At 46.1% G+C, this 255,078-nt stretch overlaps 4 protein-coding genes and 1 non-coding gene across 6 annotated transcripts; 2 read left to right on the forward strand and 3 right to left on the reverse strand.

Annotated features, from left to right (window-relative positions):
* Positions 1-40,677: 40,677 nt before the first annotated feature.
* trnat-cgu (transfer RNA threonine (anticodon CGU)) lies at positions 40,678-40,749 on the reverse strand. Its single transcript has one exon. It is a non-coding gene; the product is annotated as a tRNA-Thr (tRNA).
* Positions 40,750-75,207: 34,458 nt separating this feature from the next.
* LOC140394403 (RNA exonuclease 5-like) lies at positions 75,208-153,178 on the reverse strand. Its single transcript, XM_072481645.1, has 20 exons — positions 153,058-153,178; positions 149,911-150,250; positions 148,104-148,219; positions 146,200-146,326; positions 139,193-139,286; positions 138,537-138,704; positions 138,038-138,126; positions 133,830-133,945; positions 120,682-120,820; positions 109,823-109,917; positions 105,808-105,910; positions 98,573-98,730; positions 94,553-94,673; positions 93,294-93,419; positions 82,126-82,263; positions 80,348-80,440; positions 78,528-78,744; positions 77,555-77,772; positions 76,816-76,925; positions 75,208-75,544 (listed from the first exon to the last, which is right to left on the reverse strand). Exons 2-20 carry the CDS (start codon positions 150,049-150,051, stop codon positions 75,490-75,492), a joined length of 2,424 nt encoding a protein of 807 aa, XP_072337746.1. The 5' UTR covers positions 150,052-150,250; positions 153,058-153,178; the 3' UTR covers positions 75,208-75,489.
* A 165-nt stretch (positions 153,179-153,343) lies between these two features.
* Positions 153,344-164,851, forward strand: LOC140394406 (ERI1 exoribonuclease 2-like). Its single transcript, XM_072481649.1, has 4 exons — positions 153,344-153,569; positions 155,648-155,712; positions 156,873-156,956; positions 164,338-164,851. Exons 1-4 carry the CDS (start codon positions 153,547-153,549, stop codon positions 164,487-164,489), a joined length of 324 nt encoding a protein of 107 aa, XP_072337750.1. The 5' UTR covers positions 153,344-153,546; the 3' UTR covers positions 164,490-164,851.
* Positions 164,062-243,185, reverse strand: LOC140394404 (acyl-coenzyme A synthetase ACSM3, mitochondrial-like). 2 transcript variants are annotated; one of them, XM_072481646.1, is made up of 15 exons: positions 242,989-243,185; positions 232,771-233,067; positions 231,807-232,017; positions 226,916-227,123; positions 220,966-221,109; positions 219,341-219,497; positions 212,189-212,268; positions 207,321-207,444; positions 200,620-200,700; positions 196,640-196,741; positions 190,123-190,250; positions 187,640-187,739; positions 187,188-187,307; positions 183,075-183,126; positions 164,062-165,404 (listed from the first exon to the last, which is right to left on the reverse strand). In XM_072481646.1, the coding sequence occupies exons 2-15, from the start codon at positions 233,023-233,025 to the stop codon at positions 165,286-165,288; spliced, it is 1,881 nt and encodes a 626-aa protein (XP_072337747.1). In that variant the 5' UTR covers positions 233,026-233,067; positions 242,989-243,185; the 3' UTR covers positions 164,062-165,285. The 2 variants fall into 2 exon arrangements, with proteins under 2 accessions (XP_072337747.1, XP_072337748.1); XM_072481647.1 differs by lacking the exon at positions 164,062-165,404 and adding an exon at positions 181,397-181,667 and having other exon boundaries at positions 242,989-243,161.
* LOC140394405 (ERI1 exoribonuclease 2-like) lies at positions 164,344-174,531 on the forward strand. The gene is made up of 6 exons (XM_072481648.1): positions 164,344-164,465; positions 165,339-165,495; positions 165,935-166,035; positions 168,924-169,005; positions 171,879-171,967; positions 172,097-174,531. Exons 2-6 carry the CDS (start codon positions 165,441-165,443, stop codon positions 173,477-173,479), a joined length of 1,710 nt encoding a protein of 569 aa, XP_072337749.1. The 5' UTR covers positions 164,344-164,465; positions 165,339-165,440; the 3' UTR covers positions 173,480-174,531.
* Positions 243,186-255,078: the final 11,893 nt, after the last annotated feature.

The following is a 255,078-nucleotide window of genomic DNA, read 5'->3' on the forward strand; positions in this document are numbered from 1 at the left end:
GCTACTGTTGCAACAAAAGAAATTTGGACGCCAATTTTCACACAGCGAGATCCCACAAACAGCAATGAGACAAATGACCAGATTATTGGTTGAGGGATGGGCCAGGGCATATTTTGTACCACCATTGCTGTTCAATAATTTCCCATGCTCCATTAGATGTGACACTTAACCTCTTTTTATCTGCCATTACCCTTTTATAGCAAAGGCCGTGCTTCCCATTGTATCCTACACCAATGTTATGGCTGAGACCTGGATTTTAGTGAGTGAATAAAGATGTGCAGGAACCAGTGAATTTCCCTCCATATCACAGCCTGGGAGTCAGTGGATGCCATGGTGTCAGCTTCTAATTAAAAATGTGAGGGCAACCTGAGAACATCTTCAAAGTTTTAAAAGTTTGTTTTGTACTTGTTGCAGTTATGCCTCAGCTAGTTCCAATAATTAAGCAATGGGATACTTAACTCAAGTCACCGGTGGCAGCACGGTGGTGCAGTGGTTAGCACAGCTGCCTCACGGCGCCAAGGTCCCAGGTTTGATCCCAGCTCTCGGTCACTATCCATGTGGAGTTTGCACATTCTCCATGTGTTTGCGTGGGTTTCGCCCCCACTACCCAAAGATGTGCAGGGTAGGTGGATTGGCCGCGCTAAATTGCCCCTTAATTGGAAAAAAAGGAATTGGGTACTCCACATTCATTTACAAAAAGGATTTTAATTCTAACAAATCAGATGATCCTGCTGAAAATAATTATCTTATTTAAATAACATGAAAATAAATATAGATTATTCCACATTTTAATTCAACGCAATTTTTTCATTGTACCTACACAGAACCTGGAATAGAACGGTGCAACTTTCGACATCAGCGCCCATTATATTGCCGTTCACCCTTGCTTGATTTTTGGAACCTGTTCTAGTATAACTGCGATGAGTACAAAGTGAACCTTTAAAATTTTGGGATTAAAGCTGAATACGTTCTCAGGCTGCCTTCACATTTTTAATTTTTAGTTACAAGCTGATGGGATGGCATCATCGCGAAGCAGGGAAAAACGCACCACACATGAGTTGGATTTTCCACTGATTTCCAGACAGCGAGTGTTGTTTAACCCTTTTCCCTATTAGAGTGCTCCGTTTTCTTTAGCTCAAGACCTTTTTACAGTGCAGAAGGAGGCCATTCGGCCCATCGAGTCCGCACTGGCTCTTGGAAAGAGCACCCTACCCAAGGTCAACACCTCCACCCTATCCCCATAACCCAGTAACCCCACCCAACACTAAGGGCAATTTTGGACACTAAGGGCAATTTATCATGGCCAATCCACCTAACCTGCACATCTTTGTACTGTGGGAGGAAACCGGAGCACCCGGAGGAAACCCACGCACACAAGTGGAGGATGTGCAGACAGTGACCCAAGCCGGAATCGAACCTGGGACCCTGGAGCTGTGAAGCAATTGCGCTACCACAATGCTACCGTGCTGCCCTCCTTAGGGTGGGGGGAGAGTTTTTGAATCTGAAAGTAGTTCCATATGAGGATGGGCATATTATATTGTGGAACAAATTGTCTGAGATAGGGTTCAATGGTATAGTAAATGGTCAGAATCATGCTGAGAGAAAGTGAGCCAAATTTGCTGGTTCTTTGAGAGAATTATCTGATTAGTTAACATCACCTGTGTAGCACTATTGACCAAAGTCAAAATTATCTCCAATATGTCTAAGAACAAAGAACAACATAGCACAGGAACAGGCCCTTTGGCCCTCCAAGCCTGTACCGGGCATGATACCAACCTTCGCCAAATCCCTCAGCACTCCCTTGTGCCACATCCCTCTGTACCCATTCTCTAATGTCGGAAATTCAGTGCCAACCAAGTCAATCGCTATGGTCTGTTCAACACTGCCCCAGAGGCAGAGGTGAGTTGATCCCTGTAGTTAGCACCACCAGAAGACTACTTTTCAAACCTCTACATTGAATGGGTGCTTTGCCCGAGAAGGAGTTGGCGATCTAATTAGGTGCTGCCAATTGATGTGGTACTAAACAATGCCGCAAGAGATCAATCAGTTCCGCTGGTTCCTGTAACCTCCATCTGCTGGTATTTTCCCCGCTGAGCCAGAGGGGGGGCAGTTCAATCCTCGCTTCAAAGACTTTTGAGCACAAAAATCGAGGATAACTTGAGTTAACTCCGCAATCATCCACAAAGCGCAGGCATGCACAGACACATACTTATTTCAGGACTGCTGAATAACAATGAGGGGATGACAGCTCTGGTCAATTTCACCTCTAATCCAGGTATGCTCAGCTGTGACCTTGTACACACTCAGCTTTTAAATTGCAAATACCACAGCCGCTGGATATGAAGAGAAGTTGGAAAGAATGTTACCCAGTTGCGTCTTGAAGTTCATACAGAAAAAACAAAAACTGAAGTCATATGAACATCTGTACATACAGAGGCATCACATAGAATGAAGGATCGACCCTAAATAATAAAGGATGCAGGTCATAGGAGACTGGTAGAAAGAAATGCTGGATATTGTGCATTTTATGTTGTATCTAAGTGCCAGGGTGTTTCAAAAACAAAAATTCCCACTCATCCTGTGTATAAAAAGCTTTCTTCCTTTGGTCTCTCTTCATGGCACCTTTCCATTTTAAATTCCAATGGTAACTGCCTATGTAAACTTGCCATCCTGTAATTCTATCCTCCCACCAGTGGTGGCACCATAACTATTTAGTTTTAGCATCTACCAGCTCCTCACACCGTATTGCAGAGATATTCCTATGTTCCTATCAACATTATCCCTCAGCTTCCTTGATTTTGTTATTTAATTATCCAAGTAATATTAAAAAATACACACCAATAAAACAGGGACTGAATTACACATTAACACTGTGGTCCAGTTAAGCCTTACCCTCTAACTCCATTCCACCTGGAGGCTAAAATTGGTCTCAGCTCCTTTTGTCTCCCACGGTAACACCGTAGCTGCTTAATTAGTAAGTACAGATATATCAGTTATTTAAAAAACTTGATGTGCATTGGTTACATATCAAGTGAAATAATTTCTGCCTTGCTTTCAATCATAATGGAATGAAAAAACAAAGAAAGTTGGTTGCGGGTTCATCCTAACAGGTCGGAGTCCATAACAACTGCAAACTTATCAAGAAATGTTTTCCATAATAGGAAGTGTCCTTTAGAATCCTAGGATAAGAGGCCATTTGGCCCATCTCTGTTTGACCTCAGGATACACCCAACTGCAATTAGTCTAAAATTAGTCTCTAAACTTTGAAAAAAGATGTGTGCGCTCAGAAATTAGACCTTTGAGCATTACAGTGATCAACATGTTATGATACTGCTCTACCTTGGCAGCAGGATAATAGTTATATGGAAATAAATAATGATCTTTATTGTCACAAGTAGTCTTACATTAACACTGCAATGAAGTTACTGTGAAAGCCCCTAGTCGCCACATCCGGCACCTGTTCGGGTACACAGAGGGAGAATTCAGAATGTCCAAATCACCTAACAGCACATCTTTTGGGACTCGGTTACTCCTTCCTAAAGCTCTTGGAGCTGTTGTGGTGACTTTGGTTTGAATTACTATCTAAAACATGGTGCCATGAGTATTTAATTCTGAATACTTCCCAGTTCATTTGCTTTGAACGTGCTTTCATATATGCAATGCGCCTCTGCTATGTCAATTTTTAATGTATAACAATCTGCTTTGTCCTGGGTTTGTTCGTATGTATATCCTGCAGCTATTTCATCTACAACATTTTCTTTTCCTGCTGTTTGCATTTTATTCTTTGTACCTGCTTGGGTTGCCATTTCTCTCATTCTGTCTGTGCCTCATGTTAACCCTTACATTGTCTGATCTTTCTGCCACTCTCACTTTGTCTGTATTTGTTTTCCTCACCCTCTTTGTCATCCTTGTCCTCTCTGCCTTATCCTCTTCCTTCCCTACCGCTGCTGTGCTATTATTTCATTGTTCTATTTGCTGCTGCCCTATTCACTATAAAACAAAATCTTCAGCCAGTGCAAGGACAAGGACAGGGAACACAAAGGTTTAGTCTTTTTTTATTTTGGGACAGCTACAGAGGTTTGATTTTCTAACTCTTATGCTAAAATGTCTCATAATTAGACATGGTGCGGCACGGTAGCACCGTGGTAACCACTGTTGCTTCACAACACCAGGATCCCAGGTTCCATTCCCGGCTTGGGTCACTATCTGTGTGGGGTCTGCACGTTCTCCCCGTGTCTGCGTGGGTTTCCTCCGGGTGCTCCGGTTTCCTCCCACTAGTCCCGAAAGACGTGCTGTTAGGTGAATTGGACATTCTGAATTCTCCCTCAGTGTACCCGAACAGGCACGGAGTGTGGCGGCTAGGCGATTTTCACAGTAACTTCATTGCGGTGTTAATGTAAGCCTACTTGTGACAATAATAAGGACTGTTATATAAGCATATTCAGTGATTGCAATTTAGTGTTAAATAAGTGTACTTCAAACAAAATGGCAACAGTAAATTGGGAATTAAGCTGCCTAAAGACATTAATCTGTGAACGTTGCCATTCAGAACATATTATCCGGGGGAACAATTGAACAACCCTCCCCTTACTGAAAATAAAAATGCTTGGACAACTTTATTTGTGTGGATGACTGGTGCTTCAGGGAATCCCATCCATCTTATCACAGCACAAAATGACACAATGCCACTTTGACCAATCACGCTGTCAGCTTATAATGACATGTGGATGGCTGTGATGTCAGGTGTGAAAAAGTTGCCTCTCCAATCAAAACGCAAAGCAAAATAATTCACTGATGAAGCAAAAGGTCCTAGTTATATCTATTTTAAGTCTACAGCACAGAAGCAGGTTATTTAGCCCGACTAGCATCTATGCTCCACATTTACGTTTTTCATTTAGGCTTTTATGGACAAAATCAGATTAAGACATGCTCATCTCTCAGAGGAATGTTCAATCCTGCCTGTCTATCTGCAGCTGAATTTGACAAAATAGTCGAGAGGTAGGACTTTTCATAAATAAATTTGCACCTATATTGTGCTTATCGATGTCCCAGCACAATAGATCGGGCACATTGTTCATTTTTAAAATTGCTGATTGAAACTTATGTTTCTCTGATTCTCCAAAGTTCTCAAACATCAGGTCAACAGGATCAAACGTTGAAGGATCAGGGTAACACATAGGATCCTTTCCAGTAAAGCCAGTGGTCAGGTACTGTGCTATTAAAGCTAGTGGTCAGTTAGCACCATGCAACCTATCCTTTGGAATCAGCCTTAACCCTCTGGATCAAGTCTGAACACAAAGCAGTTCTAACACCATGGCTGCGAACATCACCACTAAATGACAAATATAATACTGAGCATTGGTGACAGTTCAACTAAGAAACCAGCACCAATGCCGTGCACACCTTCCCAGACAAAAATGCTGTCAAAAATAAATTGAACCCTCCTAATCAAATTGAAGGAGGCTGTCGTGGCAGCACAGGAGGAAGCTACTTGCTTTTATTTTGAGAGACAATTGAAAAAGCTACACAAGTACTTAAATCACACTGAAGTAAGCAAAGGGGAAGATTTAAATAATATTGGAAAATAGCTGTCAATTTTGACAGTCCAATAATATAACAAGGTTGACTACGAAGCCAGGTATTGACTGCTGTTAATGACTGACTCTTAAATAATATTGCCTCACAATATTCCAGCAAATAGGTATGCAACAAGGCAAGCATAGCGATGTCAGCTCTATTTGTCCACACGCTTATACTCAGATATATTAGATTGTGAGTGGTTTAAAAATGTTAACCATTTCCAATTACTGATAAGCACACTCTTCCTCGCATTTTATCAAACAAGCTCAGTTTCGGCATACAGCTTAGTGCAACACAATAAGGCAATCATTGCGTTTAAAGCAACTGAATTTAGAGAGCAAATCAAACAAATTATTCAATGAAAATTGAACAGGGAGCGAGAGCGAGAAGAAAGGCTGGCTATTAAACCCTTTTCAGACCCAGACAGGGAACAGCATTGGCAGTTGAAGTCAGCATGGGTTTGCAGTGTCTATCAATCCTATTTACTGACAGGTTAATCGATTCCCAAATACAAAGGTCACTGCAAACTAGACTGGCATCATTTGCAGACTGTGTCCAGGAGCCTTTGCTTGAACATTATGCTTCGATTTCTGCTCGCATTAGCTGAAAAAAGAACACTTACAAAATCTAGATATTCTTTTGATATGTACAGCATTTTTCTTCAGCACTGCCAGGGTTACTGGTGCAACTAAAATACAACTGAGGAGCTGGACATGAAGAATTTATCAATCGCTTTAGCATACCTTTCATCAAAACTCATTGATTTCCTGAATTTCTTGTCTGAAGTTTTTGCAATAAATCAGGAATGATTTCTAGACGTCTCTGTTTTATACTTGATTCAATAAGGTGCACCTTTCCACATAATATTTTCAAATTGCACCTTCTCCCAGGTTGATCCAGACAACATCATTAACAATAGCTGGAAAATGGAATTTGCAAAAAGGGCTAGTCAACGAGTAGTTCAGCTATTGAGCTTAAGCCAATTTCTCATCCCACATTTGTTTTTTGAAAATTAATGTTTTACTGTATTTAACGTAAAATAAATTGCAATATCTCTCAAACTGAAACATGTATTGAGCAGTCAATGCAATATTTCCTTCAAATGAAAAGCCTATTGTAACGTTTTGTTAAAGTTTGCAACACACCACAAATTAAATAGGATTGAATGATTGGCTCCTAATGGGTGTCATCTAGGTTTAAGGTGGCAGTAAAGCTCTACTTTTTGTTAAGATATATTTTTACATGAAACATTTAAAATATGCTCTTGAGAATATCTGGGTCCTTCTAAGGAATTTGCAGCGGACCTGGCACCAAATCTGTTGGGGGCGTTTAATGAAGCACTGGAGAAGGGGGAGTTGCCGGAGACAATGAAGCAGACAGTAATCACACTAATCCCCCCAAAAAAGGGAAGGATCCGGTGGAATGTGGGTCGTATAGACCCATATCACTATTGAACGCGGATGTGAAAGTATTGGCTAAGTTGTTGGCAGGGAGGATGGGGGATTGTGTCCCGGGGATGGTTGCAGAAGATCAAACAGGCTTTGTGAAGAGCAGGCATCTCGCGAGTAATATAAGACGGCTGTTGAATGTGGTGATGTATCTGTCGAGAGCTCTGGTACCGGAGGTGGTGGTGTCCATGGACGCGGAGAAAGCATTTGATTGGGTGGAGTGGCTGTATTTGTTCAAAGTTTTGGGAAGGTTTGGGTTTGGGCTGAGATTTGTGGCATGGGTGCGGTTGCTGTATGTGGCGCCAAGAGAGAGGGTGTGGACAAATGATATGAGCTCACAAAGCTTTGACTTACACAGGGGTGGGCAGTGGTGCCCGCTGTCATCGCTGCTGTTTGCGCTGGCCATAGAGCCATTGGCGATGGCTTTCAGGGGGTCGGCAGAGTGGCAGGGGATAATGAGGGGACGGAGGGAGCATCGGGTGTCGCTCTATGCCGATGACCTCTTGCTGTATGTTTTGGATCCGTTAGAGAGTATGGGAAGGATTATGGGCTTGTTGGGAGGTGTGGAGGGTTCTTGGGATACAAGCTGAATGTAGGGAAAAGTGAGGTATTCCTAGTGAATGAGCTGGCACAGTGGGCTAATTTAGGGGGGATATCATTTATGGTAGTCAGGGATAGGTTTAGGTACTTGGGGATTCAAGTAGCGAGGGAATGGACGGTGCTCCATAAGTGGAACTTAACAAAGCTGGTGGAGGAGGCCAGGGAGGATCTTAAGAGGTGGTATACACTGCACTTAACGTTGGCGGGGAGGGTCCAAGTGGTGAAAATGAATATTCTTCCAAGGTTCTTGTTTATCTTTCAGGCCCTCCCGATCTTTATACCAAAGGCCTTTTTTCGGAAAGTGGACACAATCATCTCTGACTTTGTATGGGCGGGGAAGGTGCCGAGGGTGGGGAGGACCCTGCTACAGAGGCAGAGGCAGAGGCAGCAGGGGGGGGGGGGGGTTGGCTTTGCCAAACTTGCTTCATTATTATTGGGCGGCGAATGTGGACAAGGTGTGGCGGTGGTGGGAAGGAAAAGCGGTAGAGTGGGTTAGGATGGAGGAGGAATCTTGTAAGGGATCTAGTTTGAGGGCTTTGGTGACGGCAGCATTGCCAATGGCTCCGAGTAGATATTCAGGGAGCCCAGTGGTGCAGTCCACGGTGAAGATATGGAATCAGCTGAGGAGGCATTTTAGGGTGGAAGGGATGTCGGTGCTAACGCCGCTGTGCGAGAATCATGGGTTTGAGCCGGAGGGGATGAATAGTGTATACAGGAGGTGGAGGGAAGTGGGGTTCGCCAGTCTGGAGGAGCTAAGGGAGAGGGTAGAGCTGCCGAGGGGTAGCGAGTTCAGGTATCTACAGGTTAGGGACTTTGCACGAAAGGTCTGGAAGGGGTTCCCTAGGTTGTCGGGATACACCCTGCTGGAGCGACTGCTGCTTCTGGATGTGGAAGGGGAGGGAAGAATTGGGGATATATGTAAGTGGCTGGGGGAGCAGGGAGGCGAGCGGGTGGTGAAGATCAAGGAAAAATGGGAAGCAGAGTTGGGAATGGAGATCAATTGGAGAGTATGGAGTGAGGCACTGCGAAGGGTAAATGGGACCTCCTCTTGCATCATATTTCTTACAAGGATGAGCCTGATACAGTTTAAGATGGTGCACAGGGTGCATATGACTCGGGCGAGAATGAGTGGGTTCTTTCAGGGGGTAGCAGATGAGTGTGAGAGGTGTGGGCAGGGGCCAGCGAATCATGCGCACATGTTTTGGGGTTGTGAAAAATTGGGAAGATTCTGGGCAGGAGTCTTAGCCAGGATAGTGGAGGAGGGAGTGAACCCGGACCCTTTGGTGGCGATATTTGGGGTTTCAGAGAAGCCGGAGCTCATGGAGAGGAGGAAGGCTGATGTCTTGGCCTTCGCCTCTCTGATTGCATGGCAACGAATTTTGCTGGAGTGGCGGTGGGCATCGCCACCGGGGGTAGCAGCATGGTTGGGTGACCTGTATGACTTCCTGTGGTTAGAGAAGATAAAGTATGAGTTAAGGGGCTCAGCAGGGGAGTTTGGGAAAAGGTGGGGGATGTTTGTGACCGTGTTTGAGGAGCTGTTCGTTGCAGGGGGGTGGGTGATGGGGAGGGGAGGGTGAAAAATGAGAAAAATCTGTACAAACTGTATAGTTGATTGTTGGGAAGAATGTTTCCCGGGGTGTTTATTTGTTGTAACCTACTTTGATACAAGTTTGAATAAAATGCGTATTAAAAAAATATCTGGGTCCAATTATATACTCCATCCATATGAGCGAGTCAACATCAACTTATTTTACTGTTATCATATTTCTTACAAAGCTCGCTGGTGACATATTTTATTTATGTTGATGATAGCCTTTCACACCCTTCTGACAATTATTGATAGACTATCTGGATGGCAGCAGAACTGGGCCCAACCCACTCAGCAGTCACACAACACAGTACACCAAACACTCAGGAATATGACCATTTCCCTTGAAGTTAGTGGCAGATGGAAAACACAGAATGAAGAACAAAAGTCAGTGACTAAAACAAATCTTAGCAGGAAATAATCAGCAATCAGAAGTTTTTTTAAACCAAAATGTTCCATTTATTTTCCGTGGCAATATTCAATACAGTCCTCTAAAAGCGAAAGAAGGCTTATTAACCAGGACTTTGAAATAAATGTCCATATAATCTATATTGGCCTATGGCCTCCCTTCATTCTCTGTTAGCTGCCCATGTTTCCAATATTACAATAGGCTTCACTTCAGAGGTATTTAATTAACCGTAAAGCACCTTGAGAAGACTCAGTTGCTGAAGATGTAAACCACAAATAATTTTTTGTCTATATTCAGATTACCAACCTATTTTAACATAAGATATTTTTAGATATCTAAAACCAAGGGTCACCATGAGCAGACGACATTGTCCCAGTTCCCCCCCCCCCCCCCCATTTTAAAACAAAGGTGATATCAATTTTAACCACGTTCAGCAAACTATATTTTGCATGACGATTTCCCCGATTTAATTATCTTAAAAATCTTGACTCAAAGTACTGACAATCTGAAATGCATATCCCGGGTATTTCTGATCATTGTGAATCCGAGTTAAACATGTCATTCTCACAACAATATCGGTGACATCCAGAATATGGGGCCAGAGGGTCGGAATCTCGCAACGTGTTCACGATCCCTCTTGCCCACTTTTGTATCTTGACGATTACTGCAGGAACAATAAGGATTTTTAGGGGCATTATGATTGTGCAGCTGAAACATACCTGCCCCCAAAAGTCCCTCACTTTCCCTGCGGAACTGCGCTCATTTTTAAACAGGTTGTATCTGGGCTATTGGTTTGCTAACTCACACTAATGGGTACAGATTTCTGGCTGGTCCCATTTTGCATCGGGACTTTTGCACTTTAACTCGAATGACACTTTAGTTTTGTTGGCCTAAACCTCATCATCAAATACAGTCAAACTACCATTTATTTCATAGTTGATTTTAGAAGTGAAAATAACATTTTAAACACTTTTTTGGGGGAAAAAACCCCATTGATAAAAGTTCACGGTAAATTGGTTGGCGGACAGTTTGAGAATATTAAAAAGTTACAAAATACAACACGTACTACCTGGAATTAATTAATATAATTGGAAAGGGCAACCCAAATATTGCTAACGTACCGCTTTCTAAACTGGAATTAAATAGCATAAACATATTTAAAACCAGAAAAAGTCACAAGACAGTCTGAAAGTCCTACTCAGATTATTTAAAAGGCCCAGCAGTTATTATTCGCCCTGCTGCTGGTTCCTGGTCACGAGTTTGAGAGCAGTCACGACCCAAAGGTTGATTAATAATTCCAGAATCCCGCTCCCTATTCCTGGTCAGGGGGGCAGAGAACACTCGATATCATCCGGAGGGAACGAGTTAAGGAGAGTGCTGATGTTCAAACTTGCAGATGAATTGCGTGACTTCCAAAAGCGGGACTTTACGGGCCAGTTGGTTCCTGTTAAACATCTCATCTCGCCCCCAAAATCCCGCTCCAGGGTTCACTCCCAATCGGCTTTTCTTTTTAACTCTCTCGCTCTCTCTTTCTCTCCCACCCCACCCTCTTCTTCTCCTCTGACCAGAATCCCCACGTCTTCTTTCTTCCAATCCGTGACCCAATTTGTATCAATACAGCTGGATTTCAATAGGGGAGGGGAACTCCGCCTGCTGTCTTGCAGCGTGCGGTGGTATCTTATCACTTGCACACACTGTACACATTCCAAATATCACACTCCCGTTTTGTTACTCAACCAGGAGGTTTCATCCCCCGAAACTGAAACTAAGTGTCGGCGATTTTGATATTGCAGCGACCAACAACGCAGTTGACATTTTAAATCATTCTTGACTGTTGCCACTTAGAAATTACTTCCCGGGGCTCCGCAGACAGGGGCAGAGGGGTTTGCAGCAGTGAAATACTTCATAAAAACACCCCCTGAAACAGCTGATCCGCCAAATGGTCAGCTCGCTCCAGTTCGAAAGCACCCATTATTATTCTGCTTCTTGTTGAATCTATTAAAGTTGATCCTTCTGAGCTGTTTGGTCCGCCGGCCATTAGTCCGCCCCCCCCCCCCCCCGTGGACCTGGTTGATGGGGATTGGGGCGGCTCAGTTTTGAAATCAGAGTTGCTAAATCATTTCGCATGTTTGTGTCACATGTTAAAACTCACGTTAATTTCACGTGTCAATTCCACGTATAGGGGCCACCTGCTCGTCAGACTAATTATTTCGCGTGCTGCTGATTTCACATGTTACATGCCACATGTCAATTTCACGTGTTAAATTTCCGTGTCAAATTCACATGTTGCCAATTTCGCATGACCGCATGTTAATCTCACAAATTGCTAATTCCGCGTGCTCTCATGTTTCTATTTTCACGTGTTGCTAATTCCGCCTGTTAATCTCACACGTTGCTAATTTTTGCATGCATGTTAATCTCATGTTGCTAATGTCACATGTTGCTAATTTGCATGTTAATCTCAGAGGTTGCTAATTTCGCATGCTAATCTCACATGTTGCTAATTTTGCATGCAATTTTATTTCATGTCCCAATTTCGCATGTTGCTAATTTGCATGTTAATCTCACATGTTGCTAATTTCGCGTGCATGTTAATTTCATGTTGCTGATTTCCCATGTCACACTCCGCATGTTATATTTTCGTACGTTAATTTCGCTCCTGACTTTTGTTTTTGGATCAGGGGGGCCAAGGATTATTTTATTTATCAATCAGTGGTGTTGGAAGAAAGCCCCTACGTTTACCGGAATGCCGATGGGAACTGTTAGTAAATCTGCTACACCACAGATCTGTTTACGCAACTTCCAGAAGGTCGAGATTGAACAACACACTGGAATATTGTATCACCTTCTACAGGGCGACGTTTTGAACACACACACCACGATCACACACGGGCGACCAGATCCTACCTACATCAGACTTGATCATAACCAAGGGACCGCCAGTAGTCTAGTCTGTGACTATGTGAAATGTCACAGATTTACATTGCGATCACGTAAAACAGAAGGGGAGGGGGTAAACTGCTCCCGTCTTCCCATCTGTTGTCTGAAACTCCTTCCCTTCGCTGCCCAGGAATGTGAATAAATGTACTTTCCTTCAATCTGCCCTGATTTAAACCCCCCCCAAAAAACCCCACGCGTTCACCTTCCCGCAAGACCACCCCTACCGGTCACACCGCCGCCACATTAAAGATTAAGACGTGCTCCACAACCGCACGTGTCTCAAATGCGACCCCCTGGTTATATAGATGTCTCCACTGGTGTGGGTGGTGGTGGTCGCTGTTCTCAGGAGCGAAGGACGAGCAGTTATCGATAAAGGCAGAATGGTCAGAATCCAAGCCGATACTCACTTGCGAGGATTGGGAAGTTTGGCATGTCCAGCCGCCAGTCACACACTCACCGCAGAACAGGAGTGATCCTTTTGCCTGCTTCTGCACACCAACCCCTGAGTCATCCTCTCTCTCCCTTTCTCTCCCTCTCTCGAAGATCACATTGCTTAAAGGACTCTTGGATATTTTTTTTCTCCCTCTGGTCACGCCACCAATTTTTTTTTTCGTGTCTGGGGGCCAGGTACAGGCGAGAGGGGAGGAGGGAGAGAGAGAGAGAGAGGGAGAGGAAGAGGGAGAGGAAGAGGGGAGAGAGAGACTCTGAATTGTAAACCAAACTTAAAAAGAAAAAAAATCATTGCTGGAATCACACACCCCTCCTTCCCCAAGATCTGGACACATCTCTCAAGACAGCTCGGTATCCCCAATTCGATCCGCCTTCCCAATATTCAATCGCCTCCTTGTCTCTCCTGTACCCTCCGGTGCAATGCTGCTCCTCCTGACACCTTTCTGTAGCAGAGGGCAATGTTTTAAAGTCGCCTGTTAGGTGTCTTCAAGTCCGGCTCGTATTGAATGGGTGCTTATTTTTTTCTCTCTCCCGCCCCCTTTTTTTTTTAGAGATCACCTCCAAATATAGTAACACGGAAGGGACATTCCTGGAAATTAGGGAGACGTCAAAAGAAAGTGTGGCTGGAGCAGCGTTTCCGCTTTCTAACGGCAGGGGGTGCCCCGGAGACGACCTCCCCGCCAGCCAGCCTCTCTTTTCAACAGAATCGACTTTCCCCTGATCATCAATTAACTGAACCCTTCGAAAACAACAGTGGGGTTAAAGCCAGCCCACGTGCCTGGTTTGCCCCTCCACAGGACCAACTAACTGCACCAGCTCACCCAAAGCGAAGCACACAGCAAGCTAGCTGGAGGAGCAATGTTGCCAGGACGTTCACATCAAGCTGTGGGATCTTTTACCTGCACCTGAGAGGGTTGAGGAAGACTTTCCTTACTGACTCATTCAATAGATAGCGTCTTCAGTGCACCTCAGTAAAGTTACCATAGTCCCAGGTGACCATAGGCTGCTTTCCTCTTTGAGGGAGGGAGCTGACCGGTGGTGATTTAACCTGAGGACCCCCACACCTCAGGTGAAGGGGACAAGGTTGAGAAGGCAGGGCCTTTGGGAATAACCTTAGCCGGTAAGGGAATTGAACCCGCGCTGTTGGCCTCCCTCTACGTAACAAATCAACTGACCAGACAATGGAGCTAAATACAAAATCACCTCAAACTCTGCACAGTTTACAAGTACTTTGCAGTCTGACTCAGAGAGGTGATAAAGATGGTTGGCGCGAGGCACAGCAACAAGTCATTCCAATGCAGTACCATGCGTTGTGCTTCAGCTGTGTTTAATAATAATCTTTATTATTGTCACAAGTAGGCTTACATTAACACTGCAATTAAGTTACTGTGAAAAGTCCCTAGTCGCCATATTCCAGCGCCTGTTTGGGTACACTGAGGGAGAATTCAGAATGTCCAATTCACCTAACAGCACGTCTTTCGGGACTAGAGGGAGGAAACCGGAGCACCCGGAGGAAACCCACGCAGACATGGGAAGAACGTGCAGACTCCGCACAGACGGTGACCCAGCAGGGAATCGAACTTGGGACCCTGGAGCTGTGAAGCAACAGTGCTAACCACTGTGCTACCGTGCCATCGTACATCTTAACATTCCTTATATACTCACTGTTCACACTGTAGCCACCTGGGTTGGCCACTTCCCAACTTAAAATGGAGATCCGCAAAGAATGCAGGGAAATTCAGCCAAGCCAGGAAAAACTAGCAGGTGCAAAGTTCCCTGTGTATTAGAACTTGCAGAAACCAAGACAGCACTGAAACTAGCAACCATCCGCATATTAATGAGCGATCCCCGGGAACAATTGAAACATTTAAGGTGAATAAGGCCAAGCCAGACTCCTCGGCGCCAGCAGGAGCCAAGACAAAGGAAGGCCAACGGACGCTCAGGAACCGCCCAGCGATCAGGGAACGGCTCCAGTATTGGAGAAATCGATCCAAGTGATCGGAACGTAGCCCAATCACTTGGAACCAGGTATGGTGTCCGCCCCGAACGGCGCGAAGTCCCTGGCGACTATAAAGTAGAGCCCCAAGTTCAATTCGTCCTTCTTGGCAGGGTCACTCAGCAACTCGAACCAACCCTTGACAGTGAACTGCCTAGCTGCCGCATCAACCAAGTAAGTCTCCAGTCAACGCTCGCTACGAGATAGGCGCTCCTAGCTACCAGTCCATACCAGATTTCGAATCCTGCAGACTCAGTATCGAACGAAAGGCCATTTGTTCCCCTGACCTGGTGGGCCAGTTCCAAAGCTAAGTATAGGCCTTTTAGTGTTAGAGATAGTCTAGTAAGTAGAGTTTTAAACATGAGTAGTGATTGACTGTGTATAATAAATGTGTTTTGATTTGAAACTTACTAACTGGTGTATTGAGTTATTGAAAAGCACTTGAACTTGAACCTCGCGGTGGTACCATAAAGATACCTGGCGACTCTAGAGCAAAGGAAACAGAGCAAATTAAGTAAAGACACAGCGAGCAACAAATTAAGAGCCAACCAAAGTTTTAACAACACCCTCTCTCTATATTCCTTACACACTCATTGTTCACATTCCCTCTTCAAATTCCTTGCACACTGACTGACCGCACTTCATCTAGGCAGTCCTTGCACAATGATTGTTCGCACTCCCTCTACACATTCCTTACACACTCAACATTCACGTTTTTTTGTACACATTCCTTACACACTAATGTGGCAGCACGGTAGCACAAGTGAATAGCACTGTGGCTTCACAGCGCCAGGGTCCCAGGTTCGATTTCCCGCCGGGTCACTGTCTGTGCAGAGTCTGCACATTCTCCCCGTGTCTGTGTGGGTTTCCTCCGGGTGCTCCGATTTCCTCTCACAGTCCAAAGACGTGCAGGTTAGGTGGATTGGCCATGATAAATTGCCCTTAGTGTCCAAAAAGTAAAGGTTAGGAGGGGCTATTGGGTTACGGGGATAGGGTGGAAGTGAGGGCTTAAGTGGGTCGGTGCAGACTCGATGGGCCGAATGGCCTCCTTCTGCACTGTATGTTCTATGTTCTAATGGCTGAAGGGAGAGAGTTTTACTGTATTTCACCTATGCAATGGTTCTTTCTGACCTGGCACTACTTGTTAAATAAAAATATTCCACCAATCATCATGCCCCTTGCATTAGTGTATCTCCTCGCCCACCACCCCCCCCCCAAAAAAAAGAAGAGTTTACAATCAACAAAGCCAAGGATGTAAGAACATTTCCCTAAGAATCGTAATTGGGAAAAGTTGTATTTTCAAGTCTTGCTGCCCATCATAAAGGAAGTGGAACTTCATAATTTCAATTACATGTTTGGCTCAGTGAAAATCTTTGGCTAATTACACTGCTGAGAAGCAACATGAGGGGTCCTATCACAGAATCACAGAACTGTTAGGGCGCAGAAGGAGGCCATTTGGCCCACCATATCTGCACCCGCCCTCCAAATGAGCAACGTGACTGAGTGCCATTTCCCTGGCTCTTCCCCCACATTAAAGCACTTTAAGGCAAGTTTTTGCTGATGGTGCCTCTCCTGCTGATATCTCACAATCACACACACAAACACAACAGCCTTAAAGCTAGCACATTATGAAATACATCTATCGAAAGCAAATCTACAATTCAGGATCATAGCTTCAGACAACCATTTTATTTAATATCCAATATTTTAAACACATTTCCTTGCTTTCAAATATTGTTCTGTGCCCTGCTGTTTCATTTTTCAAACGTTGCACGGCTATTTGAGACGTTACACTTTATTTATTTTTGTCTTCAGGAAATGAGTGGTGCCCAATCTCAAAATATACAGGAAGAGGAATGTCCGCCATGTGATTCTCCCCCACAACACATAACCTGACAGCTTCACAGGAAGGCATGTCCTCCTCTCATTATTTATTGTGGTTTTGAAGAACGATAATGCTAAATGAGGAGAGGGCTGGTTTCCACTGGAATCCTGAAGAATGAAACATAATCCCGGTACAGGGGACACTGAAGACAGGAGACAACAAACAGCGTTGAAGCAATGGTACAGAATGATCACAGGCAAGCGGAACAAGGCAGCCTCTACCAAAGGCTTATGTTTGGACTCAGCAAAGCTCTTTCTGCCCATTGAGTTTCATTTTCGTCTGAAAATGTGCAGGGTATCCAATTTCCCAGAATTCACTCACACCAGTTAGCTGCACCAATGGGATAGTTGCCTTTGGATTCAAGATTTTCCTCAAATAATTTGGAAAATATGCAAATGTCATAAGTTTTATTGAAGTTCCTGAGTGTTTGGTTGAACAGTCTGTGTATGGGAGAGTGGGAAATCGAATATAATGCGGACAGAAGTGGGAGATACATAAAAGGAGTGGCCAACTCACCATCAGACCTTTGACACTATCACATAAGGTCAAGATCTATCCTTTTTTTAAAATAAATTTAGAGTGCCCAATTAATTTTTTCCAATTAAGGGGCAATTTAGTCTGTCCAATCCACCTAACCTTCACATCTTTGGGTTGTGGGGGCGAAACCCACGCAAACACGGGGAGAATGTGCAAACTCCACACGAACAGTGACCCAGAGCCGGGATCGAACCTGTGACCTTGGTGCCGTGAGACAGCAGTGCTAACCACTGCACCATTGTGCTGCCCTTGGTCAAGGTCTATCCTATTGTCTCTGGTTTGATGGGTTACCATGGGGAGGTGAAGTGTGAAACGGTGGCACAGGGGTTAGCACTGCTGCCTCACACCACTAGGGGCCACCTGGGTTCGATTCCAACCTTGGGTGGCTGTCTGTGTGGAGTTTGTACATTCTACCCTGCCTGGGTTTCCTGCGGGTGCTCCGGTTTCCCCCCACAGTCCAAAGATGCGCAGGTTAGGTGGATTGGTCATGTTAAAATTTGCCCTCAGCGTCCAAAGGTTAAGTGGGGTTAAGGGGATAGGACAGGTGAGTGGGCTTAGGTAGGGTTCTCTCTCGGTGGGTCGGTGCAGACTCGATGGGCCGAATAGCCTCCTTCTGCACTGTAGGAATTCTATGATTATTTCCTCTTTTCGCATTTTATATTATTCTGGATGAGAAAGGCATTGCTCATCCATCTCTCCTCATTTGAATGAAAATGTCTTTTGGTGTTGAACCACGAACAGCTGTACACACAATGGATTCACATCATTTTGAAACAAGGCAGAGAATGCTGGTACTCCTGTTGTGCATAACACAGCCCATTGATCTGAGTTGGATTTGAACAATGGTTCCAGAGGTGGATTTGAACAATGCATTCATCTGCTGCACCGCATAACCACTATGCATTCAGTTATAAAATGATACCCAGCCAGGTCATGCCATTGAGCATTCCCATTTCTCTGCAGTGACAAGGATATAATTAAAACCAACCCATGTTAAAAGGTCCTGAAATCGATAAAGATCAGAGAAACCTTCCAGCAGAGTATCATCCTTTGCCGAGATGGAAGAATCATAAAACGGGTTGGTGAAACGCTGACCCATTCTGGGCAGCACGGTAGCATAGTGGTTAGCACAACTGCTTCACAGCTCCAGGGTCCCAGGTTCGATTCCCAGCTTGGGTCACTGTCTGTGCGGAGTCTGCACATTCTCCCCGTGTGTGCGTGGGTTTCCTCTGGGTGCTCCGGTTTCCTCCCACAGTCCAAAGATGTGCAGGTTAGGTGGATTGGCTGTGATAAATTGCCTCTTCGTGTCCAAAATTGCCCTTAGTGTTGGGTGGGGTTACTGGGATGTGGGGATAGGATGAAGGTGTGGGTTTGGGTGGGGTGCTCTTTCCAGGAGCCGGTGCAGACTCGATGGGCTGAATGGCCTCCTTCTCCACTGTGATTTCTATGATTCTATGATCCTGATGCAAATCACTGTCTCCCTTTTCCCAAGCTGTGACAGGGGGCTCGCACGTTCACTGTCGAGAGGGCGGCGATTGCAAGCGATTTTGTTCATGATTGCAGCGGATAAAAATCCCCCTCTCTCTCTCGTCAGTACGATTAGACTTTGTATCAATCTTACCAGAGGAAAATAACTTCAGCCCAACAGGTCGCTATTCTTGTCCTTGGCTGGGCTCCTTGATTTGAACGCTGAATATTTAATGTAACTTTACCCAGAACTAATCTTGCACTGTTTACAACACAAAAAAAAAACCTTCTGGTATAGCCAGAGTTACATCTATTCCCCATACACCGTCCACAGTCACATTCGCTGACACGTTCCCACCACCTCTTAGTCTTTATTGCAGATACAATTTTTATCTCCTCCAACACCATCACTTGTCACTCTTCAGATTCACTCTGTGGAATTGTGTCCATGAAGACAAATGCCATCTTCTCGGAACTAAGGACCACAGGACTTTACTCCAAGTGATCCTAAATCAGATGCCTAGCATTCTGTGGGCTGAAACAAGTTTCTAAGGTTTATTTAAAGCTTTCAGAGTTATCTTGAAGTAACCATACATTTTTTCTTCTTAGCTTTCAACTGGCTGTGCAAACTAATCCAACTTTGCTCTTATGATTTATTAAATCATTTGGCCCCTCAAGTGGCAAGTAACTCTGCAACACTGCCGCAGCCAACTATTATTTGACTGACAAGCAGGGCTTCTTTTTGACTGATGTTCTAATTTCAATTGCTATTGCACCAGTGACTATGCACCCTGGGTTGATGTGGTAACGGTTAATGCGAACTCCCAATATTACTGGAAGTTGCTGAGTTCACAATAAGCAGTATAGTCCCAGGAAGCGGTATGAATATAGATTGTGAGGGCTTCCTGGACAGAAATACAGCTCAGGAGTATCAGTGTGCCAGCAGTGTTTATTTATACAGTCCTGCAATCCTATGGTGAAACACTTGTGTACATCATTTCTTTTTTATGAGCGCCCTCATAAGACTCCTGCAAATTAGACTGAGGATAATAAATAAACAGAAGTGCATCTTAAGTTTGTAACAATGTTGAAAGTTTAAGGTGGTATCACTGTTGCTAACTTTGCCTTAGTTTAATTGCTCTGTCTTATTACCTTTGCTCTCGAGTCGCCAGGTATCTTTATGATACCGCCACGTGGTTCAAGTCCGAGTAATGATCAATAATCCAATACACCGATTAGTAAGATTTAAATCAAAGCACATTTATTATACACAGTAATCACTACTCATGCACAAATTCTACGTTTAAGCTACTTCTACAACTAACAGGCCAATACTTAACTTGGAACTGGCCCACCAGGTCAGGGGAACAAATGGCCTTTCTTTCGGGTTCTGAGCCTGCGCGATTCGAAGTTGGTGCAGATTGGTAGCTAGGAGCGCCTATCTCGTAGCGAGCGTTGAAATAAGACTTACAGTTTCGACCAGCTGCTGAAGAGTGAAGAGCTGGAGAAGCGGTGGAGAAGAGAGCGATTTGAACTTGGGGCTCAATTCTTATAGTTCCCAGGGGCTTCCCGCCTTTCGGGGCAGACCCTATACCTGGTCCCAAGTGATTGGACTTTGTCCCAATCGCTTGGTTCGATTTTCTCCAATGCTGGAGCGGTTCCCTGATCGATGGGTGGTCTTGAGGTGGTCATTCACCTCCTTTTGTGTAGGTTCCTGCTGGCGCCGAAGAGTCTGGTTTTGCTTTGTGTGTCTAAATGTTGCTTATTGTTCCCGGGGATTGCTCATCAGTATGCAGATGGCTGTTGTTTTGTTATGCTGATGGTTGCTGGTATCAATAGCCTTTCCAGAGGTAAATACACAGCCAATCTGCAGCTGCTCGTTTGTGTCTTGTTGGCTGACTTTCCCATCAGCCTTTGCTGTTCGCCATTTTGAATCGGGAGTTGGCCATTTTAGGTGGCTACAATCACAAACTGCAACGCTTGACAGGAGTTGTTTATAAATCTGCAGATTAAGACTTTGATGCAATTGTGGGCATGCTCCCAGAGCATTTCCTTTTTCGGATTTTCAACACCCAGGGACCTCTCATGATAAGGGCAGTTCCCTAGCAAGCTGGGCCGGAAAGGCGATCTCTCTGCTGATCTACACAGTAGTTGTCAGAGTGAATTAGGTACAGTTCAAAAGATAGAAAAAGATTGATGGATACGGCAATTAGAGGTTGATTGATCAAAATGTGTCGAACCTCCTGGGATCCCTTTCCATTTTGCTATTTTGATCAAATATTGTTGTGGGTCTTTATATCTTTTTAGGAAGAGAGGTTTTATGTTATGAACTGTAATAACGTGTAGTTGATTCTTAATGCAATCTGAAATGGCCCAGCAGATTGCGAAAGAATCAGAAGACACCTCAGGGAAATAGTGCACAGATCAAGCAACATTGAATCAAAACAAGACTCGGGCAATCCCAGCTCAGTCAATCCTGCAATGGTCTCCTCGTTTGGTCCTCGTGTTCAAGTAAGTCATCCCACAGACTGGTCGCGCAACAGTCGAACATGTTTTTTAAACTCAGAGTGACTATTTATCAGCAAGCATCCTAGACTAAACATTGCCAACTTTGATCTATTGACAGGACAGACTGGGCAAAATGTTTGATTGGGGCTGACATTTGAGCCCTCGACATAGAATCTGAATCCCACAAAATCTCATGACTTCAGGTCGACCAAGGCTGAGAATTACCATCCACCTCCCACCTCAATTAATGAGTCAATAAATCAGCAAATAAGGCTAGATGCTACAAAAATAATAAAAGGACAAAAGTTAAAGCTTTGTATCCCCAGGTCTTCCTCCCATTTCCTTCTAGTTGCAACCAGTACGGTGTCAGCCCTCTCTACCAGTCATTCACACATGTCGCTATAGTTCCCTTTATCGAGGATGTTTGTGTCTAGTAGCCCCTCTAGTAGTGTCTGTCGTGGCGGTTGTGGGTACATCCTTGTCTCCTTCTGTAGGAAGTTTTAAAGTTGAAGGTACCTTAGTTCGTTTCCCCTAGCTAGTTGAAATCTCTGTCAGTTCATCCAATGTTGTGGCCCTGCCATCGGTGTATAGGTCCCTGACTGTCAGTGTCCCGTCGTCCTGTCTCCCCTTTTTAAAGGTGGCGTCGGTGTGAGCAACACTTCTTCATAAACCTCTCATCATGTTTGGAAGAGTCCAGAGTGTGGGCACCTCTATATCTTTTCTCCTTGAGGCTAACTCAGGGCTATAACAAAAGAGAAAACTGGCGACGAGAACTGAGGAGAGAAAATAAATTGCTGGAAAAAAGAAATCGTCGACAAAAACAGTGGAGACAGCGTTGGAAGCAGAGGAACGTTCTTGCACCGAACTTACACACACACACACAAACATATGTCGGCCGTAGCGCAGCCTCGGTTGCTGAAGGTTGGTTGAAGTATAGACCCTCGGAGCCAGGATCTGGAATGGTGAGAAAAATGAATTAAACACCAGAGGACCTAAAAGGCACAACTTTTTTCAGCTCGGTAGACCATAAAACCTTTTATGCTGCTACAAATTTTTATTCCAAACTCACCAAAACATAAATACTCTGGGGAACATGCTCCCCAGCTCACAGTTTTACAGTCGGTTCAAGTTTTTTCCCCATTTTCACTCCGAACAACCCCCCCTCCCCCCCCCACGAAGAACAGCTCCTCAAACATGGCCACGAACAGTCCCCAGCACGTCTCAAAGTTCTCTGCTGAACCCCTCAGTTCATACTTGATTTTCTCCAACCGGAGGAAATCCTACAGATCCTCTAGCCAGGCCGACACCCCCAGTGGTGCTGCCGACCACCACGCCAGTAAAATTCTCTGCCGGGCAATCAGAGAGGCGAAGGCCACGACATCGGCCTTCTGCCCCTCCATCCCCCCCAATCTTTGTTAGCGTCCCGAAGACTCTCGCCCACTATCACTCCAGCCTCCAACAACCCCAGATATGTGTGTGGCTTTCTGGTCCCCACCCACACTTTTCACACTCGTCTGCTACTCCCTGGAAGAACTCACTCACCCTCACCCGAGTCATATGTACCCTGCGTACCACCTTAAACTGTATCAAGCTCATCCTCGTACACGAGGAGGTTGAATTTACCGTACGCAGCGCCTCAACGCACACTCCCCATCCTAACTCCACCCCCCCCAACTCCTCCTCCCATTTCTCTTTGGTCCTCACCACCTGCTCATCCACCTGCTCTCCCAGCCACCCATATGTCCCCGATCCTACCATCCCCTCCACATCCGGAAGCAACAACCATCCAATAGGGCATACTTCGGCAGCCTAGGAAACCCTTTCACACCTACGCAAAATCCCTTACTTGTAGATACCTAAATTCACTTCCCCTCAGGAGCTGTACCCTCTCCCTCAGCTCCTCCATGCCGCCCCCCCCCCCCCCCCGCGGGCTTAATCCCTAGTTCTCACATAATGGTGTTAACACCAACTTCCTTCTATCCTGAAATGACTCCTCAGATGGTTCCATACCTTAATCGTGGACTGTGCAACTGGGCTCTCCGTATATCTCCTTGGCACCGGTGGTAATGCCACTGTCACCCTGACCCTCAGGCAGGACCCCCTTCAGGACTCTTCCTCCATCCTAACCCATTCCAGACCGTCTCCTTCCCACCACCGCCTCACCTTCTCCACATTCACCGCCCAGTAGTAATGCAGCATGTTCTTTTTTTTATTTGTTCATGGGACGTGGGCATTGCAGGCTGTGCCAGCATTCATTGCCCATCCCTAATTGCCCTTGAGGGGACAGATAAGAATCAACCACATTGCTGTGGGTCTGGAGTCACATGTAGGCCTGACCAGGTAAGTGTGGCAGATTTCCTTCCCTAAAGGACATGAGTGAACCAGATGGGTTCTTACGACAATCAACAATGGATTCATGGTCATCATTAAATTTAATTCCAGATTTTTATTGAATTCAAATTTCACGATCTGAGTGGCGGGAACTGAACCCTGGATCCCCATTACTCTGGGTCGCTGGTTTACTAGTCCAGTGACAATACTGCTATGCCACGGAAGAGGAGCAGTAAATCAACTAGTGGATTCAAAGATCAACTTACAGCAACTTCTATAGTATGAGAAGGTGTTCGAAGATTCACTAGGCGAAGATTCACTAGGCTGTCTGACTGGTGTTGAAGGGCAACTTAAATTCAAGCCAATCAGTACACCAAAATGTCTCAAATCTAGAACCCTATGTCATCAGGCCAAAAGTCAAAGAAGAAATAGAAAGGCTAGTCCAGACATGGGTCATTGAATCAGTTTCTACAAGCGAATGGGCAACACCAATTGTTCCTGTATAGAAACGTGGCGGCTCAGTGAGAATATGTGGAGATTTTAAAACAACTATTAACATAGTACTGTTCGCAGATCACTCTCCTTTGCCGCTGATTTGCTTGCTTGTTGGACATTCTGGAGGGCAGAAATTCAGTAAAGCTGACCTTTTGCAGGCATATTTACAAATGAATGTGGCTGCAAAATCACATCCACTACTCACCAGCGAGACGCAAAAAGGTCTGTTTCGTTAGAGAAGACCTCCTTTTGGAATAACATTGGCTCCTGTTCTTTCTCAGAGGTCCATGCATCAAATTCTGAGTGGGCTAAGGGGGGGGCACTGTTATTCTTTTTAAAAAATATATATTTTTATTAAGAATTTTTCAATAACAATATTTTCCACCTTACAAACAACCCCCCCCCCCCCCCGGTAACAAAGAAAAGAAAAATAACTCGCGTGGCAAGACATGAACATGGCAAGTCAATAAAATACAGAACTTTGTACATTGGATTCTTCCCGTACATGTCAGTTTCCGGATCATTCATGTGCTTTCTTGCTCACATGCCCCCCACAGGAACCCCTCCCCCTCCCGCTCTCCCCCCCACCCCCACGAACAATGTCCCCCCCTCCCCCCCACCCCCCCTGGGTTGCTGCTGCTGCTGTCCGACCTTCATCTAACGCTCCGCGAGATGGTCTAGGAACGGTTGCCACCGCCTGTAGAACCCCTGCGCAGACCCTCTCAAGGCAAACTTTATCCTTTCCAACTTGATAAACCCAGCCATATCATTTATCCATGCCTCCACGCTGGGGGGCTTCGCCTCCTTCCACATTAGAAAGATCCTTCGCCGGGCTACTAGGGACGCAAAGGCCAAAATGCCGGCCTCTTTCGCCTCCTTCACTCCCGGCTCGTCCACTACTCCAAATATTGCTAGCCCCCAGCTTGGCTTGACCCGGACTTTCACCACCTTAGATATTGTTCCCGCAACTCCCCTCCAGAACCCCTCCAGTGCCGGGCATAACCTCAACATATGGACATGGGTCGCTGGACTTCCTGAGCACCTCCCACATCTGTCCTCCACCCCAAAGAACCTACTCAGCCTCGCCCCCATCATATGCGCTCTATGAACCACCTTAAATTGTATCAGGCTAAGCCTGGCACACGAGGAAGAGGAATTAACCCTACTTAGGGCATCAGCCCATAGCCCCTCCTCAACCTATTTCCCTCGCTGCCATCCTCTTACGGAGCTGGTGTGCCAGCATCCGGCTCGCCTTCTCCCCATATTCATACATCGCCCCCTGTGCCTTCCTCCACTGTGCCTCTGCCTTCCCTGTGGTCAACAGGTCGAACTCCGTCTGGAGACTTCGTCTCTCCCTGATTAGTCCCTCATCCGGAGCCTCTGCATAGCTCCGATCCACCCTTAAAATCTCCCCTACTAACCTCTCCCTTTCCCTGCCCTCGCTCTTCACCCTGTGAGCCCTGATGGAGATTAACTCTCCCCTGACCACCGCCTTCAGCGCCTCCCATACTACTCCCACCTGCACCTCCCCGTTGTCGTTAGCCTCCAGATAGCTTTCAATACACCCCGCACCCTCCCGCACACTTCCTCGTCTGCCAGCAGTCCCACATCCAACCTCCACAACGGGCGTTGGTCCCTCTCCTCCCCCAGCTCCAGCTCCACCCAGTGTGGGGCATGGTCTGAAATGGCTATGGCCGAATACTCAGTTCCCTCCACTTTCGGGATCAGTGGCCTGCCCAAAACAAAAAAATCTATCCGGGAGTAGGCCTTATGTACGTGGGAGAAAAAATAAAATTCTCTGGCCAAAGGTCTGGCAAATCTCCACGGATCTACTCCCCCCATCTGGTCCATAAACCCCCTAAGCAACTTGGCCGCAGCCGGCCTCCTCCCCGTCCTAGATGTGGAACGATCTAATGCTGGGTCCAGCACCTTGTTAAAATCCCCACCCATTATCAAGCTCCCTACCTCCAGGTCCGGAATACGCCCCAACATCTGTTTCATGAATCCAGCATCGTCCCAGTTTGGGGCATTTCCATTCACCAGTACCACCTCCGTCACCTGCAACCTACCACTCACCATCACGTATCGTCCTCCCTTGTCCGCTACTATGTTCTTGGGCTCAAATGACACCCGCTTTCCCACCAGTATTGCCACCCCTCTATTCTTCGCATCCAGCCCTGAATGGAACACCTGTCCCACCCATCCCTTCCTTAACCTGACCTGATCTGCCACCTTCAGATGTGTCTCCTGAAGCATGGCCACGTCTGCCTTCAGTCCCTTTAGGTGCGCGAACACTCGGGCCCTCTTAACCGGCCCAATTAGGCCTCTCACATTCCACGTGATCAGCCGGATTGGGAGGTTACCCCCCCCCCCCGCCGACTAGCCATCTCCTATCTTAGGCCAGTCCCGTGCTCCCCCCCCCCACCCCCGGCTAGATCCACATCTAGCACTTTTGCTCCCCCCATATTACTTCCGTGAGTCAGCTGACCTCTGCTGACCCCGGCTTCCCCCGCCTTCCCGTTGATCTCCCCCGTGTGGGAGTCTCTCCTCCTCCTTACCTTCCTCCATCCCCCCCCCCCCCATTTGGCGCGGGAAAAAAGCCCGCGCTTTCCTGAACCAGCACTTCCCCCTATGGCGCAGCTCCTGTTGCGGCCATCATCCCAGTTCCCTCATCCCCGAGTCTCACCTCCCTCCAGGACCGACGCCCACATTCCCCATCATCATCATTTTGTCTACAGAAGGGGAAAAAAGGAAATTTTAGGAATTTTAATCAGAACTCTACCCACATCCCCATCCATCATCCCACCCACAAAATATGGCACTGGTCAGAAGAAAGTGAAAGTGCATACAATGAAAGGGCATAAAAGATGCCTTACAGAAGTCAGAGCTATTGGTCCATTACAATCTGAAGCTGAAGTTTCAACTTGCTTGTAATGGAGTTGGTTCACTTGTCTCTCACATAATACCTTCAGGAGAGGAATGACCGATAGCATGTACTTTACGAACACTTACTAGCACAGAAATGAATTACACTCAGCTGGAAAAAGAGGCTTTGAGAATCACCTTCTGGGAAAGACTTTTCCACCTTTATGGATGTCATTTTACTCTTGTGACAGATCATCAACCATTGGCGACTATCCTTGGGCCACATAAGGGGATTTCTTCTTTAGCAGCTAGTAGGTAACCAAGATGGTCATTATGTGGAGATGCCAGCGTTGGACTGGGGTGGGTACAGTACGAAGTCTTCCAACACCAGGTTAAAGTCCAGCGGGTTTGTTTGGAATCACTAGCTTGCAGAGCGCAGCTCCTCCATCAGGTGAGTCAATCTGATTAAGGAGCTGCGCTCCAAAAGCTAATGACTCCAAACAAAGATTTTTGACTTTAACCTAGTGTTGTAAGACTTCTTAAGATGGTCATTGATATTGTTGGCCCAATGTATGATAGCCAATATCACAAGTCAGAGCAACATACAAATGCTGATGACTTGTGAAGATTGCCATTACAAGTCAAGCACGAACATAAACATCCTGCATTTCTCACTCATGGATAATATACCTGTGGCTTCATCTCACATTCAAAGATATACAAGAATCGATCCAGTGGTGGGGAAGGTGATGAACTTGGTCCAAAAAGGAACAATGACAGATGTTCATCGGAAAAATCCAAATCTCAAGCCCGACATCACACAGCCTTGGCAGAGAATACACATAGACGACGCTGGTTCAGTGGAGGGTCACATGGTCCTAGTGATTGTGGATGCACAATCTAAATGGCTTGATGTCGATATCATGAAATCCATGGCGACTGCGAAGCCAGACAAAATATTCATAAGATGTGGAACACCGGAGCAGGTTGTAATGGTGACAATGGTGCTCAGTTCACTTTGAAGGAGTTCGACGACTACGTAAGAACGGTACACAGCACGCAAAGTCAACTCCATACCATCCTGCAACAAATGAACATTTTGTTCAATCATTGAAGCGTTCCATCAAAGCATCAAAAGACCAAGGTACACAGGCAAGAAGAGTAAACAACTTCTTAATGCCTTACCGGAACACCGCGTACACAACAACGTAGAGTTCACCGGCAATGCTGCTGTTCAGGAGGAAACTGCGGACACAGTTTGATTTGTTACTACTACCTGATACTTCAGAGATTGTCACACGACAACTACAAGCACAGATTGCTAGGAGAGAACCGAAATCTAAGAAGTGAGTATTTAATCAAGGAGAGCGAGTGTGAGTTAGAAGCTACACGACCAATGAGAAATGGGTACCCGCTGTGATGCCGGCAAAGACAGGTCCAATAACATACACCATACAGAGGGATGATGAAAGAGTTTAGCGACATCATGCTGCTCAGCCAACAGCTTCACAAAGTGAAATCACAGAAACCTCTCAAGATGTATTTCCCTTGGACAATGTAGACAGCGATACCTCAGAACAGGGGACAGAGGCAGAGACATGTTCAGATTTAGTTTTTAAAAATAAATTTTGAGTACCCAATTACTTTTTTTCCAATTAAAGGCCAATTTAGGGTGGCCAATTCCCCTACCCTGCACATCTTTTTGGGTTGTGGGGGATGAGACCCACACAGAAATGGAGAGAATGTGCAAACTCCACACAGACAGTGAGTGACCCGGGGCCGGGATCGAACCCGGGTCCTCGGCGCCGTGAGGCAGCAGTACTAAGCACTGCGCCACCATGCCCCCCTTAGATTCTGTTTCTGAGGACATACCAAAACCTATGGAGATGGACACTGGAGCAACTTCCCATGAAGTAGCATCTACTGAAGGAAAAGAGGATATTTCCAAGATCTCGAGTAGCCAGGTTCCAGAATGTCGAACAAAACCCAAATGGGATAGACATCCACCTGAGATGCATACGTGTGCATGTCACTTCTCTCAGAGGGCCGTGGGTTTTTGGAGCTCTCTTCCTCAGAAGGCAGTGGAAGCAGAGTCCTTGAATATTTTTAAGGCTGAGTTAGATAGATTCTTGATTAACAAGGGGTGAAAGGTCGGCAGGAATGTGGTGTTGAGAAGACAATGAGATTAGCCATGATCTTATTGAATGGAGTTTTAAAAAAATATATTTTTCTTTTGTCCGATTAAGGGACAATTTAGCGCAGCCAATCCACCTACCCTGCACATCTTGGGTTGTGGGGGTGGGACCCACGCAGACAGGGGGAGAATTTGCAAACTCCACACAGAGCGGATCAAACCCGGGTCCTCAGCGCCGGGAGGCAGCAGTGCTAACCACTGCGCCACCGTGCCGCCCGAATTAAACTGAAATAATTAAACAAATCCACAATCTTAAAACACTTCCAAATTATTGGTTGACTCTTTCATTTAGTCATTTCTGCAATGAGGGTGTCGCTGGCTCGGCCACTATTTGTTGCCCAGCCCTAATTGCCCTTGAGAAGGTCGTGACATCCATCTGAGAGGACTGACAAAGGTTTAACATCAGACAGTGTAGCAATTCCTCACTACTACACTGAAGTGTCAACCTTGATTTTGTGCCCAAGTCTCTGGAGTGGGACGTGGAACTCACAACCTTCTGACTCAGAGGTAATAACGCTACCTACACATAGGGGCGGCTGTGGTATAGCGGTATTGTCACTGGAATAGCAATCCAGGAACCCAGGGTTCGAATCCCACCATGGTGAATTTGAATTTAATAAAAATCTGGAAAGTAAAAGTCTCACAAAGCCCCTTGCTGGTTGTTGTAAATCCTTATCTGGTTAGCTAAGCGGGTAGGAGTCATAGATAGATAGAATTTACAGCGCAGAAGGAGGCCATTCGGCCCATCAAGTCTGCACCCGCCCATGGAAAGAGCACCCCACTTAAGCCCACATCTCCATCCTATCCCAGTAACCCCATCTAACCTTTTTGGACACTAAGGACAATTTAGCATGGCCAATCCACCTAACCCGCACATCTTTGGACTGTGGGAGGAAACCGGAGCACCCGGAGGAAACCCATGCAGACACGGGGAGAACGTGCAGATTCCGCACAGACAGTGACCCAAGCCGGGATTCGAACGTGGTACCCTGGAGCTGTGAAGCAAGAGTGCTAACCACTGTGATACCGTGCCACCCAAAGAGTCTTGTCTGTCATTCTTATGAGTGGCCTATATGTGACTCTCGATCCATAACCTAGCAGAACAATGCAGGCCCAACCAGTGATGCCCACAATGTAGCAATGAATTTAAAAAACTGATACCCTAACTTATTCCTCCAGGTGTATTGCCCCAGATACAAAGTGACCTGACATTGATCGAAAAACGCAAGTTCTGAAGTAAAATTCCAATAATGTTACTCAGCATAACACACTTCTTTGCGACGGCTCGTGAAAGAATGTTTTGGAGGCAGTGCACCCCCACTGAGATAACAGGAGGTTGCCGAGTTCTTTGGCAAACATGAAAGATGCACTTTCAGGGAACCAGTTTAGTGGAAAACGGGACGGCAATAGAAAGAGTGCTCTTGGAAACATTGCAGAGTTTCAGAATTCCATGTAACCAGAATGGAACAGTGAACTGAATACATCACCGGATATAGTCAAGGCTAAGTTGGTCAGAATTTTGATTCACAAGAGAGTCAAGGGTCATTGGGGTAGGTGGAATGTGGAATCAGGTCAGCCTTATTGAACGGTGGGGCAGGCAGGCCCGAGGGGCTGAATGGTCTATTCCTGCTCCGATTTCTTCTGTTTTTAGGCTCTTTTGCTTCTGAAATCTTAAGTCACGCTTGTCTCCTGGAAGATTTGTGTACAGATGCCCACTGATCACTTGGTTCCTGCCCTCCCCGTTGAAGTTGTATCATTCAATTTATAATCTCTCTCCTCAACCTTCCGACCAAGATTTATCACTTCACCCTTCTCTGCGGAAAATGTAATATGTTGTGTGTCTGCCCATTTTACCAATTTGTCTATGTCCTCCCGAAATCTGTTACTGTTCTCCTCATCGTTTGCTACATTATCCAGCTTTACAAACTTGGAAATTACACCAAACCCGATGTTAAACTGAATGGCCCACTTGATAAAAACTGTTCCATCTGTGTAAATCATTGCTAAAAGTGACATGCATACATATGTAGTAAATAGAAATAATGCAAACAAACTAGTCAAGTTAGAGATGGAATGTAAATCAAACCGAGCCTGAAATAGGTTATAAACCTGTAAAGTGTCCACATTCAAATATACTTGAGAAAAACATGCTTGGCCTCATCCTCACCAATCAGCCTGCCGCAGATTCATCTGTCCGTGACAGTATCGGTAGGAGTGACTACTGCACAGTTGTTATGGGGACAGAGCCCCATCTTCACGTGGAGCATACCGTCCACCGTGTTGTGTGACACTACCGCTGTGTCTAAATGGGATAGATTTTGAAATGATCTAGCAACTCAAGACTGGGCAACCATGGGCAGCAGCAGAATTGTACTCAACAATCTGTAACCTCATGCCCCACTCTACTGTCACCATTAAGCCGGGGCGGGGGGGGGGGGGGGGGGGGGGGTGTCAATCCTAGTTCAATGAAGGGTTCAGGAGGGCATCCCAGGAGCAGCACCAGGCATACCTAAAAATGAGGTGTCAACCTGGTGAAGCTGCTGAACACGGGACAACTTGCGTGCCAAACAACATAAGCAGCAAGTGATAGACAGAGCGAGGCGATCCGGTAATCAATGGATCAGATCCAAGCTCTGCAGCCCTGCTGTATCCCGTCATGAACAGTGGTGGACAATCAAACTTCGCAGTGGAGGAGGAGGCTTCACAAACATCCCTAGCCTCGATGATGGAGGAGCCCAGCAGATCAATGCAAAAGATAAGGCTGCAGCATTTGCCACAATCTTCAGTCAGAAGTGCCGAGTGGATGATCCATCTCAGCTTCCTCCGGATGTCCCCATCATCACAAGTGTCAGTCTGCAGACAATTCGATTCACTCCACATGACATCAAGAAATGGCTGAAGGCACTGGATACCATAAAGGCTCTGGGCCCTGACAATATCCCGGCAATAGTAGTGAAGACTTGCGCTCCAGAACTGGCTGCACCCCTCGCCAAGCTGTTCCTGTACAGCTACAACACTGACATCTACCCGGCAATGTGGAAAATTGCCCAGGTGTGTCCTGCACACAAAAAGCAGGGCACATCTAACCCAGCCAATTACCGCCCCATCAGTCTACTCTCGATCATCAAAGTGATGAAAGGGTCATCAACAGTGATATCAAGCAGCATTTACTCAGCAACAACCTGCTGAATGACAATCAGTTTGGGTTCCGCCAGGGTCACTCAGCTCCTGACCTCATTACAGCCTTGGTTCAAACATGGACAAAAGAGCTGAACTCCGGAGGTGAGGTGAGAGTGACTGCCCTAGACATCAAGGCAGCATTTGACCCCATCAAGAAACCCCAACAAAACTGGAGTCAATGGCAATCAGGGGGGAAGCTTTCCGCTGGTTGGAGCTATACCTGGCACAAAGGAGATGGTTGTGATGGTTGAAGGTCAGTCATCACAGCTCCAGGACATCACTGCAGGAGTTCTGAGGATAGTGACCTAGGCCCAACCATCTTCAGCTGTTTCAATAATGACCTTGCTCCATCATAAGGTCAGAAGTGGGGATGTTTGCAGATGACTGCACAATATTCAGCATCATTCATGACTCCTCAGATACGGAAGCAGTCTGCCAGGCTCAGCCTGATACAATTTAAGGTGGTCCACAGAGCGCACTTGACGGGGGCGAGGTTGAGTAGGTTCTTTGGGGTGGAGGACAGATGTGGAAGGTGCTCAGGGAGCCCGGCGAACCATGTCCATATGATTTGGTCATGCCCGGCACTGGAGGGGTTCTGGAGAGGAGTGGCGGGAGCAATATCTCAGGTGGTGAAAGTCCGGGTCAAGCCAAGCTGGGGGCTAGCAATATTTGTAGTGGACGAACCGGGAGTGCAGGAGGCGAAAGAGACCGGCATTCTGGCCTTTGCGTCCCTAGTAGCCCGGCGAAGGATCTTGCTAATGTGGAAGGAGGCGAAGCCCCCCCAGCCTGGAGGCCTGGATAAATGATATGGCTGGGTTCATAAAGTTGGAGAGGATTAAGTTCGCCTTGAGAGGGTCTGCGCAGGGGTTCTTCAGGCGGTGGCAACCGTTCCTAGACTATCTCGCGGAGCGTTAGAGGAAGGTCGGTCAGCAGCAGCAGCAACCTTGGGGGGGGGGGGGGGACGTCCTGGGAGGGGGGGCGGGGGAGGGGGGGGGGAAGGGGGGACTGCCTGGGAGGGTGGATGAGCAAGAGATAACATGAAGGGTTGGGGAAATTGGCACGTACGGGTGAGGGCCAGTGTACAAAGCTGTGTAAATATATCATTTTGCCATGTATATATCTTGCTCTGCGCGATTTCTTGGGTTTTTTTTGTTTCGGGGGGGGGCGGGGGGGGGGGGGGGGGGGGGTGGGTTATTGTTTGTAAGGGAGAAAAATTGTGTTAAAAAAACTTTAATAAATATACTTATTTAAAAAAAGATACAGAAGCAGTTTATGCCCAAATGTAACAAGACCTGGACAATATCCAGGCTTGGGCTGACATGTGACAAGTAACATTCATGCCGCACAAAGGACAGGCAATGACCATCTCCAACAAGAGAGGATCTAACCATCGCCTTTTGACATTCAATGGCACTACCCTCGCTGAATCCTCTGGGGGGGGGGGGTTATCATTAATCAGAAACTGAACTGGACTAGCCATATTAATACTGTGGCTACTAGGGCAGGCCAAAGGCTAGGTATCACCTCCTGGCTCCCCAAAATCTATTTACTATCTACGGGTCAGGAGTGTGATGCAATACTCTCACCTTTCCTGGTGAGTGCAGCTCCAATACACTCAGGAAACTGACACATAAGAACAGAAGAACTCGGAGCAGGAGTCGGCCATCTGACCCCTCGAGCCTGCTCCGCCATTCAATGAGATCGTGGCTGATCTTTTGTGGACTCAGCTCCACTTTCCCGCCCGCATACCATAACCCTTTATTCCTTTATTCTTGAAAAAAACGATCTATCTTTATCTTGAAAACATTCAACGAAGGAGCCTCAACTGCTTCACTGGGCAGGGAATTCCAGGGTAAAGCAGTCCGCTTGAATGGCACCTCTTCCACAAACATGGAATCCTCTTCCGTGGGGTGGCACGGTGGCACAGTGGTTAGCACTGCTGCCTCACATCGCCGGGTTCGATTCTAGCCCGGGTTCGATTCTAGCCGTGGGTGACTGTCTGTGTGGAGTTTGCACGTTCTCCCCGTGTCTGCGTGGGTTTCCTCCGGGTGCTCCGGTTTCCTCCCACAGTCCAAAGATGGGCAGGTTGTGCAGATTGACTATCTTAAATGTCCCTTAGTATCCAGGGTTGTGCGGGTTAGGTGGATTGGCCATTAACAATGCGCATGGTTGAGGGATAAGGCGGTGGGTGGGCCTAGGTAGACTGCTCTGGTTCTTCTGCCCTGTTCTATGGATTCACTCCCTCCACCACCAGCGCACAGAGGCAGCAGTGTGTGTGCCATCTACAAGATGCAGTGCAGGAACTCATCCAGGTTTCTTTGGCAGCACCTTCCAAACCCGTGACCACTACCATCAAGAAAGACAACAAACACCACCACCTGGAAGATCCCCTCCAAGCCACTCACCATCCTGATTTGGAACTATGTCTCGTTCCTTCACTGTCGCTGGATCAAGCTCCTGGAACTCCCGCCCTAATAGCTCTGTGGTTGGATGTACCTACACCAGCAGTGCTTCAAGAAGGCAGCTCACCACCACCGTCTGGAGGGCAATTAAGGATGGGCAATAAATACTGGCCCAGCCAGCGAAGCCCAGGTCCCGTAAATGAATAAAAAGAGAACACTGGTTACAGAAAAGGTTGGGCCTATCAAGGGCCTAAAGAGGGTGTAGAGGCAGAAGATGTGACTAAAGTATAAATATATAAATGGATTTCGGTGGTGCAATTGGTCAACTATTAACCAAAAGGTTAGTTGTTCGAGACCATCCAGAGGTGAAACCTTTCTGCTTCAAAGTTACCAGGGGGTAGCCAAAATGTGAAGTTGAGGCCACAATCAGATCAGCCGTGATCTTTTTTGATGGTAAACAGGCTCGCTGAACAGGAAGGCCTGCTCCTAATTGGTGCGTTTTGTAGCCATCTGGGATGGCCACGCCCCGATTACAAAATGGACACCCGCAAAGACTGCAGGGAAAATTGGACAAGGCTAAGAAAGAAGCAGGTGCAAGCTCTGTCTGTTGATTAGAACCTTAAACGCTCAGACAGGACAGAAACTACCAAACGATTTACATACTAATGAGCCATCTCCGGGGACAAAAGGAAACCATTTAGATACACATTGTTCGGACAGACTCCCCGGCGCCAGAAGAAGCTAAGACAAAGCAGACTGACAGTCACCAGGACACGCCCAGCGATCAAGGAACCACCCCTCGATTGGAGGAAAATCGATACAGATTGGGAAAGACCCAATTAGTTGAGGCCAAGTTCAAGGCCCGCCCAAAAGAGCACGAAGCCCTTTGCAGTATAAGAGGTATCACCCAAGGGAGAATCTTCCTCCTTTGGCTTCGGCTCTTACCGAAGAGAGAGACCTGACTAGCAGCTGCATCAGACCAAGTAAGTCCCAAGTTAACGCACGCTACGAGATAGACGCTCCTAGTTGCTACCCTGTAAACAGCTCAACCCAGCAGCCTCAGAACCGAGCAATGGCTGTTGTTCCTCTGACTGAGTGGGTGCCCGAAGCTAAGTATAGGCCTTAGTAATAGTGGTAGTTTAGTTTGTAGAGTTTATGCATGAGTAGATTTGACTGTGTGTAAATAAATGAGCATTGCTTTTGAACTTACTAACAAGTGTATCGAGTCATTGATCAGTATTCGGTTCTGAACCTTGTGGCGGTGTCGAAAGATACCTGGCGACTCTTGAGCAAACGTGATTAAATAGCGCCAAATTCAGAACAAACCAAAAGTTAGCAACAGTTTGTACTAAATGAGTGTTTTGCATCTCCCTTCGTGAATGAAGCAGATGGCATGAAGGCTACAATAAAAGAGAGTGAACTAATGGACAGGACAGTGATAGATAGAGACAGTGCACTGAGACAGTTCGCATTACTGAAAGCTGGTAAGTTACCTGACCCAGATGGAATGCATTCTGCGTTAGGGAAAGAAGTAAAGTTAGAAATAGCAGAGACATTGGTCACAATCTTACAATCCTCATTGGATATAGTGTCAGAGGACTGGAGAGTAGTTAGTATTATATAATTATTCATCAAAGTGTAAAACCAAGAGGTTGCAGGCCGGGCAGCCTAATATTGCTTGGAACCCGTTATCAGAGATAAAATAAACTTTCATTTGGAAAGACGTGAGTTAATCAAGGAGAGCAGCATGGATTTCTTTGAGCCAATTAATGGCTGACTAACTTGACTGAGTTCTTTAATGAGGCAACAGAGAAGATTGATCAAGGCAGTGCAATAGATATCGCAAAAATGGCTTTTGGAAGGCACTTGACAAGTGCGACACAAGAGATTTATTAAGAAATTGGAAGCCCATGAAATTTAAGGGAAAATAGCAGTGTGATATCAAATTGGCTCAGTGACAGGAAGAAGAGGGTGGTGTGTTCCAGTCTGGGACATGGTTTGCAGTGCAGTTCACCAAAGGCAGTTTTCAGTCCATTACTCTTTTCAATGGTGTCGGGAGCAGTATTATAATATTTCCAGATGACACAAAACTTGGCAATGTAATAGATTGTGATGCGGATAACTCTAGGCTTCAGGGTGGCATGGACTGCAATGGAGAAATGGACAGATACCTGACAGGTGGAGTCCGTGCAGAGTAGAATGAAATGATGCACTTTCAAGGATTCAATATAGCAAGTCGGTATGCCACAAATGGCATGATTCTGAAAAGTGTGTAGACACCTTGGTCTCCATATACTCAAAGGTGGCATGGTAAGTGGTAATCTGGCTGAAAGGCACATGGATAACTGGGTTTATAAGGAGAGGTATAGAATCACAGAATTCCTACAATGCAGAAGGAGGCCATTCAGCCCATCGAGTCTCTGAAAGAGCATCCTATCTTGGCCCACTCCACCCGTAACCCCACCTAATTGGCACATCCTTGAACAATCCACCTAACATGCACATCTTTGGACTGTGGAAGGAAACCAGAGCACCCGGAGGAAACCTACGCAGACACGGGGAGAACAAGCAAACTCCCCACAGACCAGAATTGAACCCGGATCCCTGGCGCTGTGAGAGTAGCAGTGTTAACCATTGTGCCACCATGCCACCCTGGATCTAAAATATATAGAGAATATATGCTTTTATTTGTAGAAAATAAAAGCAAAAAGATCATGCTAGAAGTTTAGGCATCATTGGTTAGACATCACAAGTGAAGTATTGGGGACAATTCTGGGCCACCACACTTCAGGGAAACTGTGTAATCCACAGAGCAGATTTACCAGGGTGCTACCAGGGACAAAGAGACTTCAATTATGAGGAGATGTTGGAACAAGTGGGGATGCTCTCCCTGGAACTGAGAAGGTTAAGAAGTGTCTAATGGAAATTGTCAAGTAAATGACGGGTTTTGATGAGACTAGATTACCATGGCAGCATGGTAGAACAAGTGGATAACACTGTGGCTTCACAGTGCCAGGGTCCCATGTTCAATTCCCCGCTGGGTCTCTGTCTGGAGTCTGCACGTTCTCCCTGTGTCTGCATGGGTTTCTGCCCACAGTCCAAAGACATGCAGGTTAGGTGGATTGGCCATGATAAATTGCCCTTAGTGACCAAAAAAGGTTAGGAGGGGTTATTGGGTTACGGGGATAGGTGGAAGTGTGGGTTTAAGTGGGTTGGTGCGGACTCGATGGGCTGAATGGCACTGTAAGTTCTAGACTGACGAAAAACTATTCTTGCAGGAAGTGGGTCAATAATGACAGGTCAGAGAGTCAGAAGATCTAGAAGGGGGAATGAGGAGACTTGTTTTCACTCAGCCAGATGTTAGGATCTGGAATGCTCTCGCTGCAAGAGAAGGAAGCTGATTCCATAAATCATTTTTAAAGGGAGTTAGGGGAGCAGATGTTTATTGGGGTATGGAGGAAAAGCAGGGGTGACTGTTCTTTTTAAGGGGTAGCACAGGCAGGAGGGCCGAATGGCCTCTTTTTGTGCTGTAAATTTTTCTGATTTTATATTTTCATAATTTATTTCTGTGTTTTTTTTAAATAAATCTTTAAATTTAATATAAATCACATGGGCATTCTGCACCATATCCAAATACAATTGATAGAAATTATTTGGAATAGTCCCTCAGCTCGCGTTCATGAAATGAAAATGAAATGAAATGAAAATCGCTTATTGTCACAAGTAGGCTTCAAATGAAGTTACAGTGAAAAGCCTCTAGTCGCCACATTCCGGCGCCTGTTCGGGGAGGCTGGTACGGGAATTGAACCGTGCTGCTGGCCTGCCTTGGTCTGCTTTCAAAGCCAGCGATTTAGCGATTTAACTCGGGATCAGCAAAATGCTACACAAATAAAATAAAGACGGAGAAGTTAACAATTTTAAGGACGTGGAAGTATATTTACTGAATCGGGCTTCTCTTAAAATGTCCACTTTATTTGAATGCTTCAGTTGCAAAGTTTTGCTCATTTTGCTTATTGCAATATTCTAAACCATTTAAGTTGAAAAAAAAGCTCAATTTGTTTGGTCATGTTTACCCCTGGACATCAGACCAAAAACAATCCAAATGAAAATAGGTTGAAAGTCAAAAGAAGCAGAGACCTTGTTATTACAAGGTTACATTTAAATAAAGCCCGAGAGACAGGCCATATGGCTAAAAAAAAAGCACGCAAAATACTGTGGATTTTGGAGATCTTAAATAATAAAAAAGAAAATACCTGGCTTATAATTTAAATTAAGAATTTGGGCAAAGATGTAAAAGTGAGAAGCTGTATATCCAGAATCTACATTTTCTTCCTTTTTTGGGGGTGAAAAAGAAAACAATAAAAACATTGAGGTAAGATACCTGAGTGGTTATGTTCCAGCTACAGTATCAGATTGCAAACTATCCCGTAGCTTTCTAACAACTTCAGTTCTGCACTTCCAACTTTAGGTGGAGTTTCTGCTCTGTTAAAATCGGCCATGCACAGAATACTTTGAGCTGACCCAAATCGCCGAATGCACCCCGCGAACCTGCAAAAGGCTCCACCGCCCCAGTTTCTGATTTCAAAGCTGGAGGCCAAGTTCCTCCAAATTCCCATTTACTGGAAACTGTCGGGATTAAAGCCAATCTTCGCCTGCGGTGGGATGTTGTTACCGCACCCCCTGCTGGTTCAAACCAGAAAATACAACTAATTCAGCCCCTGTCAGGAGATTGAGTGGATTCCTTAAAATTAAGAGTAAGGTCGGGCTTTTAACAAGCAGAGGGTTCAGTGAATTTACATTGTGAGCATTTTCTCTCCCCCTCCCGTTATCACAAAGAATTTTTCTGCACTGCTTATCTCGTCCTGATAAGAAAAACAATCTCTTAAGAGATTTGTAGCCATCCAGGCTCTATCGACCACAAGCTCCAAAGGATGTTTAGTGGAATGGGGTGAAGGCTCCCGGGGGGGGGTTGAGGAGTCAGCAGTTTCTTTTGCAATTTGTTATCTGAACATTCTTTACAGTTCTGTGTACGATTCCTTTCTTGGGAACTCCGGAAAATCTCAGGAGGTTTATCACGTTATCTTGTTTCAGATAACAACATTTGCAGAAAAGTAAAAAAGAAATGTTTTAAATGCACGACGTTAGTGATTCTGACTGATACATCTTGGTGTGTTAATGATACCCACTGAAACTGATAAGGCCTTAAAAATCTGAAGCCTTGATTTGGTGTTCATTTAAATTAGTACAATATTGGGAATTATTATGGAGTTTAATATGTATGATATATTGTGCATTTGCAAATCATGTGGCCATTTGTATACACTTGATTTTATGGACGATTTGGAGCAAATGTTGATCATGTCTTGTTTCAAACGACGGTTTATTAATTAACAATTGAAGCTTTGTAGGATAGCATTAATTGGAAAGAGGAAATCGAGTCTGAGGTGCAGTGGAAGAAGTTGTGAACAAGCTTCAGGGTTTAAAAAGTTTTTTGCGTGAGGTTTTTAGCTTGTGCGTTCGGTTTGGAGCAGAACTTACCCATAAATAAATATTAGATTTGCATTAGTGCCAAGAACGATATTGCAGACTTGCCTATTGCAGCAGTATCTGCATTTTGGTTTGTGCTCGATTCTGGGTAGATCTTGTGCGGATGTTCATTAAAACTCTTAACAGATCGGGTCCAATTTGCAATGCATTAATAAATTGTATGTGGGTGCCGGTGATCTGGGGCAAGCATGTTGCTGCCGGCCTTGGAATCTGCTTCACTATCGCTGGTTTTAAAAGGATCACATTTCCGTCCTCAGGCACGGACGGGGTTCGAACCCGCGATCTTCGGTTTACGAGACCGACGCCTTACCACTTGGCCACCGCGCCTGCGCTACAAAAAAATGCATCGAATGACTTCTCTTCAGAGACCAGCGCTCCGTGCAATTTGCAGAGTGTAAATTCGCTCAGCGATTGCAATGGGCATGCGCCAGAGTGTTGCAAACGTTTCCTGTAATCTTGACACAGACACTCACTGCAGACCGGCTTTGCTGATGTTCAGTGCAGCAACTCGGGCGTAAGATCTGCTTTTGGCACAGTAACAGTCTCACATCCATGAACCCGGTGCCCGATCAAACCATCTGAATTCCCGAGGGACAGGAGCAACCCATTCTGCCCCTCCATTCCCTCCTCGACTAGAAGTTATGGAGCATCTCACCACTTCCCTCAGACTTCTCAAAGTTCTCACATACTCACTCACACAATTAAATTAGTAAATACAACACATAGGTAAAAAAAAAGACGTGCATTTGTAAAGTGTCTTTCCTCATGGTATCCCAAAGCGCTTTATAGCCAAATAAATATTTTGTGAAATGTAGTCACTGTTGTAACGTTGGTACAGCGACAGCCAATTTGCACAAAGCAAACTCCCACAAACAGCAAGGTGATAATGACCAGATAGTCAATTTTAGTGATGTTGATTGGGGATCTCCCAAGCACTCTCCCGATGTTAATCAAAGTGTGTGCAGTGAGATCTTTAACATCCACCTGAGAGCAGAGGGGAGCTCAATTTGATGCCCCGTCTGAAAAATGGTGTCCCCAACAGTGAAGCTTTTCCTCAGAAAAATAAGATCTTACATTAATATAGTGCCTTTCACATCCACAGGGCGTCCCAAAGTACTTTAGAGCCAATTAAGTATTTGGAAGTGTTGTCACTGTTATCGGGCAGCACAGTAGCACAGTGGTTACCACTGTTACTTCACAGCGCCAGGGACCCAGGTTCGATTGCTGGCTTGGGTCTGTGCGGAGTCTGCACGTTCTCCCCGTGTTTGTGTGGGTTTCCTCCCACAGGAGGGTAGGTAGGGTACTCTTTCGGAGGGTCAGTGCAGGCTCGATGGGCCGAATGGCCTCTGTCTGCACTGTAGAGATTCTATGACAGTTGCAACATGGATTCAAAGTTAGCTGAATGGCAGGATAGAACATAGAAAAATACAGCACAGAACAGGCCCTTTGGCCCACGATGTTGTGCCGAACATTTGTCCTAGATTAATCATAGATTACCATTGAATTTACAGTGCAGAAGGAGGCCATTCGGCCCATTGAGTCTGCAGTGACCCAAGCTGGAATCGAACCTGGGACCCTGGAGCTGTGAAGCAATTGTGCTATCCACAATGCTACCGTGCTGCCCTTAAGTACAAGTAAATCTACACTATATCATTTTACCGTAATCCATGTACCTATCCAATAGCTGCTTGAAGGTCCCTAATGTTTCCGACTCAACTACTTCCACAGGCAGTGCATTCCATGCCCCCACTACTCTCTGGGTAAAGAACCTACCTCCGATACCCCTCCTATATCTTCCACCTTTCACCTTAAATTTATGTCCCCTTGTAATGGTTTGTTCCACCCAGGGAAAAAGTCTCTGACTGTCTACTCTATCTATTCCCCTGATCACCTTATAAACCTCTATCAAGTCGCCCCTCATCCTTCTCCATTCTAATGAGAAAAGGCCTAGCACCCTCAACCTTTCCTCGTAAGACCTACTCTCCATTCCAGGCAACATCCTGGTAAATCTCCTTTGCACCTTTTCCAAAGCTTCCACATCCTTCCTAAAATGAGGTGACCAGAACTGTACACAGTACTCCAAATGTGGCCTTACCAAAGTTTTGTACAGCTGCATCATCACCTCACGGCTCTTAAATTCAATCCCTCTGTTAATGAACGCTAGCACACCATAGGCCTTCTTCTCAACTCTATCCACTTGAGTGGCAACTTTCAAAGATGTATGAACATAGACCCCAAGATCTCTCTGCTCCTCCACATTGCCAAGAACTCTACCATTAATCCTGTATTCCGCATTCATATTTGTCCTTCCAAAATGGACAACCTCACACTTTTCAGGGTTAAACTCCATCTGCCACATCTCAGCCCAGCTTGGCATCCTATTTATGTCTCTTTGCAGCTGACAACAGCCCTCCTCACTATCCACAACTCCGCCAATCTTCGTATCGTCTGCAAATTTACTGACCCACCCTTCAACTCCCTCATCCAAGTCATTAATGAAAATCACAAACAGCAGAGGACCCAGAACTGATCCCTGTGGTACGCCACTGGTAACTGGGATCCAGGCTGAATATTTGCCATCCGCCACCAATTTCTGACTCCTATCGGTTAACAAGTTCGTTATCCAACTGGCCAAATTTCCCACTATCCCATGCCTCCTTACTTTCTGCAGAAGCCTACCATGGGGAACCTTATCAAATGCCTTACTAAAATCCATGTACACTACATCCACTGCTTTACCTTCATCCACATGCTTTGTCACATCCTCAAAGAATTCAATAAGACTTGTAAGGCAAGACCTACCCCTCACAAATCCGTGCTGACTATCCCTAATCAAGCAGTGTCTTTCCAGATGCTCAGAAATCCTATCCTTCAGTACCCTTTCCATGACTTTGCCTACCACCGAAGTAAGACTAACTGGCCTGTAATTCCCAGGGTTACCCCTAGTCCCTTTTTTGAACAGGGGCACGACATTCGCCACTCTCCAATCCACTGGTACCATCCCTGTTGACAGTGAGGACGAAAAGATCATTGCCAACGGCTCTGCAATTTCATCTCTTGCTTCCCATAGAATCCTTGGATTTATCCCGTCAGGCCCGGGGGACTTGTCTATCCTCAAGTTTTTCAAAATGCGTGACTTCCGGTTGCAGCTATACGGAGCTAAGCCGCGCGATTGGGCAGCTCCCGCTACTACGGACTTTCGGGCTCATTGGAGGAGCCCCAACGGAATTTTTTTTGACGACAACCCGTGGGGAAGTGAAGAGAGAGGTTTCCCTCCAACTTTTATGGACCGGACCAGAAGTGCAACAGCCAAAAAAGCGGCATTGGAGCAGCGGGAGAAGCGAGGGGAAAAAATCAAAATGGCGGCGGGCGGAGACAAAGCGGAGTGCGGGCCGGAGCTGCAGGAGTTCATCAAGCGCTGCTTCGAGGAGCTGCGCAAGGAGATGCTGGCGCCTATGCTGGCGGTAATTGAAGGACTAGGGATCACCCAGAAGGCCCACGAGGTGAAGATCCAGGAGGTACAGAAAAGAGTCAGTGAGAATGAGGACGAGCTCTTGGGCCTGGCGGTGAGAGTGGAGCAGAACGAGGCGCTACACAAGAGGTGGGCGGGAAGACCCGGAGACCTGGAGAACAGGTCGAGGAGAAAGAATCTGCGGATCCTGGGTCTCCCAGAAGGAGTGGAGGGGGCCGATGCCGTGGCATACGTGGGCACGATGATCGGGGCGATGATGGGCGTGGAGGCCCCTTCGAGGTCGCTGGAGCTGGACGGGGCACACCGGGTGCTGGCGAGGAGGCCCAAGGTAAATGAGCCGCCAAGAGCGATGGTGGTGAGGTTCCACCGGTTCACGGACAGAGAGTGGGTCCTGAAATGGGCCAAGAAGGAGCGGAGCAGCAAGTGGGACAATGCAGAGATCCGAATATACCCGGACTGGAGCACGGAAGTTGCAAAGCGGAGAGCGGGTTTCAACCGGGCCAAAGCGGCGCTGCACCGGAAAGGAGTGAAATTCGGAATGCTGCAGCCAGCGCGACTGTGGGTCACATACAAGGACCAACACTACTACTTCGAAACGTCTGAAGAGGCGTGGACTTTCATACAAACTGAAAAGTTGGACTCTAACTGAGGGTTTGTGAGGGTGGGGGGGTGTTTGAGTGTTGATGTGTGATGGTTGTTGTATATAGGGGGTCAATCACATGCAGGAAATGTTACATGGGCTGGGGGAGAGAGACAAGGCCGTGACAGGAGCTGCGCCAGAGGGGGCGGGGCAGGCTTTGGAAAGCGCGGGGGTTTTCCCGCGCGCGGGAAGAAAGGCGGGAAGGGGAACAAAGGAACACACATTGATTGGGAGACTCCCACACGGGGGGGTTAAAGGGACGACGGGGGAAGCCGGGGTCAGCAGGTGTCAGCAGACTTACGGGAGTGATATGGGGGAGCAAAAAAGCTAGACAGGGGTCTAGCGGGGGGGAGGGGAGGGGGTGGGGGTGGGGGGAAGGGTTGCTGCTGCACTGGCCGAAAGTTGAAGGGACTGAAGGCAGACGTGGCTATGCTCCAAGAGACACACCTGAAGGTGGCGGACCAGGTCAGGTTAAGAAGGGGTTGGGTAGGACAGGTATTTCACTCGGGACTGGACGCGAAGAGTAGAGGGGTGGCAATATTGGTGGGAAAGCGGGTGTCATTTGAGGCCAAGACTATCGTAGTGGATAATGGAGGGAGATATGTGATGGTGAGCGGTAGGTTGCAAGGGACGCGGGTGGTGTTGGTAAATGTATATGCCCCGAACTGGGATGATGTTGGATTCATGAAGCGCATGTTGGGGTGCATTCCGGACCTGGAGGTAGGAGGCCTGATAATGGGAGGGGACTTCAATACAGTGCTGGACCCAGCACTGGACCGCTCCAAATCAAGGACGGGAAAGAGGCCGGCGGCGGCCAAGGTGCTTAGGGGGTTTATGGATCAGATGGGGGGAGTGGACCCATGGAGGTTTGCAAGACCGTAGTCCAGGGAATTTTCTTTCTTCTCCCACGTGCACAAAGCCTACTCCCGGATAGATTTTTTTGTTCTGGGCAGGGCGCTCATCCCGAGGGTGGACGGGACGGAGTATTCGGCCATAGCCATTTCGGTGGAAATAGGGCTGGGAGAGGAGAGGGACCAACGCCCGCTGTGGCGGCTGGATGTGGGACTGCTGGCAGATGAGGTGGTGTGTGGGAAGGTAAGGGGGTGTATCGAAAGGTACTTGGAGGCCAACGATAACGGGGAGGTGCGAGTGGGGGTGGTATGGGAGGCGTTGAAGGCGGTGATCAGGGGAGAGCTAATCTCCATCAGGGCTTATAGGGAGAAGACAGAGGGCATGGAAAGGGAGAGGTTAGTGAGGGAGATTTTGAGAGTGGACAGGAGATACGCAGAGGCCCCGGAGGAAAGATTACTTGGGGAAAGACGACGGCTCCAGACGGAGTTTGACCTGTTGACCACAGGGAAGGCGGAGGCACAGTGGAGGAAGGCGCAGGGGGCGACCTATGAGTATGGGGAAAAGGCTAGTCGGATGCTGGCACACCAGCTCCGTAAGAGGACGGCAGCGAGGGAAATAGGGGGAATCAAAGATGGAAGGGGAGCCACGGTTCGGAGTGCGACGAAAATAAACGAGGTATTCAAGGCCTTCTATGAAGAGCTGTTCAGATCCCAGCCCCCAGCGGGGGAAGAGGGGATGAGACGATTCCTAGACCAACTGAGATTCCCGAGGGTGGAGGAGCAAGAGGTGGCTGGTTTGGGGGCACCAATTGGGTTGGAGGAGCTGAGCAAGGGTTTGGGGAGTATGCAGGCGGGGAAGGCCCCGGGGCCGGACGGGTTCCCGGTGGAGTTCTACAGAAAGTACGTAGACCTGTTGGCCCCGCTACTAGTGAAGACCTTTAATTTTTTTTAAAAAATATTTTTTTATTAAGGTTTTTTAACAACACAATTTTTTTCCCCTTACAAACAATCACCCCCCCCCCCCTCTCGGTAACAAAATAACGCAAATTCTTCCTGAGCAAGATATATACATGGCAAGATGGTATATTTACATAGCTTTACACACTGGCTCTTGGCCGCGCGTACCGTTTCCCCCCACCCTCCACGCTATCTCCCGCTCGTCCATCCCCTCAGACAGTCTCTCGTGTCCCCCACCCCCCCAGGGTTGCTGCTGCTGCTGAACGACCTTCTTTTAACGCTCCGCGAGATATTCTAGGAACGGTTGCCACTGCCTGTAGAACCCCTGTGCAGACCCTCTCAAAGCGAACTTAATTCTCTCCAATTTTATGAACCCCGCCATGTCGTTAATCCAGGCCTCCAGGCTAGGGGGCTTCGCCTCCTTCCACAATAGCAAGACCCTTTGCCGGGCTACTAGGGATGCAAAGGCCAGAATTCCGGCCTCTTTCGCCTCCTGCACTCCCGGCTCATCCACCACTCCAAATATTGCTAGCCCCCAGCTTGGCTTGACCCGGACTTTCACCACTTGGGATATTACTCCCGCCACTCCTCTCCAGAACCCCTCTAATGCCGGGCATGACCAAAACATATGGACATGGTTCGCCGGGCTCCCTGAACATCTTTCACATCTATCCTCTACCCCAAAGAACCTACTCAGCCTCGCCCTCGTCAGATGCGCTCTGTGAACCACCTTAAATTGTATCAGACTGAGCCTGGCACACGAGGAGGAGGTATTAACCCTACCCAGGGCGTCGGCCCATAGACCTTCCTCAATCTCCTCCCCCAGCTCCTCCTCCCATTTACCTTTCAGTTCTTCTACCAGCGCTTCCCCCTCTTCTTTCATCTCTTGGTATATTTCCGACACCTTGCCCTCCCCGACCCATACCCCCGAGATCACCCTATCTTGAACTTCTTGTGCCGGGAGCAACGGAAATTCCCTCACCTGTCGCCTCACAAAAGCCCTCACCTGCATATATCTAAATGCATTTCCCGGGGGTAACTCAAATTTCTCCTCCAGTGCCCCCAGGCTCGCAAATGTCCCGTCAATGAACAGGTCCCCCATTCTTCTTATCCCCACCCGATGCCAGCCTTGGAACCCCCCGTCCATCTTCCCCGGGACAAACCGGTGGTTACCCCTGATCGGGGACCACACCGATGCTCCCATTGCACCCCTGTGTCTTCTCCACTGGCCCCAGATCTTTAGTGTTGCTGCCACCACCGGGCTTGTGGTGTATTTTGTCGGCGAGAGCGGCAGCGGTGCCGTCACCAACGCCCCCAGGTTCGTTCCTTTACAGGACGCCATCTCCATCCTCTTCCATGCCGCCCCCTCTCCCTCCATAACCCACTTACAGACCATCGCCACATTTGCTGCCCAGTAGTAACTCTCTAGGTTTGGCAAAGCCAACCCTCCTCGGCCCCTGTTGCGTTCCAAGAACCCTCTCCTAACCCTCGGGGTCTTATTTGCCCACACATACCCATGATACTCCTACCTACTCTCTTGAAAAAGCCCTTGGTGATCACGATGGGGAGGCACTGAAACACGAACAAAAACCTCGGAAGGACCACCATTTTGACCGACTGCACCCTACCCGCCAACGAGAGCGGGAGCATGTCCCATCTTTTAAAATCCTCCTCCATTTGCTCCACCACCCTCGTCAAATTCAGTTTATGTAGGGCCCCCCAACTTCTGGCTATCTGGATCCCCAGATACCGAAAACTCCTCTCCGCCCTCCTCAGCGGTAGGTCCCCTATCCCTCTTTCTTGGTCCCCTGCCGTGAAGACCTTTAATGAGGCAAGAGAGGAGGGGACCCTGCCCCCGACAATGTCGGAAGCGACAATTTCTTTGATCCTAAAGCGGGACAAGGACCCACTGCAATGTGGATCGTACAGGCCGATCTCGCTCCTCAATGTGGACGCTAAGTTGTTGGCAAAAGTTCTGGCCACGAGGATTGAGGACTGTGTCCCGGGGGTGATCCATGAGGACCAGACGGGATTCGTAAAGGGCAGGCAACTAAACACCAATGTGCGGCGGCTCTTAAAACGTGATAATGATGCCATCGGAGGAGGGAGAGGCGGAGATAGTGGCAGCTATGGACGCGGAAAAGGCCTTTGACCGAGTACAGTGGGAGTACCTCTGGGAGGTGCTGCGTAGGTTTGGGTTCGGGGGAAGGTTTATCAGCTGGGTTAAGCTCCTTTACAGAGCCCCGGTGGGGAGTGTAGTGACGAACCGGCGGCGGTCGGAGTACTTTCGGCTGTACCGAGGAACGAGGCAGGGGTGCCCCCTGTCCCCCCTGTTGTTTGCATTGGCGATCGAACCCTTGGCCATGTCATTGAACGAGTCTAATAAATGGAGGGGGGTGGTCCGAGGGGGAGAAGAGCATCGGGTGTCGCTATATGCGGATGACCTGTTGCTGTACATGGCGGATCCAATGGAGGGGATGGTGGAGGTCATGCAGACTCTAAGGGAGTTTGGGGAGTTTTCAGGCTATAAGTTCAATGTAGGGAAGAGTGAGCTCTTTGTATTACAGGCAGGGGACCAAGAAAGAGGGATAGGGGACCTACCTCTGAGGAGGGCGCGGGGTGTTTTCGGTATCTGGGGATCCAGAGAGCCAGGAATTGGGGGGCCCTACATAAACTGAATCTGACGAGGTTGGTGGAGCAAATGGAGGAGGACTTCAAAAGATGGGACATGTTACCGCTCTCGCTGGCGGGTTGAGTGCAGTTGGTCAAAATGGTGGTCCTTCCGAGCTTTCTGTTTGTGTTTCAGTGCCTTCCCATCGTGATCACCAAAGGCTTTTTTAAGAGAGTAGGTAGGAGTATTATGGGGTTTGTGTGGGCGAATAAGACCCCGAGGGTAAGGAGAGGGTTCCTGGAACGCAGGAGGGACCGTGGAGGGTTGGCGCTGCCCAACCTGGGGAGCTACTACTGGGCAGCAAATGTGGCGATGATCCGCAAGTGGGTTATGGAGGGAGGGGGGAGCATGGAAGAGGATGGAGATGGCATCCTGGAAAGGAACGAGCTTGGGGGCGTTGGTGACGGCACCGCTGCCGTTCTCGCCGTCAAAACATAGCACGAGCCCGGTGGTGGCGGCAACGTTAAGGATCTGGGGCCAGTGGAGATGGCACAGGGGTGCAGTGGGAGCCTTGGTGTGGTCCCCCATCAGGGGTAACCACCGGTTTGTCCCGGGGAAGATGGACGGGGGGTTCCAGAGCTGGCATCGGGCGGGGATTGGAAGAATGTGGACCTGTTCATCGATGGGACGTTTGCGAGCCTAGGGACACTGGAGGAGAAGTTTGAATTACCCCCGGGAAATGCCTTTAGATATATGCAGGTGAGGGCTTTTGTGAGGCGGCAGGTCAGGGAATTCCCGTTGCTCCTGGCACAAGAAATTCAAGACAGGGTGATCTCGGGTGTATGGGTCGGGGAGGGAAAGGTGTCGGCAATACACCAGGAGATGAAAGAAGAGTGGGAAGCGCTAATAGAAGAGTTGAAGGGTAAATGGGAGGAGGAGCTGGCGGAGGAGATCGAGGAAGGTCTGTGGGCTGATGCCCTAGGTAGGGTTAATTCCTCCTCCTCGTGTGGCAGGCTCAGCCTGATACAATTTAAGGTGGTTCACAGAGCTCACTTGACGGGGGCGAGGTTGAGTAGGTTCTTTGGGGTAGAGGACAGATGTGGAAGGTGCTCAGGGAGCCCGGCGAACCATGTCCATATGTTTTGGTCATGCCCGGCACTGGAGGGGTTCTGGAGGGGAGTTGCGGGAACAATATCTCAGGTGGTGAAAGTCCGGGTCAAGCCAAGCTGGGGGCTAGCAATATTTGGAGTTGTGGACGAGCCGGGAGTGCAGGAGGCGAAAGAGGCCGGCATTCTGGCCTTTGCGTCCCTAGTAGCCCGGCGAAGGATCTTTCTAATGTGGAAGGAGGCGAAGCCCCCCAACGTGGAGGCCTGGATAAACGACATGGCTGGGTTCATTAAGCTGGAGAGGATAAAGTTTGCCTTGAGAGGGTCTGCGCAGGGGTTCTACAGGCGGTGGCAACCGTTCCTAGACTATCTCGCGGTGTGTTAGAGGAAGGTCGGTCAGCAGCAGCAGCAACCCGGGGGGGGGTGGGGAACGTCTTGGGAGGGGGGGTGGGAGGGAGGGGGGAATGGGGGACTGCTTGGGGGGGATGGCTGAGCAAGAGATAACATGAAGGGTGGGGGAAACTGGCATGGGCGGGAGGGAGCCAGTGTATAAAGCTATGTAAATATACCATTTTGCCATGTATATATCTTGCTCAGTGTGATTTTTTGTTGTTTGTTACAGGTGGGGGGGGGGGGGGGGGGGGGGTTATTGTTTGTAAGCGAGAAAAATTGTCTTGTTAAAGAACTTTAATAAATATATTTTTTTAAAAAACGTTTTTCAAGATGCCCAACACATCTTCCTTCCTAACAAGTATTTCCTCGAGCTTACCAATCTGTTTCACACTGTCCCCTCCAACAATATGGCCCCTCTCATTTGTAAATACAGAAGAAAAGTACTCGTTCAAGACCTCTCCTATCTCTTCAGACTCAATACACAATCTCCCGCTACTGTCCTTGATCGGACCTACCCTCGCTCTAGTCATTCTCATATTTCTCACATATGTGTAAAAGGCCTTGGGGTTTTCCTTGATCCTACCCACCAAAGATTGTTCATGCCCTCTCTTAGCTCTCCTAATCCCTTTCTTCAGTTCCCTCCTGGCTATCTTGTATCCCTCCAACGCCCTCTCTGAACCTTGTTTCCTCAGCCTTACATAAGTCTCCTTTTTCCTCTTAACAAGACATTCAACCTCTCTTGTCAACCATGGTTCCCTCACTCGACCATCTCTTCCCTGCCTGACAGGGGCATACATATCAAGGACACGTAGTACCTGTTCCTTGAACAAGTTCCACATATCACTTGTGTCCTTCCCTGACAGCCTATGTTCCCAACTTATGCACTTCAATTCTTGTCTGACAACATCGTATTTACCCTTCCCCCAATTGTAAACCTTGCCCTGTTGCACGCACCTATCCCTCTCCATTACTAAAGTGAAAGCCACAGAATTGTGGTCACTATCTCCAAATGCTCCCCCACTAACAAATCTATCACTTGCCCTGGTTCATTACCAAGTACTAAATCCAATATTGCCCCTCCTCTGGTCGGACAATCTACATACTGTGTTAGAAAAGCTTCCTGGACACACTGCACAAACACCACCCCAGCCAAACTATTCGATCTAAAGTGTTTCCACTCAATGTTTGGGAAGTTAAAGTCACCCATGACTACTACCCTGTGACTTCTGCACCTTTCCAAAATCTGTTTCCCAATCTGTTCCTCCACATCTCTGCTACTATTGGGGGGCCTATAGAAAACTCCTAACAAGGCGACTGCTCCTTTCCTATTTCTGACTTCAACCCATACTACCTCAATAGGGTGATACTCCTCGAACTGCCTTTCTGCAGCTGTTATACTATCTCTAATTAACAATGCCACCCCCCACCTCTTTTACCACCCTCCCTAATCTTCTTGCAACATTTATAACCAGGGACCTCCAACAACCATTTCTGCCCCTCTTCTATCCAAGTTTTCGTGATGGCCACCACATCGTAGTCCCAAGTACCAATCCATGCCTTAAGTTCACCCACCTTATTCCTGATGCTTCTTGCGTTGAAGTATACACACTTCAAACCATCTCCGTGCCTGCAAGTACTCTCCTTTGTCAGTATTCCCTTCCCCACTGCCTCATTACACACTTTGGAGTCCTGAATATCGGCTACCTTAGTTGCTGGACTACAAATCCGGTTCCCATTCCCCTGCCAAATTAGTTTAAACCCTACCGAAGAGTACTAGAAAACCTCCCTCCCAGGATATTGGTGCCCCTCTGGTTCAGATGCAACCCGTCCTGCTTGTACAGGTCCCACCTTCCCCAGAATGCGCTCCAATTATCCAAATACCTGAAGCCCTCCCTCCTACACCATTCCTGCAGCCACGTGTTCAGCTGCACTCTCTCCCTATTCCTAGCCTCGCTATCACGTGGCACCGGCAACAAACCAGAGATGACTAATCTGTCTGTCCTGGCTTTTAACTTCCAGCCTAACTCCCTAAACTCGTTTATTACTTCCACACCCCTTTTCCTACCTACGTCGTTGGTACCAATGTGCACCACGACTTCTGGCTGCTCACCCTCCCCCTTAAGGATCCTGAAGACACGATCCGAGACATCCCTGGCCCTGGCACCCGGGAGGCAACATACCTTCCGGGAGTCTCGCTCGCGACCACAGAACCTCCTATCTATTCCCCTAACCATTGAATCTCCTACAACTATTGCTTTCCTATTCTCCCCCCTTCCCTTCTGAGCCCCAGAGCCAGACTCAATGCCAGAGACCTGGTCGCTAGGGCCTTCCCCCGGTAGGTCATCCCCCCCAACAGCATCCAAAACAGTATACTTGTTTTGAAGGGGAACGGCCACGAGGGATCCCTGCACTGTCTGCCTGTTTGTTTTCTTTCCCCTGACTGTAACCCAGCTATTCTTGTCCTGTACCTTGGGTGTGGTTACCTCCCTGTAACTCTTCTCTATCACCCCTCTGCCTCCCGGATGATCCGAAGTTCATCCAGCTTCAGCTCCAGTTCCCTTACACGGTCTTTGAGGAGCTGGAGTTGGGTGCACTTCCCGCAGGTATAGTCAGCGGGGACACCGGTGGTATCCCTCACCACCCACATCCTACAGGAGGAGCATGCAACTGGCCTAGCTTCCATCCCCTCTTACCTTACAGAATATAGCTGCCCTGTAGACCAACTGGATCTCCGCCCTCCGACTCTGCTCCCAGTCAGCTGCACTCTCTGTAAACTCCTGGCTCTCTCCTCACTCTTTGCGGAAATGTAGGAAACAAAATGAAAGGAGCACCTTACTCCCTCCTCACCTAACTCCCTCGGTCACCAAACTCTCACTATAGCGCTCAAATGCACCAAATTCAGCACTCCCTCAGTCACCAAACTCTCACTATAGCACTCAAATGCACCAAATTCAGCACTCCCTCAGTCACCAAACTCTCACTATAGCACGCAAATGCACCAAATTCAGCACTCCCTCAGTCACCAAACTCTCACTATAGCACTCAAATGCACAAATAGTTATGGTGAATAGTTACTTTTCAGACTGCAAGGGCAGCAGGTGGCGCAGTGGTTAACACTGCTACCTCAGAGCACTGAAGACCTGGGTTCGATCCTGGCCCCGGGTCACTGTCTGTGTGGGGTTTTCACATTCTCTCTGTGTCTGTGTGGGTCTCGCCCCCCCCCCCCCCCGCCCCCCCCCCCCCCCCACACACACACACACACATACAAACCACTAAATTGCCTCTTAATTGGAAAAAAAAATAATTGGTGCACTCTAAATTAAAATAATCTTTTCAGACTGCAGGGAAGTATACATGGGTTGGTACTAGGACCACTGCTTTTCTTGATACATATGAATTTGAAGATGACACAGAACTTGGAAATTGTCACACTTGTAATGTGGACTTAAGGATTTATGAAGCATAAATTCAAAATTGACAATTTACTTTAAAAGCAAAATGGAGTTGAGCGGTCAGGTGATCTTTCCTTTCCTGTCACTACGTATGGAACTACAGAATGCCCTTGAAATAATCTTCATGTCTTGACAAATCATTAAAATGCAAATGAACGTTCGGGAGATTTTTTATTTAAAAAAAAAAAAAATTTAGTGTACCCAATTCATTTTTTTCCAGACCTTTCCTGTGGCTAATGGCTACCTTTCTTCAAATAATTAAAGACACTGCTTTCACAATATTGCTTGCAGACGTTTTGGCTTGGGAGTTGAAATCCAGACAATGGGTGTGAAAAAACCCTATCCTGCGTCGGTGGTATGTGAATGGGGGAAGCGATGTTGTGTTATGTGCTCTGGGATAACACAGGCTGCAACTCGATGCAGCTTTGACCAAAGGATACTCCAGACTTTGAAGTAAGTTCAATGTGATTTATTGAACCATTAGCACAGTTCTCTATGAGTTCGACTCTCCTGCTAATCTTGCTATTGTAACTCAGTCTAACTAACCAGTCTGCTCTAAGCCACGTGGTGGGTGTGATGCTTCTGATCTGCCCCTGTCCTACTCTCTAAGTGTCACCTGGGGAAAGAGACAGAGCATGTGTGCACTGTCCTTATATATGGGTTGTGTAATGCCCCCTTGTGGTAGTGTCACCTCTGGGTGTCTTGACTGCCCATTGGTCGTGTCCTATTCTATGTGTTCATTAGCTGTATGTCTGCATGTCATAACGTCTCTGGTGCTCCCTCTAGTGTTTACTTAGTTGTAGTGTATTTACATGAACCCCTTGTGTATTTATAGTGATGCATATCACCACAAGCGCGATCCCTATTGTTTGACACTGGCCTAGCCATCAGATGTCATTTGTGAGGACAATGGACAGAGGACCTCCATCAGATGCCCATTTCTAATTTCAGATCCCCCACCCTCCCCCAATCTTTCCTCCTCCTGGCCTCTCCCCAGACAATCCACTAACCACCGCCACTGCCCCAGGCCTCCCCAATCCATCCTTGAGTTTTTGTGTGTTTTATCTGTATGGGTGGTTGAGTGCGTGTGGTTGCAAATATACTCAAGTGTTGAATAATAAACATTTATCTTTTTTCAAAACGTTACGAGAAAAGGTGTAATTTGTCTGTTCCTGACAGTTACAGCATTCAGGGAGTTAAAGCACTTCTTCCTTTTTAAGACACACCTGTCGTCGATCAGTTGAAAGATGGGAAAAGGGGGAATTGGTGTTTTTCTTTATTCTTTCATGGGATGTGAGTATTACCGGCAAGGTGAGAAGTTGTTGCCCATTTCTGTTGGCTCTTGAGAAGGAACGCTGTCCAATTTTGGGCACGCAATTCAAGAATGATGAGAGAAATGGTGGAGGAGCATTTTGGCTTCGTTCCTGGAAAGGGTACAACTGACCCTATGCTTGTGCTCGGAAATCTCACGGAGAAATGTGAAAATAAGCAGGAAGCTCAACTTTGGCCCATGTTCATAGGCTATGTCAAAGCTTTCAACACTGTCCAACATGAAGCTCTACGGAATGCACGTTATAGACTTTGGTGTCTATAACACATCCAAACATCTTGTGTGGCTAATATAGGACCTGCACAGAAATGCTTCAGAAGTCCTCAGAGTTGGCGTTGGGAAAACAAATCAATTCCAGTTCAGGCAGTGGTGTCTTCTGTCATTCAAGTCACTTAATGCTGTGTGAGAGAAGATAATGAGGATGATGCAGGAAGAGTTCCCAGAGAGATATGGCTGCATCACAGGAGGTTGTAGCAAATGGAAACTCAGGTATGCAGGCTACAGCACACTCATAGCCAGAACAAAGGAAGTGCTCGAGACAATGGCAAGTCTAGTCAAAAGGCACCGTGAGCCTTTTTGAGTGAAGATAAATGAGGCAGAAGCTGCAAAGACATCTAGCACAGTCACTACACAATAGTGTGCAGTGTTGCCCTCCATGGATGTGAGGGTTGGACTCTGTAGGGGGAGAACAGTTTTTGAAATGTGGAAGGGCGGAGCATGCTCAGAATCAGCTGGATGGACCGGAAAACAAACAAGTGCTTTATAGCGAGAGTAGAAATTCAAAAATCAAGAAGATTGCTAGGTGCAGATACAGAAAGAAAGTCAAGTATAGACATTGGAAACAAAGACATGGCAGCCCTATCCTGGCAACAAGTGAAGGAGAAATTGAGTGTGAAAACAGAAGAGGAAGAAGAAAAATCAGATTGGCGATTTGAAGAGAGCCAAAGATGAAGCAGACCAATGCCAACAGCTGATGGTGACAGTGGATTAGGGCTGACTGGTTACTTTGAATTGATTATTGCAAGTGTAGCTGGGTTGCGACTGAATCCATAATTGTGTAAGAGACTAGAAATTGGAGTAAGAGGAACAACAAGGTCCTCACATTTAACACAGTTAGCTCAACATTAAATTCATTTTGCTATGTTAACACTTGTTAATGGTAAAACCATCTCACCAGATTCTCTCGCTGTCCTACGAATTAGGATCTGGAATAGGCCACTCAGCTCCTCGAGCCTGCTCTGCCAGTCAATAAAATCAAGGCTGATCTGAATGCAACCTCAATCACACATCCCTGCCCCTGATAACCTTTCACCCCCCTTATCAATCAAGAATCTATCTAGATCTAGTTAAAAAATATTGACTCTGCTTCCACTACCTTACCTTTTGAGGAAGAGAGTTCCAGAGACTACGACCATCTGAGAGAAACAATTCTCATCTATGTCTTAAAACAGCGACCCCTTATTTTTAAACAGTGACCCCTAGTTTCCTCCAAGAGGAAACATCCTCTTCACATCCACCTTGTCAATACCCCTCAGGATCTTGCTCTTCTAAACTCTAGTGGATACAAACCTAACCTCTCCAACCTTTCCTCCTAAGCTCACCTGTCCATTCCTGGTACTAGTCTAGTAAATCGTCGCTGAACTGCTTCTAAAACATTTATGCATTTCCAAATTACTTTTTTTTTAGTGTATCCAATTCATTTTTTCCAATTAAGCGGCAATTTAGTGTGGCCAATCCATCTACCCTGCACATATTTTGGGTTGTGGGGGCGAAACCCACACAGACACGGGGAGAATGTGCAAACTCCATACGGACAGTGACCCAGAGCCGGGATCGAACCTGGGACCTTGGTGCCGTGAGGCAACCGTGCTAACCACTGCGCCACCGTGCTGCCCATGTGTTTCCTAAATGAGGAGACCAGTACTGTATACATTACTCTGCATGTGGTCTCACCAATGCTCTGTACAATTGAAGCATAACCTCCCTATTTTTGTAATCAATCGTCCTCACAATAAATTATAACATTGTTTTTGAACTCCTCTCAAAAAGCCACTTTAAAATCTTCCTTCAAACTAAGCTTTCCCTCAACTGTTTTAGCAACGATCCGCCTCCAGGTGTTCCAACTCTCCTTTCAGTATTCCTTTGACTTGAATTTCCACGTTTCCAAACTTCCACACAAAGCCTCAGGTACTCAGTCTCCAACAGAATACTACTGTTTCAAAAACTGGAAACAAGGATACCAAATCTTACGATTGCTTCAGGTATGTGGCTTATCTCAAGTCAACCTCATCAGTTCTGCTCTTCCCAGCTCTGACTTTAGCTTCAACAAATAATATGCTGTTCCAATTGCATTTCCTCTGTTCCTTTTTGCTTCAATCTTCCTGGAAACTTCTCTTCATACTTTAATTTCCAGAACTAACTGCCCTTTTGTTTCTCTGGACTGGCTTTCCTGCCCATTACTCCGTTGTAGGCAAGGGAACAACTCTAGTTATATTCATGTTAAACAACGGTGTTTAATTGAATGGGAATTTTGGGTTTTGGTTCAAACTGTTTCTATTGAGCTTTTCTAGTTCCAGCAGGGCTCTGAGAGATGTTCACGCTCGAGTTTTCTAGCTCCAACTGCCTTCATAGATCACTTAAACCTACCTTTGCTGACACATTCTACGAGCTTTCCTAATCACTTGCATTACATGCATCTGCATCATCAATCTGGCAAATATTCAGTTTGACACTTTGGTTGGCTGAAAGCTAATTTTTATGCCATTGAACATTACTACACGATAGCTGTGTTTCTTTGTGACAATATTTCATTGCCTTGGGAATGAATGAAAGACTTCTACTGAGCTAATGCTGCACTGTTGGAGATGCTGTCTTTGAGATGAGGTGTGAAACTGAGGCAAGTTGCTTTCTCGAATGGACATGAAAATCCCCTTGGGTATTTACCCTTCAACCAACAAATAAATCAAACGGTCATTTGTCTCATTGCTGTTTGTGGGAGCATCATCCATGCAAATTGTTGCGGTTTCCTATATTACAACAGGTATTACACTATAAAAGTGCACATTGCTGACATGCATTTACAACATTCTGCAAGGCTCTTTATAAATGCTATTTCTTTCCAACCACAACCTATGTTGTTCACGCAGTTGCTGGCTCGCAAGCAAATATGTGGGAACACCACCACCTGCAAATTCCCCTCCAAGCCACTCATCACCCTATTCGGAAATATGTCACCGTTCCGTCACTGTCGCTGGGTCAAATTCCTAGAACTCACCCCTCCCCCTAACAGCATTGTGGGTGTACCTGCACCACATTGACTGCAGCAGTTCAAGAAGGCAGCTCACCACCACCTTCTCTGGGGCAATTAGGAATGGGCAATAAATGCTGGCCTAGCCAGTGGCGGCCACATCCCTTGAATTAATTTTTTAAAAATCACAAGGACCCTCTTCTCCCATCTCACTTGGTTCTTCTATAGTCTGCCTGGAGGTGGCCTGTTGAGACCCACGTACCAAGTTACTGCTCTGACTTTAGTTCAGGTTTAAGCATCAATACAGAAGTGTTGCATTTATGTTCTCGAGGAGGTCGCTTAAGTTCAAAGTTCTATAAAAATAAAGCAAGCTCCTGAATTATATTTGGCACTGCTTTTGACTGTATGAATTGCCTTTTGTTATTCTTCATGAAAGTATGCTTTGATTGCATGGTGCTCGTGGGAGGAATGTATTAAAAAAAATCTAGATTTTTCAACACATCTTGCATAGGGAACAGTATGGGTGAAAGGATTGAGACAGCTTGTTTAGTCTCAGCTTTTGGCGACTTTTTAGATCAGGGAATTTGAGAGTTCAGGAAAAGGAATTGCATACAATTGGTCACACCAGTTGGTGCTTTTGCCCTTCATGGTTAATGCGTTGATTGCTCTGCTGAGGTGGGGGGGGGAAGTTTATGCTGAGTGTGCCCCTGATTACTTAGCACTTCTCTAGTCCCAGGTAGAGGCCAGCCAAAACTTTGAATTGATGGATGCCCTATACAATCCAACCAACTTTGATGTGGGGCAGGTATTGCCAGAGGAACCACTCAGCTGTGAACTTGGTATTGAATTAGGGAATGATGAAGTCGACCCTGCAAAGCCCCTCCTCCACTAACATCTCTGCACCAGAGTTAACAATGGGAGAGTTTTCTCACAGACCAGTTGACAGTGACATAGCCATGATTCTGTGAGCAATGACTATCAGCCAGTGTCTCAGACTCCTCCATCACTATCCCTGAGTATGTCCTGTCCCATTGACAGCACAGATTCAGGGAGCAGTATGTGGTATATAATCAGATTGGACTAACCCTGGGAACGTGTTTTTGAAAACTCACCACTATCCTTAGAACTCCCCCTATACCAAAAAGGGCCGACATTCTAAATGGTGATCAGGGATTCTCACTCCCCGACTCCGATGCAAGCTTCAGTGGGTGCTATTCAGGTCAAACTATATTTTCAAGTTATCCCCCGGTATAACCCATACCTTCACCAAAGATTTCATCTACTTACCACTTAGTAGCATCGATCCTGGGTCCCGCATTGCTAAGTAAGTAAAGTAGACTAATAGCCACTGTTTCAGGTTAAAACTTTTAAGTTATTTTATTATTATATATTTTTTTCTCTTTTTAAAAGATGCAATCATTGTCTTTGCAGAAAGGTAAAAAGATCTTGCTTCTGGATCCTTCTGGTTGGTTGAAGGGACCTTCAGGCCCAACTTGACAATCAATCTTCTTTAAAGTCTGGTCTTCTTTAGATGTATCAGCTATTTTAGCTCGGCTGCTCTACCCTGTCCATTTCCCATGGCCGAGCTGATTGTAATCTGAGTCTAGCTGCTTGTTCCTTCTCTGCTTCTCTCTCCCTCCCTCTGAGCTCTGGTTCTTGTTCTGGTTCTGTATAGTTCCTGCTCTGGTCTCGAGGTTTATATTTGCTTTCTAACAATTAAGTTTTTTGATGTTATTGTAAAGTAACTCTTATTTTCTTTGATTGTAAAAAGTACCTTTTGATCTAAACCTTTTAATCCAACTAAGTATACATTTTGACATGACTTCATCTCATAGATCTGGTTACATTGTTTCCTTTGTGGTGTTCAAAATGCTTTGGTTTCAATAGGTGTTACTTTTAATTCCTGTAATTTCTATAGTTTTATTTTCCAATTGTGTCCTCAGTTCAATTTTGACTTTGATTTTGGCTTTGAATTATGTTTCTCGTAGACTGAGAGCCTTCAGTTTTCTTTAATTTACCTGGTATTAGCAAATTTTCACACTTCGAATTATCACAAAATTCAACTGAACTCATTCATTCTTTTCCAGATCCTTACTAAGTTAATTACTTTCAATGAAGGTGTGAGCCATTGTTTTTGGCTTCATTCAAAATCCTGTTTGTCTTGTTTGCTGAGCCTGCTTGACCAAGGATATCTGCATTTTACAATCCTTCTCCTGGCAGCTGCTGTTAACACTTTGTGGGATCTTTCCCTACATTCTCTCATGTTTCTCTTGGACCAGATATTGCCAGACTTCCATGTTTCAAATGACACATCTTTCCACATTTTCAAGAACAAACGATGACTTGAGACTTCATAAAGTCTCATGGATTCAGGTCAAACATGGACAAGGAAAATTCTTGCTGATTATCGCCTACCACTCACTGAGTTGACGTCTCCCTCCATTGTTGACCACCAGTTGGAGGAAGGAAGCACTGAAGGTAGCAAAGGCACAGAATGTATTCTGGTGGGGTGCCTTTAATGTCCATCATCAAGATTGGTAATTGACCAAGCTGGCTGAGCCCTGAAGGATATATTATTATAATGCTACATTTGGGTCGATATGCTGGATACATCAACACAATTTAGCCCACAGCAGTCCAAGGTGGTGGCTCGTCATCACCTTCTTAAGGGCAATTAGGGATGGGCAGCAAATACTCGGCCATAGCCGCTTCAGATCACTCCCCGCATTGGGTGGAGCTGGAACTAGGAGAGGAAAGGGACCAGCGCCCACTCTGGCGATTAGATATGGGACTACTGGCGGACGAGGGGGTATGCGGAAGGGTGAGGGGATGTATCGAAAGATACCTGGAGGTCAATGACGATGGGGTGGTCCAGGTGGGAGTAGTATGGGAAACGCTGAAGGCGGTGGTTAGAGGAGAGCTGATTTCCATCAGAGCCCACAAGGGGAAACAAGAGGGTAAAGAAAGAGAGAGATTAGGAGGGGAAATTTTGAGGGTGGATAGGAAGTATGCGGAGGCCCCAGACGTAGGGCTATACAGGGAAAGACGAAGATTTACAGACGGAGTTTGACCTGCTGACCACGGGAAAGGCAGAGACACAGTGGAGGAAGGCACAGGGGATACAATATGAATATGGGGAAAAGGCGAGCCGGCTGCTGGCCCAACAACTTAGGAAGAGGGGGGCGGCGAGAGAGATTGGTGGACTTAGGGACGAAACGGGAAAGATGGAGCAGAGAGCAGGGAAAGTGAACGAGGTGTTCAAGACATTCTATGAGAGGCTGTACAAGTCCCAAACCCCGGAGGGGAAAGAGGGAATGAGACACTTTTTGGACCAGCTAGAGTTCCCGAGGGTGGAGGGGCAGGAGGTGGCAGGTCTGGGGGCGCAGATTGAGGTGGATGAGGTGATCAAAGGAATTGGGAGCATGCAAGCAGGGAAGGCCCCGGGACCAGATGGGTTCCCGGTGGAATTTTATAGGAAATATATGGACCTGTTGGCCCCGCTTTTGCCGAGAACCTTTAATGAGGCTAAGGAAAGGGGGACATTACCCCCGACAATGTCGGAGGCGACGATATCGCTAATCCTGAAACGAGACAAAGACCCGCTGCAGTGCGGGTCATACAGGCCCATCTCCCTCCTAAACGTAGACGCCAAACTGCTGGCCAAAGTGATGGCGACAAGGATAGAGGATTGTGTCCCAGGGGTGGTACATGACGACCAGACAGGGTTTGTCAAGGGGAGACAATTGAATGCCAATGTACGAAGGTTGCTGGGGGTGATGATGATGCCCCCACCGGAGGGGGAGGCAGAGATAGTGGTGGCGATGGATGCAGAGAAGGCATTCGATAGGGTGGAGTGGGACTATTTGTGGGAGGTGCTGAAGAGATTTGGGTTCGGGGAGGGGTTCATTAGATGGGTTAGACTTTTGTACGCGGCCCCGGTGGCAAGCGTCATTACAAACAGGCAAAGATCGGGATACTTTCGATTACATAGGGGTACAAGACAGGGGTGTCCCCTGTCCCCGTTACTGTTCGCGTTGGCAATTGAACCATTGGCCATAGCGCTGAGGGACTCTAAGAAGTGGAGGGGGGTGCTTAGAGGGGGAGAGGAACATCGAGTGTCACTATATGCAGACGATTTGCTGCTATATGTGGCGGACCCGGTAGAGGGGATGCCAGAGGTAATGCAGATACTCAGGGAGTTTGGAGAGTTCTTGGGATACAAATTAAACATGGGAAAGAGCGGACTTTTTGTGATGCACCCCGGGGAACAGGACAGGGGGATAGATGCTCTGCCGCTGAGGAGAGTAGCAAGGAATTTTCGATACCTGGGGATTCAGGTGGCCAGGAACTGGGGGACCCTACATAAACTTAACCTGACGCGATTGGTAGAGCAGACGATGGAGGACTTTAAGAGGTGGGATATGGTGCCCCTGTCATTGGCGGGCAGAGTACAGGCGGTTAAAATGGTGGTCCTCCCGAGGTTTCATTTCGTGTTTCAGTGCCTCCCCATCCTGTTTACAAAGGCCTTCTTTAAAAAAATAGACAGGAGCATTATGAGCTTTGTGTGGGCGGGAAAGACCCCGAGGGTAAAGAGGGGGTTCCTGCAGCGCAGTAGGGACAGAGGGGGATTGGCACTGCCGAGTCTGAGTGACTACTATTGGGCTGCCAATGTGTCGATGGTCTGTAAGTGGATGAGGGAAGAAGAAGGTGCGGCGTGGAAAAGGTTGGAGACGGCGTCCTGTAAGGGAACGAGCCTAAAAGCGCTGGCGACGGCGCCACTACCGTTCTCCCCGAAAAGGTACACCACAAACCCAGTGGTGGTGGCGACCTTGAAGATCTGGGGGCAGTGGAGACGACATAGGGGAGTGACAAGTGCCTCGGTGTGGTCCCCGATAAGGAATAACCACAGGTTCGTCCCGGGGAGGATAGATGGGGGATTTCAATGTTGGCAGCGAGCAGGAATTAGGAAGCTGAAGGACCTGTTTGTGGACGGGAGATTTGCGAGTTTGGGAGCATTGGAAGAAAAATATAAGTTGCCACCAGGGAATGCTTTCCGATACATGCAAGTGAGGGCATTTACGAGGCAACAGGTGAGGGAATTTCCGCGGCTCCCGACGCAAGGGGTCCAGGATAGAGTGATTTCGGGGGCATGGGTTGGAGAAGGTAAAGTGTCCGAAATATACAGGGAGATGAGAGACGAGGGGGAGGCGATGGTAGAGGAGCTGAAGGGAAAATGGGAAGAGGAGCTGGGGGAAGAGATTGAGGAGGGGCTGTGGGCAGATGCCCCAAGTAGGGTAAATTCCTCGTCCTCGTGTGCCAGGCTTAGCCTGATTCAATTTAAGGTTCTACACAGAGCGCATATGACGGGAGCAAGACTGAGCAGGTTTTTTGGGGTGGAGGACAGGTGTGGGAGGTGCTCGGGAAGCTCGGCGAACCACACTCACATGTTCTGGTCGTGTCCGGCACTGCATGAGCTCTGGGGGGGGCGTGGCAAGGGTAATTTAAAAGGTGGTGAAGGCCCGGGTCAAGCCTGGCTGGGGGTTAGCTATATTTGGGGTTGCGGAAGAGCCGGGAGTGCAGGAGGCGAAAGAGGCCGATATTTTGGCCTTTGCGTCCCTAGTAGCCCGGCGCAGGATTCTACTCATGTGGAAGGAAGCGAAACCCCCAGGCGTGGAGGCCTGGATAAACGACATGGCAGGGTTCATAAGACTGGAACAAATAAAATTTGCGTTGAGAGGATCGGCTCAGGGGTTCTCCAGGCGGTGGCAACCGTTCCTTGACTATCTCGCGGAACGATAATGGAAAAACAGAAAAGACAGCAGCAGCAACCCAGGGTGGGGGGGGGGGGGGGGGATCATTCCGTGTTCTTGTTTTTGCTTAGTTAGTTGTTGATATTTGCATTTTGTTTATTTCTTTTTCCATCTGTTAGTTTAATATATTATTTAAATAACGTTTCCTTTATTAAGTTGTAAAAACAGAAAATCTTTGTTTGAAAAACTTCAATAAAATATATATTTTTAAAAAAGGGATGGGCCGCAAATGCTGGCCTAGCCAACAACACTCAGATGCCATGAAATAATTTTTAAAATGCAGGACAATTGGATGGCTATTCAGCACCACCATTTGTTGGTCTAAGATTTTGAACATTTTCATTTTTCTTTCCCATATTTATGATTAGACAAAATTAATACTCATTTCCACTACAATGTTAGCAGTTTGATGCAATACTGGATGCATGAGTGGATTAAGGAACTGAGCTGCCAAGTTCTAGAAATTAATTTCAGTGAGAATGGATACTTCGGTTTCTCAGGAGAGCATTCTTGTTTATAAATGCCATTTGAAAGCTTAACTTTATACCATTGTACAATAGCGGAAAATCTAAAACACCAGTTATTCTAACATCTGTTGTCAGGAAATTGCTAGTCTATCATTGAGGATGGGGTGGCTAATGCCTTAACGTTTTTCAACTGCTCAGAGAGAGCCAACATGGATTTGTAAAGGGGAGGTCATCCACGATGAACCTGAGTAAATTTTTTGATGGGGTCATTACAGGAGTGAATAGGGGAATGGATATTTATATAGACTTCTAGAAAGCATTTGAAGAGGTTCCTCATAAGAGGATGTTAGATAAAGTTGAAGCTCATGATAGTGAAGGCAAAGTATTTGTATTTCTTTTTAAATATAAATTTAGAGTACCCAATTCATTTTTTCCAATTAAGGGGCAATTTAGCGTGGCCAATCCACCTACTCTGCACATCTTTGGGTTGAAACCCACGCAAACACAGGGAGAATGTGCAAACTCCACATGGATAGTGACCGAGAGCTGGGATCAAACCTGGGACCTTGGCGCCGTGAGGCAGCTGTGCTAACCACTGCACCACCGTGCTGCCACCGGTGACTTGAGTTAAGTATCCCATTGCTTAATTATTGGAACTAGCTGAGGCATAACTGCAACAAGTACAAAACAAACTTTTAAAACTTTGAAGATGTTCTCAGGTTGCCCTCACATTTTTAATTAGAAGCTGACACCATGGCATCCACTGACTCCCAGGCTGTGATATGGAGGGAAATTCACTGGTTCCTGCACATCTTTATTCACTCACTAAAATCCAGGTCTCAGCCATAACATTGGTGTAGGATACAATGGGAAGCACGGCCTTTGCTATAAAAGGGTAATGGCAGATAAAAAGAGGTTAAGTGTCACATCTAATGGAGCATGGGAAATTATTGAACAGCAATGGTGGTACAAAATATGCCCTGGCCCATCCCTCAACCAATAATCTGGTCATTTGTCTCATTGCTGTTTGTGGGATCTCGCTGTGTGAAAATTGGCGTCCAAATTTCTTTTGTTGCAACAGTAGCTGCACTTCAAAGTTGCTTAACTGAATGCAAAGTGCATTCGGGTTAAATGCACGTCTTATAAAAAAATGCTAAATGACTTATTGTGTTGATGTGTGGCTCAGTGATGGAGAGGAGAGGTTAAGGATGGTAAATCTGAAACCCAACATCGAGGGTCGAAGGGCCTGTACTGCGCTGTAATGTTCTATGTTCTATTAGACATGTGGACGATAAGGGAATAGTGTAGATGGGCTTTAGAGTGGTTTCACAGGTCGGCGCAACATCGAGGGCCGAAGGGCCTGTACTGCACTGTAATGTTCTATGTTCATGGGCTGGATTTTTTAGGCCTGTTGCAGATGGGCTGGGAGGTGGGAAGCAGTCAGGAAGGGTGTCCAAACTCTTCCCACTTGGGTGGCCAATTAAACCATTTAGTGGATCAATTTCATAGAATTTACAGTGCAGGAGGCCATTCGGCCCATCGAGCCTGCACCAGCTCTTGGAAAGATCACCCTACCCAAGCCCACACTTCCACCCTATCCCCATAATCTAGTAACCCTACCCAACACTAAGGGCAATTTTGGACACTAAGGACAATTTAGCATGGTCAATCCACCTAACCTGCACATCTTTGGACTGTGGGAGGAAACCGGAGCACCCGGAGGAAACCCACGCACACATGGGGAGAACGTGCAGACTCCGCACAGACAGTGACCCAAGCCGGGAATCGAACCTGTGACCCTGGGGCTGTGAAGCAATTGTGCTAACCACTATGTGACCATGCTGCCAATTAAACATCACTGAAGTTGCTGAGTTGCTGGCCCTTGTGAGTTGGTGGCTCTTAGGGCTGAACTGCTCTCAATTGGACAAGTTGAGCACTTGTTAATTGTCTGCCAGCAGCAAAATGCTGTCCCAAGGTTCCAACTCCCAGGCTGACTCCCAATTTCGGCCCTGGTGCCGTGATTTCAGGCTCCATGGTAAAAGTCAGATCCCACGTCAAAAAAAAATGGTGCAGAGTCAGTCCAAAGGTTAGTTGTAGCAACAGGCTAAATGATATTCCGCCACTGGAAAACCAGCAGTCAATTAATTTGGTTGAACGTTGTTGCTTAGTGTAAAGGTTAAATCTGGAGTGTGCTGCAGAAACTGGTGCTGTTTGTTTAAACCAAAATTAGCATCTGACGCAAAACGGCAGAGAAGTGAATGGGACTTTAACCTGGACAGCATTTTCAGTTGCTTTATATTTTCTCTATTGGAAAAGGGGTGGTCAAACCGATATCGGTGCCCCCCAAAAAATGATTAGTGGCAACAGCTTTCACACATGGTGTAATATAGGGATCTTATTCACATTAAAAATTTGTTTGGTAATGGGCTTCACATCAGCTGTAATGAGGTATTGTTAGATTTTTGGATTAGCGTTCATTGCCTGTTGTTGTTGATGGTTTCTCCCTGCTCTTTTTGCAAGTTTTCCCAACGGGGCTGCAGCCTTCTTCTCCTGGAGAAAGGGGGCAGCTGACCCTGTCGATGGCAGCTCCCCAACTTACATCGCTGTCCTTCTGTATTCAGTTGATAAGAGGCGCAAGGGTTGAAGCCTCACTGCAGAGGCCCGAGCGTATAATCCAAGCTTCCCATTTGAAGAAGACCAAGAGTATTCTCCCCCCAAATCTCTGCCCAACATCCATTGTTTGACCAGCATCACTGAAGAGGCAACACTCTGGTCATGTATCTCATTGCTGTTTGTAGGATCTCGCTGTGCAGAAAGTGGCAGCTGCCTTCCCTGTATCACAACAGTGACTACACTTCCAAAGCATTTCATTGTCTGTAAGGCACTTTGCGATGTCCATGGAATTCATAGAATCCCTACAGTGCAGAAGGAAGCCATTCGACCCATCAAGTGAGCACCCTGCCCAGGCCCACTCCCGCCCCCCCTCCCCCCACCCTATCCGGATAATCTTTTGAACACTAAGGGGCAATTTAGCATGGGGCGGCATGGTGGAGCAGTGGTTAGCACTGCTTGCCTCAGGGCGTCGAGGTCCCGGGGTCGATCCCAACCCCGGGTCACTGTCCGTGTGGGGTTTGCACATTCTCCCCATGTCTGCGTGGGTCTCACCCCCATAACCCAGGGCAGCACGGTAGCACAAGTGGATAGCACTGTGGCTTCACAGCTCCAGGGTCCCAGGTTCGATTCCCGGCTAGGACAGCGTCTGCACGTTCTCCCCGTTTCTGCGTGTCCGGGTGCTCCGGTTTCCTCCCACAGTCCAAAGACGTGCAGGTTAGGTGGATTGGATATGATAAATTGCCCTTAGTGACCAAAAAAAAGGTTGGGAGGGGTTATTGCGTTACGGGGATAGGGTGGAAATGAGGGCTTAAGTGGGCCGGTGCAGACTCGATGGGCTGAATGGCCTCCTTCTGCACTATGTTCTATAACCCAAAGATGTTTCAGGTTAGGTGGATTGGAGATGCTAAATTGCCCCTTAATTGAAAAAAAAAGAATTGGGTCCTCTAAATTAAAAAAAATATGTATATTTCCAAGTCAGGATGGTGAGTGAGTCCATTAATTGAGTTGAGATGGGTCATTTTCTTTCACCATGATGCCACCCCAAGAGACTTCTCACTCCTGATGTTGTTGTGAATCGATGAAACTCATCCCACACATGAGCTGTGAGGCACAGGCAGGAAGTATGAATACTATTAGCATCAGATTAGTATCTTAACCATCAGGCATTAATTTGTTATCTTAATGCAAGCTACACAATTTGACCTGTCTATAATTATTGCGATGGGCCCATTGTACAGTCTGTAACCAGTGTGATTACAGTATTGTGTTTCGTGTATGTAGCTTCCGGGATTCCAGTTATAGCTGTGCATTCTGTCTCTAGCTGATAAAGTGTAAATGATTAGCCACACGATGTGGTACTGTACACAGTGTTCCAGTATGCCTGGTGTTTCCATCGCAGTGTGAAATGGGAACCTTTAGGCTGCGCTCTGTGGCGGTGACACGGTATTTTCTTTGCGATTGGATTGGTGATTCACATGGGCAAAGATCAAAAGGTTTGAGAATTACCTGCAGCTTCCCGCTTCTCACTATTTGTAACCAGCAGGAGACAGGTATGGATTGTGATTTAGCTTCACATCTTGCCCCACGAGATGAATGTGGAATTTCATTGGATCTATCACATTGCCCATGCCTTGTCTACTCCCTCGTTCAAATTATTTGACAGTATTCTAACCTGAATGGGTCTCTAATTCGAAGTTTCTTGAACCGTTAGCAGGTATGTTAGGTAATGGTAATGAGGCAGGATGCTCTACGCACGGAAAACATCTGGCACTGGTTGGAGACAAGGTGAGGGACAACTCTACTGGTGACGCAGCCAGAAAATCCACCCACTGTGTCAGGAGGTCCCATCTGTGTTCTTTTTGCTGATCGCAGGTGGCCCAATACTCAGCAGACACTCAATTCATCCGTAGAAGGATCCATAAAATCCATACTGGGCAGTAGGAGGCCTTTCAGCCCATTGAGTCTGCACCATTTATCCTCCGAATGAGTACCCCACCTAGACCCCGATCCTCGGAAAGAGCACCCCACCTAGGCCCTGATGCTCGGAAAGAGCACTCCACCTAGGCCCTGATCCTTGGAAAGAGCACCCCACCTAGGCCCCAATCCTCGGAAAGAGCACTCCACTTCGGCCCTGATCCTTGGAAACAGCACCCCACCTAGGCCCTGATCCTCCGAAGGAGCACCCCACCTAGGCCTCGATCCTCGGAAAGAGCACCCCACCTAGGCCCCGATCCTTGGAAACAGCACCCCACCTAGGCCCTGATCCTCGGAAACAGCACCCCACCTAGGCCCCGATCCTCCGAAGGAGCACCCCACCTCGGCCCCGATTCTCCGAAGGAGCACCCCACCTAGGCACTGATCCTCGGAAAGAGCACCCCACCTAGGCACTGATCCTCCGAAAGAGCACCCCACCTAGGCCCTGATCCTCCGAAGGAGCACGCCACCTAGGCAATGATCCTCGGAAAGAGCACCCCACCTAGGCACTGATCCTCGGAAAGAGCACCCCACCTAGGCACTGATCCTCCGAAAGATCACCCCACCTAGGCACTGATCCTCCGAAAGAGCACCCCACCTAGGCCCACTCCCTCACTCTATCCTTGTAACCTCAGGCTGGTTTAGTACACTGGGCTAAATAGCTGGCTTTTAAAGCAGACCAAGGCAGGCCAGCAGCACGGTTCAATTCCCGTACCAGCCTCCCCGAACAGGCGCTGGAATGTGGCGACTAGGGGCTTTTCACAGTAACTTCATTTGAAGCCTACTTGTGGCAATAAGCGATTTTCATTTCACCTAACCTGCACATCCTTGGACACTAAGGGGCAATTTAGCACGGATGTGAATTGAACATTTTGAATTCTCCCTCTATGTACCCGACAGGTGCCGGAGTGTGACGACTAGGGGCTTTTCACAGTAACTTCATTGCAGTGTTTTAAAAAAAAATTTAGAGTACCCAATTAATTTTTTCCAATTAAGGGGCAATTTAGCGTGGCCAGTCCACCTACCCTGCGCATCTTTGGGTTGTGGGGGCGAAACCCACGCAAACACGGGGAGAATGTGCAAACTCCAAACTCCACACAGACAGTGACCCAGAGCCGGGATCGAACCTGGGACCTCGGCGCCGTGAGGCTGCAGGGCTAACCCACTGCGTCACCGTGCTGCCCCCTTCATTGCAGTGTTAATGTAAATCTACTTGTGACAAGAAAGATTATTATTATTATAACCTGCACACCTTTGTGATTGTGGGAGGATATTAGATAATCCGGAGGAAACCCACGCAGATATGGGGAGAAGGTGCAAACTTCACACAGTCTCCCAAGGCTGGGATCAAATCCAGGATTCTGGCGGATGGATTTCAGCATAGGCAAATGTGAAGTCATCCATTTTGGAACTAAAAAGAATATAGGATAATTGGAACTAAAAAGAATAGAATAGGATAATTTGCAAATGGTGAAAAGCTAGAAACAGTGGAGGTCCATAGAGACTGGAGGGGGGGGGGGGTGATTGATCATTAAAATATCATAAAGTAGTACTGAAAATAATGAAAAACACTAATGCAATGCTGGCCTTTATATCTAGAGGACGAGTGGGTAGAAGTCATGGCTCTGCTTTACAAAGGTCTGGATGGACTATGCCTGGAGTATCACAAATAACTTTGGGAATCACGCCTTAGGAAGGGTATACATAGGCCCTGAGAACTCCTTGTAGATTTCGTAGAAAAACACCAAGACTCCAAGGATTAAATTGCAAGGAGAATGTAAACAAACTGAGGTTATATTCCCTGAAATTTAGATGGTCGAGGGATGATACAATTACATTGTCAAAATTTTAAGGGGAGTAGATAGTTTCTTGCTATCTATCCTATCAACAATGGTTGCGGAGTTTAGATAAGGGAGAGTTTAAAAATTAAAACCAGACCTTTCAGAATTGAAATTAGCAAACGCTGATGCACAGAAAAGGTGGTCGAAATATGGAACTGTCCTCTGCAAATGGCAACTGATATCAGGTCAGTTGTTAATTTTAAAACTGAAATTGGCAGTTTTTTGTAAACCAAAGGTATTAAGGGATATTAGGCAATGGTTGACTTTGGAATGAAAGAGCTAAATTGCAAATCAGCCATGTCATTGAATTGCGGAACAGGTTTGAAGGCCAAATGGTCTACTCCTGTTCCCATACTCATAAAAGTGTGAAATAAGATTGTGATTCAAAGAAAATACCAATGTGAAAGTACTGACAGAGAAAAGCAAGTGAGATTCTGGCTGTACAACAGTTGCAAACATGTTCCAACAGGCATGAAACAATCATTCCACAGTGACAGGAGAGCAGTGCACGGAGACTTGCTCAAATATTGGCAGCCTTGAAGAATGTTTTCTGCTCAACTTGACCAAAAATTGCCAAAGACTTGGGCTCTGGTCCATTAAAATTTCTGATTTCTACTCGCGAATAGACTTTTTTGTGCTGGGAAGGGCGTTGATCCCGAAGGTGAGGGGAACGGAGTATACGGCTATAGCCATTTCGGATCACCCAGGAGAATGGACATGGGACTAATGGCAGATGAGGGGGTGTGTCTAAGGGTGAGGGGGTGCATTGAAAAGTACTTGGAACTCAATGATAATGGGGAGGTCCAGGTGGGAGTGGTCTGGGAGGCGCTGAAGGCAGTGGTTAGAGGGGAGCTGATATCAATAAGGGCACATAAAGGGAAGCAGGAGAGTAAGGAACGGGAGCGGTTGCTGCAAGAACCTTTGAGGGTGGACAGACAATATGCGGAAGCACCGGAGGAGGGACTGTACAGGGAAAGGCAAAGGCTACATGTAGAATTTGACTTGCTGACTACGGGCACTGCAGAGGCACAATGGAGGAAGGCACAGGGTGTACAGTACAAATATGGGGAGAAGGCGACCAGGTTGCTGGCACACCAATTGAGGAAAAGGGGAGAAGCGAGGGAAATAGGGGGAGTGAGGGATGAGGAAGGAGAGATGGAGCGGGGAGCGGAGAGAGTGAATGGAGTGTTCAAGACATTTTATAAAAAATTATATGAAGCTCAACCCCCGGATGGGAGGGAGAGAATGATGGGCTTCTTGGATCGGCTGGAATTTCCCAAGGTGGAAGAGCAGCAAAGGGTGGGACTGGGAGCACAGATCGAGGTAGAAGAAGTGGTGAAAGGAATTAGGAGCATGCAGGCGGGAAAGGCCCCGGGACCGGATGGATTCCCAGTCGAATTCTATAGAAAATATGTGGACTTGCTCGCCCCGGTATTGACGAGGACCTTTAATGAGGCAAAGGAAAGGGGACAACTGCCCCCGACTATGTCTGAAGCAACGATATCGCTTCTCTTAAAGAAGGAAAAGGACCCGCTACAATGCGGGTCCTATAGACCTATTTCCCTCCTAAATGTAGATGCCAAGATCCTGGCCAAGGTAATGGCAATGAGAATAGAGGAATGTGTCCCGGGGGTGGTCCACGAGGACCAAACTGGGTTTGTGAAGGGGAGACAGCTGAACACGAATATACGGAGGCTGTTAGGGGTAATGATGATGCCCCCACCAGAGGGGGAAACGGAGATAGTAGTGGCGATGGATGCTGAGAAAGCATTTGATAGAGTGGAGTGGGATTATTTGTGGGAGGTGTTGAGGAGATTTGGTTTTGGAGAGGGGTATGTTAGATGGGTGCAGCTGTTGTATAGGGCCCCGATGGCGAGCGTGGTCACGAATGGACGGGGGTCTGCATATTTTCGGCTCCATAGAGGGACAAGGCAGGGATGCCCTCTGTCCCCATTATTGTTTGCACTGGCGATTGAGCCCCTGGCGATAGCGTTGAGGGGTTCCAAGAAGTGGAGGGGAGTACTTAGAGGAGAAGAACACCGGGTATCTTTGTATGCGGACAATTTGTTACTATACGTGGCAGACCCGGCGGAGGGGATGCCAGAAATAATGCGGATACTTGGGGAGTTTGGGGATTTTTCAGGGTATAAATTGAACATGGGGAAAAGTGAGTTGTTTGTGGTGCATCCAGGGGAGCAGAGTAGAGAAATAGGGGACCTACCGTTGAGGAAGGTAACAAGGGACTTTCGTTACCTGGGGATCCAGATAGCCAAGAATTGGGGCACATTGCATAGGTTAAATTTAACGCGGTTGGTGGAACAAATGGAGGAGGATTTCAAGAGATGGGATATGGTATCCCTGTCACTGGCAGGGAGGGTGCAGGCGGTTAAGATGGTGGTCCTCCCGAGATTCCTCTTTGTGTTTCAGTGCCTCCCGGTGGTGATCACGAAGGCTTTTTTAAAAAGAATTGAAAAGAGCATCATGGGTTTTGTGTGGGCCGGGAAGACCCCGAGAGTGAGGAAGGGATTCTTACCGCGTAGCAGAGATAGGGGGGGGCTGGCACTACCGAGCCTAAGTGAGTATTATTGGGCCGCTAATATTTCAATGGTAAGTGGATGGGAGAGGAGGAGGGAGCGGCGTGGAAGAGATTAGAGAGGGCGTCCTGTAGGGGGACTAGCCTACAGGCTATGGTGACAGCCCCATTGCCGTTCTCACCGAGGAACTACACCACAAGCCCGGTGGTGGTGGCTACACTGAAGATTTGGGGACAGTGGAGACGGCATAGGGGAAAGACTGGAGCCTTGGGGGGGTCCCCGATAAGAAACAACCATAGGTTTGCCCCGGGGGGAATGGATGGGGGATATGGAATGTGGCAAAGAGCAGGAATAACGCAACTGAAAGATCTGTTTGTGGATGGGAAGTTCACGAGTCTGGGAGCGCTGACCGAGAAATATGGGTTGCCCCAAGGGAATGCATTCAGGTATATGCAACTGAGGGCTTTTGCGAGGCAACAGGTGAGGGAATTCCCGCAGCTCCCGCCACAAGAGGTGCAGGACAGAGTGATCTCAAAGACATGGGTGGGGGATGGTAAGGTGTCAGATATATATAGGGAAATGAGGGACGAAGGGGAGACTATGGTAGATGAACTAAAAGGGAAATGGGAAGAGCTGGGGGAGGAGATCGAGGAGGGGCTGTGGGCAGATGCCCTAAGCAGGGTAAACTCGTCGTCCTCGTGTGCCAGGCTAAGCCTGATTCAGTTTAAGGTATTACACAGGGCGCATATGACTGGAGCACGGCTCAGAAAATTTTTTGGGGTGGAGGATAGGTGTGCGAGGTGCTCGAGAAGCCCAGCGAATCATACCCATATGTTTTGGTCATGCCCGGCACTACAGGGGTTTTGGATGGGGGTGACAAAGGTGCTTTCAAAAGTAGTGGGGGTCCGGGTCGAACCAAGCTGGGGGTTGGCTATATTTGGGGTTGCACAAGAGCCGGGAGTGCAGGAGGCGAGAGAGGCCGATGTTTTGGCCTTTGCGTCCCTAGTAGCCCGGCGCAGGATATTGTTAATGTGGAAAGAAGCCAAACTCCCGGGGGTGGAGACTTGGATAAATGACATGGCAGGGTTTATAAAGCTAGAGCGGATTAAGTTCATTCTAAGTGGGTCGGCTCAAGGGTTCACCAGGCGGTGGCAACCGTTCGTCGAATACCTCGCAGAAAGATAGATGGAATGGAAAAAAGAAGGCAGCAGCAGCAGCCCAGGATCGGGGGGGGGGGGAAACCAGAAGGACTCTCAGGGTTGTTAATATATACTGTATAATATGTATAGGCCGTTGCTACAGATAATTATATATTGGTCTGTTAAATTATATTTTTGGAGAGTGTTACTTGTGATAAGGCAGTTGCCAATTAGGGTTAGTTTTCATTTTTGTTATTTATTATTTATTCATTTTTTGTTTATAAAATAGGTCATTGTTATTTGTGTTGTTATAATATTGTGTAAGGGATGCACAATGTACTGTGTTGGTTGACCAAAAATTTTCAATAAAATATTTATTAAAAAAAAAGAATTTCTGATTTCTAGCGAGGAGAACTCAATGTCATTAACTTAACTGGAGTGCGCATCTTATATCATTTTCACACATGAAACATTTGTTTAATAAAAAAAAATTAAGCTGCTTTTTTTGATCAGACACTGCCCATAAAAGGAATGTGGTCCCCGGAAGTATAGTCTCATCTTAATCAATTCAGTAACAGCCAGTTCTGTAGCATCAAAGAGGCACCTCCGGTCCACACTGAAAAGTTGGTTTTAAGGATTCTGCTTTATTTCGAGGAGACACAGCCCAGGCGTTGAGCATTGAGCACTACATCAGAGAGGAAACAGACATTCAATAAAGTTATACAAAAACGATACATGATCTTTTTAATATAAAAAGTTCGCAATATTCAATAATTTTACTAACTTCCTTCTCTAAAAATAAACCCTTTCAACAATACAATCTCTGAACCTATTCTATTCTGCCTAACCCATGAAGTGCTATTTGTGACCTTGTGATACACAATATAGTACATTAGTACTCGATGCACCACAAGGCAAGTACAGAAAGATGTAGATTCACACTGATTGATATATTGCAAAGTGGATAAATCAGTTTGCCAATGCATTATAAACCAGGTAAAGTTGGGGTGCAGCTTAATGTCCATATTCAGGACCACTCAAAAACAGTGGGCCACAACTTGTACGATTTTCCCTCGCTTCTTTTGATTAAGTGCGATCTATTGTAGATATGCATCGGTACCATCTGTTATCAGATCTGATTACTAAATTCTAAAATAGCCAGATAGAATATGAATTTTCTAAAATCTGTTTGGCAATCCTCCCTTCTTTTACATCTGCATAAGCTACTCTTCCTTCTCGCTTTCCTCAATTTATCCTGGCAAATTCTCTCTCTCTCCTCCCCAATTCCCTCTGGCTCACTTCTTCACCGACTCACCATTTGACACTACAGACAGGGACGTCTCACGTTCAATCTGTGCTGAGCTACCTGGTTTCAGCTGGGGTCGATGATAGTGGCACTGTAACTTATTCTGTACTCTGGGGCCAGGGAAAGGAAAAAGCCATATTCTGCTGGAAGTGCTGATTTGGATCGAGGTAGCATGTGACATCGCTCATATTTTAATAATTTGGCAACATTCACTGCCAACGAAATCACAGGGAGGGAAGGAACATCTTCAGAGCAGTGAGGATGGAGAGAAAGCTCCCCAGATTTTGTTCAAAGGCTAAGCAATGTTGGGGGATGCGGTCAAATCACTAAAGTCTATATGATGTATCACACATAAAAACATAGCCTTGACTGATCAGGAGCAATGAAATAACCTTTATAAGGATTTGCAAAGTTGATAAATACCTAATTGATCAGAGAGATGCAATCAGAACTTTGTTTACACAACTGAAAGATAACGCCTATAAAGTAGATAATCTCTGAATGATATGTAGCCTTTATGAACTGCAAGCTTACAGCCTAGCTTCGGAAAACAGCACGTGCTGACCAAGTGCATGAAATTGTGGTTGTGGCATTGCACATAGGTGACATCACTCATGAGCTCGTACGAATTTCTGAACTCTACATTTTACCTGTTTGTCCCTGGCAGTAGGACCATGCAGAATGTGTTGTTGGTTAAATTCTTGAAGAGTCGCCCCACACGCCGATCTATTGTCCTCATCACATTTTGAAGTTCCCCCTCCTATTTGATACAGAGCAGATTATTACCACAGACATCTCAGAGTGACCTGCCTCCTTCCTTACTCATTCAGTCCACTGTCAGCCTACAGCTCACTCCAGCCACCATTGTGCTGGACCATTGATTTGGAGCACAGAACCACCAGCAAGGTGGTGGTTCTTCAGTTTAATATTGCTGCTTTAGTGGATTGTTAATGTCAAGTGGACATATAAGGAGGATATAACATTTCTTTTTTTGCACTTGAGTTATCAGTATAGGATATAATTTGCTGCAATTGTCTGGATGTCTAATTTCACAGCTGGTTATTATTTGCAGCTTTTTCTAGTGCCATAAATTAATTTGTAAACTTTTACCAGCATTATGCATTTCAAAAGGGGTATTTGATGAAAAATTATTTTCATCAGCAATTTTTTGTGGCAGTTTTAATGTACATTATTCCTAAATTGCTTGCTTTTAACAATAAAATAACAGCGGTAAATATAGGCCTCAGTGAATTCTATAATTTTGAAAAGTATTTTTCTCTCTTCACTTCCATGGTTTACTTTCTTTGGCTCCTTCTCTTCAAATATCTTTCAACAACTTTACAATGATTGTACAAAAAATTTGAAAATAATTTAACACTTAAAACTCACACATTGAGAAAGTTTCTCTTTTCTCCTCTCAAAAGACCGCCTGTCCAATGGCAGAGCATCAGAAGTCTTGGGGCCCACTGCAGTGTAAGACCTTTGAGAAGCCCAGGTCTGAAGGTGATAGGGAGTGAGAGCTCTCAGCACATTTAGTCTTTGTTTTCTCACTTCTTGTCCATTCATAGCTGCCTGGGCCTCCAGAGCACTCTCCAGGCTTCCATATTCTGGAGGATAAATCATGCGGATCAGTCATTCCAACAGAAACCAGGAAGTCAAATGTCTGGACATTTCCCAAGATACCCACCAGGCAAATTTGAACCCTCAGTTATCTGACTCAACTTCAGATTTGGAAGGTGGATCTAACCGGCAAAACAAGGCTGAAATTAGAATTTGGATGCCAAGAAGCAGATGTTGCCTTCTTTCAAGCATTCATCTCTACAACCTAAAGTTTTGACTCTTGTGTTATCTACTAGTTCCTATTGATTTGTCAACACTAGGTTAATAAAATCATTTTAAGAAAAAGTTTGATTTTGAAAATTAAACCACAAAGCAAACCCACTTTTTTTTGAGTTCTTCATGCTGTTCAGTTTTCTAGTCCAAGTAAGCTTGCAAGAAACTGATTTAAAGTCCTTACCATTGCTGGTCTGAAGCAGCCGTTTGTTCAGATGGAGGAAATAAGTAGATTTCCCCATTCTTTTTGGGGAATCCTCAGTAGTTGCCCAGAGAGGAAATTTGCAAATTGGACATCAACCAATATTCTACCATCTGACACAGCATTAGCACTGGGATGTTGAATTGACAAACATTCTTTAGAGCTCCTTCAGTTTTCAAGCAAACTTCCAACACGCGTTTGCTTTGTAAAGCACGCTTCACTAAAACATGCTTTTTCTACCACTCCCAAACACGGTATCTCTGAAAATGCTTAGTGCATAGAATTCTAGATTTACTTTCATGAGCTTGCACCCATTAATTTACTCACTTATAAAACAATCCTCAGGTTTTGCACCAACTTTATCACCAAGGCAGATTACAGCTTCAACCCGGCCAAACTTGCTAAATTTCTCACTGAGGTCTTCCTTTGTCAGGGTCTGTTGAATTCCTGATACATAAATAACTGCTTGGCTTGTGATGTCTTGCTCTAGCTTTCTTAGGACAATATCACAATCCAGCGTGCTTTCTTTAATAGGTCTTTGAACCTGGAGGGTTAGAAGAAACACGGTTTCAATTATCAATTTTCTTCAGTGTTGATGTGGGACAGTGGGATATCCCCTGATTATGGATCCAATTTAAATAGCTCGGAGGAAAGTCTCTCTCTCTGCCACACAGGACAGTTTTACAGAAAAAGAGTTTGGGCACTCCAGTTCTCGAGTTTTAAAACTTCACAGCAGAAAATTGCCTTGTCCAAGTTAATCAAAAGCACATGAAGCTCAGTACTGGGACCACAGATTTGACCTTTTGTTAAAATAACAATAATACATTTTCAGAGAAGTTTCAAAATATCCCAAATCTTAACTTCCAGAAGTTGAATTGGTGTTTTTTCCCCCGATTGAGTATTTGTCTCACACCCTTCATATTAAAATATCATTTTAGGCAATCTTGTTGGAGTCAAAAATTTAATTGGCCTTTTTTATTGCTGCTTTAAGGGGGTGCCCTTCAGAGGGTTATGTTGAAGCACATTGTTGAGGGAAAGGTATAGATATACTTGGCCCAGGGCACTGACACCGTTGATACTTACTGCAGAGTTAGAATCATAGAACTTACAGTGCAGAAGGAGGCCATTTGGCCCATCGAGCCTGCACCGGACCTTGGAAAGAGCACCCTTCTTAAGCGGGAGGAAACCGGAGTACCCAGAGGAAACCCATGCAGACACGAGGAGAAAGTGCAAACTCCACAGTCGCCTGAGGCTGAAATTGAACCTGGGACCCTGGAGCTGTGAGGCAGCAGTGCTAACCACTGTGCCATCGTGCTGCCCCGTTCAATTTTTAGCACTAACGTTTTACTCCTCAATAATAAAATCATCCCAAAAATAACTTATGAAATGAACTCACATAAATACTAAATAGAGTTTAATCTCGTTACTGATAGATTTATTTGTTGCAACAAATATTTTCCATGACTCCGGTCCAAGCTCCATAGAGCACTGTTCTAGCAACAAAAGTGGACATTGTTGCTGTGTTAAGTGCAGAATCCAATTGATATTTAAGTTATCAGGCACAGTTAAAAATAAGGCAATTGTATACAGAAAATACAGGCTACAACAGACTAGACAGACTATTGGGGACAGCATGGGCATAGTGCTGCACGGCAGCATAGTGGTTAGCACAATTGCTTCACAGCTCCAGGGTCCCATGTTCGATTCCCGGGTTGGGTCACTGTCTGTGTGGAGTTTGTATGTTCTCCCCGTGTGTGTGTGTGGGTTTCCTCCGGGTGCTCCGGTTTCCTCCCACAGTCCAAAGATGTGCAGGTTAGGTGGATTGGCTATGCTAATTTGCCCTTAATGTCCAAAATTGTCCTTAGTGTTAGGTGGGGTTACTGGGTTATGGGGATAGGGTGGAGGTGTGGGCTTGGGTAGGGTGCTCTTTCCAAGAGCGGGTGCAGACTCGATGGGCCGAATGGCCTCCTTCTGCACTGTAAATTCTATGAGACACAAGGAGCATTTGATCATGAATTGCAAGGGCAAAGCATAACAATTGCAAGAGGTCTGATCTGAGAGGTATTGTGTATTTGCCTGACTGTTTTTGTAGCTATCAAAGGAATTAGAAAAGGGATAAAATAGAATTCAAATTTCAGGCTTGTTACCGTAATGAGGAATCCCTCCAGAATGCTTCCATTCAATGTAAGCACTGCAAGTTGTGCACTTTCAGGGAGCTCATATTCAATGCACACATAGGGCTGTAAAGAGAATGAGAAAACAAACAAAAAATCATACAGCATCTTGCAATCTTTTTTTGAAATATAGTTCTTTCATTTCTCGCAAGCCTTGCAAAATAATCTGCATTTATAGAGCGCCTTCTGATCTCATGATGTTCAAAGTTAATTTATCACCTTTGGTTGTCACGTTTCTCTTCAGTACACTTCAATGTGCACACAGCAAGTTCGTGCATAGCAGCAGTAAATGATCTGATGATTTGTTTTCCAGTTATATTGGCTGAGGGCAGATGCTGGCCAGGAGAAATAATTTACAGTCACCCAAGAGATCAGATGGGGCCTTGGTTTAACATTACATCAGAAATATGACACCTCCTACAACGGAGCAGTTCTCCTGGTACTGAACTGGAGTGTCAGCCTGAATATTGTATCCAAGTCCACAACCACAAAACTCAGGCCAAAATGGCACTGTTGTGTGAAGGCTGACACTCAAGCTGAGCCATTGAATAGACGTGACCGGCCAAGAACTTTTCTCAACTCAAATGGTTTGGGAATTACTGATTTTTCTAGAGTTGACATGATGTTTAGTGTTTAAAATTGCAAAATTGAAACTTTACTCCAGCAAGTCAAGATTTGTGTACACCTACCTGGTGATCTGGTAGCCACTCTAATTCTTGCTCCATAAGGTTTGCTTTCGCGCTAAACATATCATTGTGCCTTTTTTAAAAACTCTGCTTGCCCTAACTCTTTGGTTTTTGAACGGTATCATAGATTTGACTGCACTCTAGAACATTATGCCCATCGAGCTACAAGTGCCCGTTCCTTGTTCTTTGTTCCTGGGCTGACTATTTCTGAACTTGAGGCAAAACTCAGGATATGGGCTAATACTCCAGAGCTTGCATGGATGCCCTGGACTACTTCCAGCATATCTTCGATTGCTTCGCCGCCTCCTACACTGACAGTGCCTATCTTTTCCCCTGAAACCTTCAGCTTCCTTTTACCCCTCAGTGTTCCCACAAGCTGAACAATGCATTTAACTCCATTAGAGCCCCCACCACTTACACAATGCTTATCATGGGTCACTGTCCATAATGGGTAATGGGTTAACTATTTGTCAGTACCACAAGAGTTAATTGCAAAGGGGACGCTTATGATGGATTACGTTAATCAGTTATTTCAAGCTCCTCAGTAAATTATTTGTACCTCATTGATCCCCCTATACTTAACATTTTACAGATTTTTGCTTTGAAATCTTGGTGATCGACCATTAGGCTGGGGAAAGACTTTGCTTGCAAAATTGTCCTATGTCTTGGGAATTACCGACGTTGACCTTTTTGCAGCAGCAACATACAAATGTTCCAACTAGAGAAGTTGCGATGGAATGCAACTGGCAAAGTTCTCAAACAATGATACATAATAGTGAGGAGATGAAGTCGTGGAACTGCACTTGGTAGTGTATGTTCTCGCCTGATTCTAACCTGGTCACTGCTTATGGAAAACAATCACGTTAAAACTAACACACTTGTTATGAACTGTACTTCCAGAGAGAAAGTTAGTGCTTAAACAACAAATGCTTCTATCTCCAGTGGACTGAAATTATTTCAAAAGTTTGACGATTACATTATTCACTAGTTCTACATGTTGTAACTAAGAACTTATGAAGCACAAACAGCACCGTTGCATTTTAATTGTACTATTACTACTTGTACCTTGTGTGTTTCTGTCATAACACTGATGGAAGTGATGGAACCACACTCTTGGAATTTTCTTTCAACAGATTTTAAACAGAAATCCTTACTGAATGGACCAGCGTACACAGTACACATTTCTGACAACTTCTGCTTCATCTGAAGAGAGATTTGAAATAAAAATGAGTTAAGACATAGACAGATCAACTGTGGGACATCATCACCACAGCTACTGCAGCATTTTGAGGAGAAGGCTCACTCCCACCTTCTCAGGCCAACTAGGGGTGAGCAATAAGTGCAGCCTTGCCAGGTTTGCCCACATCCTGGGTACCGTTTTGAAACAAAAACAGTATTGAAATCCTAGAAGTCCTTTGAAGAAGCCAATGAAGCTCATCAGCACTTGGATGCTGGACCATTTTAGTAGCTACTTACAATCCATAGAGTCCCCAAAGTGCAGAAGGAGGTTATTCAGCCCATCGAGTCTGCATCGAACCTCCGCAGGAGCACTTCATCTAGGCCCATTTCCCCTCCTTTCCGCGTGGCCCCACACATTGATCATAGCCGATCCACCAAACTCCCACATCTTTGGACATTAAGGGGTAATTTAGAATGGCAAATCCACCTAACCTGCACATCTTTGGACTGTGGGAGGAAACCAGAGCACCCGGAGGAACCACAAGCAGTCACAGGGAGAATGTGCAAACTCCACACAGATAGTCACCCAGAGGCCGGAATCGAACCCGGGTCCCTGGAGCTGTGAGGCAGCAGTGCTAACCACTGTGCCAACTTGCCATCCTTAGTCTGTTAATGGAATTAGAATTGGAAGCAGAGATGGCCTCTGAGATTCAATTGTAAGACCATAAGAAACAGGCAGGAGTTGACTGTTCGGCCCATCGAGGCTGCTCCGCCATTCAGTAGGATCATGGCTGATCTGACAATCCTCATGTCCTTTCCCACAATCCGGGATTCCCTTACTGATCAAGAATCTATCTATCTCAGCCTTAAATATGCACAATATATGTCCCAACAGCTCTCTGTAGCAAGAAGCTCTAAAGACTTCTAAAGATAAGGTTCCCCATGGTAGGCTGATGGGAGAAAGTGAAGTCTCATGGGGTCCAGGGTGTACTAGCTAGATGGATGAAGAACTGGCGGGGCAACAGGAGACAGAGTGTAGTAGTGGAAGGGAGTTTCTCAAAATGGAGAACTGTGACCAGTGGTGTTCCACAGGGATCCGTGCTGGGGCCACTGTTGTTTGTGATATATATATATATATATATATATATATATATATATATATATATAAATATAAATGATCTGGCAAGTTTGCAGATGACACTAAGATTGGTGGAGTAGCAGATAGTGAAGAGGACTGTCAGAGAATACAGCAGAATATAGATAGATTGGAGAGTTGGGCGGAGAAATGGCAGATGGAGTTCAATCCGGGCAAATGCGAGGTGATGCATTTTGGAAGATCCAATTCAAGAGCGAACTAAACGGTAAATGAAAAAGCCATGGGGAAAATTGATGTACAGAGAGATTGTGTGTTCAGGTCCATTGTATCCTGAAGGTGGCTGCGCAGGTCGATAAGAGTGGTCAAGAAGGCATACGGCAGGCTTTCCTTTATCGGAAGGGGTATTGAGGACAAGAGTTGGCAGGTCATGTTACAGTTGTATAAGACTTCGGTTCGGCCACATTTGGAATACTGCATACAGTTCTGGTCGCGACATTACCAAAAGGATGTGGATGCTTTGGAGAGGGTGCAGAGGAGGTTCACCAGGATGTTGCCTGGTATGGAGGGCGCTAGCTATGAAGAAAGGTTGAGTGGATTAGGATTATTTTCATTAGAAAGACGGAGGTTGAGGGGGGTCCTCATTGAGGTCTACAAAATCATGAGGTATAGACAGGATGGATAGCAAGAAGCTTTTTCCCCAGAGTGGGGGACTCAATTACTAGGGGTCACGAGTTCAAGGTGAGAGGGGAAAAGTTTCAGGGAGATATACGTGGAAAGTTCTTTACGCAGAGGGTAGTGGGTGCCTGGAACGCATTGCCGGCGAAGGTGGCACAAGAGGCATCATCATTGCAGGCACAAGAGCATCATTTAAGATATATCTAGACAGATACATGAATGGGCAGGGAGCAGAGGGATACAGATCCTTAGAAAATAGGCGACAGTTTTCAATAGAGGATCTGGATCGGCGCAGGCTTGGAGAGCCGAAGGGCCTGTTCCTGTGCTGTAATTTTTCTTTGTTCTTTGATTCACAACCCACGGTGAGAAGAAATTCCTCTTCATCTCAGTCTTAAATTGGAATCCCTTTATTCTGAGACTATGCCCTCTGGTCCTAGACTCTCCCATGAGGGGAAACATCCTCTCAGCATTTACCCTGTCAAGCCCCTTATTGTACTCCATTTGCCAACTTTTTGTCCACTGTCTTAACCTATCAATATCTCTTTGCAAACTGTTTGTATCCCTCTCACAATTTGCCTTTCCACCTATTTCTGTGTTGCCTGTAAATTTGGCTACAGTACGTTCGTTTCCTTCCTCCAAGTCGTAAATATATATTGGAAACAGTTGCCGTCCCAGCACTGATCCCTGTGGAACTTGCATTTCAAGATGGCGCCGGAGTGAGGCGACTTTTTGCAAGCATGCCCTCTAATTCTATCTTTTACTCTCGTTCTAACAATCTTATTATCCTTTCTCTACACCTTGCTATAACTGTAACATTATATTCTGCAGTCTCTCCTTCCTTATGTACGGTATGCATTGTTTGTACAGCATGCAAGAAACAATATTTCAACCTGAAAAAGGAACCCTTATTTTCATTTTCCGTTTCCTGCCCATTAGCCAATTCTCTATCCATGCCAATATACTGCGCCCAACACCGTAGGCGTAAACCTTATGATTTAATCTTTTTTTAGGTACCTTGTCGAAAGCCTTCTGAAGTCCAAATACAACCGGTTTCTCTTTATCCACTCTGGTTGAGACCTCCTCGAAAAGCTCTAATAAATTAGTCAGACGCGATTTCCCTTTCATGAAGCCATGCTGACCCTGCTTGATTAGACTGATTTTCCAAATGTGCTGCTATCACTTCCTTAATACCCGATTCCAACATTTTCTCGACAATACATGGGCTAATCGGCCAATAGTTACCTGTTTTTTGCCTTTTTGAACAGGGATGTCACATAGGCAGTTTTCCAATCTTCCTGTACTTCTCCTGAACCCAAGGAACTTTGGAAAATTACAACCAATGCATCCACTAGCTTTGTAGCTACTTCTTTTAGGATCCTAGGACGCAAGCCATCAGGCCCAGGGGACGTCTGTCTTTAGCCCCATTAGTTTGTCTAATACTACTTCTCTAGTGATGGTATTTAATTCCTTCCCCATATTCTTTTGTATTAATGGGGTGTTTGAAGTATCTTCCACCGTAAAGACATGCAAAATATCTGTTCAACTGCTTTGCCATTCCCTTGTTCTCCATAACTATCTCCCCAGATTCATTTTCTAAGATGCCTATGTTCACTTCGACCTCTCTCTTCAAGAAGCTCTTGTCAGTTTTTATATTCCTCACTAGTTTGCTCTCATAGTTTATTTTCTCTCTCATTATCTTTTTAGTCCTCCTTTGCTAAGTTCTGAATTTAACCCAGTCTTTGGGGCTATCACTGACTTTTGTCTCCTTACATGCTTTTTCTTTTAGCTTAATACTCTCCTTAACTTCCTTGGTTAGCTATGGTTGGTTTATCTCTCTCTTAGAATCTTCCGTCCTTACTGGGATACATTTTTGCTGAGAGTCATGAATTATCCCCTTAAATGTCTCCCACTGCTTGTTTACGGTCTTTCTTGCCAATCTATTTGCTCAGTCCACTTTAGCTAACTCAATCCTCATTTAATTGTAATTCTCTTTATTTAAGTTGAACAGTGGTTTCTGACCCACATTTCTCACTCTCAAACTGAATATTAAAATCTATCATGTTATGATCACTACTTCTTGGGGGATACTTTACTGAGGTTGTTTATTAAACCTGCCCCATTATCCATTACCAGATCCAAGATAGCCTGTTCCTTGGTTGGCTCTATGACATATTGCTTTCGGAAACTATTCCTAATGCACTCTATGAATTTATTGTTGCAGCTACCCTTTCCAACTTGATTAACCCAATCAACATGAAGATTAAAGTCACCCATAATTATTGCTATATTATTTTTACGTGCTCCTATTATTTGTTGATTTATACCCTTTCCTACAGTGTGGCTACTGTTTGGTGGTCTATACACTACTTCTATCAATGTCTTCTTTCCCTTGCTGTTTTTACCTGCACCCAAACGGACTCTACGGGTGTGATCTACCGGCCGCGTTATGCCCAAAAGGCCGCGCGCTGCGCCGTGGCCAATAGATGCCGGGAGATCCTTCTTCCAGGATTTGCCTGGCTCGCCATGCCTTGAGAGACATCGCGATGTGAATCCTGCCCATGTAACGGCACTCATGGGGGTCTCCCAGGGGATTGGAGGCCCCCAGGTGCTTGCTCTCTAGCAGGGTGGTAACCCGGTACTGCTTGTACCACCTGGATACCTTGGCACTGCCAGCCTGACACTGCCAAGGTGCCCAGGTGGCACTGCCAGCTGGAAGGGGTACTGCCAGGGTGGAAGTGACAAATTGGCACCTTTCCCGCGACGGAGATTGAAATGAAAATCGCTTATTGTCACAAGTAGGCTTCAATGAAGTTACTGCAAAAAGTCCCTAGTCGCCACATTCTGGCGCCTGTTCGGGGAGGCTGGTACGGAAATTGAACCGTGCTGCTGGCCTGCCTTAGTCTGCTTTAAAAGCCAGCTATTTAGCCCAGTGTGCTTAACCAGCCCCTAAACCAGTGTGCGAAACCAGATTGGGCTCAATGCGGGTGCAAGGGGGGGCCCAACGACCCCCTTAAAGGTGGGTTGGGGCTTTGGGCGGTTCAGGGGTCACGTTGGGGGGATTGAGAGATCGGGACTCTATTTGTTAATGGCGCCCTGATCTTCTTCTGCACTGAGGGGCCCCATGAATAAAAATGGGACTAAGTGCGGCCTCGTTGGGGAGTTACCCGCTGAGGACCCAAATGGGAACAGAGCCCCGTTCGATTGCGTGGGGTTTCTCGGCACTCCCAGCGCCGGGAAACACCCGGCTAGACATGCTTGTTATGCGACTCTGTTGCCATTCGGGTAGATCTTGACCTACATCATCTGAATCTAGATTGTCTCTCACAACTGTCCTCATTTAATCTCTTATTAACAGAAGAATTCTGCTGGTCACAGCCAGATAGGACCACCCGACTCTATTTCAGGATAACCTTAATATTCTTTTACTGGCGATCCTAAATGACTCTTGTGAATGAGGAAGATATGTATGATAATAAATTGGCATAATTTAATTACTTAAAGCTAAACTTTTCCTAAATTTGATGATATTCACAATGTCATGTTTACGTAAATAAATAGAAAATTTACAGAATATATTTGCTTTGAAAGAAATCTGTTGTGACAGAACTAGTTTATTATTACATTTGTCATGTGAGAGTATCTTTAAGACATGGATGTTTAAGCAATGTACCTTTAAGAAAACAGTGATGTCAGAGAGTGGGTGGAGCGGAGGTCAGGTAATTATGGCAGTGGTTAAGCATTTAAAGTTGCCGGAGATAGAGTTTGACTCATTGGAAATGGCAAAAATCCAGTTGCAAATTAAACAAATGGAACATGAGAAAGAAATAAAGTGGCTGGCATGCGAGAGTGAGAGGGAGGAAAAAGAAAGAGAAAGAGAGAGAGAGGAAAAAGAGAGAGGAAAAAGGAAAGAAGAAAGGAGAAAAGAAAGAATAGCCCTAGCAGAACAAAAAGAAAAAGGGAGATACAGATCAGGGAAAAAGATAAAGAGAGGGAGTTTGAACTTCAGAAAATGGCCATGAAACATGACAATCAGTTAAAATTTGCAGAAGTAAAGGGAAACGTACAGTTGGATGATTGAGATGAGGGTAGTGAGAAAGAGCGTCATAGTCGAAGGCTTGGTGGGAATCTATTTAAATATGTCCAAGCATTGCCAAGGTTTGACGAGAAGGAAGTGGAAGAATTTTTCATTTCATTTGAGAAGGTAGCTAAACAAATGAAATGGCCACAGGACATGTGGGTATTAATGATTCAAACAAAGGGCTAGTGAAGTGTTTGCATCACTACCGGAGTAGGTATCTGGAACGTATGAGGTGAAGAAATCCATCTCAAGTGCATATGAGCTAGTGCCTGAAGCTTACAGACAAAGGTTGAGAAATTTAAGGAAAGAATTTGGTCAAACATACATGGTGTTTGAAAGGCTCAAACAGAGTAATTTTGATAGGTAAATAAGGGCTTTGAAAATAGACCAAACGTATAAAGCTCTCAGAGAAATTATACTTTTGGAGGAATTTAAAAATTCAATTCCTGATGTAGTGAGAACGCGTGTGGAAGAGGAAGAACAGAGGGTTAAAACTGCGAAATTAGCAGCGGAAATGGCAGATGATTATGAATTAGTTCATAAATCAAAGATTAGTTTCCGACATCAGTTTCAGCCGGTGACTGATAGAAACTGGGGACATGAGAAATACTCAAGTGGTAAAGGTACAGGTGATCTGATGGGAGACAATAAAGAGTGTACCTCAGATTAAAAAAGAAATCCAGGAGGGTGAAAAAGAAATGAAACGTTTCAGATGTTTTCACTGTAATAAACTAGGCCATGTAAAGTCACAGTGTTGGTGGTTGAAGAAAAGCACTGGGAAGGCTGATGTGGCAAAACAGGATAAGACGGTGGGGTTTGTTAAGAGTGGTAAAGGAAAGCCCAAGGGAAGCGAAGGAGGTGTAAACGATTGTACAGCCTGTTCAAGAAGTAATTGTTAAGAAGGTGCCAGATGTCTTTAAAGAATTTACTTGTGTGGGTAAAGTTTACTCGTGTATCAGGAGGAGCAGGTAAAGAAGTCACAATTTTAAGAGATACAGGAGCTAGTCAATCTTTAATGGTAAGAGATGAGGAATTATGTAGTTTGGGAAGAATGTTGCCAGAAAAGGTGGTGATATGTGGAATTCAGGGTGAGAGGAGTAGCGTTCCATTATACAAGGTAAGGTTGGAAAGTCCAGTGAAGAGTGGTGAAGTGGTAGTAGGAGTAATAGATATACTATCTTGTCCAGGATTCCAGTTTAGAACACAGAACATTACAGCGCAGTACAGGCCCTTCAGCCCTCGATGTTGTGCCGACCTGTGAAACCACTCTAAAGCCCATCTACACTATTCCCTTATCGTCCATATGTCTATCCAATGACCATTTGAATGCCCTTAGTGTTGGCGAGTCCACTACCGTTGCAGGCAGGGCATTCCACGCCCTTACTACTCTCCGAGTAAAGAACCTACCTCTGACATCTGTCCTATATCTATCTCCCCTCAATTTAAAGCTATGTCCCCTGGTGCTAGACATCACCATCTGAGGAAAAAGGCTCTCACTGTCCACCCTATCCAATCCTCTGATCATCTTGTATGCCTCAATTAAGTCACCTCTTAATCTTCTTCTCTCTAACAAAAACAGCCTCAAGTCCCTCAGCCTTTCCTCATAAGATCTTCCCTCCATACCAGGCAACATTCTGGTAAATCTCCTCTGCACCCTTTCCAATGCTTCCACATCCTTCCTATAATGCGGCGACTAGAATTGCATGCAATACTCCAAATGCGGCCGCACCAGAGTTTTGTACAGCTGCAACATGACCTCATGGCTCCGAAACTCAATCCCTCTACCAATAAAAGCTAACACACCGTACGCTTTCTTAACAACCCTCTCAACCTGGGTGGCAACTTTCAGGGATCTATGTACATGGACACCGAGATCTCTCTGCTCATCCATACTGCCAAGAATCTTACCATTAGCCCAGTACTCAGTCTTCCGGTTATTCCTTCCAAAATGAATCACCTCACACTTTTCTGCATTAAACTATATCATTACCCAAGTTTATCTTGGGTAATGATATAGCTGGATCGCAGGTGGGAGTGATGCCTACTGTGGTTGATAAGCCAGTGGAAAATCAGACAACTGAAGTGTTGAAGGACGAATATCCTGGGATTTTTCCGGATTGTGTCGTAACAAGGTCGCAAAGTCACAGGCTAAGACAAGAGGAGAAAGCAAAGAGTGAAGATGAAGTTGAAGTGCAATTATCAGAAACGATTTTTGATCAGATGGTTGAAAAAGAACAAGAACAGGTGGAGGATGAAGGAAAATTGGCGGAGTTACAACAGAAAGATGTAGAAATAAAACGGATATATCAGAAAGCATATACGGAAGAGGAATCTGAGAGTATACCAGAGTGTTATTACCGTAAAAATTATGTCTTGATGAGAAAATGGAGACCTGTACATATGCAGGCGGATGAAAAGTGGGCAGAAGTTCATCAAGTAGTATTGCCGGTAGGGTATAGAAAGGAGGTGTTGCGAGTAGCACATGCGGTACCAGTGGGAGGTCATTTGGGAATAAGGAAAACTCAAGCTAAAATCCAGAAACATTTTTATTGGCCTGGACTACATAAAGATGTAGTTAAATTTTGTCAATCATGTCACACATAGGGAAACCTCAAGCAGTGATAAAACCAGCGCCCTTAATACCCATTCCAGCATTTGAGGAACCTTTTACAAGGGTCCTAATCGATTGTGTAGTATCGCTTCCTAAAACAAAAAGTGGGAATCAATATCTTTTGACTGTAATGGATGTGTCTACTAGGTTTCCAGAGGCCATGCCAGTACATAATATTACAGCTAAAAGGATTGTGGAGGAGTTACTTAAATTCTTTACTAGATATGGACTGCCCACAGAAATTCAATCGGATCAAGGATCAAATTTTACCTCAAAGTTATTCAACGAAGTTATGGATAGCTTAGGAATAAAACAATTTAAATCACCTGCGTATCATCCAGAATCGCAGGGAGCGTTAGAAAGGTGGCATCAGACATTAAAGGCAATGTTGAGGGCGTATTGTCAAGGTTATCCAGAGGATTGGGATAAAGGAATCCCATTCGTATTGTTTGCAATTAGGGATGCACCTAATGAGTCTACCAAATTTAGTCCTTTTGAACTAATGTTTGGTCATGAGGCAAGAGGACCACTTAAATTGATTAAGGAAAAATTGGACGGTGAGAAATCGGAAATTACACTATTGGATTACGTGTCAAATTTTAGGGAACGATTAAATAGAGCAGGTGAATTGGCTAGACAACATTTGAAAGTTGCACAAAATGTAATGAAACGGGTAGCGGACAAGAAATCCAAAGTTCGTAGTTTTGCCAGTGGGGATAAAGTTTTAGTGTTGTTACCAGCGGTAGGTGAGCCTTTAAAAGCTAGGTTTTGTGGACCGTATCAGATTGAAAGGAAATTAAGTGAGGTGAATTATGTGGTAAACACACCAGATAGAAGGAAGACTCACCGAGTGTGTCATGTGAATATGCTTAAAAGGTACTTTGAAAGGGAAGGAGAGAAAAAGGAGGTTTTAATGATTCTAACTCAAAGTGACAAATCAAATCCAGATGACTGTGAATTTGACATACCTCAAATTAAATTGGAAAATGAGGATCTTCTTAAGAATTGGGATGAACTGTTAAGTTACCTTCCAGAGGAAAAACAAACTGACCTGAGTTATTGATATCACATGGGCAAGTTTGTAGAGATAAATTGGGAAGTACTAAAATGGCTATACATGATGTAGATGTGGGAAATGCTGTTCCTATCAAACAACATCCATATAGACTTAATCCTTTAAAATTGGCACAGGTTAACAGAGAGATTGAGAGTATGCTTAAGAACGGCATAATTGAAGTGGGTAGCAGCCAATGGAGCTCACCCATACTGATGGTACCTATACCAGACGGTACCCAACAGTTGTGTGTGGACTATCGAAAGGTGAATGCAGTTAAAAGAACGGACTCTTATCCTATCCCACGTTTGAAGGATTGCATTGAGAAAGTGGGACAATCTGCTTTTATTTCGAACTTCCAGACATGGAAAGAACATTTAAACCATCACATGGAGTTCTTCGATCGACTTCAGGTGGCGGGTTTGGTGATGAACCTAGCCGAAAGTGAATTTGGAGAAGCCCGAATCACTTTCCTTGAGGAGTTTCCGATACCCTCAAGTCGAAGGGAGGCAATGTGATCTCTTAACATGAAGAATTTGATCGAACCTTTGTGCAAAAGTTGTGACATGATTACTCCACTGATGGACTTGCTAAAGAAACCTAAAAAAAAATTCAATGGACAGCGGACTTTCAACAGGCATTTGACTGCCTGAAAGCTGTGATCACCAATGCTCCTGTAGTGGAGAATTGCAAGGGACTCTGTGGTCATATTGAACTAAAGTATCTGATTCTAAAGAAAAGTGCTGAGGAGTAGAGGAGTGGATGGATCGGGCAGAGACTTTGTTCAAAGAGACTGTCAATCGAGAAGGATTTCGGTTGGAGGAAGAAGAACAAAGAAAAATGGACTATATTATTATACCTGTTTGCATGTGTTGTTTTTTTTTAAATGAAAAGGTATATTTACTGTGTACATTTCTTAGTGGATGGTGCAAAAGTGAAAAATGAAACCATCTTGAAGTTGATGGTTTTTTTTTTTTCTTGGGGGGAGGTGTTATGTGAGAGTACCTTTAAGACATGGATGTTTAAGCAATGTACCTTTAAGAAAACAGTGATGTCAGAGAGTGGGTGGAGCGGAGGTCAGGTCAGCCATTTTGCAGTTTGGAGGAAAAGAGCTGTGTGTGTGTCTGTGCTTTGCAGTGAGCTGGATCTCTGCCATGAAAGACCATCTCTGGATCATTTGGGTGATTTAAAGTAAAGCCTTTAACCTGATGTAATTTTGTTAAAAGATGTTAAGTCTCTTGGAAGTTTGAAGGAACATTTTAAGGAATTATTTACTGTTGCAATATTTTCTGAGTTATCTTTGAAGTAAGGGGTGTTAAGAGATCCAATGTTTATTTAAGATGTTACGTTGAGTTCATGGAATAAACAGTATTTTGTGTTTAAAAACCCACGTGTCCATAATTGTAATCCCACACCTCGGGAAAAAGCCGTGTGCTAGGAAAAGCAACAAATCAATTAAAGAGAGAGGTTGGTTGAACTCCATGGTACATTTTGGTGTTCTGAAAACGCCTCGCCCATAACACATTGAGATCTGTCATACCTTTTCATGAAGTAGTCCCTCGTGGATCTTCGTATGTAGATTACACTCAATATATTCAGAATAAGATGTAAAGTGACTTAAGCTTAAAGAAGCAACTGGGATTTCAGCCTGAGCTTTTAGGACAACCTGCAAAAACCACATTCAGGGATAATTAGAACACATTTCATGTAAGCAGTAGAAAAAAAAACTACAATTTAAGATTATTTTTAGTTGATTGGTGGACAGGCTTCCTTAACATAAAAAACTGCACGGAAATAGGCCAACACATTCCAATTAAAACTTTGTTTACCTACACCAATGGGAAAATCAATTATAAAAGCATCCATATGTTTCTGTGGTTCTCGCTACACTTGTAGCTGGCAGTGTGATAAGTCTTTATAATGGTTTACAAAGAACATTAGTAACTGCAGAGCCCAAAGAACCTATTGTCACTGAGTTAAGCAGCAGTGAGTCATCAACCCACCAAAACAATCACATGAGACATTTGCTAGATGCCCCCTTTCCTGAATGGAATCTGTAAGGTTCAACCTGCTGAAAAGTTGCTGTTACTGCGACAGCTCGCCAGAAAACCCTGTTCCCAAATATGTTTCTCCAATTTCTTCCACACCATTCCCTCTGTCACCACCACCACCACCTCACAGAAAGTATGTCAACCCGACGTCCTGCTGATTTTATCCCATTACTAAGTTTGCCCACCTTCGCACTGTGACCGTTTGGTACTGCCCCCTGTTTTTCTGCCTTTGGATCCTCTGATTCCCAACCCACCCTATTCCTCTCCCATCCTCTCTTCTCCACCGCCTTCTTTCACTCTGTTCCTATCCTGCACCCCTCAAAGGCCAACCACCTTTTCCCTTTTAACCCTGTTTGACCTCAATAGCCCATAACGTCATGGCATTGTAATGTTGTGCAAGATTGTATATTAAAATAACATTATACAGAACTTTTATCCTCATATTTTCCAATGTATGTACAGAAATATGACAACACCAAAAAAAAATTTAAACAGCTGTTCTAACTATCCCCAATTCAGTTTGACTGTCAATTCTATCAGTGTTATACCAGTTGTACAGGTGGTCAATAAAGGTTCACCAACAGGAACAGGAATTTAAGGAGCTCATTCTAGTTGGACTGATCTGTTAACTGTGCCCATGTAGAGGGCCCAATATTTTGCACCATTTATCGAGTCACGAGAAAAATTCTGAGAAGTTTCCTTGAACACAAAAATCTAGTTGAGTAAGTTATGGCTTTACAGCAGTTACCTCTTTGTCTGTTCCACATTCAATTTTACGCCATGCTTCCTGGTGTATCAGCTCCTTCATTGCTTTCTCTGTGCCCAATGCAACTGCTTTCCGATCACCCATACACAGCTCCTTCAGCAAGCTGGACAGCAGAAAATATATTCTTGTTACACATATTGCATATCAATTACTGTCCATTTCTAAAGAGGTACCAGAGAACACTTTTATTACAGGGGTTAAACAAGTATTGCCTCGAGTGAAACTAGTTTACATTGACTACCCTTCGGCAGTCTTCAGTTTCCTGGGACAACGGTTAACTACTTGATGGTGAACTTGGAGTTAAACATTGACCAGGGTGGTTCAGGAGTCTCAATCTGGCAGAATTCGCTGGTCTCGGTTTCCTCTGGTGCCTCTTCTCGGCCTGTTGAGCTTTTTGTTTCTCATCTCTCTTCCAATGCCTCTCCAAATAGTCAGCCTCTATAGGTCATGGCCCTCATGTCTTGCAGTTGTCCGTGTCAATGTCCACTATTCTTATGTCGCAGAGGCCATTGAAGCAGAGGCATGCACAGTTCACTGTGCAGAAAGTCTTTCTGCTTTACCCATCATCTATCTCTGATGAACTTGGCCCGGCCCAGTGACCTGCTCTGTACGCAGATGGAATTAGCAAGCCCCAGGGCCTCTGAGTTGGTGACCATGTCCTGCCAAGAGAATACTGTGAATATGTCTGAAACCCTTCAAGCCTTTTCTCCTGCTCACATGGTGTTTTCCAGGTCTCGCCACGGTAAAGGAGCGAATGCAGGCTTGGTCGACTCTCAATTTGGTGTTCTTCGCTAGGTTGTTGTTCCACATACTCTTACTCAGCTTGGGGACACCAGCTGTAGCTTTTGCAATGTACGTGTTAGTTTCAGCATTAAGTGACTGATTGCTGGTAATCGTCGAGCTGAGAAACATGAAGCCATCAACAATCTCCACATGGATGCTGATAGATGAGGGGTATAGCAACATCCTGGATCATGACATTTGTCGTCCTGATGTTAATGGTCAAACCAAAACTCTTCCCAGGCCTGAGAATCTGCCCACTGGCTACTGAAAGTGTTCCTCTGTGTGGAATGCTAGTGCAGCATCAGCATAGAGCAACTCTGATGAGAACTTGGCTCACTTTTGTCTTGGATCACAGGTGAGCTTTCTCTCTGCTCTGGTATGTAAGCAGATACCGTCTGTGGTTGGACTGAAGACTTATGACAGCACCAAAGAGGAGAACATGCTAAAGAGTGTCGGTGCCAGAACATGGCCCCGTCTGACCCTACTGAGGATCTCCAATGTTGTTCCGTCATAGCTGACTTTCCTCATCATGTTGTCATGGAACGAAAGAATCACAGTCAGCGGCTTTGGCAAGCAGTCAACTTTCTTCAGCAGCTTAAAATGACCACCTCTGTTCACATGGTGTAATGCCTTGGTGAGATTGATGAAGGCAATATTTAGCAGTCTCCTTTGTTCATGGCACTTCTCGAGTGCAAGGTTGAGAAAATAATATTGATTGTGGATCTTCCCGTTCTGAAACCACACTGGGATTCGGGAATGACATGTCAGCCTGCAGATCTTGGCTGAACAAGGGCAACATGTAAAAATACTTTTCCCATGATACTTGATAGTTGTTGCAAATGTTGTGGTTGCTCTATCCCTTGTAAAATATTTGCTTCATGCATAACCTGAGGCACCGCCTCTACTGCCAGCAGCGACAGAGACGTTCATATATTTGCTGCAGGAGTGCTGGTTTCCTGTGTTTGAGGAGTTCAGGCGGTATAGCATCACCACCTGGAGTTTTGCCAATGGCCAGCGAGTTAATAGCTTTGTCATAGACTTCAACTGTGTCAAATACAGCTCGTCCATGACAGGCAGGCTGCTCTCAATTTTGTCTAGAGCTTCCTCGGTGATGGTGTTCGCCTTAGAGTACGTCTCAAAGTAGTGTTCAACCCATCTCTACAACTGTTTACTGCAGTTGGTGACAACTCCCTCCCACAGCCTAGACTTTGGAGTACAACACTCTGCAGCATATAACTCTTGTCTTAGGTCATTTCCCTCTAGATTATCATAGGCCTTCTCTGGCACGGTAGCACAGTGGTTAGCACTGTTGCTTCACAGCGCCATGGATCCGAGGTTTGATTCCTGCTTGGACTGCTGTCTGTGCGGAGTCTGCACTTCCTCCCGCGTCTGCGTGGGTTTCCTCCGGGTGCTCCGGTTTCCTCCCACAAGTCCCGAAAGACGCGCTTGTTAGGTGAACTGGACATTCTGAATTCTCCCTCTGTGTACCCGAACAGGCGCCGGAGTGTGGCGACTGGGGGATTTTCACAGTAACTTCAGTGCAGTGTTAATGTAAGCCTACTTGTGACAATAATAAAGATTATTATAATTGTTCTTCTTCCTACCTCCCCACATTTCTCCCTTTCCTTAGTTCTGATGAAAAGACAGAGACCTCAAACATTAAAACTTGTTTTTCTCGCCACAGAGGTCTTCAGGCCCGTTGAGTATTGCAGCATTTTTTGTTTCATATGTCTATATTGAATGTTGTGCCATGTTAATTTTCTCAGATTTTATTGCTCTTACGTCGTCTGTTGACTCAATTATCAACCAATGAGATGTGACAGAATCCAACTACCAAAAGAGAGCTAGACATATTGCAAGTGCCAACCAAACAGAATAAGCAGTCAGTTAGCAAAACGTTGCTTCAAATTTTCCAAGCTGATGCAATGTAAATAATGTTTTATAGGGTACATTTCTATCTCACACTATGTTTGTACAAATATTTCCTTGTGCTATAAATTAGACTTAAAATCACAAAAAGACTAATAAAGCAAACAAAGAACATTCTGAACAGCTATTTTATTGAATCACTAAATCATTAGTTATATTAAAAAAGAATTAAGAAGTGTTACCACCACCTTACACCACCTGTACAGTGTTAACACTTTAAGGGTTGAATCCTAATGGCAACAATCAAGTAGTAAGGAACAAAGCAAGTGCTGATCTTGACATTTATTATAGGAAAGAATAGTAATATGAATATTTTCTTAACGGGTGGGGATGAGGGTGTGTGTGTATGGTGGTTATGGTAATCAGGATCTCTCTGCAGTCAGGGCTGCCGCAAGATGGGACATGTATACTGATAAACGTTTGGAAAGAAGGTAGACCCAGCAATATGGTATACAACCAAGCAGATCAGTTTTTCCTTTTTAAAAATTTAGAGTACCCAATTCCTTTGCCTTCCAATTAAGGGGCAATTTAGTGTGGTCAGTCCACCTACTCTGCACATCTTTTTGGATTGTGGGGGTGAAACCCATGCAGACACGGGAAGAATGTGCAAACTCCACATGGACTGTGACCCGGGGCCGGGATCGAATACGGGTTCTCGGCGCCATGAGGCAGCAGTGCTAACCACTGCGCCACTGTACCTCCCCAACCAAGCAGATCTGAAGCACTACAGTTCATTAACAGAACATGGGAGGTTAGACCAGCCGCTGGGGGCTGGGATTCTTTGCATTCTGCAGCAGAAAAGATTACAAGTCACTGCTCTAATGGATGGGATGGTCCTCAGCACCGTTGTTTGCAGAACATTCAAGCTGGGAATGAGTTTTCGTGCATGTCAGGTATGAATACTATATACAGACTGTTCAGATCTTAGCTGCTGGTAGCGAGCACTGCACCGTATCTATTTTCTTTCACCTTGTGTGAAGATGACAGTAGAATTCCTTGGAAAGCAATAGCAGATATTTAAGTGGGAGGACTCCTGAAAATGTTTTTCACAAAAACTCCTTTTGACCAAGAATCCTCTCCTCCGAGGGAAGACGGCTTCTGCCCGACAACTGTCAAGGCTCGGAACTGAAGCGGTGCTACAGAGCATGTGGAACTAAAGGATCATGCAATCAAAGCAAAGGGAACTCCATTAGATACCATATCACACTTTGTTAGAAAAACCTGTGGTCTCCCAGTGCAGAGCAATCTAAATACAAATTCTGTAGAAGATGTAAAATATTATGAACTAACCTGCCACATTGGAAGCATGGCCTGTCATCCACCCCTTTGCAGTTTGCTTTCAGGTGACCAGACACCATATTCGCCTGATTTTTGCCTTCAGACAAGCGTGCAAAATTCTGTCCTACTGGCGGTTTATCTTTAACATTCTCCAGGTTCAGCTTTGCTACCTGTAACCAAAGCATTGGCTGAATAGTAACAAACTGCACCTAGTGCACAGGTATGCCACTTAAACATTCTGGGTTCTGTACTTGAAGATGATCTTATTTTAAAAAGTCGGTTTATCCAGTGGCGGCGTTAAATGAAACCTGTGCTCAACGTTGTTTATATTCACTACAATTGTAATATCACCAGTCTCCCAACATATTGTTCACAATGACAGTTTTAAATCAGCTAAACTGTGGGGAGCACTGAATTAACATTAAGTATATGTTAATGACACAAAGCATGCATTTGAAGCAAAACACGTAGCAACTAATTCTGTGGAATACAAGTTGACAATGATCGCTTTAGAATTAAGAAATTATTCTGCTACCCAAGCCGATTTAAGTTGCAAATAACAGCTGGAATGTAAGCGTGACAGAGGGAGGTTTTCTTGCCAGCCAGCATTGCAAAGAAGTCCTGGTAATGAGATCCCATGTCAAAATCCACATTATTTGGTAGAGTTCTGCCCCCTGGTGCTTCCCTGAAGAGCAGGGGAATGGGAGAAACTGGTTAGCCCTTTCTTTACATAAGGCCCTGAGGTCCCATGATATCCAATTATGTGGCCCATAATGCCTTGAGTACCATGAATCAGGGAGTCAACTTCAGAAATAATGATCCAACTGCGCTACGTTAAACATCTCCTCAACTGAAGTGCAAGGACATTTCATCAACAAAGGTGCACAAAAAACGGCATTCGTACTCAAGCCTGTTATGGTTGCCAGATTTTTAACACTGTAAGTACATTGCAAAGCTAAGTTTTGATGGATGCAGAGAAATTGAAATATATTTTGGTCTCTCTGCACAGCAGCATGTTTTAATATTTTATCATTTAAATAATAATCCCTTTTGCTGTTATTCCTACCAAAATGGATAACCTCACATTTGTCAACATTGTATTCCATCTGCCAGACCCTAGCCCATTCATTTAACCTATCAAATCCCTCTGCAGACTTCCGGTAACTTCTGCACTTTTTGCTTTACAACTCATCTTAGCGTCGTCTGCAAACTTAGACACATTGCCTTTGGTTCCCAACTCCAAATTATCTATGTAAGTTGTGAACAATTGTGGGCCCAACACTGATCCCTGAGGGACACCACTAGCTACTGATTGCCAACCAGAGAAACACCCATTATTCCCCACTCTTTGCTTTCTATTAATTAACCAATCCTCTATCCATGCTACTAATTTCCCCTTAATGCCATGCATCTTTATGTTATGCAGCAACCTTTTGCGTGGCACCTTGTCAAAGGCTTTCTGGAAATCCAGATATACCACATCCATTGGCTCCCCGTTATCTACCGCACTGGTAATGTCCTCAAAAAATTCCACTAAATTAGTTAGGCACGACCTGCCCAATGGGACAATTTCCATCCAGATGCCTCGCTATTTCTTCCTTGATGATAGATTCTAGCATCTTCCCTACTACCGAAGTTAAGCTCACTGGCCTATAATTATCCACTTTCTGCCTATCTCCTTTTTTAAACAGTGGTGTCACGTTTGCTCATTTCAAATCCGCCGGGACCACCCCAGAGTCTAGTGAATTTTGGTAAATTATCACTAGTGCATTTGCAATTTCCCTAGCCATCTCTTTTAGCACTCCGGGATGCATTTCATCAGGGCCAGGAGACTGGTCTACCTTTAGCCCCATTAGCTTGCCCATCACTACCTCCTCAGTGATAACAATCATCTCAAGGTCCTCACCTGTCATAGCCTCATTTCTATCAGTCACCGGCATGTTATTTGTGTCTTCCACTGTGAAGGCCGACCCAAAAAACCTTTTCAGTTCCTCAGCCATTTCCTCATCTCCCATTATTAAATCTCCCTTCTCATCCTCTAAAGGACCAATATTTACCTTAGCCGCTCTTTTTTTGTTTTATATATTTGTAGAAACTTTTACTATCTGTTTTTATATTCTGAGCAAGTTTACTCTCATAATCTATCTTACTCTTCTTTATAGCTTTTTTAGTAGCTTTCTGTTGCCCCCTAAAGATTTCCCAGTCCTCGAGTCTCCCAATAATCTTTGCCATTTTGTGTGCTTTTTCCTTCAATTTGATACTCTCCCTTATTTCCTTAGATATCCACGGTCGATTTTCTCTTTCTACCGTCCTTCCTTATTGTTGGTATAAACCTTTGCTGAGCGGTGAAAAATCGCTTGGAAGATTCTCCACTGTTCCTCAACTGTTTCACCATAAAGTCTTTGCTCCCAGTCTACCTTAGCTAGTTCTTCTCTCATCCCATTGTAATCTCCTTTGTTTAAGCACAAAACACTAGTGTTTGATTTTACCTTCTCACCCTCCATCTGTATTTTAAATTCCACCATATTGTGATCGCTCCTTCCAAGAGGATCCCTAATTATGAGATCATTAATCAATCCTGTCTCATTACACAGGACCAGATCTAGGACCGCATGTTCCCTCGATGGTTCCATTACATACTGTTCTAGGAAAGTATCGCGGATGCATTCTATAATCTCCTCCTCAAGGCTGCCTTGACCGACCTGGTTAAACCAATCGACATGTAGATTCAAATCCCCCATGATAACTACTGTACCATGTCTACATGCATCCGTTATTTCTTTGTTTATTGCCTGCCCCATCATTATGTTATTATTTGGTGGCCTATAGACTACTCCTATCAGTGACTTTTTCGCCTTACTATTCCTGATTTCCACCCAAATGGATTCAACCTTATCCTCCATAGCACCGATGTCATCCCTTACTATTGCCCGGATGTCATCCATAAATAACAGAGCTACACCACCTCCCTTACCATCCACTCTGTCCTTCCGAATAGTTTGATACCCTCGGATATTTAACCACCAGTTGTGACCATCCTTTAACCATGTTTCAGTAATGGCCACTAAATCATAGTCATTCACAATGATTTGCGCCATCAACTCATTTACCTTATTCCGAATACTACGAGCATTCAGGTAAAGTACACTTATGCTGGCTTTTATACCTCGGTTTTGAATCTTAACACCTCGATCAGTAACCTCTCCTAAGTTATATTTCCTCTTAACCTTTCTCCTAATTTTCCTTGTCGTTGAACCCATATCTTCATGTAACAACCTGCACGTCGCTTACCATTTATGTTTTTACTTCCTGTTTTATTCCTTTTAGTATTACTGGGCCTATTCACTGAGTTCCCCTCAGTCACTGTACCTTGTACTGTTGCCCTTTTTGATTTTTGACTGTGGCTTTTCTACCTTACACTTTCCCCCTTACTGCCTTTTGTTTCTGTCCCTGTTTTACTACCCTCCGACTTCCTGCATCGGTTCCCACCCCCTGCCACATTAGTTTAAACCCTCCCCAACAGCTCAAGCAAACGCCCCCCCAGGACATCGGTTCCAGCCCTGCCCAGGTGCAGACCGTCCAGTTTGTACTGGTCCCACCTCCCCCAGAACTGGTTCCAATGCCCCAGGAATTTCAATCCCTCCCTCTTGCACCATCTCTCGAGCCACGCATTCATCCTATCTATCCTGACATTCCTACTCTGACTAGCTCGTGGCACTGGTAGCAATCCTGAGATTACTACCTTTGAGGTCCTACTTTTTAGTTTAACTCCTAACTCCCGGAATTCAGCTTGTAGGACCTCGTCCCGTTTTTTTTTACCTATATCGTTGGTGCCTATGTGCACCACGACAGCTGGCCGTTCACCCCCACGCCCCAGAATGTCCTGCAGCCGTTACGAGACATCCTTGACCAGGGAGGCAACATACCATCCTGGAGTCTCGATTGTGTCCGCAGAACCGCCTGTCTATTCCCCTTATGATTGAGTCCCCTATCACTATAGCCCTACCATTCTTCTTCCTGCCCTGCTGCGCAGCAGAGCCAGCTACGGTGCCATGGACCTGGCTGCTGCTGCCTTCCCCTGGTGAGCCATCTCCCTCAACAGTATCCAAAGCGGTATATCTGTTTTGCAGGGAGATGACCGCACGGGACACCTGCACTGCCTTCCTACTCTTGCACTGTCTTTTGGTCACCCATTTTCTATCTCCCTCAGTATCTTTCATCTGCGGTGTGACCAACTCGCTAAACGTGCTATCCACGACGTCTTCAGCATCGCGGATGCTCCAAAGTGAGTCCATCCGCAGCTGCTCCAGAGCCATCAAGCGGTCTAACAGGAGCTGCAACTGGACACACTTCTTGCACGTGAAGGAGCCAGGGACAGTGGACGTGTCCCTGAGCTCCCACATCGCACACGGGGAGCATGACATGGGTCTGGGATATCCTGCCATGTCTTAAACCTTAGGTCAACTTATACAACTACAATTCAAAAAAAACAAAAGAAAAAATAAATAAACGAGACAATGAAAAGAAAATCTACTTATCAGTCACTTACCAGGGTTAAAAAGCACCTCCTCCCCACCCAGCTTTGAATTCCCACCTAGCTTCAAATTCCCAAACTCACTCTTTGCTGTCTCACTCTGGCTGTGTCTTCTCTGGCTCACTGGGAGATCTCTCATAATTGTGGAAGCGGATTATCACCACCTGTGGTCGTGGCTCATTCGGTCTTGGCTTTTGCCGGAGTGCCTTATGTGCTCTGTCCAATTCCGGAGAGGCGAACATGTCATCCCCTCCCACCAGCCGAGAAAACATTTTGGAGAAATATTGGGTCAGCTTGGGGCCCTCTGCTCACTCCAGCAGCCACACCAAACTGAGGTGACCTTTTCTCGAGGTCCTCCCCTTTGGCCTTTATTGCTTCCTCCACCAACAACAACTCTGCCTTCAACAAGGCAAATCGATCCTCGTGCCTCGACAAGGCCTCCTCCGCCTTTTAGAGTCTCGCCTTGTGCCTTCACCACGTTCGAAGTTTCCACTAACTGTTTAAGGATCGAGCCCAAAGTGTCTTCAATAGTGATTTTAAAAAGGTTCCTTAACTTCCTGGCCCTGCCACTCAAACTGCCTGTCCATTTCTTTGGCAAACCTTTCAAGCTCCTGCGCCATTACCACTGCCAATGTGTCTAATGTAATGGGCGCGGCGGCCATCTTCCCGCCTGAGCCTTTTTAATATTCAGCTTCTTTGACGATGATTTTGACATACCTGGAGACAGTTCACCTACTCAAATCACTCGAGATTGGGCACCAAACCTCCCCCCCCCCAGAAAAACAGGTAAAAGGGATCAAATACCAAGACCTTGCTGGGAGCCACTTTTTGTGCGTCTTACATTTACATGACGTGATCAGATTTCCCCCGGTTGGCAAAATGTTAATCTATGGAATAGCAGGACAGGTTGTCAGCAGATGGGGAACTCAAAAGATAGTGGAGTGGGGTTTCCCCTTTAACTTGACCATGGGACTAGCAGCCCAGTCCCGGTTTTCTGACCACGCACGGCAGGCGGGCAGGTATGATCATGACCTGCATCTGGCTGTTAAAGCCTCAATATTTAATGGGACTCTACCAGAGAACACAATTGATCCATTCTGATGTTGTCAGGTATTAAGATCCAGGCCAGACCCCAACCGTGGCTAGGATACAGGACCAAAATCCCAATATTTTATTTTAATTTTTAAGGCTATGAGGAGAGGATACTTTGCTCCAGGAGAGACTACACCAAGAAAAAGGGATATGGGATTTTTAAACAAGTTTATTACTAACACAGTATTAAATTCCTTAACATCACATCTGAAAATAGCTTATAATTACCCCTTAAATAATACTACTCAATACAGGGAATACAATACCCTTACTTAAACAAGAAAATAGACCATCTCAGTTCCCAGTCTACCCTAAATGTCAATGGTATAGAAGAATCTGTTTTTCAGAGTTATTCTTTGAGAAAGAGATCTCTTGACATTGTTTTACAGAATACATCTGACTCTGGTCCGAATCCCTTCTGAAATTCTGGCTGAATGCCTGCAAAAGCTGTTTCAACTGGCTCGTTTCAGCTCTCCCTTGTCCTCAGACAAGTCCGCACTGCTTTTAACTGACTTAGTGAGAACAAACTGCCTTACTTGGTCTCAGCTTCAGCCAAATCAGAACTGAAAGTGGAAAATGCTTTCTCAAAAAGCCCTGCTGTCTTAGCTCCACTGGCAATGACATCATTTCACCAAGTTGAAAACTAACCAACTCCCCAGGGAATCCCCTTTAATCAAAACCAAATTGCATTAGCCCAGGTTTTTACAATCGTTAATTGCACCTCAGGCTCCGATAAGCTTCCTTGTCTTTCAGACCGAGATTCTTTTTAAAACACGACTGCAGCAGTCAAACACACTCTGACCCAGGCTTTTAGCTCTTGCTTCACCAAATACCAATAATCCAATATATCGACAGCACGGTGGCGCAGTGCTTAGCATTGCTGCCTCACGGCGCTGAGGTCCCAGGCTCGATCCCGGCTCTGGGTCACTGTCCATGTGGAGTTTGCACATTCTCCGTGTTTGAGCTGGTTTCGCCCTCACAACCCAAAGATGTGCAGGGTAGGTGGATTGGCCACGCTAAATTGCCCCTTAACTGGAAAAAATGAATTGGATATTCTAAATTTATTAAAGAAAAATAATGCAATATATCTAAAATCCTACATTCTTCACACCAGGACACAGCGAAGGACAGGACTGATGTAATTCCCACTGTGTTCTTCTTGTTGACCCTGTTGTGTTTCATACAGCTTGGAAAATCTGTGCACTGGCAGTTAAATCCAGAATTACAGGGTTAAATCTTCAGATCATAGTCCTTTTGCATACTTAAAACACGACTTGCCGACTCCACTCTCGAGACGTGCACTGATTTAAGCGGAAATATTGATGGGTCACGTTGGGTCTCCAAGATGCAGTACTTTTCCTGTCTTAACCCTACCTCCCCCAAGACTTTGCACACACCTACACCGGTTCCCCCCCTTTGGCAAGTTAAAATTCCCCCCACTGTGTTTATCTTATGTTTGTCTTTTATACTCATTTAATTCAAAATGCTAACTTTTTCTTGAATGTTATACTCACCAATGGCAAATACAGTGCCAGCATCAAGTCTATAAAATCAAGACAAGATTGCTTCTACTGATAAAACCGAAAATCTCGTTCATTATACAAATGATTTACCAACACACCTGCATGGGTCCCTGATCGATGAAATATTGAGCTAAATCCAAAGCTGCTTTTGCGTCTTCAGAAGCGTCATGGCCAACCAATTTTTCTGATTGAATTTCCCTTCTGTTTGGGAAGAATTATCCAATGGGAAATAAATTTTGAAAAAAACATGCATACATACAATCTTGGTTCACATAAGAATGTAGAACACTAGATCCAAATTACAAATATTACTGCAGATTCAGTTGAAACTTAAAATGACACATCAGTGCTGAAGCTCCTATTCTGATGACTGGGAACTCATTTTAAGTTGACCGCAATTATTTTGTTAAGAGATAAAAACACTTGGATGGGAGGGAACCATTTATGAAAAAAAAAAATACTGCGAATCAGAAATAAAAATTTTAAAATGCTGGAATAATCAACAGGTTTGGTAACATCTGAGGAGAGAAACAGAGTTAACGTTTCAGTTCTATGAGGGGGCAGCAAGGTGGCATTGTGGATAGCACAATTGCTTCACAGCTCCAGGGTCCCATGTTCGATTCCCGGATGGGTCACTGTCTGTGCGGAATCTGCACGTTCTCCCCATGTGTGCGTGGGTTTCCTCTGGGTGCTCCGGTTTCCTCCCACAGTCCAAAGATGTGCAGGTTATGTGGATTGGCCATGCTAAATTGCGCTTAGTGTCCAAAATTGCCCTTAGTGTTGCTGGGGTTACTGGGTAATGGGGATAAGGGTGGAGGTGTGGGCTTAGGTAGGGTTCTCTTTCCAAGAGCCGGAGCAGACTCGATGGGCCGAATGGCCTCCTTCTGCATTGTAAATTCTATGAAATTCTATGACCGTTCACCAAAACAGGGTATGTGATAGGTCTTGAGCAAGTGAAAAAGCTGATGTTGGGAAGGACAAAAGTGTAGGGTGGAGGACAGGACAGATTACGTGACAAAAGATTTCATTGCGCAAGGTCAAAGAAAGTGGTAATGGGACTGGTAAAAAAACAGAAGCTGCATCTGGAACAAGTGTGAATGGTAGGATATCTGCGTCCGAGTGCAAAGTAAAGGAAGCAAAAGAAACAAGAGGTAAAAACCAAACCAATAAAGGAGACACAAAACAAAATGGCGGCAAAGGTTACCATCCAAAATTGTCAAATTCAAAGACTGCAAAGTGCCCAGTTGAAAAATGAGGTGCTGTTCCTCGAGCTTGCTTTGAACTTCACTTGAACACTATAGCAGGTCAAGGGCTGAAAAATCATAGCGGGAGCAAGATTGAGAATTAAAATGACAGGTGACTAGAAGTTCAGAGTCATGTTTGTGAACAGAATGGAGGTGTTCTGCAAATTGGCCACCGAGTCGGTGTTTGGAACAAAAAACAGAAAATTTTGGAAAATCTCAGCAGGTCTTGCAGCATTTGTGGAAAGAGAGACGGTTAATGTTTTGTGTCCATATGACTCTTCTTCAGAACTGTGTTTGGTCTTCCCAATGTAGAGACCACCACATTGCCAGTGGTGAACACAGACTGTGACATTGTTGAAAAAAGTGCAAGTAAATCATTGTTTCACTTTGAAGTAGTGTTTGGGGGCTTGGATATGAGAAGGGAGAAGATAAACGGGCAGGTGTTAAATCTTCTGTGTCTGCATGGAAAAGTGCAATAGGAAAGAAAAGGGGCATTTGAAAGTGGTTAATGAGCAGATCAGGGTGTCATGGAGTGAACAGTCTCTTAGAAATTCAGGAAGAGAGGGGAGGGAAAGAAGTGCTTCATTGTGGCTTCATGCTGGAGGTGCTAGAAATGATAAAGAATGTTCCACTGAATAGGGAGGCTAGTGGGATGGGGGATGACGGCAGGGGGAACATTATTGTGGGTTAAAGGGCAGAGAGCAGGACGAGGGCATGAAAGAAAATGGATATGGTTATAGGCACTGTCAACCACTATTGAGAAAACTTGGTTGAGGAAAAAAGGAAGACATATTGAAAGAGCTAGTATGGAATGCTGCATTATCTATACAGATGAAACAGAGAGAAACTGGGAGAATGGAATAAAGTAATTACTGAAAACAGGGTGCGAGGAAGCACAGTCAAGGTAGCTATGGGATTCAGTGGGCCTATAGTGAATATTGTTGTTAGCCTATTCCCAGAAATGGAGACAGAGAAATTAAGGAAGGGAAGGAAAGAATCAGAGATAGATCATGTGAAGGTGAGAGAAGGATGGAAATCGGAAGCGAAGTGGCTGGAATTTCCCAGCTCGGGTTGATCAGGAAATGGCACCAATAGTTGATGTAATGGAAAAGGAGTTGAGGGAAGGGATTTGTGTAGGTCTGGAACTAGGAATGCCCCATATAGACCACAAAAGGAAGGCATAGCTAGGATCCACGTAGGCACTCATAACAACAGGGCAGCACAGTAGCACAAGTGGATAGCACTGTGGCTTCACAGCGCCAGGGTCCCAGGTTCGAGTCCCACTGGGTCACTGTCTGTGCGGAGTCTGCACGTTCTCCCCGTGTCTGCGTGGGTTTCCTCCGGTGCTCTGGTTTCCTCCCACAGTCCAGAGATGTGTAGGTTAGGTGGATTGGCCATGGTAAATTGCCCTTACTGACCAAAAGGTTCAGGAGGGGTTACGGGGATAGGGTGGAAGTGAGGGCTTAAGTGGGTCGGTGCAGACTCGATGGGCCGAATGGCCTCCTCCTACATTGTATGTTCTATGTCCTAACACCTTTCATTTGGAGAAAGTGAGTGAAGTTGACGGAAACGTTGTTCAATGTGAGAACAAATTCAGCCAGCAGAGGAAGGTGGTGATGGATGAAGGAATAAGCAGAAAGCTTTGACTGTCCCAGCAGGGCTGGAGGTGTAGAGGGATTGGAAGGAAAGGAGACGTTTGGGCCAATGAACTGGAAATTCAAGAAGTGACAGGGGACATCGGAAGAGTCGCGGATGTAGATTAAGAGACTGGAGAAGGGGAGGAAAAAGAGTTGTGATAGGAAGAAACAAATTCATTGGGGGAAGAAAGATAGGTCTACCACAACAGTACAATTTGTGAATTTTGGGAAGCAGACAGATTGGGGTTGGGGGAACTATGAGTTTGGAGGCAGGTGTTATTCCTGGAAGCATTGGACCGGTGTTCAATGGTGGGGTCATGGTCCGTAGGAGGTAGGAGGAAGTGTCAGGGAATTGACATTTGGTTCCTGTTAGGTGGCGATTGGAATGTGAGAAAACAACCGCATCACCTTTGTCAGTATGTCTGAAAATGTTGGGTTGTAAATGAGTGAATGGCGGGCTGTAAATTCAGAGGCAGATAGGTTAGAGTGAGTGAGGGGAGCAGTGAAATTGAAATGGCCGATGTCGCACTGACAGTTCTTAATGAAAAGATCCTTCGAATATGGGGGCCAGGAATGAAAGGTTAACACCCAAGGGATTTTTGGGAATGGGGTTAAGGGTTCTGGAAATAAATTTCATTTAAGAAACAATCTGGGGGAACAAGGTTGGGCAGGGGGACTGTAAGCTCTTTCTAGAGATTGGGTTGAAAAGCCTTTCTTGTCTGCATCCATATTATGTGTTGTGCTTCATTTTTAATGCAAAGCCAGACTTGGCAGTGACATCAATGAAGGTATTCTCTAGCCAGACACAGGGATCACTCTTTTCCCTTTACAAAAAGTCAGATGCAAATATCCAATTAATTTATTATTTAAAAATTAAAAAAAAAAATTTAGAGTGCCCAATTCATTTTTTCCAATTAAGGGGCAATTTAGTGTGGCCAATCCACATACCCTGCACATCTTTGGGGGGCGAAACCCACGCAAACACGGGGAGAATGTGCCAACCCCACACAGACAGTGACCCAGAGCTGGGATCGAACCTGGGACCTCGGTGCCATGAGGCAGCAGGGCTAACCACTGAGCCACCGTGCTGCCTGAATGAATTCATTATTAATAGCAATCGTAATTTAATATTTTGTTCAAGTGTTCATCATTAGTTAGCACTTCCGGCATAAGTGCTCCCTACACACCCCACCCCCAACAGATCCATTTGAAAGTAAACTTAATGGTCTTACCCAAGAACGCTTTTTACCAAAACCTTCAACTTCAACTTTTGATGCAAGCCTTTGAAAAAAAGCAGTGATGTGTCAATAATATTTGGATGAATCATCTGCAAGAGAAATAAATTGCACTCGATTACTAAAGCTTGCAAAATATAAACGGCAAAGAATTAATACTGAATGACATCAATTCATTGACTGATCCCGTTTCCCATGCAGCACCTGCCATAGTTACAGCAGATTGCCGACACCAACAGAGTTGTGAGTTACTGCTTAAAGTCGGTTTGTGGCTTTAAAAACAACGCTAGTTTAAAAAAAAAGGAACATTATCTACTGAAACTGCACATGAAAATGTTCCAACAGAAATGAAAATATCTTGTAGGAACACACATAAAACGTCTTCTTATATGTGTATCTGATTCCATCAAAGCAAAGCCACAGAAGGTTTAGGATTAGAACATGTATCTATTGAGTACAGAGCAACAGCATTAATCACCCATGGCTCAGATGCCACATATATCATATTACATTAATCTTTAAAATAGACTTGATCTCCAAGTTACAAGAGCACCCTCTGTCCTATGTGTCTCTTCCATTTTCTGCAGCTTCTTTCACAGGCTAACAAAATAACGCCATGTTTTGATGGTCATTTGTTGCTAAGGATTTAATTCCTTGCGAGCAGATGACATTGAGGCTATCCAAGATTATTTCACTGAGAAATTTATAAGGGGGGGGGGGGGGGGGGGAGAAATTTGAGGCTTTCTGCCCGGCCCCCCAGAGGTGTTACGGTCCTACTTTCATGGCACTATGCAAATATCTCATTCTGAGAGCCGGTGCAGATACCATGGATCGAATGGTCTACTTCCAGTACCAGCCTCCCTGAACAGGCGCCGGAATGTGGTGACTGGGGGTTTTTCCACAGTAACTTCATTTGAAGCCAACTTGTGACAATAAGCGATTTTCATTTCATTTCATTTCTGTACAGTAAGAACTCTGTGATTATGTGAAATATAAGCATGTTTGTCATTTTAATGCACTCTGTGCAGCAGTAGCTGGTAGCCAGCCAATGACGGCCTCCTGCTAGGTTTTTAATCACATCTTTGTGGGGGTGGGAAAATCAGGAATGCACGTCTGGGCTCCACAACACACAACCTGGGCCTCTGTTGCTCCAACTGCACACGATCCCAGCCCAGCACCATCAGCCCCACTGCTCCAAGCCGTGGCCTACTTGCTTCCAGACTGGGCCATCCCAGGGAGACAGTGCCTGCCCGTAGCCTACTGGCTGAATTATAATTAGGCTAGGTCCACATTGGTATTAAAGGTAACATTCAGCTGATTAGCCATTCAGGTTCTCATCAGGGCTGAGCCTCTAAAAGGACTTGGAGACGAGATCGCACAGGCAGAACTTGAGGATTGTGGGTCTGCCAGAGGGCAACGAGGGAGCGGACGCCAGTTCATATGTGGCATGGATGTTCGAGAAGCTGCTTGGTGAAGGAGCGTTTGCTCGGCCCTTGGAGGTGGACCGGGCGCACAGGGCGCTTTTGAGGAAGCCGTAAGGAAATAAGGCGAGGGCGATGTGGTGCGACTGCACCGGTTCCTGGTTAAGGAACGGATTTTGAGGTGGGCCAGGCAGACGAGGCGCTGCAGTTGGGAAGGCAGCGAGCTGCGTGTCTATCAGGACCTGAGTGCAGAGCTGGCCAAAAGGAGGGCGAGCTTCAATAAGGTGAAGACGGCCCTCTTTAAGAAGGGGTGAAGTTCGGCATGTTATACCCAGCGTGTCTGGGGAAAATGGATGAAGGCCGGCAACTCTACTTTGGGTCGCCAGAGGAGGCGATGGAATTTATTATAGTCAATGGACTGGCAGGAGAATGAGGACATTGAATTCTGTAGGGGTGTTCCTATCTTGTATCTTGGTTTTCTTCTGGTTTGTATGAATCGTTTTTGCACTGTACTTGGGGCTGTTGTTCTGTTTTGGGTTTGTTTGTTTCTGATGGAGGATGGTGGATTGCTCATTTCTATGTGTTGGGTGGGGATTGTAAAGTTTGCACTGGGAGGATGTTTGGCGCCATGAGCGGGGGTTACCAGGCTAGCTCACGGAAGCGTTGAGGGTGTTGAGCAGGTGCTAAGTGTGTTGATGAGGGGTTGGGATTGTTATTTTGTTATGGGGTTGGGGGGGGGGAATGAGGTAGAAGCCTGCTGACAGGGGAGGGACTGTTGAAGGATGACATGGTGAGGGTCGATGACGGTGGGCTCCAGAGGCGGGCCTGAGGACAGTGTGTGTGTGTGTGTGTGTGTGTGTGTGAGAGAGAGAGAGGGCTGAATGGGCCAGTCAAGGGGGCCCGTGTATTCGCACATCTGAAAAGCTTAAAGGCGGACGTGGCAATGATGCAGGAGACACACCGGAGGGTGGTGGATCAGACGAGGCTGAGGAAGAGGTGGGAAGGACAGGTATTCCATTCGGGGCTAGATTCCAAAATAAGGGGAGTGGCGATTCTGATTAATAAGCAGGTGGCATTGAAGTGGGGAAGCATAGTGGCAGACTCGGGGGTGGTTGGGGGGGGGGGGGGGGGGAGAGAAAGAGGAGGAGTATATATGTTATGGTGAGCGGGAAGCTGGAGGGGATGCCGGTGGTGCTGGTGAACATCTATGTACTGAACTGGGATGACGTAGAGTTCATGAGACGGGTATTGGAGAAGATCCCTGATCTGGATTCGCATTGGCTGATTATCGGGGGGGCGGAGGGACGACTTTAATACGGTCATTGATCCAAGGCTGGATCGGTCGCGTTTGAGGACAGGGAGGTTGTCAGCGGCTGCGAAGGAACTAAAGGGGTTTATGGAACAGATGGGAGGGGTAGATCCGTGGACATTTGGGCAGCTGACAACGGAAGAGTACTCATTTTTTTCCCCATGTACACAAAGTGTACTCCCGGATTGACTTTTTCGTTATGGATAGGATGTTGTTTGCGGGGGTGGTGGATGCCGAGTGCTTGCCAGTTGTGATGTCTGATCATGCCGCGCACTGGGTGGACTTACGGGTGAGTAAGGAAGGGGGCCAGCGCCCGCACTGGAGGTTAGATGTAGTACTATTAGCGGAGGTGGAGGAGGTGTGTGCGCGGGTGAGGGAGGCTATTCTGAGGTACACAGAGATAAACGATACGGGGAGGTCTCTGCAGCTACGGTATGGGAGGTGTTGAAGGCAGTGGTGAGAGGGGAGTTTATCTCGATACAGGCACACAGGGAGAAGGTGGAGTTGGGGGAGATGGATAGATTAGTGAGAGAGATCCTCCAGGTAGACAGGAGGTACTTGGAGGCCCTGGAGGAAGGAGCGGCAGAAGCTGCAGATGGAGTTTGGGTTGCTATCCATAGGGAAGGCGGTGGGGCAGTTGAGAAAGGTGAGAGGGGCGGTGTATGAATATGGGAAGAAGGCTAGCAGGATACTAGCACACCAGCTAAGAATACGGGAGGCGGCGAGGGAGATTGGGAAAGTGAAGGACAGAGGGGGAATACGATCTTGGGCAAAGTGGGAGTGAACTGGGTCTTTTACAGCAGTTATACATATCAGAACCTCCAGCCGGGGTGGAGGGGCTGAGGCGGTTTTTGGAGGGACTGGAGTTTCCGAAGGTGGAGGAAGAGCTGGTGGAGAGCCCAGGGGTCCCAATTGGGCTGTTTGAAGTGGTGGAGGGGATGGAGGTGATGCATTTGGGCAAGGCCCCGGGGCCAGAGTTTTATAAATTGTTTTCAGGAGTGCTGGGGCCCTTGTTGGTAAAGACGTTTAATGAGGCTGTGAGCGAGGGGTACTCCACCAATGATGTCGAAGGCCTCGATCGCTCTCATCCTGAAGTGGGATAAGGACCCGGAACAATGCGGGTCGTACAGGCCTATCTCCCTTCTAAATGTAGGCGCCAAGCTGTTGGCCAAGATCTTGGCCTCAATTGTAGAGGATTGTGTGCCAGGAGTGATAGGGGAGGACCAGACGGGGTTTGTGAAGGGGAGGCATTTAGCGGCCAACATTAGAAGGCTGCTAAATGTGATTATGATGCCGTCCGAGGGAAGGGAAGTGGAGGTCGCCATGGATGCAGAGAAGGCCTTTGATCGGATGCAGTGGGAGTATCTATGGGAAGTCCTGGGGTGGTTTGGGTTTGGGCAGGATTTTGTGGACTGGGTCCGGTTGCTGTAGCAGGCACCAGTGGCGTGTGTGCGGACGAACTGAATGAGCTCGGATTATTTTAGGCTGCACAGGGGAACGAGGGAGGGATGTCCACTCTCCCTACTGTTGTTTGCCTTGGCTATCGAGCCACTGGCGGTGCTCTGAGAGTGTCAAAGGACAAGGGATAGTCCGGGAAGGGAGGTGGGGAAAAGAGCACAGGATCTCGTTCTATGCGGATGACCCACTTTTGTATATTTCCGAACAGCTGGGGTGGGATTTGGAGAGATTATGGGCTCCGACCGGTTTTTGGGGTACAAATTGAATATAGGCAAAAGCGAGGTCTTTGCGATTCAGGCGAGGGGGCAGGAGAGGTGATTGGAGGGGGGGGGGATGCCATTCAAGGTGGTGGGACGGAGTTTTCGGTATTTGGGAGTCATCCTCACCGTCGTGAGGTGTGCTCTGTATACCACCTTCAGCTGTATCAGCCCCAACCTCGCGCATTCACTCTCCGGAGCACCTCACACCAGAACCCCTCCTCCAGATCCTCTCCCAACTCTTCCTCCCACTTTGCTTTGATCCCTTCCAGTGGTGCCTTCTCCTCTTCCAAAATAGCTCCGTAAACCGTCGACACTACCCCCCTTCTCCAGTCCCCCTGTCGTCAGCACCTCCTCCAGCAATGTGGAGGCCGGCTCCACCGGGAAGCTCTGTATCTCCTTTCTGGCAAAATCTCGAACCTGCATGTATTGAAACATGTCCCCCTGCTCCAGCCCATACTTCGCTTCCAGCTCCTTCAATCCTGAAAACCGACCCCTGAGAAACAAATCGTTTAGTGTCTTAATCCCCTTCTCTTCCATTTCCGAAAATTTCCATCCCACTTCCCTGGCTCAAATCGGTGGTTCCCCTGAATCAGCATTTTCCTTGACCCTGCCCCCACCCCGAAGGGTTGGCGAAACTGCCTCCAAATTCTCAATGAAGCTATTATTACCGGACGCCCCGAGTAGTTCCTCGGAGCTATCGGGAACGGAGCTGTTGCTAGTGCTTTCAATCCCGATCCCCTGCACAAACTCTCCTCTATTCTGACCCACTGGGAATCAACCCCTCTGACCCAGCTCCGCGCCTTCTCCACATTCGCCACCCAGTAGTAATACATCAGGTTTGGAAAACCCAAACCCCCTGCCTGCCTTCCCCACTGTAGCATAGCAGCACCTTTCTAACTCTGGCCACCTTCCCTCTCCATATGAACGAAGTAATCCTTCCCTCAATCTCTCTGCAAAAAGCTTTTGGCAGGTAAAATGGCAGGCACTGAAAAATAAACAGAAATCGCGGCAACACGTTCATTTTAACTGCCTGCACCCGACCCGCCAGTGACCGAGGGAGACCATCCCACCTTGCCAGATCAGCTTTCACTCTCCCCTCCAAACTAGAAATGTACCTGCGGAGCCACCCGCCCCCCCCCCCCCCCCCCCCCCCCACTCCCGGGCAACCTGCATCCCCAGGTACCTAACGTGAGTCCCTGCCCTACGGAATGGCAGCCCCCCCACCCCTGCCCCCACAAAACTCTCACTCTTGTCTAGATTTAGTTTGTACCCTGAGAAAGACCCAAACACTCGAAGCAGCTCCAATATTTCCCCTATCGGCACTCGGTTCCGACACGTATAACAGCAAGTCACCTGCATATAAGGACACCCTATGCTCTATCCCCCCCGCACTATTCCTTTCCATACCCCCGAACTTCTTAATGCGATGGCCAACGGCTCAATCGCGAGTGCAAACAGCAGGGGGGACATAGGAAATCCCTGCCTAGTCCCACGGTGGAGAGAAAGGTATCTTGAGCTGATGTTGTTTGTGCGGACACTCGCCCTCGGCTCCTTATATAGTAGCTTTACCCAGTTCACAAATCTTGGTCCAATCCCAAACCGCTCCAGAACTGCCATCAAGTACCCTCATTCTACCCGGTCAAATGCCTACTCAGCGTCCAATGCCACAACCACCTCGGTTTCCTTCCCCTCAGCCGGTGCCATAACGACGTTCAATACGCGTCTAACGTTTGGAAAGAGCTGCCTCCCGCTCACGAACCCCGATCTTCACCTATCACCTTCGGGAGGCACTCCTCCAGCCTACCCGCCATACCTTCGCCAATACTTTTGCATCCACATTCAGAAGTGATATGGGCCTATACAACCCACACTCCGTCGGATCCTTATCTTTTGTTAGCAACAGAGAAATCGATGCCTGCCCCAAAGTTTGTGGCAACACCTCCTTCCCTATCGCCTCTTCAAACATCCCCACCATCAGGGGTGCCAGCTTATCCTTGTGCAGATGGTAAAGATGATGGTTCTCCTGAGGTTTCTGTTTGTATTTAAGGGCATGTCTATTTTTATCTCGAAGGCTTTTTTTTAAGAGGGCAAACATGGTAATCTCTGGGTTTGCGTGGGCAGGTAAAACCCCGCAGGTAAAGAAGATGCTGCTGGGGTGCGGTCGAGGGGAGGGGGGCTGGTCCTACCAAATTTCAGGAACTACTACTGGGTGGCGAACATAGCAATGGTCAGAAAGTGGGGTAGTGGGGGAGGGGTCAGTGTGGGAGCGGGTGGAGGTGGCCTCATGTAGGGGCACAAGTTGAGGGGCGCTGGTAATGACACCACTGCCGTTCTCGCTGGCTCGGTACTCTACAAGCCCGGTGGTAGTGGCGGCCTGGAGGTGGGGACATTGGTGGAAGTACATGGGGGTGAAGGGGGTGTCGGTGTGGACATCTATTTGTGGCAACCACCAGTTTGCACCAGGGGGGCTGGATGGGGGGTTTCGAAAGCGGCAGCGAGCTGGGGTAGAGCGATTTGGGGACCTGTTTATTGACGGCAGCTTTCCGTGCTTGGAGGAGGAGTTTGAGCTGCCTGGGGGGAATGGATTCCGCTACCTGCAGGTGAGGAACTTTGCACGGAGGCAGGTTTCGACCTTTCCGGATTTACCGCCCCAGGGGATACAGGACAAGGTAATGGCGAAAATGGAAGTGGGGGAGGGGAAGGTCTCAGAAATTTATAAAGAACTCATGGAATGGGAGGGAACCCCGATAGGGGAGGTAAAGCAAAAATGGGAGGAAGAGTTGGGCAAGGAATTAGAGGCGGGATTGTGGGAGGATGCCCTGAGTAGAGTTAATGTGTCCTTGTTGTGTGCCAGGCTTAGCCTGATACAATTCAAGGTGGTCCACAAGGCGCATATGACTGTGGCCCATATGAGCAGGTTCTTTGAAGGGGTGGAGGATAGGTGTGGGCGGTGTGTGAGAGGGCCCGCAAATTATGTCCACATGTTTCGGGAAGTCCAAAGCTTAGGGGATTCTGGCAAGAATTTGCTGATGTCATGTCCATGGTATCGAAGGTATTGGTGATTCTGTGTCCAGAGGCGGCGATTTGTGTGTCGGAAGACCCGGGAACCCCCAAAATCGTGGGTATGGGTCAGTGACATGGCTGGGTTTCTCACGCTTGAGAAGATCAAGTTCGCCCGGAAAGGGTCGATGCTAGGGTTTGCCCGGAGTTGGCAGCCGTTTATTGGCTTCTTTGGGGACAATTAAGTGGTCAGCAGATATAAACGCGCCACAGCAAAAAACTGCACCACCTCCTCAGAAGACAAACACGGGACACAACCGACAGAGTACCCTTTGTCGTCCAGTATTTCCCCGGAGCGGAGAAACTGAGACATCTTCTGCGCAGCCTTCAACACGTCAGCGATGAAGACGAACATCTTGCCAAGGTCATCCCCACCTCCCCCCACTACTTGTCTTCAAACAACCACGCAACCTCAAACAAACCATTGTTTGCAGCAAACTACCCAGCCTTCAGAACAGCGACCACGACACCACACACCCTGCCATGGCAATCTCTGCCAGATCATCGACAAGGGTACCACCATTACACGTGAGAACACCACCCACCAGGTACGTGGTACATACTCGTGCGACTCGGCCGACATCGTCTACCTCATACGCTGCAGGAAAGGATGTCCCAAAGCGTGGTACATTGGCGAGACCATGCAGACGCTGCGACAAAGGATGAACGGATATCGCGCGACAATCGCCAGGCAGGAATGTTCCCATCCAGTCAGGGAACACTTCAGCAGTCAAGAGCATTCTACCTCTGATCTCCTGCAAGCGCTCTCCAAGGCGGCCTTCAGGACGCGCACAACGCAGAATCACCGAACAGAAACTTATAGCCAAGTTCTGCACATATGATTACGCCTCAACCGGGACCTGGGATTCATGTCTCATTACATTCACCCCCCGCCTGGGCTTGCGAAATCCTACCAACTGTCCTGGTTTGAGACAATTCACACCTCTTTAACCTGGGATTACCCCTCTCTCTGGATCTGTAAAGACTTAATTATACCTCATCATTCACCTGAGGAAGGAGCATTGCTCCGAAAGCTGGTGCTTGAAACAAACCTGGTGTTGTAAGACTTCTTATTGTGGGGGAGAGAGGATGGACTTTGGGGGCAACTCCCTTAAGGGGTTACCCCTTTGGCCCACAGCGAGGCCCACAACATGCTGTTGTAAGACTTGTTACTGTGCTCACCCCAGTCCAACGCCGGCATCTCCACATCACAGCAGATATAAGTGGGGGGGGGGGGGTTGGTTGAGGTGGGAAACAGTTAGTGCGAAAGGGGGAACGGGGGAAACTGTGCACGTAACAACCACGTTGGCTTGGTTGTTGGTTGGGTGGTGTTATTTGTTCTGCTGTTTTATTTTCCTCTTGAAAATTGTTGTTAAAAATTATATATGCTGTAATAAAATTTTTTTTTTTTTTTTTAAATACAGAGTCTCGCTCTATAGACAACCTGCTTCTGTGTGTATCAGACCCATTAGAGGGGATGGAAGAAATCATGAGGATTCTAGGGGAATTTGGCCGGTTTTCAGGCTATAAGCTAAATATGGGGAAAAGTGAGATGTTTGCAGTCCAGGCGAGGCTATTGGGGGAGCTGCCATTTAGATTAGTAGGGGGAAGCTTCAGGTACCTAGGAATTCAAGTGGTGTGGGAATGATACCGGCTGCATAAATTAAATCTGGCCCGGCTAGTAGACCAAATGAAGGACGAATTTCGGAGATGAGACGTGCTCCCGTGTCATTAGCTGGGATGGTGCAGACGGTGAAGATGACGGTCCTCCCGAGATTCCTGTTCGTGTTTCAATGTCTTCCCATCGTTACTCTGCGGTCCTTTTTTAAACGGGTCAACAAAGTGATCTCTGGCTTTGTTTGGGCGGGCAAGACTGCGCGGGTAAGGAAGGTAATGCTTGAGCGAAGTCGGGGAGAGGGCAGGCTGGCGCTGCCAAATTTTAGTAACTATTACTGGGCGGCAAATATAGCCATGATCAGGAAGTGGGTGGTGGGGGAGGGGTCAGCATTGGAATGTATGGAGGCGGCTTCATGCAAGGGCACCAGTTTGGGGGCGCTGGTAACTGCGCCTCTGCCGTTCCCGCCGGCATGGTACTCCACTAGCCCCGTGGTGGTGGCGGCCCGGAGAGTCTGGGGGCAATGGAGGAGACATGTGGGAGCAGAGAGAGCATCGGTCTGGTCCCCAATCTGTAATAATCACTGGTTTGCCCCGGGAAGTATGGATACGGGGTTCCGGATATGGCGGAGAGCAGGGATTGAGAGGATGGGGGATATGTTTATAGAGGGGAGCTTTCCGACTACGAGGGCGCTGGAGGAGAATTTTGGTTGGCGAGGGGAAACAAATTCAAGTATCTGCAGGTGTGGAACTTCCTATGTAAACAGGTGTCAATCTTCCCGCTCCTACCACTAAGGGGGGGGATTCAGGACAGGGTAGTTTCCAGAGGGTGGGTAGGAGAAGGGAGCGTCTCTGACATTTACAAGGAATTTATTGGGTCAGAGGAGACGCAGACCGAGGAGCTGAAGTGCAAGTGGGAGGAGGAGCTGGGAGGAGAGATAGAGGATGGTCGATGGACGGACGGGTTGAGTAGAGTCAACGCGTCCGCAACATGTGCCAGGCTCAGCCTGATACAATTTAAGGCCATTCACCGGATGAGCAGATTCTTTGGGGTGGAAGACAGGTGCGCAAAATGTGCGGGAGGACCAGCGAACCATGTCCACATGTTCTGGCATGTCCGAAGCTTAGGGGATTTTGGCAGGGGTTTGCAGATGTCATGTCCACTGTGTTAAAAACAGGGGTGGCGCGGAGTCCAGAGGTGGCGATTTTCGGGGTGTCGGAAGATCCGGGAATCCAGGAGGAGAAAGAGGCAGACGTTCTGGCCTTTGCTTCCCTGGTAGCCTGGAGACGGATACTATTAGCTTGGAGAGACTCAAAGCCCCCGAAGTCGGAGACCTGGCTATCGGACATGGCTAGCTTTTTCTGTTTGGAGAAAATCAAGTTCGCCTTGAGAGGGTCAGTTAGGGTTCGCCCGGAGGTGGCAACCGTTTGTTGACTTCTTCGCGGAAAATTAATCGTCAGCAGAGAGGCGGGGGGGTTAGTTTAGCTTAGAGTAAGGGGTTAATAAAGGTGGGACCTGTAAGGGAGGGAGACGGCTTTTGCACTATGTTTATAGTTTCATGTACATTGTTTGTGTTGTTGTTACAATATCAAAAAGTACCTCAATAAAATGTTTATGAAAAAAAAAGAATCATGGGTCAGGTCTCATTTCATGTTAAGAGAGACCTTAAGATCTGCCTCAAATCCATACAACGTTTATGGGTTACAAATTACAGAGACATGTGGAACACTTACCTTTAAAGCTTTCAAGTCATTATTTAAAGAATGGCCCACAAGTACAGCATCTTTGGGTAAGATCTTCTTCAGTCTGGCTTGAACATCACGCAGCTTTGTTGTCACTGGAAACAGCATCATCGGAGTAATCCCAGAGAACCTGAATACGCAATTTGTGACAATGCAGAGCGGCAACTTCAGAACATTTCATCATTGTTGAACTCCCATTTAATAAAACATCATAATTACAAAATTAAAAAGCATCAAACTTACAATTAAGACAATTTTCATTCATTGTGCATACTTAATGACCATATATTTCTACTTTACTTAAATAAAATTGAAACATTTAAATAAATCTGGAAAATAATCAATCCACACCTTGGAGGGCTACTGTTAAGTGACACAAGATAGAACCCAACTCACACCTTATATTATTTGCATATTTGAAGGAGGTTTATAAGCGCTTAACAAAAGAATCAATGACAATTTGGAGTAGCATTGCAGGCTAAAATTAGATGGAGTTTTTTGGGGGTTTATGAAGGAAAATAGTAGGCAGAGTTGAAAATTTTTATTCCAGTAAATGTGGTTACCAGAACAAACTTAAATGAAATGGTAAATTTTCAACATGATGGTTTATTTAATCTTACATCATGCAAATAAGTAAGGCTAAGCAGAATCTAACTTTGAATGTTCTCTTGACTGCTGATATTAAAACAGTCTGGATGAGTTTATCTTACATATCAAAATCCAATAACATTCTGTCACAAAGGCTGAACTGCTGCTTAATATGTGGCCCATCAATACTTCAGTTGAACCATTAAAATTTCAGATTGCATATGCTGACTTTCAAACAGCCACCGATTAGCTTCATTTTCATGTTGTCCGTAAAGTGCATTAATGTCATATTAGAAAAACCTATGGCAACATTTCTGACACGAGAAGTAATCTTCCCAGCTTCAGACTTGTCTTCTGCCAAATGCCACTGTAAACATCCAGACAAGATGTTTTAACCACCAAATACTCAGACCTATATCAAGCATCCACAAAATCACTGGAACTATTATAAGATCAAATACCCCAGACATTTTGCATGCAATTCACCTACTTGCCCCCACCTCCCCAAAGTAAGCTACATCAATAAAATAAAAAAACTTTCATTTATGTATATAATGCCTTTCACCTCAGGACCTTCCAAAGCACATGTAGACCCACAGCAGACAACGGCCTGGGTTCTCCACTGGTAGCAGGATTCCCGAAGTGGCGAAGAATCGAGCATCTGGAGTAAAAATATGATCTTTGCAATGCTCCAGCCCCCTGCTGGTGGCGGGTGCGTGGTTCCCACCCGCGCGACAGCGGGAGGATCAAAATGGGACCTATTGACCCATTTCCACCAGAATCTCCACTGTTCCCCTCCCTCCACACACTTGGGCCAACTGTTCCGAGTTGCACTTTACACACTGCTCACCTTTGTTCTGCCATTCACACATTCTAATCTCTTTGTGTGCCACTATCAGCACCCTTCTTAGCTTTAATCCACTCCATTTACATTCCTTTTATCTTCTGTCCTCAACATCTTTGTCCACCTATCACTGGCCCCCTATCCAGCCCCCCACTACAACGCCCGCCCCCCCCCCCCCCCATCCCCCCCCCCCCCAACTACAGTATCAATCTGACCCCATTTCCAGTTCTCTCTAGCTTTGACAAAGAGTTATCAGTCACAAAACCTCAGCTCCCTTTTCTCTCCACAGCTGCTGTCAGGTCTGCTGAGATTGTCCAGCATTTTCTGTTTTTGTTCCAGAATCTCTGGGAATCACGTGGGTGGGGATCATTATTGGTATTTACCAGCGTGGCCCCGATGTGGTGGACCTCGCTGTGGGCCAAAGGGGTAACCCCTTAAGGGAGCTGCCCCCAAAGTCCATCCTCTCTCCCCCACAATAAGAAGTCTTACAACACCAGGTTAAAGTCCAACAGGTTTGTTTCAAACACTAGCTTTCGGAGCACTGCTCCTTCCTCAGGTGAATGAAGAGGTATGTTCCAGAAACATATATATATACACAAATTCAAAGATGCAAGACAATGCTTAGAATGCGAGCATTTGCAGTTAATTAAGTGTTTACATATCCAGAGATAGGGGTAACCCCAGGTTAAAGAGGTGTGAATTGTCTCAAGCCAGGACAGTTGCTAGGATTTTGCAAGCCCAGGCCAGATGGTGGGGGATGAATGTAATGTGACATGAATCCCAGGTTCCGGTTGAGGCCGCACTCATGTGTGCGGAACTTGGCTACAAGTTTCTGCTCGGCGATTCTGTGTTGTCACGCGTCCTGAAGGCCGCCTTGGAGAACGCTAACCCGGAGTTCAGAGGCTGAATGCCCTTGACTGCTGAAGCTCCCCCACAATGCCAGACCTGCCCGCTCCACCCACATCAGACCCCCCTCCCAGAGACCCCCCTGAATAAAGGGACACACCCCCACCCCCAAAACTTCCTAAATAAAGGGACCCCAAGACCTCAAAAATAGGGGGCCTCTCCCACAGACACACAAAGGGACTCCTTCTCGAGGACAAGCAAAGGGCAGTATTGGTGGCATAGTGGTTAGCACTGCTGCCTCACAGCGCAGGGACCCAGGTTCAATTCCAGCCTTGCGTGACTATCCGTGTAGAGATTGCATGTTCTCTCTGTCTCTGTGGGTTTCCTCTGGGTTCTCAGGTTTCCTCCCACAGTCCAGGTTGTGCGGGTTAGGTTATGGTATTATTGGAGTAGACTCTTGTAAATGGGCAGAGTGCTTGTTCGAAGGGTCGGTGCAGACCTGATGGTCCGAATGGCCTCCTTCTGCACTGTAGGGATTCTAGAATTGTTTTTAAAATTTAGAGTGCCCAATTCATTTTTTCCAATTAAGGGGCAATTTAGCGTGACCAATCCACCTACCCTGCACATCTTTGGGCTGTGGGGGCGAAACCCACGGAAACACGAGGAAAATGTGCAAACTTCACACAGTGTGAAAATCCCAGAGCTGGGATCGAACCTGGAACCTTGGCGCCATGAGACATCAGTGCTATCCACTGCACCTCCGTGCTGCCCTGTAGGGATTCTATAATAATACAACTTGGAGCTTTATGTTATCAGAGCAGAAACTGTGGCACATAAAAAACACAAAACTTTGATAGTCACAAATATTTGAAGAACACGATGTTGAGTAGGCATTTCAGCCCCTCAAGCCTGCTCCACCATTCAATACGATCATGGCTGATCTCCTCCCAGCCTCAACTCCACTTTCCTGCCTGTTCTCCATAGCCCATCAACACATTACTAATTACTAAAAAAATGTCCATCCCTCCTTAAATTTACCCAATTTCCCAGAATCCACCGCACTCTGGGATAGCGAATTCCACAGGTTCAAAACTGAGGGAAATTATCCCATATCTGATTTAAATCTGCTACCCCTTCTCCTAAAACTATGACCTCTCGTTCTAGATTGTCCCAAAAGAGGAAGCATCCGCTCTACATCTACTTTGTCATTACCTTTTATCATCTTATACATTTCAAATTAGATCTCCTCTCATTCTTCTAAACTCAAGAGAGAATTAAACTGCTCAATCTTTCTTCATAAGACAAACCCCTCATCTCTGGAATTAATCCACTGAATTGCCCCAAATAGAGACCGAAACTGTACAGAGCACTTCATGCACAGTCTCACCAATGCCTTATACTGTTGTAGCAACACTTCCCTACTTATATACTCTATCCCTTTAGCGATAAAGGCCAACGTTCCATTTGCCTTCCTTATTACCTGCTGTACCTGCAGACTAGTTTTCTGAGATTCATGCATGCATCCAGATCCCTCTGCACTGAAGCACTCTGAAGTGTCTCTCCACTCAGATAATAAGTTGCCTTTCCATTTTCCTGACCAAAATGGGTAGCCTCACACTTATCCACGTTAAACTTCACCTGTCAAATTTTGTCCCACTCACCTAACTTATCTATTTGCATTTTTAAATTGCTTATACCTCATTCCAACTTATTCTCCCATCCATTTGAGTGTAATTTGCAAATTTGGCTTTCGTACCTTCTATCCCCACATCCACATCATTATTACATTTTGTGAATAGTTGGAGTCTGAGGACCCACCCTGTGCCACCTTACCTCTTGCCAACCAGAAAAAGACCCATTTATCCCAACTCTCTGCCTTCTGTCTTCTATTCAAGCTAAAAAATTACTAATCCCATGCGATCTTACCTTGTGTATTAATCTTTTGTGAGGCACCTTAACAAATGCTTCCTGGAAGTCCACATATACTACATCTACGGGATGTTCATTATCCACTAGGCTTGTTGCACCTTTGAACAACTCTCGCAAATTAGTCAAACACGATTTATTCCTCATTGAACCATGTTGACTCAGGGTGGCACGGTGGTGCAGTCGTTAGCACTGCTGCCTCACGGCGCCGAGGACCTGGGTTCGATCCCAGCCCTGGGTCACTGTCCGTATGGAGTATGCACATCCTCCTCGTGTCTGCTTGGGTCTCACCCCCACAACCCAAAAATATGTGCACGGTAGGTGGATTGGCCACGCTAAATTGCCCCTTAATTGGAAAATAAATGAATTGAATTTTTTTTTTTAAAAAGGACCATGCTGACTCTGATGGATTGCTTTTTGACTTTCTAAATGTCCTGTTAGTACACAAGAACTAGAAGCAGGAGTAGGCCACCTGACCCCTCGAGCCTGCTCCACCATTCAATGAGATCATGGCTGATCTTTTGTGGACTCAGCTCCACTTTCCGGCCCGAACACCATAACCCTTAATCCCTTTATTCTTCAAAAAACTATCTATCTTTATCTTAAAAACATTTAATGAAGGAGCCTCTACTGCTTCACTGGGCAAGGAATTCCATAGATTCACAACCCTTTGGGTGAAGACGTTCCTCCTAAACTCAGTCCTAAATCTACTTCCCCTTATTTTGAGGCTATGCCCCCTAGTTCTGCTTTCACCCGCCAGTGGAAACAACCTGCCCGCATCTATTCCCTTCATAATTTTATATGTTTCTATAAGATCCCCCCACATCCTTCTAAATTCCAACGAGTACAGTCCCAGTCTACTCAACCTCTCCTCGTAATCCAACCCCTTCAACTCTGGGATCAACCTAGTGAATCTCCTCTGCACACCCTCCAGTGCCAGTACGTCCTTTCTCAAATAAGGAGACCAAAACTGAACACAATACTCCAGGTGTGGCCTCACTAACACCTTATACGATTGCAGCATAACCTCCCTAGTCTTAAAACTCCATCCCTCTAGCAATGAAGGACAAAATTCCATTTGCCTTCTTAAATCACCTGTTGCACCTGTAAACCAACTTTTTGGGACTCATACACTAACACACCCAGGTCTCTCTGCACAGCAGCATGTTTTACTATTTTATAATTTAAATAATAATCCCTTTTGCTGTTATTCCTACCAAAATGGATAACCTCACATTTGTCAACATTGTATTCCATCTGCCAGACCCTAGCAATTTCACTTAGCCTATCCAAATCCCTCTGCAGACTTCCAGTATCCTCTGCACTTTTTGCTTTACCATTTATCTTAGTGTCGTCTGCAAACTTGGACACATTGCCCTTGGTCCCCAACTCCAAATCATCTAGTAAATTGTGAACAGTTGTGGGCCCAACACTGATCCCGGAGGGACACCACTAGCTACTGATTGCCAACCAGAGAAACACCCATTAATCCCCACTCTTTGCTTTCTATTAATTAACCAATCCTCTATCCATGCTACTACTTTCCCCTTAATGCCATGCATCTTTATCTTATGCAGCAACCTTGTGTGGCACCTTGTCAAAGGCTTTCTGGAAATCCAGATATACCACATCCATTGGCTCCCCGTTATCTACCGCACTGTTAATGTCCTCAAAAAATTCCACTAAATTAGTTAGGCACGACCTGCCCTATTATGAACCCATGCTGCGTCTGCCCAATGGGACAATTTCCAGTACTTCCTTAATAATGGATTCTCACAATTTCCCAATGACAGACTAACTAGTTCATAGTTTCCTACTTTTTGCCTCCCTTTCTTTTTGAATAAGGGCATAACATTGTTCCAATCCACTAGAACCTTGCCTGCATCCAGAGAATTTTGGAATATTATAACCAATGGATCCCCAATCTCCGCTGCCACTTCCTTCAAGACCCTAGGATGTAGGCCATCAGGTCTTGGGGACATGTCTATTTTCAATCCTATTATTTTATTTAGTACTTTTCCTCTATTAATGATGATTGTTCTAAGTTCCTCCCTTTCTAGTACCTTTCATTACCTGGGTGGTACTCGTGTCCTCCACTGTGAAAACTAAGGCAAAAAAGGACCCTTTTTATACATTTATGAAGCAAGCCTACAATACTATATTAAGATGATCTTTAAACCATTGCCTGGGGAAAGCGGGCAGCATAATCAAAGGCCCCTCCCACCCGGCTTACTCTTCTAATTTCTTCCATCGGGCAGGAGACACAAAGTCTGAGAACACGCACGAACAGACTCAAAAACAGCTCCTTCTCCGCTGTTACCAGACTCCTAAACGGCCCTCTTATGGACTGACCTGATTAACACTATACCCCTGTATGCTTCACCCAATGCCATAAGACATAGGAGCAGAATTAAGCCACTCGGCCTATTGAGTCTGCTCCGCCATTCAATCGTGGCTGATATTTTTCTCATCCCCATTCTCCTGCCGTTGCCCTATAACCCCTGATCCACTTATTGATCAAAAAACCTATCTATCTCTGTTTTAAAGACACTCAGTGATTTGGTCTCCACAGCCTTCTGCGGCAAAGAGTTTCACAGGTTCACCACCCTCTGTCTGAAGAAATTCCTCCTCATCTCTGTTTTAAAGGATCGTCCCTTTAGTCTGAGATTGTGTCCTCTGGTTCTAGTTTTTCCTACAAGTGGAAACATCCTCTCCATCCAGGCCACGCAGTATCCTGAAGTTTCAATAAGATCTCCCCTCATCCTTCTAAACTCCAACGAGTACAGACCCAGAGTCCTCAACCGTTTCTCATACGGCAAGTTCTTCATTCCAGGGATCACTCTTGTGAACCTTCTCTGGACCCTTTCCAAGGCCAGCACATCCTTCCTTCGATACGGAGCCCAAAGCTGCTCACAATACTCCAAATAGGGTCTGACCAGAGCCGTATATAGCCTCAGAAGTACATCCCTGGTTTTGTATTCTAGCCCTCTCGACATGAATGCTAACATTGCATTTGCCTTCCTAACTGCCGACTGAACCTGCATGTTAATCTGAAGAGAGTTCCTTTGAGCTTCTGATTTCCTAAGCATCTTCCCATTTAGAAAATAGTCTATGCCTCCATTTCTCCTTCCAAAGTGCATAACACCGGTGTGTTATGCCGGTGTTTATGTAGTTACATTGTGTACCTTGTGTTGCCCTATTATGTATTTATTTTATTTTATTTTCATGTACTTAATGATCTGCTCGCAGAAAAATACTTTTCATGACTTCCGGGTGCGGCGATGACCAGCTGAGTCGCACGTTTCGGCAGCTCCCGGTGGAACGGACTTTTGGGCTCTTAATAGGAGCCCCAACGGCAATTTTAACGGCTAAAATAACTGTGCGGTAAACCAGAAGGGAATCCCCCCTGGACATGGATGGAAAAAGGAGAGGAAAGTGGCCGGATTGCGGAGGATCCTCTAGAGCAGCGGCAAGGAAGGCAAGCACAAAGCAAGATGGCGTCGGAAGGTGGCCGTCTAGTATGGGGTCCTGACCAACAAGAGTCCCTGCGGCGCTGTGTGGAAGAACTTAAAAAGGAGATGAAGAAAGAGCTGCTGGCTCCGATATTACAGGCGATTGAAGGGCTAAAGGAGGAGCAAAAGACCCAGGAGCAGGAGCTTCGGGTCGTGAAGGCAAAGGCCGCTGAAAATGAGGACGAAATACAGGGCCTGGTGGTGAAGACAGAGATGCACGAGGCACAACACAAAAGGTGTGTGGAAAGACTGGAGGTGCTGGAGAATAATGCGAGGAGGAAGAATTTAAGGATTCTTGGTCTTCCCGAAGGTGCAGAAGGGGCGGACGTCGGGGCATATGTGAGCACGATGCTTCACTCGTTAATGGGATCGGAGGCCCCGACGGGCCCGTTGGAGGTGGAGGGAGCTTATTGAGTTATGACGTGAAGACCGAGGGCTGGAGAAATTCCTCGAGCCAGTGGTGAGATTTCTCCGATATAATGACAGAGAGATGGTCCTCAGATGGGCGAAGAAAACTCGGAGCAGTAGGTGGGAGAACGCGGTGATCCGCGTATATCAAGATTGGAGTGCGGAGGTGGCGAGAAGGAGGGCAAGTTTTAATCGGGCCAAGGCGGTGCTTCACAAAAGGTCAAATTTGGAATGTTGCAGCCGGCAAGACTGTGGGTCACACCAAGGGAAGCACCACTACTTTGAGATGGCAGAAGAGGCGTGGACATTTATTGTGGAGGAGAAGCTGGAATAGGCGGGCCAGAAAAAGAACGTTTGGAACAAAGTGGTGGGGTGATTACGTGGGGTGAAGGGGGGGATAAAGGGGGAAGGGATGATCTCTCAAGTTGTTAATCTTGCGACCCTGTAACTTTTCTCTCTTCCCCATGACGTGGGGGGAGGGAGGATGAGGAAATGTGGGCGCTGGCCATTAGGGGTGGGGCCAAGTGGGAAACGCGGGCTTTGTTCCCGCGCTATGGTAATCATGGCGGGAACAGGGAAGCAGGAAGGCGGGGGCCTCGCAGAGTGGGGGCCGAGGTCACGGGGGGAAGCCGAGGTCAGCCAGAGTTTGCTGACTTCTGGGAGCAACATGGGGGGTGCAATTACGCTAGAAAGGGATCTAGCGGGGGGGGTTAACTGGGTTGCTGCTGCTGGGGAGAAGGGGGAGCTGGTACGGGGTGGGGTGGTCGAGGCGGGGGGGGGGGGGGGCGCCGTCGGGGGCATATACGGCTACATGGAAACCGGGTGAGGAGCTGGATTGAAAAGGGGGATGGCTAGTCGACGGGGGGGGGTAAAGAGCCCCCCAACCCGGCTGATCACGTGGAATGTGAGAGGGCTGAACGGGCCGATTAAAAGGGCAAGGGTACTCGCACACCTAAAGAAACTAAAGGCAGATGTGGTTATGTTGCAGGAGACACATTTGAAACTTATAGACCAGGTCAGACTACGTAAAGGATGGGTGGGGCAGGTGTTTCATTTGGGGTTAGACGCTAAGAACAGGGGGGTGGCTATATTAGTGGGGAAACGGGTACTGTTTGAGGCAAAGACCATAGTGGCGGATAGTGGGGGTAGATAAGTGATGGTGAGTGGCAGATTGCAAGGGGAGGCGGTGGTTCTAGTGAACGTATATGCCCCGAACTGGGATGATGCCAATTTTATGAGTAGCATGTTGGGACGTATCCCGGACCTAGAGGCGGGAAAGTTGGTAATGGGGGGAGACTTCAATACGGTGCTGGACCCAGGGCTGGACAGATCGAGGTCCAGGACCGGGAGGAGGCCGGCTGCAGCTAGGGTGCTCAAGGACTTTATGGAGCAGATGGGAGGAGTAGACCCCTGGAGATTTAGCAGGCCTAGGAGTAAGGAGTTTTCGTTTTTCTCGTATGTCCATAAAGTATATTCACGGATAGAATTTTTTGTTTTGGGAAGGGCACTGATCCCGAAGGTGACAGGGACAGAGTACACGGCTATAGCTATCTTGGACCACGCTCCACACTGGGTGGACCTGGAGATAGGGGAGGAAAAAGAACAGCACCCACCCTGGAGAATGGACATGGGATTATTGGCAGATGAGGGGGTATGTTTAAGGGTGAGGGTGTGTATTGAAAGGTACTTGGAGCTTAATGACAATGGGGAGGTTCAGGTGGGAGTGGTCTGGGAGGCGCTGAAGGCAGTAGTTAGAGGGGAGCTGATATCTATCAGGGCACATAAAAGAAAGCAGGAGGGTAGGGAAAGGGAGCGGTTGCTGAAAGAACTTTTGAGGGTGGACAGACAATATGCGGAGGCACCGGAGGAGGGACTGTACAGGGAAAGGCAAAGGCCACATGTAGAATTTGGCTTGTTGACTACGGGTAATGCAGAGGCACAATGGAGGAAGGCACAGGGTGTACAGTACGAATATGGGGAGAAGGCGAGCAGGTTGCTGGCTCACCAACTGAGGAAGAGGGGAGCAGCGAGGGAGATAGGGGGGGTGAGAGATGAGGAGGGAGAGATGGAGCGGGGAGCGGAGAGAGTGAATGGAGTGTTCAAGGCATTCTACGAAAGATTATATAAAGCTCAGCCCCCGGAAGGGAAGGAGAGAATGATGTGCTTTCTGGATCAGCTGGAATTCCCTAAGGTGGAGGAGCAGGAGAGGGCGGGACTGGGAGCACAGATTGAGATGGAGGAGGTAGTGAAAGGGATTGGGAGCATGCAGGCGGGGAAGGCCCCGGGACCAGACGGATTCCCGGTGGAATTTTATAGGAAGTATATGGACTTGCTGGCCCCGCTCCTGACGAGAACTTTTAATGAGGCTAGGGAAAGGGGGCAGCTGCCCCCGACTATGTCACAGGCAACGATATCGCTCCTCCTAAAGAAGGAAAAAGACCCGCTGCAATGCGGGTCCTATAGGCCCATTTCCCTTTTAAACGTGGATGCTAAGATTCTGGCCAAGGTAATGGCGACGAGGATAGAGGACTGTGTCCCGGGGGTGGTTTATGAGGACCAAACTGGGTTTGTGAAGGGGAGACAGCTGAACACGAACATATGGAGGTTGCTCGGGGTAATGATGATGCCCCCGCCAGAGGGGGAAGCGGAGATAGTGGTGGCGATGGATGCCGAGAAAGCATTTGATAGAGTGGAGTGGGATTATCTGTGGGAGGTGCTGAGGAGATTTGGCTTTGGAGATGGGTATATCAGATGGGTACAGTTGCTGTATAGGGCACCGATGGCGAGTGTGGTTACGAATGGACGGGGGTCTGATTATTTCCGGCTTTACAGAGGGACGAGGCAGGGGTGTCCCCTGTCTCCGTTATTGTTTGCACTGGCGATTGAGCCCCTGGCCATAGCACTGAGGGGTTCCAGGAAGTGGAGGGGAGTGTTTAGGGGAGGAGAAGAACACCAGGTATCTTTTATCTTTGTATAAATTGTTATATGTGGCGGACCCGGTGGAGGGGATGCCAGAGATAATGCGGATACTTGGGGATTTTTCGGGGTATAAATTGAACATGGGGAAAAGTGAGTTATTTGTGGTGCATCCGGGGGAGCAGAGCAGGGAAATAGAGGATTTACCGCTGAGGAAGGTAACAAGAGACTTCCGGTACTTGGGGATTCAGATAGCCAAGAATTGGGGTACCTTACACAGGCTTAATTTAACACGATTGGTGGAACAGATGGAGGAGGACTTCAAGAGATGGGACATGGTGACCCTGTCACTGGCAGGTAGGGTGCAGGCGGTTAAAATGGTGGTTCTCCCGAGATTCCTCTTTGTGTTTCAGTGCCTCCCGGTGATGGTCACAAAGGCTTTTTTAAAGAGAATCGAGAAAAGTATTATGAGTTTTGTGTGGGCCGGGAAGCAGCGTAGTAGGGGGGGGGGGGGGGGGGGGGGGGGGGGGGGGGGGGCGCGGCTGGCACTACCGAGCCTAAACGAGTATTACTGGGCCGCCAATATTTCAATGGTGTGTAAGTGGATGGGAGAAGTGGGAGAAGGGGAGGGAGCGGCGTGGAAGAGATTGGAGAGGGCGTCCTGCAAGGGGACCAGCCTACAAGCAATGGTGACGGCACTGTTGCCGTTCTCACCGAAGAAATACACCACAAGCCCGGTGGTGCTGGCAACATTAAAAATTTGGGGGCAGTGGAGACGGCATAGGGGAAGGACGGGAGCCTCGGTGCGGTCCCCGATAAGAAACAACCATAGGTTTGTTCCAGGGAGAATGGATGGGGGATTTGGAGCATGGCAAAGAGCTGGGGTAGTACAATTGAGAGATCTGTTCGTAGATGGGACATTTGCGAGTCTGGGAGCGCTGACGGAAAAATATGGGTTGCCCCAAGGGAATGCATTTCGGTATATGCAACTGAGGGCTTTTGCGAGGCAACAGGTGAGGGAATTCCCGCAGCTCCCGGCGCAGGATAGAGTGATCTCAGAGACATGGGTGGGGGATGGTAGGGTGTCGGACATATACAGGGAAATGAGGGACGAAGGGGAGATCATGGTAGATGAGCTGAAAGGGAAATGGGAAGAAGAGCTGGGGGAGGAGATTGAGGAGGGGCTGTGGGCTGATGCCCTACGTAGGGTAAACTAGTCGTCCTCGTGTGCCAGGCTAAGCCTGATACAATTCAAGGTTCTACACAGGGCGCATTTGACTGGAGCACGGCTCAGTAAATTTTTCGGGGTAGAGGATAGGTGTGGGAGATGCTCGAGAAGCCCAGCGAATCACACCCACATGTTCTGGTCATGTCCGGCACTGCAGGGGTTCTGGGTGGGGGTGGCGAAGGTGCTTTCGAAGGTGGTGGGGGTCCGGGTCGAGCCGAGCTGGGGGTTGGTTATATTCGGGGTAGCAGAAGAGCCGGGAGTACAGGAGGCGAGAGAGGCTAATGTTTTGGCCTTTGCGTCCCTAGTAGCCTGGCGCAGGATATTGCTTATGTGGAAGGAAGCCAAACCCCTAGGCGTGGAGACCTGGATAAACGACATGGCAGGGTTTATAAAGTTAGAACGGATCAAGTTCGTACTAAGGGGTTCGGCTCAAGGGTTCACCAGGCGGTGGCAACTACCTCACAGAACGATAGAGGGAATGAAAAAGAAAGAAGACAACAGCAGCAACCCGGGGGGGGGAAGGAGGGAAGAGAGGATCCGGGCGGGCTCTCAGGGATGTTATTGTATATGTATAGACATTTGTTATAGGTAATGTATATTGGACTGTTGGATTGTACTTTTGGAGAGTAACTATTTTTGACAAGGCAGTTGCCATTTAGTTTTGTTTTTGTTTATATATTATTTATTTATTTGTTTAAAACTGGCCACTGTTATTTATATTGCTTTATTGTTGTTTAAAAGAAAAACTATGTACTGTTATGTTTGGCCAAAAAATCTTGAATAAAATATATTTTTAAAATAAAATACTTTTCACTGTACCTCGGTACACTTGACAATGAACAAAATCCAAATGCAACCATTTAATCATTACCTGGTGCGGTAGTCGAGGATCAGGCTGTCTGGCTTCACCAGCTCATCCATCATGCAGTGTCCCTCGGCATTAACAATAGACACACGAGTCAGTTCAGTCCCTTGTAAAGTCAGGCACTGGAATAATTCAAATTAATACAACAATAAAGTACTTACAATTCAAGTTTAATGCAATAAGAAGTTGAACCTACTGCAGTGGTAGAACAGCATTATGTGCACATATTTCGCAAAGCCAAGACTAATCATGGAATTACAAAAATTTACAACATGGAAGGAATCTTTTCTGCCCATCGTGCCCAGGGCAGTTGACAAAAAGACATCCTGCCACTTTCTTACTCTTCGTCCATAACCTTGTAGGTTATGGAACTTCAAGTGCCAATCCATGTATTTTTGAACTGTTATGAGGATTTCTGCCTCTAGCACCTTTTCAGCCAATGAGTTCCAGATTCCCAGCATCCCCTCGGTGAAAGGATTTCCCCACAATTCACTTCTAAACCTCCCAACCCTTCCCCCTAAATCTATGTCCCCTGATTCTGAATTCCTCACCCTACTCTTATCAAGATATCTCAAAATTATATACACTTCAATCACCCCATAGTCTCGCTCTAAAGTTCTCCAATCCAGGCAACTTAGTCATAAATATTCGCTGTGCTTTCCCTAGTCCAATCACACCTTTCCTAGACCATAACTACACACCATACTCCAGCTGTACCCTAACGGTGTTTATCATGGAGCTCTTGTATAAACTCCCAGTTCTTATATTCTATTCCTTGGCTAATAAAGGCAAAAACCCTGTGTGTTGGAGAGAAAACACAGAATTACATCCGGAAATATATAATTTTAAATAAATTTTCCAAAATGGACAGGCAAGCCAAAAATGGCTGTGGAGGTAAAGTCAGCCACTGGCTGAATTGGTGGTAGGTGATACAAGAGAAACAATGGAACCCCATTCTGTTTCCAGACAAGAATGCTTCTAAAGCATACAGAAACTAATTTGCCATCTCTGGTGCAGACAATGGGATATGAGTATTGTCTCAACAAGAGATATTGTGTGTGTAATGTCCCAGATGGATTTGCGGATTTCACATTCCAGGAATATGCAACGGCTGGGTTAAAAGCCAGCTTGAAAGCTGACCTAAGTGTGTGTGAACTAGTGCTGTGGGCTATCAGAGTGTGTGTGACACAGAAGCAAAAAAGCCAGCCAGCAGCAACACGCCTGCAAAAGCTTTTGCAGATCTTTCTCTCTGTGATTGCTAAGTAAACCAAGTCATCAAACACCATAGGTGCAAAGCAGGAAGGGAAGCTTCTCAGTCAAACTGCAGAACACTGGAATTTTGAGACTGTTGTCGGTCAATATCAAGAGACTTTTAAATATGGCCCTTTCGCCATCCTTGGGCACTGTTCCAGAGGTGATCACCTCCATGGACACACAGACATAGAACGATACAGCGCAGTACAGGCCCTTCGGCCCACGATGTTGCACCGAAACAAAAGCCATCTAACCTACACTATGCCATTATCATCCATATGTCGGCTCAACACCTCCCTCATCGAAAGAAGCTCGGACTCCACCCCTGTAGCTTCTCCCACTCCGCAACAACTTCACCGTCGGGGTCGTTGAGTGTTGTCGGTCCACCTCCAGAATGCAGTCAACCAACCCTTCCAACTTTATCCCTGTGGGCCTTATACAAAATTATCTCCCCCCAGCAACCATCTTCAATTCAAGGACTTGGGGCTCGACCTATCCATTCTTGGACTAATCCACAATTGAAAACTCCCCCCATGATGAATTGATGCGAATTAGCTCCGTGTTGGCTGCCAACACCTTCTTGACAAAGTCCGCGTCATCCCAATTTAGTGGGTGCATATATGTTCACTAAAATCACTGGAGTGTGGGGTGGCACGGTGGTGCAGTGGTTAGCACTGTTGCCTACATCACTGAGGACCCGGGTTCGATCTAACAATGACTTATGCACATGTTAAGCCAGGCCCCTCTGCCCCTGCACCCCCTTTAGAAACGTACCCTTTATTTTATGTCTCTCCATGTTAGAAGTCAGCCTTGTCTGAATGTTAGCACTCCAGTTTCCAAGTCTGAGGGTTATGAGTTCAAGTCGCACTCCAGGAGTTTGACCATATAATCTAAGCTGATTCTTCACTGCGGTACTTAGGCAGTGCATCACGGTCGGAGGTTGGCTTTCAGATAAAATGCTGCACTGAAGCCCTGTCTTCCACATTATGTGGATGTAAAGAAATCCAATGGCAAATTTGAAATGGATGGGGTTAGTGGCACTCCCACCTGAGTCAGAAGGTTTGGTTGGAGATTAAAAGCACATAATCAGTGAAGAGATACTTGGGGAATGATGCATTATTATGAATGCCATCTTTTGAATGAGACATTTAACTAAGGTGGAAGTAAGACATCTCATAACACTATTCCAACAGGAGTAACTGTCCCAATTTCTTGACCATATCACAAGCAACACCATCTAAAGCAAGTTAACTGGTGAATGATCTAATTTACTTTGTTGCGTCTAAACTGGCTGCCATTATTTGCCTACATAACAGTAACTGTTTCATAAGTGAATAACTTTGGATCTTCTGCCACTGCATGATTTTTTTTATTCTTCAATTTAAAAAACCTCCACAAGTGAAATGATTTGGGAAAAACGTAATTATCAGAATAAATCTGAGACCAGGAGGCAAGTTGCTCTATATTTAAACAGTGGCATTGTCTTGTAGTTAGCTTCCCAGTTATTCAAAATTGAAGCAATGCATCCACTTAGAAGATCATAAGACATAGGAGCGGAAGTAAGGCCATTCGGCCCATCGAGTCCATTCCACCATTCAATCATGGCTGATTTCAACTCCATTTACCCGCTCTCTCTCCATAGCCCTTAATTCCTCGAGAAATCAAGCATTTATCAACTTCTGTCTTAAAGACACTCAACGTCCTGGCCTCCACCGCCCTCTGTGGCAATGAATTCCACAGACCCACCACTCTCTGGCTGAAGAAATTTCTCCTCATCTCTGTTCTAAAGTGACTCCCTTTTATTCTAAGGCTGTGCCCCCGGGTCCTAGTCTCACCTGCTAATGGAAACAACTTCCCTACATCCACCCTATCTAAGCCATTCATTATCTTGTAAGTTTCTATTAGATCTCCCCTCAACCTCCTAAACTCCAATGAATATAATCCCAGGATCCTCAGACGTTCATCGTATGTTAGGTGTGACATCCGTGTGAATCTCCGCTGGACCCGCTCCAGTGCCAGTATGTCCTTCCTGAGGTGTGGGGCCCAAAATTGCTCACAGTATTCTAAATGGGGCCTAGCTAATGCTTTATAAAGCTTCAGAAGTACATCCCTGCTTTTATATTCCAAGCCTCTTGAGATGAATGACAATACACCACTTGGAGCTGGGAAAATGTGTGCTTTGGGTTGAGATGTGAGCAGTGTTTCCTTTAAATTACAACATAGCTACAAATGCTCCTAAGGCTCTCCTTGCTGGGACCTATACAAGAAGTGGCATGTACCATGTTCTATAAGTAACAAAGAGAGGGAAAAAAAGCAGGAATATTGTTTCTCCATCACAGAATTTATCCAGAATTCTGGACTCACAGGCACTTTTCTATATCACGCTTCTTGCACTTGTCCCAACCTATCCAAATTTTTGTCTCTTCAACTTATAACCATTATTTGTTTGGTATTTCATAACTTGTGGATTGCTAAAAAAAAGTTTTTCATCTTACATTCATCAGGAAAGCTCACAAGAAATTTCCGACAGTAAAGGGTAAATAAGAATTTATACTGCATGAGAAGAGCGTTGATTGATCGGCAAGTGGGCTCCAATTGGGAGGCATGGAGAATGCAGCATGGAACAGTTAACAGCCCAGCTTTGTTCAAATTTAAACTGGACTGGTCCGACTTTGATTGGCCAAGGCATTGCCCTGGGGAATGAACAACTGTTCCCTGGATTGTTCCATGTAGCATTCTCCATGGCAATGCCTCCACCAATCAAGAGGCCACTTGCCAACCGATCAACACTCTCTTCTCATGCAACATAAATTCTTGTTCCCCCATTACTGTTGGAAATCTCTTGCACGCTAACCTGACGAGTGCCAGGTGAAAAGCTTTGATAGCATGTCTCCTTTTTCAGCAACACTCAAATTATAATTTTTAACTGCTGTGGACTTTAAACAGGAGAAGTAATTTACCATTTCACAGTCGAGGCCCAACAATGGACTGCTGTCGGTCACTTTAGCTGTACATCCACTTTGGACAAATCCTATAGAACCAAGAGTGCCTAATATATTTTGAAAAAGTACAGGGGTAAAGTGGTTAAATAGTCAAGGCGGCAAAGTAAAGCCATCTTACAGCTATATATACTGCAACATAATCAAAAATAGTTCAGACCGGTCATTTAATTCACTAAACATATTTCTACAGAATTAGAATATGTAGGTCCAACAGCTAGAGCTATTTACAGACAGGTTTCTTGTTTGGCATCTTGATCAAGTCACCAAAAACCTATCTAGCTATCAGGTTTCAGCGAAGATAATCTCAAAGGTACAAGATAATAAGAACCAAGTTTTAAAGTGATACAAATACAGAAACAAAGTGGTCAGGATAAGGGTGGAAGCGACGCCCAAACCCAACACAAGTACAGATTCAACATTATGGATGTGCTCAGCTGTGCACAAGAAGTATACTAACCTGCGATTGGATAATCATTCATAGTCAGATCATGTATACTCAGCAAGTAATTGGTCAAGCCTTGCTTCTTTCTGCCATATTTAATAACGATGGGGTGATTGTAAAGCTTTAATTGTTCACCGCTATCATTCTCTGTCATAAGGCAATGACCGTTCAATACAGAGGTGCCTGAAATAAATAGCAACATTTATTAGCACATCTATCCTAATTGAACAATAAACCATCCATTTGATCTTTTTTCAACACCCAATATCCACACTCTACCCCATACCCCCTTTAAACCCACATATTTATATTTAATTTGAAAATATTTACACATGTAAAGGTTTGGGTGTAACTTTCGATATTATTTTGAATATACTGTTCCTGCTCACTTAACCACAAGTATTACATTAAGCAGTGCTCTCCTATAGACCAATATCTAATGATACAACAGTGTAACCTAGGGGCGCAAGAGTCTGTTCATAGGCAGACTAGTAATACAAAGTCAGGTACAAATTTAAAAGCGGTTACATTTCAATGAACACACAGACCAAGAGCGAAGCAAATTGCAGTCAGCGCAACCTCACTTCTCATTCCAAAAACATGAGAAAAAAAGTAAACCACATTCTCTGTCCATTTCGCCTGATAAGGTTTTTTTGTGGTTATGTCATTACCATTGACTGTTGGACTTTTGTCTTGTGTGGGCAATGTCTCAGCTCCAAAAATACGAAGCAGAAAATCATCAGGAGGAGGGGGCATGCTAAATCTCTGAAAATAAACAAAAAGATGAATAAAAGCTACTACAGTATTGCTTGATCAACAACAGAAACCTAAATGTGATCTTCTAGGTACTGAGGACATTCTGCAAGAAACTGTTCATTTTATGGTCATATACAAAGCAGGTTGACTTTGTTTTTGAAGGCATGATGCCTTTTTCCTGCAGAAGACAATGTCAAACCACTGCAGTACCCCGCCAACCAGAAACATGGACCAATGCATGGAAGCCCACCGTCGCCAACTCCCTCTTAGGACATGGTGCCCGAAAGGGAGTAAAAGAGGCCTTTTAGTTAGAAATAAACACATCCGTCTTCTCTCCCGAAGGGAACGCATGCTGTTGTACAGTTTCAAGAGGACAGGCAATTGTCTTGGATAAGTGGCCATTCGCCATAAGTGAATGTGTGTAGCGAGTACCCACTGGTTAATCTAACCACACGGCCTGTCCCAGCCAAGTGAAATCCAGTCAGCTGTATTTATTTGTGCTGCTACACTACGGGAAGCACTTCCTGCACATGTGCAGAGGCAGTGTCAGTCACAGTAAATGAGAGATGGTTTTAAATGCAGCTGGTATCTATGATCTATGGTATCTTATAACATATTTTATCATTTGCAATTAGACAGACATCCTAAATTAAGTTTGAGATGCAAACTGAAACCTAGTACAGTGTCAGGGGGTAAATTAAAACAGAATTATGATAGGATCGAGTGCTTTTCAAAATGTTCTATCAATTTGGGTCATTATTAAAATTCTCAACAGAGATATATTGGGGCATTGCTTTTTTAATAGGACATTCTGCAGATTCTGTCAAGAAGACTTTGAGAAGTATTGAACTGTATGGGCTCACTCCATCTTCCATTATTTATTAACTTATTGTTACAGTCCCAGTTGACATTATACCTGGACAGGCAGATCCCAGAATGGAATCCTGACTCAAAAAACAGCAACTTTTACTTATTAAAAAATAAAGTGTGGAGGAACAGAGGTACAGGACCACTAATTAGTTTTAACAAGAAAAAAAAAACATGTATTAAACATGAAAAAATTGGATGATACAATACTCCTTTACTCCCCTTTAGGGAAACAATTACACATGGATTTTAAGATTAATATGGTTTGCAAAGTACATCTTAAGCTACAATGGCCTCATTAACACAAAGTCCCTTTTAAACACACAAGATGACTGTGGCGAAATACATTCTCCTCAGAATCCTCCCTGATGATTGTGCCGCGAGTTTCCAAACTCCACTCCTATAAGCACACTTTAAAATCTTGTCCCATAAGTATGCTTTCCCTCAACGATTTGTAGAAACCCAGACCAGGTTTTCCAACTGACACTTCTAGCAAAGTTTCAGCTTCACTTTTGACAGCAAATCCAGTCCAGGATTTAAACCACCTCCTTTCCCTTGTCTTGACTTTACACAAACTCCGAGATCCAGCCACTGATTTCCATGGTTATTTCAACTAACATTCAGATAATCACTTCAGCTGTCATTCTGATGTCTTAGACTTCTTCTCAGCCGCAAGTGGGTTATGGAGGGAGAGGGGGCGGCAAGGAAGAGGATGGAGATGGCGTCCTGTAAAGGAACGAGCTTGGGGGCGTTGGTGGCGGAACCGCTGCCGTTCTCGCCAGCAAAGTATACCACGAGCCCGGTGGTGGCGGCAACGTTAAGGATCTGGGGCCAGTGGAGACGGCACAGGGGTGCAGTGGGAGCCTCGGTGTGGTCCCTGATCAGGGGTAACCACCGGTTTGTCCCGGGGAAGATGGACGGGGGGTTCCAGGGCTGGCATCGGGCGGGGATTAGAAGAATGGGGGACCTGTTCATTGATGGGACATTTGCGAGCCTAGGGGCACTGGGTGAGAAGTTTGAGTTACCCCCGGGAAATGCATTTAGATATATGCAGGTGAAGGCTTTTGTGAGGAGACAGGTCAGGGAATTCCCGTTGCTCCCGGCACAAGAAATTCAAGACAGGGTGATCTCGGGTGTATGGGTCGGGCGCAAGGTTTTGGCAATACACCAAGAGATGAAAGAGGGGGAAGCGCTAGCAGAAGAGTTGAAGGGTAAATGGGAGGAGGAGCTGGGGGAAGAGATCGAGGAAGGTTTGTGCGCTGATGCCCTGGGTAGGGTTAATTCCTCCTCATGTGCCAGGCTCAGCCTGATACAATTTAAGGTGGTTCACAGAGCGTACTTGACGGGGGCGAGGTTGAGTAGGTTCTTTGGGGTAGAGGACAGATGCAGAAGGTGTTCAGGGAGTCCGGCGAACCATGTCCATATGTTTTGGTCATGCCCGGCACTGGAGGGGTTCTGGAGAGGAGTGGCGGGAGCAATATCTCAGGTGGTGAAAGTCCGGGTCAAGCCAAGCTGGGGGCTAGCAATATTTGGAGTAGTGGACGAGCCGGGAGTGCAGGAGGCGAAAGAGGCCGACGTTCTGGCCTTTGCGTCCCTAGTAGCCCGGCGAAGGATCTTGCTAATGTGGAAGGAGGCGAAGCCCCCCAGCGTGGTGGCCTGGATAAACGACATGGCTGGGTTCATAAAGCTGGAGAGGATTAAGTTTGCCTTGAGGGGGTCTGCGCAGGGGTTCTACAGGCGGTGGCAACCGTTCCTAGACTATCTTGCGGAGCGTTAGAGGAAGGTCGGTCAGCAGCAGCAGCAACCCTGGCCGGGGGCGGGGGGGGATGATGGAGGAGCAGGAGATAAAATGAAGGGTGGGGGAAACTGGCACGTGCAGGAGAGAGCCAGTGTATAATGCTATGTAAATATACCATTTTGCCATGTATATATCTTGCTCAGTGCGATTTTGTGTTATTTTGTTACGGGGGGGGGGGTTATTGTTTGTAAGGGGATAAAATTGTGTTGGTAAAAAGACTTTTTCTCAGCTCTGTCTGTCTTTACTGAACAGTTCACTGTTCTAGTACTTTTAACCTCAGACTTCTCGCAAACTTCTCATTGCTCTAGTTTCCTTAAATAGCTATCTCTGCGCTTGTTTCTTTTTTTTTAAATAATATTTTATTGAAAATTTTTGGTCAACAAACACAGTACATTGTGCATCCTTTACACAACATTATAACAATACAGATAATAATGACCTTTTTTATTTAAACAAGAACAAAAGAAAACAACAACAAATAAATAAATATTAAATAACAAAAATAAAAACTAGCCCTAATTGGCAACTGCCTTGTCTCAGGCCACCCCCCCCCCCACCCCCAAAGTCCTGGGCTGCTGCTGCTGCCTTCTTTTTCCCCCCATCTATCTTTCCGCAAGATATTCGACGAACGGTTGCCACCGCCTGGTAAACCCTTGAGCCGACCCCCTTAGAACGAACTTAATCCGCTCTAACTTTATGAACCCCGCCATATCATTTATCCAGGTCTCCACCCCCGGGGGCTTGGCTTCTTTCCACATTAGCAATATCCTGCGCCGGGCTACTAGGGACGCAAAGGCCAAAACATCGGCCCCTCTCGCCTCCAGCACTCCCGGCTCTTGTGCAACCCCAAATATAGCCAACCCCCAGCTTGGTTCGACCCGGACTCCTACTACTTTCGAAAGCACCTTTGTCACCCCCATCCAAAACCCCTGTAGTGCCGGGCATGACCAAAACATATGGGTATGATTCGCTGGGCTTCTCGAGCACCTCGCACACCTATCCTCCACCCCAAAAAATTTACTGAGCCGTGTTCCAGTCATATGTGCCCTGTGTAATACCTTAAACTGAATCAGGCTTAGCCTGGCGCACGAGGACGACGAGTTTACCCTGTTTAGGGCATCTGCCCACAGCCCCTCCTCGATCTCCTCCCCTAGCTCTTCTTCCCATTTCCCTTTTAGTTCGTCCACCATAGTCTCCCCTTCATCCCTCATTTCCCTATATATATCCGACACCTTACCGTCCCCCACCCATTTCTTCGAGATGACTCTGTCCTGCACCTCTTGTGTCGGGAGCTGCGGGAATTCCCTCACCTGTTGCCTCGCAAAAGCCCTCAATTGCATGTACCTGAATGCATTCCCTTGGGGCAACCCATATTTCTCAGTCAGCGCTCCCAGACTCGCGAACTTCCCATCCACAAATAGATCTTTCAATTGCGTTATACCTGCTCTTTGCCACATTCCATATCCCCCATCCATTCCCCCCGGGGCAAACCTATGGTTGTTTCTTATCGGGGACCCCCCCAATGCTCCGGTCTTTCCCCTATGTCGTCTCCACTGTCCCCAAATCTTCAGTGTAGCTACCACCACCGGACTCGTGGTATAGTTCCTTGGTGAGAACGGCAATGGGGCTGTCACCATAGCCTGCAGGCTGGTCCCCCTACAGGACGCCCTCTCTAATCTCTTCCACGCCGCTCCTTCCTCCTCTCCCATCCACTTACTCACCATTGAAATATTAGCGGCCCAATAATACTCACTTAGGCTCGGTAGTGCCAGCCCCCCCCTATCCCTACTACGCTGTAAGAATCCCTTCCTCACTCTCGGAGTCTTCCCGGCCCAAACAAAACCCATGATACTCTTTTCTATCCTTTTGAAAAAAGCCTTCGTGATCACCACCGGGAGGCACTGAAACACAAAGAGGAATCTCGGGAGGACCACCATCTTAACCGCCTGCACCCTCCCTGCCATTGACAATGCTACCATATCCCATCTCTTGAAATCTTCCTCCATCTGTTCCACCAACCGCGTCAAATTTAGCCTGTGCAATGTGCCCCAATTCTTAGCTATCTGGATCCCCAGGTAACGAAAGTCTCTTGTTACCTTCCTCAACGGTAGGTCTTCTATTTCTCTACTCTGCTCCCCTGGATGCACCACAAACAGCTCACTCTTCCCCATGTTCAATTTATACCCTGAAAAATCCCCAAACTCCCCAAGTATCCGCATTATTTCTGGCATCCCCTCCGCTGGATCCGCCACATATAGTAGCAGATCATCCGCATATAAAGATACCCGGTGTTCTTCTCCTCCCCTAAGTATTCCCCTCCATCTCTTGGAACCTCTCAGCGCTATCGCCAGGGGCTCAATCGCCAGTGCAAACAGTAATGGGGACAGAGGACATCCCTGCCTTGTCCCTCTATGGAGCCGAAAATATGCCGATCCTCTGCACTTGTTTCTTAACCATTACTCCATGGTATGGCTCTTTTTCTTGCAAAGCTGAGAGAGATGTTCTCTCTCTAGACTTCTGAACCAACTGTTTCAAGCAGAGCTGTGCAGGTTGCCCTCTCTCTCACTACCTATCTCTAGCTAAAACCTAAAAACTTCTCCACCTTATGTTCACACTTGCTAAGCAACCAATGCTGGTTTATTTATTTTTCAAACTGTAGCCCTCCCTAAACACAATAGAATCAGTGTTGGGACTTAACTAACCCCCACACATACAAACACCTTTGTCCAGCATGAATCTAACTATAGGTTTTACCCTTCCAGGCACAGAAACATTAAATTAAACCCACTTAGAACCATGCCTTATTTCTAATGTTTACCCGTAAAAATATAAATCTATGTTTGTTTTTCTAACACTATTTTCTACAAATAGCATTTCATTCTTTGGTAGCCGGATTCCCCTCAAAAGCCCATGTTCACTTTTAAGAATTATTTACCCTTAACAAGGATCTTTATCCACATTTCTTCCGTGTTTTCAAAACATTAAAAAATCATCCCCCAAATTGGGACTCAAGACAAAGACTCTGGGATTAAGAGCTCCATTATCAACCAGCTGAGCTAGATGGGCAATGCAGGCATTGACTCAACAAAGTATTTTTAACATTCGGCACAAGATTGCATGAAAATTCATAAAATCACTATTTCCATTTGGTATATCAACTTTGCATATTCAACAAGTTTATGAAGATGAAATCTGAAGTAGCTTTTGCACCTGTAACATGGAGGTGCCTTCCCCTGAACAAAAAGGCGTCAGGATCAGTTGTGCGCCCTGTTCTAATGGAACGGCAGTAGAGTTTAACTGGTAGTTCAATTGGTCAATCTCTGGACATGCTGAGATGGATGGAATATCAGAGGTCAAGCGTCTGGGTTCCCATCCAACCAGGAAGTAACAGTTTTAAGATGGTAAGTTTCAACTGGGTCAAAATCTTGGAACATCCTCACTAACAGCGCTTTGGGTGTACCTACACCATATGGGCTGCAGTGGTTCATGGCGGCAGCTCATCACCACCTTCTCAAGGGCAATTAGGGATGGGCAATAAATGTTGGCCTTGCCAGCAGCAACCACATCCTGTGAAAGAATATTTTTTTAAAAAGCTAACCAGGCCTCGAGTGAGATCAGGCCAGCACAGTTGTAGTTAGCCCACTAACATGGTCGGGTGACATTATTAATTGCAATATTTAATTTTAATCTTTATTATTGTCACAAGTAGGCTTACATTAACACTGCAATGAAGTTACTGTGAAAATGCCCTAGTTCGTACAAGTTGATGAAAATTTGCATTACACAGCTTCAAATTCAGAGTAGAAGTGTGTTCGACTTTTTTGCCTTGTCAATCTCTATAATGACGCTAACATAACCAATATTAACGTTGGCCACTTTGTAAGCAGAAATATTGAAAAACACAGTACAAACAAACCTGACAAACATGAAATTTAATTGCTTGATTTTTTTTTAGGAAAAGCACAACAGGAAGAAAATGTTTCGACAATTGTGAGAATATGGTACTTGTTGCAACACGGGGAAGTTGAAGCAGATAGCATCGACACATTTAAAGGTATCCATGAGGGAGACGGGATCAGAGATATATTGGGGGAACGGTGGAAAGAGGCAATTAGGATGCTTTAGAATATAAACATTGAAATAGTCGAGCTAGGTTGAATAGTCTGAACGTGTAGTTTCTTTTAAATTTCCTATTCAAATGGGTCACAGTACCTTAACATAGATTTCCAAATGCAACAACATGAACAGTGAACTTACAAATCGGAACTTTTTCCTCAGCTGCTTAAATTGGAGGTAGTATCTGTAGAAGTGCATCTGACTCACTCCATGTAGAACAATCACTGCTACTCCTTTAAGTTCTTCCTGCCTGTGAATGTGGCACCAGCTGGAGGAAAAAAATTGCACTGTAGTATCTTTCTGCAGCAGGAGACGGTGGCATCGTGGTAATGTCACTGGATTAGTGATCCGGAAGCCCAGGCTAATGGTTTGGGGACATGGGTTCAAATCCCACCACGGCAGTTGGTGGAATTTCCATAGATTTAAATTCAATTAGTCTCACTAATGGTGACGTAAAACTACCTTGATCGGGTTGTTCATATCATTCCCTGAAATCTGCCATCCTCACACGGTCTGGCCTACATGTGATTTTTTTCTAATGGTGTGTGTGTTGTTGGCTAGGTGGTGGTGGGGCAGCACGGTGGCCCAGTGGTTAGCACTGCTGCCTACAGCGCTGAGGACCCGGGTTCGATCCTGACCCCGGGTCACTGTCTGTGTGGAGTTTGCACATTCTCCCCATGTCTGCGTGGGTTTCACCCCCACAACCCAAAGATGTGGCGATTAGGTGGATTGGCCACACAAAAATTGCCCCTTAATTGGGAAAAAAATAATTGGGTACTCTAAATTTTTTTTAAAAATGAGACGGTGGTGGTCTGCTGCCTTCTTGAACTGCTGCAGTCCACATGGTATAGGTACACTCACAGTGCCATTAGGGAGGGAGTTCCAGGGGTTTGACTGCAACATGTTGACTCGTACCTGCCCTGACATGACCGAGCAAGCCACTCAGTTCAAGGTCAATTAGAGATGGATGACAAATGCTGGCTGTGTCAGTGACGCCCACATCTCATGAAATAATCACTTTTAATGATCCTAGATTAAAAGAAAGATCTTTGGGGCAGCACGGTGGCGCAGTGGTAGTACTGCAGTCTCACGGCGCCAAGGTCTCAGGTTCGATCCCGGCTCTGGGTCACTGTCCGTGTGGAGTTCGCACATTCTCCCCGTGTCTGCGTGGGTTTCGCCCCCACAACCTAAAGATGTGTAGGTGGATTGGCCACGCTAAATTGCCCCTTAATTGGAAAAAAAATGAATTGGGTACTCTAAATTTAAAAAAGAAAGATCTTCACTGTCAATGGAAACTATGTTTATCGACTTGCTGACCAATCAAGTGCAGCATTTTGTACAATGATGGAGTTCAAGCACAAAGGTGTCAAGGTGTGCAGTCTCAGCCAGGCAGTCATATACTCAGAAGCATAATATTCCATTGCTTTTGTTAATGCTCTCTTACTATTTTTGCTTGTTGCTTCCAAATATATAACAGAAAACTCCCATTCAATGGATGATTTCTGCTGAACAAGTTATTCAAATTCAGATATATAAACAGGGAATGTTAGAAATTTAGTCGGTCAATTAGGATATACAAGAAGAAGATAGATTTGAATGTTAGATGCATTGCTTTATTACTGCAATTTATGCCTCACTGAATACAAGTTACTCAGCTGAGATTGTGACAATTACGTAAAAGTCCTGAAGCCTTTTGCAAAGTTGTAACAAACTCACTGTTTAAAGCTGTCAATTTTTCTGTTTATAGTTCTTTTTGCTGTCCTATTGCACCAATACTGCGATGATTATTTTACATGAAAATTGGAAGCAATTTTATATAAAGAAAAAAAGTGACGTTTTAGAACTTATTGCACATGGAACTAGAGGAGAATACCAAATGTCTGTACCCCAGCATTGCAAGAAACCAAAGCAGCCACAGAGAAGGTGGAACACCAGCAGCTTGGCTCATTTAAAGACAAAAACAAGGTTAAAGCCCAATGTCAAGTGGCTTCTCACTAATGACACAACGGGGCAGAGTGGACCATTAAACATCTGGTGTACATTACCTGGGCGGAGGGCTTCTCACTTTTCCCAATACAGCGTGGTTTATTAGCTCACAGAGCTGCTTGTGGGTAATGGCACAGTGGTTACTTTCCGCATTGACAGTGAAAACAGAAACATCCTAGAAAACAGACATTAAAGAAACAGATTATTGTTCTGGAACAGGATGACAGAACCTCTTTCAAAGGGGGACAATTTTTCAATTGAAGAACATACATGCTATTACATTTAAATTAAATAATTTACAATGAATAATTCTTAAAACAAAGTGAAACACTGTATCTCAGAATTCAAATTGGTGCCCATGTTTCCTAATCTTAAGTCTAATATCAGTTATCCAAGCAGGAGAGGTGTAAATGTGAGCTAAGATAGTACTATCAACAGGGCAGGTCAATCCGAGGTAGATCTGCATCTCCTAATGACCTGTTCAAAAACAGTATGATGCAAGTAGGCATAAGTAAGGGGACCAGGAGAAAATACAATGCCATAAAACAAAAACAAAAAACCTGTAAATTTAACAAAAATGATTCTATTCCTAATCATTACTCAAGACGTTACAGAAATGGCAGAGGTAAAAACATTTATTATTTTTAAGTAACTGATGGGAGTCTATGAGGAAACAAAATACTACTTTACTTATCTGACTGCTTTATTTATAAATAAATAAGATTGTGGGCACAGTGAATTTCAACCATGACATCCAGGGGCTGCTTATTTTAGAAATTACTATTGAATTTGAAATAAGATAATTTCACATTAGATAAATCTAGCTCTGTGGTCAGGCCTCATACCAACAATAACCTACATTTATATAACATCTAGAACACAGTGAAACAGCTAGAGGCAGTAGTGGGCAATCTAGACAAATATTTCATCACGAGTTATAGAAAATGCTTAATCATTTATATATTAATAGAACTATCAACTTCAAATGGGAAAAACAAAATAAATATTTACACTTTTGGATGCAGAGGGGGTGCATGGCTCTCACATCCAATGTAGTGGGCCCACCTCATTTCACTTGTCCTTGCTTTATGTGCGCATCACTTGTCATACCGGTAGGAAAAAAACTATGTGGATGGAAATCAGCAGAATGTGGTAACCCTGCCTGTGGGCAATGGTCGCCAAAATGTGTTGTGGGCTACACTCAGAACCCAGATGGGCCGCAGGTTGCCCATCACTGGCCTACAGTGCAATCATCAAACAACATGTGACACCAAGTCAAAGATTTAGGACAGTTGACCAACAACTTGGTTAGAGATGAGGTTGAAAGATGCTTCTTAAAACCCGAGGGGTACAAGGAGAGAATTCCAGAGCTTACATATGGGCAACTTAAAATGAACAGAGGAATGAGAAGGGATGGAAGGGCACCTGGATTTAAGAGAGGCTGGCATTTATCGAACACTTGTCACAACCAGCGAACGTTTCAAAGCACTTTACAGACAATTAAGTACTTTTTGAAGTGTCGTCAATCTTGTTAATTCGGAAGTGTGACAGCGAATTAATGCACAACAAACTGCATATCATAATCCATTCCCTGAAAAGGAGGATGGACAGCTGACCTAATTTGATACTTATAGCACAGCTCTGCAGCTAATCCCACAGAATCTGTGCCAGTATGGTCCAGCTTGTGCTTCCCTTCAGCAGCTTCCCTTTCCCAAATGTAAACCTCCTAAATTCTGCAATGGAAAGACAACTTGAATTGTCAATGGTCAGTTATCTGTTCCCAGGAAAATTAGCTCATTTATTGTTACAATCTCAAGGTGTAAATAACTGTCAAAAGTAAGAACCTTTGTTTTTTTGTGTCTTTACCTTCTGCTGCTCTTGACTGCTACACCGAATGTCACTTTCCACAATGCTCCCAATTTGGACCTTGGCTTTCTTTTTTGCTTCCTTTGCACGTTTCTGTCCCGGATTTTTGCGTTTACACAGTTTCTTCGCATTAGCCGCCATCTGATTAATCTTACAACAGTACTGCAAGCAGCTCAACTACAATAATACTGCAGCAGCTTAACCAGAACAATACTGCCAGCAGTTTAACTACAAACAATACTGCCAGCAGCTTAACGACAAAGGAAAATTCAAATCAATTTGTCTGGTTGGCAGAAATATGAATCCCATTTATGTTACTTGTTTTAAAACTTCCTTGCATCTGCAAAGACAAAACAAAGTTTATATGTTTGTGACTAATATTTAAACAGGAATTTATCAATTTCTGTACAATAAATATATAGAAGTAGAGCCAGTTGTATAAATCAAATGACTGGTAAGGTGATTCTCATCAGACTGACTAACTCATTATATTGCACTTTGCGACATTTTACTTTGCAATAGGTGCAAGTTATTGGTTTGTAACATGCTCTAAATATGATATTCATAACTTGCAATCCTGCTGAAACTTAAGGGATTGAAGTGCTCATACACCACAATTCACACTGAATCCAATGAGTATAGAGCAGCATTCCCATTCTAAATCGGGCACTTTCAGTTATTTCTCATCAACATACATTCACATTCCTTCATGCTCCCACTGTAACAACAGTAAATGATAATTATCAATGCCATTCAGTTATCCAAAATCAATATTTTAAAGAGACTCACATTTCCATTGCACTTTTCATGACCTCAGGACATCCTATAGCACTTTACAGCCAATTAAATGTTTTTGAAGTGTAGTCACTGTTGCTAGGTAGAGAATGTGGCAGCCAATTTGCACACCGCAAGATCCCACAAACAGCAATGTGACAATGAGCAGTTAATGTTTTATTTTAACTGAAGTTGGTTATTATTATTATTATTGAGGGATAAATATTGGTCAGGACAATGAGATGAACTCCCTGTTCTACTTTGAAATAGTGACATGGGATCTTTTACATACTAGCGAGAAGAGTGACAGGGCCTTGATTTAATGTCTTGTCTGAAAGATACATCTCCAACAGCACGGCATTCTGTCAATAATGTATCTCAGGATGGATTAGGCAACAAAAGGCTGATTTTTCCATAGAATCCCTACAGTGCAGGAGACAATTCAGGCCATTGAGTCTTCACCGACCCTCCGAAAGAGCACCCTCCAAAGGCCCATTCCCCCACCCTATCCCCGTAACCCTGCACATTGTTCATGGCCAGCCCACCTAACCTGCATATCTTTGGATCTTCAGAACAGTGACCACAACACCACACAACCCTGCCATGGCAATCTCTGCAAGACGTGCCAGATCATCGACATGGATACCACCATTACACGTGAGAACACCACCCACCAGGTACGCGGTACATACTCGTGCGACTCGGCCAACGTTGTCTACCTCATACGCTGCAGGAAAGGATGTCCCGAAGCGTGGTACAGTGGCGAGACCATGCAGACGCTGCGACAACGAATGAACGGACATTGCGTGACAATCACCAGGCAGGAATGTTCCCTTCCAGTCGGGGAACACTTCAGCATTCAGCCTCTGATCTCCGGGTAAGCGTTCTCCAAGGCGGCCTTCAGGACACGCAACAACGCAGAATCGCCGAGCAGAAGCTTATAGCCAAGTTCCGCACACGAGTGCGGCCTGAACCGGGACCTGGGATTCATGTTGCATTACATTCATCCCCCACCATCTGGCCTGCAAAATCCTACCAACTGTCCTGGCTTGACACAATTCACACCTCTTTAACCTGGGGTTACCCCATCTCTGGATCTGTAAAGATTTAATCACCTGCTAATGCTCGCATTCCAAGCATTGTCTGGCATCTTTGAATCTGTCTATATATATGTTTCTGGAACATACCTCTTCGTTCATCTGAGGAAGGAGCAGCGCTCCGAAAGCTAGTGACATCGAAACAAACCTGTTGGACTTTAACCTGGTGTTGCAAGACTTCTTACTATCTTTGGACTGTGGGAGGAAACAGGAGCAGCCGTGCAAATTCCACACAGGCAGTCACCCAAGTTCAGAATCGAATTTGGGTCACTGGTGCTGTGAGGCAACATTGCTAACCACTGTGCCGCTTTCATCGAGAGCAAAAAGGATTATCACATGTTGCGCCTAATCAATAGGGAAGAATATTCTGTAAATAAGTCTGGCAAATTCTGACAGGCATCATGTGTATTGTAATAGCAAAATAAACACACAAGTATTTAAAAGTTTTTTGCTGACTAAAAGAATCATTATGTTCAGTGTGAAGTCAACTGAATTAGGCAGGATACTGTGCTACAGGGTGCCAATCTCCAAACTTCAAATTACAAACATGTTTCGAACAATTGGGCACTCAGTATGAGAAACCGGACATTAGAAAAATATTACAACCACTTGAAATCCATTCATTGTGCCCCTCTATGCAACCCTGTTGGTTCGGAGGGCACACTGTAAGCCACATAGACTGTAAGGTCGAGAGATCAATGCCTGATCTGGATTGAATCGCGGAATCGTTACGGTGTAAGGAGGCCATTTGGCCCATCACGTCTGTACCCACTCTCTTGATAAGCATCATGACTTGGTGCCAGCTCCCTGCCTTTTCTCCGTACCGTTGCACATGGTCTTTATTCAGATAATCATCTAATGCCCTCCTGAATGCCTCGATGGAACCTGCCTCCAGCATACCGCACTGGTCTAGGTAATTTTAGTCGGGGTATTACCATTGGGCCCCGGTGTCCCAGAGCTACATTCCCACGGCTCCTGATCCCTCCCGCCCCGGGGAAACTGAGCACCCGCTCGGTTGCCAGGCTGTGATTCCAGGAGGCCCGGTGTCCCTCCGCCTGTGAGGCCGCAGGCGCGAGCATCCAGACGGCACCGACTGGCTGCGGAAAACCCAACTAGCAGTTCACGTATCGGGGGTCTGGTTTATTACCAGCTGAACCAAGACAGACGCCAAACATTGCCAGGCCAAGGGCCACTAATTCCAGCATAATGCAACGTGCTTCCCCACCCACCCAGTTAAAGCAAAACCCGGGACGACCGAGACCGCAAAAGTCCCAACCTGAGCAGGCGGCCATCACCAAGAGCAACGCAGGCCGGTCGCGTCGTAATCGTCGTCGACGCGCACTCCTGCGTCATTACGGCACCGCGCGCGCGCCCCAACGGCTCCCACACTTTGCCCCCACAACGCCTCAGAAGTCCCGCCTCATATGAAACCCCGCCCCTCGGAAACCGGCCCCGCCCCTCCCCAGGCCGCGCCCCCGCCGCTGAACTCTGCACCCCGAGCAAATCCCCGCCCCTTCTTGCCTCTCGGTCCCGTCCTGTCAGACGTGACTGGAGAAGCGCCGATAACGTCGATCAGTTGGGCGGTTGGGACGCCCGAGCGGTGGCGGCAGATTTGAATTCCATCTCCCGGCCGCCTCGACACGGTGTTTCACGGAGGTGTTTTGTTTTTGCCCCCTCACTGACAGTTTGTGATTACGTGCTCCCACAATAAGTTCTCAGCATTTTGTTCCTTTTATTTCCCCCACTCCGCTGGGTTGGCTGAATAATGACAACCAAACTACTGGCTAAGTAGGTATAAAAGACCCAGTGAGATGCTGGAAACACTCGTTGACAAAGACTCATCGGACTCGAAACGTTAGCTCTTTTCTCTCCTTACAGGTGCTGCCAGACTTGCTGAGATTTTCCAGCATTTTCTCTTTCGCTGGAAATACTCAGCAGGTCAGAGAGCAGCAAAGTTAACCTTTCATCAGAACTGACCACAGGGAGAAATGTGAGGGGCTCTGAGCAAGTGGGAGGAAGGGTGAGGAGAACAGAAGGGGAAGGTCTGCAATAGGTTGGAGATTAAATGACAGAAAGGTTCATGGTGCAAGGTCCAAAGGATAATGAGATATATCAGGTGGCACGGTGGTTAGCACTGCTCCCTCAGTGCTCTAGGGACCCAGGTTCAATTCTGGCTTTGGGTGACTGGAGTTTGCAGTTTCTCCCCCGTGTCTGTGGGTTTCCTCCGGTTTCCTCCCACAGCCCATAGATGTGCAGGTTAGGTGGGGTTACGGGGGTAGGGTGGTAGAGTGGGAGTAGGTAGGGTGCCCTTTCAGGGAGTTAGCGCACACCCGATGGGCCGAATGGCCACCTGCATCGTAAGGATTTTATGAGAGGGTGCCCGTAGAGGAGGTGTGAATGGCAGAATGATGGCTAATTGCTGCTTGAAAGAAAAAAAAAATGAGTAAGAGCAAATAAATAGTGAACTTAATGAGAGCGGACGTTATGGTCATTTGCGAGTCCGGCAGGCTGCAAAGTGTGTAGTTGAAAGGTGAGGGACCGTTCCTTGAGCTTTGTTGGAAGAGTGCAGCAGATCAAGGTCTGAGTGGGAACCTTGTGGAGAGTTTAAGTGATGGGTGACTGCAATCTTGGGATCAGGCTCGCAGACCCTCGCGGATGTTTTGGAGGAGGCGTTCTGCAAAGCAGTCACCCAATCTGTGTTTGGCCTCCCAGGTGTCAGCCCCAAATACAGATTACTAAATTGAAAGAAGTTCAAGTTTATCGTGGAAAGATGCCACGGCTATTCATTGCAGATATTTATTATGGATATTCACATATATGCAAGGCTAGTAGTGTAGGATGTTGGCATGATTTAGTAGAGGAATCTTCCTGCATATGGTATGATTTAGTAGAGGAATCTTCCTGCATATGGTAATGTCACAGAATCACAAAGTTTTGCAGTGCAGAGGGAGGCCATTCAGCCCATCATGACTGCACTGGCTCTCCAATGAGAAATTTACTCCGCGCCATTCTCCTCCCTTCTATCCATAAGCATGCACATTATCCCTTTTCAAATAACAGTCTAATTCCTGTTCGGATGACTCGATTGAATCTACTTCCAGCACACACTCAGGCAATGCATCCAGACCTTTTTTTCTCATATCTCTTGCTTCTTTAGCAAATTACCATAAATCTCTGTCCTCCTGTTCTTGATCCTTTCATGAGGGTGGACAGTTTCTCCCTATCTACTATTTCCAAACCCCTCATGCTTTGTAGGCCTCTATCAAATCTTCTCTCAGCCTTCTCTTGTCCAAGGAAAATAGTCCCAACTTCTCCAATCTATCTTCATAACTGAAGTTCCTCACCCCAGGAATCTTTCTCGTGAATCTTTTCTTCACTCTCTCTGATACTATCACACCTTTCCTAAGTGTATGCAAAAATAACTTAATTTATTTTTAATTTCTGCTTTATGCTGAATGATCTGAACTCAGACAATGGCTGTGGTACTTCAGCTTTTATATTTGAATTAAGCATTCCTATTTTTGAATAATATAGTGAAAAGATTGTGTGTTAGGTGAGGACTGACTGATTAATATTTATACTTTTGTAAATGCATTAGCCTGGAGGAAGATAAGCATTTGATATTTCCTGCTTTCTTGATTGGCAGGAATCCTACATAAGTTTCAGTGTCCCCCAAATGTTTGATATGTCCTGAGGACAGGGGTTGATGGTTTATTTTACAATCCCTCTGCACTTTTAAAATGGAAGCACAGTTTAAAAACATTATATTGTGCTCTTAATAAGATTGATGGCTGAAGTTAACCAGTGGTGCTGCTGTTTTTTCATAGTTGGTTTGTCCAAGTAACTTGTTCTGTAATTTTGTCCAGGCAACTTGGCTTATTAAGGAAATGCTCATTGCCATCTCTTGATGTCAACAAAAAACCTAAATCAAGTAAGTGCCACATGTTGTTTATTCTACATTTTGAGTCAAGATCAAGCAGTCTTCAGCTGTAGGTAGTTTAAAGTAATTCAGTTGCCAATTTTAAGTTCTGCACTTAGTATATTTTTATATTTTCATTTATAAATTCCAATCTCCACACTTATGGTGGAAGGTTCCTGCTTAAACTTGTCACTCTAACGATATCCACTTGCCATGGTGGTGCTTCAGCACCCAGACTGGTGATTAGCTGCTAGTGCAGTGCCTGCATGAGTGTTTCCCATTATAAATGGGACATGGGAATTTAAAATGGGACAAATTTACAGTAGGCCTGTTTTATTTTTTTTTAAATACAAGAATAAGGCACTACATTTCTTAGAGGCAAAGCAAGTATTTAAAAAACAATTATTGGAAGAAAGTATTTTCCTGCATGTTCTTTGGATTACTTAGCCTGCCCCATAAGGCAGGATCTGGAGATTTACATCAATTAGTTCATTACTAGAAAGTTTATTCAGCAGTTAGCATGTGAGGTTTGAAATATATATTTTTATTAACCGTTTCAGTTTATTAAGCAGAAAATTAGAAACAACAACTGTAAAAAAGAACAGCAAGCTAAATTACAACCCCCCCCCCCCCCCAAAGAAGAGAAAAGGACCCCCTCAACATTTAACACCGACCCCCTCCCACCTGGGAGGAAGATGACCCTCTCCCAGCATCTAACAGCGACCAATTATTTGAACTAGACGATAATGGTCGCCATCTCCAGCAGAACCCTTCAATTGACCCACTCAGTGTATTTGACCTTCTCCAGGTGTACAAACTCCAATAAGTCACCTAGCCAAGCTGAGGCACTGGGCGGAGTTGTCAACCTCAATCCCAGCAATTAGCAAGGCGAAGGCAAGAACATCTGCTCCTATCCGCAATTCCCGTCTGCAGCTCTGGCAAATCCGATACCCCGAATTTGAGCATCTGAGGTTTTTTTTAACGGTGTAATTATTTTGATTGCTTTGCCACTAGAAGTATCTGTGCAAGTGTTTAACGGAACTATGTAGGCTGAACACCATTCCACCTTTGAACCTAAGCATCAAAATATTCCGACAGACTCGAAATGATATATAGATTGGCCAGTGCTCTGTGAAAGCTAATGTGGAATCTGTACTCTTTGTACTTTGCAGATCAGTTTTTTTCATATTTAATTATTATTGATTTTGAATCCACCTGCTGGAAAGATGGGAAGTCTCATTATAGGCCAGAAATAAGTGAGTATAAATGGTTCTGAAATACCATTACTTCATTGTGTACATTAGAAGGGGCATTTTTAACTACCTTGTTTGTAACATTTACGTGAGTTATTATGTTTTGCAAAGTAGAAAGTTGCAACATATAAACAGAGTAAGACATTTGAACATTTTTCTGATTGAATGAAAGAGGAGCTGAACTTCCGGTTGCGGCAATGAAATGAAATGAAATGAAAATCGCTTATTGTCACAAGTAGGCTTCAAATGAAGTTACTGTGAAAATCCCCTGGTCGCCACATTCCGGCCCGGGCAGGCTGTTAAGGGAATCGAACCGTGCTGCTGGCCTGCCTTGGTCTGCTTTCAAAGCCAGTGATTTAGCCCTGTACGGAGCTAAGTCGCACATTCGGCAGCTCCCGCAAAAAACAGACTTTTGGGCTCCTTTCAGGGCCCCCAACGGAATTTTTTCGACGTTTCCCGGGGTGGGAAGGAGAGTACAATAGTTCCCCGACAGTATATGGCTTTTACCAGGAGCAGGGTGGACCCGAAGAAGGTGCGAGGGAAGAAGAACAAAATGGCGGCGGGCGGGGACAAAGCAGCGTAGATGCAGTGGGCTCAGGAGCAACAGGAGGTTATCCAGCGCTGCTTCAGGGAGATTAAAGCGGACCTGCTTGAGCCGATGAAGGCTTCTATCGATAAGCTGCTGGAGACACAGACGGCCCAGGGGGTAGCGATCCGCGAGGCCCGACAAAAGATCTCCGACAACGAGGACGAGATCTTAGGCCTGGCGGTAAATGGGGAGGTGCACGAGGCGCTCCACAAGAAATGGCAGGAGCGGTTCGAGGAGATGGAGAATCGATCGAGGTGGAAGAATTTGCGGATTCTGGGCCTCCTGGAGGGGCCAGACATGGGGGCCTATGTGGTCACCATGTTGAACTCGCTGATGGGAGCGGGGTACTTCCAGGGGCCCCTGGAGCTGGAAGGGGCCCATAGAGTGCTGGCGAGGAGGCCCAAGGCTAACGAGCCTCCACGGGCGGTGCTGGTGCGGTTTCATCGGTTCGCTGATCGGGAGTGTGTGCTCAGGTGGGCCAAGAAGGAGAGGAGCAGCAGGTGGGAGAACGCGGAGGTTTGAATATACCAGGACTGGAGTGCAGAGGTGGCGAAGAGGAGGGCCGGGTACAATCGAGCGAAGGCGGTGCTCCACAGGAAGGGGGTGAAGCTTGGCTTGTTGCAGCCGGCGCGACTGTGGGTCACCTACAAGGACCGGCATCATTATTTTGAGTCTCCGGAGGAGGCGTGGGCCTTTGTTCAGGCCGAGAAGTTGGACACAGATTGAGGGTCGTGATGGGCGTTTGGGGACTGCGGTTGATATGTTACTTTTTGAGGGGGGGTCCTTTGCTCTTGTTTTTTTTTCTCTTTCTGGTTCGGTGAGGGTGGTTAGGGCGGGTTGGGCACTGTTTTGGTTGGGTTGGTCGGGGGACTCTTGGAGGGGGGGGGGTAAGCAAATGGAACATTGGTGGATGGCCGGCAGTGAGATGGGGCCCCGCGGGGGAGGGGGAGGCCCGAGTTGGGGGTGAGGAGACTGGGCCTGTAAAAGGAGCTGCGTTAGAGGTGGCGGGGCCGGGTAGGTGGAAAGCGCGGGCTTTTTCCCGCGCTGAAGACTGGAGGGGGCGAGGCCGGGACGGGGCAGCGAGGGTTGTTTCCCGCGCTTGGGATGGAAGGGAGGGGGAGAGCCTGCGGATGGGGAATGGAAGAGGAGGGTGTGTCACACAATGGGAGGAGTCGAAGGAGAGGTGGGAGTGGCCGGGGTCAGCAGGAGTCAGCTGACTTGCGGAAGTGCAATGGGGGGGGTAAAGCAGCTAGGATGGGTCCTAGCCCGGTGGGGGGGGGGTTGAGACGGGGGTCAGCTGCCGTGGGGTGCGGACGCGTGGCTGGCCGAGGAGGGGTTATGGCTAGTCGGTGGGGGAGGGGGGCGGGTAGCCCCCTGATCCAGCTGATAACCTGGAATGTAAGGGGACTGAACGAACCGGTCAAGCGGGCCCGCCTGTTCGCGCACCTGAAGGGGCTGAAGGCGGATGTGGTTATGCTCCAGGAGACACACCTGAAGGTGGCAGACCAGGTAAGATTGAGGAAAGGGTGGGTAGGTCAGGTGTTTCATTCGGGGCTGGATGCCAAAAATCGAGGGGTGGCGATCTTGGTGGGAATGAAGGTGTCATTCGAGGCGTCGAGCATTGTGGCAGACAATGGCGGTAGGTACGTAATGGTAAGTGGTAAGCTGCAGGGAGAGAGGGTGGTACTGGTCAATGTGTATGCCCCAAACTGGGACGATGCGGGTTTTATGCGGCGCATGTTGGGTCGATCCCAGACTTGGAAGTGGGGGGACTGATAATGGGGGGAGACTTTAACACGGTGCTGGATCCGGCACTGGATTGCTCCAGGTCTAGGACGGGTAGGAAGCCGGCGACGGCTAAAGTGCTGAGGGGGTTGATGGACCAGATGGGAGGGGTGGACCCTTGGAGATTTGCAAGGTCGGGGGCCAGGGAATTTTCATTCTTCTCACATGTCCATAAGGCTTATTCCCGGATCGACTTTTTTATTTTGAGTAGGGCGCTGATAGCGAGAGTAGAGGATACCGAGTACTCGACGATAGCCATTTCGGATCACGCCCCGCATTGGGTGGACTTAGAGCTGGGGGAGGAGAGGGACCAGCGATCGCTGTGGCACTTGGAGGTGGGGCTGTTGGCAGACAAGGAAGTGAGTGAGCGGGTCAGAGGAAGCATAGAGAGGTACCTGGAGGCCAACGACAATGGGGAGGTCCGAGTGGGAATGGTATGGGAGGAGCTGAAGGCGATGGTTAGGGGAGAGCTGATCTCCATTAGGGCCCACAAGGAGAGGAGGGAGCAGAGGGAGAGGCTGGTGGGGGAGATGGTGAGGGTAGACAGGAGGTATGTGGTGGTGCCCAAGGAAGGACTGTTGAGGAAGAGGCGCAGCCTCCAGGCCGAATTCGACCTGGTGACCACCAGGAAGGCGGAGGTGCAGTAGAGGAAGGCCCAGGGGGCGATTTATGAGTATGGGGAAAAGGCAAGCCGGATGCTGACCATTAGCTTCGGAAGCGGGACGCAGCTAGGGAGATCGGGGGAGTTAAGGACAGGGGAGGGAGTGTGGTGCGGAGTGGGGTTGGCATCAATGCGGTCTTCAGGGACTTTTATGAGGAATTATATCGGTCCGAGCCCCCACTGGAGGAGGGAGGGATGGGCCACTTTCTGGACCAATTGAGGTTTCCGAAGGTGGAGGAGGGACTGGTGGCGGGATTGGGGGCCCCGATTGGGCTGGAGGAGCTGACCAAAGGGATAGGGAGCATGCAGGCGGGGAAGGCACCGGGGCCGGACGGTTTCCCGATCGAATTCTATAAAAAATATATGGACCTGTTGGGCCCGTTGTTAGTTAGGACCTTCAGTGAGGCAAGGGAGGAGGGGGGGGCGGGGCTTTGCCCCCGACGGTGTCCCGGGCACTGATCTCCCTGATCCTGAAGCGGGACAATTATCCCCTGCAATGTGGGTCGGACAGGCCAATTTCGTTGCTAAACGTAGATACCAAGGTGCTGGCGAAGGTCTTAGCCACGAGGATTGAGGATTGTGTGCCGCAGGTCATCCACGAAGACCAGACGGGGTTCGTGAAGGGGAGGCAGTTGAACGCGAATGTGCGGAGGCTTCTGAACGTTATCATGATGCCGGCGAGGGAAGTAGAGGCGGAGATAGTGGTGGCGATGGACGCTGAGAAAGCCTTCGATAGGGTAGAGTGGGGGTACCTGTGGGAGGTGCTGAAGAGGTTTGGGTTTGGGGAGGGGTTTGTTAGGTGGGTTAGGTGAGGTCCCGATGGCAAGTGTGGCAACAAACAGGAGGAGGTCTGAGTACTTTCGGTTGCACCGGGGGATGAGGCAGGGGTGTCCCCTGTCCCCCCCTGCTCTTCGCACTGGCGATTGAACCCCTGGCTATTGCACTGAGGGAGTCGAGGAACTGGAGGGGATTGGTGCGGGGTGGGGAGGAGCATAAGGTGTCGCTCTATGCGGACGACTTGCTGCTATATATGGCGGACCCGGTGGGGGGAATGACGGAGGTAATGAGGATCCTTAGGGAATTCGGGGATTTCTCGGGGTACAAGCTCAACATGGGGAAGAGCGAGCTGTTCGTGGTTCACCCAGGGGACCAGGAGAGGGGGATTGGCAAGCTTCCACTAAAAAGGGTGGAGAGGAGCTTCAGGTATTTGGGGGTCCAGGTGGCCACGAGCTGGGGGGGCCTTGCATAGGCTTAATTTCACAAGGCTGGTGGAGCAAATGGAGGAGGAGTTCAAGAGGTGGGACGCGTTGCCGCTGTCCTTGGCGGGTAGGGTGCAGTCAGTCAAAATGACGGTGCTCCCAAGGTTTTTGTTCCTGTTCAAGTGCCTCCCCGTGTTTATCCCGAAGGCCTTTTTTAGGCGGGTCAACAGGATTAAATTGGGGTTTGTGTGGGCACGAGGGACTCCGAGGGTGAGAACGGTGTTCCTGGAGCGGAGTAGAGATGGGGGGGGGGGGGGCTGGCGCTGCCCAAACTCTGTGGGTACTACTGGGCCGCCAATGCGACGATGGTACGCAAGTGGGTGATGGAGGGGGAGGGGGCTGCATGGAAGAGGCTGGAGACGGCGTCTTGTGTGGGTACGAGTCTGGGGGCGCTGGCAACGGCGCCGTTGCCCTTCCCTCCAAGGAGGTATACCACGAGACCAGTGGTGACGGCTGCCCTCAAAATCTGGGGGCAGTGGAGGCGGCACGGGGGAAGTTGTGGCCTCGGTGTGGACCCCAATACGGGGGAACCACAGGTTCGTCCCAGGGAGAACAGATGGAGGGTTTTCGGGGTGGCACAGGGCAGGGATACGAAGGTTGGGGGACCTGTTTGTGGACGTGAAAGGTAAGTGGGAGAGGAGATCGAGGAAGGGATGTGGGCAGATGCCCTAGGGAGGGTGAACTCTTCCTCACCGTGCGCGAGGCCCAGCCTCATACAGTTTAAGGTGCTGCACAGGGCACACATGACCGGGACAAGGATGAGCCAGTTCTTTGGGGGTGAGGTCAGGTGTGTTAGGTGCTCAGGGAGCCCAGCAAATCACTCCCATATGTTCTGGGCATGCCCAGCGCTGGAGGAATGTTGGAGGGGTGTAGCGAGGACGGTGTCGAGGGTGGTAGGTTCCAGGGTCAAGCCGGGCTGGGGGCTCGCAATATTTGGGGTGGCAGAGGAGCCGGGAGTGCAGGAGGCGAAAGAGGCCGGTATTCTGGCCTTTGCGTCCCTGGTAGCCCGGCGGAGGATTCTTCTTCAGTGGAAAGGCCCCCAAGCGTGGAATCCTGGATCAACGATATGGCGGGGTTTATTAAATTGGAGAGGGTGAAATTTGCCTTGAGAGGGTCGGTACAAAGGTTCTTTAGGCGGTGGCAAACGTTCTTAGACTTCCTGGCAGAACGGTAGACATTGGTCAATGGCAGCAGCAACTCTGGGGGCGGGGGGCGGTGTTTACTTTATTTTTGTTTTTGTTATTTACACTGGGGGGGTCTGAGGGGGTGTATATATTTGTTGTGTTAAGTCGGGGTGTTAATGTTAATTTATTATTTATGTACAGGGGAGGGGGATATGGAGGGTTGCTTTTTTGGACTGTGTTTTGTACTTAAAAGAAGTGGGTTCCTTTTTCATTTTGTTGTTGATATTTTATGAAAACCTTAATTAATAAAAATTATTTATTAAAAAAAAAAGAAAGGAGCTGAGTGACACTGAGTCACGTGCTCGCCTCCATGTTGTTGACCCCTGTGCTTCGCCGATTCTGGGGCGTCATTCTCCGACCCCCCGCCGGGTCGGAGAATGGCCGTTGGCCGCCGTGAATCCCGCCCCCGCCCCCGCCGAAGTCTCTGGTACCGGAGATTGGGCGGGAATCGGGCCGCGCCGGTTGGCGGGACCCCACCCCCCCCCCCCCCCCGTTCAATTCTCCGGCCCGGATGGGCCGAAGCCCCGCCCAGAAATTGCCTGTCCCGCCGGCGTAAATCAAACCTGGTATTTACCGGCGGGACCAGGCGGTGTGGGCGGGCTCCGGGGTCCTGGGGGGGGGGGGGCGCGGGGCGATCTGACCCCGGGGGGTGCCCCCACGGTGGCCTGGCCCGCGATCGGGGCCCACCGATCCGCGGGCGGGCCTGTGCCGTGGGGGCACTCTTTCCCTTCCGCCTCCGCCACGGCCTCCACCATGGCGGAGGCGGAAGAGACTCTCCCCACTGCGCATGCGCCGGGAAACTGTCAGCGGCCGCTGACGCTCCCGCGCATGCACCGCATTTCCGCGCCAGCTGGCGGGGCAACAAACGCCATTTCCGCCAGCTGGCGGGGCGGAAATCCCTCCGGCGTCGGCCTAGCCCCTCAATGTTGGGGCTAGGCCGCCAAAGATGCGGAGCATTCCGCACCTTTGGGCCGGGCGATGCCCGTCTGATTGGCGCCGTTTTTGGCGCCAGTCAGCAGACATCGCGCCGTTGGGGGAGAATTTTGCCCCTGATCTGTTGCACGACCCTGATTTTAGTCAGCCCACCATTGGCGATCGTGCTTTCAGCTTCCTGGGCCCTGAGCTCTGGAATTCCCCCTCAAAACCTCTCCAACTTTCTAGCTCTTACTTCTCCCTATTAAGCTAATTCCTGATCAAGCTTTTGATCATCCATCCTGATGTCTCCTTTGCCCTGGTGTCATGTTTTGATTCATAAAGCTCTTCTTTGTGAAGTGCTTTGGGACACTTTGCTACTTTAAAAAAATAAAATTTAGAGTATCCAATTATATTTTTCCAATGAAGGGGCAATTTAGCGTGGCCAATCCACCTACCCTGCACATCTTTGTGTTGTGGGGCCGAGACCCTCGCAAACACGGGGAATATGCAAACTCCACACGGGACTGTGACCCAGAGCCGGGATCAAACCCGGGTCCTCGGTGCCCTGAGGCAGCAGAGCTGCCCCGACACTTTGCTGCTTTAAAGGCATTGTGCAAGTGAAAGTTATTATAATATCTGAATTGGATCAAGCCTGCTGGAAAATATGGAGGAAAGCCTTTTGCTTTAAAATATTTCTTCTGTTCAGTGCAATGTGTTAAAGAGGTTAATGTCTATTTATTGATTATTCACAACTGTTTTATTGTGATACAATAGTTCAGTATAAAGCACTACTTTCCACTCTACCCTTTGGGACTTGCTCCCTGTCTAGAAGCCTCCCTTCTTTGGGAAAAACCCAGCTCTTAAATACAAGCTCCAGTGAACACCACCTGCTCTCAATTCACTGTGAAGCTGGTTCCTGGTTTAGTCTTAAAGGAACCTGCATTTCTAACATTGACACCGTTTTGAAGTGTTTTTGTTCTTTATTTTCTAGTTGAATTCCCAGCAGTGCTGCTCAACACTTCCAACGGAGAGATTGAGGTTGAATTCCACGCATATGTTCAGCCTCAGGAACACCCAATCCTGTCTGGGTTTTGCACAGAACTCACTGGAATTAAGCAAGTATGCAGTGCAACACGGTGCTAAATTATCTATGAGGAAGAGAACACCTCACTTGCTGAAATATTGGAGTGCACGCTGGGGCCCACATGCTCCTTTTCGATTTTTCTTTTAAATTGTGGCGTGCCCCAGTAAAGCTGGCCACTTTGAAAGAAAGGGCCATGAACCTTGGTGCCCAGCAAAGAGCTGTGTTTGAAGAATGCTTTTCTTAAAATTTGCAAAATCAGGCCAGTACATCATTGCTGTGGGTCAAGTTGTTTCTATAGACCACTCAGATCAATCGATTCTGACACTATAATTGCAAGGACCAATCAGAGATTTTTGTTTAAGTATGGGATATTAAGAGATATGGAGCTCAGCTTGGTAAATGCAGTTAAAGTACTGATGGACTTTGATCTAATTTGATGGCAGAGCAGGCTTCAGGGCTGAATGGCCTCCTCCTGTTCCTATGTCCCGAGGCGGCTATATAAGGGTTAAAATTCCCCATTTTTTAAAGCATTTGGATAACCATTTTTTTTTCTTTTTATAAATTTAGAGTACCAAATTCATTTTTCTAATTAAGGGGCAATTTAGCCTGGCCAATACACCTACCCTGCACATCTTTTGGGTTGTGGGGGTGAAACCCATGCAAACACGGAGAGAATGTGCAAACTCCACACGGACAGTGTCCCAGAGCCGGGATCGAACCTGGGACCTCGGCGGCGTGAGGCTGCAGTGCTACCCACTGCACCACCGTGCTGCCCTGGATAACCATTTTTCAGTGTAGTTTGCAAGATCCCTAGATTTATCTCTGGTGTGCTGTTGTAAAATTTGGTATGTGTAACTATTGAAAGTCTTGGAAATTGGCAGATTCACTGTCTTCTTTAACATTTCCAGTGGCAAGTTGAAGCTGGAATTCCTCTTGCAATATGCTTGTCGCAATTTTCCCGCTGGATTCAAAAGCTGCAACAAGAGAAGAGTATTGTTTTCATTAAGGGCATGTCTCGGATGTGTGGCCTTGACTCAAGACCCTGCGCTTTTGTAACGTGGTCAGGTATGGTCAACAATTGCTGATAAATTCAAGCTGTTTATCTCATTTGAACATTGAAGTGCTGCACTAGAACCATAGGCCATTGAATTATAAAAAGCAAAAAATACTTTAGTTGCCATTCATTTTGTTTTAAAAGCAATAATGCTTTCTCTTCCATTGACTCGATTTTTCTGAATGTTCAACTTTAAAAAGTGCATATCGCTTTAATAGATTTTTCATTGCATGTAATCTTGACCCGAATACTATTTCTGTGGTAGTTTAATTTGTGACCTTTTAAATCATAATTTCTTGCCGTAACACTCTGGTAAATGTATCTTACCATATAAAATCTGTCACTTTAATGTTCCACTTTAGGATTTATGTATGAATTCCACTGTGTGTGCGTATGTGAGCCAGAATGGTACAAAGCTATATTGAATTACATACCCTTTGATTTTAATAGACTGGGATCTGGGAGTGTGCTTGCACTATGAATGTAAAAGGAAAGATCTCAGAAAACCAGCTGTTCTGAACAGCTGGATTGACCTCCGAGCAACCTACAAGGTACGCACACAAGGGGCTGGAGGTGGCCCAACTCGCTGTTGATGGCCGCCAACAAGAAATGCTGAAAAAACATAGGTCAGTCAGCATCTATAGAAGAGGAAAGTCAGGCAATTGTTAATTCAGCTAAGCACCCTTTCATCAGGGCTGAAGGATAATCTGGTCCTTTTTTTGGAAGGAAGAATTGAGAGAAAATTTAGAGCGATTCAACAGATGGTAAAATCACCAAGAGGATGTAAGTGGGTTGAATAATCGGCAAATTGAGGTACAAGAAGGTGGAGGGAGCGTCGGTCTGGACCACGATATGCAACAACCACAGGTTTGTCCCGGGTAGGATGAATGGTGGGTTCCAGAGCTGGCAGAGGGCAGGCATCAGAAGGATGGGCGATCTGTTCATAGACGGAAGCTTTCCCAGTTTGAAGGTGCTAGAGGACAAATTTAATCTGCCACCAGGAAACCCTTTAAATATCTGCAAGTATGAGCCTTCCTGAAAAAAACAGGTAGCGGCCTTTCCGACGCTGCTGCCACTGAGGATACAGGACAGGGTGGTCTCCGGAACATGAGTGGGAGAGGGGAAGGTGTCGGATATCTACCAGGAACTACAGGAGGCAGAGGAAACCCCAGTGGAGAAGCTCAAGGGCAAGTGGGAGGTGGAGCTAGGTGAGGAGTTGGAAGCACGTCTGTGGGCAGAGGTCCTGGGCAAGGTTAATTCCTCCTCATCATGTGCCAGGCTCAGTCTAATTCAATTTAAGGTGGTCCACCGGGCACACATGACGGCGGCGAGAATGAGCAAGTTTTTTGGGGTAGAAGACAGTTGTATGAGGTGCAAGGGCAGCCCTGCAAACCATGTCCACATGTTTTGGGCATGCCCGGAGCTTAGAGAGTTCTGGCAAGGGTTCGCGAGGGCAATGTCCATGGTGCTTAACACACAGGTGGTGCCGAGTCCAGAGATAGTGATCTTTGGAGTGTCAGAAGACCCGGGAGTTCAGGGGGCGAAAGAAGCCGACGTCTTGCCCTATGCCTCCCTAGTAGCCCAGAGACGGATTTTAGTAATGTGGAGGGACTCGAAGCCCCCAGTGTACAGACTTGGGTTAATGACATGGCTGGGTTTCTCAGCCTCGAGAAAATAAAGTTTGCCTTAAGAGGGTCTACGCTAGGGTTCTCTCGGAGGTGGCAGCCGTTCGTCGACTTTCTCGGGGAAAATTAAAATGTCAGCAGCAGCAATCCGTTGGGGGGGGGGGGGTGGTGAGTGCTTCATTGGGATGGTGTGGGAAGACTGGGTCACGTGGGGTAATGTCTATTTAATTGTTGTTGTATATTCTCTTTTTACACTGTGTTAATATTCACTCTAGTTTGTTTTGTTATTATTGTTACTATTGTTTTATCATGAAACATTCTGCAAAACCTTAATAAAAATACTTTTTAAAAAAAAAAAAGAAGAAGAATCGGCAAATTGCATCATCGAAAACTGTTAGACAAACTGATATAAAAAATTATTGGTAGAACAATTGGAGGAGCATTAGAGAGACATAAGAACATTCACATAGTGCAAAAGACGCAGGAGAGGGCAACAAAACAAACTGAAAGAATGTAGAATAAACAAAGGGGAAAGCAAGCTGCTCGTGTCTCTGATCTGAAATGGAATGGAAAATACTAGAGTAACACATCGGTCCAGCAGTATGGAGAAGGCAAAGAAAATAGGCCGATGCCAGCCTCATTGCTCAGTCAGACAATAGGCTTGAGCAATGGTTTCTGCTCCAAGCATCAACGCACCTTGGTTTTCTACTTGTCTCTTCCAACAATACCAGCAAATAAAATGAAGAAAGTTGCTATGTCCTGAGCTTACTCAGGGCAGTGTTCTAACCAGTGTAAAATTAAAATACTGATCTTGAAGCTTGTGTAGAAATTCATTGAACTCCTGTTCAGAGATTAAGAGCTGAGTTGGGACAGGGAAACCGGTTCAAGTGACACAACCGCAATTTTTAAAAGATTCACTCTCAGGATGTGGGCATCACTGGCTAGGCCAGCATTTATTGCCCTTGAGAAGGTGGCGGTGAGCAGCCTTCTTAAACTGCTGCAGTACATGTGACGTAGCAGTGCTGTTAAGGAGTTCCAGGATTTTGACCCAGTGACAGTGAAGGAACAGCAATATAGTTCTAAGTCACAATGGTGTGTGGCATGGACGGGAATTTTGGTGTTCTTTGTTGCCCTTGTCCTTCTAGGTGGTAGAGGTCACGGGTTAGAAGCTGCTGTCAAAGGAGCCTTGGTGAGTTGCTGCAGTGCATCTTGTAGATGGTACACACTGCTGCCACTGTGTTGCTGGTGGAGGGAGTGAATGTTTAAGCCACAATGGGCTAGGTTGCCCTTTAGCTGTGTATAAAATTCAATGATTTCTCCCACGGCATTGTCCAGAACCCCAAACACCCCTTCCATTTGAGACAACAATTCTTACGCACTTTCTTTAACCCAGAATGCTGCAATTGCAACTAATGTAGACATACAGTACACTGGGAGACGAAGCAGTATTTAATGGCTACTTTGCTATCATCTCCACCCTATGCACAAATATGACCCTAACCCTCCGCTCAAATTCCCACTTTGAAAATGACACGGAAAATGAAATTGATATGGGGTTAAACTAAATGGGATAAAATTGGCTGTCGTAAAATAAAAATTTAAATCACTGTATGGAGTTTGACTTCAAGAGTAGGTGCTGACGAAAGAGCAATTTATGTCTATTCCTATTACTTTGGGCGTTTTTATTGAAAATACAACATGCTTGGTAAACTATACATTTATCTAGTTCCATAACCATTGGCTATAGCTCAAATGAACGTATTTGTTATTTTTCTGTGGTAAATGATCTGAGCTGACTTGTGTTTGTATGGCAGCTGTTCTATAATCGAAAGCCAAAAGGTCTGAATGGGGCTCTGCAAGATCTGGGCATAATGTTTTCAGGCCGTGAACATTCTGGTACGAAGTGCATGTTGCGTTGTTACATGTCTCGGTAATTGTGTTTGACCTCATAGACATCAAACAGGATTAGGCTATTCAGCATCTTGGGCCTGCTCCGCCATTTAATTATATCATAGTTAATCTGTATCTAATGTGGTTATATTAATTCTTAATACCTTTCCCTAACAAAAATCTATTAATCTCCGTTTTGACATTTTTTATTTACCTTTAGCCTCAGCTCTTTGAGGGAGAGGGTCCAGATTCCCACTATCCTTTCTTAAACATTTAACTGCCAATTGACGGAGAAGATCAGAAGTCACGGTAGCACAGTGGTTAGCATTGCCTCACAGTTCCAGGGACCTGGGTTCGATTCCCGTCTTGGGTCACTGTCTGTGTGGAGTCAGCACGTTCTCCCCGTGTCTGCGTGGGTTTCCTCCGGTTTCTTCCCACAAGTTCCGAAAGACGTGCTTGTCAGGTGAATTGGACATTCCGAATTCTCCCTCAGTGTACCCGAACAGGCGCCAGAGTGTGGTGACTAGGGGTGTTTCACAGTAACTTGATTGCTGTGTTAATGTAAGCCTACTTGTGACACTAAAGATTATTATTAAGTCAATCTTTACTCAATTTAGATTTAGTCACAAGTGAATCCTTACAGATGTATAGTTCCTCACCCTATTCACCACTCCAGTATCAAGAATTCTCTCCATATATGTGCTCAAATAATGAATGCCTTCCTCCTGATTATCCTTGCCCTTAATTTATGCAAGGTTCTCTTTTCTTTCTCCTTTCTTTAAATGAAACTTAACTAATGCTCTCAATAGTATTTGAAAACAAATCAAAGAAATAAATTATTTTCCATGTTATAAAGTTACATACAACAGACCCCTCTTCTAGGACATCCAATAACTTGGTACAAACACTCTTTTGGGTGCAAGCATTCTGATAATTGATGAATTGAGACAATCAGTTTGATCTTGGAGAGTTCCTTTTTGTCTACCGTTTATTTCATGCTGGGAAGGTCTATGAATCTTTTTTTAAATTTGCACTTTTTGTCGCATGAAGGTTATTCCATAAGGCACAATTAGCCATGTCACATTCAATGGGAAAACTATTTTGAATGCACCCCTTGTATAGAATTTCCCCTATAATATTTGATGTATCGAATCCCATAACAACTACTTCCACAATAGCTGGTGTTTCTGCAGCTAAAATACTTTTAACAACCCTTTTTTTAATTTCTTGGCTTCCCAGTCTAACGGGCAGCATTTCCCATTTTCACACAGCAAAATTATTGAACCTCCTGCACTTGAATAGCCATCAGGAAGATTGACATGAGAGGCATCAATAAAAAGAATTTAATTCATATTCTTTGGGTCAACCAAGGATGGAAACGTAAGTAAGCATTTCTCCATATTTATTTTCTTAAATGTTTTATTTGCCCTTAAAACATTCTTTACTTTGACCAAGCACAGGATAGGAGTAACATTCTCTAATTAAGATCGCTGACTTAAAGTCACTCCAAACTTATTCTGTTTAAGGGCTAAATCAGATTAATTTAAAAGCCTTTGAAGCTCGACTTCCAATCTTGAATTCCACTTTAACGTATTAATAACACGTTCCTCAACTTCCACAGTACGATCCCATAATAAATCATCAACATGCATTATGAAGGTGTCTGAAAGTTTCCCTTTTGACACCAATAAAACATTGCAGATCTGCTTTTAGTTGAAGCTAGCCTACTTCCGGATCTTGAGGTATCATTCAGGCCATAAACTCATTTGTTTAGTTTCCATACTTTTCCTTCTGCATTGCTTGTTCTTTCGCTGGTTGCAGAATCACTTATCTCTGAAATTTTCCACTCTTCGGAAACTTGGCTTTTATGTTGATTGACCAACACTCGCATGAATATTTGGCCAAAGTAACTAAAAAGACTCAGGGTAACCTTTTCCACTGTGGGAGAGTCAATTCTAACATCTGTATTGCCCAGTCGCTCTTCAAAACCCCAAGTAACTAGCCTTAGTCCCATCTGCAAGGACCTTTCCTGTTCAAATCCATCGATGCAGCAAGGCTAACTGTTCCCTATCTGGCACTTCAGAATAAACTCCAGATTTCTTCCAACTGTCTAATTCCTTTTGTTTTGCATCTCTTGTCAGTTTACCCTCTAGATTAATGGCAGTAACCAAAAGCTTCACGGTCATGAGGATGTCTGGTCCTATCTGGAGCCTGTTCTTTAGCCCTCCTTCCATTGTGTAATCTATTCCTGACACTTGGAATCCAGCAACTTGTGATGCTTTAATCTACTTTTTAAAAATAAATTTAGAGTACCCAATTATTTTTTTTTCCAATTAAGGGGCAATTTAACGTGGCCAATCCACCTATCCTGCACATCTTTTTTGGGTTGTGGGGGAGAAACCCACGCAGACACGGGGAGAATGTGCAAACTCCGCACGGACAGTGACCCAGGGCCAGGATACGAACCTGGGTCCTCAGCGCCGTAGGCAGCAATGCTAACGACTGTGCCACCGTGCTGCCCTTAATGCTTTAATCTACTTTGTATATCCAAAATCTTTCATCCAAATTTGTGGTGAAGCAGCACTTGACACAAAGCAGTGAAATTTGTCCATGTAAATGAAAATCATTTGTTTCTTAAAATACTACAGCGCTTACTGGAGATTTATCCAAGATTTATTTGCATAAAATGAAGTTTAGCTTCTGAAATTCATTAATAAATAAGAGCAAGATGTGTAAATTTCCGTTAAACCCCTGTTTTTAAAAAAACTTACTGTTTTAGCTTTACAACAAGCTTAGTCTAATTTTGTAACAGTGAGCAGAACAGTGTTCTGATTATTTGCTACACTCTTGAGTTTCATGCCTCTTCTTGTTGAAAATAGGCCTGGATGATGCCCGCAACACCGCTCACCTCGCCTGGCAGATGATCTGTGATGGCTGTACCATGAAAATCACTAAATCGTTGGATAGGGTGAGTGGCCATTGGTGAGTTCTACACCTTCATCGCTTTTGGACCGGTTCCTCAGGATAAGCATTTGACACTTATCAGATACTTTAAATGTTAAGAATCAAACGGTGAATCTTGTGGCATTTTCAATAGGTTGCACCCACAAGGAATCCAATTGTGAGACTACCGACTGCCAACTCACTTGAAGACGGGAAAACAACTCCAGCAAGTCACGAGGTTCTGAGCAATGGCAGCAAAACCTTTTTGTTCTCTGCCAAAGCTTCTGGCAGCGTACAAAATGCTGAAAATAGACAGATGAGCACAAACTGTGAACATAATTGCACAGTGAAGGAAACCAATTTGGCTTTGGCATCTTGTTCCACATCTGCCAACCAGCTTTCAGCAACTGTACACACCAGAAAGTGCAGTGATGTAAATGTTCACTCTGAGTGTTTAATATCCCCGAGGACTCTGATCAATGGACTTTCTACTTCCACTGATCCCTGTAAAACGCAGAAACCTAGACTACATCTGATCAACAATGTTAAAAATCAAATTACAGTGGTAGGTGTGGAAACTAAACCCCACAATAGTCCAAACAACCATTTGCTTGTGTCAACCACTGTTGAGTCTGTTACCAGTATCTCTGATCTAGATGTTAGCTGCTCAGAATCGGAGGTTCCCTGGGAAGATTGGGAAGATGTTGCCATACTACCTCTGTCAGGTAATATGCAGCCCATAGACTATGAGGGACAAGAGAAAATCTGTAGAGTGTCAAGTGTACTGGAAGAGGACAGCACAGAAGACTCTCCCACTCCAGAAGCACTACAAAAGAATAGAAAAGATGACAAAATGATTGGTCAGTTAGAAACTAGGAAGCATCAGAAAGTCATATATAGGAGCCCCCAAACAACGATCTATGATGTAGCTGAAGTTATGAAGCAAGCTGAGGGTCATTCCATCTTCAAAGTACCTACCATGAAAGTTCCTATTGTGCGGTCCAACTCTTTCAGTGAAAGCACTAAATCTTCACGTTCTGTTCGGTTCTCTCGATCAAATAGCTCTTTATGCATTGGCGTTAAGAGAAAAGATACACATTCGAGTCCCTTCAAACCTCATGTTTCTAAAAAACAATCATTTACTATTTATTCAGACAATGAATTGTCCACCAACTGCCCTCCGCCTTCAATGAGTAAATCAGTTTCAACAGTTATTCCTCCAATGGCCCATTCCCGCCAGGCACTTCGGAAATTGAATGGTGAAAAGATCACCCCTCCGCTATGTGGCTGTGGTCGTAGAGCTAAGAGGCTTACTGTGTCTAAAGTGGGCCCAAACCAAGGGAAAGCCTTCTATTCCTGTGCAGTGGGGAAAAGGAATGCAGAGAACAGCAAGGGTTGTGGTTACTTCAAGTGGGAGTGGACGCTGAAGAAGGAAAAAAGCTCTCCAGTCTCTTCTATTAATATTTCTGGTACAGGTTCATCTAGAATCTTTCCTTCTTCCCAACGTAAACACCTGGGCCTCCGATTTTCCTTTTGATATAAACAATATAGTTGTCATGCCTGGACTGTTTTATAGCTGTGCGATTTATAAAGCAGTGATATCAGTCTGGCCTCTAGGAAGGTTGAGGGTCAAGTAGTAGTTACTGTAATTTGGTTTTGAAGTGCACTCAAATCAACTGGCCTTTTTTCATGTGCACTTGCATTGAGTGTATAGTTTTATCTTTGTGCACTGAGTGGTGTGTAAATCTTTCATCCAGCTTCTTTTGTATTTCTTGGAACTTGTGCTATGATCTATACCATGGATAATCATTGTACATCTACAAGTCTAAAACACAAAGGACTAGCTGATTGAGGGATGTGAGGAAGGCATTCTAATTGAACCCATCATTATCTTGCTTGACAACATCCGGCATTGCTGTTTTTGTGCCCCTCTCTCACACATTTCCTCTGTGTTCTCACTCCCACTCCTTATTCATTTGCAACATCCCAATGCCTTGGTTAATTACGGTCATGTGATATTCTGTTGAATATTATGGATAGTGCATTTATTTTAAATTAAGAAATAATAACAAACATTTGAATTTTTTTTATTGAAGTGGATGTTTTCTTTACGTAATGAGTGATGTTCCCATGGGAATTTTGGTTATTTAAAAAGTCCGCACAAGCCCAACTGTTAGAGACTAAAGGACGAGATTTTAACTCGCGCAAACCCTTCCTGTTCATCTACCCAGAGTTAAAATCAGGATTGAAATTTCGATTGTGCTGTCAGTTTCAACTGAATTTTTAACACCTTCATTACCGGATAAGTAATTCCCACCTAGTAACTGAGTCATTGTTTGCTGTTTAAACTAAATACTAGATTATTTGCGAGGAAAGGGAAAAGTCATTCAACAAAATGAAAATGATTGCTCCACATTTACTCTGATTTTTAATGTTCTAACACTTAATTGTATTTTTATATTTTTATGTACTTTTATAAAGTAACTGCAATGCAAAAGTAATTATGTGAAGTCCTTTGAGATGTTCAGAGGCATAGGTGCTATTATAAATGCAAGTTTTCCTTTCATAATAAAATACTATTTTGTCTAATACACGAGTACCTTTTGTGTGTACAGATGGGTTTTGCAAACGAAGCAGCATTTGGGGCTCTGATCATCCGTAGAAACACCCGTCTTGCCAGCTGGAAGTCCAGTTCCCCCCTTAATTTAAAAGGACTCCCAAAGCATAGAAGACATGTGGAGGAATTCTGGCCAGAATGTCATAAAATCAAGCCAGGTCATGCTTTAAGTAACTGCTGTAAGTTGCTTATAAAAAAAGACAATTTTTATATATAAGCAAGAAAATTATCTCCTCATATAAAAGACCAAAAGTAGAGATGTCGGCAGAAGTTGGTCATGAGCCAGTAAAGTTTTTTTGGGTGGAGGGTGGGGAACTGTTGTAGCAAATGAGATGAGTTGCTTTGTAGCACAGAGCCTTCTCATAACTTGGGAATCATTTGCTTGAATCATGACAGAAGATTCATTTATGCAATTCTCTCCCCTAAGCGGTCTGGTTGAACACTTTTCTTAATTGACTTAATGAAGTTGCCTCCCAGCATAGAAGTGGGATCCAACAATGAAATTCTCTTGAGACCTGGGGCAAAGCTCTATTTATGTTTCATCTAACCTTTTGCTCTTTGTTACTGAATATTGCAGTGATTGTATTCAGCTTGTGATGGCATTTCAGAGTGGATTAAGAATAAACCACATATTTGGAACTGGGGGTCATGTGCAGGCCTGACAAGGTAAAGGTGATAGGCTTCCTATCCTGAGGGACATTAGTAAATCATTTGAGTTTTTTTCTATAAATTTAGTGGACCCAATTCATTTTCTTTTCCAATTAAGGGCAATTTAGCATGGCCAATCCACCTACCCTACACATCTTTGGGTTGTGGGGGCGAAACCATGTGTGATAATTCGTTCCCAAATATACCACTTTGTCTTTCAAAAGTTGGGCTTTCTTGGAGTTTACTTTACAACCAATGTGCTGTAGGAGTTCCAGGAGTTCGGCCAGAAGCTCGATGTTCTCTGCCTTGGTGTCTGTCTGCAATAGGTCGTCCACATATTGGACCAGACTTTCGGGGCAAAAAAATTTTGATAAACCATTTGCCAGCTGTCGGTGGAAAATGGAGGGGGAGTTGTGGAATCCTTGTGGAAGGCATGTCCACGTGTACTGCTGACATTTAAAAGTGAACGCAAATTTATACTGGCACGCTTTTGCCAATGGAATGGACCAGAATCCGTTACTGACGTCCAAAACCGTAAAATATTGTGAGTTGAGTCCCTGTTTGAGCATGGTCTCGGGACTTGTGGCTACCGTGGGTGCTTCTGCGGGGGTGACTTTGTTGAGTTCCCGGTAATCGATGGTGAGTCGCCATGATCCATCGGGCTTTCTCACTGGCCAAATCACGTGGGGCATTATTAGTAGAGGCTACAGATCGAAGTACGCCTTGTTTTAATAAGCTGTCAATAACCTTTGCGATTTCTCCCTCTGCCTCTTGGGGAAATCCATATCGCTTCTGAGGTCTAGGGTCAGGTCCTATTATTTGAACCGAACCAGCCATTTTGCCGGTCATGTTTATGACTTGCAAATGCGGACCTGTTTTTCTGAAGGACTGCCCTAACCTGTTTGTCTGTGCTAATCGTGGTCGGGTCAAACCAAAAATCGCCGACTGCGGTAATCTTGTTTGCATACTCAACTACTGTGAGCGTTGCGGGGGCTCTTGCTGACTGTCATTTTCCAGACACATTGATTTACTGGATCAAATGAAAGGTTGTGGGAGTTCATGAAGTCAGTGCCCAAAATGTGTTCTGCTGTGTGGTCCAGATCGAGCAAAACTATGGGGTGTTTTGTCGTAATGTTGCCAATTTGAATGGGTACAGGGGCTGTGATGTGTCCCTGTTGTGAGTGGCTTGTGAAGCCGCTGAGGGTGATTGTGGCTGTAGTGGGCCACGTGTCTTTTTGGAACATGGTGGAGGAATTAATTGTGGTGCGGGACCCTCCTGTGTCCCAGAGAAATTCGATGGGCTGACCCCGTATTTTCGCTGCAACGACTGGTCGGCCGGACCTATCCCAAAGGGTGTCGCAGACCCAACTGGGGGAGCCTGAACACCGTCAGTCAGTTCCGTTCAGGTCTGTCTGGTCTGAACTGGTGCTTACACTATGTATGGGCTTTGTCTTGTTATTAGTCAGAGTGCCTGCCTGCTGGGCTCTCTGTGGCTTTCGTGGGGCATTGCACTCTCGTGCAAAGTGTCCTAATTGTCCACAGTTGTAACACTTCTGTGGGGGGCTGTTCCTGCCTTCGTTCACCCTTGCAGGGTTCTGGTGCGCTTTCACTGCTTGGATATCTGCCTCTGCCTGCTGTTCTTCGGGTTTCCTAATTGCGGGTTTGTTTTGGACAGATTGCTCCCAGGAGTGAGACAACCTGTTTAAAACCCATTTTTCATTGTGCGCTTCTTCCGAGGGGTCATAATTGGTACAGGCTTTTTTCCTGCCTCTGTGGCATGGGAGATAAGGGTGCGGGTCCATTTGGCCATGTTGTCTTGGGACAAATGGGCGCGTTCAAAGGTTCCAAAAACGGCTGTAAAATGGATCCACAGGCGTCCAGCAAACGCTGTGGGGTGTTCGGTTTTCTTCTGCCTGCACTTATTCAGGCCTTCTAAAGGGTTACCTCTGTTGTAGACGATCGCATCTAGGATCGCCGTGTGCATCTCTGCAAGGGTGCCTCATCCTACATTCTGTGGGTCGGGAAGGGCTGCAACAGCCGAAGGGTCTAAACTCAAAACTGTGAGCTTCACTTGCTCACGCTCATCCAGGCCGCACATGGTCGCCTGCTGCTTTACTCTAGCAAAGAAGCGGTGGGGGTCTGAGGTGGGGAGGAACGGTGTGATCTTTTCGCACGCGTCCCGTAATTGGGTCACGGTTAAGGGGGTGGTGTAAAGGAATTCTGCGCCTCCTGATGTGACTGTGCTTTGGGTAGTTACTGGATTCATGGGTGCCTGATCTATCTGCTCTGTGGGGGGTTGGGGTGCTTTTCTCTTTTGGGGCTTTCCTTGCGCACATGTAAACATACCTATGCGCGGTTTCATTTAATTCTTGCCAATCAGGGCTGTCTTCTTCATCTAATTGTGAATCAAAGGTGCTCTAAAACCCATTTTGCACTGAAAGCAAAGACTACAGTTCCACAATCTGCTTCCTGCATTTCGCATGATCTAATGAGCTTTGTCTGTGCTCCATGGTGGCAGCCATGGAGTGCTCTTAACGCTGCCTTTAGATCGCTGCACTGCCTTTGCAATGCCTCTACCTGTTTCTCTGTCTCTTCTCTTACCAGGACTGCACGTTGCGTGTCCTGCAAGGTCTTATCATACTGGGTTTGGAAGCTGCTCAGATGCGCTAGACAAGACTGGTGTGCCCCCTTGGCATCATCCACCTCTCCATCCTTTGCTGCCAACTTCCTTCTTAAATCTATATTCTCTCTTTCGATCTCACTAACATCGACCTTGCTCATTCGATGTCTCTCTTCTATCTCTTTGCGGAGCGTCCGAACGACCTCCTCTGTGCCTTGCAATTGTGCCAGACAGGACACGATTGCCACCGGCTCGTGAGCTTTTCCCAAGCTTTTCTTATGGATCTCTGATAGGTTCTCCCACCAAGTACGTCCTATACTCCCGGGTTCTGTTTCCTCATTGTCACAGAATACACTCCAAAGGGGCCATCCTTTCCCTTTGAGATATTTCCTGGTCTCTTCTTCCCAAACGGGACACTGTCCTACTCTGCTGCTGGTCGCTGCAACCTCGAATCCCCAGGGGTTCATAGTGTGTTCCATTGCCTTCATTGCCATTTTCTCTATCTGAATGCTCTTTTAAAATCTGGAACGAGGGGTACTGAGGTGTTCGCTAGTTTCCGGAATACAAACTCCCGACAGTTTTTCGCAACAAAAATCTATCAGTTTTATCTTATAGCCCTGTTAGTTACACATGCATTTACACGCTTCCGAATTATGAGGATTGATCAGAACTGCTTGAACACTTGTGGTTTTTCTGTTCCCAATTGGATTCTCAATTCAAATTTTGGGTTCTCCCGGAATGGTTAGGCCACTTCTAAATCGGGTCCCGGCGGAGTCGCCAGTAAATGTTGCTAACTTTGGTTGGCTCTTACTTCGTTGCCCGTTGGGTCTTTACTGAATTTGCTCTTTTTCTATAACCTTTGCTCTAGAGTCGCCAGGTATCTTTATGATACCGCCACGAGGTTCAAGTTCAAGTACTGATCAATAACTCAACACACCAATTAGTAAGATTCAAATCAAAACACATTTATTATACACAGTCAATCACTACTCATGCATATAACTCTACTTTCTCGACTATCTCTATCGCTAAAAGGCCTATACTTCGCTTCGGAACTAGCCCACCAGGTCAGGGGAACAAATGGCCTTTCATTCGATTCTGAGTCTGCAGAATTCAAAAGCTGGCAGGGACTGGTAGCTAGGAGCGCCTAGCTCGTAGCGAGCGTTGACTGGAGACTTACTTGGTTGTTGCGGCAGCTAGGCAGTTCACTGTCGAGGGTTGGTTCGAGTTGCTGAGTGACCCTGCCAAGAAGACCGATTTGAACTTGTGGACTCTACTTTATAGTCCCCAGGGACTTTGTGCCGTTCGGGGCGGACCCCGTACCTGGTTCCAAGTGATTGGACTATGTTCCGATCACTTGGATCGATTTCGCCAATACTGGAGTTGTTCCCTGATCGCTGGGCGGTCCCTGAGTGTCCGTTGGCCTTCCTTTGTCTTGGCTCCTGCTGGCGCCGAGGAGTCTGGCTTGGCCTTATTCACCTTCGATGTTTTGATTGTTCCCGGGGATCGGCCATTAGTATGCAGATGGCTGTGAGTTTCAGTGCTGTCTGGACTTTTGCAAGTTCTAATACACAGGATTTTTGCGCTTGCTCGTTTTTGCCTGTGTTGGCTGAATTTCCCTGTAGTCTTTGCGGATCGCCATTTTAAGTCGGGAAGTGGCCAACCCAGGTGGCTACAGTGATTCATATACTTAATTGTTTTGTAGTCTCGTTTGTGTGTCTTTGTCTTTTTTTTTAAATTAACAGTTTCAATGGTTGTTATTCGAGGACTGAGCTGGTTATTCTCACAGGGGTTTCATGTGACTCCTCACACCATTCCAAAAACAAAACTAGACATCCCCTCGAACAGGTATTTCAAGTTGGGATATCCTCAGAGACCCATCGGTGTGGTCATGACAATATCCATATATCACATGAAACTTAATTCCGAAAGTAATTCTGTGTGAAATTTCACTTAAACCTAAATGTGGTTATATGGGCGACATGGTAACACAGTGGTTAGCATTGTTGCTTCACAGCGCCAGGGTCCCAGGATCGATTCCCAGCTTGGGTCACTGTCTGTGCAGAGTCTGCACGTTCTCCCCGTGTCTGCGTGGATTTCCTCCAGGTGCTCTGGTTTCCTCCCATTAGTCCCGAAAGAGTGCTGTTAGGTAATTTAGACATTCTGAATTCTCCCTCTGTGTATCTGAACAGGTGCTGGAATGTGGCGACTAGGGGCTTTTCACAGTAACCTCATTGCAGTGTTAATGTAGGTCTACTTGTGACAATAAAGATTATTATACTTTGTTTATATTTGAATTTAATATAACACCAATATGTAGTTCTTCTCCAGTGGCTACAATGTGAGCAATTTCATGCCGCTAAATATAGTGTCATGTTCCAGTACATTAACTTTGTCAATTTTTTTAAAATTTGAACACACATAGATTAAAATGGCCATTGCAAACCACATGGCCATTGGTATTTTGAGCTCCACTCAGTCCTACGTCTCAAGCAAATACCTAATTAAAATGAACATTCACAGCCATCCAGAGAATTCACACGCCTTTGTTTAAAGATGGACCATCAACAAAATAATTTCAGGCAGCTCATCTTTCTGTTTCACCATTGACATAAGAAATCTGAAACTCAAAAGTGTATTTGATGAATGTGGATTTTAAAGTGTTAAACGACAACACAACCTCCCTTTTTGAAAAACGACTATGAACTTGCATAAGTCACTTGCTGTGGAAGCTGTTTTGTTGCCTCTTTTAAATAACAGAAACAAGCTATTCTTTAGCGACAGTTCCATGAAAAAGCCATACAATCAGTCGCAAGTCATCGCAACAACCAAGGTAATAAACAGAAATACCTTGGAAGTGGGAGAAAGACTCTTTGACTCCCTATCCAACCTGTCCCAACTTCCAAGTTCAGCTGAGAACCAATCTCCCAGATGATTGATTAGAATAAATCTTGAAGCTTACTGAGAATCCTATGCTTTACAAGAGCTTCACTTTAGAGTACCCAATTCGTTTTTTCCAATTAAGGGGGCAATTTATCATGGTCAGTCCACCTAGCCTGCACACCTTTCGGTCGTGGGGGCGAAACCCATGCTAACACGGGGAGAATGTGCAAACTCCACACGGATAGTGACCCACAGCTGGTTTCGAACCTGGGACATCGGCGCCATGAGGCAGCAGTTCTACTCACTGCGCCACCGTGCTGCCCACACTTCACTTTAACTTAAGCATCAACTCACCCAAGAAACTACAGGCCTGTCACACAAGAGGCTGGGACAATCATGGTGTGTGTGTGTGTTTTAAGCCTCTTGGGCAAGTGTGTGATAATACATATTTTTTAAAACTCTGAGCTTGCTGGTGGGATTATTTAAATTGGGATCAATACCTGATGGTCAGAAAGCACACATCTTTTACATATAAACGTATTGATCATGGGCAATAAAAACTGAACACATTCTGTTTGTTATACTCGGGCACTAGAAACATAGGTATTGTTCAAAGTTTGAAATCTCTCCGATTATAACAATTATACATTGTCACTTGGGGCAGAAAAAAGTGAAGGGAGTGCGTGTTACTCTTCATTTGTCTTTTTTATTGACGAAGAACAAGTGAAAGAGACATCTTGCAACTTTATAACACGTCTCCGCTATCATCTTGAACAAACGCATATTCTGCTTATAACAGGTCAGTTAACATGTAAATTTATTTTATTTTGATCCCGGACCAGACCCCAACATTTGCTACGATACCAGACAGAAACCCTAATAGCTTTTAATTTGTAAAGCTGTGAGGAAAGGATACTTGGCTCCAGGAGTGATTCCTTGCACAAATAGGTATACGGTCTATTAAAACAAACTTTGTTATTAACACAGCATTAAACTAACTTTAATATCATAAAATTACCAGTTAAACAATGCTTAACAATCAAATGAAACACTAAATCTTAACTGCTATCTTCTTTAACTCCAATCAGGTCAAAATCCACTTTTAAATACAGTTAGCAAATACAGAAATCCTTGCTGTTTAGTGATGTGTTGGAGAGCAAGAGTGAGAGAGACCCTTCAGGAAACAGCCAGATTCTTGCCAGTGTCAAAACACAGCTTTTCTCAAAAGCTGCTGTTCTGTTCACAGCCAAATCTAAGCTGACTGACTCAAAGTCTGACTGCTTCAGCCCCTGGCTCATCCCATTTAATTATATCATCCCTAACCCTTCAAATCCCGTGGCCTGATTATTTAAGTTTAAACACAATGGGCGCGATCTGCCGACCACGCTGCGCTGTAAAAGCAGCTTGCCGCGGCGCAGCAAAGCCGGTGAAAGCCGGGAAACCCCGCTCCCGGGATCTACCCGGCTTGCCATTCCTTGCGAGACTCAACACAATCTCGCGAGCCATTGCAAAGGGAATCCCGCCCATCATGGACGGGATCACCTTTTAGCAAATCTGCATATTAGAGCGAAGCAGTAAGCCTTACTCTAATGTGCAGATTCCCAAGGTACCTGAGGCTTTGGATCTCTTCGTCCTGGGGACCTCGGGCGAGTGCCGTTTGGTACTGGTACGCACAAATATGGACCAGACTGAATGGCACTCCTGAGAATCTCCAAAGGGATAGGAGGCCCCAGCTGCATGCCGTTTGGGCAGGGTGTTGCCCTGGCATGGCTGGTGCCACATGGGCACCCTGCATCCCGATCTCTCGTTACAACGGGGAGTTCCAGCAACCGGAACTCCCCGTTGTAAACGCATTCTCTGTTTAGGCCCCTTATTCACCGCGAGTCGTGTTGAATAGCCATGTGTTTCTTGGCACTGTGAGTGCCAGTAAACACGCGGCTAAACACGCTCGCTAGGGGACTTAGTTCCCTTTTGGGAAGATCGCGCCCAATGTCTTTAATTATCTACTCCCCAGAAATCATAACAAAACTACATTAGGTTTATCCTTTTACACATAAGCATGATCTTATTTTTATGATGCCTTAATTACCCCTTCTGTACTCACCGTGTCTCCCTGACTTTTAAACCAATATTTTTTTTAAGTTTACTGCAGCAGATATATACACACACACTAACCCAGGCGTTTAACTATTACTGCACCAGATACATATAATACAGTATATCTGAAATTCCTACATTCATCGCAATATTATCTTTGATTTAATTGAATTAAATGCTTTGCTCTTCATTAATGATTCCACTTCACGATGCTGTACGAGAATTAAGAGTTAGTTTCTTTTTCCCATTCTTTCTTTCGTAACTCACTTCTTTTGATTTTCCCACTAATGGTCTTGGGCAGTTCCTTCACAAATTCAATCTGTGGGGAAGCAGAAAAGGTAGTCCATGATTTAGATGAGTTCAGAACACCTGTACTGTCTTTACCAAGAACTTAGTACGTTTATATTTTGGGACTAAGGCTGTCCTGAAAAAGTGAAATTTAAAATACAGCCAGATCCAGTCATGCTTCTACATATGCGTGCATGATTTTTAATGCTGTTGCGTGAAATATTCACCGTGGTTTATATCCGCAGGCAATTTTAAGTATGAATTAAATGTTCAAATGGAATCTGTGTATATGGACCGTGAAGGGGTAATTGTGAGTGTGGAATTGGCCTGGGAATAAAGATGTAGGAGGTAGGTGTCATACTTACAACTACTGGTGTGGGATTTGGGGCAGGACATGGTATTAGAAAAACCTTCTAAAGGTTGGAATAATTTAACAGGAAGGTTGATTGGGACAATGGAGAAAAGGGAGTTGGGTAGCTGAGAATTTGATTTCTGTCAGAATAAGAATTCCATAAGCTGCTTACTTGAGAAAGGACGTACTGGCACTGGAGGGTGTGCAGAGGAGATTCACTAGGTTAATCCCAGAGCTGAAGGGGTTGGATTACGAGGAGAGGTTGAGTAGACTGGGACTGTACTCGTTGGAATTTAGAAGGATGAGGGTGGATCTTATAGAAACATATAGAATTATGAAGGGAATAGCTAGGATAGATGCGGGCAGGTTGTTTCCACTGGCGGGTGAAAGCAGAACTAGGGGGCATAGCCTCAAAATAAGGGGAAGTAGATTTAGGACTGAGTTTAGGAGGAACTTCTTCACCCAAAGGGTTGTGAATCTATGGAATTCCTTGCCCAGTGAAGCAGTAGAGGCTCCTTCATTAAATGTTTTTAAGATAAAGATAGATAGTTTTTTGAAGAATAAAGGGATTAAGGGTTATGGTGTTCGGGCTGGAAAGTGGAGCTGAGTCCACAAAAGATCAGCCATGATCTCATTGAATGGTGGAGCAGGCTCGAGGAGCCAGATGGCCTACTCCTGCTTCTAGTTCTTATGCTCATTTGATGTTGAAAGTGAAAATGGGGGTTGGGGGGGGGGGGGGGGGGTGGGTAGGGGGTAAGAGTTGATGAGTTTTCAGTGTGAATCAAAGTCTTGCCTTCTCGGAAAAAAACTAGGATTGTGTGAGTATGACGGAATACACCACTATTGTCTTAAATGTTCAGGAAGGTCTGGCAGTGTTCAATGTACGCTTCAGCCCCAGCACAGTGAATTGTTGTAGGGGAACGGTGTAAACGGGAGACAGGGAATTGGAATGGATAGAGGTATGTAGAAGACAGAAGCCAGATAGCTGTTGAGCAGACCAGATAGTTTTTTTTCCTAGCATGTGCAGTGATCAAGTCAGACAATAGCTTCCGCAGTGGTTAAATGGAGCTCTGAGCTCTCTGTTGAATTTTGTCAGGAGCAATCTCCAATGATTTGATTGCAGTCCAGGTTCCCTGCAAGGCCCCACCTCTGCTGATTTGCCGCACAACGGCCTTGGCCAGTGCGGATATGATTATGTTGGCGTGGCAGATTGCTTGGGCAGGATGTGGGATCTATGAAGAGGAAGCAACTTTTAGTTGTGGCATATTGGTTCCATTGCAACTGCCATGGGGCCTCTGCTGTTGTTCCTTGGCATGGTGGTCTTAGCCGTACAGGCTGGCATGATGGGAGGCGAGCAGCAGCTGGATTGGTACGGTCCTTGTGTAGCAGTAGGAACGTAAACCTCCTCCAGGAGCTTTCTTATTGTAATCTCCTTTGTGTGAGAAAGTGGGAGGTTGCTCAGGACTGGGAGTCAGGGGAGTGGTATGGGATGAGTTGTACCATACTGGCGCACAGTACTCTGCAGTCAAGTAAATTATGGCAAGCACTAAGGTCCTTAAGGTTTGAGCATCTGCATCCCATGAAGAGCCAGTAAGTTTGCTGAGGAAGTTGTTTCACATTTTAATTTTTGCTGAGATGTTTTTGATCTGATGTAGTATTTATAGTGAACAGTTAATACTTAAAATGTTTTTTGTGAGGGGGAAAAAAATGTTAAATCTTACCATCTGGTGAAAAGGACAATTTCAGTGATCCCTATGTTTCTACATGATAAGACTAAAATTTATGTAAGAAATGTCATTTATTTATTTTGTGTGAAGCATCTTAGGTAGAGCACTGTTGAGCTTTAGGTTATCAATACAAATGGAAACTGTACAACACTGCCTCATAATGTATCTCAGAAGTCCATTTAATAGTTCCTCTCATAGTACTAAAATAAAACAGGATAGATTTAAAAAAAAAAAAAAATTATTTATGGGATGTGAGCATTGTTGGCTAGGTCAGCATTTATTGACCATCCCTAGTTGCCCTTGAGAAGGCGGCGGTGAGCTGCTTTCTTGAACTGCTGCAGTCCCTGAGGTGTAGGTGCACCTACTGTGCTGTTCAAAATGGAGTTCCAGGACTTTGCCCCAGCAATTGAAGGAACGGTGATATATTTCCAAGTCAGAATGGTGAGTGACTTGGATGGGAACTTCCAGGTGGTGGTGTTCCCAGGTATCTGTGCCTTTATTCTTCTAGCTGGTAATGGTTGTGGGTTTGGAAAGTGCTGCTGAAGGACCCTTGACAAAAGTTTAAATCTTTCCAAGAGTGTAAATGGCAAACGTTATCAGCCCCATTAGGTGCACTGCATTGATATTGTGATTCAAATTTCAGAAAGATGCCGGTAACCACTATGTAACTTAATTTTATCCCATTTAGCAAGTTAACATTTCACTGGTCAGCTGGCAGACTATTGTAACTATTGTATTTATAAGAGTTAGCTATCTCTGTAGATAATTAGCCATTGCCCTTCATTTTCTTAAACTTCAACAGGTTCATTTGCTAAAATTACAAATCCGATACATGTATTTAATATTGCAACATTCAGTTCGGTAGTTTAAAAGTCCCCCATGTCAGCAGTTGGAGGGTGTTGTATTATGTTACCCCCTAAGCTGCTACTTGATGTAGGCTCTGCTGAAAGATGCTCCAGACTCGGAGATAAGTTTAACGTATTTATTGAATGATTAACAATGCTCTTAAATGAGTTCGACACTGTATTAATCTGCGTCTAGTAACTCAGTCTATTCTGCTAACTATACAAGCTTGCTCTCGACCATGTACTAGGGTGTGATGTTGCTGATAATCAACCCTGTCCTGCTCTCTTAGTTTCTGCCGGTGGAAGAGGCAGAGCCTGTGTGCCTTGTCCTTTTTATAGTGTTCGTGTAGTGCCTCCTTTTGGTAATGCCGCCTCTGGGTGTCCTGATTACCCATTGGTTGCGTGTCTGCATATCATGACAGAGTGGATGTTGCGCGCGCGAATGCAGATTGTGTGCAATCAATGGCAGAATGCCAACAGCATTTACCCTGGGTTAGCAGTTTTTTTGGAATGGTTTTACTATTTGCACCGAGTACATTGAAACCCAAGAAACATGCACTAATTGAGAGACCCAAATAACTTGCATGATAAAAGATACAAAAAGCACTCTGAGATGATGGACATTTGCCAATTATGAAGTGCAGGCAGCTTTCGATGCACCACATTTATTTTGTAACCAGTTAGAAAGTGGGATGTGCAGATCAGTGCGAGGCAGCAGTGGACTTTGCAAAATAAACTACCTTTGTGGGGAATGGGCAGCTGTAACCAGTATCCAAAGCTGCAGGAAAAAATGCCTGATCTCTTGAGATTGCATGCAACCATGGCTCGCTCTGTCCCAGGTACAGAGTTTTTACTGCCCCAACGGTTTAAGAAATTTCTATTTTGAAAATAAGGATATTTCCAATAAAGGAAGACAACTACCGGCAGTCCCAGAGGTGTTTGTAATTTACATGTTTCACTGTACAGAAGTTCACAACACATCACACTGGGAAAAATCACTTGGCTTGCAAACTGGTATTAACACATGAAGTTGCCTGTAATAAAAATTCACAACACTATAATGACTTGCTGTCACTCACCACTTTATTGTGATGACTGATCTTGCAAGAATTAGACCCAACCTGTTATAATAGCTGTCATTCTAAACCAGGAGAGGTAAAATACAAACCTTTCTTGGGTATTTATATGGTGCGGTGACTTTCTTCACATGTTCTTGCAATTCTTTAATTAACTTGTCAGGATCACATGAGGTGTAAGCAGGACTTCGAATGACAAATGCCTTCACAACCTTAAAATAAGAAAATTTATTTTAAATAGAGAAAATAAGTGACAGACCCACCAAGGATTGTTATGGGTATTGTGTTGTGTGTGTGTGAAGATCAGATTTTGAATTAGTTGTGTTTGTGAAAACCGATTGCAATTATAGACATTATACTGCAAGGAATGTGTAATTAAAATAAAACAAAGAGTTGAACCTCCTGCCTAATACCCATTCTCAGTTAAGGTTTCCCCTAAATATTCAGTGTGATTGTTCTGATGGATCTCCACAGCTTGTTTTAAAGAAAAATCCGCTACTGGATGAAGTTGTTTGATTAACTCGGTGTTGGTTTCTAAGCATACCTCTCCTCTGATTGGATCAGGACTGCTGACCACAGCTGACTCGACCACAGCCGGATGCTCTATCAATGCATTTTCTACTTCAAATGGTCCAATACGGTACCTGTGACATTTTTAGAATAAAAGGTGTCACATTACTTGGATTATTGGTTTACGTTAAAGTATCTTTAATGCATGATATTTGTTCTCTGGAAATGCTTTTTAAACAAAAAAAAAAGATTTCTCCGGATATTGTTACGACACCCTGGGCTAGTGTGTGGTCAATTCCAGCCCCACGTGCCCCGGAGTCACCACACAAGTGGATTAACCAATAATTCTTATAAAAATCCCCCACACCTTTGGCTCTCGGCTGCCCATTAAGTATAGTCACCAGGTTTGTAAGTTGAAACACTTACTGTTTATTTATAACCAGAACAAATATGAAATATACAGCAAATACGGCTGCTTAATGTCGAGATAAAACCTGACTCCCCTTTAACTGCCCCACCCTCTACTCACCACACACACAACAAACAAACACAGAAGGTGGAAAATAATAGGGATTAAGGTGAAAAGATAAGAGTCCTTGCTTCAGATGATGAGTCCTTTAGTGCACTCCCTTCACAGTTTGAATGTGGATTAAAGTATCTGGAATACAGCTTCTAATGACTTTGCAGCTCAGCAGTATATTTTTATTATAACCTGCCTGCTTACCACTGGCTGGGGACTAATGGCAATCCCACAACCCTTTGGGTGTATGAGCTTCCCCAATGAGGGGGGCAGATAAATCATTAGCAGAGTCCCTGCATAAATAGAGCTGGCCAGTATGGAACCAGCTCGATATATATATATCTTACTCAGCTTTTCCAGCAAAGACCTTCACGTCAGCCTGTTCATATTCAGAGTTATCAGATTATGGATTCTGCTTGCACTGGCAGTTCTGGAGAGGGAGGGTTACCAGAATCTCACAGTGGCCTTTTGATGAGAATTAACTGGGATTCCTGGAGTGAGTTGGTTATATTCCTCCATCCCGCTTGCAGCAATGAAAATGAAATTAACTCCAGTCTTGTGACACTGAGAAACATGACAGTAAGACCAAGGCAAATCTCCACTGGCCATTGGGCAGGGCACAGATACTTGAGCCAATTCGTTGGCCACCTGACAAGTCAATCAAACTGAGTCATCACTGATGTCAGCCAAAAACAACACAGCCTTCTGGAATCTGCTTCTTTGAATTAAAGGCTGCATACAGGTTGCTTCTTTACCTTAAAGATACAAGCTGCATTGAAGTCACAGGTCCATTTCTCATCCATGGATCAAAATGGTAATACCAAAATGAAAATAAGGGAATACGCAGGAAGCAAACAGTATGCCATTATTTCCCCTGACTGAAAGGTTAGGCAGGTGATCTATTTTTAATTCTTTGCCACTCCCACTCTTGAACCTGTTGCTTGTTGGTGTGCAGGAGTGGACTGAGTAAATGATCTCCAGGAACTAAATGATAGGAAATACTATTGCACGTTGACCACCTACTATGGCACAACATATTGAATTGACAACTTCCTCCGGCCTAATTTGTGTTTTGGAGGTAAATACAACTTGATGATAAAATTTACTCCACATAATCGCCAGAGTATCAAGCTACACGTTTTTCTATTTAATGGTTCCAAATATTATTTTACTTGTCTGATTAGAAAGCATTTTCTCCATTGAGAAAATCACTTCAATTTCCCAGTTGAAGGCAGCTCTTTGATTGCTGCAATACACATTTGCATAGTAATAAAAGTTGATTCACCGACATGTTAAGTTCCTGACATATTCAGCCTTATAAAACGGTGGCATAGTGGTTAGCACTGCTGCATCACAGCGCCAGGGACCTGGGTTTGATTACAGCCTTGGGTGACTGGAGTTTTCACTTTCTCCCAGTGTCTGTAGGGATATCCTCCAGTTTCCTCCCACACCTCAAAAGATGTGTAAGTTAGGTGGGGCGACGGGGATAGTTATGGGGGGGGGGGGGGGGTTGGGGATGCTAGGTAGGGTGCTCTTTCTGCAGGTTGGTGCTGACTCGATGGACCGAGTGGCCTCCTGCATTGTCGAGATTCTAAGATTCTTGGGCATTTATCATTCTCTCTCCCTTGTCACAAATAAATATTACAAGTATAAATTCTTGATTTAATAGACCTTTAAAGGTTGAAGTGTTTATATTGTTATTAATCTATTTACAAATTGCCCAAACCTGTTAGCCAATCACTTCCAATATAGAAACTCATTATCTGCAGGAATACTAAGAGTGTTGCAATGAATCGTTAATGGAATTTGACAGCTTGATTTGTAAGTCAGGGCCATGGTGAAAGATTATTTGTAATATTTAGTAAATTAATGAATGCCCAAGGATTCTTATATTGTAAAATACAACAGAAGGGCTATGTTAAGCCCTTAGTTAGCATCTTTTTATTTAAGAATGAAACATTTGAGTCAATAAAATGTGAATAATTGGATCACTATACCCAGCTGATAAAATTATATCATCTGATCTCCCAAGAAACCAGATGTATCCATCCTCATCCATTAGACCACGGTCTCCAGTCAAATAATAGTCTTCTCGTAGGACTGCAGCAGTTCGTTTTGGATCATCCTAGCAACATACAAATAAAGCAGCTCCAAGTTCAAAAGTATTTAATAATTTTAAAAACATATACTTGGTGGCTAAAAATGAGCCTTAATTGTTTATACATTAAATAATTACAGCTTTAGGGAATAATACCAGGGTGCTAAACAAATATTCAAAAGATTCAAAAACAGCTTCTTCGCCGCTGTTACCTGAATGGCCCTCTTATGGACTGAACTGATCTCTCCACGCACTTTCTCTACTGTGCAGAACTACACTCCTGTATGCTTCACCCGATGTCTATGTATAGGTATTTACATTGTGTATTTATCGTATGTCCGATGCTAGTGTTGTTGGGGAGGGATTAAACTAATGTGGCAGGGGGATGGGAACCGATGCAGGAAGTCGGAGGGAAGTAAAGCGGGGCCAGAAACAAAAAGCAGTAAGGGGGAAAGTGTAAGGCAAAGTAGCCATAGTTAAAAATCCTAAAGGGCCACAGTACAGTGGACAGTGACTGAGGAGAGTGTGAAAAGGGAGGTGGCCAATGCAGGATTGAGGGTGTTGTACCTAAATGCACGCAATATCCGGAACAAGGTAAATGAGCTTGTTGCGCACATTGAAATTGGCCGGTACGATGTTGTGGGCATCACAGAGACATGGCTGCAAGGGAATCAGGACTGGGATCTAAATATCCACGGATATATGTCCTATCGAAAGGACAGGCAGATGGGCAAAGGGGGTGGGGTTGCATTGTTAGTAAGGAATGTAATTAAATCAATAGCAAGGAGCGATATAGGATCAGAAGGCATAGAATCTCAGTCGGTAGAGTTGAGGAATCGCAAAGGTAAAAAGACCCTGATGGGAGTTATGTAGAGGCCCCCTAGCAGTGGTCAGGATGTGGGGCAGAAAATAAGTCAGGAGATAGAAAAGGCATGTAAAAAAGGCAATATGACAATGATCATGGGGGACTTCAATATGCAGATATATTGGAAAAATCAGGTTGGTAGTGGATCCCAAGAAAGGGAATTTGTGGAATGTCTGAGAGATGGTTTTTTGGAGCAGCTTGTGACAGAGCCTACTAGGGAACAGGCAATCCTGGATTTGGTGATGTGTAATGAGGCAGACCTGATGAGGGAGCTTCAGGTGAAGGAACCCTTAGGGAGCAGAGACCACAATATGATAGAATTTACCCTGCAGTTTGAGAGGGAGAAGCTGCAATCAGATGTAACGGTATTACAATTAAATAAGGGTAACTACAATGACATGAGGGAGGAGCTGGCCAGAGTTGATTTGAAAAGGAGCCGAGCAGGGAAGACAGTGGAACAGCAATGGCAGGAGTTTTGGGGGGTTATTAGGGAGGCAAAACAGAAATTCATCCCAAGGAGGAGGAAACATGCTAAGGGGAGGACAAAGCATCCATGGCTGACGAGGGATGTCAAGGACAGCATGAAGGCTAAAGAAAAAGCATACAAAGTGGCGAGGATTAGTGGGAAACCAGAGGATTGGGAAACCTTTAAAAGCAAGCAGAGGACAACTAAAAAAGCAATAAGGGGGAGAATATGAAGCATAAGTGCAAGCTATCTAGTAATATAAAGGCAGATAGGAAGAGATTTTTTCAATATATAAAAGGTAAGAGAGAGGCAAAAATAGACATTTGACCACTAGAAAATGTGGCTGGAGAAGTAATAATAGGAAACAAAGAAGTGGCAGACGAACTGAATAGTTACTTTGCATCAGTCTTCACGGTGGAAGATATCAGTGGGATGCCAGAGCTCCAGGATAACCAGGAGTCAGAGGTGAGTGCAGTGACCAATACTAAGGAGAAGGTTCTGGAGAAACTGAAAGGTCTGAACGTGGATAAGTCACCTGAACCAGATGGACTACACCCCAGGGCTGAGGAAATTGCGGAGGCATTGGTGATGATCTTTCAGGAATCACTGGAGGCAGGAAGGGTCCCAGAGGACTGGAAGGTGGCTAATGTAACACCACTGTTTAAGAAGGGAGGAAGGCATCCGGGAAACTGATATGTACGGGAGGAATCCAATGTACAAAGTTCTGTATAATATTGACTTGCCATGTTCATGTCTTGCTATGCGAGCTTTCTTTCTTTTGTGTTACGGGGGGGGTGGGGGGGGGGGTTGTTTTGTATGGTTGAAAATTTTGTGCAAATTCTTAATAAACATATTTAAATAAATTTTAAAAAAAAGAAGGGAGGAAGGCAGAAGACGGGAAATTATAGGCCGGTTAGCCTGACTTCGGTCATTGGTAAGATTTTAGAGCCTGTTATTAAAGATGAGATCGCAAAGCACTTGGAAGTGCATGGTAAAATAGGACTGAGTCAGCACGGCTTTGTCAAAGGGAGGTCGTGTCTGACAAATCTGTTAAGAGTTCTTTGAGGAGGTTAGACAAGCAAGGTAGACAAAGGAGCACCAGTGGACGTGATTTATTTAGATTTCCAGAAGGCCTTTGACAAGGTGCCGCATAGGAGACTGTTAAATAAGTTAAGAGCTCATGGTGTTCAGGGTAAGATCCTGATACGTATATGTATAGAGGATTGGCTGACTGGCAGAAGGCAGAGAGTTGGTATAAAGGGGTCTTTCTCAGGATGGCATCCGGTGACTAGTGGTGTGCCTCAGGGGTTGGTGCTGGGACCACAACTTTACAATGTACATTAATGATCTGGAAGAAGGTACTGAAGACACTGTTGCTAAGTTTGCAGATGATACAAAGATCTGTAGAGGGACAGGTAGCATTGAGGAAGCAAGGGGCTGCAGAAGGACTTGGACAAGCTATGAGAGTGGGCAATGAAGTGGCAAATGAAATAAAATGTGGAAAAGTGTGAGGTTATGCACTTTGAAAGGAGGAATTTAGGCATAGACTATTTTCTAAATGGTTCGGAAAGCTGAAGCACAAAGGGACTTGGGAGTCCTTGTTCACGATTCTCTTAAGGTTAATGTGCAGGTTCAGTCAGCAGTTAAGAAGGCAAATGCAATGTTAGCATTCATGACAAGAAGGCTAGAATACAAGACCATGGCTGTACTCCTGAGGCTGTATAAGGCTCTGGTCAGACCCCATTTGGAGTATTGTGAGCAGTTTTGGGCCCCATTTCTAAGGAAGGATGTGCTGGCCTTGGAAAGGGTCCAGAGGAGGTTCACAAGAGTGATCCCTGGAATGAAGAACTTGTGTGAGGAACATTTGAGGACTCTGGGTCTGTACTCGTTGAAGTTTAGAAGGATGAGAGGGGATCTTATTGAAACTTACAAGATACTGCGAGGCCTGGATAGAGTGGACATGGAGAGGATGTTTCCACTTGTAGGGAAAACTAAAACCAGAGGACACCATCTCAGTCTAAAGGGACGATCCATTAAAACAGAGATGAGGAGGAATTTCTTCAGCCAGAGGGTGGTGAATCTGTGGAACTCTTTGCCGCAGAAGGCTGTGGAGGCCAATTCACTGAGTGTCTTTAAGACAGAGATAGATAGGTTCTTGATTAATAAGGGGATCAGGGGTTATGGGGAGAAGGCAGGAGAATGGGGATGAGAAGATATCAGCCATGATTGAATAGCAGAGCAGACTCGATGGGCCAAGTGGCCCAATTCTGCTCCTATGTCTTATGGTCTCGTGTATGGACGATCTGCCTGGTCTGTATGCAGAACAATAGTTTTCACTGTACCTCGGTACATGTGGCAAAAAAACCTAAATACTAGAAAACTATTTGAAACATGGTGACCAAGGGCAGACCTGTACAAAATTTGGATGCTTTCTTAAACCTAGCCCTTACCACCATGACCTTAATGCCGAACCTTATTGTATTCTACTAAGAACAGAGTTTAAGTGATGACTGGATTGATCCTCTTTTCCTGGTAGTGCCCAGGAGTAGAGAGCTGAATGTATTCTGGGGCTTCATTTAAATAATGGAGAAATCACACGAGTTCACCTTTGGCCAGAGATGTCAGGACAGAAATAGACGGTGAGCATTCTTGGCCTTAAAGGCACCACCACCGTTATAGCTTGAGGCACCGCTCAAACCCCATCGGAGAGTCATGAGAATGGTTTTGTTGCTGCAGGTAATGTGGTAGTCAGATGTCTGAAGATGCAAAATGTACTGCATGGTAGGTTTTCAACCCAAAGAAAGTCCAGGAATTTTGCTGACTATTTTTAGAGCCTAAGAAAATGATTTCTAGCTGCTTTGTGACCTTTGGGCACTGTGAAACTTAGCTTGTGGGAAAGAGGTTTTAATTCTCAATGGTGTTTTCCAATACAAACATGTATCTAATGAGCTCCTAGCCTGGAGTATTCACCAAGCTTGCATTTGAGCAATCAGTTGCACTGGCCTTTTTTTGAAATACTGCAGATTTACGGTAATAATAAAAAGGTTTGTCTGTAACCAGAATCTCATTTTACTAGAAAGGATTCTCAGGTCTGACAGACCATGCTGTGCTGTACTGTCAGTGGGGATTCCCTGCAATGCTCATTCTTAAGAAATCGTTATCACACTTGGAAGGAATTGTGTTGCATCTGTCAATCAGCCAAGTGATGGTATTCAAAACGAAAAGGAGGTCTTTGGCCCCTCTGGACTCACACAATCCTAATTCTTAATCATGTAAGAAAACTCAAATCAATGCTACAATGAAGGTCATCAAGGTAGATAGTTTTTGTTAATGCCCCTAACTGGAACCAAGGCAACTCCCCAGAAGCATGGCAAAAGATTCGGCCTAAGCAGTGTTTGCACTTGCAGCCTGAGTTTTGGTGGTTGTAGGGACTTCTCACGTACTACACGATTTCATGTTGAAATGCTGGATTTGCACCCCTTCAAATATTCATGCCTTTCAATCAAAAGTAATTTAACTGGATAGGTAGCAAGTTACTTGAGTACTTTTGCATTTTTTCCCTCTTTCGTTGTGTTTTGTTTTTTCAAATCAGTTACAGCAAAGTGTTACGGCCATTTGCTTTGCTGCCCATTGGGAGATTTCTATGGCAGCGTTCTCGATTTGATTTTTGGACCAGAAATGGGACAGGCATTAGTGTCCCAAATGAACTGCAAAAATAAATTGGGAGGTGTATGGTGGGATAATAAGTATAAAAGAAAATATAATTGAGAACACAATGGGGCTGGAGGTTGACAGATCTCTAGGGATAGAGATCGGTTCTGCCTTTGCCTATATATACTGATAGAGAAACTAAACATGCAGGTGGAAAGAGGAAGTACTTGCTGGGCGGGAACTATTTGCAGTGTCAACTAGCATGGGTTAGAGTCAGGAAATCTGTGTGGTCAGCAGTTTAATGGGAATGGGGTCAAGAGAATGGATAAAGTGATTGTGGTAGTCACCACTAGCTGTATTATATGTATCACGGTAAGACACGTATAATAGAGGTACATGGGTAAATCCCTGCCTGCTGGCTCCGCCCAGTAGGCGGAGTATAAATGTGTGTGCTCACCGGTGCTGCAGCCATTCTGGTGGCAGCTACAGGAGGCACAACATCTTTGCTCAATAAAGCCTCGATTATTCTACTACTCTTGTCTTTGTGGTAATTGATAGTGCATCAGTGATCTTGGATAGGACATGGGGAGTTAAATTTAGAAAAACTGCATACCGGTTTGGGGGGAACCTCGGACGAGGATTGGCAAGGGTAAAGGGGAACACAACAGAGGCAGCTGAACGAATCACCCCAATTAATGTATGTGATTGGAATACAACACTAATTTGCCATGTTTGTTGTCCTGAAATGTATGGCGGTAGCAGGTTACCATACCTTACCTGACCTGGTTAGGTCATTGCACATCTTGCAGGGCTGTGTCCAAATCCACTGAATAGAGTGCATTTACAGAGATGGCTGGCCACCTCCCATGCACCGTGAACAGTTTATCTGGGTATTTAGTGATGGTCAAGAACTCAAACAGATCCCCCTTTTTCTGCAGCATTTGTTCGATCTGAAAGACAATCATCCTGGGGCTCCCTCCACGTCTTGACAAAGTATCTTTTAGCTCCCCGTTTACAGATGACCAACATTCACCTTCCCTTTTAAAGTTTCCCAGCAAACACACAAAAGCACATGAATCAAGCGACCGGGAGTCTGTCCACATTTTTAAAATCAGGCTGGTGTCAAAAGTTCTGCTGAGGTCAGCACGTGGTTGGGCATTCACTAAATATACCTGGTCAGTGACCTAACAGGAAAATATTTGCTACTGTACAAGGAAGAATGCTTCCTGTCTCTTAGTTTTAGGAGTCCAAAGTAAAATGATTTGGGTAAATCTCATGGTTGTTTCTATGCATATTTCACCACTAAGTAAGCAGCCTCGCTGAGTCAAAAAAGTCAGATTCATCAACGAACACAAAGCACGTTACATAAAATAATTCTATATTGTGATAATTTAGAAATATTTCAGCAAAGTATTTGAAATAAGATTACTGTACAATGTATCCAGAAAAGAGGCCAAGTGGTCTAACAGGCTTCAGTCGAATGGCAATTTCACCTTCCACTCCAGGAGGAACCACATTGCATTTCTCATCAATAATCTGAAACGAGAATAACAAGAATTCTAAAAATGTGCGAGTTGTGGTGATATGCATCACAGTATACACACAAGGGGTTAATGTAAATACACTACAACTAAGTAACCACTAGAGGAAGCACCAGAGATGTTATGACATGCAGACATACAACCAATGGGTCATTACAACAGGACACAACCAATGGGTAATCAGGACACCCAGAGGTGGCATTACCATAAGGGGGCACTAATGAATGAAAATCGCTTATTGTCACAAGTAGGCTTTAATGAAGTTACTGTGAAAAGCCCCTAGTCGCCATATTCCAGCGCCTGTTTGGGGAGGCTGTTACGGGAATTGAACCGTGCTGCTGGCCTGTCTTGGTCTGCTTTCAAAGCCAGCGATTTAGCCCTGTGCTAAACAGCCCCAGCTAAAAGGACAGGGCACACATGCTCTGCCTCTTTCCACAGGCAGACATCTAGAGAGTACATCAGAGTTGATCAACAGCATCATACCCAGCACGTGGCTTAGAGCAGACTGGTTAGTTAGACTGAGTTCCTATAGCAAGATTAGCAGGAGAGTCGAACTCAAGTAGGAGGTTGACAGATCTCTAGGGATAGAGATAGGTTCTGCCTTTGCCGATATATAGATACTGATAGGGAAACTAAACATGCAGGTGGAAAGAGGAAGAGCTCAAGTAGGAGTAAACCTATCTCCAAGTCTGAATCTTCCTTTGTCAGAGCATACATCAAGGAAGCAGCTTATGTTACATGAAGAAGCATAACAGAAATGAGTCACAGCAGAAACTATCATTTCTAGGGCTCTCAATAAAATGCTTTCAGATTGGTCACTTAGTAGAAATGCCTTGGTTCAATGTGTAATGTGACGGAATGCTCAAATTTTAGAAGGACTGTTGCCTCTTCCCGCCAGGCTGCCGTTTCCTGTAAGTTTCTGCTGGCGCATCAGCACCGCAATGGACTCCTTCAATTTCAAGTTAAAAAGGCGTTCCTGCACCAATTACATCATTGAGCTGTGAATTGAAATAACCTCTGCCTGCCTTGGGTGAGGGTCCCGGAGGGAACTTTAGTGGCCACAGCGGAATCCAGAACAAGAGGCGTAAAGAAGCATATTTTATTGCAAAGCAAACTATATACACAGTACACTCCAGGTCCCAACCGGGACCACTCTCGGTTCCCATCTGAGCCGGGTTTTATGAGAGTCCATTACTCCTTGATGGGCCCCGCCCCTGAGCGGGTAAGTTTGTTTTCTACAAGGCTCACAGGGAGGCTAATTGGTCTGTCCCCGTAGGTCATTTGTCACCTTAACCCTCTGTCTATATTGTTCCCTGCACCAGGCAGGCATGGGTGACAGCGACCCTATAGACTCTTTGTACTCAGCACTTAAAGTTTAGTTTGTTCATGCCAGCTTGGCTCACTGTTAGTAGTCCCATCTCCGAATTAGGAAGTTGTGTATTTTTCAAGGATTTGAGTAAACAATCTGGTGTGGCACTTCAGTGCAGTACTGAGGGAGTGCTGCAGTATTTTAGAAAGCGCAATGAAGGTGCATGCCTTGTAAACCTGGTGAGCAAAAACTTTTTAATGGAAGCAGTGCCAGTCACACAGATTTAAGTCAATTAGCAAAAGAACCGGAGCTTACATGAGGAACCTTATTTTTTAATGTGATCTAGACAGGTTTTTTTCTAAGTGGGGGTCGCAACCCGTGGGTGAGTGTAAAAAGGGTCAAGGTGTACCCTGAAATTAACATGAGTATCCCAACCACTGGGCAGGATCAACAGGATGCCAAACAGAAAGAGTTCCATGAAAATGGCTTTTGTGACAGGAGATATGAGAGAATGTATGACCCAGGAGTGAGAACAGAGTGGACTGGTGGGCTAACAGTTCTAACATCCCTCAACTACTGGTACCATGATGTGTTGGGTGCTCTGGTTCCGTGGAACACATACAGGCCACCAACCCTTAAAATAGTGCAACACTATTTTATTAAGTTAGAAACTGTTGAACATATTTTCACTGTGGGTTAACACGATGTTAGATTAAACTAAAGACCTCTGCCTGTCCTAACCAGTCTATGCACTCAGCACATGGTGAAGATCTGTGCTGTAAGCTGTAAGCTCTGTCCTTGTAGGAGGCTGCATCCCGAATGAGCGGGAACTCTGATGCCCCCTGTCTTTATAGTGAGTGTGCTCTAACTGGTGATTGGCTGCGGTGTTGTGTGTGTTGATTGGTCTTGCTGTGTGTCCATCAGTGTGTGTGTCTGCACCATGATATACTGGTGTATATTATGACACCAACTGCAAGCCAGACGGTTAGCTGTAATTTGGAACCATCATATTGCCAAGACTGAAGCAGAGTAAAGGGACATCTGATCATCACCAATCAATCTGATTATTCACTGAACTGAAGTCTTTCAATCCACTCACCATAATTGAGTAGCTTTTTAGGATCACCCACCAAGAGACTCAGACCCCATTTCTATAGAGAAGCTAGCACAAACTGCCCAGCCTGCAAGCCCTCCACATACACACACACTCTCTCGGTCCACTCATTGGAAGGAGCTTTTGGGAAGCCAAACACCAGATTGGACAGTTTACTCATCTGTTGAAACTGTGTTGAGGGACAATAGGCATTGGAGAAATCTTCTGTCTGAGTGTCGATCCTCACCTGCAGCAAAACACGTTGCATTTACGAGATGAAACCCGGCACAGAACAATCCCACTCGGACTCTTTCACAACAGATACAGAAGGAAAACCCTTCAAACCTTATGAGGACTCACTTTGTTTGCCCATCTATCCTTCCCCCTCCTCAAAAAACAAACATACCTTGCATTGTTGAGTGAAAAAATTCTTGATATCAGCCCTAAAAGCAGCCTTTGTCCTACTGCATTTAATTTATATTCTGGATTCATTTTTCCCAACCATGTATTAGCATAATTCATCTACCCTGCGAGATTATCTTTAAAATTAAAGGCTATCACTCCTACTTTTCTGCGGTCTTTCCTGTGTTAGTCGTGGCTCAGTGGGAAAGTCTCTTGTCTGTACATCAGACAGATGTGGGTTCACCTCCATATCTGGCCGAACACCCCAGTGTAGCGCTGCAGAGGTGCTGCCCTGTTAGAATTGCTGGTTTCCAGACCAATGTTAAATGGAAGCTCTGCCTCTCATGTGGATGTAAAAGATTCCATGGGACTACATTGACTAAGAGTAGGGAATTATTCCTGATGTCCTAACTAATATTTATCCCTCAATTCAACATCATGCAAATAAAAGAGTATCTGGTCTTTATCACATTTCTGTTTGTGGGAGCTTGCTATGCATAAATTGGCATGACAGCATGTGGTGATATGCATGTACACATCAATGTATATAGTTGTCTATCAGTGCACATAGTTATCAGTACGACCTCCGATGTGGATGGCGTTAGAGATCTATCACGTGGCTCGAGACAGCCACCAGTTGGTAGAAAGTCGTACAAGAGGATAGTCACACTTAGAGTAGCCCCAGGAGAATTTACTGAATTCATTTAGCAGTCATTGTCTGTGTTATAATTTGTTAGTTATCTTTCCACGTGTTTGTTAATAAATCATCTTCTTAGTTAAACAACTAATATCCTGTGTACATCATTAAGACGGTTATATCAGAGACCACAACACAGCAATGACATGTACTTCACTGGCTGCAAACTACTTTGTACTCGTGCAGTTGCGAAGGTGCTAGCAAAATGCAAAACTTGTTTATTTTTTTCTATAATTCAAACACTTTGAGTATCTATTTTCATAGAGTCAGAGTTTTACAGCACTGAAAGAGGCCCTTCGGTCCATCATGTCTGTCCAAGCCATCAGGAATCATTAATGGCAATTTTAAAGATATCAAAAAGGCAGTGCTCACCTGCACATTATATGTTGGAGATGGCTTCCCCATTGAACCAGGTTTAATTTTCATACCTTTGAATGTTGCACAGACCAAGACCTAAATGGTAATTATGGAAAAGAGCAAAGCCAATTTCATCACAATGTGTTAAGAGTGTAAAGCAACATAAAGCAAGAGTTAAATGTACTCCAAGTACATAATAATAATCTTTATTGTCACAAGTAGGCTTATATCAACACTGCAATGAAGTTACTGTGAAACGCCCCTAGTCGCCAACTTCCGGCGCCTGTTCGGGTACACAGAGGGAGAATTCAGAATGTCCAATTCACCTAATAGCACGTCTTTCGGGACTTGTGGGAGGAAACTGGAGCACCCGGAGGAACCCCACACAGAACGTGTAGACTCCGCACAGACAGTGACCCAATCCAGGAATTGAACCTGGGACCCTTGTGCTGTGAAGCAACTGTGCTAACCACTGTGTTAGTGTGCCGCCCCATAAGGTACATCTTAGTTAACCAATGCATTTAGAATGTATCTTCAGCTGTCAGTGGAGGGACTGTTATCAATAAAACCCATGGAACTGTTCTCTTTGTGGATTTTCTTGCTCCAAGCCTTGGCCTAAATGTCAGCAGATCTACAGCTGCACCAATCACAGCTCAGGATTTGCACAAACCTATGGAGAACTTGGGCTGAATGTGCCCTAGATGATTGTACAGAATAAGACCACCCATAAATTGATACCAAACCCACCAGTTTTACTCAGAACTCAAAAATCGTAACAGTTGTTAGTTAAATAAAAAAGAAAAAAATATCACTTGCCTCGGGAGCATACATCTGTCAACATCACCTGCCTATTCAACAATGTCCCCATCCATTAATTCATTTTTTAAAAAGTCTTCAAAATATGCAAAAGTGGCCCATTTCCTCAGCATAGATACCTAGCACTTTAATATATGAAGTAAAAAGAAATCTATGTAGTAGAGGCACTTAGGTGGGATTTTCTGGCTTTTCCCACTGGTGGGATCTTCTGGTCCAACCAAAGGTGACCCCCTCCCAATGGACGTGGTGAGTTCCCTAGCAGTGGGGCGGGCGAACCACACAAAACGCAGTAGACATTGGAAGGACTGGAAAATCTGGGGTTGTGGATGGCTTTCCTGCCCATATGCCAATTGTGACCCTCATCCTGCCACCGCTGGTACTCCACCTCATGAAGAGAACTCAAAATGCAACTCCAAGGTGGGGTCCCTCGTACAAAGATACTCAGTGCCTAATCAAAGGACCGGGCGTGGGCATGTGTGGGCGGGGGTGCACTGAAAGCCACCCCTTTGCTCTTGCCTCTGACAGCCTGCAGCCCTTCCCCACAACCCCTACCCCACGATCCCCACTCTGCCCTCATTCAGGTTTCTGGCCACTTTGTTGGCTCCGCTTCACGTGCTATTGAGGAAGGACCAGGAATAGTTGTGGGGTGATTCACAGGACAAAACCTTTGTGCATAGTTAAAATAAATGAATGTTCAATTTTCGCCTGCTGCCTCAAGATTCTAAATCCAACCCGTTGTCTGTCCTGGTAGGCTTTTGAGGGGGGGGGGGGGGGGGCGGCTCCCCTTGGGCCTACCCAGCTCAGGAACCTTGGTGTTGTGACAGATTTATCTGAGTTTAGTCTGCCTCGCGTACTGAACCACTTGATCAAGAGTGAGATTGTCTTTGGTCTGGTGCTTCTACTCTTTAGAAACACCGAAAATAGGAGTAGAAGTAGGTCATTCCGCCCTTCGAGCCTGCCCTGAAATCCAATATGACCATGGCTGATCCTCTATCTCATATTCCTTAGTCCCACGTTCTCCCCATACCCCTTGGTGTCTTTAGATTCGAGAAATGTATCTATTTCCTTCTTAAGTATATTCAGTGACTTGGCCTCCACAGCCTTATGCGAAAGAGAATTCTGCAGGTTCACCACCCTCTGCGTGAAGACGTTTCTCCTTATCTCAGTCCTAACTGGCCTACCCGGTATCCTGAGACTGTGATCCCTTGTTCTACACCTGCCAGCCAGAGGAAACATTATTTGTCCAGTCTTGTCAGAATTTTAGACATTTCAATGAGATCCCCTCTCATTCGACTGATCCTCAGAAAATAACCCTGGCAGATACCCCTCCAAACGAGTTGTCAACACCTTTGCATCAGCATTCAACAGAGAAATAGGCCGATTTGACCCACACTCCATGGGATCGATATTTTTTTTCCAGATTAAGGAGATTAATGCCTGCGCCTGTAACCCCCGAGACAGAGAATAACAGGTGTGACCCCAACACAGTCGTGAACTGTCGCACTAATATTACTATCACAGAACTATTTCATCTCTTGTTCTCTCCTTGTCTCTATCCTAAAGGCAAAAGCTGCCTGATAAAAATTCATGAACATAGTGGATTTTCACAGCAGTAACATAACTCTGTTCCAATGTGTACATCATTAAAAAATACTGCATGTTTTTAATAGGTGTAAAATCACAGTCACTGATGTAACAATAAAAATTCTCAGAGTAAATTTAGTCAGCCAATTAAACAATTAAAGCTTTAAATAATATGTTTTTTGGATAATAAAGAATTACTATTTCTTTGATGTGGAGATGCCGGCGTTGGACTGGGGTGAGCACAGTACGAAGTCTTACAACACCAGGTTAAAGTCCAACAGGTTTGTTTCGATGTCACTAGCTTTCGGAGCGCTGCTCCTTCCTCAGGCGAATGAAGAGGTCTGTTCCAGAAACACATATGTAGACAAATTCAAAGATGCCAAACAATGCTTGGAATGCGAGCATTAGCAGGTGATTAAATCTTTACAGATCCAGAGATGGGGTAACCCCAGGTTAAAGAGGTGTGAATTGTACCAAGCCAGGACAGTTGGTAGGATTTCGCAGGCCAGATGGTGGGGGATGAATGTAATGCGACATGAATCCCAGGTCCCGGTTGAGGCCGCACTCATGTGTGCGGAACTTGGCTATAAGTTTCTGCTCGGCGATTCTGCGTTGTCGCGGGTCCTGAAGGCCGCCTTGGAGAACGCTTACCCGGAGATCAGAGGCTGAATGCCCTTGACTGCTGAAGTGTTCCCCGACTGGAAGGGAACATTCCTGCCTGGTGATTGTTGCGCGATGTCCGTTCATTCGTTGTCGCAGCGTCTGCATGGTCTCGCCAATGTACTACGCTTCGGGACATCCTTTCCTGCAGCGTATGAGGTAGACAACGTTGGCCGAGTCGCACGAGTATGTACTGCGTACCTGGTGGGTGGTGTTCTCACGTGTAATAGTGGTATCCATGTCGATGATCTGGCACGTCTTGCAGAGATTGCCATGACAGGGTTGTGTGGTGTCGTGGTCGCTGTTCTGAAGACTGGGTAGTTTGCTGCAAACAATGGTTCATTTGAGGTTGCGCGGTTGTTTGAAGGCAAGTAGTGGGGGTGTGGGGATGACCTTGGCAAGATGTTCATCGTCATCAATGACGTGTTGTTTTCTTTGGGGCAGAGAAGGGACCTGATTGAGGTGTATAAGATTATAAGGGGCATGGTCAGGGTGGAGAGAAAGCAGCTGTTCCCCTTAGTTGAAGGGTCAATAACAAGGGGGCACAATTTTAAGGTGAAAGCCAAGAGGTTTAGAGGGGATCTGAGGAAAAGTTATTTTCACCCGGGGGTGGAGGGAATCTGGAGTGCATTGCCTGGGAGGGTACTTGAGGCTGGAAACCTCACAATCTTTCAAAAGTTCTTGGATGAAAAGTTCTTGAAAATTCAGAACATTCAAGGATATGGGCCAAGTGCAGATTAGAGTATTTTTTTTTTCTTTGCTGGTGCAGGCTTTATGGGCTGAAGGGCCTCTTGTGTGCTGTATGATTCCATGGTACTAAGAGGCGTTTCAAAGGGATGATGTGGTCAACCATGACAAAGGCTGCACAGAGGTCCGGCTTCATATACCGTGCTCACAGACATGTCACTCATGACTTTGGTTAGGGCTGTTTCAGTGCCTTAGCAGGGTAGGGAACAATTAGAGGAGATTCAAACATGCTGTGGGATAGATGGACACAGATTTGGGCGACAACCACATATTCAAGAAGTTTAGAAAAAAAGAGGGCAGTCGGAAATGGGGTAATAGTTTGGAAGGGGCAAGAGCTACTTGAGGAAGTAAGGAGTGTTGTTTTGAGAGGGAGAGCACAGTTCTTGAAGGAAAAGGAACCATTTACAATGTCAGTTAGCATGGAGGCCAGAAGACTATTTAGTGAAACTGGTGCCCAGGGAGCAGACGGTCTCAGAGAGATGAGTTTGGAGTGGATTGATAGGGAATTGGAAGAGAAACTAGAGATATGTGTGGATTTAAGGCGAGGGCGGGAAGGAGGTTTGGTTGGTGCATAAGGGGAGAAATGGAAAAAGATTTGCATTTATATGGCGCATTTTGTGGGCTCTGGACATCTCAACATGTTTTACAGACATCGAAGTAATCTCAAACTGCATCCACTGTTGTACGAAATGCGGGAGCCAATTTGCACAGAATAAACGTCAATGCACTAATTACCAGTTAGTCTTTTGCGAGGTATAAATATTGACCGGAACACCAGGGATAACTCACCTGATCTTCTTCAAAATAGTGGCACCCTAAATCCACCCGAGCAGGCAGATGGGGCCCTTGGTTCCACATCTCACCTCCATCTCAGCCTAGCTGTTCAAGTGAAGACAAGCATCCAGCAGAGGGCAGTAGAGCGGAGCTGCTGATTGGCCGTTGCAGGGGAAATTTGCATACGTCCGTATGCTCACCCTAACTTGGAGGTGGTTTGTGGAGGAGCTCTTGTCAAGTGACACTTAAACCCGAAACACTTCTTCAGTGTTTCCCTCCCTACCCCCTCCTCTAACCAAAATAAACAACCACTGTAAGGATCAAGAGGAAGGCTCGAGGGCAGGTAGAAGTGGAAAGTTGAACCGTGACGTCACAGCCTGCAGGTAAGGGATTGGCTGGTAACTGGTAAGTAGTTTTTATTTATTTTCCCTCAGGTGTTATCGTGCGGGGCGCAGAGGTTGCTGAGTGAGTGCTTGCTGAGAAGGGCAGTGAATAACAGGTAAGCTCTTTCTTTTTTTTTTATCTAGAGGGGATGACAGGGAAGGCAGTGCAATGTTCCTCCTGCAGAACGTTTGAGGTGAGGGACGCCGTCAGTGTCCCTGCTGATTTCATCTGTGGGAAGTGCACCAATCTCCAGCTCCTCAGAAACTGTGTTAGGGAACTGGAGCTGCAGTTGGATGAACTTCGGATCATTCGGGAGGCAGAGTTGCTCATAGATAGAAGCTTCAGGGATGTAGTTACTCCGAAGAATAAAGATAGATGGGTGACGGCGAGAGGGGCTGGGAGGAAGCAGTCAGTACAGGGATCCCCTGTGGCCGTTCCTCTTAGTAACAAGTATACGGCTTTGGATACTGTTGGGGGGACGGGACTTACCAGGGTTAAGCCATGGGGTACAGGTCTCTGGCACAGAGTCTGTCCCTGTTGCTCAGAAGGGAAGGGGGGAGAGGAGTAGAGCATTAGTCATTGGAGACTCCATAGTTAGGAGGATAGATAGGAGATTCTGTGGGAACGAGAGAGACTCACGGTTGGTGTGTTGCCTCCCAGGTGCCAGGGTGCGTGATGTCTCGGATCGTGTTTTCGGGATCCTTAAGGGGGAGGGGGAGCAGCCCCAAGTCGTGGTCCACATAGATACCACCGACATAGGTAGGAAAAGGGATAGGGATGTAAGGCAGGAATTCAGGGAGCTAGGGTGGAAACTTAGATCTAGGACAAACAGAGTTATTATCTCTGGGTTGTTACCCGTGCCATGTGATAGCGAGACGAGGAATAGGGAGAGAGAGGAGTTGAACACATGGCTACAGGGATGGTGCAGGAGGGAGGGTTTCAGATTTCTGGATAATTGGGGCTCATTCTGGGGTCGGTGGGACCTCTACAAAGGGGATGGTCTGCACCTGGACCAGAGGGGTACCAATATTCTGGGGGGGAAATTTGCTAATGCTCTTCGGGAGGGTTTAAACTAGTTCAGCAGGGGCTTGGGAACCTGAATTGTAGCTCCAGTATACAGGAGGTTGAGAGTAGTGAGGTCATGAGTAAGGTTTCAAAGTTGCAGGAGTGTACCGGCAGGCAGGAAAGTGGTTTAAAGTGTGTCTTCTTCAATGCCAGGAGCATCCGGAATAAGGTGGGTGAACTTGCGGCATGGGTTGGTACCTGGGACTTCGATGTTGTGGCAATTTCGGAGACATGGATAGAGCAGGGACAGGAATGGTTGTTGCAGGTGCCAGGATTTAGATATTTCAGTAAGCTCAGGGAGAGCTCAGGGAAGGTGGTAAAAGAGGGGGAGGGGTGGCATTGTTAGTTAAGGACAGTATTACGGTGGACTCGATGGGCCGAATGGCCTTACTTCCGCTCCTATGTCTTATGGTCTATATACCGCCCCGGGGGGGGGGCGGAGCCAGAGGCGGAGCCCACCAGGGTTCCAGTACAATACATGGAAGGAGATCATATTACCATTCCCTGGGCATAGGCCATAAGTACTATACAGTCAACTTCCATTATGGTGAATACATTCACCACATGGAGAAAAGCTCAAGGTTATGTCTGCTCTTGTTTCTTAGGAAGGCAAATCTTGAACCTTAAATTATTTCCTTCCTTCATTAAAGGAAAAATAACCTGTTGCTCAAGTTTGAAGCACTTACAGTCTCAGTCTGGCCATATCCTTCATAGATGTCTAAGCCGGTCTGTTCTTTCCATTTCTCCATCACCTCGGGGTTAATGGGCTCACCACCAGTCACACAGTGCTTGAGGCTTTTGAATCTGTAACTAAATTGAAAACAATGTCAGCATCAATCTCATTGTTTCTTTAGATGCAAGTTCACAATCTATCACGCCGAGGAAAAAAATATTGGGCAGGATTTTCCGCTTCGGAGACTAAGTGCAGTGGTGGGCGGGAAAGTTGGCACAGTTCCTGCTGGCTGGTGGGACAGGGTGGGGTGGGTTGCTACACCTGATCGTTTGCTTGTCATCTCATGGTGTTTGCACAAACAAGCAGCATGTGGCAGGGTGGGATGGAACTTGTCCGCCCCGCCATTATCTCATCGGGTTGTATTTCCGGGCACCTTATTTACACAACCCCAGTGCGCGCATTCACTCTGTGCAGCCCAATACCGGTCATAGCAAACACCAGAATGGCCCCCAGGACAGATCAAACATGTGCACCCACGTTCAGCGACAAGGGACGGCAACACTTCTCCAGGCAGTCGAGAACCAGCGGGAAGTTCTTTATGCGGGTGGCAGGAGCTGTAAGTCCACCCACTTCACTGGCAATGCCAGGGTGGTCAGTGCCTGCACTCCTCAGAAAGGACCGCTCTCGATGGCTGCCGGTGACAGGAATGTGCTGAGTGGTCACACATCAGGTGGCTCTCCTCCGTAAAACAATATTAAAGGCAATTTTGACCAACTTTAGCCCGCAAATCGGACTAAAACATCCCCTCACACTCTACGATAATATAGACAGCAAAATGGCAGAAGCAGCAGCTCAAGAGGCCACACGGACACCAGAAACGGCAGCAAAGGACAGAAACAGCGAGCAAGCGGGTCAGCGGAGCCATGAGGTGAGGAATCCCTGGCCACCCCCCCAAGCGAGGGAGACCGGCGACCCGAAAAACGAGCCCCCCTCCACTGCCAAGCGATGGATGGAAGACGTTCCTCACCAGGGAACTGAAAGCGACGAGGGACGACATCAAGGCCGAGATAAAGGCGGCAGTCACGGTGGCGGAGGTGCTAACCGCCATGCAGATGGCACTCGATGACATGGGAAAGAGTTGGGAGGCCCAGGGGAGCCCGATAAGGGAGCTGGAAAAGGCATCGACAGACCAGAGTAATCGAATCGTCGCCCTGGAGACTGAAATCAAGAGGTTGGTGGCGACCCAGGGGAGCCTGAAAGGGAAGGTCGAGGTTCAAGAAAATTGGATGGCAGAACATCCGAATAGTGGGCCTGCGAGAGGGGATCAAAGGCAGGGACCTGTCCGACTACATGGCCCAAATGCTGGGCAATATAGTGGGGAGGGACAGCTTCCCCAAGCCACCGGAGATCAACAGGGCTCACAGGTCGCTCCAACCAAAGCCCAAGGCGTGGGAGCAGCCAAGAGCAGTCATAGCCAAGCTGCACAAATACCAGGAATGGGAAAGGATCCTTCGATGGGCCAGACAGACAAAGGTTTGCAACTGGGAGGTACATAAAATCAGAATCTCCCAGGACATTGGGGCAGACCTGGCAAAGCGCAGGGCGGAATTTAATCACGCAAAGTCGGCCTTGAATAGAAATAATATCCGATTCAGGATGCTATTCCCAGCCAGGCTCTGGGTAACGTATCAGGCAAGGAACATTATTTTACTGCCCCTGCAGAGGCGGACGAGTTCGCCTTCAGAACAGTTTGGACACGCAGCAAGAGAGGCAGCAGTGAGGAAAACACAGAGGAGGCGAAGGAAAGAAATGGGCAATTTTGTAAGGGACTGTATCGTCTCGCCATGAACAGGAAAACCAGCTGATAGGAAGGAGGGAGCGAAGGCAGCAGAGTGCAGGAGAGGGTGAGGAGAAGAAAGTAGGGACACCAGCAGAGCAGGTGTAGGAGGGGGTCAGACTGACCCTGAGAGAGGGGGCCACCATACTAGCGGGAAAGCTAGCGGCAGGAGGTATGAGTGAGAGGGGGGCCGCTGCACATCTCCCACCGGGGGAGAGAGAGTCTGCGGGTGGGGGGAGAACAGGGCTTGATTCTCCGCTTATGAGGCGAAGTGCTGGCGTGAACGAAGAATCCACAGGTGGTTCACGACAGGAAAATTGGCACAAACCCCTCACCGATTCCGGTACCGGTGAGGGGCTAGCGCCAGCGCCACATGAAACTCGTGACAAAAGCAGGCGGAGAATGGCCGGGACCCGGGCTGCGCATGCGCAGGGCTGACGACTTGCGCCAGTCGTGTCGTAAACCATGGCGCCAACCATACTCGGACCTGAACCCGCCAACCGTGACCTAAAGCCCAACCCCTGCCCCCCCGCCCCCCCACCACTACCAGTCCCCCCAGCCCTAGCAGAAGCCTCCCCGGCCAGTGGCACAAATCCCGGACGGGTGTGGCGGCGCTGGACACTGTCTGTAGCCGGCACAGTGGGTTCGCGACTGCTGGGACCACACTGTACCCAATTTTGTTTTTCCCAATTTAGCGTGGCCAATCTATCTAACCTGCACATCTTTGGGTTATGGGGGTGAAACCCAGGCAGACACGGGGAGAATGTGCAAACTCCACACAGATAGTGACCCGGGGCCAGGATCGAACCTGGGTCCTCAGGCACCGTAGGCAGCAGTGCTAAACACTGTGCCACCGTGCCACACCATCTGTCTTCGGGATATCGGACCAGCCAGAACTATTCATGGCTAAGAGGGCCAAAGCCCTTGCTTCCCTAATCGCCCGCCGGAGAATCCTGCTCGGCTGGCAATCAGACTGGCTGGCAGACATTTCGGAATTTCTCCACCTGAAGAAGATCAAATTCGCTATCTGAGGATCAAAGGATGGCTTCCAGAAACATGGAGGCCATTCACCAACTTGTTCCAGAACCTGTTCAACGGCAACAGCCAATAGAATGAGGGGAGGGAGGGAGGGGCCGGGGGTGGGGGAGGGGGGGGTGGGGTGCCCGGGAGCCAACGGGACTGCAAGGAACAGACAGGGAAGAGAGGGGAGGGGTGGGGACGACCAGAGAGAATGGAGGGGGAGGCTGGAAAATGGCCGATACAGTAATCAGGAGGCCCAGAACAAGGCCACACGAAACGGAACCCCAAAGAAATGCCAAAAACAGGTTGCCAGTGCTGATTGGGCTGTGAGTTAACCGGCACTAGTATAACAGGTCAGCTGCTGTAATAGCGACAGAAAGGAGTGAGGACCCAGAGATGTGTAACTGGGTCCTATGCATCCACTGCTGTTATGCTGAATAAACGTCTTTCTTATGAACTCTTCCGGCTCCCCTTTGCTGTTTACTTTAGTGACCCAGGAAAGAACTCTGAAGCAACAGAAGCGGGGGTTGGGGAAGGTGGATCGATAGAGGTTTACCTGTCCCATAGCTGGAGACCTAAAGCAGGCCGGTGCCCTCCAGGCCTCCCTCCACAGGACACCTGCCAAGGTCATCACAGACAACAGGATATAGCAGTTGGCAAACTGCCTCCACCACTTCAGCTGATGTCAGGGAGACACTAGTCACAGAGCAAGAAAAACAAAGAACTTTCCAGAGGGCAAGGATGTGCAACATGAGTGAAATTGCCGAAATCCTTCAATTTGTTTTGAATCTTCTGAACATGTCCCATGTTCTTCCCATGGGTTTCCCGGCAGAATGGGTGGTCACAATGGGAAATCCCATTGGCAGGAACAGAGAATCCTGCTGCCGGCGAGCGCATGCCAGCGAGGAACACGCGGCCGGCAGAACAGAGAATCTCTCCCCAGGTATCTGGCGAATCAATTGTTTTTTAATTCATTCATGGGATGTGGGCATTGTTGGCTAGGCCAGCATTTGTTGCCCATCACTAATTGCCCCTGAGAAGGTGGTGGGGAGCTGCCTTCTTGAACCACCGCAGTCGATGTGGTGTAGGTACACCCACAGTGCTATTAGGGAGGGAGTTCCAGTGACAACGGCGATATACTTTCAAGTCCGGATGGTGAGTGGTTTGGAGGGGAACTTGCAGGTGGTGGGCTTTCCATGTGTTTACTGTCCTTGTCGTTCTAGATGGTAGTGATCATAGGTTTGGAAAGTGCTGACCAATGGGTCTTGGTGAGTTCCTGCAGTGCATCTTGTAAATGGTACACGTGGCTGACACTGTGCATAGGTGGTGGAAGGAGTGAATGTTTGTGGATGGGGTGCCAATGGGCTGCTTTATCCTGGATGGTGTCATGCTTTGAGTGTTGTTGGAGCTGCACTCATCCAGGCAAGTGGAGAGTATTCCATCTCACTCCTGATTTGTACCTTGTAGATAGTGGACAGATGTTGTGGAGTCAGGAGGCGAGTTACTCGCTGCAGGATTCCTAGCCCCTGACCTGCTCTGGTAGCCACAGTATTTATATGGCTAGTTCAGTTTCTGGACATGTTAACTTCCAGGATGTTGATAGTGGGGGATTCAGAGATGGTAGAGCTACTGAATGGCAAGGGGTGATGGTTAGATCCACTTTTGTTGGATATGGTCATTGCCTGGCACTTGTGTGATGCAAATGCTACTTGCCAGCCCAAGCCTGAACATTGTCCAGGTCTTGCTGCATTTGGACTTGGGACTGCTTCAGTGTCTGAGGAGTTGTGAATGGTGCTGAACATAATCATGATGGAGGGAAGCTCATTGATGAAGCAGCTGAAGATGGTTGTGCCTTGGACACTAACTGTGCCAAACCGTGTGTGTGTTTGGGGGGGTGGGGGATGCTCTGACTGGCATTAAGGAGTCCTTCGCTTGAGTGCAGGCAACAGGGTGATGTGGGTGGGTTTGAATGGTTGCTATACAAGTTCAATGAATGGTAAAGAATGAGAAAACTAATACTGTACCTACTGACATCACACTGTACAAGCATCCGATATGCGGTCGGTGGAGAACAGAAGGTTGTTATTGGATAGTTGGATAAAACCTAGCAGGACATTTAAAAATAAATGACCATCCAATTGCAATCATAAACATCAGTCTTCAAAGAACATCATGCCTCAGGCTGGAATGTTTTGGATACCACAAGTAACCGGTCCACTGATCCTGGCCTGCAGACCCTTTTAAAATAAGTACCAAATGAAATTCACTACAAACTTCCTGCCAGTGTACCAGAATTGTCACTCTTGCTTTGGAAAGACCTTAGTTTCTATCCTTCTTTCCTTAACTCCATGCGCACATCATACAGGGACAAAAGTGCAGAAATGTGTAGGCCACATGGGCAGGCTTGAATGAGGATGCATGAAACTCTTTGGAAGATAAAAATCCTGAAAGGATAAGGGGGCAAGTAATTGAATGGAACTGAAAATAACATTGACAATATAGTATGGCAAATAAAGTTTGGACTGCTTTACCCGGCCCGTCTATGGGTGACCTATGAGGGTCGGGAGCTGTACGTTGGCGCGCCGGAGGACGTGGCGGACTTTATGAAGGACAATAACCTGATGGGAAACACAAGGACCTTGAACCTTGACTGGGGGAGAACTGAGAAGTGATGTTTTGCCTTGTAAAAACCTTAGTCTTTTAACTTTGTAATTTAATTTGCGATGTTCGAAAAGTTTTGAGATTCTGCATGTATAATTCCTTTTTCTTTTTTCTCCGTCTGTTCCATCTGAAGGTGTTGGACTAGATAAGGTTTTGTGGGGGGGTGAGCTGAAGATTAACATGGGGAGAGATAGGGGGGGGGAGAGATGAGGGGGAAGGGGTGGGGTAAACTGCTGACGAGGAGGGGACCTTTAGGGTGTTGGAGGGGGAGAGTGGATGACGGTAGCTGCCAGGGGGCATGGGCCAAAGGCTGGCCTAGGAATGGTCATGACTGATCGACAGGGGAGGAGGGTATGTTATTCTCGAAGTCTGAAATGAAGACTGAAGACTTACAGTTGACACAAACTCTTTATTCAAAGGGTTCGTTCTGCTTCTACAGGTCAACTAGATGTAAAACAGTCAAGAGGTATGACCAGTGAAACTAAGGTAAACTATGCTGAGCTGTCTGTGAGCTGCTGCTCCCTAGCTCTGTGCTTCTGAAAGAGGCGGATCCTACCTTGGGCTCGACCCTTTATACCCATCTCTGATGCTGCCCTCTAGTGTTGCTGTGACTGTTACATCTGTGCTGCAGTCCCTGCTGTATGTGCGGATGTATGTACAGATGTACAGATCACTACAGGTGGTACGATGCCCCCCGACCAGGCTGGTCACGTGGAATGTTTGTGGACTGAATGGGCCGGTCAAAAGAGCCCGTGTGTTCGCACACTTGAGGCAGCTGAAGGCGGACGTGGCCATGTTGCAAGAGACGCACTTGAAGCTGGGAGACCAAGTTAGACTGAAGAAGGGATGGGTCGGACAGGTGTTTCATTCGGGATTGGACTTCAAAACAAGGGGGTGGCAATTCTGGTGAATAAAAAGGTGGCTTTCAAGGTGTGAAAGATAGAGGCAGACCCGGGGGGTAGATTTATGATTAATTATGGTCAGTGGGAAGCTGGAGGGAATGGCGGTGGTGTTGGGGAATATATACGGCCAAACTGGGATGATATCGCGTTGGTCTGGAGGGTGCTGGGGAAGATTCCGGACCTCGACTCACACCGAGAGGGGTTGATTTTAACACGGTTCTGGATCCAAGACTGGACCGGTCGAGTTCCAGGTCGGCAAAAGTATCAGCAATGGTGAAAGAGCTGCGGGGATTCATGGAGTGCATGGGGGTGTGGAGATTTGGGAGGCCAAGGAGCAAGGAGTATTCATTCTACTCCCATGTGCACAAGGTGTATTCCAGGAGAGACTTTTCCGTACTTGACAAAACGCTGTTAGCGGGGGTGGAGGGCACTGAATAGAACATAGAATATACAGTACAGAAGGAGGCCATTCGGCCCATCGAATCTGCACCGACCCATTTGAGACCTCACTTCCACCCTATCCCCATAACCCAATAACCCCTCCTAACCATTTTGGTCACTAAGGGCAATTTATCATGGCCAATCCACCTAACCTGCACGTCTTTGGACTGTGGGAGGAAACCGGAGCACCCGGAGGAAACCCACGCAGACACGGGGAGAACATGCAGACTCCGCACAGACAGTCACCCAAGCCGGGAATCGAACCTTGGACAGTGCCATCCACTTGTGCTGCCGTGCTGTCCCAATACTCAGCAATCGTGGTGTCGGATCACGCCCCACACTGGATAGACCTACGGGTGAGCACAGGAAAGACCCATCGTCCACAGTGGAGGTTAGATGTAGGGCTGTTAGGGGAGGATGAGACCTGTGAACGGGTGAGGGAGGCCATTCGTGTACATAAAGAGCAATGACACGGCTGAGACCACGCAGGGGTGGTTTGGAAGCATTAAAGGCGGTTATCAGAGAGGAATTTATTTCGATTTGGGCCCACAGGGAGAAGACTGAACGGGCGGAGTTGGACAGGCTGGCAGGTGAAATCTTACAGGTGGACAGGAAATATACGGAGTCCCCGGATGAGGAGCTCCTGAAGGAGCGTCAGAGACTTCAAATGGAATTTAGGCTTCTCAGCACAGGTAAGGCAGAAGGGCAGCTGAGGAAGGTAAAAGGGGCAATATATGAATATGGGGAGAAAGCTAGCAGGATGTTAGCACATCACCTGAGGAAACAGGTGATGGTGAGAGAAATTGGGAAAGTAAAGGATAAGGGGGGGGGGGGGGGGAAGGTGGTGGTGAAACTAGGGGCGGTAAATGATGTGTTTCGCAAATTCTATAGTCGACTTTATAAATCTGAACCTCCAGCTGGGGAGGAGGTTACAAAGTGATTTTTGGGGGGTCTAGAGTTGCCGAAGGTAGCTGAGGAGCTGGTGGAAGGTTTGGGGGGCCCGATTGGGCTCGGGGAGGTGATAGACGGATTGGGGGCGATGCAATTGGGTAAGGCCCCGGGACCTGTTGGATACCCAGTGGCGTTTTATAAAACGTTTTCTGGCTTACTAGGGCCGCTCCTGGTTAAGGCCTTTAATGAGTCTAAACTGGGAGTGCCCCCCCAACGCTATCACAGGCATCGATCTCTCTCATCTTGAAGCGGGATAAGGACGCAGAGAGCTGTGGATCATTCAGGTCGATCTCCCTTTTGAACGTAGACGCTAAATTGCTGGCAAAGATCTTGGCCACACGTATAGAGGACTGTGTCCCGGAGGTAATCGGGGAGGACCAGGCAGGCACTTGACATCCAACATTAAACGGCTCTTAAATGTTATAATGATGCCAGCGGAAGGGCGTGAGGTTGAGTGGTAGTAGCTATGGATGCAGAAAAGGTCTTTGACCAGGTGGAGTGGAAGTACCTATGGGATATTCTAGGCAGGTTTGGGTTTGGGCAGGGATTGGTGGATTGGGTCCGGTTGCTGTATCAGGCTCCGGTGGTGAATCTAAGAACCAACCGGGTCCGGTCAGAATATTTTATTCTTTGTAGGGGGACAAGACAGGAATGCCTGCTCTTCCCACTACTGTTTTCCCTGTCCATAGAACCCTTGGCAATGGCCCTTAGGTCATCAATTGTCTGGCGGGGGATAGTGAGAGGAGGGGTGGAGCATAGGGTCTCGCTCTATGCGGACGATTTGCTTCTTTAGATTACAGGCCCGTTGGGATGGCTGGAATCATGGCGACACTGGAAGAATTTGGGCGGTTTTCAGGTTACAAACTAAATATGGGAAAGAGCGAGGTGTTTGTGATTCAGGCACGGGGGCAGGAAAGGAGACTGAGGGAGTTACCTTCTAAAGTGGTGGGGAGGAGTTTCAGGTATTCTGGGGATTCAGGTGGCTAAGGACTGGGGGCAGCTCCACAAGTTAAACTTGGGTAAAGCGGTCGATCAGATGAAAAGGGATTTCCGCAGGTGGGACATGCTCCTGCTGACACAGGTGGGGAGGGTGCAGACGGTAAGATGACAATCCTCCCGAGGCTCCTGTTCTTTTTTCAATGTCTCCTGATTTTTGTCCAAAAGGCCTTTTTTCGGAAAATGATTGCGGTAATTTTGGGTTTTGTGTGGGCTGGTAAAACCTTGAGGATGAAGAAGGCACTCCTGGAACGGGGTCGCAGGGAGGGGGGCTTGGCCCTCCCGAGTTTTATTAATTATTACTGGGCGGCCAACATATCGATGTCAGGAAGTGGGTGGGTAGCGGGGGAGGGGTTTGTTTGGGAGCGAGTAGAGGCGGCATCCTGTAAGGGTACGAGTTTGGAGGCTTTATTAATGGCGCCCCTGCCGTTCCCGCCGGCTCAGTACTCCACAAGCTCAGTGGTAGTGGCAGCCCTGAGGGTGTGGGGACAATGGAGACAGCACATGGGATTGGAGGGGTCAGTGTGGTCACCGATATGTGACAATCACCGTTTTGTTCCGGGGGGGCTGGATGGTGTTGCTAACTTTGCCTTAGTTTAATTGCTCTGTTTTATCACCTTTGCTCTCGAGTCGCCAGGTATCTTTAAGATACCGCCACGTGGTTCAAGTCCGAGTAATGATCAATAATCCAACACACCGATTAGTAAGATTTAAATCAAAGCACATTTATTATACACAGTAATCGCTACTCATGCACAAATGCTACGTCTAAGCTACTTCTACAACTAACAGGCCTATACTTAACTTGGAACTGGCCACCAGGTCAGGGAAACAAATGGCCTTTCGTTCGGGTTCTGAGCCTGCGGGATTCGAAGTTGGTACAGGTTGGTAGTTAGGAGCGCCTATCTCGTAGCGAGCATTGAAGTAAGACTTACAAGTTCGATCGGCTGCTGAAGAGTGAAGAGAGAGCGATTTGAACTTGGGGCTCAATTCTTATAGTCCCCAGGGGCTTCCCGCCTTTCGGGGCGGACCCTGTACCTGGTCCCAAGTGATTGGACTTTGTCCCAATCGCTTGGTTCGATTTTCTCCAATGCTGGAACGGTTCCCTGATCGATGGGCGGTCCTGAGGTGGTCGTTCACCTCCCATTGTGTAGGCTCCTGCTGGCGCCGAAGAGTCTGGTTTTGCTTTGTGTGTCTAAATGTTGCTTATTGTTCCCGGGGATTGCTCATTAGTATGCAGATGGCTGTTGTTTTGTTATGCTGATGGTTGCTGGTATCGATATTGTCTGGCCTTTCCAGAGGTAAATACACAGCCAACCTGCAGCTGCTCGCTTTTGTCTTGTTGGCTGACTTTCCCATCAGCCTTTGCCGGTTGCAATTTTAAATCGGGAGTTGGCCATTTTAAGTGGCTACATTGGGGGCTTTAGGAGGTGGCAGCAGGCAGGGATTGAGAGACTTGGTGATCTCTTCATTCAGGAGGGTTTCCCGAGCCTGGAGGCATTAGAGGAGGAGTTTGAATTGCCGGGTGGAAACGGGTTTCGGTACCTACAGGTACTGGATTTTGTCCTGAGGCAGGTTCCAAGCTTTCCTCGTCTCCCCCTGAGGGGACAACAGGATAAGGTAATGCCAAAAACGAGGGTTGGGAATGGGAGGGTCTCAGAGATATACAAGGAATTGATGGAGTGGGAAGGGGTCCCAACCGGAGAGGTGAAGAGGAAGTGGAAGGAAGAGTTGGGAGGGGAGTTGGAAGTCGGACTATGGGAAAAGGCCTTGAGGAGAGTCAATTCATCCTCGTCGTGTGCCAGGCTTAGCCTGATCCAGTCAAGATGGTCCATAGGGCTCATATGACTGTGGCCCGGATGAGTAGGTTTTTTGAGGAAGTGAAGGATAGGTGAGAACGCTGTGGGGGAAGCTGGCGAATCATGTATATATGTTTTGGGCGTGTCCGAAGTTGAGGGGATTCTGGCAGGGATTTGCGGACGTCATGTCGGATGTCCAGGAAGGGAGGGTGACTCAAGAGTCCAGAATTGGCAATATTTGGGGTATCGGAAGATCCAGGGGCCCAGGGAAGGAGGGAGGCCGATGTTCTGGCCTCCTCCTCCCTGGTGGCCTGGAGACAGATTTTGCTGGGATGGAGGGACTCGGAGCCCCCAAAGTCAGGAGTGTGGGTCAGCGACATGGCGGGGTTTTTCAGGCTGGAAAAGATTAAGTTCGCCCTGAGGGAATCAATTCAGGAGTTCGCCCAGAGGTGGCTGTGTTATTCCTTGTGTCTGAATAAAGCTCGTAGTCTTACAGTTGAAGTAGATGCTTTATTTTGAGTTCATTCTCTCTCCAGCACTTAAACTATGTTACCTCTGAGCTGCCTGTCTGTGTCCTGCTCCCAGCTGCCGTTCCTGTGAAGTGCCCTCTAACTTCCTGTCTGTCTCTATTTATACCTCTCCCGTGCTCCCTCTAGTGCATGCTCAGTTGTATTGCATCTACATTGACCCCTTGTATATGTACACAGATATACAGATCACTACAGTGGCAGCCTTTCAATTTCAAGGAAAATTGAACGTCAGCAGGAAGGGGGGGGGGGGGGGGGTGGAAAGTGGGGGGTGCAAAATGGAAGGCATGGTAGTGTAAGACAAGGACAGGGAACTTAATATACGGGTAATTAGGAAATAGGGCCGGGGTAGTAGGGGATGTTATTTTTATGTTTTTTGCATGTGTCGCCCCGCTCGGTTGTTTAAGAAATGTTAAAGTATTTAAACTGTGAAAATTACAAATGCTTCAATAAAATATTTTCTAAAAAAAAAAGCTTTTAACCACGGTTCGAAGGTGGCCTCCTAAAAGTTGATCAATTTTGGTAGGACTTGACCAACATTCAAAACAGAATAAAAAGTGTTGACGCACATTTTCTACACTGAAGCCATTTAATAATTGATTAGAAATTCAATGAAAGAACCAAGCATGTGTAATTTACACAAACAATTAAACTTTGAAAACATGCTTTTGCTTCAGGTTATAATTTACAATGAAACAATTGGAATAACTAATTGGAAATGTATTTACCAGAGGCATGAGTTTGTAATTAAGAGCTGCACTTTGATTAGGAATGTCATATTACAGAAGTGAATGGAAAGTGCTTTGTGCATGCGATTTATTTCACAGGTAAGCTGCTGATCTAAATGGAGTCTACTTACAACATGTTTCACTGAAAAAGAGCAGCGATTGCTTGCTTACTTCCAAGACAGCTTTGGGTTTAAACCGTGGCATCTCATGGGCAAAAGCACAGGATCCTTGAATCCATGGTGAAAAAATGCTACTCCACGCACTCTTAACCCAGCCAGTGTCTGAGGTATTCCATATCACATCTGAGGGAGTGAGATCCAACCAGTCTCTGGTAGAGGGAATTATAATAATCAGCCTTCTGCCGCATTGGATCATAACATGGACACACAAACACAGTAAATTGGAGCAGGAGAAGACAATGGGCGTGATTTAATGGAAATGAAACTGAGTGCCGTGTGTTTCCTGGCGGTGGCCGAGAACCGCTCTATTAAATGGGGCTCTGCTTCAATTCATGGGCCTTGGTGAGGAACACTCTGCTGAGGCTGCGCTTAGTCCATTTCCTGTACTAACCAGCTCCGCTCACCAATGCAGGAAGAGATGGTGCCCTGTTCTCTGAACATTCCACACGGCCTCGGGAACCCGCCCCCCCCTCCAAACATACAAATGAGGGGGTCCTCGAGCCCACCTCGTAAGGGCAAGGCACCTCTGTACCCAATCCCTGATGTGGGCAGGGTGCCATGCTGGCAGTGCCTGGGAGCAATTGAGGGTGCCAGGGTACCATCCTATCCAGAGCCCGACCACCCAGGAGCCCCGATTGCCTGGGGGTGGCCCACCCCCAAGTGCCGGTATGCCTGACCCACATTGGTGGAGACCAATGCTAAATGGCGCTCGAGAGGGGGGGGGGGCGAGGGGACTCCTAGGCACGAGCATCAGATCCCCCGCCTTTGGTGACTCCGGCACGAACAAGTGAGCCTGACTGCACAACCATCCACAGATGATCATCAGCCTGTTGAGCTGCATTGAGTGCTCCTCTCATGGCTAACAAGACCCGGAACATCTGGTCCAGCAGTAGGGACATTACCACTGGGCTACATGGCCTCCTTTTTGTGGATGGTTGTAGCATATAATTTAATTGCTGTGGCCTACATACATGGCGGCATTGTGGTAGTTGGTATTAGGGGCATAACGGTACCCTGAATAATGTTGTAAGACCATTGGTGTGGGAGGTACCTGAGACTGCTATTTTCATTGGTGAAGCCTGCCTGCTGATTCCGCCCAGTAAGGCGGAGTATAAGAGCCTGAGTCTCCCCAGCAGCTGCATTCTGTACCTGGGCTGCTGGGGAAACATCTAGTGCAGTAAAGCCTTCAATTGTCTCCAATCTCGTCTCAGATCGAGCGTCAGGCATGTAATGCAGGAAGAATATAAGTATCTTTTCTTAAAAATAATTTAGAGCGCCCAATTCATTTTTTCCAATTAAGGGGCAATTTAGCGTGGCCAATCCACCTAGCCTGCACATCTTTGGGTTGTGGGGGTGAAACCCACGCAAACACGGGGAGAATGTGCAAACTCCACACGGACGGTGACCCAGAGCCAGGACCGGATATTAAGTATCTTATCACAAGTAATAAATAGTAAACTCATTATTCACCACAGCAAAAACATTTGTGCTTAAAACTTAACCTTAGGAAAACGCTCGCAGCATATTTTGTTGTTAACAGAATAGCACCCGAGGTCCAGATTTATCAATAGCAAGTTATTGTGTATGCTCCAAATTTACACAAGTTAGTTCTCTGACCTTGCACTCACTGTAAAGCCAATTCCATAACTACAGTGGGTATGTTCGACCATTTTTGGAGCTCCCGTGGTTCCGCTGGTGAAGAAAATGAACATTGGATCCAAACTCTTGGTATTGGCACACTTGTGGTCACATGATGCATTTCTTAGAAGGTAGAATTAAGAACATTTGTTAATTTTTGACATTTCTTCCCCAGGAATTCACATTTTCAAGGGAAATCTATGGGGGTTTTTGGAGTGATTACAGTTTGAGATGCTTGAAGACAATTAGAAGTCAACTTGCTTGAGGAAGGCAAGATGACACACTGATGCAGGGAAGACTCACAGTACCAAGATTGCTGCTACTGATTGAACTGGAGTAGGGGGATGTGGGGTACTCTCACCCATCTAGGGGTTCACGGACGTAATGTCCGAGGTGTTGAGGGTGAAGTTGGTCCTGAGTCCAGAAGTGGTGATATTTGGAGTGTCGGAAGTGTTTGTTCTTGTTCCTGTTTTTTAGTTATTGTTTATATAAATGACTTAATAAAAATATTTTTTTTGAAAAGAAAACCAAAAATTAATTTCGGGAAAGGGTTAGACAGGGTAATTAAAGGCAAGGTTGAAGAAGGTTTTTGAGGGAGAGGTTTTTGTAAAGTGGGGAAGTTTTGGCTCCTCAGCAGATTTTGAGAAGAGGAATTTTGGACTGCGGGCAATGAAATGATGGCGGGAGGCTCAATCACTGAAGGAAGGGAGAAATGTAGAGAAGGCCAAAGTCAAACAAGTGAAGGTCACAAACTAGGTTATAGACCGGAGGAAGATTGAAGTGTGTGCAACAAGATAGTAAGGAGATTTACAGAGAAAAAACACAATTTGTAATTCAATGGTCTGAGGTTGAGGGTACAATTGGACTTTGGCATGATGAAAAGTGCAGGGCAGGATGTGGATGACTAACTTCCAGATTAATTGGAGTTTGTGTATGGACACCAAAAGGTTACGGGCATGAAAAGACCAATTGATTCATCATCAAGTGTGCCCAACACCTCATGATGGCTGGAGAGTTATGACTAAACATTACACCGGGCAACCCTCTCCCTGGCAGGCGCGCAATCTTCTGTGAGAGCACTAACGGGAAGAACCTAACAGGGGAAGGACAGTATTTGAGGAGTAAGCCTTGTATTTGACAGAAACAAAGCTGGAGGTTTCAGTGGTGTTAAAAATTCAACCATAGACTTCCGGTGGCAGCCATGGAGGAGTAGGTCGCACATTTGATAGCTCCCGCCTATGACAGACTTTTGGACCTTTTTCCCCCGTTTTTTTCCCCGGATTTTATGGCATAAATCGGTGAAGAGTGAGACAGTAAGGAGAAATGCCCTTCCGGTGTATGGAGAATTGGACCAGAAGTGGCCGTGTGAGAAGACAACAGCCTGTAAGGAAGACGCGAGCAGAGCTGGTAACGCGGGAAAGCATGGCGGAGAAGCAGGGCCGTGAGGAGATGGCACAGTGGTCGACAGAGCGCGGCTGGTGTTAAACTGGGGGGGGGGGGGGGGGGGGGGGGCGGATTGTATGGTTGTGGTGTGTGAAGATTGAGGTGAGGGGGGAAATGTTTATTATACCATGTTGATGTCATTGTCTATGTTATGTTTATAAAAATTCTCAGATACCTTAATAAAAATATTTTTTTTAAAAATTCAACCATAACACAAAAGATGCACCATTTTTAAAGCACCATGCAACAATATACATTAGATTCCTGAAATATGTATCTGAGTGTGAACCACTGAAAATGTCCAAACAAAACAAGTGAATGAAACGAGAGGTGCTGAAATAGAGGTGCAGTCCCAGGATAAAGGAGGCACAGTCCCAGGATCAAGGAGACACAGTCCCAGGATAAAGGAGACCCAGTCCCAGGATAAAGGAGACCCAGTCCCAGGATAAAGGAGGCACAGTCCCAGGATCAAGGAGACACAGTCCCAGGATAAAGGAGATGCAGATCCAGGATAAAGGAGATACAGACCCAGGATAAAGGAGACACAGTCCCAGGATAAAGGAGGCACAGTCCCAGGATAAAGGAGACACAGTCCCAGGATAAAGGAGACACAGTCTCAGGATAAAGGAGGCACAGTCCCAGGATCAAGGAGACACAGTCCCAGGATAAAGGAGACACAGTCCCAGGATAAAGGAGACCCAGTCCCAGGATAAAGGAGGAACAGTCCCAGGATCAAGAAGACACAGTCCCAGGATCAAGGAGGCACAGTCCCAGGATCAAGGAGGCACAGTCCCAGGATCAAGGAGACACAGCACCAGGATAAAGGAGGCACAGTCCCAGGATAAAGGAGGCACAGTCCCAGGATAAAGGAGGCACAGTCCGAGGATGAAGGAGACCCAGTCCCAGGATCAAGGAGACACAGCCCCAGGATCAAGGAGACACAGTCCCAGGATAAAGGAGGCACAGTCCCAGGATCAAGGAGACACAGCCCCAGGATAAAGGAGGCACAGTCCCAGGATAAAGGAGGCACAGTCCCAGGATCAAGGAGACACAGCCCCAGGATAAAGGAGACACAGCCCCAGGATAAAGGAGACCCAGTCCCAGGATCAAGGAGACACAGTCCCAGGATCAAGGAGACACAGTCCCAGGATAAAGGAGACACAGCCCCAGGATAAAGGAGACCCAGTCCCAGGATCAAGGAGGCACAGTCCCAGGATAAAGGAGGCACAGTCCCAGGATAAAGGAGGCACAGTCCCAGGATAAAGGAGACACAGCCCCAGGATAAAGGAGACACAGTCCCAGGATAAAGGAGGCACAGTCCCAGGATAAAGGAGGCACAGTCCCAGGATAAAGGAGACACAGTCCCAGGATAAAGGAGGCACAGTCCCAGGATAAAGGAGGCACAGTCCCAGGATAAAGGAGACCCAGTCCCAGGATAAAGGAGACACAGTCCCAGGATCAAGGAGACACAGCCCCAGGATAAAGGAGACACAGCCCCAGGATAAAGGAGGCACAGTCCCAGGATAAAGGAGGCACAGTCCCAGGATAAAGGAGGCACAGTCCCAGGATCAAGGAGACACAGCCCCAGGACAAAGGAGGCACAGTCCCAGGATCAAGGAGGCACAGTCCCAGGATCAAGGAGACACAGTCCCAGGATCAAGGAGGCACAGTCCCAGGATAAAGGAGGCACAGTCCCAGGATAAAGGAGGCACAGTCCCAGGATCAAGGAGACACAGCCCCAGGACAAAGGAGGCACAGTCCCAGGATCAAGGAGGCACAGTCCCAGGATCAAGGAGACACAGTCCCAGGATCAAGGAGGCACAGTCCCAGGATAAAGGAGGCACAGTCCCAGGATAAAGGAGACACAGCCCCAGGATAAAGGAGGCACAGTCCCAGGATAAAGGAGACACAGCCCCAGGATAAAGGAGACACAGCCCCAGGATAAAGGAGACACAGTCCCAGGATAAAGGAGACACAGCCCCAGGATAAAGGAGGCACAGTCCCAGGATAAAGGAGACACAGCCCCAGGATAAAGGAGACACAGCCCCAGGATCAAGGAGGCACAGTCCCAGGACAAAGGAGGCACAGTCCCAGGATAAAGGAGGCACAGTCCCAGGATAAAGGAGACACAGCCCCAGGATAAAGGAGACACAGCCCCAGGATAAAGGAGACACAGTCCCAGGATAAAGGAGGCACAGTCCCAGGATAAAGGAGACACAGTCCCAGGATAAAGGAGGCACAGTCCCAGGATAAAGGAGACACAGTGCGAGGATAAAGGAGGCACAGTCCCAGGATAAAGGAGACACAGTCCCAGGATAAAGGAGACACAGTCCCAGGATAAAGGAGACACAGTGCGAGGATAAAGGAGACACAGCCCCAGGATAAAGGAGGCACAGTCCCAGGATAAAGGAGACACAGTCCCAGGATAAAGGAGACACAGTCCCAGGATAAAGGAGGCACAGTCCCAGGATAAAGGAGACACAGCCCCAGGATAAAGGAGGCACAGTCCCAGGATAAAGGAGACACAGCCCCAGGATAAAGGAGGCACAGTCCCAGGATAAAGGAGACACAGTCCCAGGATAAAGGAGGCACAGTCCCAGGATAAAGGAGACACAGTCCCAGGATAAAGGAGGCACAGTCCCAGGATCAAGGAGACAAAGTCCCAGGATCAAGGAGACACAGTCCCATGATGAAGGAGACCCAGTCCCAGGATAAACGAGGCACAGTCCCAGGATAAAGGAGGCACAGTCCCAGGATCAAGGAGACACAGTCCCAGGATAAAGGAGACACAGTCCCAGGATAAAGGAGACACAGTCCCAGGATAAAGGAGGCACAGTCCCAGGATCAAGGAGACAAAGTCCCAGGATCAAGGAGACACAGTCCCATGATGAAGGAGACACAGCCCCAGGATAAACGAGGCACAGTCCCAGGATAAAGGAGGCACAGTCCCAGGATCAAGGAGACAAAGTCCCAGGATCAAGGAGACACAGTCCCATGATGAAGGAGACCCAGTCCCAGGATAAACGAGGCACAGTCCCAGGATAAAGGAGGCACAGTCCCAGGATCAAGGAGACACAGTCCCAGGATAAAGGAGACACAGTCCCAGGATAAAGGAGACACAGTCCCAGGATAAAGGAGGCACAGTCCCAGGATCAAGGAGACAAAGTCCCAGGATCAAGGAGACACAGTCCCATGATGAAGGAGACCCAGTCCCAGGATAAAGGAGGCACAGTCCCAGGATAAAGGAGGCACAGTCCCAGGATCAAGGAGACACAGCCCCAGGACAAAGGAGGCACAGTCCCAGGATCAAGGAGGCACAGTCCCAGGATCAAGGAGACACAGTCCCAGGATCAAGGAGACACAGTCCCAGGATAAAGGAACATTCATTTAGGACTGAGAGGAAGAAACATGTCTTCACTCAAAGGATTGGGAATCTTTGCAATTCCCCACTCCAGAGGGTTACTGATGCTCTGTAGTTGAATATGTTTAAGGTTGGGATAGACAGATGTTTGGTTTCTCAGTGAACCATGGACGTAAACGGGCAGAAAGGTGGAGATGATGCCCAAGATCAGCCATACATAGAAACATAATTAGAAAATAGAAGGAGGAGGAGGCCCTTCGAGCCTGCTCCACCATTCATTATGATCATGGCTGATCATCAAGTTCAATACCATGATCCCGCCTTTCCCCCATCTCCCTTGATCACTATAGCCCCAAGAACTATATCTAATTCCATGATTGTATTGAATAGCTGTGGTAGTATTGAATGGTAGAGCAGGCTCAAAGGGCCCTGTGGCGTACTCTTGCTCTGGTGTTTAGTCATGCAGGCCTAGGCATATCAATATGCCTTGAATCCTGAATATGCAGAAGTGGACAATGGCTATTAATATGTAAGGGTCTTATATATAATATAGGTTCTGGGTATTAACCGTGGACTCTGATGTGCTAAAATGAAAGAAGGGTTGACGGTTAGGGCTGAGGGATATGCAACGTGTGCTTCAATAAATAAAAGCTTGTGAGTATATAAAGAATAGGCTCCTGTGTCCTATCCTTCACTGCCTGTTTAACTGAGTTAATATCTGTTGCAAAATTAATGCAATGTTATCAAAAATTAATCTACAATTACTCAAGAGCTGAATGTTTTGATGGTGGGGAATTCAGGTCTGCCCCTCTGAGCGTTAAACTGGCTGGAGACAGGCCTTCTATCCTCATTGGGGTGAACGCCCTGCCTCATAGAGCTGTCAATTAATTCAGGTCAGTAAAGTAGAACAGTTAAGGTGTTAGGTTTGATGTGAAAGTTTCCCAGTATATCACTAAATTAGTCCATTACAATTGGCTCATGGTTATGGAGCGTTTCCTATGTGTCAAATTTGTTGAAGTGAATTAATAACATTTTCCTCAGTGTTTATATATATATTTGAATTGCATTTTCTTTGAGGCCATGAAGCACTAGTTTCCAAATAACTCCCATGATTGTAATACTAACCGGAAAAGGTCCTGGAAGTTCATCCATCCCTCTCTATGTTTTTGTGAGACAATCACCTTTGCTTTGAGAGAAGGGCACTTCGATGCCACTGATTCTACAGCATCTGCCAGGCTTTCATCTGTAATGATGCATTTTGCATTGGAGGCCTGCAGCCTGTGGCAAATGTCCTTGGCTGTTAACAGACGTGTGCCAGGAATCACTACAGTACCTGATCAGAACACAAACAAAAAGATCAATGCCTAAATACTTGCAGAGACCTAACTATTAAAGCTTGTTGGAACTAATTTAGCTATTCAGATTTGAAATGTTTTGAAAAAAACAAATTTGACCGTGTGCTTTATTCAGCAAAATAGTGAGCACGCTGGAAATCTGTAATATGAACAGAAAGCGCTGGAAATACTCAGCAGTCCAAGCTACATCTTTGGACAGTGAAAGCATTAAAGGTTCAGGTCTGGGAACTTCTGTCAGAACTGAACATATAACAGGTTTTGCTGAGGTACAGGCAGAAGGGAGGGCAGGAAAGAACAAATAGGGAAGGCCTATGATAGGGTGAAAGGCAAGAGTGATTTAATGTATTACTTGAGGTCTGACAAAATGGGGTTGAGATTGTTGATCACCGGTTAGCTCAGTTGACTGGGCAGCTCATGTGTATTTCAAAAATAATGTCAAGAAGGCAGGGCTCAATATCAGTTCTGGCTGAGGTAGACATTGGGCTGACCAATTACCCTGCCCTGTGTAGAATCACACAGTACGGCAACCCCTGAATACTCAAGGGTGCTAATTGGAGAAGAAGATATTGTCCTTTTGTTGTGATCCCAGCTAATGTTACTACTGGACCAAGCTGCAATGATATGTATATTGACTGGGGTGTAAAGAGTTAACAAGCTGATGTTAATGCTTCATACCACAAGAGGGAACAACAGAACAGTCATATGTATCATGTGACTTCGGAGATTGTGGAAGTTAGAGTTAGGAGAGAGCTGGAAGAGGGTCAGGCATAGAGAGCAGTTGTATACTTGAGTGTTCTGTAAGTTAGAAATAGCATAGTTTTATACAATAACCTTCTACTTTAGGAATGTGAATCTTAGTTAGTAGTGTAATAAATTTATAGTTTTGTTCGTTAACAAAGCTTTGTGTTCTTTATTCAACACTCCGCATCCGAGCCATCCAGGTAAAGCAGAATAGAGAACATAACACAAGCCAGATTCCAGAATGGAACTGGCTTCATCAATCCTAACTTTTTTATTTAGAGACATGGATGAACAAAGTCACAGGATTGCCAATGAACTTTTAAAACGATAAAACATTTATTAAACAAGGAAAGATTAGCTATAATACACGACTCTGTCACCCTAGCTATACCTTGACAGATATACAGAGTTGTAAGGATAACACAAATTGCAAAATCCAACTTATACTCTAAATGTTCTCAGCAAATACGCAATCCATGTAAACCAATAGGTGGTCAGACACACCACATTTTGAAACCACGCGACAGATGCCACCCAGAACATAGAACATAAGAACTAGGAGCAGGAGTAGGCCATCTGACCCCTCGAGCCTACTCCGCCATTCATTGAGATCATGGTTGATCTTTTGTGGACTCAGCTCTACTTTCCCGCTCGAACACCATAACCCTTTATTCTTCAAAAAACTACCTATCTTGATCTTGAAAACATTTGATGAAGGAGCCTCAACTGCTTCACTGGGCAAGGAATTCCATAGATTCACAACACTTTGGGTGAAGAAGTTCCTCCTAAGCTCAGTCCTAAATCTACCTTGCCTTATTTTGAGGTTATGCCTCCTAGTTCTGCTTTCACCTGCCAGTGGAAACAACCTGCCCGCATCTATCCTATCTATTCCCTTCATAATTTTATATGTACCTGAACAGGCGCCGGAGTGTGGCAACTAGGGGCTTTTCACAGTAACTTGTAATCTTTATTGTCACAAGTAGGTTTATTGCAATGAAGTTACTGTGGAAAGCCCCTAGTTGCCACATTCCAGCGCCTGTTCGGGTACACAGAGGGAGAATTCAGAATGTCCAATTTACCTAACAGCACGTCTTTCGGGACTAGTGGGAGAAAACCGGAGCACCCGGAGGAAACCCACGCAGACATGGGGAGAATGTGCAGACTCCGCACAGACAGTGACCCAGCCGGGAATCAAATCTGGGACCCTGGTGCTGTGAAGCCACTATTCTACCGTGCTGCCCCATTTCATTGCAGTGTTAATGTAAGTCTACATGTGACACTAATAAAGATTATTATTATTATTATTAATAAGAGTATGGAGACGTGGGGCAGGGTGGCGGAGCTGCCAGTGGCCAAACCTCGTTGGCAAATCTAGAGGTGGTGATGTTGTCCTGTGTGCAGTGGCTCTGGAGCACACGTTGGGCGGCCTGCCCTGCCAGCCCGGGCTCCATGCCTGGTTCTTCCTGGCCATCCTTATCCTTGTCAGATGAGGCCTGGTGTTCTATCTAAATGGTGAGAGATTGCACAGCTCTGAGGCGCAGTGGGGATCTGGGTGTCGTACGTACAAAAGGTTCAGCAAGTAATTAGGAAAGCTAATAGAACAAGAAGTAGGCAGGTTATGCTTCAATTATGCAGACCACATCTGGAGTACTGTGTACAGTATTGGCCTCCTTATTTAAGGAAGGATGTAAATGCGTTGGAAGCAGTTCAGAGAAAGTTTACTGAACTAATACCTGGAATGGGTGGACAGTCTGATGAGGAAAGGTTGGACAGGTTAAGCCTGTATCTACTGGAGTTTAGAAGGGTACGAGGTGACTTCATAGAATTTGTTTTCATAAAATTTACATTTACATTGCAGAAGGCCCTTGGAAAGAGCACCCTACCCAAGCCCACACCCCCACCCTCCCCGTAACCCCACCCAACCTTTTTGAACACTAAGGGCAATTTATCATGGCCAATCCACCTAGCCTACACATCTTTGGACTGTGGGAGGAAACCGGAGCACCCGGAGGAAACCCACGCAGGCACGGGGCGAACATGCAGACTCCGCACAGACAGTGACCCAAGCCAGGAATCGAACCTACGAACCTGGAGCTGTGAAGCAACTATGCGAACCACTATGCTACTGTGCTGCCCTAACTCAATTGAAACATATAAGATCCTGACAGGATTTATGTGTAAAGGATGTTTCCTCTTGTGGGAGACTTTAGAATTAGGGGTCACTGATCAAAAATAAGGGGTTGCCCATTTAGGACAGAGATAAGGACAATCTTTTCCTCTTAAATGGTTGTGAATCTTTGGAACTCTCTTCCTCAAAAGGTGGTGTAAGCAGAGAGCTCGGGACACGACAAGGCCGTAGATTTGCAAAGCTTGGGACCGATCTAATGAGAGATCTAATGAGATCTTACGAGATGTCGTGATCTTGATCTCGCCCTCACTGGGTGCGATTTGTATTTGCATATTTAAGTGAGCAGTTAGCCTCCCTTAAATATGTCTGCGTGGGATTCTCCAAGGCTCAGGATCAAACGCCTGCGCCTTGGAGAGCTCGCCTATGGCGGCGTTTAGCATTGGTCCACACAAGCGTGGACCAGGCGTAACGGTACCTTGGGGGGGGGGGGGGGGTGGGAGGCACTGTCAGGCTGGCAGGGACACTGCCAGGGTGACAGGCTGGGAGTGTCAATGTGCCAGGTTGGCACTGCCAGGAATCATGCCAGAGTGTGCCCTACCGTTATGAAGTGAGGTGAAGGGAGGCTGGAGGACCGTTTAACAGGTACGTTGGGGGAGTTTGGAGATGGTCTAGGGAGTCCAGAGATCAGGGCAGCATTTTAAAATGACATCCTGATCTCTTAAGTGTAGAATATGAAGGTAAGTGCGGCCTTGGCAGGGCATTCCTCGCTGAGGCCCAAAAACCCAGAGTTCCGCTGATATCAGGGTTACCCGTGCTAAATACGCCTAAAACAGGATTATTTTTTTCCCCCATTAAACCCCACCCAGAGTCTTTGATATAAGCAGTTCAATAAAGACACTCGGCTAGAAAGACTCTAGTCTTTGAGCTCGTAACAGTTTGCAAGAATCCACCTCTGGCATCTTCACTGGGCTAAATTGCTGGCTTTTAAAGCAGGCCAAGGCAGGCCAGCAGCACGGTTCAATTCCCATACCAGCCTCCCCGAACAGGCGCCGGAATGTGGCGACTAGGGGCTTTTCACAGTCACTTCATTTGAAGCCTACTTGTGACAATAAGCGAATTTCCTTTCAATTTCCATTTCAATTTCCATTTCATTTCAATTCCCATTTCATTTCATTCCATTTCATTTCATTTCATTTCATTCAGTTCACTACTACTCGATCTCATTACCTGTATTCTTTACATTCCCCAGTAACAGGAAGTAATCTTTCTTTATCCTGAACTGGATTACGAAACCACTGCCCAGAACACTAGGTTCCCACAGAATCAACAAGGTTGAAACTTCTACCACCAGAAACTGGTTAACATGTTATTTAAAATTATTACAATTTCTGTCCTTTTTTTGTTGTTGAAACAAAATCTGTGATGTCAGTAACAGTGCATGGCTTGCGTGAGTAAATAAGTCTGAAAAAATCAGAAACTGTTGAATTACGTACATATTGGAAAGGACATTCACTGAAGCATCCTCGGTCAATGACTACTGCGACAAACATGAATTCAGTTCCATCAGCCTGGGATCATGCAGCGCCCATTTTTCTAATAATTGCATAGCTTAATCAAAAACCGTTCCAAACCTGACAACTAAGAAATCTGTGTAAGTTAATCAGAACTCCTTGCAAGGATTTGATTTTTTTAAAATGGGCTGCTTCGAGATAGTCTCTTGTAGGAAGAAGAGAGACAAATGTATTTTGTTAGACAGTCATCTCAACAGCGATATTGACGACCAAACCATTACCTGTTCTCATGCACGCTATGGTTACAAGCCACCATTCCAGAACATGTGGCAGGATAACAATAGCTCGATCAGTTAATCGTAGATCACAGGCCTCTGACAGTATGTTCGCCACCTTCTTAGAGTTGACTTCAAGGTCCTGAAAGTTCCATTTCACCTCTTGCCCATGTTCACTCACCCACCACAAAGCAGGGTTCGAACCTCTGTTTCCAGCCTGCAGAAATATCAATGGAAATATTATTTGACATGGTAGTACAGTGGTTAGCACTGTTGCTTCACAGCACCAGGGTCCCAGGTTTGATTCCAGCTTGGGTCACTGTCAGAACGGAGTCTGCACGTTCTCCCAGTGTCTGTGTGGGTTTCCTCCGGGTGCTCCGGTTTCCTCCCACAAGTCCCTAAAGGTGTGCTGTAAGGTGAATTGGACATTCTGAATTCTCCCTTTGTGTACCCGAACAGGCGCCGGAATGTGGCGACTTGGGGCTTTTCACAGCAACTTCATTGCAGTGTTAATGTAAGCCTATCTGTGACAATAATAAAGATTATTATTAAAAACACCAAACCTCAAAAGCTTTTCTGTAGAAAACACAGCATTTGAATTAATAAGACTTAGGGAAAATATATACAATCTAACTTTTCATACAACAAAATCTGTCCATGAAATGCCCTTTTTTTATACCTGTGTAGGTTTTCAACTGAATTTAAAGGTTATCGGTCAAATTAGGAAAACTACTCTTGTTCCCTCTGCCAGTTCTCAACATGAATGCATATATCATTTTAGAGTGGCTCTAATTGACAAGAGCCTTAGTATGCCAAATGTTAAGAATCACTTATTCTATGTAGAATGCATAAATTGTACCAACCATTCAACTAATTGAAACATTTTGATGAATCCATGCAACATTCAGGTTTCTCAGAAACCATTTCTCACACCCACATAAAGTGTGTGTCACACAGGATTATAAAATACCTTTTCCACTTCACTCCACTTATCGAGGACATCCCTGGCAAAATTGAAGTATTCTGGAACTTGTGGCTTGTATTGCTGTTTGATAGATTCATAATCTGTGAAATTCTGAAGGTTACAAATCTTGCTAGTTGAGAACGATCTTATTTGTGTCTTCAATATCCTGAAGGCTCTTTGATTGCATTGAGCCAGGGTTGATAGATTGGCATTCATCATTCGTAGCTTCAGCGCACCAAATGGAATCATTTGAATCTTCATTTTACACCATGTGGAATAGGACTGCCAATGCACACACTAAAACTAGAAAGACAAACATTCATCAGTAATTTTGCGTAAGAACTGAGGTCTTTTAACAGAAATAAAAGCATGACCACAAAATCAAGACGATTCAATGATTTACAGTGCTGTCGCTAACCCAGGCTCAAAGTCCAGCTAGCATCACAATTTGCGGCTAGGGTCAAACTGGTTCAGCCAAGTGATGAGGTTCAGCACTGAGTGGAGGCAGGATGGGAAAGAGGGATATTAGAAACAATTTTCAGCATTTTTTAGAAAACAATAGGCACATAAACTAACTATCTTGATTGAGCAGTATCTGATTAGTTTGACATAAGCTCAGCTAGTTCAGGATACAGAAGATAACACATGTGTGACTAAGCTTTGGGAGTCTCAAAGAACAAGAACAAAGAAATGTACAGCACAGGAACAGGCCCTTCGGCCCTCCAAGCCCGTGCCGACCATGCTGCCCGACTAAACTACAATCTTCTACACTTCCTGGGTCCGTATCCCTCTATTCCCATCCTATTCATGTATTTGTCAAGATGCCCCTTAAATGTCACTATCGTCCCTGCTTCCACCACCTCCTCCGGTAGCGAGTTCCAGGCACCCACTACCCTCTGTGTAAAAAACTTGTCTCGTACATCTACTCTAAACCTTGCCCCTCTCACCTTAAACCTATGCCCCCTAGTAATTGACCCCTCTACCCTGGGGAAAAGCCTCTGACTATCCACTCTGTCTATGCCCCTCATAATTTTGTAGACCTCTATCAGGTCTCCCCTCAACCTCCTTCGTTCCAGTGAGAACAAACCAAGTTTATTCAACCGCTCCTCATAGCTAATGCCCTCCATACCAGGCAACATTCTGGTAAATCTCTTCTGCACCCTCTCTAAAGCCTCCACATCCTTCTGGTAGTGTGGCGACCAGAATTGAACACTATACTCCAAGTGTGGCCTAACTAAGGTTCTATACAGCTGCAACATGACTTGCCAATTCTTATACTCAATGCCCCGGCCAATGAAGGCAAGCATGCCGTATGCCTTCTTGACTACCTTCTCCACCTGTGTGCCCCTTTCAATGACCTGTGGACCTGTACTCCTAGATCTCTTTGACTTTCAATGCTCTTGAGGGTTCTACCATTCACTGTATATTCCCTACCTGCATTAGACCTTCCAAAATGCATTACCTCACATTTGTCCAGATTAAACTCCATCTGCCATCTCTCCGCCCAAGTCTCCAAACAATCTAAATCCTGCTGTATCCTCTGACAGTCCTCATCGCTATCCACAATTCCACCAACATTTGTGTCGTCTGCAAACCTACTAATCAGACCAGTTACATTTTCCTCCAAATCATTTATATATACTACAAAGAGCAAAGGTCCCAGCACTGATCCCTGTGGAACACCACTGGTCACAGCCCTCCAATTAGAAAAGCATCCTTCCATTGCTACTCTCTGCCTTCTATGACCTAGCCAGTTCTGTATCCACCTTGCCAGCTCACCCCTGATCCCGTGTGACTTCACCTTTTGTACTAGTCTACCATGAGGGACCTTGTCAAAGGCCTTACTGAAGTCCATATATACAACATCCACTGCCCTACCTGCATCAATCATCTTAGTGACCTCCTCGAAAAACTCTATCAAGTTAGTGAGACACGACCTCCCCTTCACAAAACCATGCTGCCTCTCACTAATACATCCATTTGCTTCCAAAAGGGAGTAGATCCTGTCTCGAAGAATTCTCTCCAGTAATTTCCCTACCACTGAAGTAAGGCTCACCAGCCTGTAGTTCCCTGGATTATCCTTGCTACCCTTCTTAAACAGAGGAACAACATTGGCTATTTTCCAGTCCTCCGGGACATCCCCTGAAGACAGTGAGGATCCAAAGATTTCTGTCAAGGCCTCAGCAATTTCCTCTCCAGCCTCCTTCAGTATTCTGGGGTAGATCCCATCAGGCCCTGGGAACTTATCTATGTTAACATTTTTAAGACACCCAACACCTCGTCTTTTTGGATCTCAATGTGACCCAGGCTATCTAAACACCCTTCTCCAGACTCAACATCTACCAATTTCTTCTCTTTGGTGAATACTGATGCAAAGTATTCATTTAGTACCTCGCCCATTTCCTCTGGCTCCACACATAGATTCCCTTGCCTATCCTTCAGTGGGCCAACCCTTTCCCTGGCTACCCTCTTGCTTTTTATGTACGTGTAAAAAGCCTTGGGATTTTCCTTAACCCTATTTGCCAATGACTTTTCGTGACCCCTTCTAGCCCTCCTGACTCCTTGCTAAGTTCTTTCGTACTTTCCTTATATTCCACGCAGGCTTCGTCTGTTCCCAGCCTTTTAGCCCTGACAAATGCCTCCTTTTTCTTTTTAACGAGACCTACAATATCTCTCGTTATCCAAGGTTCCCGAAAATTGCCGTATTTATCCTTCTTCCTCACAGGAACATGCCGGTCCTGAATTCCTTTCAACTGACACTTGAAAGCCTCCCACATGTCAGATGTTGATTTGCCCTCAAACATCCGCCCCCAATCTATGTTCTTCAGTTCCCGCCTAATATTGTTATAATTAGCCTTCCCCCAATTTAGCACATTCATCCTAGGACCACTCTTATCCTTGTCCACCAGTACTTTAAAACTTACTGAATTGTGGTCACTGTTACCGAAATGCTCCCCTACTGAAACATCTACCACATGGCCGGGCTCATTCCCCAATACCAGGTCCAGTACTGCCCCTTCCCTAGTTGGACTGTCTACATATTGTTTTAAGAAGCCCTCCTGGATGCTCCTTACAAACTCCGCCCCGTCTAAGCCCCTGGCACTAAGTGAGTCCCAGTCAATATTGGGGAAGTTGAAGTCTCCCATCACCACAACCCTGTTATTTTTACTCTTTTCCAAAATCTGTCTACCTATCTGCTCCTCTATCTCCCGCTGGCTGTTGGGAGGCCTGTAGTAAACCCCCAACATTGTGACTGCACCCTTCTTATTCCTGATCTCTACCCATATAGCCTCACTGCCCTCTGAGGTGTCCTCCCGCAGTACAGCTGTGATATTCTCCCGAACCAGTAGCGCAACTCCGCCTCCCCTTTTACATCCCCCTCTATCCCGCCTGAAACATCTAAATCCTGGAACGTTTAGCTGCCAATCCTGCCCTTCCCTCAACCAGGTCTCTGTAATGGCAACAACATCATCGTTCCAAGTACTAATCCAAGCTCTAAGTTCATCTGCCTTACCCGTAATACTTCTTGCATTAAAACATATGCACTTCAGGCCACCAGACCCGCTGTGTTCAGCAACTTCTCCCTGTCTGCTCTGCCTCAGAGCCCCACTGTCCCTATTCCCTAGTTCTCCCTCAATGCTCTCACCTTCTGACCTATTTCTCCCGTGCCCACCCCCCTGCCATACTAGTTTAAACCCTCCCGTGTGACACTAGCAAACCTCGCGGCCAGGATATTTATGCCTCTCCGGTTTAGATGCAACCCGTCCTTCTTATATAGGTCACACCTGCCCCGGAAGAGCTCCCAGTGGTCCAGATAACGGAAACCCTCCCTCCTACACCAGCTGTTTAGCCACGTGTTTAGCTGCTCTATCTTCCTATTTCTCGCCTCACTGGCACGTGGCACAGGGAGTAATCCCGAGATTACAACCCTAGAAGTCCTGTCTTTTACCTTTCTGCCTAGCTCCCTGAACTCCTGCTGCAGGACCTCATGCCCCTTCCTGCCTATGTCGTTAGTACCAATATGTACAACGACCTCTGCCTGTTTGCCCTCCCCCTTCAGGATGCCCTCTACCCGTTCGGAGACATCCGAACTGTCCTCTCTTACAGAAGAGGACAGCATGAATTGACAAGAGGTGATGGGCAGTGTGGAGTGGAGTCACATTGGATAAAATACCCATACAATAGTTGACATAATCAGTGCAGGGGCTCGAGACACACACTGAAGTCTTCCAGTAATTACCAAAGGGGTTTATTGATGAAAGGTAAAGGCAGATAAAGTAACAGGCACAGAACGCAATATAACAGGTCCAATCACTTCGCCTCCGGGTTCCACTTTGCCCAGAGTCTTGTTCTCAGAGCCCCGCGTAAACTCTCTATTGGTCGGGATTCGCACGCTCCTGTGCGATTGGCCCCAATCCAGTCATATGTGCATTGTAAGAATAATGAAGGGTTAACAATTTATTGTAACTATATCCAACCATTAGATGGCGATCAAGCGCATACATGTGGATCAATGATACTCTTGATGCAGGGAGTAGGTTGTTAGGAGAGATAGGGAATAATCATGTTATCAGGAGTTTTGTAGATGGTATCATAGTTTTAGTTAATCTGTTATCTTTTATATCTTAGCAAGCAAGACAAATCTAGTTATTATGTAGTGTGAATGAATTAGCTTTGTTCAAAACATGGCTTGATGTTCTTTGTGAGACACTACACTCCAAAGCCATCCTCATTAAGAAATCAATGAATATCACAACGTGGTCGATTGAGCCCGTGCCCTTAAAGAGGCTGTGCTACCATATCCCTCCCCCGCTTAAGTCGCTTATTATAAACTACACAAAAAAACTAAATACAGAGTTTACAAACATTAAAAAAGACAATAGGGGAGAGAGTCCATCAAGAGGTCAATCGGTCTGGAGACCTCTGGATCCTATCCACAGGCTCGGCACCCTTCCGGGTATCGGATTGTTAGCGGTTGGTGTCACCTCAGGAGGCACTGTCTCAATGACAGGCGAACTTGCCTCACCGGTCTCAATCGGTGCAGTTGGCTAAGTGGATTCAGGAGTTCACGGCTCCCCTTCGTCAGATGAATTTACAGGGGTGTCTATAACACTGGTAGCATGTTGACTCCAGACTGGGGGTTTCGACCCAAGCGCCCCCCCCCCCCCCCCCCCCGGACTCCTCAAGTGGTCGACGTGCTTTCTGACAGTCTTCCCTCTGACATTGACCACATATGACACCAGCCCCGACTGGGCCACAATCTGTCCAGCTAGCCACAGAGGTCCTGAAGCAGAATTACGGACCAAAACCAGGTCTCCCACCCGGAACGACCTGTCACCCCCTCTGCTCTTCCCATTGGCTCCTCTGAGAGACCGGACGTGCTCCCACCCTCCCTGCCAAATTCGGAAACACGAGATCTCACCGGGTCCTCAGGCAATGACCCATGAGCAACTCAGCAGATGCGACCCCTGTGGTGATTGGAGGGTTGATATATGCGAAAGCCAGAAATTGGCCAAATGCTGGCGAAGTGGTTTATTAGTTTGCTTTTGCATTGCATTCTTGAAGATCTTTTTTTAAAAAAATGTTTTTATTGAGGATTTTTGTAATATACAGAACAAAGGCAAGGGTGGACATACATTGAAAACAAAAGTAAAATAAAGAGAAATATATATACAACGGTCATCTTCTGTTATTTACGTTGATTATCTTTCATTATTTACAATGGTTATAGTTTCTTGTTTTTCATTTTCTGGTAGGCGTTTGGTTCTAGTTGGGTCCCCTGCTCCCCTCTCCCCCATTTCTTTCTGACCTCCCCCCTCTCCTTCTGGCTGTCTGGCGTGCCTTCTTCACTCGTCAGCTCTTACACCCTGATCCAGTTGGGTTGGCGCGATACAGTCTATTTTATTATTTGTTGGGCATGGTTGGGCTCCATGCCTCTTTATTCCCCACTCCCAGCCCTTTGTGGCTGCCTTCTCCCTTCCCCTGGCTTATTGGCTGTTGGCTACCCCTTGAGAGAAACATCCTCCCCCCATCCCCTGGTGTGGGGGAGGTTCCTTGTGCGGCGGGTCAGTCCTTCTCGCTCTGGTGAGGCCCGCGTTTCGCTGCCTCATGTGTCAGCCAGCTCGGCCATTTGTTTCTCCTGGCTTTTTCCACTCCTGGTTTCCATGCGGCCTCTGGAGTGACTGTTGTTTGGTGTTTTCCCTTCGTATCATTGCTTGTTGAGCTGTGGGGATGTTTTATCCTTGGTATTAGTGGGCTATCTCGGGTGCAAAAAGCCTATTTTCAGGTTCGTGGGAGGAGAGCCACCGATGTGTGATTTCTCAGCACATGCCTGTCACCGGAAATCGCATTCTTGAAGATCTGAATGGTTCTTTCGGCCGAAGCGTTCAATGCAGGGTGTTATATGCCATTAGCTCATACGAAAACCTGAAAGTTGTCACCTATAAAGGGGCTGCGATTGTCCGACATGATGGATTCCTGAAATCACGTGGCTGCTGAGGTCATGGTCTCCATCTCTTGAATAGACAGTAACTTTGAGTGGGCATCTACAAGAACTAAAAACATCTTTCCCATGAAAGGGCCCTTAGTCAACGTGGACCTGGGTCCAGGACGACCTGGCCGTCCAAGGTTGGAGAGTGACCGACAGAAACAAGGACTGTTGCATTTGACAAAGGTAGCACTGTTGCTCCAATTTTTCAATGGCTTTATCTATGTCAGGCCACCAGCTCCACCTTCCTGGCTGGAGGCGGAACGACTACTATGATCCCCACAAAATCACACCGTTCTTGCCCGTCAATGCGTCGTGACAGGTAAGATTGGTCCTGCGTTGCTCAAATTTCTCATAGCACCACCCAGTCTGTATCATTCTCTTTACCTTTGATAGTTGGGGTCTCTCTGTCGTGTCCAGTTGCAAATGCAAGTCCTCGGTTTTGGAGTTTTGATAAGAGCTTGGCTGGGATTATGGTGTTGAAGGCAGAGCTGTAGTCAATGAATAGGCGTCTGACGTAGGAGTCCTTGATGTCGAGATGCTCCAGGGTTGGGTGAAGGGCCAGGGAGATAGTGTCCGCTGTGGACCAGTTGTGGCGGTATGCAAATTGCAGTGGATCAAGGCCTGTGGGAGTATGAAGTTGATGTGTCTCATGACCAACCTCTCGAAGGAGGGGGAGACAACTCAACAAATCTACATTAGCAATCCGTATGCTGAGCCAGTGCAGGGAAGCATGATTGTAGGGCGCCAGCAGCAAGGCTCAATGTCGCACCCTAGCCGAGGTGATGGACGGTATGGGCTTGTCTCCCCTTAAATGTCCAATGTGGCGGCATCAGACATACCCTGGAGGCTTCCAATATTTATCAAAGAGGTTTATTGACGAAAGGCAAAAGCAGGTAAGTAACAGGCACAGAGCACAATATAACAGGTCTTAACACTTCGACCCCGGGATCCACACAGCCCAGGGTCCTGTTCCCAGGGCCCCGCGCAAACCCCCTATTGGCTGGGGTTCGTGCACTCCCGCACGATTGGCTCCAAGCCAGTCACATGGTCCGTCGAGTCCACCCTCTTAAAGGAGACCGCGCTATCACAATAAGCAAAACCGCAAACCTGGTTTTCTGCAGCTGAACTCAAATTAACACTTTCAGAAAATAGAATTGAACAATTCAGCCAAGTAGATTTTAAAGAACTTTATAACTGGGGGACCTATACTCCAAAGTTGGGATCAACAAGTGGTGAGCCAACAGGCACAAGGGGCTGCAACATGGCTGGGGTTAAGGATGGTTCATTTGCCAGTTTCCCAGAGGACAATTTTAAAGACCTCAAATAGGGGGCAAGATCTAACAAAAAAAAACAGAGTCTGGATTAGAGGGGTCGTTCCCGGCGCTACCACTATCTAATGTCACTCTGGTTTTTTTGAGAGTCAGAGCGGCGATTTAAAAAGAGCGGGGGCCAAGAGTCTTCGATAGGGTGAAGTGCAGGAACGATTAAATGACAAAAAGGATGATGGTGCAAGTTAAAGGTACTATGCAGGCCTTGTTCTGGGATAAATAATGGATTTGTGAGGCCGGGCAACAACAAAAAAATAAAGGGAGCATGCATAGCAACTAGATTTTAAAGGGAATATTGCCTACAAGTGGCACGGTAGCACAGTGGTTAGCACTGCTGCATCAAAGCGCCAGGGGCCCGGGTTCAATTCCGGCCTTGGGACTTGAGCTCTGAATCAGCTGGGAGGACAGGCATGTCCTTGTAGAAGTCATTAGCACAACTAGCGAGGCCATGATCATCCAAAACATACTCCGCTGTGTCGCCCATCTGTTTAGGATGCCAAAGTCCTGACTGCCAAAGCAAGTCTTCTTCATCCAGCTCAAGGAAGGAGAACGAACACGAGGAGGACAAAGGAAGCTCCTCAAAGACACCTTGAAGAAGGGGGTAGTGTTGGCGGTTTACGGAGCTATTTTGGAAGAGGAGGAGGCACCACTAGAAGGGATCAAAGCAAAGTGGGAGGAAGAGTTGGGAGAGGGTATGGAGGAGGGGTTCTGGTGTGAGGTGCTCCGAGAGTGAACGACTCTACCTCATGCGCGAGGTTGGGGCTGATGCAGCTGAAGGTGGTATACAGAGCACACCTCACAAGGGCGAGGATGAGCCGGCTTTGAGGGGGTAGAAGGTGTGTGTGAACGTTGTGTGTGTGTGTGTGTGGGGGGGGGGGGGGGGGGGGGGGCGCGCGTGAATCACGTTCATATATTTTGTTCCTGGCCAAAGCTGGAGGATTACTGGAAGGAGGTTTTTAGGGTAATCTCTAAAGTGGTGCACGTGAAACTGGACCTGGGCCCTCGGGAGGCCATATTCAGGGTGTCAGACCAGCCGGGGTTGGAAACGGGTGCGGAGGCAGATGTTGTAGCCTTCGCCTCTTTGATTGCCTGAAGGTGAATCCTGTTGGGATGGAGAGCAACCTCTCCACCCTGTGCCCTGGCGTGGCGGGGGGACCTGTTGGAATTCTTAACTTTTGAGATGGTCAAGTTTGAATTGAGGGGAAGGATGGAGGAGGTTCTACAATTCATTGGCATTATTCATTATGCACTTTCAAGAATTAGATAACATCGAACATTGGTGAGGGGTGGGGGGTGGGGGGACGACGACTGTATGTGTTAATGGTGACTTATGGGTGATTCCTGATTCCTTTTTGTTATTTGTTTATGTTAACATGCGGGCTGCTGTCTGGGAGTTTGTTAGGAGGATGGGATTGCTGTTGTTGATATGGGGATTGACATTACATTCGTTACTGCTTATTATTTTGTTGATGGGTGCAAATTTGGGAGAAAATGTGAAAAAGGAGAATAAAAATATTTAAAAAGACACCTTGAAGGTTTACCTCAAGAACGTAGACGTTAATGCCTGTGGGACCTTTGCTGAGAGACCTACTTGGAGGCACCTCCTGATTGAAGGGTCACAATTCTTCGAGAACAACCGATGGCAAGAGGTGGTCTGAAAAAGGAGCCTGAGAAAGGAATACCTGCGACCTAGCGTCCAAGTACTGATCCCACCTTTTGGAAAGTCTTGCCAAGTGAGTGATTGACACCAGTTAAAGTTAAGCGTTAAGTTGAATGTAATGCCAAGACCCACAGAACCAGTGACCAGTAACACGGAGTACCTTTGGTGGACAATCATACTGTTAGCAAGTCATCACCGCATTCTATCCATTATAGCTCCTTTGATGGAATAACATCCTCATGCCAAACCAAAGTTTAAAAAAAATCTTTCTTTCATTTTCTGTGACTCCAAACTCACTTTTTACAGTAAAGTACCTTTTTAAAAAAAATAAAAAAACAATCTTTCTTGTTAGAAGTAGACTTACATTAACACTGCAAGTTACTGTGAGAAGCCCCTAGTCACCACATTCCGGCGCCTGTTCGGGTACACAGAGGGCGAATTCAGAATGTCCAAATTACCTAAAAGCACGTCTTTCGGGACTTGTGGGAGGAAACCGGAGCATCCGGAAGAAACACGCGCCGACATGGGGAGAGCGTGCAGACTCCGCACAAATAGTGATCCAAGCCGGGAATTGAACCTGGAACCCTGGCACTGTGAAGCAACAGTGCTACCCACTGTGCTACCATGCCGCCCAATGGAATTAACAGTCTCATGATAAACAAAAGTTTTTTAAAAATCTTCCGTTTACATTATTTTCATTTGAAACATTTTTTAAACGCTAAACATAAATAATATAAAACATTAACCTGTCAAATGGTTCCTGATGTCTCCTGCCTCTGCTTGATGATCCAGGATTGAGAAATGAAACTGCAAATAAAAAGGTGTCTGCACTTCCAGGTTGTTACGCGACTTAATGATACACAGAATAAGTTACGGGCCTTTATTTCCAGTCCACCTTTGTCCTTTTTCAAAACTGCCTCAAATCACGCTGAGTTATCCCCCACTGACATTTCTACCATGTGTGTGGCTTCATTTCCTAAAACTAGGTGAATATTGCCCCCTCTCTTGTAGGACTTTCTATGTGCTGGCTCAAAAGGCTCTCTGGGTGCACTTTAAAACTTCTGCCCTATCTAAGCCTTTCACAGTTTGCCTATCCCAATTAACATCGGGGACGTTGAAATCTTCCTATTCTGATCCTATTGGTTTTACACTTTGCCTACATATCTGCTCTTCTATCTCTCCCTGACTGTTTAGGGAAATATAGTACGCTCCCAGCAATGTGTTTGCCTACTTTTTGTTTTTAAGTTCCACCTATATGGCCTCAACTGAAGAGCCTGCTAACATATCATCCGTCCTCACCACATTAATTGACTCCTTGATCAATATCGCAACACCACGTCTGCTTTTACAGCCCCCACCCCATCAACACATCTTGCCTGAAGATTTTATATTGTGGGATATTGAGCTGCCAGTCCTGCCCCTCCCTCAACCTGTCTGTATATTTTTGTTGTTAGTCCAAAGAGAAAAATAAGTAGAGGTGCCACGCTCTAAGTTCGTGGAAACACAATGCATGGTTTATTTGGAGATGTTGCTTCTACAGGGTAGGATGGTGAGCTGAAAGGCCACGCACAACACTCCGCTGACGCCATGGTAGATCACGTTCCACCAGCAGGCAGTATTACTTGAATATATAACACCCCTCCCCCTTTACCCAGTTAGTGCAAGTGACCTTTGTCGTGATCGTTACATTGGTATGTACAGAAGGGGCTGATGGGTAATGGAAAGACCACCAGGGGGCAGCACTGGCGTGTATAAAAGGGGAAGCAAGCAGCCCTCTGGCCTGTTGAAGTGGATTAGACTGAGGAGAACAGCAAAGATTTAACTCAGGGCTGCTAGTGTGGTCAGGCCTAGTTGTAGTGTATAGAAAGGTTGTAACCTTTCTACTAGTACAGTTCTGAAAGTAAGAACTCACGCAGTTATTTAAGTTGTGTTGCCCAATAAACCTTCTGTAAAACTTCTGGACCACCCCGAGCCTTCTTCCAAAGCCTCTACTGTAACTGAGTTGCGTAGCACAGATTACCTGCCTTACAGGTAACAAAACATGGTACCAGATTGGCTTTAATCGGACAGTACTAGATAGATTAGGTTAGAGTCCAGAAAGAACCAAAACAAGCAGCAAAAGTAACGGGCCGGCCGCTCGACGGTGGAAGACTTTGCAGCATTTTGATTCCAAACAACCTACCGAAGCGATGGACCACACGCCACTTCCAGAGTTGCTGAAAATTACCGGTAATTTAAATAGTAACTGGAAAATGTATAAACAGCAGCTTCAGATATATATGGCAGCTACTGCCTTAAATGCAGCCCCCGACGAGAGAAAGATTGGGATATTACTCTCAACGGCAGGCCGACAAGGTGTAGGCATTTAGAACTCTTTTACGCATGGTGACAATGAAGATAAAAATAGCTTTCAAGTGATAATGGCAAACTTTGATGAACACTGTAAATCACAGTCAAATGAAATCATGGAACGATTCAACCTGCGTAACAGATTCCAAAAAAACGGGGAGGCTATCTCTAATTTTATCACAGATCTCCGATGGCTAGCACAAGGTTGTAACTATGCTGATGTAACAGAGTCCATCACCAGGGCTCAGTTAATCTATGATTAATCTCTTCAGATGGAAATTTAAGGGAATCATTAATTCAGCAAAATGATTTAACTTTAAAAACTACCATAGCAAAATGCTTACAGCAAGAACAGAAAATCAGCAGTATGGAGCTTCTTGAGAAGAAAAACGTAGAGAAAGTACTCCGAAGTGAAAGATGTCAAAATGGTGGTCTCTCCTCACAGGCCTTCTTTTCCGGCCGCTGGCGCCCATTACAGCATGTCTGCGCATGCACGGTCACGCAAGATCCCAGTATGTAAAGTACCGACCCCAGCCAGAAGAGCGAGTCGCGCATGCGCGATCGCTGCCGACGCGTGATGTCATGGACGTCATGACGTTCTACTGCTGTGGCACCGCCCATTTAAAAGGGAAATGTCCTACACTAGGGAAAAGATGTTTAAAGTGCTCCAAGATGAATCATTTTGCCTCCCAGTGTCAGACCACAGCCAAATATTACTCTCCAATGCAAAGACACGGAAACTTCAAAGTTCGCACAATAGATGCAATGGACACTCAAGACACCCGAAGAAAACTTTTCCGACCATGAAGAGTTCCACTCCTGGGAGAACACATACGGCGTTGGAATCATAAATGCCACAGAGGAACCGCACGACCTGACTACACAGCCTCAATACGTGCAAACCATTGAATCCATAAGCGAATGGAGTGCCACAGTGCAAGTGAACAACTCCCCGATTACGTTCAAGCTTGACACGGGAGCATCCGCGAACTTGATGACAAGCAAAGATCTCGCATCCATCCCAGGGACACACAAGATGATACCTGCTGCATGCAAGTTAACAGACTACAATGGCAACCAGATCACCTTGAGGGGATAATGCCACCTACAAGTAATTAATAAGAAAGTCACAAAAGGACTACGCTTTGAGATCGTGGACGACAAACGAACATCGCTGTTGGGTGCTCAAGCCTGCAAGGATTTGCGGCTGATACAAAGGATCTTCATGAACACGGTTGACTCATCACGACTGCCCGATGCCATCCAGCTGCTTCTCAGTGAGTATCCTGACGTCTTTTGTGGCATGGGTACGTTACCCTACAAGTACAAAATCCTGCTCTAAGATGATGCAACACCGGTCATTCATGCACCAAGGAGGGGACCAGTTCAGTTGCGGGACAGGCTAAAAGCAGAACTCCAATGCCTCCAATCTCAAGGCATCATATCACAGGTCACACAGCCGACTGACTGGGTCAGCTCGTTGTATGTGTCAAGAAGCCGTCTGGTGAACTCAGAATCTGTTTAGATCCAAAAGACTTGAACAAAAACATTCGCAGGGAGCACTACCCTATCCCGAAGTGAGAGGAGATAACGAGCGAAATGGCGAAGGCTCGCATATTCACCAAACCTGATGCCTCACAAGGCTTCTGGCAGATGCAGCTCGGTGATTCCAGCCGACTGCTGTGTACCTTCAACACACCGTTTGGACGATACTGTTATAATCGTATGCCATTCGGGATTATCTCTGCATCCAAAGTATTTCACAGAATTATGGAGCAGATGACAGAGGGTATTGAAGGCGTCCGTGTATATGTTGATGACATCATAGTATGGTCAACGGCAGAGGAAGACCACATTGCTCGGTTAAAACAAGTCTTCCAAAGAATCCACCAATTTGGGCTGAAGCTCAACCAAGCCAAGTGCACCTTGGCACGTTCATCTCTGACCTTTCTGGGTGACACGATATCAGAGCACGGGGTGAAGCCGGATGCTGAGCAGATCGCGGCAATTCAGAACATGCAGCGGCCATGTGACAAGAAGGCGGTGCTCAGGTTTCTTGGATTCATCAACTTTCCAGGCAAGTTCATATCGAACCCAGCAGCACGGATGACAGCGTTACGACAAGTGATCAGGAAGGACACAGAGTTTAACTCGACTCCACGCCACCAAGACGAGTGGGTGGATCTGAAGCACCAATTGATGGCAGCTTCAACGCTGGCATTCTTTGACCCGGCAAAACCCACAAAGATCTCCACTGATGCCAGTTAACATGGAATTGGTGCGGTGCTACTTCAACAGAAGGACCAGTCGGACTGGGTCCCAGTGGCCTACGCTTCTCGAGCGATGACCGCCACGGAGTGCAGTATGCACAGATAGAGAAGGAGTGCCTGGGATTGATCACGGGTATAACAATATTCCACCACTATGTGTATGGTCTTCCTACATTTCTAGTGGAGACTGATCGTGGCCACTGGTCAACATTATCAACAAAGATCTCAATGACTTGACGCCGCGCCTACAACGCACGATAAAGCTGCGGAGGTATGACTTCACGCTGGTCTACGCTCCTGGGAAGGACCTAATAATAGCTGACACCTTATCCCGAACCATTGATGCTGACAGTCAACCTCCGGCTTCCATTAGTGATGTAGCAGCTCATGCACAGTTGTGCAGGGAGACACTCCGGCAACGGATGAGAGGCTGCAGCAAATTCGTCTGGCGACACGAGAAGATGCGACCCTGCTCCAGGTCATGCATGGCTGGCAAAGAGGGCGGTGCCCACAGTTCCAAAACGTCCAAACTGAACTGTCCGTGGTGGATGGTATCATACTGCGAAATGACAGAATTGTCATTCCTCTGGCGCCGGGCCCAGGCGGACATGCTCCGCAGGATTCATGAGAGGCATCTTGGTGTTGAGAAGTGCAAAAGAAGAGCGAGGCAATCTGTGTACTGGCCTGGGATAAACGAGGACATAGCAAACATGGTGCTCACATGTGATACGTGCCAAAAACATCGACTGGCACAATGCAAGGAGCCACTCCAGCAGCTACGTCACCGTGGGACAAAGTTGGCATTGACTTGTTTCATTCCATGGGTCGACACTATGTTCTTCTCATAGACTATTACTCCAACATTCCGGAGGTAATGAAACTCCCGGATCTCACATCGGCGTCAGTTATCAAAACCTGCAAGGAAACCTTCGAGGCATGGCATCCCACAGACTGTCATGTCCGACAATGGTCCTTGCTTTGCAAACTGGGAGTGGTTGGAATTCTCAAGAAAATACAACTTCAAGCACATGACCTCGAATCCACACTTTCCTCAATCGAATGGCAGGGTGGAGAAAGGTGTCCACATTATTAAGCAACTGATCAGCAAGGCCACTGACTCGAATTCCAACAAACACTTGGCTCTATTGTCATATCGTTCATCGCCTTTGAATTCTGGGCTGTCACCGGCTCAAATGCTCTTCAATCGAGATGTGAGGACAATGCGACCGGCGTTACACTTCACCGATCCAAATCACTCGCCAGTCCCGGACAAGATGTGTCACCAACGTCACGGACAAAAGCGATCGGCATGCGAAAGTGCTGCATCCATTAGCGATTAACGGCATGGTTAGATTGTGAAACCCTGGTGGAGGATGGTCTAACATGGCAATGGTGCTCCACCAAGAATCACCACGATCGTACGTTGTGAAGTCTGATGATGGAATACTGTTTTGACGCAATCGGCGAGACCTGCTGAAGGTTCCACCTCATCAACCTGTATTTCCGACGTTAGATCTGCAGGACTCTATCATGCGACATCCCGGGACACCAGCAGTTGGTGCCCAAATGGACATAAAAACCTCTGGGTCTCCATGCTCACTCAGGAGGTCTACCCGAATCAGACGTGCCCCCAACCGTCTGAACTTGTGAACATGAACTGATACAATCATTGCTCTCTGTTCTGTATTTGTGCACAAAACTAACTGTGTTTGATTTTTTAGTTACAGCTCTGCAACTATGAAAAAAAATTAAAAAGGGGGATGTAGTGATCTTTACATGGGTATGTACAGAAGGGGCTGATGGGTAATGGAAAGACCACTAGGGGGCAGTACTGGCATGTATAAAAGGGGAAGCAAGCAACTCTCTGGCCTGTTGAGGTGGATTAGACTGTGAGGAGAACAGAGGCAGAGATTTAGTCAGGGCTGCTAGTGTGGTCAGGCCTAGTTGTAGTGTATAGAAACATTGTAACCTTTCCACTAGTACAATTCTTAAAGTAAGATCTCACGCAGTTTTTTAAGTTGTGTTGCTCAATAAACCTCTGTAAAACTTCTGGACGACTCCGAGCCTTCTTCCAAAGCCTCTACTGTAACTGAGTTGAGTAGCACAGATTACCTGCCTTACAGGTAACAAAACAACTTTTATTTTAAGCACGTTAACAGACTCAACCAAATATTCATTATATTACTCTACACCATTGTGTTATCTTTAGAAATATGCATTAGAAAGACAGTTTCTTCAGAGGATGTCTGTCTCTTTTAAGTAATATTCGATATTCAGGAACCTGCTTCTTTAAGACTTCGCAAGTGTCTTCCTGTTCACTTGTCGGTGATACGTCTTGAGAAAGTAACTCGGTATCTGTCGCCGTTGGTACTGAAGATTCTGCAGTGACAGATTCTGTAATTTCCTCGGTTCTGATGTAATACTGTTCATACATTCCGATGTGAATACTTCTGGTGAAGACTCAGTCCATTCACTTTGTGAAGCTAGTAATTGGTCAGCATGACGTTGCCAAACCCTTTTATCATCCGTCTGTATGGTGTAAGATATCCGACCTGTCTTTGCTAGGATGATGGCTGGTGTACATTGCCCACTCAAGGTATAGCTGCTCGCTAATGTGTTCTCCTCCATTGAAGACTCTAGTCTGAGTTTCACTCTCTCCCAGCAATTTGTCCTTGTTGTTGTCATTTGGCAATTTCCAAAGTATCAGGTTGTATCAAGAGGTCGAATTGCGTTCTCAATTTCCCCTTGAAGAATGGCATCGCTGATGAGCTCTGTGTTGTTGCATGTGCGGTATTTCTATACCACATTCGAGTTGTTTAAGACGTTTTGATAAGGAGCCTTGATATTTGATGCCTGAAGTGTGTATTTGAGTGATTGCACAAATCGTTCGGCCAACCCGTTTGCTGCAGGGTGCAACAGAGCTGATCTGATATGTTGAATACCAATCCTCTTGAAGTAATCTTCAAACTCTTTTGAGGTAGATTGAGTTCCATTATCACTTGCAAGTTCCTCTGGTCTTCCGAACCTTGCGAATACCTCATCTAGTCTCCCAATGGTTTGTTCAGTTGTCGTGGATTTCATGATTGTGACTTCTGGCCATTTTGAGTGTGTGTCAACCATCACTAGGAACATATGTCCCTCAATTGGATCAGCGTAGTCTATTTGTATTCTTTGCCATGGCCGTGTCGACCATTCCAATGGATGTAAGGGTTGCAGAGATGGAGCATTCCTTCGTGTAGCGCAGGATTGGCATCGCCCCACCTTCTCCTCAATTTGGGCATCTTATCCCGGCCACCAAAAATAACTGCATGTTAATTCCTTTATCCTCGCCACACCAGGATATCCTTCATATACCTGATCAAAGATTCTGTTACGCAAGCATGGAGGAATGATCACTTGAATTCCTCTTAACAGTACTCCATTCTGGACCGTCAACTCAAATCTTCTTGTAATGTACGGCTTGAGGTCTGGATCCTTCCAATGCACATCTGTTAACGTATCTTTTAGGATCACATCCATAATCTTCCCCATCGCTGGATCACTTTTTTTATACCTCTGTACTTGATATGAAGTCACAGGTACATTTTCCACACGAGAGAGATATAAATCCATGGAATCTCTACAGTGCAGAAGAAATACATTTGGCCCATCAAGTCTGCACTGACCCTCTGAATGAGCACCCTACCCCGCCCTACTCCCCTGCCCTTTTCACAAACCTGTAACCCCACCTAACCAGCACATCTCTTTACAAAATGCACAGTATTTACAAAATTTTCTTCAGATTCTGGTTTGACTGGAGGATCTTGTTTGACTTGTAACAGCAGTCTGGATAAAGCATCCACACTTGCGAATTGCTCTGAATTATGACACTAGATATCATAATCATTTGCCAACAATAAGAACAAAGAACAAAGAAAAGTACAGCACAGGAACAGGCCCTTCGGCCCTCCAAGCCTGTGCCAACCATGCTGCCCATCTAAACTAAAATCTTCTACACTTCCTGGGTCTGTATCCCTCTATTCCCATCCTATTCATGTAATTGCCAAGATGCCCCTTAAATGTCACTATCGTCCCTGCTTCCACCACCTCCTCCGGCAGCGAGTCCCAGGCACCCACTGTGTAAAAAACTTGCCTCGCACATCGCCTCTAAACCTTGCCCCTCACACCTTAAACCTATGCCCCCTAGTAATTGACCCCTCTACCCTGGGGAAAAGCCTCTGACCATCCACTCTGTCTATGCCCCTCATAATTTTGTAGACCTCGATCAGGTCGCCCCTCAACCTCCGTCGTTCCAGTGAGAACAAACCGGGTTTATTCAACCGCTCCTCATAGCTAATGCCCTCCATACCAGGCAACAGCCTGGTAAATCTCTTCTGCACCCTCTCTAAAGCCTCCACATCCTTCTGGTAGTGTGGCGACCAGAATTGAAGACTATACTCCAAGTGTGGCCTAACTAAGGTTCTATACAGCTGCAACATGACTTGCCAATTCTTATACTCAATGCCCCGGCCAATGAAGGCAAGCTTGCCGTATGCCTTCTTGACTACCTTCTCCACCTGTGTTGCCCCTTTCAGTGACCTGTGGACCTGTACACCTAGATCTCTACTCTTGAGGGTTCTACCATTCACTGTATAGTCCCTACCTGCATTAGACCTTCCAAAATGCATTACCTCACATTTGTCCGGATTAAACACCATCTGCCACCTCTCCGCCCAAGTCTCCAAACGATCTAAATCCTGCTGTATCCTCTGGCAGTCCTCATCGCTATCTGCAATTCCACGAAGAGCAAAGGTCCCAGCATTGATTCCTGCAGAACACCACTAGTCACAGCCCTCCAATCAGAAAAGCACCCTTCCATTGCTACTCTGTCTTCTATGACCTAGCCAGTTGTGTATCTATCTTGCCAGCCCACCCCTGATCCTGTGTGACTTCACCTTTTGTACCAGTCTGCCATGAGGGACCTTGTCAAAGGCCTTACCGAAGTCCATATGGACAGCATCCACTGCCCTACCTGCATCAATCATCTTGTGACCTCTTCCAAAAACTCTATCAACTTAGTGAAACATGACCTCCCCTTCCCAAAACCGTGCTGCCTCTCGCTAATATGTCCATTTGCTTCCAAATGAGAGTGGATCCTGTCTCGAAGAATTGTCTCCAGTAATCTCCCTACCACTGACGTAAGGCTCACCGGCCTGTAGTTTCCTGGATTATCCTTGCTACCCTTCTTAAACAAAGGAACAACACTGGCTATTCTCCAGTCCTCTGGGACATCACCTGAAGACAGTGAGGATCCAAAGGTATCTGTCAAGGCCTCAGCAATTTCCTCTCTAGCCTCCTTCAGTATTCTGGGGTAGATCCCATCAGGCCCTGGGGACTTATCTACCTTAATATCTTTCAAGACACCCAACATCTCGTCTTTTTGGATCTCAATGTGACCCGGCTATCTACACACCCTTCTCCAGACTCAACATCCACCAATTCCTTCTCTTTGGTGGATACTGATGCAAAGTGTTCATTTAGTACCTCGCCCATTTCCTCTGGCTCCACACATAGATTCCCTTGCCTGTCCTTCAGTGGGCCAACCCTTTCCCTGGCTACCCTCTTGTTTTTTATGTACGTGTAAAAAGCCTTGGGATTTTCCTGAACCCTATTTGCCAATGACTTTTCGTGACCCCTTTTAGCCCTCATGACTCCTTGCTTAAGTTCCTTCCTACTTTCCTTATATTCCACATAGGCTTCATCTGTTCCCAGCCTTCTAGCCCTGACAATAGCCTCCTTTTTCTTTTTGACGAGGCCTATAATATTTCTCGTTATCCAACGTTCCCAAAATTTTCCAAAATAATCCTTCCTCAGTTACCACCTTCCCCCAACTTAGCACATTTGCCCTCGGACCACTCTTATTCTTGTCCACCAGCACTTTAAAACTTACTGAATTGTGGTCACTGTTCCCAAAATGCTCCCCGACTGAATCTTCTACCACCTGGCCGGGCTCATTCCCCAATACCAAGTCCAGTACAGCCCCTTCCCTAGTTGGACTATCTATATGTTGTTTTAAGAATCCCTCCTGGATGCTCCTTACAAACTCTGCCCCGTGCAAGCCCCTAGCACAGAGTGAGTCCCAGACAATATTGGGGAAGTTGAAGTCTCAAATCACAACAACCCTGTTGCTTTTACTCCTTTCCAAAATCTGTCTTCCTATCTGCTCCTCTATCTCCCGCTGGCTGTTGGAAGGCCTGTAGTAAATCCCCAACATTGTGACTGCACCCTTCTTATTCCTGATCTCTACCCATATAGCCTTGCTGCCCTCTGAGGTGTCCTCCCGTAGTACAGCTGTGATATTCAGTGTGTAATGGAACCTACGAGGGAAAAAGCAGTCCTAGATCTGGTCCTGTGTAATAAGACAGGATTGATTAATGATCTCATAGTTAGGGATCCTCTCGGAAGGAGCGATCACGATATGGTGGAATTTAAAATACAGATGGAGGGTTAGAAGGTAAAATCAAACACTAGTGTTTTGTGCTTAAACAAAGGGGAACTCAATGGGATGAGAGAAGAGCTAGCTAAGGTAGTCTGGGAGCAAAGACTTTATGGTGAAACAGTTGAGGAACAGTGGAGAACCTTCCAAGCGATTTTTCACAGTGCTCAGCAAAGGTTTATACCAACCAAAAGGAAGGACGGTAGAAAGAGGGAAAATCGACCGTGGATATCTAAGGAAATAAGGGAGAGTATCACATTGAAGGAAAAAGCATACAAAGTGGCAAAGATTAGTGGGAGACTAGAGGACTGGGAAATCTTTAGGGGGCAACAGAAAGCTACTAAAAAAGCTATAAAGAAGAGTAAGATATAAATAAACTTGCTCAGAATATAAAAACAGATAGTAAAAGTTTCTACAAATATATAAAAAGAATGAGAAGGGAGATTTCATAATAGGAGGTGAGGAAATGGCTGAGGAACTGAACAGGTTTTTTGGGTGGGTCTTCACAGTGGAAGACACAAATAACATGCCAGTGACTGATGGAAATGAGGCATAACAGGTGAGGACCTTGAGATGATTGTTATCACTAAGGAGGTTGTGATGGGCAAGCTAATGGGGATAAAGGTAGACAGGTCACCTGGCCTTGATGGAATGCATCCCAGAGTGCTAAAAGTGATGGCTAGGGAAATTGCAAATGCACTAGTCATAATTTACCAAAATTCACGAGACTCTGGGGTGATCCCGGTGGATTGGAAATTAGCAAACGTGACATCCCTGTTTAAAAAAGGAGGTAGGCAGAAAGCGGGTAATTATAGGCCAGTTAGTTTAATTTTGGTAGTAGGGAAGATGCTGGAATCTATCATCAAGGAAGAAATAGCGAGGCATCTGGATGGAAATTGTCCTATTGGGCAGACGCAGCATGGGTTCATCAAGGGCAGGTCGTGCTTAACTAATTTAGTGGAATTTTTTGAGGACATTACCAGTGCGGTAGACAACGGGGAGCCAATGGATGTGGTATATCTGGATTTCCAGAAAACCTTTGACAAGGTGCCACACAAAAGGTTGCTGCATAAGATAAAGATGCATGACATTAACGGTAAAGTAGTAGCATGGATAGAGGATTGGTTAATTAATAGAAAGCAAAGAGTGGGGATTAATGGGTGTTTCTCTGGTTGGCAATCAATAGCTAGTGGTGTCCCTCCGGGATCAGTGTTGGGCCCACAACTATTCACAATTTACATAGATGATTTGGAGTTGGGGACCAAGGGCAATGTGTCCAAGTTTGCAGACGACACAAAGATGAGTGGTAAAGCAAAAAGTGCAGAGGATACCGGAAGTCTGCAGAGGGATTTGGATAGGCTAAGTGAATGGGCTAGGGTCTGGTAGATGGAATACAATGTTGAAAAATGCGAGGTTATCCATTTTGGTAGGAACAACAGCAAAAGGGATTATTATTTAAATGATAAAATATTAAAACATGCTGCTATGCAGAGAGACATGGGTGTGTTAGTGCATGAGTCGCAAACAGTTGGTTTACAGGTGCAACAGGTGATTAAGGCGGCAAATGGAATTTTGTCCTTCATTGCTAGAGGGATGGAGTTTAAGACTAGGGAGGTTATGCTGCAATTGTATAAGGTGTTAATGAGGCCACACCTGGAGTATTGTGTTCAGTTTTGGCCTTCTTACCTGAGAACGGACGTACTGGTGCTGGAGGGTGTGCAGAGGAGATTCACTAGGTTAAT

The sequence above is a fragment of the Scyliorhinus torazame genome, chromosome 17, assembly GCF_047496885.1.
Source record: "Scyliorhinus torazame isolate Kashiwa2021f chromosome 17, sScyTor2.1, whole genome shotgun sequence".
In the NCBI taxonomy this organism is placed as follows: domain Eukaryota; kingdom Metazoa; phylum Chordata; class Chondrichthyes; order Carcharhiniformes; family Scyliorhinidae; genus Scyliorhinus; species Scyliorhinus torazame.

Bases quoted from the DNA above. Each gene is read 5' to 3' on its own strand.
- LOC140394403 (XM_072481645.1), bottom strand. From the start codon at position 150,051: ATGGCGGCTAATGCGAAGAAACTGTGTAAACGCAAAAATCCGGGACAG. The intron at 78,745-80,347 runs GTAACAAGCCTG...CTAACCCTCCAG, and splicing joins TGGAGGGATTCCTCATTACG to GTTCAAAGACCTATTAAAGA. The intron at 76,926-77,554 runs GTGAGTTTTAAG...TGTATCAAATAG, and splicing joins AAGAGAAACTTTCTCAATGT to GAGGGGGAACTTCAAAATGT.
- LOC140394406 (XM_072481649.1), top strand. From the start codon at position 153,547: ATGACAACCAAACTACTGGCTAA. The intron at 153,570-155,647 runs GTAGGTATAAAA...AATTTTGTCCAG, and splicing joins ACAACCAAACTACTGGCTAA to GCAACTTGGCTTATTAAGGA. The intron at 155,713-156,872 runs GTAAGTGCCACA...TGTACTTTGCAG, and splicing joins CAACAAAAAACCTAAATCAA to ATCAGTTTTTTTCATATTTA.
- LOC140394405 (XM_072481648.1), top strand. From the start codon at position 165,441: ATGTCTCGGATGTGTGGCCTTGACTCAAGACCCTGCGCTTTTGTAACG. The intron at 169,006-171,878 runs GTACGAAGTGCA...TGTTGAAAATAG, and splicing joins TTCAGGCCGTGAACATTCTG to GCCTGGATGATGCCCGCAAC. The intron at 171,968-172,096 runs GTGAGTGGCCAT...CATTTTCAATAG, and splicing joins TCACTAAATCGTTGGATAGG to GTTGCACCCACAAGGAATCC.
- LOC140394404 (XM_072481646.1), bottom strand. From the start codon at position 233,025: ATGAAGATTCAAATGATTCCATTTGGTGCGCTGAAGCTACGAATGATG. The intron at 221,110-226,915 runs GTTAGTATTACA...CTACCTTCTAAG, and splicing joins AACTTCCAGGACCTTTTCCG to AAATGCATCATGTGACCACA. The intron at 219,498-220,965 runs GTCAGAGAACTA...TCCCTCTACCAG, and splicing joins GGCTTTACAGTGAGTGCAAG to AGACTGGTTGGATCTCACTC.